Source organism: Furipterus horrens, unplaced genomic scaffold (assembly GCF_987537825.1).
Source record: "Furipterus horrens unplaced genomic scaffold, mFurHor1.1.pri manual_scaffold_5, whole genome shotgun sequence".
NCBI classification, from domain to species: Eukaryota; Metazoa; Chordata; class Mammalia; order Chiroptera; family Furipteridae; genus Furipterus; species Furipterus horrens.
Window position 1 is genome coordinate 113509423 of NW_028327175.1, and position 288358 is coordinate 113797780.

General features: G+C 39.4%; 1 protein-coding gene and 1 pseudogene across 1 annotated transcript; both read left to right on the forward strand.

Moving 5' to 3' along the window:
• Positions 1-243668: 243668 nt before the first annotated feature.
• LOC150009306 (calponin-2-like) lies at positions 243669-245459 on the forward strand (annotated as a pseudogene).
• Positions 244237-244756, forward strand: LOC150009307 (histone H3.3A-like). Its single transcript, XM_090279158.1, has one exon. It carries the CDS (start codon positions 244323-244325, stop codon positions 244731-244733), a length of 411 nt encoding a protein of 136 aa, XP_090135284.1. The 5' UTR covers positions 244237-244322; the 3' UTR covers positions 244734-244756.
• Positions 245460-288358: the final 42899 nt, after the last annotated feature.

The window sequence follows — 288358 nt, forward strand, 5'->3', positions numbered from 1 at the left end:
GTTCATTAGATTCCTCTTATAGGCAAGATCATATGGTATTTGTCTTACACCAACCAATTCAAAAGAACTTATGCACACCTATGTTCATAGAAGCACTATTTACAATAGCCAAGTACTGGAAACAGCTTAAGTGTCCATCAGTAAATGAATGGATCAAAAAACTGTGGTACATTCACACAATGGAATACTATGCAGCAGAAAGAAAGAAGGAACTCCTACCTTTTGTGATAGCATAAATGGAACTGGAGAATATTATGCTAAGAACTATGATCTTTTGCCTTTCCTTTCCTGCCCTAAAGCTTGACCAGAAGAAGTGGCCAAAGGCATACAAAGCCTCCCTCTCCATTCCAAGACAAAAGGAAGTGGGATGAAAACATACTTCCCCTTCTCCTCTTCAGGCCCAGAACTGCAAGCCTGACTAGTAAGAGAAGAAACCTTCAATGAATTATGCTGCTTCCAAAAAGAAAACAAGTTAACTTCCAATTCAGACCACACTAACAACCAAAAGTAACCAGAAGGTTGAAAAATCTGTTTAAGATGTCATTAAAGGATGGGAGAGAGGGGATATGCAATCCAGCACAGTTCGGGGCAGTGAGTTGAGAAAAAGAAAACCATTGCATTTTTATATGCCACTGAGCTGAAACAATTCAATAAACTGGTGACAGTGTTCAATAAAAATGGTGGGAGAGAGAGAAAGATCTCAATAATCCATGCAATTTAGATTCCCAAGTGTTAATACAACTGGATCCTTTGTAGAACTTTAAATATGAACTTCCATACTTGCTGTGGAGTCTGGGTAGTCATTTAGTGATAATTAATCTACAGTTATTACTTTGATACACGTATATCTCACTTCATGTGATTGCCATGCTGCAAGTGAAAATGGTAGACTCGATGTTATGTTCAAGAGAGTGTTTGTAATGCAGGGGTAGAAGGTACCATCCTTTGAATATGCTTTGGTTTAGAAAATAGTTCACCATGTGGTTACCCCTCTTTAGTGGTATGTTTTTGAAAATGCCAAGTTATATAGATTGGTTGTCAGGTGGAATCATACCTTCAGCACATTCTTGGGTCTATAAAAAAGAGACGGGCTAGGTATTTGGAGTGGTTTGCAGCAAATTTTTACCCACTAATCAGGTATTGATAAAAATGTGTTTCTTAAAAATACATGGCTAGGTGAAGTAATTGTTCTTAATGTGGAGAAAAAGAAAGCCAATTAATAACATTCAAGCTTTGATAATTTTCACATGTTAACTCAACATTTGTTGAGCTACTTGCTATACTAGCATATTTCTTCCAGGTGACATGTGGCAATCTCTGGAGACATTTGTAGTTGACCCAACCTGGGTTTGTGAGGGGTGTTCCTGTCATCTAGTGTTTTGAGAGCATGGATGTTGCTTCAATATACAGGAAAGCTCACCTGGACAAAGAATTTTCTATTCTGTGCTTGAGAAACTCTCCCTCTAATATGCTTAGCCAAAGCAATGCCAAGATGAATAAGCCCCTGCCCTCAAAAGGCTCACAACCAAGATGCAATTTTGCAATCACATTTATCCTTGTTAAACTGACATAGAATTGTAATGGCTATTTCTACAGTTCCAAATATAGGATGTGTGAAGGACATCTCCCTTTCCCAGCTGTTCACCATGTTCTCCTGTTGCCTTTGGAGATGATACTGTAGGAAACATGCAAATAAAGAGGGAAGACAAGGTCATTTTTTATTGGTTCTGCAATGACTGTGCATTGATGGTGGTTTTATCCAAACATTTATAATGTGTTGGAGACTGTTCAAACAGTTAGGCAGCTGGTCAATTTTCTAATGAGTGAAGCATCATGAGTTTGGAAAGTGGAAGTCTAGTTGTCTCTGACAGGTGAAGGGCATGCAGCACACATCTCAGGTGTTTCCATGGGATTAATTACCAAATGTTGAATGTAAAGGGCAATTGGGGGGTTAGGGTAAAGGTGATTAAGAGATAGGGAAAGAAGGGGAGAGACACTGCAATGAGAATCAGGGTCTAGGTAAAAAAGGGGGAAGAAGAGATTCCAGTTGGGTGAATCAAGAAAGGTTTTCTAAAGATGACAGGACTCTGGCAATCTTTGAGGTTGCAAAGGATTTAAGGTCAAGTGAAAGAGCATTCAAGGAAAAGAAATTTATGTGAACCAAAGAACAGGGTAAGTCACACATGACAGGTGAAAAGGAAATACAGCTTAGCTATAGATTGAGAAAGGGGGTAACCACAGGAGATGAAGTCGGATACAGCATGATCTTGGATGACAGGTGTGGACACTCGTCTGTATCGTGGATGTCTGCATAGGATGCATGACTATGAATGTACTGTATACATGTCTTTCTAAGGAAGCAGCTGTGAGCAGCAGCCATCACCTCTCCCAAAAGCTTCCCTTGGTGAGAGAAAACCCCATGCTCTGGGTCAGTGACTCAAGACTCAGGCATTACAGAAGAATCCTCATGTTCTCCAGTTCCCCTAAACAGGATGCTTTCAACATGATCAAGATGAGCAAGACCAACTCTCAAGATATAAGATTTCCACATTGTTTCAAGTGCCTATCATTATAGTTTAGAGAGTCCTAAACAACAAGATAAATAGGTGTATTTTAAGTAGCTCTAACAAGGCAGAGAACAGGAAGAAATGTGACAATCCATAAATCACAGAAGTTACAGATTACTATTTAAGCATGTATTTCAAATGCTGGCGATATTAAAGATAACCAAAAATACACTAAGTAAGCATGCATTATCACCTGGTGGGAAAAAATGAAAGGGAATACATATATATCTTCGTATATACCTACACTAGCTCTGGAAGGTACAGATGAAATTGATCGAGACTAGTTGCTGCCAAGGGTGAGAATGAGAGGCCAGAGATCATGGGTGAAAAGTCTTATTTCTCTCTACATACCATTTATAATTTTTGAATTTTAAAAATATTTTAACATGTTCAATAGTAAATACATTAATTTAAAAAGAAACATCATCAATACAAAAAGACATAAAAAAATCAGCCGAACTCCTTTGGGAGTTAGTGCAAAATAATGTTTAAAAGCACATAGTTGGCCACCAGGGGCAGATCCAGGAATTGCAGATCATTCTAAGAAGCACCAACAAACAATAGGAGTCACAAAAATGGGGAGACAGAGAAACAACCCCCCATCGAAAGGAAAGGTAGAGTCCCCAGAAAGAGTGCTAAATGAAATAGAGGGGAGCAAACTATCAGATATGGAATTGAAAGCATGGATTATGGAGAAGCTCAATGAGCTCATCGGAAACTACAAAGAACTCCAGAAAAACTACAGTGAACTCCAGAAGAACCATAGGGAACTTACTGAGAATTATACCAACATCAAAAAGGACATGGAAGCTATCAATAAGAGCCAGGAGGAAATGAAGAATACGATCTCTGAATTGAAGAACACAGTAGAAGGAATTAAAAACAGGCTAGAGGAAGCAGAAGATCGGATCAGCGAGCTGGAGGACAATGTAGACAAAAACTCACAGACAGTGCAATGTAACGAAAAAAGACTGAACAAGACTGAAGAGGCTCTAAGACAGCTGCAGGACAACATGAAACGTAATAATATCCGTATCATAGGAATTCCAGAAGGAGAAGAAGAAGAGCAAGAAATAGAAAACCTCTTTGAAAAACTAATGACAGAAAACTTCCCTAACATGAAGAGAGAAAGAATCATGCAAGTCCAGGAAGCACAGAGGGTCCCAATGAAGATGAACCCCAACAGGCCCACTTCAAGACACATCATAATTAAAATGCCAACATTCAAAGATAAAGAGAGAATCCTAAAAGCAGCAAGAGAGAAACAACTAATAACATACAAGGGAGCTCCAATAAGGCTATCATCAGATTTCTCAGCAGAAACACTACAAGCCAGAAGGGAATGGCAAAATATATTCCAAGTAATGAAAAACAAAGGCCTACAACAAAGAATACTCTACCCAGCAAGGCTCTCATTCAAAATGGAAGGTGAAATAAGGAGTTTCCAAAACAAAAGAAGGCTAAAAGAATACATCTCCACCAAACCAGCATTGCAAGAGTTGCTAAAGGGTCTGCTTTAAGAAGATGAAGAAACAGAGAGAGACAGAGAGGAACACGAGTACAAAGGGGGAAAATGACAATGAATAAGTACTGAAAGAAAGAAGGAACTTCTACGATTTGCAACAACATGATTGGAACTAGAGAGAATTATGCTTAGCGAAATAAGCCAGGCAACAAAAGAAAATTACCTTATGCTATCACCTGTTATAGGAAACTAATGAACAACACAAACAAATGAGCAAAATTGAACCAGAGGTATGTAAACAAGGAATAAACTAACAGTAACAAAGGGGAAGATGAGAGGGAGAGAACTGGTAAGAAGGGGAAGGGTCTAGTCAAAGAACATGTATAAATGACCCATGGACATGGACAACTGGGTGGAGCCTGAATGTGGCAGAAGGGGGGCAGGGTGCAGGGAAGCAAGAGGGGGAAAAAAGTGAGACAACTTTAATGGAAAAACAAACAAACAGAAAAATTTTTAGTGGGGGGAAAAATAAAAATATAAAGAATAGAAATGCAAGTTCAGTGAATATTAGAAGGACAAGGATTTTCCTTCACACTGTATATATTTTCTCCCTATCTGATCCCTCCAGAATTTGGCATTCTAAAGAAGTAAGTAATGACCTAAGTTTCTTTGCATAAAACTAATAAGACCAGTTGTTAATAGAGGTTTTTTTTTTTTTTTTTTTAACTAAGACTTTGAATGGAATGTCATGCCTAAAGGAGACATGCTTGGGCTTTGGTTGTTACCAAAAAGCCCTGAGCAACTGGGACTGACTTTCAAAGGTAATAAAAGTCCACGAGATAAAAGGCCTGGTACCTTGGATGGATGAGCGGTCCATAGCAATCTTTCCAGGGAAGGAATGAAGGTTGTTTTCCTGAAAGATGGCTAGAAGGGACCTTAAGGCACAATGGAAAACCAGGAGGACCTGGAAAAGACAGGTGTTTACAGGCAAGGCTGAATACCAGGTATGTGGCTCAGCTTTTGTGCCCTGAAGGGCAGACTGAAGGTCACCCTAAATGTTCCTTGCGTAAGTTCCAGCAAAGCAGAACTAAAGATCATAAGTGATCATTTGCTGCTCTTGTTGTGTTTATGCAAATGAACAGGATAAATTAAAAATGAACTTAATACAGTCACTTTAATGACAAGGAGGGTAATCTTAAGGAGAAAAAGCACGATTCAAGGAAGATCACAATGCCCAGTGGTAGACTATAAAGTAGTGCAGCTAACCGTCTTTAAAGTTTCTTTTCATTTAAAATTTGTTTTCATTTGAAAGTTAAACTATGACTGTGGCATTATCAAAGATGTTTAATTTACAGGCAAGAAGAATGTCAAATGCCTTGCAACTGGATGTCTTTCCGATAAGATAGTCCTACAGATTTAGAGACTTGTATGTGGGTTATGTTACATAAATTAACATGTGTTTTCTGTTTTCAAAGGGCATAAGCCTATGATCTCATTACCTGAGTGATTGTCTGTACATATAGGCCTCACTTAATCCTGTCTGCATTGCTGCCTCCTGAGACTCAATGGTTTGGCTGAACTAAGTGGCTGGGTTGGTGAAGAATGGGGTGGTCTGTGGGCTTCACTTTAAAACTGGTTTCTCTTTTCTATCCTAATGGCTTGGACACAAAGAGCCCAGAGGCCTGAGAGGGGGGAAACCTAAAATATTTCCCTCAGTTCAAACTAAGTATAATGGGCAAAAGGGTTTTGGACAGGTGAGATGTACCTGGCATACCTTCCTCCAAAGAAGCCCTTCTTTTCCCTAATGTGGGACATTGAAAAATTAATACCTGTCTTTTGTCATCTAGTGGTTACGGATTGAATGATGTCCTTTAACCCTGTTGCCCCCAGAATACAACAAGGATGCCAGCCTGTTAAAGCAAGCATGCCATTGTCCAGAGACAGCCAACCAACCTGGAGTCTGCATGATCCTTCCCCATGTGGGAAGGCCACCCTCCCCTCCACACCCCCACTCTTATTTGGGATTTCTTGACCCAAGGGTAGGTAGGACGACGACCATGTTCAGCTTGAAGCAGCTAGAGGAGTTCGAGACCTTTGTCCATTGTCCTTTATAAGATTGTAAAGGGTCTTAAGTCTGAGAGGGAGGGATTGTTATTTTTTATTGTTAAAATATTTAACTAATTAATTAATTATTAAAAAAAAGAAGAATATATGAAAGGGTGAGGCAGGAGAGCTTGTATGTACGACCCATGGGCATGGACTTGGGGAGGGGGTTGTTGGGGAAGGGGGGTGCTGGGTGGAGGGGAGCAAAAGGGAAAAAATTGGAACTATTGTAACAATATAATCAATAAAATATACTTAAAAATTAATTAATTTTTTTTAAAAAGCACATAGTTAAGTTGGTTTTCCAGTTTTCCAGTTTTGAACAGGCATGTGACCTTGGGCAATTAATTAAATCTCTTGGAGATTATGTATTCTATGAGGACGACAGTCATACCTGCCCCAAAGAGTATTAGATTTAAGCACTGAATGAGATACTATGTATAAAGCATCTAGTCCACACCTAAAACTAGTATTACTGCAGCCCAGACAACCGCGTTCTAAAACAAGGTAATGTGACTGGTACATCTACTGGTAGAATTTCTTGGCTGGTGATTTAAATCAGATCAATTTCAACACAGCCTTTCACATTAGCAAGTGAACTTGGTATTAATCCCCATCCTGTGCAGCAGAAGAGAAATGGTCCCACATGTGCCATTCATAATGGAACCACAGGAAACCCAATACAAATTATTCAGTGCTGGCAGAAACATTGCAGAGAAGGGGCCCTTCTTTTATAAAAAGCATGGGAATTAATCCATTGATCACTGTGAAATTAGATTCTGCATTTAAATTTCCTGCTAGAAGCTTCATTTCTGTGAGGAGTCTTCTAAGCAATCCTTGGTAGGAACTGAGTTGCTATGATAAAAAGGGTATGTCCAAAGAAAGCTTAGATCTACGCTGTCATGCAAAAGTTTCACGTAATTTTCACCTAAGAAAATGTCAAGAGTTAAACAAAGAGAGAAAAGGAAGAGCTTTGAGTAGTCTGATATAAAGAACAGGTGTATTAAGATGAGGTGGATATTTACTGACCCTCATTTCAAGCAAATGAGGCATTGTGTGCCTCAATTTACCTGTTTACTCTTACTCCATTGCACTCCCAAGGGATGCACATTGATTACTGGAGTGATGAAAATGACAATTGTTTAATTCCACATTTTCCAACCTCACACCCAGAGGTCTTGAAGTCATATTTACCTGATTTTCAGGTTTTGCATGAAACCATTACTAATTTCAAAAATTCTTTCTTTCCTTCTTTTCTTCTCTCTGTCTGCCTTTCCCTCCCTTTCTCCATCCCTCTCTCCTTCCTTCCTTCCTTCCTTCCTTCCTTCCTTCCTTCCTTCCTTCCTTCCTTCCTTCCTTCTTTCCTCCCTTCCTTCCTTCCTTTCTATCAGATATTTACTAAGTGCTGGCCTTTAACAGACACTCCTCTATATGGTGGGGAGAGAGAGATAAGTGAGACAGAGATGAGTAAGGACAATCACGTCATGGTGTTTACATTCTAGTTGGTGGAAATAGGTGGTGAGTAATTAAACAAGTGAATAAGATTATCTTAAACAGCAGTAGATACTAATGAAAGAAATTGACTCCTACGGAGGAGCTCCCTCAGTTAGAATGGACGAGGAGGGCCGCTTTACACCTGGATAAGAAGGACCCAGCGCTTTAAACAACCAGGAGTTCAATGCCCCAGACAAAGTTGGGACAAAAGCAAAGACCCTGAGTTCAGAATGGATTCAAATGTGTTCAAGGAAGAGAAGGAAGATAGTGTGGCTAGACATGGTGTAGAACATGAGAAGCAGGAAGGGGCTAGATCCTACAGAGCCTGCAGTTCAAGGCAGGGGTTTGTATTATATTCTATAGGCAGAAAGAAGGCATAAAATGTGCTCATATGATATCCTTTTTCAAAATATCTCTTCTATGGTTAACCTTTTCTTAGGTACTTTAGAGGCAGGCTAGCTATTTCACATTAGTTACATTTTAACCTGGTTATTAATATTAATTCACTTAATCCCAGTTTGAGTTAGAGTTCCTGAATAGGTAATATTTAATATTATAAGCAACCCCTACCACTTTCTATCAGCAAAATTAATAGAAACAGCTTCATCCACAATCACTCTCCTTATGCAAAGCCAAGGCATATTTTGTAGTTTTTTAACTGTCTTATTTTATTGACTGAAGTTGATATTCTCATAAACAACCTTTTAAAACAATCCTCCAAATACGATGGAATTATGCATCTCCCAGTGAATGGCCAGCTTGTGTTGAAAGTAATCCAAGATGGGAAGGTGAAAAACTGTCAATATTTTAACAAATGTCATCTCAGGAATTATGGCATTCCCTCCCATCACTTCTGGATTAATAACATTTTGCTTTATGATCTCTTCATGGGGGCAGGGCAGAGGTTCATCTGCTTGAGAGACACATAAAACCCTCATCCTCATTTTCCAGGCATACATGCTATAGGTCCCCAGAGCTCCATTAAAATGGCTGCATAATCTTTGGAAATTGATTCAAAGAAAACAGATGCCAGTTTTTCTAAATGCAAGGACACTTTTACTCTGCCGAATGTCCTTACACCTTCACTAGGAAATAAATATTTGGCTATGTATAAGCTAGTTGCTAACCTTGATGAGATTGTGAGAGTTAAACTTTTAATTCCTGGGCTTGGGTGTTGAGAGCCCATTAATTCCCCTTTCAGTAGCTCAAATTCAAGACCCAAACACAGAATGAAAGTGGGCTAGCAATGAAAATTTCATTTCCTAGTTCCAACTCTAAGCCCTTTATTTTCAGACTACATCAGGATTCCTCACTATTTATATAGTTTTAGGGATCATAACTTATTAGGAGATAAAGATGATTGATTTTTAAGATAGCATATTTGAAGTCAAGTCTTAGAAATCAGGGGAGGGGGGCAGTGCAGGGAGCCAAACATGGCTATAATCTGCCAGAAAGTTCCTAGGTTAGACCACAAGTACCGCTTTGAAACACAACAGGGCCTTAACATGCATGATTGCTCATGTTTTAGATAAAGAAGAGAAGAAAGAAGGGAAGAAAGGAAAGGAGGAAGGAAAGAGGAAGAAAGGAAGGCAGGGAAGGAGGAGGGGAAGAAGAAAAGAAGAAAACAAGGAAAAGTTTAATAAAAATTAAATGAGCAAAGGAAAAAGCAGTTAATAACAGAATGTCTGAAAGTGCTGTCTTTGGCTTTAGAAATTAACATATCTATTCTTTAAAAATGTGCCTTTTCCTCAACCTAGGAGTGACACCAAGACATCCTTTAAGTTTCCCAGTCACCATTTCTACTTGCTATAATTTAACCAGTACTCCATTGTTAGATATTATTTTCTATCCCCATTTATTCACTACTATAGAAAAACACCATATTCAACATCTGACAGACTTACGTTTCCCACCTACCTGATTGTTGCCATAAATCTGTATTCTAGATGTGGAATCACTAGATTAAAGGATTTAAACCTTGTAAAAAGATTTTGATACAAACTGAAAAATTGTATTTCTGAAAATGTATAACAACTTACACCTCTTCTCTAGTGATTTTGGGATTACTTTTTTCTTACAATTTTACCAACACTATGTATCCAGTAATTTTTTTTTGTTTGTTTCCCCTGCTCCCTGAGCAATATGTGCCTACTTTCTGTTAGTAACAGCACCCCAGCCTCCTTTTGGGGAATTCCCTCCAACACCCTGAACTCAGTTTGGTGGGACTGTTAATCAGATGCCTTGGTTTTCTCAAATCAAGGGGCAGGCACTCGACCCAAACTAGCCACAAAGACTGAAAATTGATGGAGTTCACACTTCCCTCTGAAGGCATCAGGATAGACTCAGGAGGACCCCTCCCTCTGAGACCCCTGGATTTGCCCTGGCTTCTGCCCTTTCTAACCTGGTCATGGCTCTTCTCTTTAGTCTGCCAGGGTCCAAACATCTTTTTCACCTAAGTTACCCAGAGACAGGTTTTCTTGCCTGTAATCAAATAGTCCTACTGACCTGCAGTTAAGTCAAGTAATTCTTTTAGAACTTTTACCAAGTGTACCTAGACTATGTGGCAAATGAAATCCTGGTAGAATGAAACAGATAGTTTTTATTATTATTTTTTACGGGTTTTTTTTTTCTTTTATTTTTTGGTTTTTCAATTACAGTTGTCCCATTTTTCCCCCTTTGCTCCCCCCACCCAGCCCATCCCTTCTCCCACGATCATATCTTGATAGCCTACAAAGTATTTTTTTTTCTTTTTTTTGGAGCAGCTAGTTATGACTTCTTTATTTATAGGTTCCCTCTACAAAGTATTTCTTAACACAGCCTCATTCCAGACCTCAGAGGACAAATATGAGTTCCTCAGAAGGATTTAGCAGTTAAAAATAAGAACAAACAAACAAAAAAAAAAACACAAAACAAACAACAACAAAACACATTATCTAATTCTGCAGTTTTTATAATCTACAATACAGTATTAAAACCCTTGGATGACCATCACTTATATGTACGAACCGTGGGCATGGACTTGAGGGGGGGATTGCTGGGGGAGGGGGATGCTGGGTGGAGGGGAGGAAAGGGGAAAAATTGGAACTATTGTAACAATATAATCAATAAAATATACTTTAAAAAATCTTTATGCATCATCAGTTTAAAGAGCATGCTCTACCACAACTTGAGAAGCTTTTAATTTAGAAAAGTTGTTTACAGTCTCCGTGTTGCAATGCACAGCCATAAAGTACCCCACAAATGAAGTCAACCACTGAACATGGCTGGTCTTTGGTCACAGAAACCTTAGTAATGAACAGCAGAAACACCCAAATCGGTTCTCAATATTTAATTTTGTTCCTCTCACACCAAAGAAGCAAGACTAGTAGCTCACTATCATTCCTACTAATCCAAGGCAGATCCTCAATCCTTGCATCAGGGGGGGTGAAAGAAGAGGTTCAAATCCACAGCTCGAGCACAAATTAGTTGCCTGAATTTGGGCAAATCTTTTAATCCTTCTACACTTCAGACTTTTCAAAATGCTAATAACAAATCCTTGTAGAGATTCAATGAGAAATGTATACTGAGTTGCTAATACAGATTCATGCACAAAATGAGTGATGGGTAATTGGTAGCTTTTGCAGAATTGCCATAAGAAAGGAATATTTTGGGGATTTTAAAGAGGGAATTGAATGGAAGGCTGGGATACATGCAGCCCATTTAAAAGAGTTTCCTCTCAAACAAAGTTGGTTATAACTATAATGACAACATGATGTAATAACACCACCAGTCTAATCTCATTTTACCCTTTCCAGTTCACAAAGAGCCCCCACATATACTGCCTTTTGATCTTCATTCAACCCAGTATGCTAGGCAGAGCAGGCATTATCAATCCCTTTCTAGAAATAAATAACCAGATGCCTTCTTCCCTTCTTGACTACAGCAATGTTTGGCTGGTTTGGCAAATCAAGTTTTCCACTCTACTCCTGCATATGATATGCAGCATCTTGCACTGAGAAGGGGAAAAGTATTTAGAATAAAGCATTTATCTTCTCCCAGTTCTTGGGAACATGTGGGATAAAAAGTTTTCCTTTCATTTTCTGGCCCCTCTGGGTAGTAAAGGTTGAACTCTAGCTTCTTCTATTTCAGGGGAAAATGGGGTACTCCTACTACTTCTGCCAACTGTATAAATATAAATTAAACACATGCACATACACAAATATACACATACATACAGGCTATATAGTCTCTAATGAGCAGGGGCTCTGGGAAACCCCTGAAGTAAGACTAGGGCAATGTCAAGAAGATCAAGAGTTGGAGGTGATGAGGCCTGGCCAGTGTTGTCCAGTGGTTGGAGTGTTGTCCCAAAAACTGAGAGTCCACTGGTACGATTCTCATTCAGGGCACATACCTAGGTTGCAGATTTGGTCCCCGGTCAGGGAGCATACTTGGGGCAACTGACCAATGTTTCCCTCTCATGTTGATGTTTCTCTTTCTCTCTCTCTCTAAAAATCAATAAGCATGTCCTCAGGTGAGAATTAAAAAATTTTTTTTAAGAATTGGAGGCAATGAAAGTGGGTTGAATTCCAACTCCCTGATGAATGGCCCAGAACGTTTTAATGTTTTTGAGAAGATAGAATATGATTTTGAGTTTGGACCAGGTCTATGCCACCCTGGGACAACTGCATAAAATCACTGAGCCTCTGTGTCCCCAACTATAAAATGAAACCATTAATTAAATAATAGAATAACCTCCCGGTCCATGACAAGTTCTCTTTTTTCCCCGAGTAACTCCCATATTAACACCCTCTGTAAGTCTTGAGATTGAAATGGATTTGTCAGCTTTCCCTTTCCCCAGATGTATTATCCTACAGTGGTTTCTTTTTGTCCTCCATAAGTCAGATGAAGACCTCTCATAACTACCATTTTCTTTTTATACTGTGCATGCATTTGAACCAGACGATTCTCACTTTAATCAAGACACTTATCAAGTACCAACCATATGGCAGGCTATCAATCTCATTCATTCAGATATCCTAACAGATAAATCCATATTTTTATCCATTGCAGGAACAGCAACATTCGGGGGTGGGGAATGAGGGATAAATAGCAACTATAAGAAAATCTACAATTTGAACTGGTTCGACATACACAAACATGAACTTACCAGTAGGTCCCATTTCTCCTAAATGCAAAATGCTCATCATCACCGTTATCATTACTGTCATGGTCAATATGAGGACCCAAGACCCTACAGGAAATGTATTTCTCATATGAGAAATTCACAGTCATGTTATTTTAAGAATTGGAAAATAAAGCAGGAACTAATGAAGAAAAGCTAAAATTCCGCTACTTGAAGAAAATCCTGGGCATAAGGGGGTGTGGGAGAAGATGGGGAGGATAATTTTAAAATTGAGTCCATTATATGGGCAAGGGCAGGCTTTATAATCAAGAATGGGGAAGAAGAAAGTGCAGTAACAGAGCCCTATCCGGGAAATCTTAAGGGTCACAGGTGTTAAACACCCAGGCAAAGCAATCTCTGAAATACAAGGCATATCTAAATTCTCCTTGAATATAAACCTTCAAATCCCCTCCCATTTCAGCAGTGGAGGTGGAATAGTAAACATTGCCCAAATGAAGGCACTCAGGAGATGGGAGATACTGGTATCAGACATGAGAACTCACCACATCTCCGTCCAGCTGGAAAGGAGAAAAGGAAGCTTTAAGGAGTAATTAACTGTCATGCATAAGATTAATTGACGACCCACCAGTTTTGCCCTAAACACAGATGTATTGGGAGCAGGACACAACCTTGAATACTAAAGGTGAAGGGAGAACAGTTATTTCTGGATCAGAGCAAACTGAATATGCAGAATTGTGGGTGATGTCAAAACGCATGCAATGGAGCTGGTGAAAACCATACATCATCACTCCCTTCCATAAAGTGGCTTGTCAGAAACCAACCAAGAACTTAAATTAGGATCCTGTTTTTGCTGAGAAGATTCTTTGTAACAAATGCCCCCCACAAGGTGTCAGTCAACCAGCTACACAGGTTGAGACAGACTCCTGCTATGTTGCCATTTCTCTATTTGGATAAAGAGGCTAGCAGGGAAATTTATAAAGCTCATATCTGTAATAGTAGCAGATTATGCTTGCAGATTCAGAGCAAGCCTGGTACTTTACCTCTGACTCGAGAGTATGTTTTGTGGGTGAAAGAGACTAGTTTACCCTAGATCTCAGTGTGCAGACATTAGGGCTCTTTCCCAAAATAACATCCCATCATCATCCATTGTTTGCCTGTCCTCCATGGCTGGGTGATTCTCTGCTTCTGTAGAGTTCTCTACTAGGTACCAAAAGAACTATTGGTTCATATATGCATTTTTTTAATCAAAGTTTTCTAAGTTCAGGGGATAAGAGTAAAAAATAAGACTGTTTATCTTACTTCCAAATGATTGGTGGTGAATTATCAAAATCCTTACAATACAACTTCTGGCCAAGATGGAGGCCTAGACAGACATGCTGTGTCTCCCTCCACAACTAAGGAGGAACACAATTACCTCAAAACTAGAGGCAACCAGAAGTTCCAGAAAATCTAGCTGCATGGAAGTCCAACAAAGATATAAAGAAATACTAATCCAGACAGGCAAGGGGGGTGGAGCGGGGGCAAAGAGGATGTGGTGTGGTGGCAACAGCAGTGGCAGCAGTGGCAGGCCGGTGGAAAGCACAGTCACACATTTTAAAAAGTTGATAGGAGCACCTGGTGAGCACTCACAGCCCCAGACCAGGCTGCACAGCTCATGGTCCCAGCACCAGGGAAAATAAGAGCCTCATTGCTTCTGACTGTGCAAATCACTGGGGGTTGGGACAGAGGAAGAATCTTCTAGTTTCTCAGAAAGGTCCACTTGTTTGAAGGGCCGCCACAGTCCTAGAATGTCCGCAGACCTACCCACTCTGGGAATGATGGCCAGGGCAACAGCTAGAGAGGCACCAGTCCCCTATGGAGGTGAGAGAGGTGCCTGGAAAAGGTGTAAGTGCTGAGTGAGTGGCATTTTTCCCTCTTAGACCCCTCCCCCACACACAGCGCCACAACATGGTGAAACAGGTAGACATGTACTGACAAATACCTAAGGCTCCGCCCCTTACAACATAACAGGAGCGACAGCTTACCTAAGACACAGAGGCAAACAAACACGGGAGCCTGTCAAGATTAGAAGACTGAGAAGTATGGCCCAAAAGGGGGAATGGATCAAGGTTCCAATGGGAGAACTAAGTGACGAGGAGATAGCCAACCTAACAGTTGAGGAGATAGACAGCCTAACAGATGCAGAATTCAAAACACTGGTGATAAAGATGCTCACAGGCTTGACAGATATGCTTGAGTATGGTAAACACATAAGGGAAGGAGTGAAGGCTATGCTAAGTGAAACGAAGAAAAATCAACACAAAACCAATGGTGAAGGAAATAAAAACAGGGTTCAAATCAATGATTTGGAACATAAAAAAAAAAGTCAACCAGTGCAGAGTAGGAAATAAAAATTGATAAAAAGAAGGAGAGGCTCAGGAACCTCTGCAACAACTTTAAACGTGCCAACATCTGAATCATGAGGGTGCCAGAAGGAGAAGAGGAAGAGCAAGAAATTGAAAGCTTATGTAAAAAAAATAATGAAGGAAAAGTTTTGAAATTTGGCAAAGAAAATAGACAAACAAGTCCAGGAAGCACATAGAGTTTCAAACAAGCTAGACCCAAAGTGGACCACACCAAGACACATCATCATTAAAATGTCAAAGGTGAAAGATAAAGAGGAATCTAAAAAGCAGCAAGAGAAAAGCAGAGAGTTACTTACAAAAGGGTGCCTATAAGACTATCAGCTGATTTCTCAAAAGAAACTTTGCAGGCAAGAGGGAACTGACAAGAAGTATTCAATGTGATGAAAAGCAGGGACCTACAACCAAGACTACTCTATCCAGAAAAGCTATCATTTGGAATGGAAGGGCAGATCAAGTGCTTCCCAGACAAGGTAAAGCTAAAAGAGTTCATTATCACCAAGCCATTATTATATGAAATGTTTAAGAGATTTATTTAAGAAAAAGAAAATCAAAACTGTGAACACTAAAATAACAACAAACTCACAACTATCAACAACTAAATTTAAAAAATAGAAACAAAATCCAACTAAGCAAACCAGAATAGGAACAGAGTCATAGGTATGGGGATCGCTTGGAGGGTTATCAGCTGGGAAGGGGGAGGGGAGAAATGGGGAAATGGTGCAGGGATTAAGAAGCATAATTGGTTGGTACAAAATAGACAGGGGGAAGTTAAGAATAATATAGGAAAGGGTGAAGCTAAGGAACTTATATGCATGACCCATGGACATGAACTAAGGGGGGTGGGATAGCTGGAGGGAAGGGGGGTGCTGGGCAGAGGGGAGCAAAGGGAAAAAAACTGGGACTACTGTAACAATGTAATCAATAAAATATACTTTAAAAAATATCCTTACAATAAACAACTTGTCTTCCAGTGTCCTTTTCAGTAAAAAGAAAAATAAAGTGTCCTTTTCAATTTCATGGAACTGTTGTATTTTATTTATGAACTAGTCCCTGCAAAGTGTTAGGGTTATAAAGATGAATAAGACTCATACTTGAGGAGCTCTTACTCTAAAACTATAGACACGTCCAAACATATGTATTAAAATATACATATAAAAATAATCACGAGATCAACAAAACAATAGGTTTCATTTTTTTAAGCACTGTTAATTGTTTTAGATTCACCATTATTATCCTCACAACTATATAAGTTAGGACTGAAGCTTATATCTGTTTTATAGATGAAGAAACAGAGGCTTAGACAGGTTATTGTAGTTGTCTAAAGTCACACGTTTAGTACCAGAAAAAGCTGAAATTTGAACCAGGACATTTAAATTCAGGACTCAGAAATTTCTGTAGAAGCATTTCTATAGAGGTATGAAAAAAATACTGATTATCTGGGAGAATCCAGGAACACTTTACAAGGCTGACATTTGAGCTAGGCATTAAACAACAGAACAGAATTTGCCCAGGTAAAGATTAGGATGGGTGGGACCTTCAGAAGGGTGGAGTCAAGATGAAGAAAACAGTAGATGCAAGTATGTTTAAGAATAACAGTAATTCATTCCATGCAACAACAGGTTGCGGGTTCAATGCCTGGTCATGGCACATATCTAGGTTGCAGGTTCAAATCCCAGTCAGGATGTATAAAAGAGGCAGCCCATATATGTTTCTCTGTCTCACACTGATGTTTCTCACTCTCTCTTCCTCTCTGTCTCTAAAATGAATAAAAGCATATTCAGGTGAAGATTAAAAAAGCAGTTTGGTGTAGTGGAGGCATGAAGAAAAGTGAAGGAAAAACAGGGAAGGGTATTCAGAAATGGAATTAGGGAAGGAAAGTAGATTAAAGAAATAATTTGGTCTCACTCTGTAGGCATAGAGGATAATGAGCAGATTATGATCAGTAAAAATGCTCTGTTGGAAGAAAATTGTCTTCTCTAAGCAGAGGTCTAGAAATGGCTGGTCTCAAGGGGTGACTTAGAAACATGTAGACGGCCATTTGGGTGTGAGTGGAAGGAGGCCAACAACCTTAATTGTCTAAGTTTTAGACTAAGGAAAGAAAACCCAGGACCAAAAAGGGAGGACACTATATCTCAGCCTCGTGTGTTTGATTTTGATGCTGTACTCATCTGGGAGCTTCTGAAGGTGGTTTGAGAAGAGGGACATCAGCACTGTGCCCAAGGAAGATAGCCTGGCAGCTGAGAGCACACAGATTGGTCAGGAGAGAGAATCAAGAAAAGTAAGCCCTCTATGCCTCTGCATCCTCATCTATGAAGTGAGGCTAATCATATGATTGACCTTTTACAGCCCCTAGTGAGGAGGACAGAAGAAAAAGAAAGCAACGTTTTGGCAATGGTGCTAGTTGCATAGCAAATCATTAATATGTGCTCATTTCTTCATTCCTTCTCTCCTTCCTCCCACCCTCTTTCCCTCTCTCCTTCCTTCCTTTCTTTCTTCAGAAATCATCGATGCCTGTGCCAAACTTATTCTCCTGGCATCACTATCACTAATTCTTTGTTTTTGTTTTCCTTCACTTACTTCTCCTCTTGCTCCTCCTCCTCTTGTTCATTATTATAATTACAATAATAGTTATTATTGTTGATGCTGTTGAGAGTTACAGGACTATACAGAAGAAGAGAGACTTGAGCAACACTTGAAAGAGGGACTGTCTGTGGTGTCAGATGATACAGACTAGACACTGACAAACAAAAGGGCGGTGAGGCACAGTGAAGGGGAGGCTGAGGGCACACCTCTGCACGTGTGTCTACACTTCCTGCTGCTAAAGCACATTTGTAAACATCCCTGGGAGAGAAAATAAAAGACTATGAACTAGAAGCATTCTTCTAAATTAAAATTATTTAGTTGAGCTAAATATGATCTCAGTAGGGAACTGAACATGCTGCTTGAAAAAGTGTGGGAGGAATAAAAACCAGTAGAGGCAAGGTGACTGATTGTCCTTCCAGCCTCTGAAAGACCGGGAAGCTACAAAATTTCCAAACTAAACTCTGCGAGCCTCAGCAGGCCGGTTTAGATGAAGATGATAAGGACAGTAGAAAGAGTGCCAGTGTACATGTCATGAATGGCATCTTAAACACGGTTTTAGGCGAACAACATCCTCATCGCAATTCTCCATGAGGATTACTCATCATGGACTCAATTTGACAATAATTATTCTCAGCAATGCCATTTGGTAGTTTCCCTGGGCTTCTTGCCTCTGCAGGCATGAAAACTAATTCTGATTCCAAGGGTGCATGTTTTAAAATTCCCCCACGTCAGGTCAGCACCTAAGAAGAGAGCAGGAAAATTCCCCGGTCTTCATTTGACATATGACCCTGTGTCTACCAAGGGGGACTTATTTCGTCCATACAAGAGACACTCTGAAAAGTGCAGGGCAACTTGATGAAAGTTGCATGTGCCCAGCAAAAGTGGAGTCAGGTATACTGTATACTGGTTCATGCATCTCTCCTTCTTGTGAACCCCTCTGTGGCCTGGCACCAACATCTCCAAATATCACACTCTTCTCTCCTTCCTTCATATTTCTCTTCATCAGTCTTCCAGGGACCTTTCCATCAATCCATTGTTACAGCAGCAGGAGTGCCAGAACTTCTCCACTCTCTGCTCTTGAATGGAAAAGCCATTCTGATACTCTTCCTCCATGATCTCAGCTGCCTTGAACCTAAACAGTGTTTTCAAAAATTTATCCCTCAGTCTTCATTATTTTGCAGCTAGTTACAGCACTTGATGTTATAGTGGAAGAGCAAAGAAGCACACTCCAGGGTTCAGATCATTCCTGGACTTTTATGCCTGAAATTGTTACTAGTCAGTCACCAGTGAGCATTAAAGAGAACATGTCTTAATTTTTGTTTCTTTCTTTTTTAATTTCTTTTCACACACAAAGCTTTTCAAGGGTGCTGTGCTACTTAATAAATGACAAAAACCTTCAGCAGCCCTGCCAGGTACTGGCAAAGAATTGTTTTTCTGTTTTTAGTAGGCTGGGACAATGAAGCAGAGGTTTCTCTGTGCCCAGATTTGGAGTTTCACCAACCTTTCAACTTTATTGCCCAACAGAGTATCCAACTGTGTTTGTGAGAGGGATTGAGACCATTAAAATTCATTTGGTACTGAGTCTCCAGAGGAATACACAAGCTTTGATCTGACTGACTTCTCCCTCACATGAAATCCAAAAGACTTTTATTTCTTAGGGAGTCAGTGAACAAGTGAATGATAATAGTGTGTTGTCATTTGTGCATGTTGTTCCTCCCCTGTTCCCTTCTGAGACCAAAGACAGGATTCTCAGTGAGGAGCTTAAGCAGGTCAGGGACTCTGCATGTTGTCAAGAACAAGAGCAGACCTACATGAGGATACTAGGAATTGGCTTCTATGGCATCACATGTGACCTCCCACGAACAAAAGCAGTTCACATCTCAAAAACACTTTACCTTGAGGCTACTGAAAAGTCAGCTTTCAGAAATGCTTGCAGAAAACATAAATGGTTCTGTTATGGTTGTTCAATGCCAGCCACATGAGACAGAGGGGCCAATAAAAATAAATCTTTACAATGAGAAAGAGAAAATACATGTATTTCCACTTTTCTTTTCTAATTTTTTTAAAGATTTTATTTATTTATTTTTAGACAGAGGGGAAGGGAGGGAGAAAGAGAGAGAGAGAAAGATCAACCAGTTACCTCTTGCACACACCCTGACCAGAACAAAACCCGCAATCCAGGCATGTGTGCTGACCAGGAATCTAACCAGTGACTTTCGCTTTGCAGGATGACACCTAGCCCACTGAGCCACATCAGTCAAGGTTCTTTTCTTTCTCTATTGACTCTTGCCAAAGAGCTCAGGAAATTGGAAGGTAAAGTCAGAAGCTTTCAATCACTTGGGACATCCACAGGAAACCTACACCCATGCAGCTGCCTCAAGCATAGCAACAGGCATATCCTGAATCACTTGTGGCCAATCATGTGAGGCTGGCCATCTTCACATCTGCCTTTGAGTAAGCATCCCATCATTCATGATGAGTCTCCCTCATTTTTAGAGCTATAGTTTATTTTATATTTCCTCAAATCTGCCTTCTCTAAATTTTAAAGAAAATGTATTTTTAATTAATTAATTGATTGATTGATTTTTTAATCTTCATCCAAGGATGATGCACTCATTGATTTTAGAGAGAGAAAGAGAAAGGAGAAATAGCAAGAGAGAGACAGACACAGAGATACCGAGACACAGAGATACAGAGAGAGAAAGAGAAGGAGGAACATCTATGTGAGAGAAAAACATCGATAAGCTGCCTCCCATATATACCCCAACTGGGGATCAAACCCAAAACCTAGGCACATGCCCTGACTGGAAATCAAACCTACAACCTTTTAGTGTATGGGACAATGCTCCAACCAACTAAGCCACTTGGCAAGGACTGGCTTCTCCCAAATTTTAAATCTATTGGCCATCCCTGAAGAAAGCCTTTCCCAGACCATGTAATTTTATTGAAAGGTCCTCTCTGTATAAAGTTTTGGAAAACTTAAAAATGAACACAATGTCTGTCACTTATTTGAAACAAAATTAGTTCTTTCTCAAGGTCAGTGGTAGTATACAATCTCATCCAAGGAAATGGTGTCATTTTGAAGTGACCTTGAGTATATTCTTAAAATAAAATCTTGTAAAATAGAAACTCTGTAGCCATTTAATAATGAGAAACCAGGTCAGAGATCTGAGGAATATAAAATTAATAATGTTAATAACAACAATAAGCATCTTTCTTATTATTATTCATTATTATTATAAATGATAAGTATCTTCTTTAAATTAATTGACTACCTAAACTGTGACAAAGAATTCATTCTATGAATCCAGGGGAAGAGTGTTGAGATATAAATGGACTGCAACTGCAAAGGGTTTATAAGGACGTTGGCATGCTTCAGGATAAATAAAACAGAGAGAATGGCTTGAGCAGAGTGAAGAGGAAACAAACTGCCAGGAATATGAGGACTTGGAGGAAAGGCAGTGACCAGATGTCATGGGACCTGATGGGCTGCAGTCATTTTTTTCCCTAAGCATAATGGAGTACCATTGGAGAATTTTAAGTAGAGAATTAACTAAATTGACTTATAGTTTTTAATGAAGACTTTTAATATTGTGGTAAAAAACATAAAATATGCCATCTTAATCAGTTCTGAGTGTGCAGTTCAGTACTGTTATTTACATTGTTGTAAAAGAGATCTTCAGAATTGTTTCATTTTGGAAAAGTAACACTACCTGTCTATTAAATGAAAATTTCCCTTTCTCTCTCCTCCCAGCCTCTGGTAACCACCATTTTATTTTCTTTGTATGAATATGACGATTCCTAATTAGTCATATAAGTAGATTCATACAGTATTTGTCTTTTCCTGACTGGCATAGTTCAGTTAACATAATGTCCTCAAGGTTCATCTATGCTCTAGCACAGCAATTTTCGACTGGTGTGCTACAAGAGGCACATTGGTGTGCCGCAAGAATTTTTAAAATACCTGACTATTGAGCAGACGGAGGGCAAAGAGGTCTGGAGATGTTTACAGAGAGTTTGGGGAGGTGGCTTTGAGGAGAGAACTACCAGAGCAGCAGACCTGGTCCCAGTGCTGACTCATTCCCCATACTGCAGGCAGACAGCTCCCCTCCAAGTGGTGTCAGCCTGAGGGGAAGCCATAGCTCCACCTACAGGAATTAATCTGCCCCACCCTCGGTGCTTAAGCCTGATGGCTGATCACATTGAATAGATTAAGAACTAAAGGAGACAGACAAAGGCAATAGATCTCTGGTAGTCTCCAACTGGCTGCCTAGGCCCAGACAGGGACACAGTCTGATGCCACCTGGTGCAGATCCAGGAAGTGCAGATCAATCTAAGAAGCAGACACAAACAAGAAGAGTCACAAAAATGGGAAGACAGAGAAATAGCCACCCATCAAAAGGAAAGGAGGAATTCCTAGAAAGAGTGCTAAATGAAATAGAGGCAAACTATCAAAATATGGGTTATAGAAAAGCTCAGTGAGCTCAGCAAGCTCAAAGGAAACTACCAAGAACTCCAGGGAAACTACAAGGAACTTACTGAGAATTATACTAGCATTAAAAAGGACATAGAAAAGTGGCTCAGTGGATTGAGCATTGGCCTGTGAACCAAGAGTCACTGGTTTGACTCACAGTCAGGACACATGACTAGGTTTCATGTCAGGTCCTCAGTTGGGGGTGCATGAGAGGCAACCACACAGTGATGTTTCTCTCCCTATCTTTCTCCTTTCCCCTCTATCTAAAAATAAATAAATAAAAACAACAACAACAACAACAAAAAAGGACATAGAAGCTATCAGTAAGAGCCATGAGGAAATGAAGAATACAATTTCTGAATTGAATAATATAGTACAAGGAATCAAAAGCAGGGAAGAGGAAGCAGAAGGTCGGATCACTGAGCTGGAGGACAACGTGGAAAAAAATTCACAGACAAGGTAACAAAATGAAAAAAGACAGAAAAAAAAGGAGGAGGTTTTAAGAGAGCTGAAGGACAACGTGAAACATAATAATATCCATATCATAGGAATACCAGAAGGAGAAGATGAGTAAGGAATAGAAAACCCATTTGAAAAAGCAATGACAAAAAACTTCCCTAACTTGATGAGAGAAAAAGTCACACACACAAGTCCAGGAAGCACACAGGATCCCAATGAGATGAACCCAAACAGGTACACGCCAAGACACATCATAATTAAAATGGCAAAACTCAAGGACAAAGAGAGAATCCTAAATGCAGCAAGAGAGAAACAGCTAATAGCATACAAGGGAGATCATAAGTATATCAGCTGACTTCTCAATAAAACACTGCAAGCCAGAATGCATTGGCAAGAAATATTCCAAGCAATGAAAAACAAAGGCTTACAACCAAGATTACTCTCTCATTTAAAATGGAAGGTGAAATAAGGAGTTTCCCAGACAAAATAAGGCAAAAAGAATACATCCCCACCAAACCAGCATTGCAAGAGATGTTACAGGGTCTGCTTTAAGAAGGTAATGAAACAGAGAGAGACAAAGACGAACACAGGTACAAAGGGGGAAAATGACAATGAATAAGTACATATCAATAATAACCTTAAATGTAAATTGATTAAGTGGACCAATGAAAAGGCATAAGGTAGCTGAATGGATTAGAAAGCATGATCCACATACATGTTGCCAAAAGAGACCTGCTTCAGAACAAAAGATATGCACAGACTGAAAGTGAAGGGCTGAAAAAAAAATATTTCAAGAAAATGGACATTAAAAAAAAGCTGGGGTAGCAATACCTATATCAGAAAAAAATAGATTTCAGAGCAAAAGCCATAAAAAGAGACAAAGAAGGACATTTCACAAATTTAAGGGAACAAACCATCAAGAAGATATAACCCTTGTAACCATATATGCACCCAACATAGGCACACCCAAATATATAAGGAAAATCTTGAAGGATTTCAAGAAGGATATTGACAGCAGCACACTCATGTAGGGAATCTTAAAACCCCATTGTCAACAATGAGCATATCTTTTAAGCAAAGAAACACCAAGGATATTGAGGCATTGAACAACACTCTAGGTCAAATGGACCTAATTGATATATATATAGAGAGAACTTTTCACCCAAAATAAGCAAAATATACATTCTTTTCAAGTGTACATGGAATATTTTCAAAGATAGACCACATGGTAGGACACAAAACAAGCCTCAACAAATTCAAGAAAATTGAAATTATATCAAGCATCTTCTCAGATCACAATGGCTTGAAATTGGAAATCAACGTCAAGAAAAAAACTCAAAAACATTCAAACACATGAAGAATGAATAATATGCTATGAAATAATAAATGGGTTAACAATGACATAAAGGAAAAAATCAAAAAGTTTCTGAAAACAAATGATAATTAACACAAAACAGCCCAAAACCTATGGGACACAGCAAAAGCAGTCCTGAGAGGGAAGTTCATAGCAATACAGGCCTAACTAAAAAGGATAGAAGAATCTCAAATAAAAAATCTAACCCTACAGCTACAATAACTAAAGGAACAACAACAAACAAAGCCCAGAGTGAGTAGAAGAAAGGAAATCATCAAGATCAAAGCAGAATTAAATGACATAGAGACTAAACAATTCAAAAGATGAACAAAAGTAGGATCTGGTTCTCTGAAAAGATAAACAAAATTGGCAACAGAATAGAGAACCCAGAAATAAACCCAGGACTATATGGTCAACTAATATTTGACAAAGAGGGAAGGAACATAAAATGGAGTGAAAGAGCCTCTTCAACAAATGGTGTTGGGAGAACTGGACAGGGACATGCAAAAAAATGAAACAAGACCACCAACTTACACCACACACCAAAATAAACTCAAGATGGATCAAAGACTTAAATGTTATCGATGACACTGTAAAAGTCCTAGAGGAAAACATAGGCAGGAAAATTTCAGATATCCCAGGTAGCAATATTTTCACCAATATATCTCCTAAGGCAAGGGAAATAAAGGAAAGAATAAACCAATGGGACTACATCAAACAAAAGAGTTTCTGCTCAGCAAAAGAAAACATCAGCAAGATGAAAAGGGAACAAAACATATGGGAAAACATATTTGCCAATGATACCTCAGAGAACCGATTGATCTCCAAAATATATAAAGAATTTATATGACTCAACACCAAGAAGACAGACAACTCAACCAAAAAATGAGCAAAAATCCTGAACAAACACTTCTCCAAAGAGGAGATAGAGGGGGCCCATAGGCATATGAAATAATGCTCAATATCACTAGCCATCAGAGAGATGCAAATAAAAACCACAATGAGATACCACCTCACACCTGTCAGAATGGCCATCATCAACGAATCAACAAGCAACAAGTGCTGGTGAGGATGTGGAGAAAAGTGAACCCTAGTGCACTGTTGGTGGGAATGCAGACTGGTGCAGCCCCTATGGAAAACAGAACAGAATTTACTCAAAAAACTTAAAATGGAACTGTCTTTTGATCCAGCAATTCCATTGCCAGGATTATATCTGGAGAATCCTGAAACACCAATTCAAAAGAACCTATGTTCATAGCAATATTATTTACAATAGTCAAGTGCTGGAAACAGCCTAAGTGTCCATCAGCAGATGAGTGGGTCAAAAAACTGTAGTACATTTACACAATAGAACACTATGCAGCAGAAAGAAAGAAGGAACTCCTACCATTTGTGACAACATGGATGGAACTACAGAGAATTATGCTTAAGGAAAATAAGCCAGACAACAAAAAACAAATACCATATGATATCACCTAATACAGGAAACTAATGAACAACACAAACAAATGAGAAAATTGAACCAGAGGCATGTAAACAAGGAACAGACTAACAGTGACCAGGGGGGAGAGGGGAGGGAGAGAAAGGGGGTAAGAAAGGGAGAGGTCTAGTCAAGGAACTAGTATAAATGACCCATGGACATGGACAATGGGGTGCGGATTGACTGTGGGAGAAGGGGTGGGAAGTGTGGGTGGAAGCAATGGGGGAAAAAGTGGGACAACTATAATAAATAAACAAACAGACAATAAAAACAATTTTTAAAATGCACTAAAAAAAAAACTGACTATTTAGTCAGGGGCACTGACCTCTTTTCCCTTAAACAGTCAAATTTAAAAAATGACAACAGCCAACACTACAATAGCTGTCCAGTGTGAATGAATCAGAATTATATCTATTTCATGTCAGATCAACAAAATATATATCTTTTTGGTGTGCCGCAGAATTTTAGTAGTTTATGTGTGTGTCATGAGATGAAAAAGGTTGAAAATTGCTGGTCTAGCATGTAAAGGGATTTCCTTCTTTTTAAAGGCAGAATAATATTCCACTGTATGTATATGCCTCATTTTGTTAATCCATCTGTTCAATCAACGGTGGGCACTTGAGTTGCATCCACCTCTTGGCTATTGTGAATAGTGCTGCTATGAAACATGGGTGTGTAATGGATTTATATTCAATATTTTATTTAATTTTTTCTATTATGTGGATAAGGGATTGGAGAGGGGAAAACTCAGGTCCTGGGGAGTCAAGAAAGGAAGCTGTTGCTATAGTACAGGTGGGCAATAGTGGTGGCTTGTACTAAGGTGCAGCAGTGGAAACACTGAGAAGTAGGAAGACAAGAGGATTTACCTCAGAGGCAGGGTCCAAGTGACATGGTGATTACTGAATGGGGTGAATGAAAAAAGAGAAGAATGAAAGTATAAGATCTATGAAACAATAAGCTCAGTGTCTGGCATATAGTAATCCTTTGATATAGATTAGCTGTTCTTATTATTATTACCCTAATCCTAATTGCCATTTATTATTCTTTAGACTGGCACATGCAATGTAAGAGGCAAGGCTAGACTATTATAGCCCATAGGTGTCACAAGGTTATAGACCATTTCCACTTGGCCTTACCTATCTTTGTTAACAAAGCTGAAATCTTGGTCCATATCCATTCTGGTACAGCCTTCAAGTTTCCTGTACCTTCAATGTCTTTCCTGCAACTATTTATACCTGAATACCTGACTTTTCCTTCCAACCCCCCCCTCCTTCTCTGCCTGCTGCTTTCATAGTGCTTCCTCCCTTTCATTCTCTGCCTTCTCTACATGGCTTGCACTTATTTATATCTTCTACTTCAAAGAACGTGTATTTGCTTCCCTCATTCTGTTGTCTGGAAGTACCAAAACCAGTGCCATCACTCTCCCATGTCATCCTTGAGTTAACTCTTCATCATCCATTCCAATGTCAGCTCAGTTATCCATTTCCAGTAGAACACATCTTGACCTATTCAAGTTTTTAATTGAATTTATTGAGGTTACATTGGTTAATAAAATTATATACAGATGGCCAATAGACATATAAAAAGATGCTCACCTACTAATCAGCAGAGAAATGCAAACTAAAACCACAATGTGATATCACCTCACATGTGTCAGAATGGCAAGGATGTGGAAAAAAGGGGCCCCTCATTCACTGTTTGTGGGAATGCAGATTGGTGCAGCCACTGTGGAAAGCAGTACAGAGTTATCTCAAAAAATTAAAACTGGAACTTCCTTATGACCTAATGATTCCACTTCTGGGAATATATTTACAGAAACCTGAAAGACTAATTTGAAAGAATATATGCACCCCTACGTTCATTGCAGCATTATTTACAATTGCTAAGATTTGTACACAGCCCAAGTGCCCATTGGTAGATGAGCAGATAAATGCTATATGGCACATTTACACAATGGAATACTAGTCAGCCACAAAAAAAAAAGGAAGTCTTACCCTTTGTGACAGCATGGATGAACCTGAAGAGTATTATGCTAAGTGAAGTAAGCCAATCAAACCTGTTCAATTTTAAGTGGGGTTCCTTTATGACCTGCTTTCCTAGGGCCATGTACCTTTTCTTTAGGACACTTATATAATTATAGGTGATTTTTTATGATTATTTGATTTCCCCCTGAACTAACTTTCTCTGTTAACCCCACTCAACTGCATGTTTCTAGGTAACAAGTTCTCTGTCAGTTTTTGCCCATCATTTAACACCAGCACCAACACAGTGCCCAACACCTATAAGGACCTTGACATATTTGAAATAAATGAGTGAGTTTCCAGAACTATCATCACCGTGAAATGCTCCTGTAATTCTCTTGTGTTTGTGATTTTTCCCTTCACTAAAGTATTGTGGATTTTTTAGTCTGTACCACAGAGTCTGCACTTTTCCATTGAGTGTTTCATGAAGGCCTATTCCTTCTATTGATTTAAATGGGTAGAATTCTTGAGGATTGAACCAACGCCATATTTATTTTGCATCATTTCTCTTCCTCTTGCTCTTCTTTCCAGACATATGTCAACACCTCACAATTTCTGCCTTGCTGTGCTGGGCACTGAGCAGGTGCAGAGTAAGCACATATCTAGAAACTACACTAGGAGATATCGAATCCACTTTCCCATCCTAATTTTACCTGGGGTTATAAAAATTCACATTCTGCTGTATGTAACAGGGTATTTTGTTTCCAAGTGTTTTCCTGTTTGTCAAGTACAAGAGTCTTCAAAAAGCCATCTTTTACTAATAATTAATTTGTGTATTTTTAGATTATTTTATTAAATAGAGCTCAGTTGAGTTATGAATTTCAGAATGAGAACACGTGTCTACAAGCTTTACATTTCTGTTACTTTACTGACTATGACATAGTGAAAGTGACAACTATAGAAAAGTAATTGACAAACAACAGCTTAAAGCAGCAATTTTCAACCAGTGTGCTGTAAGAATTCTTAGAACATGCAAAACCTGACCTCTTTTCCCTTAGATTGTGAAATTTTAAAAAAAATGACAACAGCCAACACAATAGCCATCTGGTGTGAATGAATCAAAATTATACCTATCTTTTTGTCAGGTTTGCAAAATATATATTTATCTTTGGTGTGTCACAGAATGCAAAAGGTTGAAAATTGCTGGCTTAAAGAAATACTTCATGGACTTCTGGCCAAGATGGAGGCCTAGACAGACAAGCTGGGTCTCCCTCCACAACTAAGAAGAAATACAACTACCTCAAAATTAGAGACAACAAGAAGATCCAGAAAATTGATATGCATGGAAGTCCAACAAACAAAAATATAAAGAAGAAATACTCATCCAGACAGGTAGGCGAGGTGGAGCCAGGGTGGAGAGAACACAGTGTGGTGGTGGCAGCAGCAGCGGCAGTGGTGGCAGCGGGGGCAGCAGCAGGCCAGCAGAAAGCACAGTCACATATTTTAAAAGTGAGGAGGGACACCTGTGGAGCATTCCTACCTCCTGACAAGACCATGCAGCCTCATTGATTCTGACTGCAAACCAGTGGGGGTTGGCGTGGAGGAAGAAACTGCTGATATCTCAGCAAAGTCCACTTCTTTAAAAGACCCCCACAGTCCTAGAACATCTGAAAACCCACCCACTCTGGGAACTATGGCTAGGGCAACAGCTAGAGAGGCACCAGTCCCATATGAAAGTGGGAGAAGTGCCTGGAAAGGGGCAAGTGCTGAACAAGCAGCATTGTTCTCTCTCTGACCCCTCCCCCACATAGAGCACCACAGCATGGAGAAATAGGTTTTCCTATACTGATGAATACCTAAGGGTCTGCCCCTTACAATGTGACAGGAGTGACAGCTTTACCTAAACACAGAGGCAAACAAACACAGGAGCCTGTCAAGATTAGGAGACTGAGAAGTATGGCCCAAAAGGGGGAATGGATCAAGGTTCCAGTGGAAGAACTAAGCAACAAGGAGATAGCCAACCTAAAAGATGAGTAGATAACCAACCTAACAGATGCAGAATTCAAAACACTGGTAATAAAGACGCTCACAGGTTTGACAGATATGCTTGAGTACGGCAAACACACAAGGAAAGAAATGAAGGCTGTCCTAAGTGAAACAAAGAAAAATCCACACAAAACCAATGATGAAGGGAAGGAAACCGGGGTTCAAATCAATGATTTGGAACATAAGGAATAAAAAAACAGTCAACCAGTACAGAATGAGGAAAGAAGAAATGAAAATAAAAATGAGTAGAGGCTTAAGAACCACTGGGACAGCTTTAAACATGCCAACATTCAAATCATAGGGGTGCCAGAAGGAGAAGAGGAAAAGCAAGAAATTGAAAGCTTATGTGAAAAAATAATGAAGAAAAGCTTCCCTAATTTGGTGAAGAAAATAGACATACAAGTCCAGGAAGCACAGAAAATCCCAAACAAGCTAGACCCAAAGAGGACCACACCAAGACACATCATCATTAAAATGCCAAAGGTTAAAGATGAAGAGAGAATCTTAAAAGCAGCAAGAGAAAAGCAGAGAGTTACTTACAAAGGGGTGCCTATAAGACTATCAGCTGATTTCTCAAAAGAAACTTTGCAGGCAAGAGGGAACTGACAAGAAGTATTCAATGTAATGAAAAGCAAGGACCTACAGCCAAGACTACTCTATCCAGAAAAGCTATCATTTGGAACGGAAGGGAAGATAAGGTGCTTCCCAGACAAGGTAAAGCTAAAAGAGTTCATTATCACCAAGCCATTATTGTATGAAATGTTAAAGAGATTTATTTAAGAAAAAGATCAAAACTATGAACACTAAAATGACAACAAACTCACAACTATCAACAACTGAATCTAAAAAATAGAAACAAAATCCAACTAAGCAAACCAGAATAGAAACAGAATCATAGGTATAGGAATCATTTGGAGGGTTATCAGCTGGGTGGGGGAAAGGAAGAAATGGGGAAATGGTGCAGGGACTAAGAAGCATAATTGATTGCTACAAAATAAACAGGGGAAAGTTAAGAATAATATAGGAAAGAGTGAAGCCAAAAAACTTATATGCACAACCCATGGACATGAACTAACGGGGGGTGGTATTGCTGGAGGAAAGGGGCTACTGGGCAGAGGAGAGCAAAGAGGAAAAAATTGGGACTACTGCACCAACATAATCAATAAAATATACTTTAAAAAATACTTCATTTCCATCCATTGAGCAAGAAACCCCACAAGTGGAGCAGAATCCCCACAACTGAAGGGAAAAACAATTTGAGTTGTCTTTGTTATTAAATAGAAGTGTCAACTGGACACACTTCTGCTTTTGTAGAATAATATTTCCAAGTATAAAATCAAGTGCATGTATTAGAGCTTTCAGAAAAGCAATATGGCAGTGGGGATATTTATCCGTGTGAGCTCTCATGGTTATCCATCTATCTGCCAATCTGAGGTGTCAAATAAAACTCAGAGTATTTGAAAAGTAGATAGGCACATCTCAGGCTTAGTTCTATCTGCCTGTTATTTTGTGCCTTCTGCACTTCTCATTGAATACCATTTAATTTCTCATTCACTTAGAGGTTACCATGCAGAATTGCTCACTTTGTCACTACTCCCATTATCTGTGCATCCATAAGCCAAATGGAAGCATAAGCTTATGGCAGTAGAGTCAGAGAAGTAATGTATTTATTTCCCAAATGATCTCTGAAAAAAACTAGCTGATGTTTAAGGACAAGGATATGTGAAGCTAAAACTGGATGCATCAGCATCTTTGATTCAAAGCAAACAGGTTCCCAACAGGAGGGCTGTGAGCCTGCTCAAAAGCAGATATACTTGTCAGAACACTGGTTTTGGCTCCATCATACAGGTGTGCAGAACTCCCTGGAGATCTGTGGGCCTGTATCTTAGAGATGCTTTATGTCACAAGAGGCATATGACTACCTTTCCTATGGGCTGACATTCCACTGAAGGAAGAAAAGATATATTAGCATCATTGCTTAAACTTTGAAAGATAAAAAGAATGTTAGGTATAAGCAAATAAAAGGCTACTCTTATGAAATAAGAGATGACGTTCTTGGGCTCTGCTGTTGAGGGTAATTTGAGGTGAAAAATCTAACTTAAGGAAAGTCCTTCTCACAGTTTATCATTCCATTCAACACACAGTTTGCCTCAAAGAGGGCTGGGTGAGTTGCAGATAATGGCCACAAATTTATCCCATCCTTGTTTGTATATACCTTTTCAAGGTGAGTTTGCTGTTTCTTTCATTACTATTTATCACTCTACCCCTGACCCTGAGATTAAGTGTGTAACTTGCTGTGGCCAACTAGATATTAGCAAATACAATACAAGCAGAAATTGAAAAGTGCTTGTGAGTTAGGGCTTACCTTCTCACTGCATTTGAAACTCTGAGACTCATGCTTGCCTGCTGACTAAGTCTGAGCTTGCTTGCTGAGAAGGCCACACAGAGGAAAATTAAAGCACCATTAAAAATCACCAGCAATATGAGTAAAGACATTCTAGACAATACAACCCCAGTGGCATGAGTAAGCCCAGGTGAGCCTACTTCATGCTACCGTCACAGAAAAATATGAGCTAATAAATTATTTTGTTTTAAGCAATAAAATGTTGGAATTGTTTGTTACATAGCATTAGCTAACTGTTACAAGAGTATAAGTGTTATAACCGTCTGGGATGATGCAGTCTCTTTCATAAAATTTAGTCTAGAAAAATAGAAAAAAAGGTGAAGAAAGACAATTCATAAATAACTACAGAGATTTGTGGACTGTGTTTAGTATTCATTTTTAATAACTATTTTATTAGAAAAGTAATGCATTCACATGGCAAATAAAAAGTCAATGAGTGCAAAATGGCATACCAAGAATTGTTAATCTCCTCCTTCCCTGAAGTCTCAGCTACCCTCTCATGAACAATCACTATATAATCCTTTTCATGTCTACCTTTCCACAATATATCCAGGCATCCATGTATACATGTCTTTGTATACAAATATGATTATACTGCATATACTGCTCTGTACCTTTCTATTTTCCCACTTTTCTACATCTAAGTTTACATTAACATCTAAGTTGAGTCAATATTTACCATCTTTTCATCATATCGCATTAACACCTACCTCATCCTTTAAGTGGCTGCTTAATGTTTCTGTGTACAAGTTGTGACATGGAATTATTACAAAACAGACATAACTCCAGATAGTACTTGGATTCAATCTAGAACCAGCAATAACTGAATAAAATATCAAAAATGAAAAGTCCCTGGTCCATGCCAGAAAACAGGTTGATACAAGTGATCCATCAGGAGCACCTGTCACCCTAGAGGAGGCGAGTTCTATGTGGGGGTTAGGCAATAATGGCAAAAAATTAAAAGAGGTGAGTTAGTTAAAAATAGAAATGGCTACATATACAGGCTTGCCAGCACAATTTATCCACCATTAATGCACCATCTCTCTCCCCTTCTCACCCTCTCTCATAAGTTAATATTAAGCATCACCTATTGTTAAGCTAATCCTATATGCTAAGTTCTTATATGCACAGTCTCATGCAGTCCTTAGGGTAGTCTTCTAAGATGGGTTATATTACTATCCCATTTTACAGATGAAAAACTTGATACTTACTGAATTTAAATAACTTGCTTAGGGTCTTTAGTGGAGGAGCCGAGAACTGAGCTTCTAATTCTATTTCTCACTGCTTCAGGAGCCACTTCATAGGCTTTTCCTAGACCTTCACAGGACTGAGCTTCTTAGCCTTGAAGGCATGGCAGGTGGGACAGCACTTTTGATGTCAAGTTTCTCTGGGACCACAACTGATATGTGTCTTTATAGACAGATCGGCACAGCTTCCCAAAGGCTAGAAATATCTAATGGAACCACATGCTCTTTCTGTATCCTACCACTGCCTCAGGCCAATGCCTCCAGGGCAATTGAGGTAATTTTTAAGGGCTCCAATTAGATAATAATCTTTTAAAGAAGGAATAGCCCAGGGTATTTTGTTTTGTTCTCTTTGTTGTGTGTTTGTTTGTTTGCTTCTGGCCTGAGAAAGAGAGCTGGAGATACTTAGAGTTCTTAAAGGGACCACATATGAAAATACATCCACTCACCCTGGACTCCAGTAGAGGGATGGCAGAGTGGAATAGAGATGCTTAAGGAGAGTTTCTGGTGGTGACTTTGAGGAGAGAACTGAGGAAGCAGCCAACCAGGTCCTAGTGCTGACTCATTCCCCATACTGAAAGCAGACCACTCCCTTCCAGGTGACCTCAGCCTGAAGGGAAGCAATAGCTCTGCCCACAGGAATTAATTTGCCCCACCCCTGGCGCTTAAGCCTGATGGTTTATCACAGATTGAATAGACTAACAACTGAAGAAGACAAAGACAGTGGATCTCTGGTAGTCTAGAACAGGCTGCCTAGGCCCAACTTGGGACATGATCAGACATCACCAAGAGCAGATCCAGAAAGTAAAGAAAGTACACATCTACAACAGTATACAAGATGTGGTGGTAGGAGTTACTCTCAGTCAGCTAGCTGGAGGGAAGAACCCACAAAAGAGCAACACAACAACAACCAAAACCCAAGTAAAACCAGACAGTGAAAATAAATGGCATAAAGGGCATCCAAACAGTATCAGATCGGGAGATCAAGGAGACTGCAACACTGAATTCCACAGGTCTCTTACCACAGAAGATGACAGTACAAAGACAGGGAGTCAAAGCAGATCAACCTAAGAAGCAAAAAAAACAAGAATAGTCGCAAAAAAACCAAGAATAGTCACAAAAATGGAGAGACAAAGAAACAACCCCCTGCATCTAAAGGAAAGGAGAAATCCCCAGAAAGAGCACTAAATGAAATAGAGGGAAGCAAATTATCAGACAGGAAATTCAAAATAATGATTATATGCAAGGTCAATGAGTTCAGCAAGCTCAACTAAAATCACAAAGAACTCCAGGGAAACAATAAGGAATTTACTGAGAACTACACCAACATTAAAAAGGACATAGAAACTATCAACAAGATCCAGGAGAAAATGAAGTACACAATTTCTGATTGAAGAACACAGTAGAAGGAATAAAAAACAGGCTAGATGAAGCACAGGATTGAATCAGTGAGCTGAAGAACACATGGGGAAAAGAATTCCCAGACAGTGCAACAAAATGAAAAGAGACTGAAAAAGAATAAATAGGTTCTAAGAGAGCTGTAGGAAAACCTGAAACACAATATTCATATTACAGGAATACCAGATGGAGGAGCAGGGGAGCAAGAAATAGAAAACCTGTTTGAAAAAGTAATGACAGAAAAGTTTCCTAACTTGATGAGAGAAAAAGTCACACAAGTCCAGGAAGCACAGAGGGTCCCAATGAACATGAACCCAAATAGGCCCACTTCAAGACACATTATAATTAAAATGGCAACATTCAAAGACAAAGAGAGAATCCTAAAAGCATCAAGAGAGAAACAGCTGATAACATACAAGGGAGCTCCAATAAGGATATCAGCTGATTTCTCAACAAAAACACTACAAACCAAAATGGAATGGCAAAAAATATTCCAAGCAATGAAAAACAGGCCTACAACCAAGACTACTTTACCCAGCAAGGTTCTCATTCAAAATGGAAGGTAAAATAAGGAGTTTCCCAGACAAATGAAGGCTAAATTATACATCTCCACCAAATTAGCATTGCAAGAGATGCTACAGGGTTTGCTTTAAGAATATAAAGAAACAGAGAGAGACAGAGAGGAACATAGGTACAAAGGGGAAAAAATAACAATGAATAAGTACCTATCAATAATAACCTTAAATATAAATGGATTAAATACTCCAATCAAAAGACATAGGGTGGCTGAATGGATTAGAAAAATAACCCACATATATGCTTTCTAAAAGAGATCCACCTCACAACAAAAAATCTACACAGACTGAAAGTGAAAGGATAGAAAAAAAATATTTCAAGAAAATAAATGTGAAAAATAAGCTGGGGTAGCAATACCTGTATCAGACAAAAATATTTCACAACAAAGGCCATAAAAAGAGACGTAGAAGGACATTTCATAATACTTAAAAGAACAATTCATCAAGAATATATAACCCTTATAAACATATATGCACCCAACATAGGAGCACCCAAATATATAAGGAAAATCTTGGAGGACTTCAAAAAGGATACCGACAGCAACACGCTAGAGCAGGGGACTTTAACACCCCATTGTCAACAATGGACAGATCTTCCAAGCAAAGAAACACCAAGGATATTGTGGCACTGAACAACACTCTAGATCAAATAGATTTAATTGATATATACAGAATCTTTCACCCCAATAAAGCAGAACATACATTCTTTCCAAATGCACATAGAACATTTTCAAAGATAGGTCACATGATAGGACACAAAACAAGCCTCAATAAATTCAAGAAAATTGAAATTATATCAAGCATCTTCTCAGATCACAACGGCTTGAAACTAGAAACCAACCACAAGGAAAAAACTTAAAATCATTCAAATTCATGGAGACTGAATAACATGCTATAAAATAATGAGTGGGTTTACAATGACATCAAGGAAGAAACCAAGAAGTTTCTGGAAATAAATGAATTAAATATAAAACAGCCCAAAACCTATGGAACACAGCAAAGGCAGTCCTGAGAGGGAAGTTCATAGCAATACAGGCCTACCTAAAAAGGACAGAAGACTCTCAAATAAACAACCTAACCCTACATCTGCAAAAACTAAAGGAACAACAACAAGCAAAGCCCAGAGCCAGTACAAGGAAGGAAGTTATCAAGATCAGAGCAGAACTGAATGACATAAAGACTAAAAGAACAATTCAAAGAATCAATAAAACCAGGAGCTGGTACTTTGAAAAGATAAACAAAATCAACAAGCCTTTAATTAGACTCATCAAGAAAAAAGAGAAAGGATCCAAATAAATAAAATCAGAAACAAGAGAAGAAGTCACAACTGATACCACAAAAATACAAAAGATTATAAGAAATTAATATGAACAACTACATGACAAGAAATTTAACAACTTGGGTGAAATGCATAAATTTCTGGAAACATATTATCTTCCAAAACTGAATCAAGGAGAAACAGGAAGCCTGAATAAACTGATAACAACTAATGAAATTGAAGCAGTAATCAAAAAACTCCCAGCACACAAAAACTTCAGGCCGGATGGCTTCTCAGGTAAATTTTACCAAACATTTAGGGAAGAATTTTCTCTTATCCTTTTCAAACTATTCAAAAAAATCGAAGAAGAGGGAAGACTCCCAAACTCTTCCTATGAAGCCAGTGTTATCCTAATTCCAAAACCAGGTAAAGACACAACAAAGAAAGAAAACTACAGGCCAATGAAAATACATGCTAAAATCCTCAACAAAAGCAAACTGGATCCAACAATGCATTAAAAAGACCAAACACCATAATCAAGTGAAATTCATCCCAGAGATGCAAGGATGGTATAATATTCGCAAATCAATAAACGTAATACACCACATAAACAAAATGAGAGACAAAAATCACATGATCATATCAAATGATGCTGAAAAAGCATTTGGTAAAGTACAGCACCTATTTCTGATAAAAACTCAGTAAACTGGGAATAGAGGAAGCATACCTCAACATAATAAAGGCCATATACAAGACATCTGCTGCCAACATCATACTCAATGGGCAAAAACTGAAAGCTTTCCCCCTAAGATCAGGAACATGACAAGGATGTCCAGTCTCTCCACTTCTATTCAACATAGTTTTAGAAGTTCTAACCACAGCGATCAGATAAGCAAAAGAAATCAAAGGCACCAAATTTGAAAAGAGGAAGTAAAACTGTCATTATTTGCAGATGGAATGATAGTATACATAGAAAACCCTATAGACTCCACCAAAAAACTACTGACCCTATAAGTGAATTTGGCCAAATAACAGGATACAAAGTTAATATTCAGAAATCAAAAGCATTTCTGTACATCAACAATGAAATATCAGAGGTAGAAACTAGAAAAAAATCCCATTTACTACTGCAACAAGAAAAATAAAATACATAGGAATAAACTTAACCAAGGAGGTAAAAAACCTTTCCTCGGAAGACTACAGAACACTGAAGAAAGAAATTAAGAAAGATACATATAAGTGGAAGCATATACCATGTTCATGGATGGGAAGAATCAATATCATCAAATGCTTATACTACCCAGAGCAATATAGAGATTCAATGCAATCCCTATTAAAATATCAATGACATATTTTACAGACCTAGAACAAATACTTCAAAAACTTATATGGAACCAAAAACAACCCTGAATAGCATCAGCAATCTTGAGAAAGAAGAATACAGTAGGAGGAATCAAAATACCTGACATCAAACTATATTACAAGGCCACCATAATCAAAATAGTCTGGTATAAGAATAGACATATGGATCAAAGGACAAAATAGAAAGCCCAGAAATAAATTTAGGTTTCTTTGGTCAATTAATACTTGACAAAAGGGAAAGGAGCATAAAACAGAGTGAAAATAGACTCTTCAACAAATGGTGTTAAAAGAATTGGACAGAAACATGAAAAAAAAAAAAAAGAAAGAAACTAGAACACCAACTTACACCATACACCACTGTAAACTCAAGATGGATAAAAGGCTTAAATGTAAGCCATGACACCATGAAAGTCACATACGAAAATATGGGCAGTAAAATCTCAGATACCCCATGCAGCAAATTTTTCTTAGATTTATATCCTAGGGCAAAGGAAATAAAGGAAAGAATAAACCAATGTAATTACATCAAACTAAAAAGTTTCTGCTCAGTAAAAGAAAACATTAACAAAATGAAAAGGGAACCATATGTGAAAATGCATTTACCAATTATACCTTGGATAAGGGTTTCATCTCCAAAGTATATAAAGAACTTATATGACTCAACACCAAGAAGACCGACAACCCAATTAAAAAATGGGCAAAGGACCTGAACAGATACTTCTCTAAAGGGGACATACAGAGGACCCATAGGCATAAGAAAGAATGTTCAACATCATTAGCCATCAGAGAGATGCAAATTAAAACCACAATGAGATACCACTTCACACCAGTCAGAATGGCCATCATTAACAAATCAACAAACAACAAGTGCTGATGAGAATGTGGAGAAAAGGAAACCCTAGTGCACTGTTGGTGGGAATGCAGGCCGGTGCAGCCACTATGGAAAACAGTATGGAATTACCTCAAAAAACTAAAAATGGAACTGCCTTTTGATTCAGCAGTTCCATTGCTGGGATTATACCAAAAGAATCCTGAAACACCAATTCAGAAGAACCCGTGCACCCCCATGTTCATAGTGGCATTGTTTACAATAACCAAACACTGGAAACAGCCTAAGGACCCATCAGTGGATGAGTGGATCAAATAAGTGTGGTATGCCATTTATACAATGGCATAACATGAATCAGAAAGAAAGAAAGAACATCCACCATTTGCAACAACATGGATGGAACTAGAGAGAATTATGCTTAGTGAAATAAGCCAGGCAATGAAAGAAAAATATTTTATTACAGGAGACTAATGAACAACATGAACAAATGAGCAAAATTGAACCACGGGTATGTAAACAAGGAGTAGACTAACAGTGACAAGGGGGGAGTGGGGAGAGAGAGAAGGGGGTAAGAAGGGAAAGGGTCTAGTCAAAGAACATATATAAATGACCCATGGACATGGACAGCTGGGTGGGGACTGGCTGTGGGAGAAGGGGTTGGCAGGGTGCGGGGAAGCAATAGGGAAAAAAGTGGGACAACTGTAATAGAAAAACAAACAAACAAAAATTTTTAATGAGGGGAAAAAAAGAAAATATAAAGAATGGAAATGCAATTTTAGTGAATATTAGAAGGACAAAGATTTTCCTTCACACTGTATATTTTTCTGCCTACCTGATCCCTCCAGAATTTGGCATTCTGGAGAAGTAAGCAATGACATAAGGTCCTTTGCATAAAATTAATAAGACCAGTTGTTAATAAAGGTTTTGTTGACCAAAACTTTGACTGGAATGTCATGACTAAAGGAGACATGCTTGGGCTCTGATTGTTACCAAAAAGCCCTGAGGAACTAGGATTGACTTTCAAAGGTAATAAAAGCCCACGAGAAAAAAGGTCTGGTACCTTGGTTGGTTGTGCGGTCCATGGCAATCTCCCCAGGGAAGGAACAAAGGTTGCTTTCCTGAAAGATGGCTAGAAGGGACCTTAAGGCACAATGGAAAGCCTGGAAGGACTTGGAGAAGACAGGTGTTTATAGGCAAGGCTGAATGGCAGGTATGTGGCTCAGCTCCTGTGCCCTGAAGGGCAGACTAAAGGTCATTCTAAATGTTCCTTGTGTAAGTTCCAGCAAAGCAGACTTAAATATCATAAATGATCATTTGCTGCTCTTGTTGTGTTTATGCAAACAAACAGGATAAATTTAAAATGGACTTAACGCAGTCCCTTTAATGGCAAGGAGGGTAATCTTAAGGAGAAAAATCGTGATGCAAGAAAAATCACAATGCTCGGTGGTAGACTATAAAGTAGTGCAGCTGTCTTTAAAGTTTTTTTCACTTATAGTTTGTTTTCATTTGAAAGTTAAACTAGGTCTGTGACATCATCAAAGATGCTTAATTTACAGCAAGAAGAATGTCAAATGCCTTGCAACTGGATGTCTTTCCAATAAGACAGTCTTACAGATTTAGAGACTGGTTTGTGGGTTATGTTGCATAAATTAACATGTTTTCTGTTTTCAAAGGGCATAAGCCTATGATCTCATTACCTGAGTGATTGTCTGTATGTATAGTCCTCACTTAATCCTGTCTGCATTGCTACCTCTGAGACTCAAGAGTTTGGCTGAACTAAGTGGCTAGGTTGCTGAAGAACGGGTGGTCTGTGGGCTTCACTTTAAACCTGGTTTCCCTTTTCTATTCTAAAGGCTTGGACAGAAAGGGCCCAGAGGTCTGAGAGAGGGAAAACCTGGAATGTTCCCCTCAACCCACACTAAGTATAGTGGGCAAAATGGTTTTGGACAAGTGTGACGTGCTTTGCACACCTTCCTTCAAAGAAGCCCCTTTTTCCCTAATGTGGGACAGTGAAAAATTAATACCTGTCTTTTGTCATCTAGTGGTTATGGATTGAGTGATGCCTTTTAACCCTGTTGCCAAATCTGTTGCCCCCAGAATACAACAGGGATGCCAACCTGTTAAAGCAAGCACGCCGGTGTCTCGGCACAGCCAACTGACCTGGAGTCTGCAAGACCCTTCCCCATGTGGGAAGGCCACCCTCCCCTCCACACCTCCACTCTTTTAGGGATTTCTGGACCCAAGGGTAGGTAGGACGATGACCATGCCCAGCTTGAAGCAGCTAGAGGAGCACGAGACCTGCGACCATTGTCCTTTATAAGATTTTAAAGCGTCTTAAGTCTGAGAGGGGGAAATTATTATAAAAAATTAATTAATTAATTAATAAAAAAGAAAAGGAAGAAGGAAGGAACTCCTACCTTTTGTGACAACATGGATAGAACTGGAGTGTTATGCTTAGTGAAATAATCCAGGTGGTAAAAGAAAAATACCATATGATCTCAACTAATACAGGAACCTAATTAACAAAACAAACAAATGAGCAAAATAGAACTGGAGATATGGAAACGAGGAAAATACTGACAGTGACCAGAGGGGTGGGGTAGAGGGAGAGAAGGGGATAGAGAGAGAAAAGGAAGTGTCTAGTTAAGGAACATGTATAAATGACCCATGGCGTGGACAACAGGGTGAAGATTGACTGTGAGAGAGGGGGGGGTGGGGAAGGCAGGGGAGAGTAATAGGGGGGAGGATGGGACTACTGTAATAGAACATCAATTAAAAAATGAAAAAATAAAATAAAAGCAAAACAAAAAGTAAAATAAATTTTAAAAATGACTGAGCAAGTAGGACAATGAATCTGCATCAAATTTTGCGTTAAGCTTGAGCATTCCTCCACAGAAACTGTTCGGGTGATTCAGAAGGCTGCAGCTATGGGCAATAGGTGATTGGCAGCTTCTCACAACAATGTGCCTGCTCATGCATCATGTCCTGTGCATAGCTTTTTGGTGAAACATCAAATCATCCAAGTGTCTCAGCCCTCCTATAGCCAATATATGGTGCCCAGCAATTTCTGACTTTTCCCAAAGCTAAAATAATCTTTGAAAGGGAAAAGATAAAAGAAAAAAGAAGAAGAATGAGGAGGAGGAGGAATAGCCCAACCCATTTTCAGAAAACTAGAAAGCCGGAGTTTCATCCCTGTGAATCCCCAAAGAATCCCTCAAAGTTAAGGACCCACCTCCTCTCATAAGACTTATATTCTATATTCTATAATTATATTCTATAATTCTTATGAGAGCAAGAATCTTGTCTATCTTGTTCACTACTGTCTCTTTACACCTACCAGGATCCCTGTTAAGTATTTAATGAATCAATGAATGAGTGAATCCAGAACAGAAGGCAGGTCCTTATAGGTCGGTGAAAATCAAGCATTCCTAGTGTCAATCAAGAGCCTCAAGGAAGAACCACTCATTTTTTAAAAACTTAAAAAATTATGAAAAAGAAATACTTGGCTCCTAATGTAGTACTCAATAAATGCCTGTGAAAGAGCAGGGACTTTGACAAGTGGGGAATCTTGTCTATAAGAACTTTTAACTGGCAAGATGCAGAAAGACATCACAATGGGCTGTAAACTCTGTCAAGTTGGAAGCCCCAGAATCAGACTAAACACCAGAGAATAAGACCAAAGGCCATAGTTAGGATGTACCACACTGGAGCAGCTCTGACAGGAAGAGGCTGTACCAGGAAGAGTAGGAAGAAAATACAGGGATGTGGTTCGAACAGCTCCATGAACTCAAACTGGACAATGTATAGGAGGCCTCTGGGTAAATAAAATAATTTCCTAAGGGCTGAAATAAAGGAGCATGATTTTAACAGAAAAAGTTGGCTTTATAACGTTGAAGGGGAGGAAAATAGTATCATCTTCACTATGGCGGAGGTGCCTCGCACACCCTAGGCTCGGCTGAAAGTTGCTCTGTCCAGCAGAGGCTTTGTGACCACGGCAGAACAAACTTTTACCCAGGACATTTCATTATGTCTGGGGGAAGGAAGGGGACTGCTCTCTCTAGTGGAGACCAGCAATTAGACCTTCTTCCTTCATGCCTTTTATTGAGGAGGATACACACGAGAAATACAAGATCTAGATTCATGAATCATCAATAGTTTGGAGGTGTTAGGGTTACAGCTAACAATAACAGATTACATGTATGAGTACAGGGGGCACAGTGACCAGTCTGTGTCAGGGTCTATCAAACATATTGATGCCACACTGGCATTAGGTGCAAGGTTTCATACATTCCTATCTAGAGACTGTTTATGTTATACTACAGATAAAGAAAGCAGAGCAAGTTCTAAAGCATAAAAGCATAATAAGCATTTTTCAAATCTGACTCCCATGGAAACCCTCTGAGTGGTTTTCAGTTCTATTTCACACACAGCCTTATGTTGAGACTTAAAGACAAGCACAACTGGAATGCCGGTAGCAGTCGTGGTCAAGCCAGGGCTACAATTCCCTAAACCATGAGGAGCGGTTCCCTACATTCACATGTTGTCAAGATGTTATCAAGTGTTGATATCAGTCTTGAAATCTTCCATGACCCTTATGTTCTTATGTTCAGTGCCTCTTCTCCATGCTCTTCAGTCTCTGCACTTACAGCCACTGCACTGGTACTGCCTCTCACCTGGGCTCTTTTCCACAGTTAGAATCCTTGAGGGAAAAAAAATCTATGAAACACACATGGTAGGTAATGAATTATATTTCTGATGAGGCTGACCTGTGCAGATATTCTCACCCATTACTAACTATTGGTTATTAGATATACAATTTGGACTTGCTATTGGTGAGTTGATAATAGCACATTAACATTCATTGAAGAACCTTTCATGAAAGGGCCTCTGAGTGTGTGTGAAGGTGTGCCTGTGCGTAGCAGCGTAGAATGTGTGCACACTTATCAATGGCATGCAGAAAGTAGATGGTTATCTTCTTTCCGGAAGTTTCATTAAGTTCCTAGGTATTTTGCCAATTAGGAAAAGGATGGAAGACCCTGTCTTTACAGTCTCAGAATGATAATTAGGTATTTAAGAAGAGCTGGCATGACCCAACGGGTTCTAGAAAATGTGCCAGAACTTTCAAGAAAGGCCCTCTAACCTTGTTTAAACCAATGGGAATTATGTCATCCATCAACATTTCACAAAATAAAGAATGAAATTTTGTGCTAATTTGGCAGTGGGGTTTTCTATAATAGATAGCCTAAGAAATGCTAAGACCCCTCCAAGTGGCAGCAGATGAACATCAGAAAAATCCCTTCTCACAACAGAGCTTGTGCACTGTACTCACCCTTACTGCATCGTTTTACCTGCCTCCTTTGTAATCTAAGCAGGTGACAACTTCATTCAGTTGTTAGCAACAAGAGAAGGGATCGATTCCTTATGAATGCCCTAATGACTGCAGACTGGGACACAAACCATAAATGGAGACTTTCTGATTCCAAGTGAAATTATAGTTTGCCCTGTAAGATTGCACAATAAATCAGGGGAAAAACCAGCCAACATAGGACTCTGGGGTCACTGAAGTGATGTTGACACATTACAATAATGAGAACTTGAAATACCTCATGCCCTATTGATTTTTAAGCTGAATCATTCCCGCTGCAGAAGATTACAAGACTCTGTCTTGGAATCATGGTTCACATGGGAGATGCTGATGAAAAATGCACCCAATCCAATCAAAATGAAAAGCTTTACTTGTACTTATTACAAATCTAATATCATTGTCCCTAGACTGTGTGATAGGGACTTAACCTACAATGGAGGGGGAAAACCACGTTTTTTTTCTTTGAATTAAAATTGTTCATACCTTTCCTAATACATAGTTTTTTGCCTTGCCTATACAATGAAAAGTACCCCCCCCCAAAAAAAAACATAAACATGATGACTTGATTAGCACAAAAAAGGGCAATTTCCGTATGCTTTTCTAATTGCAGGATAGCTTTACAGTTCCCTGTATTACCATATGATCTTGAAGAATGGAAAAATCATGTGCTAACAACCAACTTATTTCCTCATCAATAGGAAAAGATGCATTCCACCAGCACCCTGCATCTATAGCAAACAAAGAATGCCTTGCTGATCTTCCATTTTTTCCTGAAAAGTGTTCCATAGAGCTGAATAAACACAGTTGTGGAAGGCCAACTGGTGACATAAGTTAATTAATAACCTGTCACACAATCAGAGAATGGTAATAATTTATTTTCATTGTTGCATGAACTATAAGTTGCTTTTTGCCAACTGGATGTGCTGGGGGAAAAGATGCTAGAACATCGCTGTTGCAGTATGCCCTAAAAGGGCTGTGTCAATATTTATTTGGGAGGTCAGATATAAGCTGTGCCACTGCTTTTACTATGCTTGTTGTCCTGGACATAATTCAGAAAGTAATCACCCACATCCCTTGGCTTTAGGAGAGAGGGAACTAGTAGAATGGAAAAACGCCATCTTTCCTCAGTAGGACTCTGAAAATGTTACCTAATTATTATAAATGTAATTATTACTTAGGTTTACCAGGGTTTAATACATAATAAATATTCTGGCATAATACATTATGAGTATACATTCTTTGAAAATATTTATTGAAGTCCTAATATGAGCCAGGCATTGTGTTAGGAATTAATTACACATTGTTCACCTGTCCTCTGACTTTGTGAAGTTTATAACCTATCATTACAATCTAATTGTTGAGATGAACACCTGCAGGCAAAACCTATGCATATAAAATGACCTGATTATAGAAAAAATCCTCACATCTGTCTGAGGAGCTTGAATGAAATAAATGGTATTTAGAAGCTAACTGGTCTTTCTTTTCTCTCATATATATCCTGATTGTTTTCCCTTTACTAATGGGATCTGTTGATGTCTTGCTCTTCCTGGAAATATATATATGTCTGCCTAAAAAATCTCCCTAAATTCTTCTATTTTATTGTTATCAACCTCAGAGTAGCTAACAGGAAATTGTCATCTTTTAATGTGGCTACTGTTGAGACCTAGGTTCTTCCATATGACATTAATCCATTTTAAAAGTAAAATTGAAAGCAAGTAATTGATTTAAGGCATGTTATCACACTTGTTGATAGAAAACAGATTAGGAATTGGTATAAAGGAGGGCTCTGGCAGTCGCCCCACATGAGCTCATTCAGTTAGTGCACTCCAGAGTACTGCTCTTCTGTCTTCACACCAACTTCTTTTGGCAAGTCTCCATCTGGGGTTTGAGAAATCTCTCACAACTTCATTTACAGAGCTAAAAATGCCACAAAGAGCTGAAGAGCTTTTGATGGTACTTTGTAGGGACTCCAAGTTCCATGCCACATTCCGACAGTCTGCCCAGTGTTGACCCACCTGCCCCAGCTAATGTTACCATGAGAAGACCAGGTCTGGAAGGCATTGAACAAGCTTCTCTTTTTCTAGCATCAATTATAAAACATAGTTTTCAATCATGCTGTTTATGAAATTAGTCTGCCTGTGCTCAGATCCAGGGTCCACTAGGTATGAGCTATATGACCTTGAGAAAACTGCAGCCTACAATTGCTCCTTCATCTGTAAAATGAAGACAAGGAGCACCCCTGCCACATAAGATGCCTGGGAGAATTAAATAAGCCAATGTCAGTGTTCCCTCACACTGTTTGTCACATACTCTACTCAGTACATTTTAGCTGTGATGCTCTCCCAAAGAGCACCAGAGCATTAGCTTAGAGGCACTTGCTGTGATTTTCTGAGCTCAGTTCAGCAAGGGGCAACGTGGTGTAGTGACACTTTTAGAAAACAGTGCCTCAGCTGATATATTCAAGTAGGCTGCAGAATTGACTGCCATCTGATTGTTTCTGTGTTTGTAAGACTACAGCCTGGCTATGAAAAGGGAGGCACTAAAAAGCAACTCTAGCTGTTAAGAAACACAATCTAGCTCTTTCAGCAACATGCATGCCTAGCACACATCAGGCTTCCAATTCACTTCTTCCAATGAGGCGAAAGTCACACAAAGCAAGTGTAGATCAACCACTGAAATAAAGTTCCAATAGTTAGACAATGCCACTATTTTCTTTCAACAAGGTCTCTGCCACCACTTACATCAACAATCTGGTCTAAATTTACAAGACATAAATAAAAAAGAGCACATGTAATTTATAAATGCCAATTTAGAAATACCAATGCTGGGGGCCATGCTTTCTAAATTCCCCTGGTCATTTTCTATAAGAGTAGCACATATCTTTCTTGTTAACATTTCATGGAATCTTTCTATAAACATATGCTTGTTCTTGCCATCAACATTTTGTCCTGTCACTGCAACAGATGGCTTTACACTGAAGCATATGAAAATATTAAATACTTTGTAAGATTGTGGAAATATGAAATGTCTTTGGAGGAATGAATCGCTCCATGAGTAATGTAAAGCATCCATGCGAGATTCTGTTAGAAACAGGTACCTTTAAATTGCTTTGTTGAGTAGACATGGCCACCATCAATTTCACATCTTCACGGAAGGGAGACAAATGATGAGGAGCTCAGCTTGCCACAAGACAGATTTGGGCCACGCCGCAAGGCAGAACAGACTGCTACTGAGAGCTGTGAAATATTGCAGTATGTAACCAAGAAAGGGTTGTGAAATCTACTTCTTGGAGATCTAAAAGCCAAAAGAAGCCTCCATCTGTCTGAGATGGTCAAATAAAGTAAGCTTAAAGACAGAGCAATGAGTTGAAGGACAATGAAGGCAGCTAGCTAATTGCTCTATATATCCAATTCCATTTATTATTACTTTTCAGAGACAGATGGATTGCCATCTCAGCCAACCCGGAAGGTATGACCAACAGATCAGTGTGAATGGGGCTCAGATCACTGAATAGTAGTTAAAATGGGGGGTTCTCAAGCCAGACTGTGTAACTGCCACTGATTGTATCATTTGGCCAAGTTCCTTACACATTTTTTTTTTGCTTGATTCTTCATCTCTAAGTAAGGATGATAGTAGTATGTACATTGTAAGGCAGTTGGGAGGACAAATGAGTTAGCAAACACAACAGGCTTGGAATACAGCCTGGCATATGCTGGATGCTACATAAATACTGGCTAGTCTCTATATTTAGTACTATGTTTATGTAGAAATAAACATTAAAATGTGGGTAAGATTTTCTATTTTTCCTTTTATTGGGTTGTGTCTTACCAGAATTGACTTCCAATGGGCACTGCATATTAATATTTCACATAATGTGCATTAGTCAAAAGTCGCCAAAGCCCACTCCTGGGCATTTATCCCAGAAAAGGAAAATGCCTGCTCACACAAAAACCTTTACACAAATGTTCATAGCAGCTTTGTTTGTGATAGCCAAAAACAGCCCAGATGTCCTTCAACAGGTGAATGGTTAAACAAATTGTGGTACATACCACATTATCATGAAGTATTACAGTGTTAAAAAATGGGGAAAAATGGTCCTGGCTGGTGTGGCTAAGTTGGTTGGAGTGTTGTCCCGTAAACCAAGAGGTTGAGGGTTCGATTCCCGGTTAGAGCACATGAGGGAGGTAACCGATCAATGTTTCTTTTTCACATTGATGTTTCTCTCTCACATCGATGTCTCTCTCTTTCTCTCCCCCTGACCCCTTTCTCTCTTTCTAAAAGCAATGAAAAAAATGTCCTCAGGTGAGGATTTTATCTTGTTTTTATTCTTGTTTATTCTATTACAGTTGTCCCAATTTTCCACCGCTGTCCTCCTCTGTCCAGTGCATTCCTCATTCCCACAGCCCATCCCCACACCATTGTCCATGCCCATGGGTCATTCATACATGTTCTTTGACTAATCCCTTCCAGTTCTTTCCACTATTCCCCCCGCCCCCTTCCCTCTGGCAGCTGTTACTCCGTTCCTTTTTGGGTGAGGATTTTTTTTTTTAAAAGGGAAGTTACTGATATATGTAATAACTCCAGGTAAATATAATAAGCCAATTACAAAAAATTTAAATACTGCATTATTCCATTTATACAACATTTTGAAACAAGAGAATTTTATAAATGAAAGATTAATGATTGACAGAGTTTAGTGTTGGGGTGGGTGGTGGTGAGTGGAGGGATCCTTGTGATGAAAGTGTTCAGTATCTTATCTGTTGTGGTAAGTTCATGAACCTACATGTGTAATAAAGTTGACTAGGACTAAATGCACACATACAAATGAGTGCTAGTCAATCTGGGGAAATCTAAATAAGATTAGTGGGTTGTAGCAATGTTAATATCCTGGATGTGATGTAATGATGTAGTTTTGTAAAATATTACTACTGGGGAAAATTGAGTAAAGTATACAGGGGTCTCTCACTATTTAATAAGTACAAACATTACTTTTTCTATGTAATGAGGCCTAAGTTACACTGATTAGTTCCAGGTTCCGTATGTTTGGTTGCTATGTTTCAAGGAACTGAAATCTGTGGAGCGCAGTGTACAGGTTTCTGAAGCAATCTGAACAGCACCAGCCTCTCTCTGAAGTGTTTTATTATTCTGAGCCGGACACACTGAATCTCCCAAGGTATGAAGTTCAGTTCGAGATAAAAATATTTTATCAGCTCTTACAGCAAATTGAAAGGCTATATAAAGGGTTTTGTTATTGCAGTGTTTTCATAAATATATAGTAAACATTCTTCACAGTGGGAAATGCAGCCCAAAATACAATTTTCCTACATAGCCATTCATGTGGCTTGCACAGGAAGATGAAATGACCCAGAGATGAATAAAAAAAAAATAATAGTATACAACTTTTAGCAGCCCGCAGTCCCTGACAGACACGCACAGCTGGGAGGATAAGGATCATGATTTGTGGTGCCTCCGATGAATGACAAGTGTCTGCAGCATCCAGGGAGTTTCGGTTTCCTCTGTGGCCAAACCATTACAGTTAACACTTGGCTTCATCATTTTCAGAAATTGCCAACAGCCAGCCATGCCATTTCAGAGCTCAAACCAACCCCTAAATCTTAGCACATAATTTCAAATCAAACAACTTCTAGAATTCTTTTTCTTTTTTACCTCCTTTAAGTCGCTCTTAAGCACATTTTCAAAGCAATTTGGGTTGCCTGTATCTAACACATAAGATCTATGTTGATAACTAAGCTGATTTATATCAGCTTGGGGTGATGGGCTGATCACAGGTTGTAGGAAAAATTAAAGCTCTTTTTTTTTAACAAAATATTTTTATTACCTAAGTAGAGTATGTGTATTGAAAATAAAAAGGTTTAGAGGTATAATCTTTTTTTAACAGCTTCAGTGAGGAATAATTGATATACAACATGACTGTACATGTTTAATGAGTACAGTTTGATGAGTTTGGACATCTGCATCCACCCATGATACCATCACCGCAATCAAGGTAATAAACACATCCATCACCTCCAAAAGTTTTCATGTCCCTTGTGTGTATGTGTGTGTGTGTGTGTTAAGAAGACTTAAATGTTAGACCTACCCTCTTAACAAGTTTTATGTGCACAAGATTGCACTGTTAACTATAGGGACTATGTCGTACAGCAGACGACTAAAATACATTCATCTTGCATAATCTTAAAAGAAAAACTTCCATCTGCCCCTGCTTCCTTCCCAGTCACACTTCACAGTAACCACAAAGGCAGCTCTCCCTTTGTTGTCTTTTGCAACTTCATCATGTATATAAAATGTTTGCATTGGTATGTTTGTTTTCCAATGAAGCTTTCTGAAAGGCTTTCTGAAATTTGGACTCTATTACTTACAATACCTCAGGCATCGTCTCAGTAGACGCAGACCCGCCTTGTTCCTTGAATGCTTCTTGGCTTCCAGTCCCCTACTGTTAAGCATTTGGTTTGGTCTACTTTTTCCTCCCACTGTGCTGCAGTCAATTTGTATCTGTGCAATCTTGAGCAGTTACATAAATCCTAGCAGTGCAAAGAATATACATTTTTTCAAAATTAAAATTGACAAACTGTCTTCCACAATAGAATGTACCATTCCACACTTTCTCCAACAGTGTACAAAATGCCTATTTCATCAAACATATTGTTATCCAATGTGATATATGAAACATTTATACATACAGACAAATGTTCACATATATACAAATATATACATACACATGTATACACATATATGTAAATATAAACATATTTTAATATACTTGCTGGTATTTAAATTTTTTTTCTGAAAACTATATATGTGATTTCTTCTGTATCATTCATTAGTCAATCTCTCTATCTATCCGTCCACCCATTCATTTATCCATCCATATATTCTGCCAAGATTATAAGAAAGTTAGTGCTAATAAGAACACAGGGACTTCCTAGGACTAAACAAAAGCATTTTTCACCAGTGTTAGAACAATGATTCTTACGACTTTGAGTCAAAAAGAGGGGGAAATAAAGTCATAAAGTTTCAAATTTGAGTACCAATGCTTCTACTCACTAGTTGTTAGTAACCCTAGAAAAATCACCTCGAGTCTCAGTCTCCACCTCCTACTCTGAAAAATGGGCATAATAGGAACAATAGAAACATCCACATCATAGGGCTTCTGGGAATATTCAATTTAATCATTTGTATCCAGATAGTGGCACATTGCAAACACTCAATAGTATCGGTAGTAATGGTAATAAAGTATGATCCTATATGTTGAGCAATTAGCTAGTGCATTACAACAAAACCTGGATTCTTTTTCTATCGGCTGCAGAGGTTGAAGCCTAAACCACTTATGACATTGATGTAACCTCCACATTTTAGCTCCCTTGGCACATTTTATAATAAGGACTCAGCAGAAGTCCATTTTCCCCTTGTAGGATGCACTCTTTTTGATGGCACACAAAGTTTATCACTGGTTATCTTTATTTTAAAAAGCAGATTCACATTAATTGTGAAAATATGTCAGAAACCAATTCCACTGAATATGGAATTTAAGTGGCTATTTTAAATCCAATTTCTTATTCTCTTTTCTCCTTTTAGCCAATTAAGCAAGATACATGTATTTTAGCACTATAGACTAATAGGCAACACTTACAAAACTTATCAGATAGTCTTAGCTACGTGAGTTCATTCCCATTTATTCACCATTGGACAACAAATTCTGGTTTAATTTTAAACCATTTCCTGAACAAACACTTAGATGGAATAGGTATTCCACAAAAGCGAATTTGATGATCAGTATTAAGAAGAGAAATTTGACAATAATGGATCCAACATCAGTCTTTTCACAGTTCTGAAATGGGATTCACTCCTTGCTTTCTTTGTGTAAATGTGAGTTCACTGGGCCTGAAATATACAGAAAGAGCTGTAATGATTTCCACTTCCAACTCAGTTCCTGGACTGTTCTGGGGTTGGGGGAGGGAGGATCAAGAGGCCCTTTTCATGCCTTTAGCATTGCTGGGTGGCCAGACTAAAGCTGTTCAATAGGCATGACACTTCCCCTCTCATGTGAAATCCATCTGTGTCTTGCCAGTCCATTCTGTGGTTCTGAATCCTCAAGTTTTTTTGGGGGGGTGGGGTGGGGGGGGGCAATGTACAGGGAGCTATGTACCAATGTATAAGTAATGAACACCTGAATCAGAAGGCTGAAGAGGCAGTTGGGATGGAACTGACATCTGTCCCATTGGTACTTTCCACTGCCGCAACCTCCTCTTCCTCCAATATTGTTCATTCAAGGTACATGATGTTTCCTTTTAAAGTATAAACCCAACCTTAATAAGAAAATTTTAATATAAATTTCTCCATCCATTTAACTCAACTGAAATTTATTGAGGTACTCCACTTCCATCTTGTTTATTTCTTGAACAATCATATATACATCTTTAATGGCAGACTTGCAAGCTCTTTTCTTCTAATGCAGAATAAAGTGTCAAACTGGCACTTCTATTAAAAATTCACACAAGTTGTTTTTCTCTTCATAGGTTTTACTACATGCTGGAAACCCAACACAGGATAAGCCACATATGGTCATTCTCATGGTCTAAATAAGGGAAGCAGAGAAGGAAAACTCTGACTCCAAAAAACCTCTGCTGCCTTGCGGCATACCTCTTCAGGGGAAAGGCTAAGGGAGTAAACCCCAACAGAAAATCCGGAGCCAGAGTCCCTAAGGCGGTTTGACGTTGTAGTCAACACCGGCAACTCCTGCGGCGCACCTGAAGCCAAGCTGTATTGACTCCGTCTTTCCCTTGGACCCTTCAGCTGCGAAGAGAGGGGGGGTCTGCTGCATGGGCAACAGCAGACCCTCCATATCACCCTGCCCAGGCTCTGTAGCTTCAGCTTCACTGGAGAGGACACTCCAGCGTCATCGCAAGATGTCGATCCAACACGGGAGGAGAGAGATACCGTGTCACTCCCGAGTCGGACTGCACAGCCATTCTCGGCGGTGCAGATAGACTCTTAAGAAGCTACACCATCGTCTCTCGAGATGGACGGCTGCCGACGAAATAAGGGAAGATGAGTAGATTGGCTTTAGCAAGATCAACTAGGCCATCAGTATGCCCACATCTACCATATCCTTCTTGGTATGAACCACACTGGACTTCCTAGAAAATTCTAAGTGCCAAAAAAGCCAAAGAGTTGAGTTTCTCGATGACCCCTTAGGAGATCCAACTGAATAATTTCTCTCTAGTTTTCCAATACTACAAGTAAGTAGGGAATAAAACATAACTCATTCATCTTGTAATTATGCCCTTCTGAATACTATTGTTTTCCTTTGGTGGTTTTTGTTGTTGGAATTGATCATGTAAAGAGAATTCACAAGTCCTTCTGACCCTGGTTCTGTGCACATTTAAAAGTAGTTAAATAGTGAAAAATAAGGCAGTGGGCATTAACATTCACTGGTTCGAAAATGGTTAAGGTGGTGTTCTTGATCAACCATCCCAAAATGAAACTAAAAATGTCTTTTGCTTCAAAACTCAAGTGAGGAAATTGCATAAAGTTATACTTCTGTGCATTTAGAAACTCAAATTATTAAGAAGCATGGCAAATTCATTAGTAGCACAGATCATGGAGTTTAAATTCCAGCTCTGCCACTTAGAAGCTGTGTGACCTTAGGCAAATAATTCTACTTTTCTGGGCCAGGTTTTCTCCTCTCTAAAAAGTGAATAATAACAATATCAACCCCACATCTGCTTTAAGGATGCAATGAATTAATATTTTAAAACATTTACAACAACATGAAACATTATTTAAGTGTTTATTAAGTAAATAAGCAAATAAACCTGTTTGCCAAACCTTTAAAGATAAGGAGAAAAGAATGTGTTTGAATACTGAGGAGGAAGAAGAAAGGTTATTAGAATGACAGTCCCATGACTCATTTAGTGATTTTTTCATTCCTCTTTTATTGACATCAGTACCATAGAAAGAAATTTTGTTTTCCAGAACTCATCAGAGGTAACACTGAGTAAATCAAAGAAAAATAGGCACTTAAATGACAAGGATCAATGTCATATTTATAAGGAAAGATGCCAAAATAGGCAGCTGTACAACTTTAAAGGCAAATTGTAAGAAAAAATGGACTTTCTTATTTTGCATCATGATCCTATTCACAGTATCCATGTGGAAATTTTAAATATTAATAACTGAAATTCACATACCTTATTCACTGTTTTGAAAAATCAGATCATATATATATTTTTTAGTCATAGAACCACTGATATCACATAGGGAAGAATTTCTCTACCTCAGCACTACTAACATGATGGGCTGGGTAATTCTTTGTTGTTTGGGGGTAGAAGGCTGTCTGCGGGTAGAAGGCTGTCTGTGCATCCCAGTATATTTAGCAGTATTGTGGTCTCCACCCAAGAGATGCGAGTAACACACCTTGCCCAAATGTGACAACCAAAAATGTCTCCAAAGTGTAGCCAAATCTTGTCCCTGGAGAAGAAAGAAGTGATAAGATTGCTCCTGGTTGAGAACCACTGGCTTAGGGCATGTGTTGAACTCCAATTTTGTATATCTTTCTAAATTCAGATGAGTACATTTCAGTCATATCTTGGTTTACCGAAGTCAGAAAAATTTGGAGTCTTAATTGTGTATTCTAATTATAAAATTCCCTGAAGATTGCTTCCCTGTCTCTAAATTATGCATAGCAATACCTATCTTGCAGAGTCATAGTAAGGACCAGAGAAAATACGGTGAAGGTCCCAGTCCAGTGCCCAAGACACAGAGGCAGCAAGTGCCCAGGCAGCACATAAAAATTTCTATTTCTGTTGAGGTGTGATCACAACAAAACTTTCATCCTCCTCATCATTATAATAAACATGGAAAACCTCTATTTATACATGCAAATAACTATAACAGCTACAACTGGTACTGTCATCTAGTTAGCAAACAAAAGCAACTGATTTCCTCATGAGTACAGATTTCAATTAAACAACAAAGAAATATACAACAGTCGTGTGGCAAATGCAGATGCAGAATTATGGAGAGAAAAGGAAATTTCGGCAGTAGCCTTCCTAATATATGTTCCTTAAGGGATCCTTTTTCCCAAGCAAACATCAGGCAAACAGGCTACCTTGACTCACATGGTTGTGGCTGTTTTTCTGCATTGGATTGAAAGTGTTCAGGAGACAGTACTGAGGAACAGACTTACTGATGATCTATGTCTGTGTGTGCACACTCTTTGTGTGATCAAGGTCCATCAAACCTGTCTAGAAAATTTAACCAACTAAACAACAATTGCAGGGACTTCAATGCAGCTTCTCAGGACTACTAATTACTCTGTAAGTAAAAGGGCCCAGTTTAAAGAGCAATGACCTTTGGTTAATTAGATAAACAGAAATCCAGAATTCCAGACTCCATGTCTATGAACATAAAGAAAAAGTAACAAATATGCCCATCATTGTGTGAGAAAAAAAAAAATATTATGCCATCCTGGGGATGTGGATGCACTGTTTCTGCTACAATTACAATTATATCATTGGCCCTGTGAACAATTATTCACCACGAATTAACATGAGGAAACTAACAACTGCTCTTCTTGCTCTTCTTTTAAATGCCACTGAAATAATTTCATGAGAACTTTCAAATACAAAATTGTGTTAAGAACATCCAATTGATCCTATTTACCTTCCCTACATCAAAGTCTTCAGACTTCATAAGCAACTGTGAAATGGGGGCCTTCCGATACCCTATAGGTTATGCACACACTTAACCAGAAAGAACACTTTGAAATTTTGTGGAGCAGGAAAAATTGGAAGTGTATTAATGTAGGCAGTGAAATTGGGCTTTTTGTCATTTTTAATTGCTTGAATTCATAACCTAGTTTTGCTGAATCAAAAACGAGTCACTATAGCTGACATAAGCTATTTCAGATTTTTGGGCACAACACCCACCCCCACCCACACACAACTTTTCATATACATTTTATATCTATCAACAACAACAACAAAAAACTTCTCAAAACTGTTTGAGACATTCTTGTTATAAATAATTAATTATAAAGTTTTCCAAGTCAAGTAGTGTGAGCTAAAAGCTGACTTCTAAAGATGTATTTATTTATTTATTTTAGTACCATGCAAACAGGGGGTTGGGGGAGGGCAGCATAAATACCTAATCGCCAGGACTGCTATTTTGTTACATATAATTTAATTCAAATAAAAAATGCATAATTAAAAAATTCTTCATGCCCTCATTTGCTCCTGTTTACTATTGCTCATAATACATGCAAACACAGCACTCCACATGAAAATGAAGGAAAAGAAACAGAAGGACAAAGATGTGCACCCAGGAATATGTACAAAGATCTCATGTATCACCACATCCTGAAGTTTCTAGATGTACATCAAAATAAAGTCTAAAGTGCAAAGAACATTAAGTGTCTATGCTTTTTCTCCCTGTTTACTTTTATGTTTGTTAGAAAATTAACATAAGATGGGGATTAAAATCTCATCAGCAGAGTTTTGTTTTAATGCCTTAGAATTACTTTCAAAGAACTTACTCCAACCCCCTCTGTGACACCTTTGAGACTAATAAACATAAAATTTAAAAACAGTTAAAAATTGTTAAAAATTAAACATAAAAATTTATTTAATAATAATAAAGTTGTATTATTATTTCATAAGTGTTCTTCTTTTGGACCACTTCTCAGGTTCTGCAACATTGCTCAAAACTTAATATAAAAATTACAAATTTAGACAGCAGACAGGATAAAAATTCTATTTTGCTGGACATTGTAATAGTTATTTAGCTCAAGATTGACCCATCCAACCAGGCTCTCTGTAATCAAACAGAAAACGGTAAAGAATATGTTTTCTGATTCTCATAAAATAGTCTCAAAATAGGAACATATTCTCAAAATATCACAACTATCATTTAGAGAAAGGCAATTGTTGCTGAAAGCCCTTTATCTGAAATCTACTTCAACTTTTGTGTCATACCCATGGGGAGAGAAAAAAATGAAAAAAAAAAAGAAAAGGATAAACTCTTTTTATGATACTTAAATAAACTGGCCCATAAGTCAAGGTAGATGCTTACACCTACCAAGTTCAAGTAAATACATATTAGAATAAATTCAGAATATGAGAGTGATGAAGGTAACAGAGAAAATAAAAGTTTGAGGCACAAGGTTATGGAAGGCAAAGGTAAAAATATGCTTAGCCCAATGAAGTTATAATAGGCCAAGTGCACTGTTGTAAAAACCAATCACTTGATGGTAACAGAGGAAAGATTCAGCTGTTTCCCTGTAGTAAATGCATTCTTCAAGAGTCTATTTGCTTGGTTACAATGAAATGAAAAGTTTAAATATTCACTTTTAAAAACAAGATTAGTGTACAGTGGATTGCCTGATATTAATGAACTCTGGTACATGAATAGAGAATATCAAAAAGGAAAAAGAAAATCACGTTCCAGTTACCAGGCTGCAAAACATTTGTTAAAATAAAAATATGGTAGAAGATGTCGGAAAAGCTTTCTGTTCCAGGTACAAGATTGAAGACAGAAGGAAGGAAATATAGGTGGATGACAGAGAAAAAGGGTGGGAGAGAAGGAAAGAAGGGAGGGGGGGAGAAAAGAGAGAAGGAAAGGGGAAACGAGGGAGAAGAGAAAAGGGGGACTAGAGGAAACCTTCCCCCACAGGTAATACTTCTTCCACTCTTCAGAGAAGCAATTTTCTCTTCATAATCTGTGAGCATTCTAATACAGAGGAATCGCCGGCATGTGTGGGGAGTGTGAGTGGGCAGATAAGAGTTGAAAAATCCTGCTTCTTATATGAAAATCATGAATGCTGCCCGCCTTTCCTAAAAACGCCAGCGGTAAGCAGCTGTCACTGATTGAGTTTAGTTTACTTACTTGAAGAACAACCCTCTTCAAAGTTAATCACAACAAACCATAAAGGTAAGTTACTTCATTTCATAAACACGTTTATACTCCTGCCCTTTAGATTTCCCAAGATGCTTATTGATCTTAAACCAAACAATTTACTACCCAGCTACCCAGATAAAGAGGATTACACAATCGTTTTGACTGCCTCCATTATAAACAGCATTCATTTCTATGGGACCAAAATTAAACCATATAAACAATGAGTAAATTATGAGCTATCAAAAGATATGCAGAAAGTGACTCGTTAAGCACGTAAGTTAATGAATATTTTATGAAGATGATTTTGCCAACAAAACTTTTGGATTCAGAATTCCCCTTGAGCCCCTAATAAGTGTGTGTGGGGATGGGCACAGCTCTTTTGTCAGCAGAACTAAGTAAACCCACAAATCTCACTGTAATCTGAAAATAATGGCTAGAAAGATAGCCTGAGACTGAGTCTTCAGGCGATTCTTCTAGGCTGATAAATGTCGATTTCAACACTTTGCATATTTTTAAAATGCTTGCTAGTTAATTCCATCACTTTGGAAGGCAAAGCACATCCCCCCCCCCCATTTGATCTCTCAAAAGGGGCAAGTGTCGTTTCATTTAATAAAATGGCCAAGAACACATTTCTCAAGTCAAAGCATCTTCAATATTATTCATTTCAGGTCTCTTCCCTGGGAACCAGGAAAAGCAGAGGGGAGAGAGTACACCAGCGCAATTAGCACGGGAGACATGTTTACACAAACATGCAGTGCATATTCACACACGCACACGCATGGCCCATCGGAACGGGAGCCTGCCAACTTTCCAAATGCATGGCCCATCTGGCCAGTGGTTTAATCAGCCTCTCATTTAAAGAACCGCGCAGCTTTGCAAAGCCCTTGCTAGCCTACTGGGACTGTCACGTCTTTTCTTATAAACGCTTATTCATCTCTGGAAATAAAGTTAAACGGAGTCAATGAGCATGGGCAATGAAGTTCCCCATGAACTTCTAGCCGGTAAAGAAAACCGGTTCATCCCCGGCTCCCCAATTACTCCAAATGCCCCTCCCCAAGCGCTCAGAGTCCCTGGGTGCGCCCTGGCGAGCCCTGCGCCCAGCCTGCACGGTCCCCGAGGTGGTTCTACGTACCGTGGCTCCTTCACGCGCTGTGGACGCAGCCACAGCCTTCCATCGCGGCTTCGCTGTTCCCGGATTCCATCCGCCGCTAGGTCCCTATTCTAATCAGCAGCCGCCACCCTCTCTGCGAGCACGTTGGACAGCGGCTGGCGGCGGCTCCTCTGCCACAGGCAGCCAAAAATGTCAATTTGCACACTCCTCCCCTCTGTCGCCCGCCCCCGTCCCCATCCCTTTTCCACCCACTCCCGTGAGTCAGTGGGCTTCAGGAAGCCTCTACAGAAGCTGCCTGCTCTTCATCTCTCCCTCTCCGGAGCTCTCTGTCTCTCCTTCCCTGACAGCGTTTAGAGCCTTCTCTCGCCTTACCTGAAGGGCATCTCCCACGACTGCAATTAGCTGCCAAGATTTCATTGTCGGCTGCAAAGTGCCTCCTGTTTCCTCCCCGGGAGAACACGGGAGAAGTCCGAGGCAACAGCGCACGGCCCCCACGTGCTAGCAATGTAAATGACTCCAGTCCTCAGCTGAGCGCGCTGTGCTGCGCTTGCCCTCGCTGCCTGGCAGCCTGACGCTGTCGCCAGCAGGTGCAAAACGTGCGGGGAAAGAGAGAGAGCGAGCAGCCCAAGCAAGGAGGCAATCAACCAGGAGACGCACACAAAGGGAGGCCACCGAGGTGCCAGGAACGCGGCAGCGCCTCAGCCCAGCTTCCCAAGCCTCTTCAGCCTCCGCGCCAAAAAACGCTCGCCAATAGGACGCCCAATGTTTTTGCAAAGTCTTGGAACCCTGGGGAAGGCAGTGGATGCCCAGGCTGCGTGGGTCCAACCTCCAGGCTTCTCCAAGCGCCTGCAAAGCCCGGAGGTGGAGCTGGCAGCTCGCTTTCTTCTCTGTCTCTCTCTGTCTCTCTGTCTCTGTCTCTCTGTCTCTCTGTCTCTGTCTCTCTGTCTCTGTCTCTGTCTCTGTCTCTGTCTCTGTCTCTCTCTCTCTCTCTCTCTCTCTCTCTCTCTCTCTCTCTCTCTCTCTCTCTCTCTCCTGCACGTTCCCTTCCCTTGTTCTTTCAAGCATTAAATATGTACCACATGACAGAACAGGGCACCTTGCAGGGTCCTCTGAGCCCACACTTGACAACCAATTTTAACTCATGATCAGAGAAGTGTCTAAAGGCAGGATATAAGCACTTCCAATTACTTACACTACCCCTGCATTATTCAAAATGTCCATGGGACAGTATTTACGAATCCCAGTATGCTACTACTTCACATATAAATACCAGTAAAGGATGGAAATTCCATTGCACCCTTCCCCCAATGCTGCTGACACAATTTCCTCTGAGAAATGGTTGCTCTTTTTCTAGTTAAGTGTTGTGATGTCAAATTGTCTTAGACATGATGTGCTAAATGAGAATGGTGGAAAGTTTGAGCCTGCTTTTTAGGGAGGAAAATATCTACCATGTCCTGTTGAACTTTAGCAATTACCTTTGGAAATGTGTTTACCTTGAAGAATGATGACATCAAAGTAAATTTCCCATTTATTTTTTTTAAGTGGGAATTAGTAGTACAAGGTCCTAGCCTAGCTATTCTCGGTCTAAGTGCTGCTTCGTTAAAGAATAAGTAATTGATTGGCTGGGAAAAGAAATCTTTTGGATGTAGAAAAATTAGTTTTTCTTTTTCGTTAACAGTCAGAACTAAAAACTATATCCACATTGATGGCCTCGCTTCTTTAAACACTTATCACTTGAATAGGAAGGATCTCAACGTGGAAGAATATTTCATATGTGGGCAGATAAACTATATTTGATTAACAGTGAAATATTCATGGGCTTCTGTGTCATTTCTCAGATACTTTATTTTAGTTAAAGGCCTTGTATACAACTGATTAGAATTTTATATATCAGGAAGCAAATTTTAAAATGCTAATAAATCTTTTAGATATTTATTTTCACATTTATTACAGCCTCACTTCTGAAAAAACTTAGTTTTTTTTTAACATGCCAAGTCCTTACAAAACTATAATATATCTCTGTCACACCAATAACAAAATGAGAAGAGTTTTGTTTTTCCATTCTATGCATTAAGGGTGTTTTTAATATTGTGTTAATATAATATTTCAGTTACTCCTTGTGGGGTTAAGAGAAGTTTATGTGTGCTTTTTTCCACCTGCCTTTCTTGGGGGCAGTGGCATATGAAGGATGTTAAGGTAACAGTTCGTGGAACTTCCTTTCACAATGATGATGCAGTATGTTCCCTGATCATTTTCACAGTTAAGTTCTACCACACACACACAGCCTCTAGTCAGGGTTTTCAATGGTATCATGTAAAATGGCAGGTTTCTAGACTTTTTCATAACCAGACAGGTTCCCAGACTTTTTGCTCAACCAGAACCCTATGTAATTATAGGGAAACATAAATATAAAGTATTATTTTGCTTTATATTCCAACATAAACTGACATTCTCAGTGGAATAAGTTCATTAAAAAATCAGTACACAAAAGCAAGGTTATTCTAAGTTACGAATGGTGCGGGTGGTGGGTGGAGAGATAGCAAACCCTAATTACAACCCCATTTGTCCTCCTGTTCCCTGGCACATATGGCCATTTAATCACAGAGTGTGACAACCTTGGCAGATGTTGCCAAACCTAGTTATTGATATAAATTGCTATTCTCATGTGTAAGTGCCCCAGCAAAGAGTTAAAACAATGTCTGTACTCACCCAAAGGGAAATAAAGGTCCACACTAGCATATGTGGCAACAAGGCAAGATGATACAAGCTAAGGCTGTTTCCTTGTTCTCACTCTGTGAGGAAGAGAGCAATGGATGAAACCCCCCAAATCAAGACTCAAGAGAGTCTCCCAGTGGGAATGAAAGTGGTATTGTTACTCTGAAAACCGATTTATTGAAATATATAAAAATAGAAAATGTGCCCACCCTATAACCAAGCAATTTTAATGTTCACCTAACAAATATATGCACAAGCTATGTTTAGGGATATAACAACACCACTGCTTTTATTTATTTATTTTTAATGATTTTATTTATTTATTCTTAGAGAGAGGGGAAGGGAAGGAGAAAGAGAGGGAGAGAAACATGTGTGAAAGAAACATTGATCTGTTGTCTCTTACACATCTTTGACTGAGGACTTTGCCCACAACCCAGGCATATGTCCTGACCAGGAATTGAACCTATGACCTTCTAGTTCACAGGCCAGAGCTCAATCCACTAAGCCACACCAGCCAGGGCTCTTTTTTTTTCACCACTACTTTTAATAGGAAAAAACCAACAAACTAAATACCCATTAGCATAAAAATATGATATACCTTTGTGGAATACTATATAGCAGTGAAAATATTGATTAAAGCAACATGTGTATAATCTATAAACATAGATGTATATAGAGAAAAATATCTATACAGACTACAGAGTATAACTATATTTTTTTCAGTAAAAATTTTGCTGAGTAAAAATGTAAGTTTTAAATGAGTACACTATGATAGCATTTACAAAAGAAAGTGCACAAATAAAATGACATGATAGATTTCCTGTAGATAGATACATATTTGTGGGTGCATAGAAAATGATCCAGAATGGAGGCTGGCCAAATTCGGCTGCTGCCTGTTTTGTACAACCCACTAGTTGAAATGCCTTTTATATTTTAAGTGATTAACAAATATAAAAAGAAGGGGAATATTTTATGATATATTAAAAGTGTAGAAAACTCAAATTTCACTGTTCATGAATGCAGTTTTATTGGAATATAATGATGTCCCATTTGCTTACACAGTGTCTGTAACTGCTTTTGCTCAATTGCAGAATTGAGTAGTGAATATAGAGACCAAATGTCCCACAAAGCCCAAAATATTCATTACCTAGCCCTTAACAGAAAAAGTCCCTCAATCTCTGGTCTAGAAGAATGGGCCCCAAATTCATAAGTGCTCTCTCTAGGGGAGTGGGGAGGAGACTGGGGCTGATGGTGGAGAGTGAGAGAACTCTAGCTCCCCTTTTAAAATAATTTTTATATTGATTTTATATGTTTATAAAACTTAATGTGAGTGTTTTATATACATAAAACCTTTAAATAAGCGCTGGCTGGTGTGGCTCAGTGGATTGAGCACCAGCCTGTGAACCAAAGGGTTGCTGGTTCGATTCCAAGTCAGGGCACATGCTTGGGTTGCAGGCCAGGTTCCCATTTGGGGGCGCATGACAGGCAACCACACATTGATGTTTTTCTCTCTCTCTCCCTCCTTTCCCCTCTCTTAAAATAAATAAATAAATATTTTTTAAAACCTTTTAAATATATGAGATCTAAACATTGTTAATATAACAAGAACTGTTTGCATGACATTGTTGTAAAATGGCAGCCGAGGAGAGTGGACTGGAATGCACATGCGTGAATAATGATGACGTCACTGTACTAGTCAGTGGGGGTGGTAGATGCCATTGAGTGAGCATGTGTACTGTGTGCCCTCACATTCAAGATGACTGAGTAGAGCAACAAATCTGCAACAAATTTTGTATTATGCTTGAACTTTCCCTCATGAAAACCATTCAGATGATTCAGGAGGCCGCAGCTATGGGCAACTGGTGATCGGCAGCTTCATCACACATGTGCCCACTCATGCATCCCCACTTATGCAGAGTGTTTTGGCAAAACATAAAATCACCCAGGTGAATCAGCCCCCCCCCCCCCTACAGCCTGGATTTGTTGCCCTGTGACTTCTGGCTTTTCCCAAAACTAAAACCACTTTTGAAAGGGTAGAGATTACAGACCATTGATGAGATTCAGGAAAATACCATAGGGAAGCTGATGGTGATTGGGAGAGCTGTGTGAGGTTCCAAGGTGCCTACTTGGAAGGGGACTAAGGCATCATTATCCTGTGGACAGTGTTTCTTGTATTTTGTATCTTCTGCAACAAATGTCTCTACTTTTTCTATTACATGGAAGGATACTTTCTGGACAGACCTCATATAACATATGTTCACTTATACAAATGAACATATACATATAACATAAAATAAAGTTTGTGTATATAAAACATTAAATTGTATATATACATAATATATTTATACATACATACAAGTACCTTACACACATGTGGGCTGTTTTGACCATAAAGAGAATGTGTATACCATTTTTAAATGTGTGTGGGTGTATGTAGATACACATACCTGGAAAAAATAATTCAAGATAGGCAGTTCTCAGTGGTAGGAATATGGGTGCTTATTTTTTCTTCTTTGTTATTTCAAGCATTTGTCAATTTTCCAAACTGATGTAAATATAGGGAAATGGTGGACACCCCTGACCATGGGAGTGGTGACAACTACCATGGTGCCGATAGCATTTTTCTCACCAGGAACTGCCTTTTCTTTCAAATCCCGAACGATAGGACTTTCAAAAAAAAATCAAGGTTTGGCTTACACTCACATAACATTTCTGGAAAACTCCAGTATCTAATTGCTTCTTCTAAGGAAAAAAAAATTGCTAAGCCTCAGTGCACTAAAGATTTTTATAAAAATCAATCTTATCCTTGAAGTAAAATGTGACATAGATTATCCTTTCTGCTAGAAGTTATGGTAATGACCTACTGAGATATGCCGCACAATACAGTAATATTGCTTCTTTACCAGTTTGAAAATATTTTCTCATAGAAAAGCACAAAGTACGTTCTATCTGAAAAAATAAAATAAAATTACATAGCAACCACACCGACGCATTGTAGGATTAGAACAGTGGGACCTAATGATTTTCTTTGTCCTGACATCTAATAATCCAGTTGCATCAGAAAAGGTGAGCTTAATGAAGCATATTGAGATGGGAGTGCATACGATTTATGGTGGACTTATTGTGCTTATATTCCGAAATGGATCCCATTAGCTCAACATTGGTTGCTAGCAAATGACCACATTTCCTAATAGACAAATGCATGAATTACCTGGGCATATTTTAGAAGTGTGCTTTACAAAATGGTTCGCCTTACAACTTTAAAGTAGAGCCAGGTGAAAAACATTCTTTAACAAGGTTTAGCAGACTTTTTTTGAGCAAGATACAGAAGTATTGCAGTTGAACACATCCATCCCACCTCTTCATAATTTAGCATGTACACATAATCTTTTCCTGGAGATGGCATGTATCAAGCATAGCACTGAGAGGAATGTTTTTCTTTTAAATTAAATAGCATTTCAACAAACAAGTACTGTTTTTCTGTTGTGCTTTTCTTTGTTAAATAACATTGAAATGAAACATCCTTGCCCATAATATCTTGAGCTTGTCTCTATTTCTTATTTCAAGGTAAATATCTGAAAGTGAAACAGGTAAGTCAAAACGTGGGCACCATTTTTAGGACTTTAGAGAAAAGGAACCAGAGTACTGGAATATTATACAACCATTCCCAGTAATGGTATAAAAGAGAACAATTTGGGCCGAACTAGTTGCTCTTTTAATAACCATCTCCCTGGCTCTGGTTCCTCACCCACCCACCTGCCCCAATTGGGCCACCACCCAATTGCAGGCTAAATTAGCATAAAAGAGCTCAGACTTAGAAAACAAAGGTGGTAATGGGGAGCAATTTAAATCTAAGCTTATTTAACCTAAGTGGCTAGTGGCTGTCCATTTTGTCTTAATTGCCTTTTAAACTAAAATCAATGTTAAATTACCGAACAACAGCTTCTGCACAACTGCAAACTGAAAATTCTTTAAGTGCCTCCTCAAAAGCCTTTGGCTCTTATTTGACTGATTGACAGGAAACAAGTCTCTTTCTTCTTCACCGTGCTCCAGCTTTAGGTTATAGAATAGGATTCAAGGGTGGACACTCCTGAAAACAGCCATTATGTCAGCTCCTTGACAGGTAGTGTTCAAAATGAGCCCTGGCTGCTGTGGCTCAGTGGATTGAGCGTCGGCCTGCGAGCCAAGTGTCGCTGGTTTGATTCCCAGTCAGGGCACATTACTCGGTTGCACGTCAGGTCCCCAACTTGGGGCGCAAGTGAGAGGCAACCACACAGTGAAAAAAAAAAAAAAAAAGACAAAATGAAATCTCCATAATGGAAATTGGATAATAGTCTCCCTCCCTCCCTCCCTCTCTTCCTCCCTCCCTTTCTTCCTTCCTTCCTTCCTTCCTTCCTTCCTTCCTTCCTTCCTTCCTCCCTCCCTCCCTTCCTTCCTTCCTTCCTTTCTTTCCTCCCTTCCTTCCTTTCCTCCCTTTCTTCCTTCCCTCCCATCAACAATGAGAGTCTGATTATACAAATGGAAAACAACCAGACCATATAGAAAAATAAAACTGTGGCCCATGATCCCTAGCAACCAGTCCAGAAAATCAGCATGCTATCCACAAATCAGACTTTTAAGAAGTCAGACCACTTCTGACTTCTATCTCTAGCAATCAATTCAGGAAGCCAAACAGAAACCTGTGTAATATTTGGCTCAATAATAGCCACGACCTGATTAGTAATGGACAGCTTTGCTAATTTTTGTCCCCATTTCCACCTTGGAACCAACAGGAGAAGGCTAAATGTGCCATAAAACCAGTCACAGAAAAGGTCCTGCTTCCATTTAGTCCACCCACAGCTTCCCCAGGCCCAAAGTCTCCAACCGGGGCATCCCCGAGGCCTTCCCTTTTTTCTCCTATAAGCTTTTCACTCTTCTGCACAACTTTGAGCCTCTGCCCAAACACAGGTGATGGTTGTTGATGCCCAAGCTATAGCAAGCTCTCAGTAAAGTCTTGGCTTGTTCTCATTTAGCTTGTCTTTGTTTATTTCAACAATGGTTGTTTTCAATACTGTATTAGGTAAACAAGATAGACAAATTCTTAGCCCTCATGGAGCTTATGTTCTAGTGGGGAAGGCCGACAATAACAAGATGACAGATTTTAGTATCTGCTACATAGGAAACAAACTTTGCCATGAGATGGGAGAATGAGGACAGGTGCTATAAATAAGAATCTTGGGTTGTTAGGATTTATTATAAAATAGTTCAGCTTCCTGTCTTTGTTTCATTCAAATACTATTGAGCACATGCCATCTGGTTCGCACTGTGGAGCTACAAAAATAAGGCAGATGTACTATGCCAGCAAAGAGTCTCGGAGGGTGATACATGTTCACTAATAACCAGAGCACAGCAGACAAAGAGGTAGGGCCAGAAATGAGATCCAGGTTGAGAGCTGTGAGAATTAAGGAACAGGAGGGGAATTTTACTTCCAGATATTACAAGCTGCCCTTGGATCCTAGTGCAGAAGTTTGGGTGGATAGTGGTGGGTCAGGACAATGCTACTCCAAAATACAGCACGTTGGCATATTGGATACGTTAAGCTGAAGGATTTGAGAAACGGCAGGTGAAAGAGAGCTCTTTCACTTCCCGTCCTCCCTAAAACAGGTCATAAGCACTCATGTGAGAGGTGCTCTCTGTATAGGAAAGGAGCATCCTTTCTTCTGGAGATGGAGGGATGCGAAGAGGAATCCAAACATGCAGTCCCGTAAGTTGTCTCTGGTTCACTACCCTTAGATCATAGCTCTTTGTTCTATTATGTTTTTCCAGACTTTCCACTTTTAATCCAATCCAGTATAAAATGCTCCAGCTTAACTGCTTCTCTGGGTCTTCCTTTCCTCATAAAGGCTCCTGTGTTACAACATCTTACATTAAATGTGTGTGTTCTTCTCTTGTTAATCTGCCTTTTGTCAGTACAATTTCCGGAGAACCCTAGATAAGTGGAGGACAGGATGTTTCCTCCCCTACAATGGGGAGAGATACGTACCATAAATTATCACTGCTATTTCTGTATTTTACACCAAGCATGGACATTGTAAAGATGGAAGAGGTTTACTTGGCAATATCTCTAAATGATCATTCTATCTTCATGAGAATAACCCTGCCTTTTGAATTGCCTAAAAAGGAAATTGTATAAACAGTTTAGAGAACAAAAAAGTCATAAAAGACATGACTGATCACTCTTTTCCCCAAATCTCCTTGCCCTGCTGGTGTTAGTTGTCTGTCACCCCATAGGAGTGACACAACATGATTCCTCATTCCAATTATTTGATTTAGTCTGGGCCTATGAGAGAATGTTAGTAGAAATCTCACACACTTGAAGGTGTCCTTTTCTTGAGAGTTTAGGAGATGGAAAAGCTGCTGATGCTATAAGTATATGTCAGCCAACATCTCTCCATGGTTACCATAGATATACCCCTACTTCTTAGAGAAACTGCTCCTCTCACAGTCCCATACCAACCAATCACCTGTCCAAGGACCAGGGTTGGACACATACCCCTGCCTGATCAAATTGCAGTCTTTCCTAGAGAGACTTTTGAAAAGAAATGGAGAGGTGAGCTTCAACAGCTGGACTTGTTAGATTGGGTAGATTTAATGGTAGTCGGATGAATAGTCAAGAGACACAGTTCATAAAGAAGTAAAGGAGAAAGAGGTAACATCTAGAAAAAACTGGGAAGGGGAGAGAGGCAGATAAGTAGAAACAAGAGTCTGTTTGGCCCCAGAGAGAGACAGAGATGAGGGTAGTTATTGTCCTGGCCAGTGAAAGCTTTCTTCCTTAGTTCTATATTCTTACTCTCCCTCTATATGCTTCCTATAAAAGCCTACTTCCCATGAACTTCCAACCACACTTTTCATCTTTGTTAGAATCTCAAGCAAAATATCCCAATGCTGTGATGAATAAACCACTTCCCCCTGTCTTGTGCTCTTTCATGAAGCATAGCTAGTGAGCCAGCCTGTCAGAAATGCAAATTAAATACTGAGTATTAAAATAAATACAAATTCTCTGATTCTAGAGGTTTTGTTAGGTTTTCTCTCTCTTTTTTTTTAATTGTAAGCATAAAGATGTCTTTCTGTCTAAGAATGTCACCAAAAGTATAAATGATTGATCCATTCTTTTAACATTAGATATATGAATGCCCACTACATTCTATATGTGAATTCCAGAACCTTTGTCAAGCCTGGAGATACAAAGTTGATAAGTCTGTTGACAAAGGCAAATACAAACAAAATTACAATATAAAATGGTATTATAATTACTGAAATAAGTGACATGAAGTGTGAAATGCATCTGCTTAGTAGAGGAGGCTTCTTGCTCTGCCTAAAAGCAGAAGGCAGATCTCAGAGAATTCACAGATGTGATGCTTGAGTTAGGTTGTAAAGGATGTACAGGAGTTTGTTCAACAATCAGGAGAAAAGGGCATTCTAACAAAAGGAAACAGCTTATACTAAGCAACAGAGGTGTGACTGTGTGAACTAATGGGCAGGGTAGATGTATGAAGACCAGGCCAAGCAGGGCTAGTGGGCACAGGTCCGATGATAAAGGGCTCTGTAAATCATGCTAAGGAGTTTAGACTCCATTGTACTACAAGGAAAGTGGAAGTCAGTGGTAAGAAAGCAACTCCATTTGAAATGTGGACATGAACTACTAAAAGCAGGGAGATCCATTAGAAGAGTCTTACTATGTTTCAGGCCAGAAGATTATGAGGGTTTGCATAAACAAAGACATGCAGTAAGGATATAATGTAAATATTTTATAAATAGAATTGACAGGACTCATTGAGTGACTAGAAGATATGTACGTGTGGGGATTTTTTTTTAATCAAAAAGTCTAAAAATCAAGGTCAATTACTAAATCTATGCTACAAATTATTGATTGAATAGTGACACCATGACCAAATTTAGGAACATCAGATAAAGATTCGAGAAAGATAAGAGGTTCATTTTGTCTACAACGAGTTAGTATACCTGTGGCATTTCTAGATGAACCTATCCAAGGGTCCAGCGGGTTGATAGGTCTGGGACTCTAGGGTGAGGATAAAATCATTTGGAATTCATGAGTATAGAGTGATGAAGCTGTGGACATAGACTAGTTGGTCTTGGAAGTATAGACAGACACTGATATTTGACATTGTTAATATCCAAGGAAGTACAGTAGGATACATTTGCTCATCAAGTTATAAAATATATTCAAATAAATGCACAGGGAATGGTATTGTGCCATATCTATGCTTTCATATCACAAGATAGTCACACACTTAATATCCATGACTAGTTTATGAGTGAGGTGTATTGAGGTGGTTAAATCCATGCACTGTTACTGTAACCACCTGGATCAAATGTTACCTTATCAACACATGCATCCTTCACCTATCCAGAAAGCACATGGTAGGATATGTTCTCTAAAGACCTACCTAATGCAGGAATTTTAGCTTTAAACAACATTTAATTGGGTTTCTGTATATGGATATTTAAAATGAATGGTAAGAGTATAAAAAAGTATTTACTAAACAAAAGTTTGTTTGCCAGGCACAAAGTAGATGCTTAATGAATGTTTACTAATTAAAAGGCTTACAGTGTCCCAAGTCTAGGAAGTACAGCTTTCTTTGGGTCACTTTTCTGTCTATAATTTCAGCTCAGTCATTATCACGGACCCTTTATAACTACTAAGATGGAAGTTATTCATCTGCCAACAGCTTAGTGCATGTGAGATACAATAGGATTGTGAGGTTCCCACCTGCTATTCTAGAGATCTTGATCTATATTGGGGGATCCCTAACTCTCACTTAGTGAGTCTATGGAATAAGAGGGCATTTCAGGTGCTGGATGATTACTTCTGCAGGAAGCTCAAAGTTCCAATTCTAAGTAGTCACATTGTACTCTTATTCATTTATACACACTTAATTGAAACACGGGAAGGTAAGGAAACAAAAGAGAGAACCCAGCATGAACACTGCATTCCAGGCAGTGGACATATGCTGATAAGTGAGTCCAAAATAGATGTGAACTTGCTTTTTCCTCGTGGGTTCTCAACTCACAGATACCCCTCAGAGCAGGTGCAGCTCATCTCACCCAGTGTGAGTTTTTAAAGCTATATCTTTTCCACATGCCGTGGCCCCTAAAGCAAACCAATGCCTCACCTGGTGCTTAATTAAAGAAGGAAATCCTTTGCAGAGCTGGAGAAGCACATGGCTGGCTGTGTTGCATTCTTAAGGAGGTACCAACCTGAGACCTTGTAAAAGGATTGTCATTAGGTACATTTGATGCTATGCCTTGGTTGTATCTTTAGAACTGCACTGGCTCAGGAGAGACAACAATGTGATTAGTTATTAGGATTTGCTTTTTTGTTGAAAACTTTCAGGTATTACTTTATCTTCCTTTCTAGTTTTCTGTATTTTACCCCAGCACTTTATTCCCCTCTTTTCTTTCCCCTCCACTTTTTTTTTAAATCAGAATCTCCAACTCCCTCTTAATGAAACTCTGCCACTCACGTTGGCACAGCTGTTGGCCACATTCAGGTTCTAACACGCACACTGCACTGCACTCTCTTTCTATAATATCTGTAGCTTTTGCTGTCCATGCAGTGGGAGAGAACCTTCTCAGGGGTCAGAAAAATGACCTAGGACCCTTTCAAGTCCTGGGAATTTTTGTTCATGAGAAAAGATCAAGGGATGATAAGGAAGCAACTGAGCAAGGAAGAAAAATTAGGATGCATTTTAAAAGTCTGCTGAATGTTTTAATGTTTTAATGCATGTGCATAAATAAAACTATTTACTTTATTTTATTGTTGTACAATGACAGTTGTCCCAATTTCCCCCACCCCTTGCTCTCCCCTGCCCTGCCCATGCCCATCTCCCACAGTCAGTCCCCACCTTGTTGTCCATGTCCATGGGTCTTTTATACTTCAAATAATCATTCAAGGTCTACTTAGTAGATGAGAATTTTTATGGCAAAATAATGTCCCATTAATATTGTTACTAAAACAGAAAGTACTGTACCAATCACAGTTTGAGTGACAACAACGTGTCATTCATGATTTCTGGACCTAATTCTGTTTTAAATGTCCCACTACAGATGGCAATACCCTAAACTATAATTGTGCTCTTTAAAAAGTTATTTCAGGAGTTATGAAAAATATTAATTTGTTCCCAACAGTCTGGTCCAGCAATGGAACACAAGTTTAAATTTGTACAGTAAATTATAATTCTGAATCTTGAAATTTCAGCAGTGTATCCAGGTGACTTACTAGAAATCCATATTTATAGAAAAAGTATAAAATGTAAACTGTTTTTTCCCAGGGTCTAGTTTGTTTGGGACTCTCTGTGCTTCCTGGACCTGTATGTCCATTTCCTTTCCCAAATTACAGAAGTTTTCCTTCATTTATTGTTTCACAAAATTTTTCAATTTCTTGCTCTTCCTCTTCTCCTTCTGGCACCCTTATGATTTGGATGTTGGCATTTTTAAAGCTATCCCAGAGGTTTCTAAGCCTCTCCTCATTTTTTAAAATTCTTGTTTCCTCCTTCTGTACCGGTTGACTGTTTATTTCTTCCTTATGTTCCAATTTGTTGATTTGAACCCTGGTTTCCTTTCCTTCACCATGGGTTTCATATGGATTTTCCTTCATTCCACTTAGTATCGCCTTTACTTCTTCACTGTCATGCTTAATCTTTTCTGTCAAATCTGTGAGTATCTTTAATCACCAGTGCTTTAAACTGTGCATCTGTTAAGTTAGCTATCTTTAGACACCAAGACACATAATAATTAAAATGCTAAAGGTCAAGGATAAAGAGAGAATCTTAAAAGCAGCAAGAGAAAAGCAGAGAGTTACCTACAAAGGGGTGCCTAAAGACTATCAGCTGATTTCTCAAAAGAAACTTTGCAGGCAAGAAAGGACTGGCAGGAAATATTCAAAGTGATGAGAGGCAAGGACCTACACCCAAGATTACTCTCTCCAGCAAAGATATCATTTAGAATGGAAGGGCAGATGAAGTGCTTCCCAGATAACATAAAGCCAGAGGAGTTCATCATCACCAAGACATTATTATACAAAATGTTAAAGAGACTTATTTAAGAAAAAGAAGATCAACACTATGAACATTAAAATGACAACAAAATCACAACTATCAACCACAGAATCTAAAAAATAAAAACAAAAACAAACTAAGCAGACAACCAGAGTGGGAACAGAATCATAAGTATGGGGCCCATGTTGCGGGGTGTCAGCTGGGAGGGAGAAGAGGGCAGAAGGGGCGAAAATGGTGCAGGAGTTAAGAAGCAAAGTAGGAGGGTACAGAATAGACAGGGGGATACTGTGAATAGTACATAGAGGAAAGGGTAAAAAAAAGAATTTATATGCACAACTCATAGACATGAACTAAGGGGGTGGGACTGCTGGAGAGAGGGGGTACTGTGTGGAGGGGAACAAAGGGAAAAGAAATTGGAACAACTGTAACAGCATAATCAACAAAACATTTAAAAAATCTAAACTGTTTACCCTCATAACCAAGAGGCATAAGTCCAAGAGCCTTCCTAACCATCCCTACCATCACCACAGGGTGGGGACACTGTGCACGAGCCTGTAAAGTGAGAGCTGACCTCACAGCACCTGTTTGCAGAGACAAGCATCACTTCCACACCACACATCCCTCTACCCCACCCCCCTCCCTCAGGCCTGGATAAATTCTATTTTTTAGGGTTTTTTTTTGTTTTGTTTTGTTTTGTTTTTTGTCTTTTTGTACATAAGGTAAAGGACATTCTGGCTTTAAGCTATTAGAGACATTCATTAAAAAAATAAAAAGCTTATTCTAGAATTTTTCTGTTAATCCTTTCTTAGCCATGTTACTACCTTGGTGAAGACAGACAGGTGCATTATCAAAGTTAGATGTGGAGAGCATTTGCTAAGTGAAATAAAACAGTCAGAAAAAGACAAATACCATATGATTTCACTCATAGTAGCATCTAATTAACAAACTGAACTAACAAGCAAAACAGAGTCAGACTCACAGAGAGAGAGAGAACAGGATGGTAGCTGTGGGGAGTAGGTTGGGGGTGGAGGGCTTGAGCAAAAAGGAAAAAGGACCCATGGACGTGGACAACAGTCTGATGATTGCAGGGGTCGGGGGAGAAGATATAAGGGGATTAAATGGTAATGGAAAAAATACAATAAAAAAAAAGAACTTTACAGAAAAATAGTAATCACCTTTAAATGGAATAATAATTCAGTAATAATTTATTGCTCTGAAAAATGGCCCCATACATACCACTAACTAATGGCAGAGGGGACCTAAGTCTTATCCCATAGCTGGAAAAACCAATGGCCCATAAGTGGTGTTTAATAATGGGACATTATTTTGCCATAAAAATTCTCATCTGCTAAGCAGCCCTTAAATGACTATTTTTAAGTATAAAAGACCCATGGCCATGGAAAACAGAATGGGGATTGACTGCAGGAGAGGGGGGTGGGTGGGGCAGGGGAGAGCAATGGGGGTGAAGGGATTGGGACAACTGTCATTGTACAACAATAAAATAAAATAGTTTTATTTATGCACATGCATTAAAACATTCAGCAGAGATACTTAAAATATGTCCTAATTTTTCTTCCTTGCTTTCTTATTTCATGCTTTCTCTTCAAAATTCATCTGCTTTCTCTTACCTGTGTATTTGTTTTTTATGTAAAACAGAACACCTTGCCTCCAAAAGCTCTGAGCAAAACAGATGCTCCCGGAAACAAGCTCTGTGACGCTGCAACTGAGGATCCCTTTCTCACCAAACTGTATTTCTAGGGGGTATAAATACTGTAGTTCAGGAAACCCAGCAAGTATAAAGTCACCCTGCCTGGGCATTTATGTATGTCATTGTGTTTAATAGTAATAAAAATTGTTATTATAATAACAATACTATTAAAAATAAGCTTTATATTAATGTTATCTCAGTTCCTGATGTTGCTGCAATACCTTACATATAATAATCCATTTAATCCATGTTAATTGAAAAAGTGCTCAACATCACTAATTACCAGAGAAATTAAAACCACAATGAGATATCACATCACACTTATTAGAATGGCTATTATTTTTAAAAAGGTTAAGTGTCGGTGAGGATGCAGAGAAACGAGAACCCTTGTACAGACAGTGAGAACATAAACTGGTGGAGTCACTATAGTAAACAGTTTGGAACTGCCTCAGAAAACTAAAAATAAAACTATAATTTGATCCAGCAATGTCACTTTTGAGTATATGTTCAAAGGAATGGAAATCAGGATCTCAAAAAGATATCTGTATCCCCCTGTTCACTGCAGCATTATTCACAATAGCCAAGACACAAGAAAAACCCACACTGTCTATCAATGGATGAATGTATAAAGAGCATGTGGTGTACATATATAAGGGAATATTATTCAGGCTCAAAAACACAAAAGAAAATCCTGCCATTTGTAACAACATGAATGGACCTATGCTAAGTGAAGTAAGCTGGATGCAGAAAAACAAATACTGCATGATCCCGCTTTTATTAGGAGTCTAAAATTGTCAGTGTCTAGAACCAGAGAGTAGAGCAGTGGTTCCCAGCAGCTGGGGAAAGAAGAGATGCTGGTCAAAGGAAACATGCAAGATGAAAACATTCTGGAGATCCACTATACAACATATGGCCTATAGTTAACAATACTGTACTGCATACTTAAAATTTTGCTAAGAAGTTAAGTTGTATGTTCAGTGTTCTTACCATAAAAGAAAAAAATATATTTAAAACTCAAAAACAACCAGGGAAAAGGAAATTTTTGGAGGTGATGAATAAGTTTATGGCCTTGATTATGGGGATGATTTTACAGGTGTGTACTTATCTCCAAATGCATTAGATTGCATACATTAAATGTCACAGTTTTTTGAAAGTCAATCATACTTAATAGCATGGCTTAAAAATAAATATATAGATTAATTAAACCTCATTATATTGTTAAATGTAATTTATACAAGTCATTAAACAATGTAAATGATTAAAGCAACTGCATTTAATTATAGTAAAACCAACAAAAAATGGGAACATTGGTTCCTAAATAAGGACTGTTCAAGTTTCTGTACCTCTCTGTCTAAAAACCAATATGAGTAGATTACATTTTTCCTTCACTTTTTCCATAATTTCATTGCTAGATTCTAAGTATTAATGTCCACATTGAACAACATGCTGTTATTCAAAGTAAGAGAGCCTAGCATAGTTCAAAATACCTTACAGAGATAACAAAAAGAACAAAACCAGGTCTTGAGCCTCTTTGGTTGTGTGTGTGAGGCACCTTTATCCCTTGATTTCCCATCCAACTCTCATGGAATTGGCAATAGGACAGAGAGATGATGGGTCTAGTCATCTTACACCCAGCAGCCATCAACTTGAATTTAGACATGTCGAAGTTTAAATTCTGGCTCAGGGAAGTTCCAAGAAATTTGGCAAGTTACTTAAATCCTCCTCAACACCTGTTTTCTCTCCTCTAAAATGGGTTTAACACCAACCCATTCAGATGGTTGCTGAGGATTATAAAGTTAAATAGCACATGTTAAAGCACCTAGCACTGTAAGTGAGATATAAGTAGGCATTTTAAAATGTTCAAAAAATAAACCAATGATGTAAAAATGCACTCAAAGATTATAACCACTGATGGCTTAAAAAAAAGTTCATCCACTTTTTTGTTATTTTTTGGTTAAGGTAAGGGTGATCTGGAAAGGTTAAAGGACACACACACACTCATTTAATCAAAAATATATATAAATTTCAAGTCTTTTATTAGTATAACAATGACTCAATTCAAACTTCAGTCTCAATCAGAAATCAAAATTTTCCTATAAAGGGCTAGTAAACATTTTCTTTTTTGTGGGACATATGGTCTCTGTTGCAACTATTCACCTCTGCCCTTTAAGCACAAAAACAACCACAGACAATATAAAAACAAATGAGCGAGATCACGCTCCAGTATAAGTCATTTGAAGATATACATACTAGTTTCCATAAGTGAGAAGGCTCTGGCCTAGAAGTACATTAATGACTAGGGCACTGCTATTTTACTTTCTGTGTAGATTTTAGTGTTAAGCCCCTGGAACCTAAGGGCTGAGTTCGACTACCGAACTCTTTCAAGACAAAAATAAAAATAAAAACTATCCATTAAGGAATGAAAATAAATCCACTATGTTATCTTGACTCTTCTAAGCTCATGTGCAGTGTCAAAATAAAGAATAGTGACTTTATGTGCAGAAGGTGGAGGGAGAGTGTCCTTCATCTTACTATTAAATAAAAATAAACAAATAAACAACAACAACAAGACTCATTCCACCACTATTTATTTTTCTGAATAACCTACTTTACCTCATTCTGCAAACATAACGAAGTGTTAGACAACCACTATGCCTGGGTAAACACCTACTTACATAGCACCGAGAGGACAGAGACTGAAAGTTATGAAAGGTAATTTAGTGTGAGCAACACTTGTGTGTGTCCAGGGCTTTAGGGTATGTAGAATGTTTTAAACACACTCTTTATTATTTACTGTTCATGATAATTAAACTAGATATGAGAGATTATGATTAGTATGCCCATTTTACAAAGATATGGCCTTTCCGGAGCTGGTAAACACCTTGCCTGGGGGCAAACAGAGCTAATAACCAAAGGCTTAAGAACTGACACCAGGAGGCTAAGTCAGAAAACCCAATGCAGTTCTGCGGCTTGTTGGAACACCTGCTTGGCACTCTGAGCCACCCTGTGAGAGGTCCAACTTCCCTGGAGCCCCTATGCTGTAAGGAAGTTGCCCATGGAGAGAGGCCTCCTGTAAGCACTACAGGTGTCGATCCTAGAGTTGGCTCCTCCAGCCCAGACGTCAGAGCCATGAGTGAATGGGCCATCACACCATTCCAGCTCCCTGGCATTTGCTCTCCACCAGCCTTTTTATCTCCCCATTGAGGCCTCAAACATGATATATTAGAGATAAGCCTTCCCTGCCATGCGCTTTCCAAAGTCTTGGCCCACAGAATCTGTGAGTATAATAAAATATTTCCTATCTTAAAAACAAAAAAGAAAGAAAAAGAACTGACCCCAGAATCGTTTTCTTGGAGGCCCAGTCCTCCTTCTGTCGTATGCTGCCACCGCTTTAATACACAGCTAGCTCTTCAGTCAACATGGCTTAGACAAACTTTGCAGGAAGGAGAAAAGGTGAAATATTTCAGCGAAGTGATTAATGCTGTTGCTGAGTAATTAATGTCTTGAATATGATCTGTAATCCATATGGAAGGTGTAATCAAAGCACGAGAGAGGTGATCTGCCCACTCTAGAGTAAACCTTTCCAAAATACTAATTCAGGTACTGATTTTAGGGCCAAATTTTCACTCAGGGGCTGTTTCCTTATGTTAAAAGATTTTCTTTTCCAGTATTAAAATGTATAATTGCCCTCCCTTCAAATATCAAGCAAATGCATGGCTAGACAGCAATTTTTGTGATCAGCTCAAAATTGATATACATTAAACTGGATATGACTTTGATATTATAAATAATGCTACATTGAACTCCTTCACATATATTTTTTTCTGCATTCGTGTGGCTATTTTCAAAACTGAAAATAGTTCTGCTATGGGGTTAATTAATAAAAGAGACATTGTTGAATAAAACTGTATCTTTATATACATATATACATATACATATATATACATCTTCAAAATTTATACCAATTTATATTATCATTATCAGTATATAGAGTTTTTGTTACCTCATAGTCTTGCCAAAATTGGCTACCAGCAATTTTGTTAATCTTTGACAATTTGAGATGTAAAAATGGTATGCCGTTGTTATTTAAATGTTTTTCTCTGGACACCAACATTTAAGTGCAGTCATTAAATCTGGCCTCCCTGGAATGAAACAAACAGCTGAAATTTGATCAGAGGCTGGTGACAATCACAGGAGAGCATACACCAATGACTCCCTTTAAAAGGTTCAATGATTTTTCAGAAATAATATGGAAATTTGAGTCACATTGAATCAGGTGTAGTGAACACTAGTTCTGGATGATCAAGGGGCCACCCCTCTCAGAATATATATATATATATATATTTTAGTGTTCCTCTCTCTCTCAGAAAGGATGAGCCATCAGTCTTAATGGTTCCTATAGAGCTGATTCTACTGCTAGTTCAAGATGCACATGAGAGCTGGCCTAGCTGCTGAGGAACTCACATCTCTGACAACTGAGATGGTTGTAATGATGGGCATGTGACCCTGTGTTTTCCACTGAGAATATTCAGAGATCAGGATAAAACCTGGGCCAGTGAATAATCATTGTACCACTTTATAACGGCCAAAACAACCTAAACATGGCAGCAATAGAGCCCAGTGAGAGAGAGAGCCCCAGTCTTATTGCGACATCATTTGAGCTTCTGGATTCAGTAAATTTGGAGCAATTCCCAGAGTTTTCAGTTCTGAACGTTAATATCATTCCTTTTTGTTTTGACTAACTTTGGTGAGGTTTCTACACCTTATACCCATAGGAAACATAACTAATAGATCTGTTCAAAAAAGCTTCTGACCCCAATTTTTACCTGCCCAACACTTTAAAAGTAGGGAATTCTTACCTTTCCTAAGTCATTCCATAGCATTATGCCAAAGTTAAAGGACATTACTGAGCAAAATACTAATAAATAACAGTAGATCAATAGCGGAATGAATAAATAATGTAGAAATGCTTATGTGCATGTTTGTGTGTATATATATACAAGGTCTGTCCCCAAAAAGTCCAGCCATTGTTAATATAATGAGAACAGTTTGCATGACATCGATATGTAACCTGGTGGAAAAGGAGAGTGAACTGGAATGCATATGTGTAAACAATAATGACTTCACTGTACTAGTCAGTGGGCACAGTGGAAGCCATTAAGTGAGCATGTGTACTGTGTGGCCATCACATTCAAAATGACTGAGCAAGTAGAGCAATGAATCTGCATCAAACTTTGCGTTAAGTTTGAACATTCCTTCACGGAAGCTATTCATATGATTTAGAAGGCTGCAGCTATGGGCAACTGGTGATTAGCAGTTTCATCATGACAACATGCCTACTTATATATCATGTACTGTGCTGAGTTTTTTGGCAAAACATCAAATCACCCAGATGAACCAGCCCCCCTACAGCCCATATTTGGCATCCTGTGACTTCTGGCTTTTTCAAAATTAAAGTCACCTTTAAAAACGAAGAGCTTTCAGACCATCGATGAGATTCAGGAAAATATGACAGGGCAGCTGATGGTGATTGGGAGAACTGTGTGAGGTCCCAAGGTGCCTATTTTGAAGGGGACTGAGGCATCATTGTCCTATGTACATGTCTTATATTTTATTTCTTCTTCAATAAATGTCTCTATTTTTCTTTGTGTTTATTTTTTACTGTATTTTTTCCATTACCATTTAGTCCCCTTATATCCTCCTCCCCCCAGCAATCACCACACTGTTGTCCATGTCAATGAGTACATTTTCTTTTTTGCTCAATCCCTCCACCCCTAAACTCCCCTCCCACCCAGCTGTCATCCTGCTCTCCATCTATGAGTCCGTCCCCATTTTCCTTGTTAGTTCAGTTTGTTTGTTAGATTCCACATATGAGTGAAATCATGGTATTTGCCCTTCTCTGACTCACTTATTTCACTTAGCGTAATGTTCCCAGGTCCATCCAAACTGTCACGAAGGGCAAAAGTTTTGTCTTTTTTACACCCAAATAGTATTCCATTGTGTAAATGTCCCATAGTTGTTTTAGCTACTGGTGGACACTAGTGCTGCTTCCATATATTGGCGATTGTTAATAACACTGCAGTGAACAAAGGGGTGGTTATGTTCTTTTGAATTAGTATTTTGGGTTCCTTCAGATATATTCCCAGAAGTGAGATAGTGCTTCTGTCAATAGGCAGATCCATTTTTAATTTTTTGAGGTATTTCCATACTGCTTTCCACAGTGGCTGCAGCAATCTGCATTCTTATCTGGCTGGATACCTTCTGGACAGAACTTGTACATATATATATATATATGTCCTGGCTGGTTTGGCTCAGTGGATTGAGCGTCGGCCTGCGAGCTAAGTGTCGTTGGTTCGATCTTCCAGCCAGGGCACATCAGAGAAGGAAAACTCTGACTCCAAAAAACCTCCGCTGCCTTGCGGCATACCTCTTCAGGGGAAAGGCTAAGGGAGTAAACCCCGACAGAAAATCCGGAGCCGGAGTCCCTAAGGCGGTTTGACGTTGTAGTCAACACTGGCAACTCCTGCGGCGCACCTAAAGCCAAGCTGTATTGACTCCGTCTTTCCCTTGGACCCTTCAGCTGTGAAGAGAGGGGGGGTCTGCTGCATGGGCAACAGCAGACCCTCCATATCACCCTGCCCAGGCTCTGTAGCTTCAGCTTCACTGGAGAGGACACTCCAGCGTCATCGCAAGATGTCGATCCAACACGGGAGGAGACAGATACCGTGTCACTCCCGAGTCGGACTGCACAGCCATTCTCGGCGGTGCAGATAGACTCTTAAGAAGCTACACCATCGTCTCTCGAGACGGACGGCTGCCGATATATATATATATATATATATATATATATATATATATATATATATACACACATACATACACACACACACACACACACATACATACATATACACATACATATATATACAACTTATGTATTCACACATTAGTGTAAGTGGCGAAATACTGAATAAATGATGTTTAGTGAGCTAAATAAACCTTCTCAAGAAGTATAATACGGTTAGATTTGGTACTTAATTTTCAAGAAGTAAATTTGAGGTAAATTTAAGATATCTAAAGATAAAGCATAAGACCATAAATTATTATAAGAAAGCATAAGAGTCTATTTTTATAAAATTTAGATGGGGAAGGATAGTTTTTGAGTCAGTAGTTAAAGTGATTGCACAAAAATTTAACTTTCATAATGACAAAAGATAAACAAAGTCAAAAGGTAAATGATAGCATGTATTTTTAACAACTATAACTGACCAAGGTGAATAGCTATAGCATACCAAGAATTCCTACAAGAAAAAGATAAACCAATTGAAAATCGACAGAGATTGTACATAAATGATTTATACTGGAGGAAAGATGTTGTATATCCCAAGTAGTCAAGAAAATGGAAATTAAAGCAAACATATACCATGTTCCATACTTATACTCAATCATTTAAACTTACTGGTAATACCCAGTGTTGGGGAGATTACAAATTATTCTAATATTTTTGGTTAAATTTGGCAATATACGTTGAAATTAAAAATTTGAAAAATATTCATTAATTATTTCATTTTTGGGAATCTCTTCAAAAGAAGGAAAAAGTAGTGGAGCCAAAAATATATATATAAAATGTTTACTGCAGTAGTGCTTATTTTTATCTGAAGACAAAACAAACAAATCTAAAGTAAAAGTAATCTAAAGGCTATTAGTGGGAAGATAGCAGAATAAATTATAATGCATCCATATTATAGAATACTATGCAGCTATTACAATGGTCCCAGTAGAAATTTAATATTGACATGTAGAGATAATAACCATGCTATGTGAAAAAGGCAAGTTTCTCAATAAAATATAGACCATGAGCACATCTCTAAAAGACATATGGGTTAAAATATGTATTTATATTAGCAAAAGAGAGAATATAAAAAAGCATAAATCAACATATGAAGGGAATTCCATTTCCCCAGGGAGATGATGAAGGACTGAAGGGGTAGATGGAGAGGGGCCAACTATTAATTTTTTTTTTAGATAGTTCAGTGTTACTTTAATGGTCCAAATGCTATGTATTACTTTTTAAAAATCAAATGACTAACATAAAGATTTAAAAGGCATAAAATCATCTCTGCAACTTTTAACTTAAAATATTTTTTAAAGGAAACAGGAGGAAAGTTAGTAGGTCTTATAACATTTCTGCCCAATCTTCATTTGTTCTCTGCCTCTAGGAAAATGCATCGTGTGAAACATTAAATGTACACGCCTCTTGGCATTAATCCAGTCACAGCTTGCCCCACTGAAATTTAATGCAGGCTGTTTAACAAAGCATAATTAAAGGCACCAAACAACTAAAATATCCATATAATTACCCCAAAGCTGATATAATTGCATACATCCTTTATTGGATGATACTACTGTCCCTACACAAGCCCTAAGATAGCTTAAACAGGACAGTCCTCCCAGCTCTTTGATTCACCTAAAATTATTCAATTAATCTGCAGATTGCCAGTGAAAAAAATAATATTTTATTAATTATTTTTGTCAAAAGAGAATCAAGTTATTAAATTCCTATATGGAGATAGTCATTCCTTACTTTCAAGAAAAAGAAAAAAAATTGAAATTCCAAATTACGATAAAAGCATTTCTGTGCCATCTATCTAGGTAAATATTATGGGTGAATTATTTGTTGAAGTGTTTTTATTTTAATATTAGAGCAGTTTTAGCTTCACAGAAAAATTGAGAGTAAGGTACAGAGATTTCCCATTACCCCCTGCCCCCACAAATGCATAGCTTTCCCCATTATCAACATTTCCACTAGAGTGGCACATTTGTAATCATTGATGAACCTACACAGACGAATTATTATCACCCAAAGTTCCTAATTTACACTAGGGTTAACTGTTGGGGTGGTACATTCTATGGGTCTGGACAAATATATAATTACTTATGTCCATTATGATAGTATTGGGTTGGCCAAAAAGTCCATTTACTTTCTTTTCTTTCTCCATAAAATAAAAGACACATTTTTTATTTTCACCAATAACTTTATTGATTTGGATATTTTGAGTATGTTGCCTATCTCCTGCATGGTATAACATTGATTGTTCTCAGTTAATTTCTCAATTTGATCACTATCAACTTCAACTGGTCTACCCTACTGTGGAGCATCATCCAGTGAGAAATCTCCAGCAGGGAATTTTGCAAACCACTTTTGACATGTTCAATCAGTCAGAGCACTGTGTCCATACACTGCCCAAATCTTTGTGTGTGTGTGTGTGTGTGTGTGTATGTGGTTGTGTGTGTTTCACTTACATTCTTATCTTTCTTGAAATAATAAAGCATAATGTACCAAAAATGTTGCATATTTCCTTCCATCTTCAGTATTAAAATGGCTAGACAAAAACTCACCAATTTTGATAAGACTGTTTTTAAATTACGTTGATACAGCAACTGTCACAATACAATCTAACAAAATTGTTTCAAATGAAGTTAAAAACAACTCAACACTATGGAAAAAAACAAACGAACTTTTTGGCCAACCCAATATCATATACAATAGTTTCACTGCCCTAAAAATCTTCTGTATTCTGCCTAGTCATGCCTCTCTTCCCCTCTAATCCCTAGAAACTACTGAGATTTTTACTATCTCATGGTTTCACCTTTTCCAGAATGCCGGAATTATTGGAATCATACCATGTGTAGCCTTTTCAGATTGGCTTCCTTCACTTAATAATTCTGCATTTAAGTTTCTTGTACATCTTTTCATGACTTGTAGCTCATTTCAATTCAAGCTAAATAATATTCAATTGGATATACCAGAGTTTATTGATCCATTCACCTCTTCGTTACTTTCAAGTTTTGGAAATTAAGAACAAAGCTGTTTTAAACATCTATGTTCAGGTTTCTGCATGGATGCTAGTTTTCAGCTCCTTTCAGTAAACACCAAAGGGCAAAACTGCTGAATTGTATGGTAAAAGAATATTTAGTTTTGGAAGAAACCACCAAACTATCTTTCAAAATGGCTGTACCATTTTGCATTCCCACCAGCAACATATGAGTGTTCCTGTTGCTCCACATCCTCACCAGCTTTTGGTGTTATCAGTGTTCTAGATTTTATCATGTAGTGGTATCTTGTGCTTGTTTTAATTGCATTTCCAAATGTTTTTTTTTTTTTTTATTTTGCCAAAAATAATAATATGAACACAATTCAACAAATTGTGGTAACCTATGTTATGGGCTAAATTGTGCCTGCCATCCCACTCCCCAAATTCATGTTGAAGTTCCAACATTTAGGCTCAGAATGTGACTGTATTCTGAGATAAGGCCTTTAATTCAGTTCAAATGAGGTCATATGGATGGCCCCTGATCTAACATGACTGGTTTCCTTGTAAGAAGAGATTAGGACACAGACACACACAGAAGGACGACCATGGGAAGACACAGGGAGGAGATGGCCATCAGCAAGCCAAAAAAAGAAGCCTCAGAGGAAACCAACCCAGCCGACACCTTGATCTCAGATTTGTAGCCTCCAGGAATGTGAGAAAACATATTTCTGTTGTTTACACTGTCCAATTTGTGGCACTTGGATATGGAAGCCCCAGCAAATGCACACAATCTAAATTATAGTTTATTATGCAGTTGCTGGCAAGAAAGATCAAGATTTTAAAGTAGTGATCTTAAGGGAACTCAGAACATATTATTTGGATATAAGGATGTATTGTCAATCTTCAAAGAGATATGAAGCATTAAATAAAGGGGAAGTCTTGTAAAGAAAAATCTTTTGGGCAAGACTTGTAGGTCAGTTGTGTGTCAGTTACACCATTATTTTCATTCTTAAGCATCTGCCACTTCAAATAGTTTATGCAATTTTGAACTTGCTATAATGCTTGATGTACCTAAATGCATACTTAAGAGATGGAGAGAGGAGATATGAAATTAAAACTCTTTTGAAAGAATGACATTGTAAGCTGGGTGAGTATCCTGAATAAAGAAAAAGCGTCAATTTCTAAACTCCAGTTTCAAAAACACTGAGATCCTAGTGGAACTTTAGAAAAGCATGGAAGAAGCACTGATCATTTCTAGTGTAGGAGGAACTGGGAACGCTGTCACAGTCCTCTGATAAACCAATTCTTGGGGAGAGAAACAGTAATCCACAGAGGACAGTAAGTTCAATCCTCCGGGAACCTGGGGAAACATCTAGAAGCAGATTTTGCAAAGGCAAAATGTATTTGACATTATGTGTTTGTCCTACAAATCCATATCCATTTTGTATTCAACTCCATGGTGGTATTTATGTAAAGTAGTATTTACAATTATTTTATTCTTCACTTCCAGGTAAATGAGTGCTCTAAGAGATGTGCTTGGTTTTCTCTGTGGTTTGTGGAGCCTCAGAGCATGTTGCCACATGGTAAGGGACAGTTGTGCAAGCTCAGGAGATGACACTGAGCATCAGTTATTTTCTTACTCTGAAATGCCAGTGGTCCATACCAAATTTTCCTGACCGATGATGTATACAACGATGAAGCTGTGAGAGTGATAATTAACATATTTAGCACTTAGTACATGCCTCATGTCATGCCAGGTGTTTTTCATGTATTTTCTCCCTTAATCTTTCTAATAATTCAGAGAGTCTGGTACTATGACCATCTATTTATATTAAGGATGGAGAAAATGAGGCTCAGAGGCATTAAGCTCAAACGAATAACAAATAGGAGAGCCAGTCTGCGAACACAGAAAGTTTTTCAGATCTCAAATCCCTAACCTCCATGTATGCTCCCACTATATTATTGAGTGATGTCAACCAGGTTAAAACTCTATGTTCCAAATACACGTCCACAGCTTAGAATAATACGTAGTTCTTCTGTACAAGGAGGGGCTCAAAAACAATAATCAGTACAAATCAAGTTGCACAAAACTTTTAGTTCGCTTGCTCAAATTTCCTAGCACTGAATGTCAATAGTTTATATGCACTCATTTACCAAGGGATTATTATTGTTTTGAATTTCAAAGACACAAACCTGTGTGCATGTGTGCCTAGGTATATGGCCATGCACTTCATTCCTGAGAGGACATCCAGGACCTCATCTCACTTTGCACCAGAGTCATTGTAAACTGCATTGCAGGAGAGACTCTTAAACCCACTATTTTTTAAGATGCTGAATTTACAACTCCATTTGTAACACCTATCTGCACACAACAAGTGGCTAATTACACTCTGGTCATTAAAGCAGATCAAACGATGAAGGACAGCAAATCACTGGGGTCCACATTATCATTCATCCTAGCACATAGCAGCACCTACTTCTGTGCCTCAAATGAGACAATAATTTCCAGAATTTTGACTATGCACATAAAATGGGTCCTTAATTGGGAGGCCTTTGAATATCCCCCCAGCAATTTAATGAGTCCTGGGGCACTGCAGGAACTGTGATAGGAACCAGAGCTCAGGTTATTAACATTAGAGTGAGATGTCTGGAAAAGCAGGCACTAATTCACAGTATATCACTGAAGGCACATTTCTCTCCATGGCAAACCAAAGCTATGGTAGGGGGACTTTCAGAATTTCAAGGTCACCTGAAAATAACTCAAAACCCCAGAGGGACTCCTGGAATCTCATCTTTTTTTTTTTCACTATGAGTTCTCCTTGAGTTTATCAAGGAGACTTTATTGTCAAGGGACCCTAAGTCACCACGACACAGGCTGCATCACATTCTCCTTGAGGCACAGGCTCCTTTTTGTTTCTGTGGATCCTGAATTTCCTGCTGTTATAATGGTGCTTAGACTTCTTTATGGATTCTTACCTCACCCCAAACTCTACCAAGATGAGCCCAGCAATTCCCATGGCTTAAAAACCATGTATACGCCAAGGCTTCCAAATATGGCACTTACCCCACTTCACTTCTGAGTGTCAGATTCACACACTCAACTGCCTACTAAACGTCTCTTTTCATCTAAGTGTCTTCTAAACATCCCAAACACCATGGCTATGACTTAGTCATCTTCTCCCTTAGACCCAGTATCTGTTCCTCTTCCTATTTCTTCCACCTCATTAAATGTTACCTGCACCCACCTAGAATATTCCAGAATGAAACTTGAGAGTCCAAGTTGCTCCTTCTCATGCCTTTACCCATTATTTACAATTAACCACCAAGGTAAATTGATTTTCCCACCTCATATCTCATAGATTCGTTTGGTTTTCTTCACTCCCATAGCCATTATCCTTACCCAAAGCCTCCATATTTTTCCCCTGCAGCATTCCCTTAACTAATGCTCCTCTCCTCTTTCCTTACACCTCAATCCATTCTCCACACTGCAGGGAGAGTTACCTTTCTAAATGGAAAATTTGATTCACTTCAGTGGTTCCCAATTGTCCTTAAAGTAAAAGCTAAAAATCCTTAACTTGCCTTAACAGATCCCTAAGTTATCTGTTCCTTACTTATCTCTAGGTTTATTGACTGTGGTCTTTCGCCATCATCATCGATAAACTCAAATAGTTACACACACACACACACACACACACACACACACATGCACACACATAGATATACACACGAACTGATCTACTTTCTCTTCTACGAATATACAATTCCCTTTACTTTCAGGCCTTTGAACATGCCACTTTTCTACCTGTAAAAAGCCTGTTCCTAATCATATGTATACCTTCCTCCCACTCCTCAGCATCTACCAAAATATCAGCAACAGAGTGGCTGCTAAATAAATTATATCAAAGAAATATAACAAGATAGCAGGATATATAGCTTCCTTCCTACCCTCCTTCCTGCCTTTTTATTTTACCAATATTCTTATATATAAAGATATAAGCTTTGTGCTTAATTCCAGGGGCTGGCTTTAATTTAAGATTGTTAATATATGTGAATAAATGAAATGTTACAACTTTTTGTATAATTTTTTACCCTCCATCCTCTTCTTTCTTACCATTATTCTCCTCTCATCCTTTCATTATTTGTTCTAATCATATCTTATGGTTTACTGAATCTGTGCCCTCATTGTAAGCTATCTCAAAACATTTTTGGAATTAGAGGTGGAAGAAAGGCAGCCATAAAATTAAAACAGATATGGCCATTACTAGCTGCAGGTCCCCCTGCATTCATGCTGTCTGAAATGCTGAAGACCATTAACACTTGATTAAAATGTCATCATATATTTATGGCAATATGAGTTACCTGTGTATACGATAAGCCTGGGACAGGAAAGCCTTTCAGTAATATTGATCCAGGAGAATAAAAGCAGCAGCATGTCATTGTTTTATGGTAATAGTTCACAACAGCTCCATGATGATTAATAATTGCATTCATGGAACTCCTGCCCTCTAAGAGATAGGTCCTGTTTGCATTCTGCCTGTCACTCACTGGGAGGCTAAGGGACTTGCTGAAGGTCAAGGATGAGCATAAACCTTCTCTGTACAGCTTTCTCTATCACTGCTGAGTAGAAATGACACTTCTCTCCTATGGGTGGTGCCTGTTTCATCTTTTCCCTGTTCCTGTCACAGCTTTCCAGGCATTACACTGTAGCTAGGTTTTTTAGGTCCTTGAGGTTCCAGTAAACTTTGGAACCTAAGGATAAGGAGTATTGCCCTTCAAAAAAACACTAGAGGGGTTTGTGGTATATAAGGAGGGAGAGAGTGTAAGAGACGGGAGAGACAAAGGGGAAGTTGAGGATAACAAAGGGGAAAGGGAGAGAAGGGAGAGGGGAAATCTATGCCTCCCTTTACTCAAGTTCAATCCATTTCTGAACCACACATAAGAGACTTTCCCAGGTTTACAATATTAATGTTTCCAAGGAAGAATAATGAAATATTTAGAAAACAAGTATGATTTTAAGAAGTACATTATCAATCTTCTTAAACAATACTGATCATAATTTAAGTTTTTATTGTCTCTCTTTCCTACTAGACCAGCATTGTCAAAAAGAATTTTCTGTAATGATGGGAATGTTCTATACATCTGTGCTATCTAATGTAGTAGCCTCCAGCTACATGCGACTAGTAAGCACTTGAAATGTGACTTGTCTGGCTGAGGCACTATAATTTTAACTTTAATTCATTTATGTGTAAATTTCAATAGCCATGTGGGTTTTGTGGAGGCCATATTTGTCAGCACAGGTGGAGATCATTAGCTTTCAAAAAATAGGTTCTTGGTTACTTTCTGTCCAGTTAGAGTTGGTATGCTATAAATGCACGCCTATGGAATGAGAGGAGCAAATAAGAATTAAAGGAATGATGAGTTAATTGACTGGGATGTTTCCCCATAAAGCAATATTGAACATTACTAAATATTATAATAATCATGGAGATGATGAGTACCACAAATTTAATGAGCATCTTCTTTGTGTGAAACCCTATCCTAAGAGCTTTACAATCATCATCTTGTGTTCATTCAGTAACCCTGTGGGGTGGACATAATTATTTTTTTCATTTCATAGATGTGGAAATTGAGGTACAGAGAGGTTGAGGGACCAAGACCACACAGCTAGTAAGATAAGACAGCAGAATCTACATTCAAGCAATCTACCCGCAGAGGCTAACCTGCAGAGGGTTGTCTTTGGCATCATTTAATAATCTCTAGGTCGCTGATGGAGGCTTCCCAGAGGGTCTTCTATGTCCTCCAATGGCCTCCACCTACAAACTGTGGCACTGGAGGCATGGAGGATGGCAGAAGGAGCACTACAGGCCAACACTGCATCATCACGTGCATGTGTTCTGTCTGTGGTGCTGTGGGGTGAGAAACACAGGAGGGAGTGCCTAACCTAATTGGAGTGAGCAAAGGAGGTTCCCAAGGAAGGTGATACTAGAGACTGAATCTTTAAAAAATGATCAGTAAGTATCTAGTTTAGAGAGACAAGGAATCTTTCCATGTGAAGGTGGTCACATCGGCAAAAAGGAACAGCAGCTTTATAGGGGTCACACCATGTCCAGATGCTGAAAGGTGAAAATATTAACTAAATGGTCCTTGCCCTGGGAGAGTTATTCTCCATAATCCCATTGATAATAGTATCTAACTATGAAAAATTCATGCAAATACCACAACAGAACATAACCAGTGCTCCATCCATGTGAGCTATGTTTACCCTTAGTGTTGATAATCACCATAATCATTAATTATTTGATCATTTCGCATCTACAGAAGGCTTTGTGTGACATATATATTTTAGGCCACTTCACAGATACTCTTTTGCTTCTAATAAAATAACAATAGGTAGAGTTTATGTAAAACTGGCAAGTGTGCACTTTACTTGATAGAGCACTGTGTTGAATTTGAAGAGATGAACTTGAGAAATGAAGGGTGGGTTTTGGGGTCATTGGGCCACTCAATGGTGAGAAAATATGGCAAGGGGAGTATCATAGGAGAATGGGAAATATCCAATCTGTTTACAACAGTTCCCACAATCTCTGTTGTCTTAAACTGGGCCCATTTTTCTCATTGACACTGTCTGCTTAGATATTTGAGTTTGTGGCTCCTGTCGCTTAGGGAATATAAAGAATAAGGCCAGATCAATATTTTGGGGGTTACATTTATTTCTAGATCTATTTATTACTCATTCCCCTGTTTTCCTTGGGTCCAAAAAGGATTAAGTTGACTTACATTGACAAACACAATACAGCAAGACAAAATAGATTTATTTATCTAGTTAATAGATGATAAAAGGAAAGAAATTAAAATGGGAGTAGGAGACATACTGACACAAGGAATTGAAGTTAATACAACAAAGACATAAAGCACAAAGCCCTCTTGGTTTGCTGTGAGTGCCAAAAAGTTTGCCTGGGTTTTCCTACCAGTCAACATGGAGGGGAATCTTATAATAAGATACATAATGTCAGGTGCCTATGTTATAAAAAATAAACTAATGATTCGATATTATTATAATTGTTCCCCAAGGTGGAAGCAACAGAAACTTCTGCCTTGTAACAAGCATGGCATTCGCTGCCGCATCTCACCTGGTGGCATGGCTGTGTGTAATGGAAGCCTCACAACTCCATGATGCAGGGGCTCACTGTTCTGTTCCTCATACCGTAGGTGAGAAAACTGATGCTCACAGTAGTAAAGAGAAATGCTTTCTTTAATTGAGAAGTAGAGCTGGGATTTGGATCCGGCCAGTCTGCTCTCATAGCGCCCTGAAATCTAATACCCAGGACACATCTTCACAGAGGCTCAGAGGACGTTTCTGTTTCTTGCCATATCCTTGGATATGGGCTCCTAGTATCACCCCAAAATGCAAGCTAATAAAAGCAATTCTAGGAAGAAATTAATGCAATCCAATCCACAAACATACCTCTCTGCTGACCTAGTATCCCAAGCATTTACTTTTACAGTAGTTGGAGGAATGGACGGAAAACACACCCTTCTCAAAGTCCTTTCTAAATTCTGCTTTTTATACTCACGTCCTTACTGATTCGGGGGCCAGTGAGGCCAAGCCACCTTCATTAGCAAGAACATGTTCGGATACTATGTTGTGTGGCTTGTTAAGTATGGACCACCATGTACCCTCTCTTTAATGTATGCTTGAACTTAAAGAACACAAAATCAGTCTTAAAGAACACTAGGACTCTACATTAGAAATTTAACCAAGTGCTCATGCTAAACACTAGGAGACAGAATGACTTTTTCTCTTGAGCCTACTGTTTCCACATACCAGGGCACATCATATGGTTCTGTGAGCAGTGAGAGAGGGGTAAGTCCTCTAATTCAGCTAACTGAAAGAAAGCAGTAGTTTGTAGGAAAATCAAACCCCCTGCTCTTAGTCACCACCCACAGAAAACAAACATTTACACAGAGCTTTGGCAACACCTAATCAGATGCTTGCTTTCCAAGAAAATTCACAACCTAGAATGTTCTAACCAAAACAAGATCACCGCAATTTCTGCAAAATAATTGTTACATCAGATCTTTGAAGCATCCAGATGCTCCTCAGAAGACAAATAACAGAAGATGTGAGAAAGGAACATGGTTTCTTTATGAATGAGTTAATTACAAGAACAATTTAATTTTGAGGCTTTACTGTAGAACCATCTATTGAAGATATTGTATTATATATGCCTCACTTGACCTCTTCCAAAATCCTTTGTGTTCTGCTACAACATTAGTGATGAGTTGTAAGAAAGCTTTACAATTCTGAGTCCAGGCCTGCACCATATATGGCATACTTGCAGTGACAATAATATAGGACTTCACATCTTTCTGTCCCAGCGATGCTGTTACCTTCTCTTTCAATGCAGTTTTATATAAAACCATCCACACATTGGGGAAATTTGTTTGTAAAAATGCATGTCTTTATTTCTATTCTCATTAAATCATCAACTTCAGAGCATAAAATAAAATACGTTACATAGAACCAACACAAAAATAGAGGCTACAAATATACTTTGCATTTTGTGAACATTTAATAGGATGAGAAGACTGAAGGCACAAGATAATACTGCAGAATTAATCCAAGATAAACACACATTGAAAAAGTTTTTCAGCCCGTAACCTAAATGACGGCTCTATGAGTATACATCAGAGGCTCTCAAGCAAGGTGATATTTTGTCCTCCAGGTGATTGATATTCGGTTGTCATAACTAGAGGAAGGAATGCTGGTCAAGTCCAGGAGAGCTGGAAAACACTTTATGATGCACAGAAATGCCCCACCCTAGTACAACCTCACTGGGGGCTAAGATGTCAAAATAGCTAAGGCTGAGAAACTCTGATTAGACAAGACCTTATTTTTTTTAAAGATCATGAATTTTATTCAAATGAAAATGTATTGAATTAAGGGAAATAGCTTTGCAACCAGAGCACAGCACTCCTCCAATGACTCTGCCTTAAGTTTGCCATTAAAAGAGAGAGAAGGTAAAAGAGGGAAATGGAGGGAGAGGGAAAGGAAGAGAGAGAAAGAGAGAGACCCATTCTTACCAGGAATATCTTGTTGTGACACAGGTAACTGATTAACTGATGGGAGAGTGACAGAAGTGCCTAAGCCACTGTCTTGGACAAGTCTTAACACTTGGGTTCGCTCTGTGATTGGATGGCTGTCTTTTCCCTTCTTGAAATTAAAAAGAATACATGTTCTCTTTTTTACCATCGTCTTTCAGAATGATGAATAAAAGGTTTAATTTATTGACTGCTAAAAATAAAAGCCCTGCCATAACTCTTAAGAGTCTTTGGTGTAGCACAAAAGCTGATTTAGAAATCTGGATTCTGCATTCTAATTTTGTTAACACATGGTATTAGCCAACTTTAGGTGTGAATAAATATGTGATATGTCCATGCATATATAGATATACAATACACATGCATATTCATATAGCTACATGAAAAATTAGCACATGGTCTCAAAATGGGCACTTTTACACTGATAGACAGCCTCAGCCAAGGATTCTGGCAACTGCACATTAAAATGATTGAAAGTCAATACTAGGTTTCAGAATGTGCTGTCAGTCCATTCAACGCCTACCAAATTTTTATAACATATAATTCATATAACTCCCATTTCTACATAGTCCAATTAACTGCAAACAGGTATATAATTGTTGGTCTTGAGGGATCTGTTAGGCCATTATTACTAAATTATCCACTAGATAGCAAGATGGCATTTTCAAATCTATTTTACTTATGGCCACAGGTTCCAAACTAGGCCTTTCTGGCAAACATTCTTCTCCACTGTACAAGAAATCTGTTAGACAATCTGTCACATAAACATACATAGGAAATGTACATAATGCAATGCTTGAAGGAAAAGAAGTCCAATAGACCATGAACTTTTAATGAATGAATTTTAAGTTTGCAATCTGGTGTGCAGGTTTCAAAGTTTTTCTGTTGAAAGGGAATGTGTCTCATGTTTTATGTTTTCCTAGACTTGATTTAATTCCAACACCGAAGAGTGAAAATACATTTTTCACTCCTGAAAAAACAATAAAAAAAAAAACCTTGCTCATTAGTATTCTAGACAGAGGCTGTTTGCCTCCCAGTTTGGCATTGGTTTGGGAAATCAGGACACCTTTAGCTCTATTCAATTCCTTTCTAGCCTGTGCCATGTCCCTTAGCAGCACAGGTGATGTCATCATAATTCCATCATGATAGCTGTCTCTGTGGTTCTCTTTCAGCTCTAACTATATTTCGAACTTTAAATCAACATAAGTATTTTGAATATTACGTTTAGGAAATATGACTGTGTATGCTAAGCATAATTAATGAGAATGCTAACGCTAAAATAGTAATGCTAAAAAGAAGTAGACATTCTTACTCTCATTTTACAAATAAGAAGACTAAAGCTCAGTCAGTCTCACTCCCTTAAGAAATTAGCCATCGTTCCCTCCCGGCCCTGTCCCCTAAGTGTGCCTCCTCACTACTGAAACGGAGAAGGCATTAGTATGTATTTGTAGAATAAAGGAAGTGTCCTAAAACACTTGTCCCTTCTATGTGACTCAGGTGCCTTTTGCATAAAAAAGTTTTTGAAAGTTTAAAATATGTTATTTTATGAAAACAAGACTTAAATCAAATCCCCTACCATTTTAAAGTGATATAATTAAGACTTTTTAAAAATTTGACAAATAGTCCAGAAATTACAAGTATATTGTTTTTGGTGTTTTTCTGTTGTTTTATTTTTTTAATTGTCAAATTTTCTGGATATACTGTTATTTTACAGCACAGAGGATAGCCATTCATATAGGTTACAGAGTGTTCCCTCCATTAATGCAAGTGCCCACCTAGCATCATAGATAGTTATTATAATATTGTTAACTATATCACAGGGGAACAATTTTTAACATAATTCCTGTTGAGTTTTATTTTTCAGCTGTTTTAGACTTAAATAAGCTTGCTGATTTCAATACTGCAATTAGTTTTCTTTTATCACATTAAGTTTTTTTCTGTACAACTAATCTTAATGTGACTGCTCTAGGCTGGATCAAGCCTAGATCGAGGGAAACACAGGTGCTATCCTATTGGCTGAGAGCAAACCTCCCGTGAATGGGGAGGGGTGGGGGATGACCTTGGAGACCAGCGACAGGTTCATACTTGTCTAGGCTATTCAGTTACACATGAGACAGTGTTGTGAGAGGTTGTGTGCTGCTCTATATAGTGAATTATATCCCAAAGTGTAGTCCAAGTTCCTGTCTGTATACAAGGAGTTAGCAGAATTTTTTTTATTTACATACATACGTATTTCCTTTCCTTCAGATCGTGTCTCCCTCTGCTATTTCTCATCATAAATGCCTAAACAACCCTGATTCATTTTGTTATATCTGTGGCAGTTTCACCATTCCCAATCAAAGGACAGACATCAGCGCATTTGTCAGGCAAACCTAGTTTGCATATTTTAAAGTAAAACTTGGTAATCAAGGTAAGTCTTGGGCTCCTCACAAGGTGTGACAGCAGTGTGTCCAGAGTTTACAAATGTGGATGAAGGGAACATGTGATAAATTGCCATTTGGTATACCTATGATTTGGTGAGAGCCCAGAGATCATTCAGGTGACTGTTACTTTTGTATAGTGAAAACGTCAGAATATAACAAGAAAAATATATGTAAGATAGAGTACCCTAGTCTACCATCAGCTATACACCCAGTGTCTCGTTGAATTACCCTCTTTCAAAAAACAGGAGTATGGTGAAGAACTAAGCGAAGATTTTTAAATTGAAGATGACTCAGTTCATAAGGGATTTGATCAGCATGAGTTGAATGATTTGGCACAAGACTTGGGACTATCCAAAAAGGCTTCAGAACTCTTAGCATCAAGACTGCATGAGAAAAACTTGCTTGAAAAAGGAGCAAAGCCATGCTACTTTTGATCAAGAGAAAGTGCATTTCTGCAGTAGTTTTGAAGTGACGGTGGCTTTATGCATTGCCATAACACACATGGTTTAATGGAGGAACTGGGAATTCCAATCTATAATGCAACTGAATGGTGACTGTGCACTGATACCTCAAATCGGAGCGTGAAGTGTGTCCTCCCCCACAATGGCAATTTATTTGGTGCAGTCCCAATTGGCCATTCAGTTTGTTTTTGTGAGGAATATGAAGACATAAAGAGAGTCATTGATCTGTTGCAATATCACAAGCAGAATTGGATCATCTGTATTGACCTTAAAATGGTCTTCTTCCTTCTTGGTCAGTAACATGGATACAGCAAGTATCCCTGTTTTCTGTGTATGTGGGACAGCAGAGCTTGTGAGAAGCATTGGGTGGAGTCAAACTGGCCTCCAAGATCTGACCTCAAACCTAGTGATCCAAACATTCTACATGAGCCACTTGTTGACAGAAAGAACATTTTATTCACACCTCCAGACATAAAACTGTGTCTCATGAAGCAATCTGTTAAAGCTTTGCCAAATGAAGGAGGCTGTTTCAAGTATCTCATTTTGCAATTTCCTAGCCTATCATTTTGAAAAGATAAAATACCTTAATATGTATGTTTGGTAGCAGAACTTTACTACTTGTACACAATTTGACTTACAGTAACAATATATAGCCTTTATATGAATAAAATGACTTTAAATAAACAGTATATTCAGATAATTTTTTCTTATTTTCCTTTGTATGTATATTTTGTATGATTTTTGGGACAAAGGGAGGGTATCCTGTACCTTAAAAAGTTGACGTGATATAGAAAAACTGTCATCATTTTTTGATTCAGATGCCAAAAGTTAGTTAAAAACAAGTGTCAGATCTAATTCAACAAAAATTGTGTTCCTCAGTGTATTTTCTATGTTATATCTTACATCCCCATGCCTGTTTTGTAACTACTAATTAGTAATTCTTAATCTCATCACCTTATTTCACCCTGTCCAACTCCTCCCCTCTGGCCTCCTTCAATCTGTTCTCTATATCTGTATAAGTCTGTTTCAATTTTGTTTGTTCATTTATTTTGTTCTTTATATTCCCCAGATAAGTGAAATGATATGGTATTTGTCTTTCTCTGTCTGGCTTATCTCACTTACATAATAATCTCCAGGTTTATTCATGCTGTCTGAAATTGTAAGATTTCATCCTTTTCATGGTCAAGTAATATTCCATTGTATATATGTACCACTGCTCTTTAATCCACTTGTCTACTGGTGGCCACTATATTGGCTATTATAAATAATGCTGCAATAAACATAGGGGGGCATATATTCTTTTGAATTAGTGTTTTGGATTTCTTTAGATATATACCCAGAAGTAGAATCACTGGGTCATAAGGAAGTTCCATTTTTAATTTTATGAGGCACAGAAAATTGGTGGTTGCACCAATCTGCAGTCTCACCAACAGTGCAGTAGGGTTTCCTTTTCTCCATATCCTTGCCAAAACTTGGCATTTCTTGAATTATTAATTATACCCATAATTAGGCTATAAGGTGTGAGATGATATCTCACTGTGGTTTTAATTTGCATTTCTCTGATGATTAGTGATGCTGAGCATCTTTTCTTATGTCTATTGGCCTCTTGGAGAAGTGTTTATTCAGGTCCTCTGCCCACTTTTTACTTGGGTTGTTTGTTTGTTGTTTTGTTTTGTTTTGTTTTTGGTGTTGAGTTGTCTGAGTTCTTTATAAATTTTGGGTATTAACCTCTTGTAAATTTATCATTGGCAAGTATCTTGTTCCATTTAGTAGGTTGTTTTTTAGTTTTGTTGATGCTTTCCCTTATTGTGAAAAACCTTTTTCATTTGATGTAGTCTCATTTGTTTATCTTTTCTTTTGTTTGCCTGCCCTAGGAGGTATGTCAGAGAATTTACTGCTAAGAGAAATAGCTAATATTTGACTGCCTATGCTTTCTTTTAGGACTTTTATGGTTTCAGGTCTTACTTTTAGGTCTTTAATCCATTCTGAGTTTATTCTTGTATTGGGTCAGCCAAAAAGTCCATTTTGTTTTTTCCGTAAAATAAAAGACATTTTTCATTTTCACTAATAACTATTGATTTGGATATTTTTCCATATGTTGGCTATCTCCTGTGTGGTATAACACTGATTGTTCTCAGTTGTCTCGATCTGACTGCTATCAACTTCAACTGGTCTACCCATCTGTGGAGCATCGTTCAGCAAGAAATCTCCAGCACAAAACTTCACAGATTATTTCTGACACATTTTTTTCAGTCATGGCATCTTCTCTATACACTGCACAATTCATTTTTTGCTTTTCAGTTTCATTTTTACTTTTCTTGAAATAATAAAGCTGAAAATATTGAGTGTTATCTTCCATCTTCAATATTAAAATGGCTATACAAAAACTCACCAATTTTGATTTTTTTTTAAATGCATACTGGTATGACAGCTGTGACAATACAATCTAACAAAATTGTTTCTAATGAAGTTAAGACAACTAAGCACTACTAGAGCCATTTTTGGGAAAAAAACAAACCTTTTGGCCAACCCAGTATATATGCTACAAACATTTTTAAAGCACCTACTACACATAAGATGCTGTATTAGGTTCTGGGGAAGACTAATCAAATTAGCCTTACCTTCCAAGAGCTCAGAGATAGAAGGTAAAATAAACAACTGATATAATAGGCTGGTGGATCTCTCATATGTGATGGGCTTCCCTGGTTCCTACCAGAGTTCCTTGTTCATCTCATTCTATATACCCTCTCTGAGTGGTAATGCTATGATCATGGATTAAATCACACCCATACTTTTGATCTCCATGCTATTGCTTCAGCCCAGAGAGACCTTACCCCTCAGCTTCAGATGTATAAAGATAATGATCGACCAGATATCTTCATGTGATATTCCACAAGACCCTGAAAAATAATCCATAAAATCCTATACCAAAGTCATCATTTCTGTTAACTCATTTTCTTTTTTTCCCTCCTGCTTTTTCTGCTGTTGTACCCCATCTACCTTGTCACCTCAATCTGGAAGTTATCCTGAATCACTTCCCTGCCTCCTCATAGTCTCAAATTGAGTCAGTAAGCCTTGGCCATGAGTGTCTCCACATATTCCTGCTTCATTTCCACCACATCAGTATCTCATCATCTTTTGCATGGAATATATATAACAGCATCCTCACTTCTCCCCTGGCTTTGATCTCCCTCAAATCCACTCTCTATTCAGCCTCTAGAGGAATATGTGGAAAATGAATGTCTAGCCATTCACTCCCCTACTTGAAGCCTTCCTGTGACCTCCCTACTTTCACAGTGCAAAGCCCCAGCTCATCAGCTCATGCGGGCAGCACCATTTTCAGTCATCGGCTGGCCCTATTTTTGTATTTTACGCCCCCAGCAAGGAGCACTACGTTATACATTACCTGTTTATATATGTGACTCCACCACTATGCTAGAACCTTCATGAGTCTCAACACTCTTCAAATAAACACTTTCATTTTATCAGGAACATGCATAGCCATTTAGTAAATGTTAACTGAATTAATGGATGGGTGAATAAGTGGATGGGCAGGTGTGTGGTTGGGTGGATAGATGAATGAATGAATGTGTGGATAGGTAGACAAATTAAAGAATGAATTACTGAATAAAAATATTTTCCTTATACTTTCAGTGTTATGACTCATTGATTAAAATTGTGTCCTTGGTAGCAAGTGGATCTTAGAGGCTCTTGTCTATAAGCCCGTGAGGACATGCTCTACCTGTGAGAGATATGCTGCAGAGCACACTTGGCATTTTCAAGCATTGTTAAGGCTCCTGCTCACATCCTTGAGAGATTTCCGGAAAAGTCCTTGTGCACTAGAGAGTTGCCAGGGGAAAAGCTACACAATGCAAAACCTCCTAAACAGAACATGCTTGGCCAGGATGGAGGAAATGGGAAGCTCGTCAGCAAAGGGAACCTTTCTCTAAATGAAGGAACATTTAAGTTTACTCTGTTTTTGCTCTAATTGTGGTAGTAGGGAGAAGATGAAAAAGATGAGAGAAAATATAGGGAGGCTGTAGGAGGAAAAGAAGGAAAATGGGGATAGGGGAGGGGGGACCTTCACACTTTCTAGTTGAACATGAATGAATATCTCTTCCCTTGATGTGGATAGAAGAGCTATGCAATGGCTTACCTGGGTCTATGTGAAGACCAGGTGGCAACATTTGGGGGAAATCCAGGGACTAGGAACTGGTAGCCAAGTTCCATTCTAATGAAATGTTAGAACAATATTTTCCAAAGTATGTCCTGCAGAGTTGCCAGGGTCTTGCTCCAAATACTGATTTCTGGCACTCGCTTCAGAAATCAGAATCTCTGAGGGTGAAAGTCAGAAATGTATTATTTTCATCAGATTCCAAACTCTGATAAGCCCTCTGTAAAAGATGTTAAAAGATCTCCTCCCAACCATGTCTACCTAATGAAGTGAGGGGGGACCAATGAAAGGGAAGCAGTTTTGAAGGTACATTATGAACACAAAGCCTATGTTGTTGGGAACTTCAAAGAGCAAAGGTAGAGAAGTTGATGTCACAAAAGACTCATTGCAGTGACTGTTGCACACCTGAGGGGAGGATATGCTAAGGGAGTTCCCAGAGGAAAGATGGAAGGCTATTTATTCTACCCAGCAATACATACATTCAAGCACACTCACTTTGAATGCTTCTTCCTTTAAGCACCGAAGTACCACACAGGAAATCTTCAGAGAGGTTACTGCTAAGTCAAGCCCTGTCCCCCTGATCTTCCAACTAGATGGCTCAGAAATGACAGGCATTAATCCTTTCCATCACCTGGCAGCTTGTTAGGGCAGCTCCGAGGGTAATTCTTCTTAAGGGACAAAGAACTTGAAAACAAATCCTGTGCATTCCTTAGCCAATTTTTGAAAAGTTATTCTGGCAGACTTGTAAAATTTTCAGTCCACAGCATCTTTCTAAGAACTGATATTATCCACAGAGAGTCACCCTTTTGGTAATATATGATCCACCCATGTCCACTGTTGATTGAGTCAGGGATATGCACCTGATTCAGGATAGCAATGATGCCCTTCCCTGGATTAGGGTGAGAGAGAGCTTTTAGTTCATCCTACTCCAGGTCTAAAGCCATGACATGTAGAACTTGTGCTACATTCCTGTTATGTGAAGACAGTCATTTAGAAATAAGAGAAAATGAAAATGACAAGCAGAGAATTGGAGAGAGAGAGGGGCCAGCATCGGACTGCAGGGAAGCAATGTACTCAGGGGACAGCTGTTTCCCTCACGACTTTCAGTCCCATTTATTCCCCAATGCCACTCGCACCCCTTCCACTTCTTTCAAAATCCTAGCTCACTTGGATTGGTGGCATCAAGCTTTACTGACCCTGCCCCATCTTATGGCTGCCATGCACTCAACCCCGATCGCTCTCATTCTTTGATAAAATCAGCAGCTAGATCACTGCCCTCTACTCTACCATTACTCTGGCCATCACCCAGCATCCTGGCCTCCCATATACTTCTGATCATTAATTTGGATAACACCTTCTACTCCACCTCAGTTATATACTCCATGGACCCACCCTTGACTTTCTCACCTGCTCTGACATCTTAAACATCTCATTATCTGAGTAACACCCTCTATTCTTCCAGCTCATTCATTCTGCTCTTTAACACACATGTCCAGTCTCATTGATGTCTCCAATCTCTTGATCCCACCACTCTTTAATTCCTCCTGCATATCTTCTCTTTCTTAATTTCTCAGCCTAAATGCCATAAGCCTAGACACTCCTAGGCACATGCCCTCCACTCTCTTACCCCTCATAAGTTCACTGGACAAATCCCAAATGTGGGTAAGCCCAACTATCTTTTAGACATGAGATGACTACCACTCTCCCCATCTCCCCTACTCCCTAGGCCTCTTATCTCTTATCTCACTTCTCTCCTCTCTAGTCGATGTCATGCTGCTGACTAACTTTCTCTGTCTATTCACTAACATGACTGTATCTGAAATGGCCACCTCAGTCCTAAGTCTACACAGTTTGGGTTCAAGACCTGAGTACTGCTCTTATCTTTTCATTGGTATTTTTGAGAAGGAATCTGATTGGTCCAGTGGTCCAGACAACATGGGAGCTGCCCTTGGATCAGATACTCACCTTGGTCCATGTTTTCAAATTGAAAGGTAAAAGCTTGGAAAGGTCCCAGAGAATGACCAGGCTGAGGATGCACCCCAAATAACATGCTTACATGCCCATAAAATATCACAGGCCAGAGCTGCTTGTGGGTTGCTTAGCAACTAGAGGTAGTTCTGAGCCACACACAAGAGAATAGTGGTTTGGGGAAACAGTTTGTCAAGGATCAGGGAGAGTGTATTGCACTGAGCTCCAGTCAACACCTTCCCACTCCCAAACTGCAGGCTGGATGACCCGGCCAGCCAAAGAGGCAAGTGTTGTGGGGGGAGAGAAGAGGTGGATGGCTCTCATTTCTCCACAATCCCCTCACTTGCCCAGGCATTTCTTCAGGGCCTGAGCAGAGTCACAGCCTGAGGTAAGAGCCACAGTGATTTCTGCAGAGCTCACAGCATGTTAATCACGCCTAGCAGGCTCCTGGGGAAGGAGAGATTGGCTGTCCTGACAATCTACATTAACATGGGTGGGTGGTGTTTGGTTATACCTTCACGAAAGCAGTTTTCATTTGCATCTTTCATCGAGGCTGAAGGATGTGCAATCCGGCCCTACTGTCCTGCAGTCTCATTCCCCTGACAGGAGGCAGCAGACCTGTGAGAACACAGCCTTCACACTGTGGGGGCATCGCTGGGCTCGGTAGGACCCAGCTGCCCTTGAGTACATGGGTTTTTACAACTAAGTCACTCTGTAAAAATGGCCTGGATTAATTTTCATGTGGGGTCAGTTTCCAGGACAGCACTCAATACCAGAGAATCTTAAACTATTCTAAGAGTACAGAACTTGAAGCCACAGGCAGTGAAAATGTAAAAGGAAGATGTCCTTCATGATAGCCATTCACTGCCCACATTATCAGTTGCAAAATTTATCAGATATTTAGACATAACTGGCCAAGTGCCATGCACTATGCTTAGAACTGTAGATGCAGTGCTAAGCATGTAATAAATACATACGATGCTTGATGGTACCCATTCATGTCTCAGTCACCACTGCATTGTTTATACCAAAGGTAGCTTAAATGGTGTTTGATATATCTTTACTGAATGCCTGAGCATCTGCCTCTTGATTATGACCTCCTCATATGGGACTAAACAACACCAGCCTCACTTCACGTGTTCAAAGAAGTTGTAGAAAGAAAGAGGACTTTAAGTAATTTGATATATTTGATGAGTCCTGAGGTTACTTAAACCAGTGAAAGTCATTAACTCCTGAGGATCCCAGTCTACTGTCAAGCCTGGGCAGTCCAAAGTCTTTACCTGAATTGGCTTAAAAAATGGCACATAACACTCTGGCCATAATCCTGGAAGCTGCAAGGCAACAGCCTGTAGGAAAGAAAAGCACGGAAGTCTGATTGCATATTTGTGAATGCCAACTCCACAACTTATCGGCTGAGAGACGTGACTGAATTACTTCCCCTCCATGAGCCTCACTCTCCTCATCTTTAAAATGGCAACAGTACATCTCACACAGGGTTGTCTCAGGATCAAACTAAGGTAATAAAGCTTGTGAAGCCCTTTAGCATAGTGTCTGGCATTTATGAAATGCTAGCTAGTTAGGTGATTTTTGAGATTGTGGGGTCTTTTTTGATTTCTTCAACTTGAGTTTACCAAGAACATGAAGGTGAAATTCACAAATGGCATGGCCTTTGATGAGTCACCAGTATGAATGTAAGCTGTCTTAGCACAGGTATTCCCTGAGGTGAACAGCAGAGGAATCAGACACAGCCACTGTTTCCTGATGCAAGACTCCCTGTGGCCCCATTGACATGCCAGCTACAGAGATGGCTGGAATGTGGCTGCAGGGGAATGGAGACTTCTGAAACCTAATAAATGGAGGAAGCAGCATAAGTGCATTTTCAAATATTTTTTTCTGATCAAATTAGGTGCTGAGGACACTGACCAAGCAAAACTTACAACGAAGCAAAAACAAAAACAGTAAAACAACCTGGACTTTGAAACTGCAAACAAAATGACTTACACAGAAATAGGCTCTCTGTGCTTAGTTCTGCACAGACATGCTTAAAAAGTAAAATTCATTTAACTTAAATTAATAAAACTAAATAAAGTCAATGCGGGTCAGTAGGGAATTACTGGAGTGTGTGAACGTAGATGCCCTGGGTGATTCTTCCTGTTATAATAGTGAAAACAGCCTCTCCATTCACTGACGCAGCATGGGTGATGTATCTGCTCCCAAAATAGTGTCTGTGTAAAAGATGAGACGAAACGATCGCCTATTAATTTGGTTTTTAAGTCCAGATGAAGAACCTTGAAAATAGCCAAAGAGCCAAAAATACTAAGTAACTCCACATTCCGAAGGACTGTTTCTTCTCTCTTTATATAGCAACTCAAAAATAGAAATCTTTGACTCTGGGCTTGCAGGACTGAAGTATGATTATGCCCAGGAAATGGAGAGGAAATTTATAACACATCCACCCCATGTTGTCAGTTTGCCTAAATACAACCATCTCTGAAAACTTTCTAAACAAACATGACATTTCTCATGCACTTGCAATTTTGTGTCGATTTTGATTAATCCAACAAATATTCACTGAGTTACTACTATATCTCAGATGCTGTGTTTAGTTTGGGTGATATGAGTTATCAAGTCTTTCCTCATGCAGCAGTCCAATAGAAATAATGATAGAAAAAAAATATTAATTGATTGCAAGTATGGTAGACTCTGAGATGAAACTGGATGTGAGGATAGGAATAGTTCTCCCAGAGGAAATATTATTCAAATTTGAACCAATTTGTTAAATAAAACTTAGCCAGGCTGAGGGGAGGGGGTGGGGAGAGAAGTACAGGAAAATATGCAGAATGCTGGCAAAATTATTTACAATGTGTTTTAAAATAACTACAATTCTACATCATAGGTGAGGGAATTAAATATCTGTTTTCTTGAGCAAAATGCCTGTGAACAAGAATAGATTGCATCTTTTAGGTATTTAGGCATTTACAGCTAGTGGTGGTATAAAATATTCTAGCAGAGACAAGGCTTAAAAACTAAAAACTAATTTCACTAGCAATTCAAGATAATACATTACCATTCCAACAACCACTTTAATTAGGGTAGCCCTTGCATTCCCATGGTCAATACCACTCTCAATACAGGCATAACATTTACTTAACTTTATTGACCAGCATTTATCTTTTTAACTAGAAGATATTTTAAAGGTTTTGCCATACTTTCATGTTCTCTTCATGTTTGCAAGAGTCAAAAGGAGTATCTCCAATGCTTTTAAAACTGTTTACAGAGGATGAAAGAAGGCAGAATTTAGTCACTTCTAATTTGTTTTTGACTTTTTCTCCAAGAGAATGACCTCAAAACAACAAAGAGAAAAATGGAAATCATTATACAGGAAGTGAAGTTCATGGTGGGATGATGGTGGCAAGAGAAGTAATGATCTTTCGTACATAAATCATAAAGTTATGTAAGTTTGGAATTAGGTGAATGGTGCATTTGAGATAAGCCCATCTACTACTTGACCACCATCAGTCACAATAGGTGCCAACTCCTACTTTGATCAAAAGAGTTGTCTAGACCTAGACTGATCATTTTCTAGGTACCACAACATCCTGCAAATATTATGATTGTAGAAATAGATATAGTGATGTACAAGCCATCACAGGTAACAGAAGTGAGCGTGAAACACTTAGAAATGAGTAAATGCCCCAATATCTATAAAAGGGGTGGGATAGATATTACCCACAACAAAATCATAAACATGAGGCCAAATGCCATCAATTTACCCAGAGTGCTAATCAATGGAACAGCCGTGTCTGTTATATGTTCATGTCTTCCAACAGGATTCACAAGCTGCTTGGAAGTAGCTCTTGATGTTTATACTTTGTCATTTAAACTTCTGGGTTGCCTTGCATGTTGTAGAACTTAGTAAATGGCAAACAAAGGATCATCAGCCACAATTTTTCGGAAGAGAAGAATTAATTGTAATAATATGTGCAGACATTCTCTAAAAAGTATAAAACATTCATACACAGCCAATGGGATTTAAGAAAGCCAACTCAGAGTCTCTGTCTGGTTAGACAATTTTATCAACAATGGAAAGGATGACCTGAGATACGTGTTTATCAAATTTACAGATGGCACAGATCTGAAGGTATCATGCAAGCAGAGTGGCAGAATTATGATTCAAGATTATATTTATAGACTGCAAGAATAGACTGCATTCTATTTTAGTAATTGCTTGCAATGTGCCAGGCACCAAGCTATGTGCTTTACCTTATGTCAGCTAATTAAGTAAAATGAGTCAATGTACAGTTCATATATCAACATTTTCAGCTTAAGGATAAGGGCCGATGAGACAAAATTATGGGATAGGCCTATTTGGAGGAAGGCTAGGGAGCCTTGATGGTCATACAAAAGAGGGAAGTAGGTAAGGAACCCAAGCCAATAAGGAGGCGAGGTAAGAAAAATCATGGTCCCCTCACCACCACCACCACCAAAGATATCCACATCCTAATCCCCAGAACCAATGAATATGTTACCTTGTATGGCAAAAGGAGCTTTGCAGATATGATTAAGTCAAGGACTTTGAGATGGAAAGATTCCACTGGATTATCCAGGTGACTGCAGTGTTATTACAGGTGTCCTCAGAAGCTTCAGAGTCAGAGACAAAGGAGCTGTGATGATGAAATAGAGGTTGGAGTGATGTGCTTTGAAGATGGAAGAAGAGGCCATGAGCCAAGGGAAGTGACAGAATCTAGAACCTGCAAAAGGCAAGAAAATGTCTTTTCCTCTTGAGCCTCCAGAAGAAATGCAGCTCTACTAACACCTTGATTTTAGCTCCAGAAGATTCATTTTTGGGCTATTGATCTCCAGAGACATAAAATAATAAATTCAGATTGTTTTAAGCCACTGAGGCTGTGGTTATTTGTTACAGCAGCCACAGGAAGCTAGTACAGGAGAGATAGGAAGCTCCTTCTCCTCACAGACTGGGCTCCTGGCCCCTTGGCCTGGCACTCACCTCTGAGCCCTATGAGGAAGGGGATGGGGAGATGGGGAGACAGAAGGCATTTTACAATATCTGCTGGAAGTACAATAATAACTGAGATAGTGGCTTCAAAAACACCCATCAGTTGTCCTTCTAACGCTAATGGCAAAAAACAAAAGGCCTCCCAACTTCTTATTCCTGACTTCCACCTTTCTCTCCAAGCCCTCATCTATTCTGCTGATAGAAGGTGGGGTAGAGATCAAATTCCTGCGAAGGCTGGCTTCTCAGACCATGTCTTTGCAATGCCTGCCAAGGCCTCCTACTGTCTCGTGGCTCCCGTTTGCCCTCTGACCTTACCTTCCTACTCACCTCCCTTCGAACCCACCTCGAAACACCTTCATCCCCCCTGACACCTGTTGGCACACTTCTGTGATCTCTACTCACATGACACTTAGTGAGATACCCAGTCTGCTTGCTGAAAAGCACCTCTTGGTGTTTCCTGGACTTAAATACTGAAGGCCACCGAGGTACTCTTTCTTCCTCCCCCTTCCATGGCTTTGCACAAGCCTTGGGAGGGTGACCTTTCTGTATTTCCTCTGGCAGGTGGCTTAGCATTCACCTGGCCCACGATGCTAGAATCAGGTATCATTCTTGATTCTCTGCACAACATTCTAGCCACAGAACCCTCCATTCTGCTTCTCGACTTTGTACAAAAACATTTCTCCACAAGCCCCACAACCCTTAACTTAGTTCAAACACATATCTTTCTCCACCTGGGGCACTGCAGCAGCTTCCTAACGGGCCTCCCTGTGTCTACTCTCACACCTTTATAATACATCATCCAGAGTGGAGCCACAGTGACCCTTCCAGAATGCAAACTGAACTTTGTGTGCACTCTCTCATTGATTCCCTCTCACTCACCAAGTTAAGTCCAAACTTCCCAGTGACCTTCCTTCCACCTGTGGTTTCCCCTTACATATAGTCTCACTCTCCACGAGTCAGCTCCCAGGCAAACCCACTGTCTCCTGCCTCAGTTTCCCTTGCATGTGCTGCTCCTTCTGCCTGTCATGTTCCCTCCTTCCCTCGTCCCCGTGCTCCTCCAATTGGGTTTACCTGGAGAAACTCCTTCCCCTTCTTCAAAGCTCTTCTCAGGCACCTCAAAAGATCTCTGGCTCTGACAGCACTCATCCCACCTTCCCTCGCAGATTCTGATTTGTGGCACTCGTCCATCACAGCATGTTGTAATTGCTTGTTCACACCTCACTCCCCTGACAGGTTCTGAGCTTCTAAAGAGTGGAGACTGAGTCTCTCTCTTGTCTGCATTCCCCGATACCCAGCACGGTACTGAGAAATCTAACCAGCACATTGGATATCAAAATAATCCTTATGGAATGATGAACAAACATATGAATACATACATACAAATTAATGGAAGAATCGCCTGCATTGCTATGAGAAAATGCAAGAACCTACAGGTGGAAGATATAGAGAAACAGATACTGAGTAAATATGAGTCGTGACTTCTCAACAATTCAGTTACTCAGGAATGGAAGGGGCTGGCCCCTAGGGTCCACCACAGAGCCAGGCCAGGATCCCAGTGCTGTCTGGGAGGATGATCCCGGAGTTTGGCACCTTCACCTTGACTTTCTCTGCCACCATCCACCCAAGCTCTCCCCACAGACACATCTCAAACACTTGGAACTTGCTTGATGATATTTAAACTCCAGTACCAATCACAGTTGGCTATCCACAAGCTACTACGACATTTCATAACTAATAATGGAATAAGCTCCTTAATCCCCCCAACATGAGCATGCCTGCCAAACAATGGAAGGAACACACAGTTCAGTCTTCCAGGTGAACTGCACAGAGCAGTTGCGCCTCCCTGAATGTGTACATGCAGACAAGGCTGTGCATGTGCTGTCCATAAATCCAATCACATTTCAGATGCTCTGTGACCTACAAATAGTCTTTACTTCTTCCTGCCTGATTTGTTTGATAAAGCTAATAAAGCTCTGGTTCAGATAAACCATTGCAGCTTAATTTGTGTGTTGAATTAATTCAGACTTCAGATTGTCAAACTGACTTAAAATAGAACAGTCTGTATTATATAGAATAAAATGATTATATCACGCAAATATATATATATATGTGTGTGTGTGTGTGTATATATATATATATATATATTTTTTTTTTTTATTCACATCACTCAATGAGTATTCTTCTCCTTATAGACTTCAACACCTGAGCAGCTTCTAGGTAATAGTAACTGTAATAATGATAATTATAAAAATAATAGCCAATTTATGGTTAAGTGTGGGATAAGCACTTGACATATGCTAACTCTAACATCATCATAACAACCAAATAAAGTGCCAGAATTGCTCCTATTTTACAGATGAGATAATTGAGGCACAGAGAGCATAAGTAACTTACAATACTTAATCATAGATTTTGCCTATATTACACAGAATAATGGATTATTATATCAAGAAACTATATATACACACATATATTTATGTATGCAGCTCACTTAAATATTGCTCTCATTGAAGATTTTAGGACATAAGCTTCCAGGAAATGATAATAATAATAGCAAATGTATTGAATACTAACTATGCATCAAGCACATTCCTGTGCAGTTTCATACATTATCTCCTGAAATCCTTATGACAAGCCTAGAAATGATCAGTATTACCCCCACATTATAGATGAGAATTGAGGCTCAGAGTGATTTACTCCGAGTCATATAGCTGATAAAGGGTGAACCAGGGACATGCACTCAGGTCTGTGTCTTAAATTATTACATCATACTGGTAAGAAAATTGTTTGCAAAAAATACTTCACTGGAAGCTCCACACCCTCCTGAACATTTCTCATTATCTGCACAAAGGTGGTAAGAGAATTTGAGACCATTCAATGCAAGTTAATGAACTCTATGTCCATACGCCTCTTTATTTTGCCCCTTGCTTCTCCACACCAGTAGGCGGTGAGTCTGCCTGTCTCAGTTCTCACCACAACTTTAATCACTTAAAATATCCCACGTGAGCCTGTGCTCAGTGTTCAGAGCAATTTCCAGTGCCACTGAATATATTTCAACTATGTGTGAAATGTCTCCTACAGCCTAGAGACTGGAGTTCTCTGTGGCATGAAGAATAAGGTATATTAAGATGACGATAATAATGAAGAAATGCTCTGGCCTGCTTTTATCACCTGGGGTCCTCAGGAAGCCTGCCAGGAAGGCTGAGGCATATTCCATCAGTGAGGACACACTCATTAATGCCACCAGACATTCACATTATAAGATTTAATGTGGAAATACTGTACTTAAAAAGATTTATATGAAAGTCTCTTTCCTCATTGTTACCAGGTTTCCACATCATCCTATAGGAGGATATCAGTTCTTCCTGAGCTTGCAATAACTATGCTCTCTGGAGTTCACCTCCAACATCTGCACCAGAATTATGGAGTCATAGAAAAAAAACGGAAAAGTCAAAGCAATGGCAGAGAGTTGATGTTGAGATGTCAGTGGAACAATTGTGGAGAGCACAGTGGTACCCCAAATGCTCAGGAAGTGTAAGCCCTGAGAGACAGAGCCAGTTATTGGAGGACTGCCTGCCTGCATCTGAGCAGGCATCTTCCCTGTGGTCGAGACAGGGCTAACCTCTTTTCCTTTGTTAACCCTCTTGGAGGTGATCAGGCACATTTAGAATTTCAGAACAGCTCTTTCAAATTGATTCTTGGTCTCAATGTGTGCATATGAGTCTCTCTTTCCGGGGTGCATGCATGTGCATCTATATGTGTGGCAGGTGGGGTTGGGGAGGGCCTTCTTTCTTTCAAAACCCAGCTTGGCTTCCTCTCCTCCTTCTCCTCTCATCCTTCTCTCTTCTTCCAGGTCCCAGATCTATCTCTTTCCCTCTCCCTCTCTATCTCTCCCTCTCTTCCCTCTTACCTATGAAGCACGCTTCATGGTTGCCAGGGGCTGGGTGATTGGGGAGTGACTGTGCAGTGGATACTGAGTGAATGTAGTAAATGCCACTGAATCATATAATTTAAAATGGTTAGTTTCATGTTATGCAAATGTTATTAATAAAAATGGTCAAAATGTGTGTGTGTGTGTGTGTGTGTTTGTGCACTTGGGGGAGGTGTAGGTGTATGTATCTGTAGTGCCAGAGAGAGCAAACAAGACAAAACAAGTTCACCCAACAGAAATGGCTACAGAATGCATCAAACCTGTTTTAAAACAAACAGGATTCTTGTTTGCTTAGTTTGTTTTTGTTCTTTAGATTCAGAGGTTGATAGTTGTGAGTTGGTTGTCATTTTAATATTAATGGTTTTACTCTTCTTTTTCTTAAATAAGTTCCTTTAACATTTCATGTAATAAGGGCTTGGTGATGATGAACTCCTTTAGCTTTACCTCATCTGGGAAGCACTTGATCTGCCCTTCCATTCTAAATGATGGCTTTGCTAGACCAGAAGCAGATCATTGATATGGAGATCATTTGGAGAGTTATCAGATGGGAGGAGGAAGGGGAAGAAATGGGGAAATGGTGCAAGGATTAAGAAGCATAGCTGTAGGTTACAAAATAGACAAGGAGATGTTAAGAATAGCATAGGAAATGAAGAAGCCAAAGAACTTACATGCACGACCCATGGACATGAACTAAGAAGGGGATTGCTGAAGGGAGGGGGGCAAAGCAGTAAAAATTGGGACAACTGTAAGAGCATTATCAATACAATCTACTTTAAAAAAACATGGTTTTCTCAACAACAAAATATAAAAACCCAGGCAATAGATAAAAACCTATCTCCTCCTCAGGGGCATTCAGCTGTGTGCGCCACCTTTTCTCTAATAGCTCCAGGCACCTGTCCTACGAGACTACAACACACGTGGAATAAACCCAAGCCAACCAGAGCTGCTGGAGGAGCGACTGGGAAATTGGGGGGTGGGAGAGACTAGAAAACAAATTTAAAACTACACCTGATTCTCAATGTAATTGCAACATTCAGGAGAGGGCATTAATTTGATCAAGAGTATTTAAATGAGAAAATGATGATTTTAGAGTATTCCTCTTTCAACTCAGCCAGTGATGATTTTCAAAGGGAGCCACATGCTGCTGCCCCCAAACACTGTGCTCCTTGGCCCTCCCTGCCTCTTTGCAGTTGAAGATACATTCTTATCCGACTTGCCAACCTAAAAGAGATGCTGGACAGAAAGCCCTGGCTCAGCTGTCTACTCAAATTTCAGCTTCATGTTGTAAAACATAGTATTTTTTCAGATAATCACATCACCTCACTCTCACAATAAAAGTTATATCTGTTCATTGTGGAGGACTGAGAAGATATTTAATAACACAAAGGAAAAATATTAGACTCATTTATAGTTTTAATACCTAAGGAACAATACTTCATATTGTAGAGTGGTTTATTTTGTATTCTATTTTGAATCTTGACTTAGATGCAGATAAACATGCCTATAAACAGTCTTTTAAAATAAAAATTGCATCATACTGAAAATAGTGTTCCGTTATTTGTTTATTTGTTTCCATTTAATAGTATCCCAGGAGCATTTTTCCACCTCATTAAACATTGTCTGAAGGAGTCATCTATAATAGCTGCAAGGTCATTTCATCATATAAGAAAAAAAAAACTACAAATTGTTTTTCCAAATCCCTATGGTTGAGCATTTAGGTTGTTTAATTTTTAGTACTATAAACAATGTTGTAATGAACATCTCTGTACCCTGTAATTAAACCCTTGTATTGTACAAAGTTAAGCCATCCTCCTCCCATTCATCTCTCTCTCTTTCTCTTTCTCTCTCTCTCCCTCTCTCTAATACACACACACACCACACACACCACACACACACACACACACACACACACCACACACACACACACACACACACACACACACACACACACACACCACATCTTAAGATATACCAGGGTTTCTCAACCTGGACACTGTTGACATTTGGAGCAGGAAATACTCTGATGAGAGGCCATCCTGTGCATTGTGGGACGTTTAGCAGCATCCCTGGCCTCCAACCACTAGATGCCAAGAATATCTTCCCCAGTTCAGATAACTAGAAATGTCTCCATTCATTGCTCAATGTATGATCTCCCCCTGTTGAGAACCACAGAAATATAATAATGAAAGTAGAATTTGGGTGGAACGAGATACATTTCAATACCTTTTGATATCTGACCTCCAAAACACACTACTCCGCCGTTTGTGGCTGAGCCTGAGTCATCTCACAGAAGGTGGCGCACCTCGTACACAGCTCCGTTCCCCAGCATCACACCTGTTTCCCCATCCTGCAGACCCGTGTTTCAGACTCTGTGTTACTAAGGCTAAATGTAGACCCCTTATGGCGGCTCATTATTTGGGCTCATTTTGGGTTTCCCTCCAGACCACCGGCTTTTCCTACAGCCAAGGTGCTGTGTCTCAGCTGACTGATCTATGACCCCTGGACAGACGAGCCTCCTCCAACCTACCTCCCCACAGCAGCGCCGAGACTTTCACTGAGTGTCCTTCCTGGCTTTTATCCCGCCTCACTCCCCCGCCTCCATGGCAAGAAGGCTTACCTCTTACAGGGATAATGGCAAGAGTTATTATTCTTTTGAAAAGCTCCTCTGCAGCTTCAGAGGTTGAATGTTGGTCAGATACATATGGCAAATATTTGTGTTATTGTCAGAGAAAAACAGGTATTGGGAGGAAAGACAGAAGGGAAGTAAATGGCAATGACCTGGGAGAGACAAAGTGAGATGAAAGGAGAGGTCTAGGTCCCCAAAACCAGGAGCATGGGAAGGGGCAGCAGGCTACGGGAGGGGTTTGAGATGGGGGCAGGTCGGTTCACCTGTGCAGAGTCTGACTTGGTGTGCAGTGCAAAACTCTAGCACAGAGATAAGCCAGAGCCAAGATAATCCTATGTATTAAAAAGACATATGGAGAAGTCTCTTTGTGATAATTAGCATGTTGATAAGTTTACCACAATCAGTTTTTTGTTATCTAAAGCACCATGGGGATGTTGGGCAGCAGGAGCCCACAGAAGGCAATAATTTTTCTGCATTATGCAAAATATATTTGAGCCACCTCCATGCCCATAATCATAGTGAATGTGTCAAAGCTGCCAAAAATCTTGTTTAAAAGTACATTTCTTGCCTTCTAAGAAGCATTCCCCTGACAACAAAACTCTGATTCAAAATTCATAGCCCACTTAAAAGCAGAATTTTCTAGAATAAAGTCATGTCGCCCTCAGATGTGCAAACATTTTTGTATTCACGTAACACAGTTTTCTCATCCACCGCAATTTGTCAGCTTTTCATGTTTTCACATCAACAGTCCACGGAGGACTCCAAGCTCATTCACCCATCAAGAGTAGCTGGAGATGGAACAGCACAGAGGTGAGCTGTCCCAGCCCTTCCCAAAGGAGAGGGCAGAATCTGAACCGATGCTATGGAGTGACCAGGGATTCCTAAAACTGCATCAGAAAACTTCTGGGTTTCTCTTGTTTATGCCAATGTTCATTTATCCCCAAGTGTGCTGACACTCAGCCTTCCTTTGATTGACTTACACATTGGAGTATAAATTACGTTTTCTGTTGCCTAGCAATTAGCCAATAAAGAACAGTACAATCAAAATAAAAAGACAGACAAGATACATACTGCAACAAGGGGCCATTGGAAGAAAAAGTCCTTCAATCCTTTAGCCTTCGGGCTTAAAGTAAGTGTCCTTGAATGCGGATCTAGCCTTTAAATGACAACACTATTTACTCCTTGCACTATCTCTGCTTCATCCCACGCATAAAGCACTCAGAGAGTGCCAAATACATCTTCTTCATTCCCCCCAATCTTCTCCTCTTCAATCGTCTCTCTCTGAGAATCATTTCTCTGGTTTCTGCAGTAATATTGGTTCAAAGGCTGTCAACTGTGCAAGTGAATGGCAATGAAATAATTGGTTGCACAAGGTGGGAACTTTCCTATATGCAAACTCCAATACACTAAAAATGAGAAATGTGATGAGTCTAGGCTGCCGGTAACATTATATATAATAAGGACCATACTTCAAGTTGCAAGCTAATTTTTCAACTTCACTCCTTTATTTTGATGGAGTATTTTTCCTCCTCTTTAATGTTGAAAATTTTCCAGCTTAACATCTCATCAAAAGACTGAATTTCCTTTGTTCACCTTTGATTAAAAAAAAAAAAAACAAACGAATTCTTTAATTTACTTATTCTTATTGTGAAAATAATACATGGCTTATCACAGAAAATGTTGAAAGCATAAAAATGTATCAAGAGGTAGGGTAAAATCCCCCTCACAACCAAAACACCCAGAGGCAATCACTATTAGAAACTTTGCTCTATTTTCCATCTTTGCTACTATGCATTTTTAACATAGATAAGAAATTGCTGTGTATGTGATTTTGCTGAAGATACATTTTTGTTAAACTGCTGAAGAGAAAGGGAACGAGCTTCACTGTTCATCGATTGCACATGGTAGGAGCAGGGAGAAAAGGACAGGGAGGCTTTATGTGATTAATCTGAAATGAAGATTAAAATCACTGCGAGCTGGAAAACAAGGAAATTAAGTGATTGTCACAAACCACCTGAAACAGCTCACTGGGGTCCATTAAGATTTTTAACAGCTCAGTGAAATCTAACATCTACCTGACAGCCCCAAAAGGGAGGGGTTGGGGAAACCTGCATTCTCTCTGTCTCTGCATTAAAACAAGCAAACTTTACTGATTGATGGTCCAAGGAATATGAACTGATCTCCACCTTCAATTAACTCAGTTTGAGAAGATGCCTCTACCCTGCACAGCTTGTCTTCATAATCTGGGATAATAAGAGTTTTAAAGGCTAAACAAGGCAAAAATTGGTGTGTGTGTGCTGTGTGCAAAATATAGTGCATGGCTGGGAAGGACCATGTCATCTATGAGAAATGAGAACGATGCAATACCTGTAGCTATCCCAGATGTACAGGTGCACTCTCTGCTACCAAGGCCTGCAGGCGAGCATCAATCTGAATGTTTGCTGAAATGACATTGGCATGGGGCCCACATTTGCTTCATATCCTCCAGTGGCTCCCTTGCTCGGCGATTTGATTCCAGGATCTTGGTAGAAAAAAACCCGAATTCATGTTTGTTTCTTTCCCTCTTCATTTCTTCCCTATCCCTTTCCTTGTCCCTCTATCCACTCAGTGTTTACAGGGGCACAGGTAGGTGAAAGAGAAGTAAAGATGAACATAAAAGTGTTTCAATCAGAGGGAACTAAAATGTTAATAGGGGATTTTTACACAGAGAGGCAAAGAGTAGTGTTAGTTCACTTACTCTACCAAAGCATACACCTAGGAAGTGTAAGGGAATCGTGAACTGCTTCAAGTAGGAGGCAGCCTTTGAGGGGAATCTTGCAAAAGAAGTCAAAGTGTGTGGTAGAGTTTATAAAATTGAAAGGTTTGGAGAAAACTTTAGAAAATGCAAGAAAAATCACCTTAGGCTGAAGGAAAATGGCTGAGTCATTGCAAAGAAACCTCTTGGGGTGGGTGGAACCTTCCCGGATTTCAGGAAAATGGCCACAGTGAAAAGTTTGCAAACAGTCTTTGGTTCTAGAGAGAGAGGGTCTAGGCTCATCCTCTTCCTCCAAAATTACTTCTCGTCTGGTCCCCAAAATTGCAATGCAGTGGTTTTTCCACAAAGACATCCTTCCTTATTTTTAGGTAATATTCAAAGATAAAACCTCAAGTTTTCAGAAAGATGACTGTCCAAAACTGGAGGTGATGTGAATTCCACTTCCCATTCAGGTGACATCGTAACGAACTCCCATTTCTCACCCTGCTTTATTGCCCCGGGGTCTGTACATACCTCCTCCAAAATAGCAGCTCCTAATGTGATTCCTTAGTCCTAAAAGTCTTCTTGAGACTATTCTTTCTCTGTTACATTAGAACAGTTTATAACAAAGTAGCTAAAAGACAGACCTCCTACATTTATATCCAGACTCAGCCACTCACTAGCTAAACTCAGTCATATTGTATAGTTTTTCTGGGTTTCCATGGCCCATCTGTAACGTGGAGAAAGTAAAAGAGCTTCCCTCATGAGATTAAATGGCATGGTGCATAAAAATGCCCAGTAAGTCCTCAGCAAATGTTAGTTATCATTTTTACCCAGTAATGGGAGTAATAAACTGAAGGGAGCCCTTTTGCTCCAGTTTAATTTGTTTTAGGCCTTGGTCCTTGTCCTTATTTAACCTTGATCATTCATTCATTCACTCATTTCTGAGTACCACCTAAGGATTAGGTATTCAGTAATACCTAAAACTTTCTAAAGGGGAAAACACACCTCTTGTCTTACAAGAGGTTTTATTTTATATGTGTGCATCATCAAACTAAAGAAAATAGCAAGGAACGAGGCTAAAATTCCCCTCACTTTATTAAACAGTCAAATAAACAAATTTATGTTTGGCTAGCAGACACTCTTATTTGATCAAGTATAAAAGTAAATTACTAGAGAGTCCAGGTGAAAAGGGAAAAAGGAGAAAACCACACAACTTTGGAGTCAGAAGGACAATGACTTTCAGAAACTTAAGGTGAGGGCCAATCATGTAAGTGATAAGCACACAATATGCACACAACCACATATTGCATTGCTGGTAATGATACCCCAAGACAAATGGCAAACACACTTATTGGGAATCCCTCATTACTTCCTCAGTCATGGCAACACTTAGAAGATTGGGTGGAAAAGATGGGGAATATGAATTTGGTCCCTAAATCAGTTATTACCAGCACCACTACCTGTTTCTTTCACAAGTGTGTTTTGTAAGTAATTTCATAATGATGACATCATTGGACATTAATGTGCTACATCAGGAACAGGTCACCAGGAGTGCTGAGGGTTTCCAATGCAGCATGCTCCTCCGTTTTTCCTTTAAAAGCACACAGTATTCACTTCAGGATTCTTACCTAGTACATCACCTGTGCAATCACTGTTTCACAAGAAGTCTTTGCACATGTCTTATCTATTCCTGGATTTTCTCCTCTTTTTCTCATTTGCAATACAATTTCTTTCAGGAAAAAAAGAAGAGGAGAAGGAAAGAAGAAACAAGGTAAGTAATGAGGGAGAGAAGGAAGGAAGGCATTAAATCAAGAGTATGAGAAAGGTTTGCCTCTTCATCATCCTGAGCACTTCCCCACTGAGATTGACTGGTTTCAAGAACAATTTAGGAATTGATATCTTGATAATCAAAGACTTGAGCTCTACAAATTGTTGGGTGATCTTACCAGATTGGTAAAACCAAACACTTGTCAGGACTGTATTGGGATGTGGAGAAGGCTGAGGAAAAAAAAATCACCTAATGGAAAATTACAGAGGAGCTGCTCCTCCTTTGCATAAAAGAGAAACTCAAACAATTTGGTTTGAGGACTTTGCTGCGCATTGTTCTAAAAAGTAGACACAGCTTTTGTTGTCTCATTACAAGATGATAAATATTCATGCCTGTGAATTACTGCTTGCTAATGGCCCAATATTTGGCACACCTGTTGTGGCCCATCTCTAAAATAGCAGTGCAGTCTAGGATGACAACACTGGCAGGTGTTAACAATGGGATATTGTGACAAGCAAAAGGAAACAACAAATTTCAAGTTCCTGATTAAACAAGGTCCCCCAAGTGAGCCCATCTTACTCGGCACTCATCTTCAAAAACATTTCTCATTTTTCAAATCAATAAAGACTTTGAAGCCCCTACATTAGCTGTCAGAACAGCTATTCACACTTCTTCATTCATGAATCTCCCAAATACTCTGTGATGATAGGGGTTATAAACCTGAGCTCTGGAGCCAGGCGTTCTGCTTTCAAAGCCTTGCTGTTCCACATTTAGCTCTTTGGGTTTGGCCATGTCTCTTAAGCCACCTGGGACTTCTTTTCTGCTTTTATGAATGGGGCAACAATAGCATCATCCTTCACAGTAGAGACTTGTAACTTTGACATTACTGACATTTGGGGTCGGATCATTCTTTATGGTGGGGGTTGTCCTGTGCATTCTGGAATGTTTGGCCACATCCCTGACCTCTACCCACTAGATATCAGGAGCACTTACTCACCTTTTACCATTTCGTGACAACCAAAAATATCTCCAGCCAGACATTGCCCAGTATCCCCGAAGAGCAAAGTTGACCCTGATTGACAACCCCTGCCTTACATAATAGTTCTGAAGAGAGAATGTATTACATTTATAGTGCCCAGAACAGTGTTGGGCACACATCATCCCTCATTGTGGGTAGTTATTACTATTTGCAAAACACTGTGCTAAACATTTGGGCCAGATATAAGTTGGAATCAAATGAGATTCCTTTCCTTATGCAACTTACATAGTACTTAATTTTATCTTATTTGCACTTTTCACTCCTAGATATTATCTTCTTCATATAGGTGTTTACTTGTTAATATCTGTCTCCCTCCTATGAGCACGTAAGACAAATTTGGATAGGAACATTATTTTCCATGTTCATTGCCATAATCCCTACAACTAGTGCACAGTCTAGAACATAGCAGATGCTCAGGAGCAATTGGTGGAAATTATGCTATCTAGTCCACACCCATAATATCAGAAGAAGGGCCTAGGAAAATACAAATATATATATATATATATATATAGATGTGTATGTGTGTATACACACATGTATATATGTATGAGTCATGCATATATGTATGTGTTGTGTACATATACAAAACATATGCTACATATACAAATGTCTTAGGTGATTCACAAATTCAGGCAAATAATAGAAATACTATCTTAATTCATCTCTCTATGGTTTATTTTATTAGTAGAAGTTTCAACAAATGGAAATGAGATTATGTTTTCCCACTTAAAAAACCTTGAAATGGGGGAGTGAAAACCTTCATCTTTGATATTTGGAAATGGTCCTTGGCAAAGACAACTAACTGAGAATTTTACTCTCCCAAAACTCTTTATTAAAGATAAAATTCATTGATTTTTAATAGGGCAACTTTTGCATGCAAATTGTCATTTCAAAACTAATAACAGCTTGACCAAGAATGTCCCGTGTTCTTTTTACCTACAGCTAATGTGCTTAACAAATTATGCTCTACAGAGAACTCAAAAGTCAATTTCTGCGCAACAACAAATTCTGAATTATGTGATTTGTTGTAATTTTTCCCATAATTTTTGTAATAATTTTAATTTCTCAATAATTTTGAAGTACTTCATTTGATGATTTTTCTTCCAAAATATTTCTTTCAAAGACTCCACATGTGACAGCACCATGCAAACAACCAACCGTAAGAGAGACAAAACAGACTTCCAGCCAAAATGGAGGCATAGGTAGACACATTGCATCTCCCCCCACAATTAAGAAGGAATACAACTACCTCAGAACTGGGGACAACCATAAGTTCCAGAAAATCAAGCTGCATGGAAGTCCAACAAACAAAGATATAAAGAAGAAATACTCATCAAGACAAGTAGGAGGGGTGGAGCTGGGGTGGAGAGGACACAGTGTGGAGGTGGACGTGGCAGCTGTGGCCAGCCAACAGAAAGCACAGTCACACATTAAGAAAAGTAGGAAGGGACACCTGGGTAGTGCTCCAGCCTCAGACCAGACTGCACAGCTCACAGTTCCAGCATTGGGGAAAGTCAAGCCTCATTGCTTCTGACTGAGAAAACCAGTGGGGTTAGGGTGGCAGAAGAAGCTGCCAGTTTCTCAGCAGAGTCCATTTGTTTAGAGAGCCCCCACCATCCTAGAATATCCGCAGACCCACCCACTCTGGGAACCACAGTCAGGGCAACAGCTAGAGAGGCACTCATCTCATACGGGAAGCAGGAGAAGTGCCTGGAAAAGGGGCAAGTGCTGAGAAAATGGCATTGTTCCCTCTCAGACCCCTTCCCCACATACAGCACCACAACATGGTGAAAAGAGTCACCCTGCACTAACAAACACCTAAGGCTCCTCCCCTTACAATATAACAGGAGCAACAGCTCTACCTAAGACACAGAGGCAAACACAGGAGGCAGTCAAGTTGAGGAGACAGAGAAGTATGGCCCAAAAGAGGGAATGGATCAAGGTTCCAGTGGGAGAACTAAACAAGGAGTTAGCCAACCTAACAGATGCAGAGTTCAAAACACTGGTAATAAAGATGCTCACAGACTTGACAGATATGCTTGAGTATGGCAAACACAGAAGGGAAGACGTTAAGGCTGTGCTAAGTGAAACAAAGGAAAATCCACGTGAAACCAATGGTAAAGGGAAAGAAACCAGGGTTCAAATCAACGATTTGGACCATAAGGAAGAAATAAACAGTCAACCAGTACAGAATGAGGAAACAAGAATTGAAAAAAATGAGGAGAGGCTTAGGAACCTCTGAGACAATTTATAATGTGCCAACATCTGAATCATAGAGGTGCCAGAAGGAAAAGAGGAAGTGCAAGAAATTGAAAGCTTATGTGAAAAAATAATGAAGGAAAGCTTCCCTAATTTGGTGAAGGAAATAGACATACAAATCCAGGAAGCACAGAGAGCCCCAAACAAGCTAGACCCAAAAAGGACCACACCAAAAAACATCATAATTAAAATGCCAAAGATTCAAGATAAAGAGAGAATCTTAAAAGCAGCAAGAGAAGAGCAGATAGTTACCTACAAAGAAGTTCTGGTAAGACTATCAGCTGATTTCACAAAAGAAACTTTGTAAGCAAGAAGGGACTAGCAAGAAGTATTCAAAATGATGAAAAGCAAGGACCTACAACATAGATTACTCTATTCAGCAAAGCTATCATTTAGAATGGAGGGGCAGATAAAGTGCTTCCCAGACAAGGTGAAGCTAAAGGAGCTCATCATCACCAAGCCCTTATGATATGAAATGTTAAAGAGACTTATTTAAGAAAAAGAAGATCAAAACTATGAACATTAAAGTGACAACAAACTTACAACTATCAACAATTGAGTCTAAAAAATAAAAACAAAACTCAACTAAGCAACCAGAATAGAAACAGAATCACAGGTGTGGGGATCATTTGGAGGGCTATCAGGTAGGAGGAGGAAGAAGGAGAAATGGGGAAATGGTGCAGGGATTAAGAAGCATAATCAATAGGTACAAAATAGATAGGGGGAAGGTAATAATAATATAGGAAAAAGTACCCAATAAAGGGTGCCCTATATTATTCTAGGAAAGAACTTATATGTACAATCCATGGACATGAACTAAGAGGGTTGAGATTCCTGGAGGGAATGGGCTACTGGGCAGAGGGGAGCAAAAGGAAAAGAAATTGGGACAACTGTAACGGCATAACCAATAAAATATTCTTTAAAAAAGAGAGAGAAACTAAATAATGTCAGCCCCACTCCCCATTAACTCAGGAAGTGTGGGAAGACAGAAGTGTACAGACATTGGTCTCACATTTCTGGGTCCCTGCTCAATGACTCAGATCACTAGGCATCTAAATCTGTGACCTGCTTGCCCACTAGCAGTAATGAAGTTGGTAGGATTGTTTGTTTCCAGCATTCTCTTCTAAAAAGAAACAAATTACAACATAGAGAAGTGCTTGTGAAACCTGTTCCTATATTGTAGGTAAGTGCTGGGTAGCAATGTAAAATGCATTTCTTATTATTGGTCACAGTAAAAACAAAAATGTTTCAAAGACATTGGTGAAAGTTTCCATTTGAAACTCAAATCTAATACAAAGTAGAAAGATGATTTGTATAGGGTGGTGATTTAAAGGCCCGTGGGAGTTCATGAATATTGTGAACTGAACAAATGGGCATCCCCCATAAAACAGAAATAAACATAGCATCTTTTTAAAGGCAGGCCTAGAAGAATGAGGTCCAGGAAAGTTGACCTGAGGATATCTATGAGTGCATTATTTCACCATGAAGATTTTATAAAAGCTTCCCATGATAGTTCCCAATAAACATGTTTTTTTTTTCTTTTCTTGAGAATTTATCCTCTCTCCATTAAAATTCAAGTTTTTAACTGGTAGAATATAGAAATTGCCTAGTATTTGACCATGTGACAGGACCACATTTTGATTACTTCATTAAGAAAATATTAAAATATTTTAATCGCCCCCTCTAAAAATTGATCACTGTTAAAGACTTATCTCTCACAACCAACAGTTTATTTTATGTAAAATAATATAAAAACTTTTTATAATAGTTGAGAGAATATAGTAGGCTATGCCCATCAGAGGTGGCAGAATGGTGGACAATTTTTTATTTCTCATTCTTAACTCATAAGTAGAATCTACATCAATTATTTGTTTTCAAATTTAATTAATTGTCCTGATAATAATTTCATAATTTCTATGGCCATAGAAAAAACAGTCTGCATGTAGATAATAGAGTATTTTAATATTTATGAAGTTCAAAGTTTTCTATAAACAGAGAAATTCAGAAACTGGCATCACATATAGGAAAATAGATGGATAATTGATAACAAAGGGATGTGTTCATTTGGGGGAAAGCACAAAACAGAAGTGTAAACATGCCCATTGCCAGTTTGACCAAGCTACTCATGCAAGGTGGCTCCTTTCTCAGGTCACCTCAGGCCATGTGGCTATATTAAAGGAAGAACTACTTTGCTTGGACCTCAGAACTGCTATCATTGTTGGTAATAATTTTTAAGCGTAACAGAGCAGAATTTGCACACTTGGGTGCTATCATCACCTATTGTCTCCTTTCCTCCTGGCAGCATTACTGATTGGCTGTTGGAGTGCAGTGGGTATTATTAACCAAGGAGCCAGTATAGCAGGTTGGGTAAAGCACAGTGGATTATGACTCTCTGGGCTCATATCCTGACTCCTCTATTTATCTAATGTGTGAAATAGGTGCAAATGACTTGCCTCTCTGTTACTATGGGTGTTTCCAAGAGGTGTGAATCTCCTGCTACTTCCCCTCCTGCTGCCTGGGGAACAAAGCAAGAGAAAGCCATTGGGCACAGAAATGGAGGTTCCCTGTTGGAAGTCAGGGAGGAGCACACTGAAGTGGGCAAGTGAGGAGATATGGGCAGGAAATGTGGATCATGGTGGGCCCCTAGATAGCTTGTGGTTAATGGATTGGCACTTTTCTCAGCCCAACCTCTAGGGAGAGGAGGAGGGTTGAAGATAAAGTTCAGTTACATAGCCAATCCTGCTTACATAATGAAACCCCAATAAAAACTTTAGACACCATGGCTCAGTGGGGCTTCCTAACATTTTTAGAATAAGGGGGTGACACACCCAGAGTCCATGACACAGGAGCTCCTGTGCTTAGGACCCTCCCAATCTTTGCCTGGTGGACCCTTCAATGGGCTATTTATATCAACTATAATAAAACTTATATCATAAAAGTACAGCACTTCCCTGAATTCTATGAGCTGTTTTCAGCAAGTATTAAAGTGGGAGGGGTGGTGGGAGGTCCTGAATTTTTAGTAAGCCTGATAGAAAAGTGTGTGTATGTGTGGGGGAGGGTGTGGTGGTGCTTGGACAAATCCCAAACATGTGGCTGGTATGTGGAGTGGGTCAGTCTTGTGAAGGACTTTGGCCTGACCTGTGCTGACTCCAGATAGTCGCTATCAGAATTGAGTTGAATTTCAGGACCCGCAGTTTCTATCAGAGACTTGGTCTCAGAGCAGGAGAACACTGGTAGCAATTTCTATCACCCTGTGGGCCATGGTTTTCTTGTCTGTCAAAATGGGAGGAATAATAATATCAATAACTATATTCTGGGTTTACCAAGCAGGAGATTTTTAGGTAATATATGTTAAAGCCTTAGCGGTCCCAAAATAGTAATTTACCCCTTTTATCCCAAATACACAATGAGAAAACTGATGCTCAGAGAAGCAATGTAACTTTTGTGGATGTGACAGAATGTGGCAGAACACGTGGCTGGGTCCCCGACTGGTCAGTTTCTACTCCCACTGTCTGTGTTACCCACACAGCTTATTCCACTGGCTCCCCCCAGCACTTTCTAACAAAAGGCACTAGAAGTTAATATGATGCCATTTGAATAGACATATCATCCACATGCCTCTCCCAGAGGCAGCAGCATCCTTGTGCTTCCACCAGCTTTGGTTTTAACCACCATTCTTGCACAAAGGCCTCAAAGTGATACAACCTTGGGTCAAAGTTTCATCAGCACACCCTAATGGGAAGGCTGGATCTGCATAATTTATTTTCTGATACCTGTTAAAGTACATCTATATGCACACACACGGCACACCATGTACACACTCACAGTCATGTGATACTTAAAACTCTAAGCTGCACTGAAGAAATCAGCAAGTTGCCAATTTCATTAGCAACCCCTAGGAATGAGGGGTGGTTCTGTAACAAAGGTACGTTCCCACAGGCAGGGTTTGCATTCATATCCTCACCTTGCAGAGGACATATCTGAATGGAAAGGAAGGTATAGCAGCCAGCCTGTGGCAGTGGCTGATTTTAGATGCTTCGCAGGTGCTCACATCTTGTTTTTCTGAACAGGATCAAATCCTAAGATTTTAAACCCAAACTCTCCAAGAGCACAGCCACAAGACTCTCAAGGACAAAATGATTATCTCAGATCTCCAGAAACTGAGCGATGTATGAAACAGCTTCGGGAAGGGAAGGGTCGCTTGCAGAATTTAATTTTCCTTCAGCTTCTAAAGAATATAAATTTCTTGCAGGCTTAAGACAGTGGTTTGTAGCTAGATAAATTCTATCTGAAATCTTTGCCTTCTCTAAAATAATTGTTTGGGGAACAAGGTATTTTGTTCATCCTTTCCTTTTCTTTTAATGTTTCAGGGGGTGTTCTAAGCAGCGTGTCTTAGCTTTCAAAGGAACAACTCCATATGGAGGGAAAGCGTATACACTGAGAAGTGCACAACTGAGCAGACTCACTTAATAAGCACTCATATGCATCTTCTCTTTCAAACAGAAAATCAATCTAAAGGTTTTCAGTTTCAAAGTGTTCGCTAAGGTTTATTGGCTACAAAATATTCATATTTGGAAAAGTGCATGGGGAGATACTTGAGAATTCATTTATTTAGTCAAAGCATAAATTTTGATGGAGTGCCCAGATGTGCCAGGCTGTGAGTGCGCACCATGAACAGAACAGAAGACGCCCCTGCCTTCAGTGTGCTTATAGATAGTGGGTGAGAAGAGAAACCAAAAGGAAAAAATAATACAGAAATTCATGTAATAATTAATTCTGACAAGAGTTACAACGAAAACAGATAGGGTATGATAGCAGAGAAAGACAGCAGAATGGGTCATGCTTAGGGTGAATTAAATTAAAATGCAACCATAAACAACTGTCATTTTTCCTAAATTCACCTGTCTCTTTACTTAACTGTGACTTCAGTCTCCCCAGCAACATGTCCTTTGGCAAAGGAACTTGCTGAAGCCACAGCAAAGGGTGTGCTTATAAATGTCTGAGGAGAAAGAGACAGAAACTGATTTAGAGACCCAAGCATGGCGCACAATTCACAGAGACCTTCACGAATGGACTCAAACTACATTCCTTCCATTTGAAATGCTCTGAAAGGTGCAAGTGTCTGCCTGCCACATGGGATGGGAGAGACAAGGGACGGGTTAAGTGAAAGGGGATCAAGGAGCTCCTGCTGAACAAAGAGCTGGAGCTTATCTTGATGGGAATATCAGTGCATTTGAAAGTACTAATCATTATGTCCAGGCTATTAAACAAATACTAAATTAGATACAGTCAACTATGTAATTAAAGGTGCCCCCTTTATGCTTTAAAAAACATTTGTGAAGGGCCCCACTTTCTGTGAAGCTCAAATGATGGCACTTTCTAGAATGATGTGCTTTTCTTTTAGGAATCTATTCCCAAAAGCCAAATGTATGGGCCACATGCACTGTGCAGGGATCAGTGACTTCATGTTTTATCTCCTGGGTGTTCCCCAAAGCCCCCCGCTAGGATGAAATGTTATTTTGATCTGGTTCTTTTCCTCATAGCACTTACCATAGTTGTACTTCATTCAGGATATGTTTGCTTAATACAAGTCTCTCCTGGGAGCTATAAGTCAAGACTGTGATGGCTTATTTATAGCTGTATCTCCATTTTTTAGGGTAGAATGTAGTACTCTCTCTCTCTCCCTTTGTCCTTTCTCTGTTTGTCTCTTTCTCTGCCTCTATCTCTGTCTGTATGTCTAGGTATAAGCATAGATATACATAAAGATAAATATATAGGGGAGGGAGAGAAGGGATAAATAGGGGAAGGGTTTAGTAAAGGAACATGTATAAATAACCCATGGGCATGGACAACGTGGTGGGGATTGACTGTAGGAGAAGGGGTGGGTTGGGTGGGGGATAGCAATGAGGGAAAAAGTGGGACAATTGTAATAAACAATATAAATAAATAAATAAATATAAAATTAAAAAAGATAAATCTATAGGTATAAGTATGTGTATAGATATAAGCATAAACATAGTCAGAGATATAGCTCAAGATATATATGGAGACATAGATTAGATATAAACATATAGATAAAGTCCTGGCTATAAAGTAGATAGAGATAAAAACAGACAAAAGTATAGGCACAGAAATAAAAACAGAAGTACAGATAGGGGCATGGACATAGGCATATAGAAATATAGACAAATAGATATAGATATGGAAAATATAGATACTTACTAAGCAAAAGGATATCTCCTGACCACTATGCTCACATATTGATATCGATTAACCCCTATCACTAATATCCAATCATAACACCATGTATATGTGCAACATACATCATTTCCAAACCTTTCTCAAAATAGTTTACCTTCTTTAGACTTTAGCAGCCCTGTAGAGTTAGTAAGCTAGGTAAGCATTATAATCTCCATGTCAAAGATGAGAAGGAGAACTTCTGTTTTGCCCATAGTCACATGACCAGTAGGTGGGTCAGACATCATATAAACACACAATTGTTAATTTCAACTCAAAATTCCATTCTCTTTTTCTCACATTTTAAACATAAGTTTTTAAACATAAAATCTTGACATAAATTTTCTAACATCCAAGTTCTAGTTCTGAAAATTTCCTGACATCACAGAGACTCCACACGGCCTTTCAAACACCCTTTACAACAATGCACGCTCAGAGTTACATGTGTCGTAAAATTTTCAATCCACAGCATCATTTTCAGACCCATTCACAACCCAGCTTAGGATAGGAACAGGATGAGCTCTTCAAAATTCTATTACTGCAAAGGTGCCAAGTATCAATAACGTGCTTTAAAAGGAAAAAAACCTCAATTTCCAAAAGTAGTTCAGCAAATGGAGAAAAGAGATGGAATTGACCTCCAAATGTCCAAATAGCCCTAAAGGTATTATGTATTCCTCTCCTGTAGGAAAGAATTAATATTTCCCCATTTTTAATAGCAAATAACTCCACAGCATTAATGACTTCCATATTTGTCTCAATTTTATATCCTTTTGGCAGAGTGTGACAGTGCATACACATCTTCTGAACACAGCAAAAGCCTTCTCAGGAGGCAGAAGCTACCACAGTTTGATTATATGAGGGAGGAACTGCAGTGAAAGGCCACAGATCCCAGGAGAACGGAGGCTGCAGAGAATTAATGGCCGTTACCTTGGTAAAGAGAATCTTAGGTCCTCAGAGAAATTCTCCAAGGACCAAGCATCCTATTGCACTAAAATATATAATATTGTGTGATGCCATCTTGCAAAATACATGATATTTAGCACTGCCACATTTGGAGAAGTTGCGAGATCCATGCATTGGTGAGCCCGGCAGGCTCCACCACGACATGTGAGTGACATTAGTTGTAACTGAGGCAACCATGTTTCTCCAGACATGTGCTGATGCCCCTGTTCCTCTGGGTTTTCACTTTTATTCACATAGAATATGGGCATCCAAGGTCCGAATGGCCCTGGGTATTGTTGACACATTGTCCTAGTGCACTTTCAATTTTGATCTGTGGAAAGGACATCAAGCCATTACATTTTGTACTAAAAGTAGCTGGCCTCCCAATATTTTATATGAGTGTTATTAGTCCATTATTAAAGAAATAAATTTCTGTAACCCTTCCTGGGAGCAACTATAACAGTACCCACGTGTAAAGTAGCCAGGTCCCAAATCAATGACTTGCTTTCTAGGCACAGCACTCTGATTTTTAAAGGTGTCCACACCTAGGATCTTAGTATAAGGTATTATTACTACTCACTGCCATTTCTCATTTTCCTTCCCTATCTGGCCACAGGAGACTTGAGTCTCAGACCCCCTGTGCTAGGTGAGGCCATGTGACTAGTTCTGACCAATGAGCTTCACTTATAGGCCAAAGCACTGAGAAGCTGCTGCTTGGTTCTCCAGGTTTTCCTCCCCAGCCCCCATGACAAAGAAAGTGGTATGTTCCGGATGATGACAGTAGAGTCTCCACAGCCTGAGTTCCTGAGTCACTAGTTGGAAGAGAGCCCTTGACAATTCACCCAGACATAAAAACTTTGTCACATGAAGCTACTGAGATTTGGGAGTCAATCTGTTTCTGCAGTGTAGCCTAACTTATCATGACTGCCTGACTTTCCAAACGAAATTCTCCAGAGGATTCGTGACCCGTCCTCAGAATACAGTGAAAACCCAGATATCTGTTACTGGGTGATCAGGTAGCAGACATATCAGAGAAGTGTTAATAGCATTTATAGAAATGATAAACATTTATGTGTTATAGAGTAGACTGCAAAATGTACATTGTTTTATAGTAAAGCATGAGGAGTATCAGACTCACAGAATCATTCTGTTTGGCAAGCATACATATTTAGCAGTTAAGTCATGCCTGACCTTAGAACTCCTGTAGAATTATCTTGGGGTTATCAAATGAGATTTGGGATGGAGAAGAAAGCCCCTTTGGGAGGTGGCTGATTCTGAGTTCCCTGCAGTGTCGAATGGCTAGGCTTCTCCCTCCCACGGCAGGAATAATCTAAGATCTAGGTGTTCCTGGAACTCTTAATCTGATATTTACTGTTTAAATCGCTGTCAGCTTCTACTGAAATTTGTTCTTCTGTGTGGCCATGTGAAATTCTCAGAGGGCAGCTAAGAACTTAATCTAGCTCAGGGAAAAACTTGAGAAAAGGATAAGGTGACCGACGATTTCATTTTGTCTGATCCTGTCCTCAGTTTTCTCACTGAAAGCTCCACATCACTAAAAACCCCTCCATTCCAAGCAAACTGGGACCTTTGGTGGCCATAAAAAGGGGCAGTTCAAGGATCAGTGACTGTCACCCACTCTGGCACGAAGTGGTGCAAAGTGAGAAATGCACACACAGAACCCTCTTTTGGAGTCAAGCTGCTTTAGGAGAAAACGAAGTCTTTGTAACTGGACTGTCTTAGTCAGCCTAGGTTGCCATAACAAAACCCCATAGGCCAGTGGCTTCAGCAACAGAAATCTTATTTTCTCACACTTCTGAAGGCTGGAAGTCTGAGATGAAGGTGCCAGCATGGGCATATTCTGGTGATATCTCTTTTCCTGGCTTGCAGACGGCCGCCTTCTAGCTGTGTCCTCACATGGTAGAAAGATTTCTCTCTCTTTCTCTTCTTATAAGGTTATCAATCCTCTTGGCTTAGGACCCACCCTTATGAATTCATTTAACCTTCATTACCTACTAAAAGCCCTATCTCCAAATCCTGTCACATTTGGGTGTTAGGGCTTCAACAAATGAATTGGGGAGGGGGGTTACCCTATTCAGTTTATAGCATGAATACAGAGCCTTATGACTCCCCAACATTTCAGAATCCTCTCCAGTATATTTACAGATGGAATAATTAGGAATCCATTCAGTTTATCAGATAAGATTGGAGTTAGATTAGCAAAAGCAAGGCACAATTTATTGCTGTGTTCATAAGACCTGAGTGAGAGGTTTGGTTTTTAATAACAAGAATAAACTTATGAAGTGCTTCTGAGAATTAACTGTGATTACGAATTAACTGGGTATCTTGTTAAAATGCAGATACTGATTCCATGTATCTGTACTGATGTGACGATTTAGAATTTCTAACAGTCTCCCAGGTGCTGCTGATGCTTCTAGTTCAGCAACTGCAGTAAGAGATCTCATGTCCTCAGTCCTTTTGCTGACCCCAGCACAAAGGCTTCTTAACACTACGGCCTCTCTCAACACCTGAGCCTCTAAGCCATAAATTAAATAAATAAATCAGCAAACAAGCAAATAAACAGATGAACTTGAGAAGGCAAGGGTTGGCCATTTTGAAATTCCATGTATTAATCCACACGAACCATATCTACTGAAGCTTTCATTAGCCTTCTTTGTGTTTCAGCTCATGGCTTCAGTCACAATTATATCTGGTTACCCTGACATTCTTCCCACATGTACACACTTCAAGGAGAACTGGTTGCAATCTGAGTGTAAAGCAGAAACCCAGAAAAGAAGCAACAATACTCAGTATTAAAAGTGTGTATATTATACCGGCAAATTATTTTCATATAACATATTATTCAAACCATGCTTTTCAACTGCATAGAATCTACCCATAATTAAAATGTTTGTGTGTGCAAGTGTGTGTGTGTGTGTGTAAGTCAGTACTGTTTAGATGATGGGAAGAGAGGGCAGAGGGGGCAGCAACCAAGGACAAACTGAAAGCTACTAAGCAGTGAGCAGGACTTAGCTTTCATTTGTGTACCGCTGAAGAAAAAGACTATATTTACCATTTCAACCATTCTTCAGTAGGTAGGGGCTGAATTCCAGTGAAAGTACATTTTAAAAAAGAAAGAAAACAGAACAATTCTTTTTTTTTCTTTTTTAATAAAAAATTTTCATATTGTTATTCCACTACAGTTGTCCCAATTTTTCCCCCATTGCTCTTCACTGCACCCTCTCCCTCTCACAGTCAATCCCCACCTGTTGTCCATGTCCATGGGTCACCTATACACGTTCCTTGACTAGACCCTCTCCATTCTTTCCTCCCTTATCCCCCTCCCCTCTTCCCTCTGGTCACTGTCAGTCAGTTCCTTATTTCCATGCCTCTGGTTCTATTTTGTTCACTCATTTGTTTTGTTCATTAGGTTCCTGATTTTTCTTTTTCTTCCTGGCTTATTTCACTTAGCATAATATTCTCCAGTTGCATCCATGCTGTCTCAAAAGGTAGAAGTTCCTTCTTTCTTTCTTCTGCATAGTATTCCATTGTGTAAATGTACGACAATTTTGATCCAGTCATCTACAGATGGGCACTTAGGCTGTCTGCAGTGTTTGGCTATTGTAAATAACATTGCCATGAACACAGGGGTGCATAGGTTCTTTTGAATTGGTGTTTCAGGATTTTGGGGGTATAATCCCAGCAGTGAGATTGCTGGATCAAAAGGCAGTTCCATCTTCGAATTTTTTTAGTGTTTAACACAGTGGCTGCACCAGTCTGCATTCCCACCAACACTGCACTAGGGTTCCCTTTTCTCCACATCCTCACCAGTACTTGTTTGTTGATTTGTTAACGATAGCCATTCTTACCAGTGTGAAGTGCTATCTCATTGTGGTTTTAATTTGCATCTCTCTGATGGCTAGTGATGTTGAACATCCTTTCACATGTCTATACATCCTTTGTTTTCTATGTCCTTCTTGGAGAAGTGTCTATTCACGTCCTTTGCTCATTTTTTAATAGGATTGGTTTTTTTCTTTTTTTTAGTGTTGAGTCATATAAGTTCTTTATATATTTTAGAGATCAAAAACCCTTGTCTGAGGTATCATTGGAAGACATGTTTTCCAAACAGTTGGTTCCTTTTTCATTTTACTGCTGTTTTCTTAACCTGTAAAAAATATTTTTATTTTGATATAGTCCCATTTGTTTATTCTTTCCCTTATTTCTCTTGCCCTGAGAGATATATTGGTGAAAATATTATTGTGTGGGATATCTGATTGTTCTTGTTTCATTTTGGAAAGAGCTAACTAAATATTCATATTCATTTCATTTTCTTCCACTGTATGATACTAAAGAATGAATTTTTTCAGGAGAGGACTCAGAAGCCAATACTTTATTTTTTGTTGTCTTCTTCTATGCTATCTTGCCTTCCCACCTTTCTCTCTTGCCCCAGAATTAGACAAGGTCATGGTGGATAGGGCCAGCAGCACATTTCAGAATTAGCTAATCTGGCTAAGCCATGACTAGCTATGGGATCTGAACTTCTCTAAATATGTTTGTTAAATGTAGGTTTATAACTTGCTTCCTTATTTTCTGTTTGTCCTTCATTTTTGGTGTTGTTCTTCTAATTCTTCCTTTTTATTTTTATTTCTTGGTTAACCGACATTTGTCTTATTCTATTTTAGTTCCTCTACTTTCTTTTAAACTATACATCTTTGTATTTTTAGTAGTTGCTCCGGGGATTAAATATGTATCCTTAACACAGCATGGTCTACTTAGAATTAAAACTGTAGTACTTCTTGTCAAGTGTAAAAGTTTCAACAAAATAATGTTAATATTCTCATCTTTATGTCTACATGTTATAAGCCCCCAAAACATTGTCATTCTTCCTTTAAATACTTATATGTATTTTCCAAAATAACAGAGGAAATAATATATCCTTTTAATATTTATTGACCATGTCCACATCGCTTTATTTCTTTTTTTATTTTTTTTAATTTTATTTTTTGGTTTTTCAATTACAGTTGTCCCATTTTCCCCCCATTGCTCCCCACCACCCAGCCCACCCCTTCTTCTGGAATCATATCCCTCCCTGTTGTCCATGTCCATGAGTCATTTATACACGTTCCTTGACTAAACCCTTTCCTTACTTATCCCCCTTCTCTCCTTCCCCCCTCCCCCCTATTGACTGCTATTCTGCTCCTCGTCCTATTTAGTTCGTTTGTTTATGTTGTTCTTTAGTTTCCTGTATTAGGTGATATCATATGGTATTTTTCTTTCTTTGCCTGGCTTATTTCACTAAGCACAATTCTCTCTAGTTCCATTCATGTTGTCACAAATGGTAGGAGTTCTTTCTTTCTTTCTACTGCATAGTATTCCATTGTGTAGATGTACTACAGTTTTTTGATCCACTCATCCACTGATGGGCACTTAGGCTGTTTCCAGCACCTAGCTATTATAAACAGTGCTGCTATGAACATAGGGGTGCATAAGTTCTTTTGAATTAGTGTTTTAGGATTTTTCGGGTATAGTCTTAGCAGTGGAATCACTGGTTCAAAAGGCAGTTCCATTTTTAATCTTTTGAGGTAATTCCATACTGTTCTCCATAGTGGCTGCACCAGTCTGCATTCCCACCAACAGTGCAGTAGGGTTCCTGTTTCTCCACATCCTCGCCAGCATTTGTTGTTTGTTGATTTGTTGATGATGGCCATTCTGACAGCTGTAGTGTTATCTCATTGTGGTTTTTATTTGCATCTCTCTGATGGCTAGTGATGTTGAGCATTTTTTCATGTGTCTATGGACCTTCTGTATGTCCTCTTCAGAGAACTGTTTGTTCAGTTCTTTTGCCCATTTTTTAATTGGGCTGTCTGTTTTCTTGATGTTGAGTCATATAAGCTCTTTATATATTTTGGAGATCAGTCCCCTGTCTGAGATATCATTGGCAAATATGTTCTCCCATATGGTTGGTTACCTTTTCATCTTGCTGATGTTTTCTTTTGCTGAGCAGAAACTCTTTTGTTTGATGTAGTCCCATTTGTTTATTTTTTCCTTTATTTCTCTTGCCTTAGGAGATGTATCCATGAAAATATTGTTACATGGGATATCTGAAATTTTCCTGCCAATGTTTTCCTCTATGACTTTTATGGTGTCACGGCTTACATTTAAGTCTTTGATCTATCTTGAGTTTATTTTCGTGTGTGGTGTAAGTTGGTGGTCTAGTTTCATTTTTGTTGCATGCCCCTGTCAAGTTCTCCCAGCACCATTTGTTGCAGAGGCTCTTCTCACTCCATTTTATGTTCCTTTATTCCTTTTTTTAAATACAAGTTTCACCTAGGGTCATTTCCTTTCAGTCTGAAGATCTTCCTTACATATTTCTTGTAGTGAAGGTCTAATGAAGATGAAATCTCTGTTTTAATCTGAAAATTTCTTTATATTGCCTTCTACTGTGAAGGATGTTTTTAATGGATATAATTTAAAATATTTATTTAAAGACTCATTCCATTGTTCTCTTGCCTCAATTTTTTCTGATGAGAAATTGACCATCTTAAGTATTGTTATGTTCCCTTTAGGTAATGTGTCTCTTGTTTTCCCTGATTGGTTTCAAGATTTTTTATTTATCTTTTGCTTTTATCACTGTGACTATGATATGGAAGTTAAAAACCACACTGTGTGATTTTCTTTGTATTTTGTTTGAGGTTTCCTGAGCTCATTGAATTCGTTAAATTTCAACTACTTCAAAAAATTTGGGGAAATTTCAACTATTATTCACACATCATCTTTTTCCTCGTTTTGAGACTCCAATTACCTGTAGGCTCTCTACCTCTCGATACTGTCCCAAGGTCACTGGTCTTATGTAAGTAATTCAATCATTTATCTCTTCTTCAGTTTGAACAATTTATGTTAATCAGTATTAAATTTACTGATTTGTTACTATCTGCATTCTGCTATTAAACCCACCCAGTGAAAGTTTCATTTCAAAGATTTTATTTTTAACTCTAACTTATTTATTTTTGTATGACTATGCATTCCTTTAAATTCCTATTCAGATTTATAGTAATTATTTTAAAATCTTTTTCTATTAAGTCCAACATGTTGGTCATAACAGCAGTAACTATTTTCTCATTATTATGGATCATATTTTTTTATTTCTTTTCACAGCTGATGATTCGTATTTATTTGTTTATTTTACTGATACAGAACACTAAATTTCTAAAAATAAAATTTAAAAAGACCCAAATAACCATGCCATAGCCACAAGATATGAAGTTATGGAACCATTAAAATTATACCCAAAAGAATTTAAAATAACATGACCACAGTTATAAAATACATGGATAAGAGACAAAAAAGAAATAGAACATAAATTAGATAGAGCTTCCATTTGATATGAAGGACTTCGACTGAATTTTTAAATTTCTCTTGGTTGATATTTCCCACATTTCTATGATAAACTTGAATTAGTTTAATAGTCAGAATATTTGAATTTTTTTGGACAAAAATATGTCTTGTCTTCATTGCAATTCTTTGATCCTCTCTGGATATCACCACATCATTAGTAGACTTTTCTAATATAGTGGGTGATCAAAAATCTCTTTAGTCAGAATCCATCAGTCAGAATATTGCCTGTCCCACTTAACTAACCAGATGACTATTGACTGGTCATCTAATTTCCCTGATCCTCATTTTTGTATGTGTATATTAGGAGCAATAATATTTATTTGAGAAAAGACCAATGTAACAAGAGTGAATCTGGTTTTAAGTAATATTACACTCATAACTGTTAGTGTTCCTGCTATGATAAATAGGTGGGGAGTTTTTAAATGAATAGTTTCTTATTGCTATCCTGATCTTTCCACTAAGGACATATGGGCCATTAGGCCTCTTTGGGGGATCTTGGCTGAGCCATTTTTGTTTACAAGCATTTGGATAACGACCTAATCACAGAGGATTGGCAGAGTGTTTTTTTGTTTGTTTTTTTCTATTGGTATCTAGTTGTTTATCCAAGAAAGTTACTTTAAAATGTGTTTTAACTGCACATATTCTCCTGTTATTCTCACTCTTTTCCATTGCATAATTTCTCATCATTTCAGAATTACCAAAATGCAATTTCCCACTGCTATTTTTGGGGTACATTTAGGGTTCTTTTTGAGAAGCAATATTCTCTTTCCCTACTCCTACCAGTGGGCAACTGCTTATAATTCAGTTCAGTAAGTTCACTTTTATTCACCAACATGGGTTATTTCTTTAAAAACAAAATAATTTCTGCCCATAGCCTTTCATCTGTTGATCTCAGCATTTCAGAAACTAATTAATTTCCACAATATGCTTGGATCAGCATTATCACTTTTGTTTTCAGTTGAGCAAACAAACACTGTGAAATTAAGCAGATTGCCCAAGGTCAAACAAGGAGTCAGCATCTGAGCCCAATTTGAACTCAGAATCCCATATTTTCTAGGTTGGCATTGGAAACACGGACTCTGAACACAAGTGCACTGTTGAGAGCATTTGACATGCATAGTCACAGAGCTCTTCATCTCATGATGCTGTATATGTTGGTAATGGGCAGTGACATTTTAATATAATCTTGTAAACAGTCTCCAAAATGAAGTACTTCCCCAAGATTCTTGTTGGAACCATAGTAGGCTACCTCTTCTACTTTTTTCTTCCTTCCTTACCTAAGGTGATCATAATTCCAAGCTTGCCTAGGACAGTTCCAATGAATCCAGTTTCTTGGCATACCTATTAAAATGAACACTTTTGACTCTGAATGATGTTCCGGTTAAAATCAAGTTAACTTGTCACCTTATCTATATAGCATATAGCTATATAGCATCTGACCCAAAGCATTACATGACCAGTTAGGTAAAATACAGCCATTTCCTTTTCCAAATCCAGAAAACAGGATAGTATCGATAGTATTGTGTGTCCAAAGAAACTGTGAGCAGAGATTAAGTGAGATGGTAAGAAAGTAGGAGATGAACAAAAACAAATGAAGGGAAGTTGGCACAGGCAATGAGTTCTGAGAAAGCAGAGATGCCCCAAGATTGAACCGGAACTGAAAGTGTGTGGGGCTTTTGGTGGCCATCAAGGGTTTGGATAAGAGGAGGGAAGTGCCGAGCATTAACAAAGATCTCCTTTTCCAGGTATGGCACAGAATTAGCAGAGCTGTCTCCTTTCAAATGGACTGGGAAGACTCCTTGCAATGCCCATAATGTCCCGTAGACTAACAGTCCTTCCCTATGTTCCAAGCATTCCTCAGCCCTGTAGATGAATGTCTATAGTATATGGAGGATGGCAGTTTCCATCTTCAACCCCTATAATCAGCTGTGATTGAATTTCTCAAAACTCTGGTGACTGGATACTTGAAACCATTTAATTTGATCTTTTGCATTTCCATAGGTAGTGTAAAATTCATACCAACTCCACTAGTCAAAAAACAAACAGGATTCACTTGCGAACTATCACCATCCATTGTTGAAATCTCCCAAACATAAATTTTGAAGAAAGTATAGGGGAGTCTGAGGGCTCAATTTTCTCTAGTGTCCCCATGGGGTTCTGTCCCAGTCTACTGTCCAACATCCTTTAAAGACAAAAGATAGGAGTTGGTGACTGATTTAGTGAGCACCTTGAAAAAAGCAATTATGAAAGACTTCAGCCTATTGTCCTTCTAAGAAAGAGAGGGAGGGTCAAAGGGTTATCCTCCAGCTGGTGTTTCATCTGATAAAAGTATGCATTATGTTTACTAAACTTCAAATGATTAATTCATTATCCAATTTCCTTGTCAATTTGAGAGATGTTTTAATCCCTTCAAAGGAAGGAGGGAATTTAACATATCATCTATTTTTCAAGGTTACAATCTTGGGTGCCCCCAAATACTTATGCAACATGGAATGCCATCTTCTCTGAGGCACTGTCTGCATCCCATTAAGGGATCTATGAGTCCCCATGGGAAAGTTTCACAGTGCTGGGCTTGGAGTAAGGGGGATATTTCTATATTCTATCAGGACCATATATATTTGCCTTTTCAGACAGCATAGAATATAATGAGATTTGGCTTTAACTTGAAATCTTTGTATTTACACAAATAGGAACAGCAGTTGTTGCTCCTGAGGTTCAAATGAACAATCTAAATTTACCTCACTTCTGAGTAAAACCATATTACTATTATTAAACTATAAGATTTCATGTACTTAAGGCACTCTATGATTCCAAAAACAATTATCTAGAAATACTGTGTAATTATTTTTACAACAGAAGCTTCTTTTGAAAGCTAATAAAAACAAAGTAAGACTCAGTGCCTTCTTTTAAATTAAAACACTTGCAGAACATTTTAAACACAGCTTACCAGGAAATATCTGCTTTTGCCCAAAAATTAAGAAAATGGTATTTTCAAAGACAACAAATTGGAGAACGCTTACCCTAGAGTCCCACTGAAGACATTGGACAGAGTCACTCTGAGCATCAGTTTCCTTGATGAAATATTGAAGAATTACCTCCTATTCTTTTTATAGATCAGGAAAGTGAGCTCTTTCTCCACTTAGAAAAATCATACTTAGCCCTGGCTGGTGTGGCTCAGTGGACTGAGTGCCAGCTCTGAACCGAAAGGTTGACAGTTCAATTCCCACTGAGGGCACGTGCCTGGGTTGTGGGTCAGGTCCCTGGTTGGGGGTGTGCAAGAGGCAACTGATTGTTGTTTCTCTCCCTCTCCTTCTCCCTCCTGTCCCCTCTTTCTGAAAATATAAATAAAATCTAAAAAAGAAAGAAAGATTCTACTTAGTCTTCAAAAAAGTTTTACAGGCTCTGAGCAAGCTCCCATGACTTGCATTTAAAGAATTACATACTTCCTTTAGTGCTACCACATCCTGAGTGCACATTTACTAGAGCACATTGTAATAAGTACAATATATATGTTTGTTTTCCCTGACTTTGGTGGGAGCAGTTTGAGGATGGGAAAGGTATACTATTTGTTGTTCAAAAAATCTAGAGCTTCTCTTCCATCTTCTCCTTCCCTCCCTGCTTATTCAGTCCATAAATAAGTTTCACAAACATTAACCAAAACATACCTGTCCACAGGACTCTGTTTTCATGGTTATCTCTTTCCATTACAGAATTATAACCTCTACCTGGGGTGATGATTTTTTTCCTTACATTTTTAATTTTTGCCCTCCTACAATCCACTGGTTCATAATAGGCAAAGTGATCTTTTAAAAAATGTAAATCAAATCATGATACTTCCCTGTTTAAAGGCTCAGTACCTTTCCAGGGAACCCAGAATAAAACACATATTTCTTGCAGGTTGCAAACCAAACTTTGGTGGTTTTCAGCTCAAGGAGATCTTGTTGAGCCTTGAGGCAATATTGGGGAACAGTTTTGGTTGTCACAACTGGAGGGGTTCAGTGTATACGAGTGTCTAGTGGATAGAAGACAGGGATGCTGCTAAACATGGACAGCGCATAAGACAGCCCCCCACCACAAAGAATGATCCAGCCTCAATGCCAAGGGTGCCAAGGCTGAAAAACTCTGCCCACTCACCTTTCCAACTTTATCCATGCTGCTGTATCCCTGTCACCCACTAACCACCACCCATATTGGTTCATCCCTGGTTCCTGTACCATTTCAACCTTGTTCCCACCCCAGGGTCTCTGTGTTAATTCTTCCCTGCGTTTGAAATGCTTACCTCTTAAATTTATATGCACTTCCCTTTTATTGTGTATATTTCAGCTTAAAGGTCATGTCTTTGTAAAAGCCATCTTGCACCACACAAGCTTAAGGACTCCTTATTGTCACATCAACTAATTTTACTTCATAGTTTATTTTATTTTATTTTTTGCATTATTTATTTTTTTATTATTTTTTTTATTTTTTATTTTTAGTTTTTCAATTACAGTTGTCCCATTTTTCCCCCATTTCTCTCCCCCACCCAGCCCACCCCTTCTCCAGTAATCATATCCCTCCCCGTTTATTTTAATTTCATATAAATCACAACCACCTGTTTTTAAACATGGTTATTGGTTTATTTCAGTCATCCAGTAAATTATAAGTTCCATGAGAGCAGAGATTTCCTTTGTTTAATTATCTATTTTATTCCCAGACACTAACACAGTGCCTGGCATATTTGAGTCATTCAATACATTTTTAAAGACTTAATAAATGTATTAATAAATAATTTGCTCAAAGTAGAATACTAGGTCCCTATACTGTTTCTCAGGTCAATATTATTACCACAACTTCACTCAAGTTCAGAATTGGGGATAGGCTGATTTTGACTCTCCTCCTCTGAGTCAGAAAATAATTAGAATGGCATCTCCAAGAACTACATGGAAAGACTTGGTTTTAGGAATATGTATCTATAACTGATGCATGTGTAGAAATAGAAACACTGATGTAACACATGCATGAAGTGCTAATGATTACTACAAACCTTCTCATTATAGTCGTGCAGCACAGAACTATGTTTCAGTCAACAACAGACCACATGTACAATGGTGGTCCCGTAAGGTTATAATGGAGTTAAAATTTCTTATTGCCTAATGACATTGTAGACATCCTAATGTAGTGTAATGCACCACTCATGTGTTTGTGGTGATGCTGATGTAAACAAACCTACTGCACTGCCAGGCGTATAAAAGAATTGCACATACAATTACAGCAGTAGGCTATACCATCTAGGTGTGTGTAAGAGCACTTTGTGTTGTTCCCACAATGAAAAAATCACCTAATGACACATTTCTCAGGATGTATTCCTGTCATGAACCAGCACATGACAGTAATGAATGTGTGTCCGTGTAGAGAACAACAGAATAGACAATGCTCTCAGCCAGGGCTTTCCCACAACCATGAGAACAGGCAGCTCCTAACGCAAAGCAATTTAGTCCAAACACATTTTTACTGGGCCTCCCAAATTGTTACAAGTCATCCACTGGCAAAGTTTCACCAGTGTTTCAAGCAGAAAGTTGAGATGGTGACTCAGATGGCTGTACATCTAAGTCATCTGAAGAGCTACAATCCCGGGATCCCAAAGCTTGAGAAGGCAGCATCCATCTTTGTTATAAGCCTTACAGGTCCACAGCCTGGTTCCTTCTAGGTGCAGCCTCGTTCCGCAGAGCCCCTGCGCCTCCCGGCCCTTGTTCATTTGTTTGACAGCCGTCATCTGGCAGCTATATTTTTTAGCAGGATGGACGTCACTGATTAGCACAGAGAAAAACCTAGCTCACGTTTACTTTTGTCATTCAATTTTAGATGCTTATTAATACACTACCCTCACACCATAGCCTGGAGAGACGAACCCAAGATCAAAACATCACAGGTTCTTAGAAGAGTAATTGAACTAAGTGGGCCTTCATTTTAAAGTTAAGGGAATTGAGATTCAGAGGGGATAGCAGTGAAGAAATCTAATATTTCAAAAGCCAGGTGTTGGCTTTCATGATGAGGTACTTAATAACCTTATTTTCTTGAGCACTAACAAGGAAAAAAAACGATATCGTTTAATGATTAAAAAGTCTTTTAAACAACAAGCAAAAGGTGAGCGGCGACAACCCAGTGGGGCACTATCTGTGTGACAACATGCGCACCAACTCAGCGAGCCATGTGTCCACCCGCCTGTGGTCTTTTTTCACTCTCCTCTCTCCCCACCAGTGTGCACAGGAGCAGTGAAGGGTGAAGACAGCAGTCGTCCACCTACATCACTTAAGGCTGCACTTCCTGAGCGTTCCCCTCATAATCGAAAGCACTAATGAGTACCCACAAAAGTGAAAACTCTTCCAGTTGCCACTGGCAAACAATGCGAAGCCCAGCTGTCTGAAGAGAAAAAAGGAGGGGGATCAATTTACTAGTTTGGGTACCTGAACAGCTCAAGACATGAAGGAGTTCAGGCTTGGCTGGATTCGGAGCTGTTTTAGTGATGTGACTGGGTGCTGATTTTTCTCTGTCTGATGGTTCTGTTCTCCCCCATGCTCCTTATGAATGTGGGTTTTATTCTTGGGTTCCATATGGTGCCAAGATGGCTGCAAGCAGCATCCAGGTAAATTTTGTAAAATTCCACAGATTTCATGTCACTGGTTCTGATGGGCACACATGCTCAGCTTTGAACATATATGATGACTTTTGATTGGCCAGGTGCAAGTCACAGACTTCCTCCTCAGAGACTAAGGTAAAGGGGGCTCTTCTTGCAAGTCACAGACTGAGGGTGGTGGAGGATATCCTGGAGGAAAGCCGGGCACTCTTATGGAAGCAGCGGAGTGAATTCTGGGCTGCAGCACTGACAGAGGCCCACTGCATATTCCAGACAAAACCCTACCTTACTTTGAGGGAAAACAGAATCCCAAGTGCAGTGAGGCTAATAATATAATAATCAGGCAGCCTGAAACAGCTGAGTAATGATGGTATTTTCTTTCTTTCACATAACCTTGAGCTGGTGTCTGTTTGATGTGCCATCCCAAACATTTTGAGCTTAAGTTGATGTTAACAGATTTATGGTTTAGACCTCTTTCTTTAAAGCTTTTTTTCCTAATTGGGTGCTCTTAGAACTAGAATGGGTCTTATACAAGCTAGACTTGCATCTCCCAATCCAAGAAGTATAAATAGAAGTGAGGCTGCATGATGGCAGCAATGTGGCCATGAGAACAACAGCAGGTACATGGCACAAGGAAGCTGTGCCTCTCAAGTTCTCTTACCCCATTGAAAACTAGGTTATGGATCTTTACAGGAGGTGAGTGATGTGATTAAGGTTGTACTAAAAGCCAATGGTTGAACTTACAAGAACCCCTAATTCTCAGGACCAAGTGGTTATTCTTCAAGGTCACTAAACCTAAAAGGCTCAGATTTTGGGTGGTCTTGAACAACTTTACCAAGCCTTCAATCACTTTTCTTTGCAGTTCAAATAAAGGCTGAGTTCCTCTCGAAAATCTAAGCAAGTGCCCTGTTATCTATTTCCTGTGTACTTCCTGAGACTCATGGTTGGGCTGTCTTCCACCACCCTGACCCCTCTCAGATTCAACCACACAGATTCTTTACTCTATATTTCCTCAAACACTTCAACATCTTCCCAGCTCTCTGCCTTTTTCACCAGCAACACTACCTTCCCCCACACCGTCAGTCTGGCCCCCCATCCTCTCAAGAATGGATCTTTAGTTTTCTGTTCAAATATCTACTCCTCAGAGAACATAAAATACTCCAACTCCAGCAGACATTCATTCAACAAACCACTGCTGAGTATCTAGCATGTATCAGACACTATTTTAGGAACTGGAGGCACTGAAAGAACTTGTGTCTCTCTTTGTGATCCCTTAGTTTCTTTCACATGCATGTCTCATCTTGTGATTACTGTATTTATTTATTTTTAATTAGTTTACTTATTTTTAGAGAGAGGGAAAGGGAGAGAGGGAGAGAAACCTCAATGTGTGGTTGCCTCTCACATGCCCCCAACTGGGGACCTGGCCTGCAAACCAGGCATGTGCCCTGACTGGGAATCAAACTGGTGAACCTTTGGTTCACAGGCAGGCACTCAATCACTGAGCCACACCAGCCAGGGCTCTGCTTACTGTATTTACTTGTCCATGTATTTATTGGTGTCTTTCTATTCTTCCCACTAGAATAAAAGTTCTACAACTGCAGGAACTGTATTTGGAACATCCCCACCTTTGGGACTGAGTAGATGCTAAGTAGTTTTTAGTCAAATAAATGGAGAGAGACTTGGACTTGCTCATGTCAATATGTAAGAAGTGGATAAGAACTGACAGTAGGAAATAATCTCAGTGGTTAAGGAAAGGCCCACATGATATTGTAGGAATTATACCTATGGGTATTAGTTTTCTCAGTCAAAATACCCTTCCCAAATCAAGCTGCAGTATATCTGACCTATGATCATCTGATCACAAGAGCATGGCATGAGATGAAGTTTGTGTTCCTAAATGGAATTCCATGGGTAGTTGTGGGAAGATATGCCACATAAAGATATCATGGGAATAGTCTTCCCAAAACTAGCTTTTTATCTTCCTGGTACTAGAATTTGATATTTTATAGCAAGGGGGTCATTTGTTTGGCTTGTTGCTAACAACTGAGCGCTAGTGATGCTCTGGTCAGTGTGCAAAACTCTTCATGTCATTTAACATGCTGAGTTCTCACAACAGTGTTGTAAGGTAGGTTTATTATCATCCCCATTTTAAAGTTGGTGAAACTGAGGCAAAAAGAGGTTAAGTAACAAAAGAGCTCAGCTGCTAAGTGGCAGAGTCAGGATTTGAAACAAGACGCATGCCCTTAACCACAGTACAATATTGTCTATTCTTATCTCCATTACCTAAATGTAGAAAACTAGGGCTCAGCAAGCTTTACTGGTGTGATCTTGTCCACACCATTAGCATCTTACCTTAAGAATATTCATAATGAGGTTGAGAGCATGAGCAAGCCATGAACACTTTAGAGTAAATGTGAGTTTGAGAACCTCTGGAAGAGCAAGCTTTTATAAAGAGATAACACACAAGAAAAAAGGTAGGAAAGACAAACTCAAATATGGCTGTAATTTATACAACAATGTTGTCTGCATAAATTTTTAAGAGGATACCCACAGGCCAGTTCTAAGGGAAGGGTACTACTCTTCTGTTAGAAAGCAAAAATCTAGGGCATGGCTGAACGAGATCTACGAGGTGTAGGTGGGAACTGTACTCAGTATAAGATCATAAATAAACAGCAAACTTGCTGCCTTGGTCTTTAATTAAAATGCTACATCCAAACACAATGAGAGGGAGGCACTTAGAAAGTTGTTCACACATTTACAGAAAGGCATGGAAGATTAAATTCTTCATTTGTTCCTTCAAAGAAAGAATTACATGATTGCATAACTAGATGAAGTAGATGACCTCTAAAGTCCTTCTTACCTTGAGATTGTACAAGAAAGCAATGGAGTAATTGTGTGAGCTCTATTTCTTCTTCAACCTACACTCTGTACAATTCATGTAAGGTATTAAGGAACACATGTGCAGACCTTCTGGAAAAGAAGTATATATAGGATAAAAATGGAAGATGGAGATAAAAGGAGAAATGACACTGCTCAGTGCCCCCTGGCCAAGCCCAGCTGAATTGAAATTTATACAGGGGCCAGGACGATGCAATTCTACTGCAGTATTTGTATATTATTTTTATCTTCCTCCACAAATAGATCGTGATTGAATTCAAATCACATTTCAAAAAGGATTCATTGCTGAAATGTCAAAAATTAGGTAGCACTCAACTCTTGCAAAACCTTGAAATCTGTTCCATAAAAGGCATAAAGCATGGTTAACCTTGAATTGTTAGATTAATGATTCTGCACCTTTCAACTGAGTGCCGATGAATAAACAAAACTTTACAAACAAATTTAGCAATATCTTAGAAGAAGGAGAGCAAAACCAATCAAGAGAGATGAATGGCAATGAAACAAATATTGGGGGACAGAAAGAGGGTGATAGCAGCAGTAAGTGCACTGCAGAGAAGGAAAACTTTTTTCCCCCTTAAAATCCTCATTTCATAGATGTCCCATTCTGTTTAAAAACAAAACAACAACAACAACAAAAATAATCCACCCCACCCACATGGTAATGTCTTATACTTTGACAATTGGCTTAAATCTTTGGTTGTGACCACTTTTCTTGCCTCTTGCGCTGTGTTTCTAGAAGGGGTGCAGTGCACTGATTGGGTTGATCTCATCCCTGCCAAATAAAAAATGCAACATAGGAAAGAAACCTCTGTACAGATGGCCTGAGGACAGAAAGAAAAGACACATGTTATGCTTCCTTGTCTCCCAGGCCACATGGCATCCTGCACAAGTCTCTAACATGGAGAAAGAGAGGCAAATAACACCACATTTGAGAGATTTAGCTTCAGTTTAACGATGGTCTTCGCATCACTCAGATCTGAGAGCTACTTCATCCAGGCTGCATTCAAATCCTCACTTTAACAATAATAAAGCCAGATCTTCTTAGAATATTAGCCAGCACCGTGGGGAGTGAAGTGCATGCAGTACACTTCTCTTGCAGAAAGCACAGGAATCAGCCAGCACGTGTCTGCAAGGCACTGAGCAGCCTCCATGCACTGCTCAGCACCAGATGTCCAAGGCTCCTGCTCACTCTGGGGAATTTGGTGCCTCTGCAGCTGAGTGTGAGCTGGCTGCTGCTCAGACACTGGTTTGCCGGGGCCTGACTTTCCCAGGTCTATGGCGCCTTCTTCTGCTTCAGGTAATCAGTGACACTTACCAAGGGGCTTGAGAGTGTGAGGCCCCCTTAATGAAGCCAGTTTTCTTCCCATTACCCAGATAATAAGATAGCTGAGGCCCAAAGAGCTGGAGCAATTGGCTGAAGGTCACATCATTCCTTTGGAGAAGGATCAAGGCCTACTGACACAAACTCTACTGTTCATTCTCCTATTCCATAATCTAGCTCCTTTCCACTCTCAAGGAAGAAGGTACGAAGACAAGCTACCCATATTCTGCACTTTCTTCTCCACATTAAATGGGTTTACAATGTTACGTGCTATGCTTTAGGACAGAAGAGGGCAAACTACAGCTCAGGCCAGCAGCATGTGCCTGTTTTTGTACAGCCCACAGGCTAAAAATGGTTTTCGCCATTTTAAATAGTTGGCGAAAAAAATTGAAAGAAGAATAACATCTTATGACACAGAAGACTTATGTGAAGTTCAAACTTCAGTGGTCACCAATAAAGTTTTATTGGAAGACAGTCATGCCCATCCATTAGCATGTCTTCTGTGGCTGTTTTCAGGCTCCTCACGTAGAGTTGAGAAGCCCGAGAAACCCTGGAACTCACAAGCCTAAAATGCTTACTATCTGGTCCCTTACAGAAAACATTTACAGAGCCCTGCCCTAGGAGAGAGCAATAGGCAGGCAGTTGTGGTCTGCCCTCATGGACTTTGCAGGACAGCAGGAGAGACAGCTATTGAACCACCAGATCAGGAAGTGACCAGGTGAATGCTTGGCTTGGTGATGGAGTCCACATGCTAGAATCCATAGAAACATAATACAGGCCTAATTCCAGCTGTGGCAGATAAGGGCATGAGGGCCTAAAGACTTGCCTAGTTGATGGGACCGCACAACCCTCAAGACAGGATGGAAGCAAACTGATCTGTTTCACAGGTGAGCAGGAACAGACTCAGATTGGATGTCTCAAGCAAGTGTTAGACACCCAGTAGGTGGAGTCCAGAGGCGGGGATGGAGCACATTGTTACAGCCCCCCAAGCTAGCACCTCCTTCTGCATCATCCCTCCTGGCTAAAAAGGTGAGTACAACCACTCAAAACAACCAAGTTACAAACTTGTCAGCTCTGACCTCTTCTTCTTGCTTCCCAAAAGGTCACCATGCCCATTACACCTCACTCTTGAAATGTCCCTAGAATCTACCCCCTGTATCAACCTTAGATTCAGTCCTGCTTTCCTCCAAAAACTTCCCACATGCCCCCTGCCCCAACCTTGCAGGTATCACCCCCAAGCTATCCTCTAAAGCATTTTTGCCATCATCACTGTCTACGATAAGCCTCCCAGCAAGCTTACAGAAGGAGGCTCGCCATGACACGCTATTGCTGAAATGCACATAAAAACACACGACCCTTTTGTTTGCTTATCAAACTGGCAAAAGTTAAAAGATCGATAAGTTCAGTGTTGGCAAGGGTGTGTGGAAAGAGGCTCTTTAGAATGCTGCTGGTGGGAGTGAAGGCAAACCGATGAAATGTTTGTAACAGGCAATTTGGCAATATTTACTGAAATGCATTATATATTTTCCTTTGGACCCAGCATTCCCTTTTTTAGTATCAATTTGAGGGAAATACTTGTGTAAGCCCCCAAAGAGATTGGTTCAAGGACACTCACTACAGTAATGTTTGTCAGAGAGAAACAAGAAAAAAGAAACAAACAGTTTAAGTGTACACTTTCTTCCACACCCAGATTTGATTGAATGGCTGACAACTTTAATCACTATTGGTTTTCTCTCTAGAATTTCAGCTCATATGCCCTCTGTGCTTCCACCTTTGGACCATCCATATTCTCTGGGTCTAGACTGTAGCTACTAAGTTTTTGGTTTTTGGTTTTTGGTTTTTCTAATTAAAATAAAGAAATCATACACCATTCAGATCCACGTCATTCAAGGTGTGGGGTCAACAGCCTCCCCTATGGCCAGTGCTGCCCGCACAGCAGCTACCGTCCGCTTCCCAAGGAGAAGGGAAATCCAGCTCAACTGTTTTACTCAGCCCCCAATTCCCAGAAGACATCCAGTAAGTCTTCAGAAAGAGCGCATTCCTCTCCCATTTTTGACATGGCTATTTAAAGCACTGTCTACTTTTCTCACATCTTCAATCTCCCCCACCTCTCAGCTGCCTCCTACTTCAGAAGAGAAAATAATTGCCAACAGAGAGACACTTTCTCCAATCCCTGCTATGAAGACTGTGGACTCCCCCATACTCACACTGTCTTCTTTCTTCTCCTGTTACAGCGAGGAAGGTGTCCCTTCTCACCTCTTCTCTCCCTCCCTCAGGAAACCTTGCTTTCTGAGATAGACACTCTCTTTTCTGACATTCTCACCATCAGACCACTACTGGCTTTCTTCCAGTATTGAGACATGCTCAGGTATCTCCACCTCAGTCAGCACCTTCTCTCTTGATCCCAATAACGGTGCTGAGTAAGGTTGGAATTGCATTCGTCACTTTGGTCTTGATGTCCCAACTTGTCATGGTGAGGATATCAGATCATAAGCAGCCATCTGATGGTGTGGGAGTGTGTACACACTAGCTTATTTCTAACCAAGCTATTCATCACCTCAGGGCCTTTGCAGTGGCTGTGTTCACCTACGCTTCTAAAATCTCTCCTTTCTTCCATAACAAAGCCTAGTGAGACTGCCTCCACTTTCTCACCTTCCATTTGCTCCTCAGTCCCACCACCATCTCTCACCTGCCTGTCCTTATCATAACAAAACCCATGACTTTCTTGTACCAAAATTCAATGGTTATGCCCAAATCTTTATATGGGCTTATTCTGTGAAATTATTTGGCACAAATGATTATTCTGTTAACTTTTCTCCTGCTGGCATTCATTAGAGAACACTCTCCTCCCCTTGTTCTCTCAGGTTTTCAGTAAGTTCTTCCTATGCCCTCCTAGAACACCTGAATTCCCCCAGCCTCCTGTTATGGGTAGGGTGATCACATAACTTGCTTTCTGAACTTGGACCCACTAAAACTGAAAGGGGCGAAATTAGAAATTATGCTGATGCAACAGAAGTAAGGCAGGACCATCCTGTTTCACTGGGATGTGTGGCCACCCTGGTCCTTGGACCTTACCTTCTCATCCTGCCTCCCTCTCAGGGAAGTGCCTTCCATTTCCATGGCTTCAAGTGCCATCATCCCTCTGATGACTTCTCCAAATCACAGCTACATCTCCTACAGGAGCTGGCAACTCAACATTTCCATAATGAGTTCAGCAACTATCCCCTCTTGATTTTCAGCTAAAGTGACCCTCTCCCATCCACTCAAACACCCAAGTGAGAAACCTAAGCATGCTCTTCCTTCTTCCTCATTCCTCAGACTTAATCACCAGTTCTTCTCATCTACCTCATCTACCATGTTAAAAGCTTTCACATGGCCCTGGCCAATGTGGCTCAACTGGTTGGAGAGTTATACCTTAAACTAAAAGATTGCTGATTCCATCCCTGATCAATCAATTGATGTTTCTCTCTCACATCAATGTTTATCTCTCTCTCTCTTTGTCCCTTCCTCTCTCTCTCTCTCTCTCTCTCTCTCTCTCTCTCTCTCTCTCTCTCTCTCTCTCTCTCTCTCTCTCTCTCAAACCAATGGAAAAAAACATCATCAGGTGAGGGATTTTTTAAAAAAGCTCTCACGTATACCTAATTATTTCCTTCTCTGTTGCTACTTCCCCTTTCCAGAGCCGATCTCCTCTCAATAGGATTAATGCTACGATTCCAACCTTGTCCCTTTGCCTCCATTTCTGCACATCCCACCCCATCCCTGATGTTTTACACACTCTAGGAAGAATGATCTTCCTAAAGAACCATTTAAGGGGTTTTATAAATATGATGATTACAGACTGGGATAATGACAAGGATGTTTAGATCACATATGATGCAGGGGCCATACATGATAATCAGGCAGAGCTAGGGTGGCCTCTCAGAGAGGATGACATTTGTGCCAACCCATGAAGGGTGAGGAGTCAGCTGCCCAATGGGGACGTGAATTCCAGGACCAGGGAGCAGCCACTGCAAAGGCCCTGAGGTAGTGAATAGCTTAGTTAGAAATAAGCTAGTGTGTACACATTCCCACACCATCAGATGGCTGCTTGTGATCTGATATCCTCACCATGACAAGTTGGGACACCAAGACCAAAGTGATGAATGCAATTTCAACCTTACTCAGCACCTTTATTGGGACCACTTGAAATATACCAACAGGCATACACAGAAAGATGCGCAGGGAGTTGTCAGCAGGACTGTGGAACCAAGGGGTCTGAGTCTGGGTAGTCCTCTCCCAACAGGCCCAGATGCATGGAACTCCAGGCTCCCTTCGAGGTGAATGGGCGAGGGCAGAGGGGAAGTGCTGGCAGCTGTGCCTGAGCTGGGGGCAGATGGAGCTCAAAGACTGCAGGGAGTTGCGGTGATGATGAACATCTGTTCACAGCAGCCACTGTCCCAAACAATAGAGGCTCTGGTGGCAGAGTCCCCAGCCTGATCTTGATAAATGAGCCAACATCTTAGACTGGAACAGGGTAAAGACACTCTCTCAACACCCACAGTCTCATGGGAATGAGAGGAGATCAGAGAACACAGGAAAAGAGTACCTGATTGCTCTCTTCAGTTTTAAAGGACAATTAAGCACTGGGACTAGTAGCAATACACAGGGCACACCTGGAAGCATGAAAAGTCTTTAAAAAGTACCCCTCTTAGTTAGACAGGGGTTTTCCAACTCCACTGGAGCAGGATGTCAGAGCTCCCTGCATCAGGAACACATACCCAGGGTGCTTCACTCCATTCCATGTGGCCAACCACTCCATTACCTCCTCTATATAAAGTTACATTCCTGATTAAAATTTTAGTGCCAAACATTTTATATGATTACAGACAGAAAGTCAAAATTTGCATTTAAATAGACATATTAAAAACACTCTGTGGAGGAGAGAAGGGCAGCAAAGCAATCTTGGGCAGTCTTTGAAGAGAGGGCGAGGCCTTCTGGTGAGGACTATTCATTTCCGTCAACACAGACCCTGACCCTTCCAAACTCCACTGAGTGTACATTGTGCTAGCTTCTACTCAGCTGTGGCTACTCAGCTCTCCTGGGCTCAGGCTTGCCAGAGCTCACAGCACTATCACTGATCCACTTATGCATTCATTCAACAAATCTGTATTGCCTACTATACTGGGATGAGTAGTACCCCACCCCCAAATGATATCGCCCCAGAACCTCAGAATGTGACCTGATTTTGGGAACAGGGTCTTTACAGATATAATCAAGTTAAGTTGAGGTCATCCTGGATTAAGGTGAGCCCCAATCCAATGACTGACATCCTTATAAGATTCCAGAGGACACACAGAGAAGGCCACGTGAAGATGTAGGCAGAGATTTGAGCGATGCATTTACAAGTCAAGGAAGGCCAAAGATCCCTATCAACCATGAAATCTAGACGAGGCAAGGAAAGATACCCCTTCTCCCACCCCAAACCACTGGAGGGACCATGGCCCTGCCAACGCTTTGAATTCAGACCTAGAGCCTTCAAAACTGTGAGGAAATAAAGTTCTCTTTTTTTACGCCACCATATTTGTAATAATTCTTGTTGCAGTCTAAGGAAATGAACGCAGTGGTTGTGAAACCATCAGGTCAAGGCCTATCCAAGGACTGGTGTCCTTATAAGAAGAAGGAAATTTGGACACAGAGGGAGGCCATGTGACAACTGAGACAGATGGGAGTGATGCAGCTACAAGCCAAGGAATGTCAGAGGTTGCTGGCAGCTCCCAGAAGCTGGAGGAGGCAGGGGAGGATCCTCCCCTAGAGCCCCCAGAGGGAGCACAGCCCTGCCAACACTTTATTTCAGACTTCTGACCACCAGAACGGTGAGAGAATGTTCCTTTTTTAATCTGCTCAGTCTGTAGTAGTTTCTTAGCACAGCCCCAGGAAACTAATACAGCTGCCTGCTAAGTGCCGGACTAGGTACTGTGGACACAGTGGTGAATATAAATGACCAAGCCACCTGGAACTTGGAGTCCAGTGGGAAAAAGAAACCACTCAAAGAGTCATAGAAATTGATGCACAATGGCAACTGGGATAACTGCTATAAGAGAGGTCATCAGGGAAGGAGGAGGCTTGCTTTGCTCTGAGAAGTCATGGCATGGATCCCTGTAGAAATGGGATCAATGAGCTCAAACAGCATCATAGAGTCACACCAAATACAGAGGAGGTAGGCTCCAGGGGAGGAAGGGCAAAGGGAGGGTCATTCTCAGCACAGGTCCACCTGCTGGTCCCAAAAACCACACAGAAGCATCTTCATGGTCACTTCCCCTTGGACTTTGACCAGTAAGGGGCTGTGTTCCTATTGTTTGGGAAACAGGAGGAAACAGGGGTAGGGAAGATTTTGTTCATAATAAATGCCCTTAGTGTTGAGATTCTGAAAATCTCTGGGTCCTTGTCCTGGCTCTGTCACTAACCAAAGCTGAGTGACCTTGGGTTAATCAATGGTCCTGTGAATTGAGCCTGGGGTTTTCCACCTGAATGGGGAGGAGGCTGGCTGGCTGACTTCCAAGGGGCTGTCCAGCGATGGTGTTGTTTTGCGCAACACAGGAGAATGAGCAGAGGCTATTATCTTTCCTAGAGCATTTTCAAATGAGCCAAAATTGCAGTTTGGCATCTTCTACCTGTCCAAAAATATGGGAGAAATAGCACATCTTCTCTTATGGCTTTACCTTAGCAGAAAAGAAGTACTCTATAGCTGTACCCAAAGCTGAAAAAGTTTGTTCATTTCATTCATGGAACTGTCTAATTTGGCTTTATTTGTTAAAGGAGAAATTACCCTGGGGGAAAAGTGTGTTTTCTATGTAGCAAAACAATGGTCAATAAATGCCTTTGGAGATTGACTTGGAGAATATTGCTATGAAGGCCACCTGTGAAGTTCATAGAACATATGCTATTCCCATTGAGGTTTTAGCAATGGAAACTCAACATATTTCACCACAAAACATCTCCCCCTCAATAAGAATAATTCTGATAGTTCCTGTGTCCACTCTCATTGGCCTGAAAATGTTTTAAAGTTGAATCTGGCAAAGTCTCAAGCTGGAAATGTAAGAAAAGGACAAATAGGGACAGCAATAGCTCTGTCTGTTCTGTAGGCTCTTTTCACACTTCCTCACAAAATGAATTTTTAAACCTGCCAGTTGCTAACAGGAATCCCACCTCTTAAGACTGATAAGATACATCTCGACCACCTAAGAAATCTTTATTTCACTCAGAAGTTACTTGTTTCCATCTCATGCTCACAGATTAAAAATAAAAACTGATTTGTCTTCAAAGGAAGGCATTTTATAATTCAGACTTCCTCACCCCACCCCACCTATGTACAATTACTCAGTACCAGCCAGGGGCAATAACAATCATTTCTACCTTGGATCTGGATGAGAAAATGTTACTTCTGCACAAGAACACTTAGTCAGGATGTAAACTGCCTGGGAAAAATAATTCTGCTGCAACAAGGTCTCTACATGTTCTTATCCACATTACATAGCATCTTGTCCAAGCTTCAATCATGAAAATTTTCTCTAAAAAACACTGGGATCCCACAAAGGAAAAAGAAAACACCTCAAAAGTTGGTATTCCCTTCTTTTCATAGTATTAGCATGAGAAGAATTTGCAACTCAATTCGTTAATGTGAGAAAATAAAAGAGCTGGTTAAAGCAGGCATTTCAGAGCATGAACCATTTAAAATGAATGCCTTTTAGCAACTCCTAAACAAATTTCTTCCATCTAGTTCATTTGCCTGATCATGACATGACCCCAAATTGTGTACTGTTAGACATTGGCTCCAGAGTAGAAGTTTGTTTCCTTATAATATGATCCAGTGAATAACTACAAGACTATACAGTGCCCATCCATACTTAAAATTCTGCTGATTCAAGTAGATTACTGATTAAATGATCTCAGTGCAAATGTCTTTCTAGAGAAAATATCAAACCTATATTTACAAACTGATAAAGCAGTTTCAGTTTTCTCGAAAAGTTAGAGACAATATTTTTTTGTTGTTACCACTGACTAACTGACTTACTGACAAGTTGAATATTAAGTACTTTCTGTGTGGTGAGCACTGTGGTGGCTACAAATTCCAATGTGAACTCAAGAGTTTTCCTACCAGCTCTTAAGGGAATGAGAGGATCTATTTTTCCCTAACAACTTTAGGTCTAAAGAGAGCATCTCCTGTGAACTAGAACTTGCACCAGAGTTAACCATTCTTCACCAAATACTAGGGCTAATTGATTAGAGATGTGCCTTAGGCAACAGTTCTCAAAACAACTCTCTCTTTGCTTTTCTTTCAAATCCTTTTTCCATTATTTTAATCAATCCATTCAACCTTTCCACTACCTCGCCTACCAGGTTCAGTAGAGATCAGCTGAAAAATAAGTCATGAATTCTTTAAAATTGGGTGAATTTGGAGTATATCAATTTTTATTTGTAAAAATTAATCTGAAATATTTAAGATGCATAGGCAACATAATATGTGAGACAACAAATACCTGATTCCTATATCCTGTTTAGTAACATATTACCAATAGGCTAGAAACCCCCTTGATGACTCTCCTGATACTGCTATATATGTATATGCTGGGGATATATCCCATTTATATACATATATATCCTATATCCCCTAGGCAACATATTAATTTGTTTCACAGTGTTTTTCTTGTTTTAAAACTTCACATAAATGATAATATACCCCTTTGCTACCTGTGGTTTTTTTTCAAAATTAAAATGTGATATTTACCTACTAGTTCATTTTTCACTGCTCTGTAGTATTCCATTGTGTTACTCACTCCCAATTACCTTTAATTTTCATTTTGATGACAGCTTGCATTGTTTCTATCTTAAAACAAAACTTTACAAGCCATGCTACTACACACTAAAAAAGAAGGCAAGAGTTCTTTCTCTCCTATTCACTGATGTCCATTTTATGCATAATCTTGGTTTAGCACATATGTCTCATTAATAAATATTTGTTAAATAAGTAGTGAATTAACCCATTGCAAACAACAACCTGCAAAATGGTAAAGTAGAAGAACATAAACCTTTTCAGAAACTGAAGGTCTAAAGAATAAGGACATGAGTGGAAGCTTCAGTCTTAGAGCAGAGAGACAATTATCATGGAAGAACTAAAGAAGGTGCGATGAACCAAAAACAGAGGTGGACACAGACATGCACAGAACAGCCAGAGGACTGAGAAGGTGCAAATCAGGAACCAGCTCCATAAAAGTAGCTGGAGGAAAGAAGTCTGAAATCTGGCCTGCAGCACCTTGGTCTGTGTGACAGTGATTGGATCAGAGAACTACTATTTGCCAACATGCCACCCCTGCTCCCTGGTAGACTGAAGAGTCATGACTTTGAGCAGCTTGGGCTTTCAGGGGTGGCCTCAGTGCCATTGTTCATGCTTGGACTGAGATGCTTCCAGCCAGTGTGTGATCTTTCCAACATTGATCATCCAGGGTACATAACACAAGCTTCATCCATGTAATTACTTAAAGGTCAGTCCCTGGGGAGAACTAGTCAGTGAATATGAATGTAAAGTTTACAAAGAGAAGAAGAGCAAGGGAGCAAAATATCTGGATACTACCGCAAAGGTTGTGTGGCGTGGAAAGGACCACTCCATTTGTTTTTTATGTTTCAAAAAGAATATACAAATAAGTCTTACTTTGTGCTATTTCTATGTGCCATAGTGATGCTCTCCTAAGCTACTCTGCAGATGAAATATTAAATTGGAATAACAAGAGTTTGTGTTTCAAAGAAGTTGAAGACTTAGGCAACCCTGGTAGCTAGAGGGAGATCAGCATGATTTCGGGTTTTGAAATAGTCTTTCTGATTCTTTTAAAATTCCTTTGCTTTCTGCTGCTGGCACCATATCCTCCTTTTCATTATTGTAATTGTCCTACCTGTCCAAAAGGTACAACAGAGAGCATGTAGGCATTGGTTTCCATCATGTGAAAGCAAAACACCACAGTTTCCTCTCCCTGCCCTTGTTACTACCTAATTTCAAATACATAAGAGAATCCAAAAAAAAAGCTGAACCTACAGTGATACAAGGACCTGCCAACATCAGGGCTCCTGCTTTATTTATTCCGCTCTGGTTTTATAAACTGGGTTGAGATGGAACTTCAGCTTTCACTTCCAAACCTCGGCCGGGAGCCACAAGCTGCCAATGTGAAATGAGGAAGAAAACAGTGGGACACACCAATAAACAGAATGGAAAAGCCAAGAGATGCCTCACGAAGGAGTCCATCCTGTTGTCCTGTGCACACCTATGGAAGATGTGTTAGGTTGCTTTCCTGAAATATGGCTAGAAGGGACCTTAAGGCACAATTGAAAACCTGAAGGACTTGGAAAAAACAGGTGTTTACAGGCAAGGCTGAATGGCAGGTATGTGGCTCAGCTCCTGTGCCCTGAAGGGCAGACTGAAGGTCACCCTAAATGTTCCTTGCGTAAGTTCCAGCAAAGCAGACATAAAAGTCATATGTGATCATTTGCTGATCTTGTTGTGTTTATGCAAATGAACAGGATAAATTAAAAATGGGCTTAATGCAGTCCCTTTAATGACAAGGAGGGTAATCATAAGGAGAAAAATTGTGATTCAAGGAAAACCACAATGCTCAGTGGTAGACTATAAAGTAGTGCAGCCAAGTGTCTTTAAAGTTCATCTTTATTTAAAGTTTGTTTTCATTTGAAAGTTAAACTAGGTCTATGACATCATCAAAGATGCTTAATTTACAGGCAAGAAGAATGTCAAATGCCTTGCAACTGCATGTCTTTCCAATAAGAGAGTCTTGCAGATATAGAGACTTGTTTGTGGGTTATGTTACATAAATTAACATGTGTTTTCTGTTTTCAAATGGCATAAACCTATGAGCTCATTGCCTGAGTGATTGTCCGTATGTATAGTCCTCACTTAATCCTGTCTGCAGTGCTGTCTCCTGAGACTCAACAGTTTGGCTGAACTAAGTGGCTGGGTTGGTGAAGCGTGGGGTGGTCTGTGGGCTTCACTTTGTGGCTGGTTTCTCTTCTCTATCCTATAGGCTTGGACAGAAAGGGCCCAGAGGTCTGAGAGGGGGGAAACCTGAAATATTCCCCTCAACCCAAACTAAGTATAATGGGCAAAAGGGTTTTGAACAGTTGTGACATGCCTTGCACACCTTCCTCCAAAGAGCCTTTTTTCCCCCCCTAATGTGGGACATTGAAAAATCAATCCCTGCCTTTTGTCATCTAGTGGTTATGGATTGAATGTCTTTTAATCCTGTTGCCAAATCTGTTGTCCCCAGAATACAACAAGGATGCCAGCCTGTTAAACCAAGCATTCCATGGTCCGGGGACAGTCAACTGACCTGGAGTCTGCAAGATCCTTCCCCATGTGGGAAGGCCACCCTCCCCTCCACACCCCCACTCTTATTAGGGATTTCTGGACCTAAGGGTAGGTAGGATGATGACCATGTCCAGCTTGAAGCAGCTAGAGGAGCACGAGACCTTCACCCATTGTCCTGTATAAGATTATATAGGGTCTTAAGTCTGAGAGGAGGGAATTGTTACTTTTTCTTGTTATAAAAAATTAATTAATTAATTAATTTTTAAAAAAGAAGAATATGGGAAAAGATGAATCCGGAGGGCTTGTATGCACGGCCCATGGGTGTAGACTGGGGGTGGGGGTTTCTGGGGGGGATGCTGGATGGAGAGGAGCAAAGGGGGAAAAAATTGGAACTACTGTAACAACATAATCAATAAAATATACAAGAAAGAAAAGAAAAGAAAAGCCGAGAGATGCCTCATGAAGGAGTCCATCCTCTTGTCCTGTGCACACTTATGGAAGATGTGTAAGAAGTGCTCACTGCTGATGGTGCACACACAGTGAGGACCCAAAATGGCACGCACAGATGGTACACAGCACAGAAAACCACTCTACGTTTGAGACAGACAAATGCAAGAGCACGGACTCCTGGGGTCACAAGAAACCGGGGCCCATTACGGACTGGGTACACTTCAGGCTAGCTCTGCAACCTTGCACATGTCATTTCAGTTGCTTGTGGCTTAGTTGCCTCGTCTGTAGAATATAAAGATAATAGTAGCTCCTATTCCCTAAGATTGCTGTGAGGATCAAATAATCTGTGTAAAGTGCTTATAGCATAATCTGGCGCAAGATAAGTTATTGTTATTTATTAATGCTCCAAAATAAGCATCGATGCTCTTTGCCATGTCCATCTGAAACAGGGTACAGATATTCTCCACAGCCCATGGCTTGGGGGATAGGGAAAGGAGATAATACAACTTTTAAAATACTTTGCATATTTATGGCAAGATGGTAGCTAGATAATAGCTGTGTTATGGCTCCAGGGGAAAAAAGGTGTACCTGACTTTTAGGATTTAAAAGAATGGCAGGCACCCTTGAGTGAAGTGAGTGCCCTGAGGTAGGAGGATGTAGCAGCCATGTGGGAAGCAGCAAGCAGCTATGCAGTTTGTAGTCAGGATACGGCCATGCAGCCTGGGCTAGTGGGAAAGCAGGCACGCTGCTGCTGTGATCGTGCCCGCTCCAGCTGACTGCAAAGCCTTTCAGACCCGGACTCTGTCTTGACTCTTGGAACTTGAGACATATGCAGAGGACACTGTCTTAGGACTTGTGCCTTTCCTGGACTTCGCCATGATCCAATGTAACATGGCACATGCTTCTCTGGAATATTATATGGAGGCTGAGGACAACCTACCCCAGATTCTGAAGGAGAGAGCTAGCAGATAAGGGGCAGGGAACTTTTGGGTATGATTTTGGCTTCTGGTCTTTTGGGGAGCAAGGGAAGTGCTGGGTCCCATTGGATAACAGGGTTCCGAGCAGGAGTGCTCCCAGCCCTCCCCTGCCAAGGCTGGAATATTATAAATAAAGACCTGTTTTTCTCAACACTAATCGCTGGGTCATACACCAAGGTGCCCCATGAACAGGCCCCAGTTTGCTCGGCAATACATCCTCTTGAAACATGATGTATAGAAGTTAAAGATGACTTAGGTTTGTTCCTCAGACAGCAAATCTATCTTAGATCCTTAAATTCTAACTTAAGTTGGGGTTGTTCATCATGGTCTTCTATATCTCCACGGAGTAAGGGATGGGAGGCATAGTGTTTGTAGTATTTGAGAAACATGACAAGGGAATTTTGATTTAAATGGTTGAATTATAACTCTGCAACTTAGACTTGTAGAACAGTCTTTATAGTTCAGTATCCAAAAGTAAGAAGAATTCTGGAAGGTAAGTACCTATGTACATGTAGAATGGCCACTTCCGGCAGCCAGAGACCAGGAAAAAGTTGGACAAGCAGCCAATGGAGTTAGGATATGGCTTCCATTTCTAAAAAGTAGTGTGTTAAAAAATATATCAAGAGGAGGACGAGAAAGTGAGAACAAGAGAGACAATTAGTAGCAGTGGAGGCAACAGCTGCAGTGCCTATTTACCAATGCGCCTTCCACATTCTAGACACTGAGTTAGGCACTTGCTGTAGGTATAGATAGATAGCCATTAACTCTCTCAACTATCCAGCAAGTTAGAAATTATTCTTCCATTTTATAGACATGGAAACTGAGGTTAACTCTCTTGACCAAGTTTCCTCAAACTGACATGTGGTGGGTTCAGGATCTAAATCTAGCTTTTGGTGACTCAATTCTGTGTTCTTTGTGCTGCACAACTTGCCTCCAAACATACATACAAGAATTGGTAGTAAGGTGGTCTCATTCAATGGGTCTTATTACAAGAGAATATTGCATATGCCTCCCACCCCGTGCCCATCTCTCCCCAGAGACAGGGAGGCTTGAAGAGCAAAGGTGAACCTAACTTGAAGAATATATATATTCACATGTATACTTAAATCTCTCCATTCATCCACCCCTCCGTCTATCTTCTATCTATTTTAAGAACAGAGGACTCTACCAGACAGATTTATAGCTACTATTCTGATAGCACAGCCAGATTGTTAAGAGGAAAGCTAATTTTTCCAAAACCTCTTTTTTTTTTTTTTTTAAGGTGAATCCCATTTTAGGCTCATCAATTTTGATAACTGTGCCTTTGCCAACACCGTTCCCTGTGAGACGTTACAATCTAGGGAGGTAACCCTCCCTACTCACACCATCATACACCCACACTGAAATTTCTTCTCATGGCTTTGGACAGAAGTGGGGCACTCTGAACCGGGAGAAAATTATGAAAGAACTACACCCCACCCTGCACCAGTTACTATGGGAATTTTCTACACCAGCCATTCTCTGCCTTCTGCCTCTCTTTTCCCAGTTGACAAACAAGGCAGAGAAAAACAAAGGGTCTACCTTTTTTAACCCCCAGGAGTTTCATAGATGTGCTTTGGTAACTGTGAGGTGGAATGTGCAGGTCAGGGTAAGGAATTACACATGAGGAGGTTTCCCTCTCAGTGATTAGAATAAACATATCACATTCAAAACTAAAGAACAAGAAGACACAGACCCCCCCATATGACCACAGGAGTACATGAAAAAGTGTGAATGCACACACATCCACACACACATGCCCATGCATACATGCACACACATTCACATGAACACATGAAAAAAGAAAGACCAGCCAAAGTTCCCATTCAGGGCCCAACAGAAAATAGATGAGGTCTGCTTAAAAGAGAAGCTTCCTTGGAGTTATATCCCACTTGGCAAGGCGAGTGTTAAAAAACATAATGCTGAGGTTGCACTGTCTTAATGTTGGGGGAAGGGAGAGAGGAGAGGAGACAAGCAGAGAGGAAATTAGGGAGGAAGGGAGGGAAAAGGTTAGAAATATAAGAAAAGTTTTCACCTTGGCAAACCAAATACCTGGCTTGAAACAGGGAGAGGGTTTTATACTCTTTGGGGAAAGCACTTTTGAATTCTGCCAGCATCTTAGCACCACGCAGTTTGAAAAAGGTCCTATTTTTCTTGGCTTGCAAAGGAGACTTGGACTTCTCACTATAGTGGGGAACAGACGCTGTGGCATAAGGATCCTAGAGGGGATAAGCAAAACCTTTCATTTCTTCCCAATGGCTTTCTGCCATAGCTCAAGTGCAAAATTTGGGCCACTATTCCACTGACAACACAGATAAGGTTTCTTGGGGGCATTAGTCTACTGGAACTACATTTTTGTTTCTCTATTGTTTTTTTAAATATTTGCTTCTTATTGTATGCTATAAGATGACACACATACTCAGATATTTTACCTATGGAGACCTAGTTTCATTTAATAAAACATATCTTTCATTTCCTAGGCCAAAAATATCACAGAATCAGACAGACTTCATTAAAAAGTAACAAGGGGGTCTGATTTTACATGGACACAATTATTATTTCTGTCACTGGGTGTCAGTGAAGAGAGCGATTGATTTTTATGTGAAATTCATTTCTCCCTTTAGCTTCTTAGCTAGGCCCAAAAATGTTTTTCTGTTTAATCTTCAGAAACTTAAAAAAAAATGTATTTAGCCCCTAAATTCTTTTACTGTTCCCTTAAAAAATGTAATGTTTATTCTTGCCAGAAATAACTTCAGCTCTACTTAAAATGGCAGTAGTGTAAAACTTAGACAATTTCCAAAGAAACAATTATTTTAACAAATAAATAAACCCATCAATTCCATCCCAGAAATCCTCTAGATCACCTTCTATTCCCTTTAACAGTTATTTCTGTTTCGTTCTATGTATCATCAGTCACCTTCCAATGAAAGATTTAGAATTTTCTATATAATAAGCTTAAATTTCTGAATTTATTTTCCCTCAACCCTTTGTTTATGCCACTAAATCATAGCCTAGGAAAAGATGTCTTTAGGTCATATTACAAGTGCTTTATTAAAGTTTATTACACAACTGAATACCACATTTAAAAAAATAATATTAAAAAGTCATATGAAGTTGAGAATTTAAGCATTTTCTACAGGAGTAAAAAAATGCTTTTGAAGCCAAATGAGCTACCTAATGAGGCAGAGGCAAAGTTAGGTTCCTTTGACTTAAAAAAAGAAATGATTCTTCTGGTAGATTTTCAAATCTGTATTAGATCATTTCATATTGAGAGAATACCTGTGCCAACATGTCTTGAGAAACCCAAACAGTCATGTCAGCTTTTGTCCAAGAAATACTGTTCCTGATGGCAGCTGTACAACTTTGTCACCTTAGTCACATGAGACATTCAGAGTAAGGACTAGGCAACATTCAGGAGACAACCAGCTTATTTATCTCCATCATCTATTCATGCCTTGACCTTCCTTTTCCTTCATCACATTCCAGAGGAAAGGTCAATAAAGTTCCACCACCAATGTGATGCTTGACTGTATGGTAAAATCCAATAAAAAATAAACCATGCATTTCCCCACAGGTCACTGCACAGGCATCAATAACAGGAACCTGTGATCACCAGTGACCCAAGCTAGACTATAACCAGTCACCTTCTGGTTAAAGCCATCACTATTCTAGCATCAATCTGTGAAGCCATCCATTTGCTCTGCCCTATACCTTCACCTAATCTAATTTGCACGTTGTAACAGAGAGCTGCTGTCAGAGAGCATCAGGTAAACTTCATTTCATGTGGTCCAGCACACGAAAGTGCGGGCTGGTGCCAGCGGCTGACACGTGAGCAGGTGGCCTCAAATCAGACAAATTTAGCGCCCTTCCTGGGTGTGGGAACTCATGACCATGTATTCTTTATGTATATTTAATTTTATGGAAATTCCCAAAGTATTTGGAAAGTAGAGCTAAGCATCATGGCATTTGTCAGAGTTTTGCCTTTTGTTACAAGTTTTATCCTGACAAATTAGGCAAAAGAAGGCAGGGACTACTTGGGGGAAAGGGGCGTTCGAAACAAGAGAATTTCACGCATAGAAGTGGTATGAATCCATCACATTAAGATTTTGTAATTTAACTTTTGGATTTGGGGGGGGAGGGCGGGTAGTGCAAGACTTTCTTTTTGTGGTCCAAAATACTACTAACAGAAGTGCTTCTTCCTGTGCTTTGGGTGAAATGTTGTGTGATATAATTACCACTTAGGCTTGATTTCTAGTGAATCCAGAGAGTTTGATGCAGTACACTAAAATGTCAGCTCCTTAAAGAGGGCCTTTGTTCTGTTCTCAGCTGAATGGATTCGGAGAACAGTGGGTAGCACACAGGAAGTTCCTAATGTAAGTGTTTGTTAAATGAATGGATGGACAAATGAAAGGACAGATTAATGAATGAGTGAGTGAATGAAAGGGTCCCTGGTATTCATTTCCTTTCTTGGTGTTTCTCTTGTCCAGTGGTCCTCAATTCTGACTGTGCACAAGAATCACATGGAGAAATCTGAAAAATATAGGGGTGGGCAAAAGTAGGTTTCCAGATGTGAGTACATGAAACAGTTTCTTCTTGTGTTATTATTTATTAATTATTGTATTTTTTTTCATACAACCAACTGGAAACCTACTTTTTCCCACCTCTGTTTACTGATGCCTGTCTTCCCACTCCAGACATTATTCAGTTGGTCCGGGAAAATTGGGGTGGTTCTACTAGCTGGTGGTTGTAAACATCTCCAGGTGATTCTGATTCACCAGCTTTCAGAACCATCAACCGACATCTTTTCTCAGCACCCTTCCATTCTTCCCTCTGTTTGAGCTTCTGACTCTATACCCTTCCCTCTAGTTCATCCCCTTGAACAGTGCTTCAAAGGTCAAAATATTTGCTCTCTGTTTTTCTTCTCACTACTGGGTCTCATCTCTTCTGAGCTTATTTCAGTGATTGAAATTAACCTGATAACATGACATGATTATCAGTTAATTTGCCAATACTACAAATTTGTAATATATCAGCAGGTGAAAATGCTATGCTGAATGGAATGCCTAAAGGTTAAAATTTTAGACATGGGTCTCAGCATGGTCTTTTCAGAAATGCAAAGTATATCTGCCTAAAGGAATGAAAGACAATAGGGTGTGACAGGACCTCATTAAAGCAAAGATGCTGGTCTTAAGCTTAAATAACTTAAGAAAAATTAGATTCTAAGACCCCAGATCACATACTGCTCACCTCTAGGGGGCGCTGATCACATGGCTATCTTTGTAAAGGCATCCTAGTAGCTGTGCAGCAGAGTGGCTCTTTTCCATTCATCTTAGGTACACAAAGGAAGTAGCTTCTTAACACCAGAGCAAAGTTTTATTAAAACCTATAATGGGCAAATGCACCTCCAGGAAGATTATTTCAAATTCTCCTGAAATTGCATAACCTACTTCCCAAAGGCTTTGTCAAGTAATAGATGGTCCATCCTTCCCAGAATATTGCCACTGCATTATAATACTGGATGGAACTGAGTGGCATTGCCATGTCTATGAAACAATAGAGAATTTCAAAATGTTCAATGTCAACTACAATAAAAAACATGAGACATAAGCTACAAGTTCATCTATCTTTCACTTGGATTTATTCTTCCAAATATACTGTGGACAATCCGTTTTACAAAGTCAAAATAATCTGAATAAATTTCACATGGACTTTTGGTTCCAGCAGTACAAGTCTAATAAATAGCATTAACTCCAAGATCAATAAAAATCCAAATTGTCTTTGCCAAAATTTTGACACATCATGACCTCTTTAGGCAAGTTTTTGAGGCAGCAGATATGCAGTAAAAGAAATTCTATAAGGAAATATTACAATTATTTTAAAGCAAAAAGACTTCTATTTTTTCATTGCAAGGTACAGGCTGAAATGTATGCAATTATTTTTAAATTATAAACAAGAACAGATGAAGACTGAAAATAGTTCATAAAGCCACAGAAATGAACTAAACTAAATGCTACTCAGAGTTAATAATTCACATAATCACACACACCACGTTGAAAATATTTAAAATTGTTCCTCATGATCCATAATCACTACTTTCTCTAATTAACAATTAAAAGAATGGTGTGCTTGAAATCTTGGAGGACATAGATCACATCCCATTAATTTAATGATCTAATATCCCAATGTTAACTTTAAGTACTGGGTGAAGATTTATAACTTATATAGATACCATCAGTGGCTTCAGGTGCACTTTTAGTACATGCCCAAAGCTTTTGTTGACCTACATGATGCCATCAGGCATGCACAGTAGGTTTTCAAATCCTGGCTGGATTTAACACCAGATCCATTTGGGCTGGAGGGGATTAGTAGACTGAAGTTCTATAAAACTGCTTAATCACAAAAGCAGCCAGCGATGAAAACAAAAGAAAACAGGATGTGAGAGAATGATACTTTGTGGTAAAAGTGATTTTCTTTCTTTTTTAAATTTTTGTAATATCATTTTTAAAATATTATTCTATTACAGTTGTCCCAGTTTTTCCCCCTTTGCCCTCCTCTGCCCATCCCCCACCTCCCACTCCCACAGTTAATTCCCACACTGCTATCCATGTCTGTGGGTCATTCATACATGTTCTTTGTCTAGTTTCTTCCCCTTCTTTCCACCATTATCCCCCTTCCCCCCTCCCCTGTGGTAACTGTCAGTCTGTTTCATGCTTCCATGCCTGTGGTTCTATTTTGTACATTAGTTTATTTTGTTCATTAGATTCCTCTTAGGTGAGATTATACGGTATTTTTCTTTCACTAACTGGCTTACTTCACTTAGCGTAATATTCTCCAGTTCCATCCAAGCTGTCACATAAGGTAGGAGTTCCTTCTTTCTGCTGCATAGTATTCCATTGTGTAAATGTACCACAGTTTTTTGATCCACAGGAAATCTTTCTCTCACTGATTAATGAAGACCAGAAGTGGTCAATAGACTTTTCTCAACAATAAGCTGAACATTTACTATTAGAGACTAATCCTTAGACCCAGGAAACTGATAAGAGATTAGGGATAAAGAGGAAGAAAACAGACTCCAGGGTCTCAGACTTGCTACCCTAACTGATGCAAACTCTATATGCCCCTCTGGTGTTAAATCGTCATCATACATGGGCAAAGAGCACTTTCTCTCCTTCTCGCCTTTACCACTCCTTACTAGGTTATTGAACAAACAGGGACAATAAAGCATACAAAACGAGAGAATATTTTTGGAATCTGTTAGTCCTGTTCTGAATCCTAGTTTCACCTCTTATCAGCCTTGCACACTTGGAATGTCACTTAAGCTTTCTGATGTTAGGTTAAATAAAATGAATAACAGTATCTATTTCCTACTGTTAAGAGGATTAGACATAATCACAGAAATCACTTAACACAGTCCAACACATAATAATTGCTCACTAAATGGAATATTCAAATTATTAATAATGGAAAAAGATGAGACTTCTCAGCCCAATCTTTACCTATGAAATTGATTAGTGAATTATTAATCTGAACAAAACTTAAGTCCCCTCAATTACAAATATTACATCTATGCTGGTAATTTCTAATCCTTTCCTAAAATAAGATGAGGCCTGACAATACTCTCTACCTTCTACATGAAGAGGAAGTGAAATATGAAATATGATTGCTTCACAATTTACACAATTGATTTTGGGAGGTTAACATTTACTAAGAACTTAGGAGATGCCAGGCACTGTTCAAAGTCCCTACATGTGTTGAGGCTTTTAATCTTTGCACAGTCTTATGAAGCAGATGCCAGCATTTCCCCATTCTGTCCATCAGATCTGTCCAATTTCAATGGCTTCTTCACAGTCGCACAGTTGCATGGAGAATCTAGGCAGCCCCAGAGCCCGTTCTTCCCCTTTATACGCTTGATTGGGTTCTGAGAATTTGTGGGAGATGAAACCTCAGATTGCAATCAAACCTCCACGGAGTTCCCCACAGGTCTTTGTACAACATCTGTTTCAGTCCACATGTGTTTCCAGGGCCCTGTACAGAACCCAGAAAGCAGGATGCAACAGAGAGCTCATGCAGAGCACCTAAAACCAGCATGAAAGAAAGCTAGCTACTCGAAACAGCTCTTTCCATTCCAGGGAAATGGCCAGGGTCAGCAGTCTTTCCTTACCCTCACTGATAAACTGCAGGAGCTGTTCCTTGGAGTCTGGAAAATAGTGTAAATTGGGAGGAGAGAAGGGTAGGTTTATCCCCAAACTCTGAGGACAGACTTCTCAATCATCATTCCCTCCCCTTCTTTTTCTCAACCTCATCACTCCCACATGCACCATTTTTCTTTTTGGTTTATTTGTACAGGGACCCAGATGCCAACAAGAAGGCTCATTCTTCCCCTGTGTGCTGAACAACAGCGTGCAACACAGGCAGATATTTGCCTGTGGCAGCAGTGGAGCACAGTTTGAAGAAAAGGAAAACAAATTCCATGAGCAGGGCACAAGTGGAGGAACAGAGAGAAGCAGCACTGCTGCCATTGGCTGAATTCTGCTCCAAGTAGAGGTCCCCAGGTGCAGGAGAGCAGAATCACAGTTTAGCCTTGGCCCATGGCACCAGGAGGGGAAATCCATCACTGGCTGCTGGAGGAGTGATGGCCCATGGCTTTCTGCTTCCTTTCACGGTTTATTTTTTAGAACAGTTATAAATTTACAGAAAAATTGCAAGGAGAGTTCCCACATAGCCTGCACCTATAATAATTTTCTTTAATATTAACATCTTATATTGGTAGAACACATTTGTCAGATTAATGAACCACTATTGATACATTATCATTACCTAAGGTCTGCACTCGAAATGATTCCCTTGGTTATTACCTAATGCCCTTTTCCTGTTCTAGGATCCCACCTAAGATATCAGAGTGATGGTATCTTTAGTCATCATGTCTCCTTAGGCTCTCTTGGCTGTGACTGTTTTTCAGTTTTTTCTTATTTTTGAAAACCTTGACAGTTATCAGAAGTACTGCTCAGGTAATTCAAAGAATGTCCCTCAACTGGGATTTGTCTGATGTTTTCCTCATTAGATTGGGGTTATGGATTTTGGGAGGAAGACCACAGAAGTCCATTTTCATCACATTGTATCAAGAGTGCATACTAGCAACATGAGCTATCACTGCTGATAGGAGTCTGATCTCTTGTCTGAGGAAGTGTTTGTTAGGTTTCTTTACTATAAAATTGCTCTATTCTCTTCCCTTTTCTGTATTTTACTCTTTGGTTAAAAAAGATCACTATGTGCATCTAATGCTTACAAGTGGAGAGTCACGCTTTACCTTTCTGAGGATGAAATATCTACATAAATTATTTGGGATTATTCTGTACAGAAGATGTGTTTCTTCTCCACCATTTATTAGTTTATCCAAGCATTTATTTATATCAGTATTAATTCATGGATATTTATTTTATGCTTTCAGTCATAAGGCAAAACTACTTTACTGAAATTGTTCCAACTTTGGTCATTGGAGCTTTTTCAGGTTAACTCAACTATTTCCTTGACACGGCCCCACCATTTTGTTTTCTGAGTGTTTTCTTAATTTCTGGCAGGATAAGACCCTTCTGGCTCATCTTGTATATTTCCTGTCCTAGTCCTAGAATCAGCTATTTCTTCAAGGAGTTATTAGAAAATAGTATTAGAAACTATGACATAGATGCTAGGTGTACTCATTGCTACTGGGATGTATGTCATTGCTGCTAGGTTCCCTCATCTATCAGAGGAAGAAAATACATGTATGTATACTAATCTGTGATTATCCCATAGCTTTTGGGGGTATGACTCTGTAGAGCACTTGAATCTCATCAATAGCCAATGCTATCTCAAAATGACCACAACCTTAGGACTTCCACTTCATTCTATTCATCAATCACTCATTTATTGATTCATTCAGCAGTTAATGGGTGCCTTCTAGGTGCCAGGCATTATATTAACCACTGAAGATGCACAACCAGATTACAGAGACAAACAGATTCAGAGATTAGCGAGGCTGAGGGAGGGGAAATATTCCAGACATAGGAACAGCCTGTGTTAAAACTCTGTGATGGAAGAAGGTAAAGTACTTTCAAAAGAATGAAAGAAAATTATTGCAGCTGGAATACATAGAAGAGGACAAAAGAGAGGTGGACAGGGACCTAGAGGTCATTTGAAGGAGCATGTCTTGAGAGGTCATTTGGAGGAGTATGTCCTAATCCTCTGAAGAAAGTTCAATCTTGACTGTCTGAAGACTCATTCATCAGGGACATCAACCTGATAGGATGTGCACATTGAGGATCAGTTTCACTGCTGTGTGGGGAAGAGCCTGCAGCAGACTCAGAGTGGAGGTGGAAGATGGTGAGTGTTTACAAAAGAAATGCAGGGGAGAAAAGATACAGACAGGGAGTAGGATGATCTTACTGGAGATGGGTGACGGATCAAGTAAGGAAGATGGCAGAAAGGCAAAACCTCTCTGAAACTTGTTCCAAAGGATGTTTTTATGTTTGTGTATTTTAGAAAAGGAGATGAAAGGTGAGAAAAGCCAAGCTGCACACTGAAGGTAGGAAAAGCTGGGAGGACTTTGAATAATAGCAATGTGTCATGTGGACTGTGCCTTATAAGACAAAATCTGTATTAATATATGCTAAACTCAGCATCAACTTGTTTACATTTTATAGAAACCAGTGTAGCAAATAGTTTGTAAGTCAGTGTTCAAATACCTATGAGACACTACAGAGAAGAGCGAGCCAAGAACATAGGGGACCATAAGATGTAAGTACCTTTGAAACATGAAGAAGTCTTTCAATTCCCTACAAGCAATGGGTTTGGAGTTAGTGACCCATCTTCCTGAGGCCATCTCTGTGCTCAATCTTCTTGATAGCTCTAAATCCTAGTTCAGTACCTGACACTTAAAAGGGATCTTTAGCAATATGCAGCTTATTACAAAAATCAAGAAAATGCCTAGTTATACCTGTCAGTGAAACACACAGAAAGCTGAAAAAAATAAAGAATTAATAGCTTTCTTAGAACTAAGAAGGAGTTTATTTAAAGATTGGGTTCTCACACATGGCTAAAATCTAAATGTATTTCAAATGCAGGAAGTATGATAAAAATAGCAATATTTCCCACTGTAGTTCAATATTAGACCAGATGATCTTTGGGAAAGGGGCGAGTATATTGGGGAGAAGTGAAAATACTGCTTCCAGGTTTATATAATGCAAATCTAACCTTCATCATGTTAAAAGCATTTATGGTTCAATAAGAAATCCTTTAAAAAGAAAAAGTTACTTAGGCAAAGCAGTCCCAGAGAAGGCAGTCGGCCAGCTCAAGCATTCTTATTCAACTGACTTCTTGCAGAAACCCTGGCCTATTGAAATAATTGTTTCTCATACCCTAAAGCAAATGAACCACTCTCCAGCTTTAAATCATCCCTTTTCCTCTTTAGCTCATGATTGACTCTCCCTGTGATGCATGTAGTGTTTGCAAGCATGAAGGAAATTATATAAAAACAAATTGCTTTGTACTGTACCGTGATTGTCTGGAAATACTAAATAGATGGGAAAGGCAGCATTGTACCAACTTGCAGCTTTCTGAATTAATGGATGAGATTGAAAAGCTTTAGTTATTTCAATATGATGAATGCCCCTAATTTTCAAACACACAGGATATCCTTTTTTGGCATTGTATAAATTATTTATAAAAGTAAGTTACCAATAACTTCATGGGGTAACCCAAAACAAGGACAGGATAAATAGATTATTATTTTTGTTTTGTTTTGTTTTTTTTTACTCCCTCTACTCACAGCTTACAGCTCTCTCCTCCATTCTTGGGCTAGGGAAAATAAAAAGGCTTTAGGAAATTCCTCAAACTGAAGTTCTACTTGAATCATCATTCATGGCCAATCATGGAGAGTCATAATCATTAAACATAAACATTAAATTTTAGTATTTGTCATAAGTGTCATAAATCACTGATATGATCATTACTTCAACATAGAGGCATTAAACATTGTATGCAATGCCTTTTACCATTTTAGGCACACAAGGGATCTGTCAATGAAGGAAGCAAGGCCCTTGCCTAAATAGCACTGGTAGACAGTGGGAGGGGAAAGTTAATATAATATTCTAGATGGTGGTAGGAGCTGAGGAAAAAGATAAAGCAGAGGATATGGATCAGGGAGTGCTGGGCCTTGAGATAGCTAGTTACATTTTATTGTGTAGAGTGATTGGAGAAAAACTCTATAAACTATCAATTGCACCTTATCTATCTATAGCACTTCTAGATCATTCTAATGACTCTTTGACTCTCCTTGCCTGGCAGACAGAGAAGTACAGTAGAAAAGAGGGTGGGTGTGGGTAAATACAGCCATTAATTCAAATGCTGACTCTGCTTTATATTAAGTCTTTGAACTTGGACAAGTGATACAATCTCTCCTGTATTCTCCAATTGCATAATGGCAAAAATAACACATATCTTGCAGGTATGTTGTGAAATAAGTGAAGTCTTGTGCTCAAAATACCCAGTATTTTATAAGTTTCAATCAATACTAATGTCCTCATCTTTCCTTGCATTTCTGAATAAAATAACACTTATTTAATATATTACATTATAATTCAAACATATTTGTGTGCATATATATTAATATATGGCTGTATATTTTTACATGTACACATAAAAATATTCTCTTTTAGCATTACATATAATTTCCATGTAAGCTAACTCTGTATCCCCAAATAGAAAATGGGAACTCTATTACATCCTTCTTTCATATCATAAAGCTCCTGTTCACAAATTCTTGCCAAATACTGTGATGGAAAGGCAACAGGAAGAGTTGTAGGGATAAGATAATGTATCACGACTTGGCTTTGGTCCCTACATGTCAAGTGCCCACTGTGAATGGTGTTCCTTTCATGCTTTTCATTGTGAGGACCAGGTGCTGTGCAAGCAACTGTGAAAAGAGGCAGAATAGTAAGTACGTTGATTAAAAATACGAGCTCCTAAGTTCTCTAGGTCTTGTTCAAATTCATTTTTAAAACTCATTTGAATTCATTTATAAAATAAAATTAATGCCACCTAACTCTTAGGGTTGTTAATGAGGATTAAATACGAGAATACATGAAAAATGCTTTGGTGCCCAGTAAGTACTCAAGAAATCATGGTGATTAACAACAAGAAGGAATTCTAAAAGTCATCACTAAAAGGTTGTTCATAGCTAGATGGGTATAAATATAGGTATATAATGTCATTTTTGGCATACAAGTGTCAGCTTAGATATAAAACATTACATGCAAATAAGGGAGTCAAAGCAAGTATTTAACAGAGGAATTATTCTAGATTATACTGTTGTTGTTTTTAATTAATTCCACATTTGAGTTTGCCGCAAATAAATTTAATTCAATATCAATTGTGTAACTCTTCGTGAACCTAGGACTTCTTGAAATTTTAAAACTTTGAAAAAGATACTTGGATTCCAATATGGCTACAGAGTAGGCAGAAACTACATTCACCTAACCTGGTGTCAAACCGGATTTACAGCTAAATTATAGAGCAATCAACCTGAATAGCAAACTGAAGGAAAGCTGAACAGGAATATTATATCCAAGGACTTACAGAAGAAGACACATATATAATGATAATAAGGGCAGAGATGTGGAGAGGGATTGTCCCCACACCCATATGAGGTAGCTGAGAGGTCAGAGGGATATCTTGGCTGAAACAGACCACTCTGAGGAGTATGGAGTCACAACCCCACACTGGGATCCCCAGCCCAGAGCACAAGGGCTGGGAGGAGGAGCCCACATAGCACTGGCAGTGAAAAGCAGTGGAGACTTTGTCTACCTAGAAGAAGAGAGAGTATGACAGAAACTCAGGTGCTCTCTTAAAGGGCCAATGCAATAGATCTTGCTCTTAGACTCTCACCCATGGCTGTGGTAGAGGGAAGGTGACTCAGAGCATATAGGAGTCATCAAGTGATCTGGATGGCATGGCCCCACGGAGAAACCTGGAAAGTCAGCCACTGAGGGTCCATGTCCTGAATCCCTATCTCACACTACCTTCAGGAGCCTTCTTCCCAGGGTTGAGCACTGCTATTCTTTTAGCAACAGCCTGAGGAGTGCACTAACCCAGACCCAGCTACTGGTAACACTAGCCTGCCAAACTCAAGTCCTACAGAAAGGTCTCTTGGCCGCACTCAGTGGGGACTTTCGGCACACTCTTTTTCTGAAGAAGTTCTAGGCACACACTCTGACAGCCACTGAGCTGTGTGGTTTTGGAATGAGGGGACAGTCTTGTTGCGCTCCTCTTGGCTCAGCCAGCACCATTCTCAAAGGCCAGCACCATCCCCAATGAGAGACTCTTGATTTCTTCCAAGCCCCAGTGGCTCTGCCCCACTGAGCTCAGTTCTGCAGGGAAGGAAGGGACTGCTGCTCAGAGCTAGGATCTTCAGAGTGAGTCTCCCTTGAAGGTTCTTGTCTGGGACTCAGAAGGACACTGGTTTGTGCAGCTGTGGAGCTCGGGTAAGCAAAGTGCAAGCACCCAACATAGGAGCACCTAAGTATATAAAGAAAATCTTAAAATTTTGACTGACATAAAGGGAAAGATTGACAGTAATATAATCATAGTAGGAAAATATAACACCCCATTGACATCAATGGATAAATCTTCCGGACTGCCCCCCCCAAAAAATCAACATGGCAACAGTGACCTTAAATGACACACCATACCAAGTATATTTAATTTATATTTACAGAAAATTTTATCCTAAAGGAGTAGAATATACATTTTTGCAAGTGCCCATGAAATATTCTTTAGAATAGACAACATGTTAGGACACAAAACAAGTCTTAATAAATTCTAGATGATTGAAGTTATATCAAACATCTTCTCTGACCACAATGGTATGAAACTAGAAATTAATTACAAGAAAAATACTGATAAACATCCAACCACATAGAGGCTAAATAACATGTTACTAAGCAATCAATGGGTTAATAATGAAATCAAGGAAAAAATGAGAAATTACCTTGAGACTAGTAAAAAAGCAACACAGAAGAAAACAAAATCTACAGGAAACAGCAAAAGCAGTCCTAAGAGAGAAATTCATAACATTATAGGCTTACCTTAAGAAACAAGAAAAATCTCAAATAAACAATCTAACCCTACACCTAAAATAACTAGAAAAAGAAAAATAAACAAAGACCAGAGAAGTAGAAGAAAGGAAATAATAAAGACTAGAGCTGGAATGAATGGCATAGACTAAAAAAGAAAAAGACAAGAGATCAATGAAGCCAAGAGCTGATTTTCTAAAAAGATAAACAAGATCGACAAACCTTAAACCAGACTCATAAAGAAGAAAAGAGAGGACCCAAATAAATAAAACTAGAAATGAAAGAGAAGTAAAAGATTGGCACTGCAAAAATACAAAGGATCGTAAGAAAATATTATGAACAACTATATGCCAACAAATTAGACACCCTGGGTGAAGTGGATAAATTCCTAGAAACACACAATCTCCCAAAACAGAACCAGGAAGAATCAGAAAAGCTGAATAGACCAATTACAACTAATAAAATGAAAGCAGTAATCAAAATACTCCCAGCAAACAGAAGTCCTGGATCAGATGACTTCACAGGTAAATTTTACCACACATTCAAAGAAGAACTAATACTTCTCCTTATCAAACTATTCCAAAAAATTCAAGAGGAAGAAAAACTCCCAAGCTCATTTCACAAGGCCAGCATTATTCTAATTCCAAAACCAGATAAAGATATTACAAAGAAAGAAAATTATAGGCTGGTATCCTTAATAAACATTGATATTAAAATCCTCAACAAAATATTAGCAAACTGGATAAAGCAATACATTAAAAAGATTATACACCATGGTAAAGTGGGATTTATTCCTGGGATGCAAGGTTGGGACAATACCTGCAAATCAATAAATGTGAAACATCACATAAACCACATGATTATATCAAAAGATACAGAAAACAGCATCTGCTAAAATCCAGCACCCATTTATGATTTTAAAAAACACTCAGCAAACTGGGAATAGAGGGAACAGACCCCAAAATAATAAAGGCCATATATGACAAAGCCACAGCCAACATCAGACTCAATAAGCAAAAACAAGAAGTGTTTCCCTTAAGATCATGAACAAGACAGGAATGTCTGCTGTCACCACTCTTATTAAACATAGTACTGGAAATTCTAGCCACAGCAATCAGACAAGAGAAAGAAATAAAAGGCATCCAAGCTGGAAAGGAAGAAGTAAAATTGTCATTATTAGCAAATGACATTATATAGAAAACCCTAAAGACTCTATCAAAAAACTGTAAGAAATAATAAATGAATTCAACAAAGTAGCAGGATACAAAATTAATATTCAGAAATCAGCTGCACTTTTATACTCCAATAATGAACAATCAGAAAGAGAAACTAAGAAAACAATCCCATTTACAATGTTAACAACAACAAAAATAAGGTACCTAGGAATAACTTTAACCAAGGAGGAAAAAGACTCGTATTCATAAAAATTATAAGATACTGAAGAAAGAAATTGAGGAAAATACAAATAAGTGGAAGCATATACCATGTTCATGGATAGAAAGAATTAACATCCTTAAAATGTTTATACTATGCAAAGCAATCTATAGATTCAATGCAATTCCTATTAAAATACCAATGGCATGTCTCACAGAATCACAAAAGACCCTAAATAGCCTTAGCAGTCTTGAAAAAGAAGCCCAACATTGGCATTATCACACTACTTGATATCAAAATATACTACAAAACCATAGTAATCAAAGCAGCATGGTGCTGGCATAAAAACAGGCACATGGGTCAATGGAACAGAATAGAAAGCCCATAAATAAACCCACACCTTTATGATCAGTTAATATTTCACAAAGAGGCAAGAACATGAAATGGGGTCTTCGCCATACACAAGAATAAACTCAAAATGGATTAAAGACTTATGTAAGTCATGAAATCAGAAAAATCCTAGAAGAAAACATAGGCAGTAAAATATCAGACACTTCTCATAGCAATATTCTTTCTGATATATCTCCTTAGGCAAGGGAAATAAAATGAAAAATAAACAAATGGAACTAAATTCAACTAAAAAGCTTTTACACAGCAAAGGAAATCATCAACAAAATAAAAAGACAAATGCATGAGAGAAAATATTCATCAATGATACATCTAATAAAGGGTTAATTTCCACAATTTTTAAAGAACTTATACAACTCAACACCAAGGAAACAAAAACAATCCAATTAAAAAGTGGGCAAAAGACCTGAATAGATACTTCTCCAAAGAGGACATACAGATGACCAATATACCTATGAAAAGATGCTCAACATCACTAATCATCAGAAAAATGCAAATAAAAACCACACTGAGATATTGCTTCATGCCTGTCAGAATGGCTATCATCAGCAAGTCAACAAACAACAAGTGCTGCTGAGGATGTGGAGAAAAGAGAACCCTATTGAACTGTTGGTGGGAATGCAGGCAGACTGGTGCAGCCACTGTGGAAAACAGTGTGGAGTTTTCCCAAAAAATTAAAAATGGAAGTGACTTATGACCCAGTAATTTCACTTCTGGAGATATATATACACAAACAAACAAAACAAAACACTAATTTGAAAGCATATATATACCCTTATGTTCACTGTAGCATTATTTACAATAGCCAAGATTTTGAACCAGCCCAAGTACATCAGTGAATGAGTAGCTATAAAGGCTGTAGTACACAATGGAATACTACTTGGCTGTAAAAAAAAAAAAAGAAGAAGAAGAAGAAGAAGGCAATCTTACCATTTGTGACAACATGGATGGACCTGGACAGTATTATGCTCAGTGAAATAAGTCAATCAGAGAAAGATAAGTACCACGTGATCATGATTCCACTTCTTTGTGGAATCTAATGAACAAAATAAACAAACAAAATGGAAACAAACTCAAGTACACAGAACAGACTGACAGCTGCTATGAGAGGAGGTTTGAAGGGCTGGGTGAAAAAGTGAAAGGATTAAGCAAAAACAACAGCAACAGCAGCAACAACAACAAAAACAGACAGATAACAGTATGGTAATTGCCAGAGAGAAAAGGGGTCAGGGAGGTGAAAGACAGCAAAGAGGGGATTAAATGTTGACAGAGAGTGTCTGGACTTTGGGTGGTGAGCTCACAATTCAGTATGCAAACGATGTGTTATAGGGTTTTACACTTGAAACCTGCATGGTCTTATTAACCAATGTCACCCCGATATATTCAATAAAAAAGAACAAAGAAAAAGGTTCTCACATATACCAATGTAGTTAAGAGTAAAGTCAATCCTCTTGCTTTTGTGTTGTTAGTTAGGGACACTCATAAATTCATCATGGATCTCAAGCAGTGTAGCTCATCACTGCCCCCAATGCCTTCCCCAATGGATGACAAGAACTTGAGGTAACAAAATTAAATTTCCTCCTTTTCTTTTTTATCTCCATGAACCTCTAAATTCTTTGGGTTGAAAATCTCATTAGTCATCTTATTCTATGACGTAGTGGAAAACCATGGGCAGAAGTTTTGGAGGTATCTGAGGCTACCATGACAATTGGCCCACAACTCACATTACTCTTCTCACGGGAATGTTGTGATTTTTTGCTTAGCTCTCGTTGTTAATGCCAGGTTTGCCCTCCAGAGACAAAGGTGTGTACTCAATCAGACTGCACCTGTACCCTGTGCAATCAGGAACTGGAATTTTAGGAATATCAGTATTATCCAGGTAAACTATTCAAAATAATGTACCATTCATTAAGTGACATATACCAAGCACTGAGCTTTTCTAAGGGTTTCTTTTGAAAAAATTTTGAACAGTGTGTGTGAGCTTCGAATTCATCCTTATTATTTTAATGATGTGGGGTCACTTTCCCAATATCATGGTTTACAATTATTTCAAGTTTCCAATGTACATTATTTCACCACAATTTTCACATCTTCCAGATTTTCTTTCTATCCAATATCCAAAATTTGAAACACAGAACAGATAGCAAATATGGCTGTGCCTGACTTTTATCTGATAAAACTTCAGAGAGAAATATGTCCCTGTCCTTATCAGCCAAGTGAATCCCACACTCAACTCATTGGCAAGGTAGGAAATGACAAAAGTTTTATCTGCTTTAAGTCCTGAAGGGCACTCTTCTGCTTTATTCTGGGTGCTCTAAGTCTGTCTAAAATTCAGCTCCACATAAGGATGCATTTGGCTCAGCCTCAGAGAGATACATGTTACTTCAGATATGAATTTGAAAGAGACACCATCAATCCATGACATAGCACCAGTTATCTATGCCAACTGTTATTCTTTCCATGAAGAAACTTGCTGTGAGACCCTGATAAAATCAGAGGCCAAATATCAAGATAAGAATCCTTTTTCAAGTGCTTGATTAACAAATACAAGCAAATCTGCCTCTGCCCATCTCTATTTCCTCAATAAACCATACAATTGAAATCAGTTCTTCCTTATCCTCCTGCTCACAGGATGTGTGTAGAGCCACAGCAGGGGGGGGAGTTCCACCTTAACACAAGGGTAGCACCTGCTACATACACCATGTTGACTATATTCTAGGCTCTGTATAAGTGCTTTTCATGGAAATATCTCATTTAGTCCTTCAAAAACCACATAGTATTGTTGATATTACCTCTCTTTTACAGATGGGGCAACTGAGCAAGAAGGAGTTAGTTAACTAATATGGCCAAATTTGCACAGCTTCTGAACATTGGACTTACAATTTGAATCTAGATAGTCTGATCCCATTCATGCTCTATATTTCATCACAAACAATCTCATCTCCAGTGGTACTCAAACCAAAGAGCAAAGACCTCAAATCACATGGAGCAATTCGTTAAGCTATAACCTCACTCAGAGAGTTTTCGGGTCCTCCCTGGTCCCTAGACCCCATACTTAAGATAGTTAAAAATCTGTCAGCTGGTATGAGTGAGCTGGGTTTCATCCATTCTGCTCTGTAGTTATGACCCTGTGAGACACTTTCCCCTACCTTCTTGCATTCAGGAGTGCGGGTTAGGTTGGGATGCAAACTGTCTTCCATCAAACTTCTGTATGCTTTGCATAAGCAAATGAGCTGTTGGAGGTCACTGAGGAAATAAACACTGCTGATTAATTCAACATTCACTCATTTTTTCAACAAACAACTGCTGTTTAGTTAGAGGAATGGGCCAAGCAATTGCTGATGGAGTGTGTCAATTTGGATGACTCCAAACACTGTCACTATGTACTATGAATATATCTCAGGATATTATTTGTGCCAACTTCTGTGAGAAAATTGGGATGTAATATTTATTGATATACAGGGACATTTAGTTTCTCCTAGCTCTCAAGATAAAGTTTAGTCTCCGTCACCCAACCATCCCCGTGTTCCTCTATCCAGCTAACATCTATGCATATGCAAGAAGCTTCTTACCAGGCATCCCAAACCACCCTAAAATCCTCTGATTTACACTACGCTGTCACAGTAAGTAATGTTTAGTATTTATTTCCATGGGTTGACTATAAACTACATGAGAAAGAAGAAACAAACCTATGTGTTCACAGCTGTATCTTTAGTACCAAGAATATAATTCACCATATATTTCATATTTTATACTTCATTTGAGTATCTCATTTAATCCTTCAGCAAATATATTTCAATATATCTTTCATCTATCCTTCAATAAATAATAAAATAAATTGAAGCCTTCAATCATGTTAGCAGATAATAATGATGATAATGGTTGAGAACTAATACTATCTATGCTCATTGTGACTTTACTATTTTACTGTCTTTGTTGCATAACTAACTATTCCAAGAAACTTTTGCCCAGGAAGTTAAAACTTCAAACAACTTTATTGCTCATTTCAAAGACCCATCAATTTTTCAGCAGAAAACATCAACTGCTTCTACCCCAAGACTCTTTGAACTCCTCATGCCCTTATTCTTGCTTTGTTCTTTCAACCTTATCAAATCCTAAAGCAGTCCCTTTATGGGAAGACCTACTTTAAACACACTTCTAAATCTCAGTATATATTCTGACTTTACCCACCCCCAAGATGCTACTAAGCTACTAAGACTCTGTTGAGGTAGTTTACAGTCTCCATTAACTCAGTAAGCAGTAAACTCGGCTTCATCATACCAAGAGGTTGTTTTGGTGATAGGCAGGAGAAGGCATCATTCAACATGATTAATATAAACCATCTCAAGAGAAGCCTCAGTGATGAAGTTATTTCAGCTCTCTGCTAAAACACCATATCCTCAGAGGCCTTCCTTGACACTGTCTAAAATAATACATTCTGGCCACTTCTATCCTCTCACTCTGATTTCTTGTTCTTCAGAGCCCATCTCACTATTTGGCATTATAATAAATATCCATTTGCTTATTTGTTAGTCTGATTCCTCTTCTAGAGTGTGAGCTGTATGAAGGTAGGGACACAGTGTTGTTCTCCAGTATCCTCACTCCTAGGATTATGTCTGCCACATTGTTGGGACTCATTGTGTAAAGAGGATGACAGAATCGGTTTGCCTAATCTATTTAATGTGGGGGTGGGAGCCACGTTTATAGTGTCTTCATTTTTCATATATCTCATCTCATTTTATCATCATGATGTTCTAAATATTGGTATATATTGCTCCTATTTCACAGATGAAAACTGGAGGCTCAGAAAGACTACTTAAGACAGGCAGTTCCTGCCTGAGGAATAGATCCTCCAGTGACGGTTTGCATATCTATGTCACCACTCCCTGGCACTGGGAATTGGAACTGAACATCAAGAAGACTGTCAACTGATTTCTCAAAAGAAACTTTGCAGGCTAGAAGGAACTGGTAAGAAGTATTCAAAGCAATGAAAAGCAAGGACCTACAATCTAGATTACCCTATCCAGTAAAGCTATCATTTAGAATGGAAGGGCAGATAAAGTGCTTCCCAGACAAGGTAAAGCTTAAGGAGTTTATCATCACCAAGCCCTTACTATATGAAATGTTAAAGGGGCTTATTAAAGAAAAAGAAGATCAGAAATATGAACATTAAGATGGCAACAAAGTCACAACTATCAACAACTGAATGTAAAAAACAAACGAAGCAAACAAGCAGAACAGGAACAGAATCATAGACATGAAGATCATTTGGAGGGTTATCAGCTGGGAGGGAGAAGGGGGAGAATAGGGGAAAAGGTACAGGGGTTAAGAAGTACAAATTGGGAGGTATAAAATAGACAGGGGGATATTAAGTACAATATAGGAAATGGAGTAGCCAAAGAACTTATATGCATGACCCATGTCTGAGGTAGAAGCCTGCCATTTAGAAGCCTGCCAAGAGGCAGCTCACCTTCCCCCACCCCTAGCTGCCCTAAACACAGGCAACTATCAGGAGATAGCAACTGGGCCAATCACCAACCTGCTGGCCATATAAAGAGGCAATTTAGCCTATCCTGTGTTGTTTCCACATTCTAAGCTTCAGAACTCCTTTAAAACTCACCCCACCCTGACCCTAGCTGCTGACATCTGACTCCAAGACCCCAGCCCACTATGTCTCATACTCAATAACCATCTTCTTCAGCATTTGGCTGCAGACCTTCTCTACCTCTGCTGACCCCCCGAAACCTAACACCATGGACATGAAATAAGGGAAAAGATTTCTGGAGGGAATGAGGGCACTGGGCAGAAGGAGACAAAGGGAGAAATTGGGACAACTATAATAGCAAAGTCAATAAAATATATTTTTAAAAAATGACTCTCACCACTTTCACATTACTGTAGTCATGACTGCTAAAATTAGAGTTAGAGTCTGCTCAGTGGATATTTGTAACAGCCAAAGAGGCACTGAAAATCCCCAGTAATTTACATCAGAAGAAGCATATTTAATTCTCAGGGGATTGTGAGTCTTAAGAATGAAGACAAAGTCCAGGCTCAGAGTACTCCTCAAGCCAAAGGGAATTTTAGGTATGGAAACAGAGACTTCATCCCCTGCAATGATCGAGAAAGATGGCCAGTTAAAATCACAAGATGAGTCCTGCTTTAAAACGTAGCATTAGAATTTTGACATGCCTTTAAAAAAAAATAGCTGGCACTTCAAAAAACATTTTTTAAAAACTTGCTATATTTTGTAGACAGCAGGAAAACATTAGAGCCTTTCTTTGGCAAAAATAACCCATAAAAGATAAAAGAGGAAGGAAAAAGAGAGGTTGAGAAATATGTCCCATTTCAGGTGAGATAACAGGAGGCTGAATTATCTAGATAATTATATCAATCCCCACTTCACTTTTTCAAATGTGGGTAGAACTTCACTGGAGACCATCTTGCTTTAAAAACCCTGAGCATAATTTAGGGGGGGAAATCTACTAATGACCTTCCATTAAAAAGGTTTTAGAAGGAGCAGTGGGTGGCATATTTAAATGATAATGAAATACCACCAGGCTAGAGGAAGACACAGATTACCAAAAAGGCAGTTTTCTCCATTAATAATGACTTTTAGAGTGAGAATGTCAGAAAACGGGAATAAGAATGAAAAGCCACTTTTCCCTGAATTTCTGATGAGATGATCTTTTATGAAAAGAACAGAGTGAAAGAGGGGTTTAAGACCTCAAACCAGACCAAGACTCATTGTCCCCTCTTCCCACTGGAAAATACCACTTCTCCCCTTTGACTGATTTTAAAGTAAAATCCTTATTGGATAGAAATCACTATCAGATGTAGTTTTGCATGAAAACCAACCAGGGTCTTCTGCTAAAGAGACAAACTTTGGAAGAATTATAAAGCCACAAAAGTTGGCACATGTTCTGTATTCAAAGCACCTGATTTCATCAGATTTCTCATTAGAAACAAGTGTCCCCATCAATGCAGAATAAAGCATTCCTCTCACACCGAATGAATACAAAATGTCAAGGTGATTAGCATAGACTCTTCTATGAGTAGCACATAACAGAAACAGCTCTGATAAGGTTCCTACCTCCACATTTGAAGATATGCACAGGACAGATTTAGCATATACCGAACACTAAAGCGTTTGGAGGAATAAATGTTCTATTTGGAGGAAATAAATGGGAATGTGCACTCTGAAGCTCAGGGGTGTCTACCTCAGCCTGTGCAGGGTACCTATTGGGTGTCACTTAGCAAAGACAACCTAAATTCATTACCTCCTCCACAATGAGATTTCAAACCTGCCCCTCAAGCAGTGTGTTCTTTCTCTTTTTCTTCTTCCAAAAAGGGTAAAGGAATTAAATAGCACAAATTTGCATCACAAGGATGTAAAGTATAGCATGGGGAAGGAATATAGTCAATATTATTGTAATAACTATCTATAGTGCCAGATGGTTACTAGACTGGTGGTAGGCAGTTAGACAGATCTGAGCAGAGCAAAGACAATGGGCCAGGTATAGAAGGTCACCAGGGTGGAAAGCCCCAGGTACTGGACAAAACTGGGAAAACAATGACCTTACCCCCAGGGTAACCTTTCCTCCCCTAGTATGTCGCTGGCCATACGGATTATATCCCCTGACCTTTCGTGTCACTGGTCATGTAGTTCGGCCCCTCCCTTGACCTTTCCTCCTCTGGCATGCTGTTGGTCATGAGGGTTAAACCTCTGTAGAGGGGGTGTATGGACAAGGGGAATGGAGAATAGCCCTTAAGCATTAAGCCTCCAGGACAATGAGGTCCTGACCCGAATCAAATACAGCTAGCCCTCAGTTGTGTTTCAGCTACAGACCTAGAAAAGCAGCAAAACCAGACAAGCAATGTCATGGCTGACATCAGGATCAGCTGCATTGATGAATGAACCCCTGCCCTGGTACCAACCAATTGGTAGAGAGAGACCACAGCCCTGAAAGGACACTTCTGGAAAGCTGATGAATATTCTACTGAGATCCTCCCCTGGGAGATCCCATAAAACCTCCATCCTTAAAAGCCCTTAGGACAGAGGACTTGGTGGGTTCTCCCTCTTGGGAGCATGCCCAGCCTCTTTTCCCCTCCCTCTATTCTTCCCCCAGGTGAGTTAGCTTTACTTCTCTCTCTTTCTCCTAAGCTCCAAAGACCCTCCCTTTACCTCTATAACTTGTTTCCTGAGCCCATTTCTTCTACACTTTACTTTTTCTACCTCTGTGACTATCTAAATAAACCTTCTCTTATAGTTTGAGTCTTAGCTCTGAATTCTTTCTTGGCCAGATCTGAAGTTGCTGAATCAAGGTCCTGTCTGACTCCAATCACTAGTAACATTCTGCTGCTGTTTTCGCCACTGCCAATAGACTCACGGGAGCTATCGCTTTGTAAGTTATATAATTGTCTAACCACTATGGTGTGCACCTAAAACTAATATAAAATAATACTGAATACCTACTGTAATTTTAAAACTTTTTAATAAAATAGAAAAAATATTTAAAACATTGGATTCATCATTTTCCCTTGTTCTTAATCTAATCTAGCTCTAATTTATGTCCATTGTCCCTGTGGAATACAGTTAGAATTCATTTACATTTGTCCATCTTCATTTTACCAGTCCTACAGACCATCACCATTTCTCACCAGCAGCCCTGCAATACCTTCCCAACAAATCTCCCCACATATAGGCTTCCTCCTCATCTGTACATTGCAGCAGACTAGTCCTTTAAAATGCAAATAGACCACCATCACTGCGCTGCGAAAAACAAAAAACGTTTTTCAAATCCTCTTTAAATCTAGTACAAAATACTTAACATGTTCTATGGTGGGCAGAATAATGCCTCTCCTACCCCCAAGTTGTCCATATCCAAATTTCTGGAACCTGTGTATATTTTGTTTCATGGCAAATGTGATTAAGTTTACAGATGGAATTCAGGCTGCAGATGGAATTAAGATTGCTAATCAGTTGACTTTAAGATGAAGAGATTATTCTGAATTATCTAGGTGGGTTCAAGTTCAGTGTAATCACAAGAATCCTTAAAAATGGAAGAGAGTCAGTGTGAGAGTGATGTGATGTTAAAAATACTTAGCCTACCATTACTGGCTTTGAATATGGAAGAGGATCAGAAGCCAAGACAACCTCTAACAGCCAAGAAGGGTAAAGAAATAAAAGTTCCCCTAGCACCTCCAGAAAGAATGCAACCCTACTGACACCCTGATTTTAGCCCAATGATACCCATTTTTGAATTTTGATCTCTAGAAATGTAAGGGAATAAATTTATGTTTTTTTAATCATATGTTGCATCAGCCATCAGAAGCTAGTACATGTCCTAGAAGGCCCTACAGAGGACAGGCATTGATTGCCCAGGTCTGCAGCTTCATTCTGTACCACTTTCTCTTCACCAATTGCCTTTCTATTCTTCTGGATTTCCTCATGCTTATGCTGATATGGGCTTCCCAAAGAGGCTGTGCCCTCTCCCTTGAACACCTCTCTTTCTTGGGTTGGTCTTGATCATAATTTAGGTCATGGGTTAATGATGTATGACTTTTCTATGACCACTATGGAGATAAAGTATGTGCTGAAAAGGTTGTAACCAATAAGGGCTGCAGGAACTAGCAGAGTTAGTAAGACCAATCCCCAACAGATTTATGGCTTAGAACCAGCAGAAGACCAGCTCAATCCAACATGGCAACTAATCTCACCTTGCGGTAACCCCTACCCTCATTATATGCTCATTGTAACACCTTAGCATACTAAATGACACACTCTGAGCCACCATGATCAGAAACAAAAAGCCCATAGAAGGACAGAAAATGGCCAATAGGGCTCTTTTGAAAAGTCTCTGCCTTCTTCCTGGAGAAGTCCTAAATATTCCTCCCCCCTTATTAAATGCCCCACATTTTGATTAAGTAAGCCTCAATAAAAGAAGTAAATGCCACTATGGAGGGCTGCTCTATCTGTGAATTAGCTATTCTCTGTCTCACTGCTTCACCAATACTCTCTTTCAGTTTAAACTATATGCTGGCACATGATTAAATATGTTCCTGCATGATACTAAGAACCTACAGTGGGCTACTCACCTTTGGGTCCCCAGGCCCCCAGAGGACCTGCATCACTATCCTTCCTGACTCCTCATTGGGAAGATGCCTCTATTTCATGATTGCTTAGCACTCATAACATTCATTACACTCGTTAGCACTTCAAGTCCAGAGTGATGAGCTCATCCTGGTTCACATGTCACTTCCCTGGCGTCATAGTTTTAATATGAAAGTTCCACTTCTCAGGAAAATCTTCACTCTGGGAAACCTGAGACATCTGGTCATCCTATCAAGTATTCCTTTTTAAGCAGCACAGGGTCTGGCATACGGTAGGTATTCAATAAAATATTAATAAATAAGTGAATTCAAATTTTTATTGTCTGTTACTTCATGCACATACATTTCTAGTCATATTCGCTTCCACTCTTGACCCTTCTATCTAATCATCTAAGCTTTCCCCAGGCTACTGCTTCCTGGGCATTACTCAATTCTAGGATTATGCAAGTCTCTTAGAGCTACATCCCTGCACTTCACCGTTCCCAGTTATCTTCCTTCATTCCCCTGAGTTATGAGAATAAGCTTTTGACTCAATCATTCAATGAAAAAAAAATATTTATTGTGTACCTACCTCAAAAGCAAATAATACATCCTTTTTGATAAATTTATATAGGATTTGAAATGTTCTATGCTCTCAAAAATGAACATAAATGATAATGACGGTCATCATCTTTGAAAAGTTAGTTCTTCAAAGCAGAATTAACTTTTTCAGGTCTCTTAGGTACTATTTTGTGTCTTAAAAGAGGAATGAATTCAGAATTACATAGCCAGGTATTCTCTTTTGGGGATAGATAACCTTTGAAGTAGTCTTTAAAGGAAAGCGAGAACTTAAATTTCATCCAGTAACCAAGTTTTGCGAATTTTTTATCTTAATGTTCAATTGTATGAGAATTAGTCTTTGTATAAGTCTCTGGTTTTCAAACTTTAATTTTAATAAAAGTAAAGTTATGTGCATGCTAAAAATTCAGATTTCTGCCCAGGCACACCCTGTAGTTCTTGTTTTAAATATATGAACTGGTTTTCTAGTAAGTCTATTCAGGAATCACTACGGACGGCACCTTAATAGACTTTAAAGCATGGCAAGTTGTCAAAGTAATCACATGGCACAAGAGATAGGTAATCTTGATATAATCCACTAAAAAGCTTACAATCATGGAACAAAGAGGACTCTCTATGTGTGTGTGGGAGTGGGAAGGTACTTTAGTGAGGGGGTGAGATAAAATATTTATAAAATATTATGTTTAATGAAAAATGAAGTATCCTTGTTATTGTCACTGATAGATAATATTACCCAAATGTATCTGATATGTGGAGTACAGACTCCCTGGTTAAAAACATCTGGTGTTGCCTACACCTCACATAGCATAAAAAACAAAGTTTGAAAATAAAAAATCTTGCTTTTCTGACTGTTCATGAAAATACTATCCACCTAGTGAATCTGCATAAATCACTTCAAAATATTTTTTCACAGAGATGGTCTTGGTTATTTAGTCCTAAGACATTTATTAATTAGAGAGAAAATTGAAACAATAAATAGTAAAGGCTGCTTTACATGTGTCCTTTTAGCCTACATACTTGCCTCTGCTGGGCTGCAAGTATATAATAGACCCTGTTTATAAAAATTACTTCTGAATCACTCATGTTTACCAATTCATACACTTCAACTCCTTTATGATCTTAACTCGCAGCCCACAACATATATTCATATCCTCATGCTACCATCTGTTCACATTTTAGGTTTGTTTCAATTTGGGTCACCCTGGTACAACCTTGGTTTTTCACAAAAATGGCAGCGATTCATATCCCTCACCCCAGGGTCACATCTCAGAAACCATTCATGTTAGGAGAGCAGGATATAGACAAGACTTGGCATTACCTTCTTGACTCTAAAGGCAGCGCTGAAGGAGAACATTAGACATCACAGGGTCTTCCTTCTTTGGTAGTTCAGGGAGTGAGAGAAAAAGAGATCAGTGTGCCAGAAGGTGCATTTCTTGAGAAACGAGCAAGTTCATAATACTATAAAGCATTTCTAAAATATCTCCACGGAAAGAAATTGTTGAGTAATAAGAAATGTCGTAAGCTTTTGGGTTTTTAAAAAAATAGGTCACATTGAAAAATGCTCCACTCAATACAATTTTAAGTTCCTTTCAGATAGGGATTGTGTTATAAGCTGCCCTTAATCACAAAAGAAAACTGAAATAACAACTTTCACATAGTAGACTTTCAATAAATAATATTTATTGAATATGATATTATCAAATATGATAAAAAAAACTCCAGGTTCTAAGCAGCTTTGAAATCATTTGTGACAGATCATTTTCACTCATGGGCTAAAAGATTTCTCATGTCCTCTTTGACCTTCTTCTGCAGTTGCACAACTGGTCTTGCTTATGTTGAGGCAGGATAGTAAAAAGCTAGGAAAATTCCTTGGCAAATGGAATGGGAAACTGATACAAATAGCTAATTCAAACTGGCCTCATCAAGCACCCTGACTCACTTGCCTCCTTCTCCTTTGCACGACCACTCCCTTAAGCATTAAGCCCTCAGGACAGTGAGGTTCTGATCAGCATCAAGTAATATTAGGAGCAAGGCCTTGGGTTTGTTGACCACAGAGACAGAGTTTCCAGTTAAACTAGAGATAACATCTAGGCTTCCGATGTGTTTCAGCTCCCACTGCAGAAAAGCAACAAAACCAGATGAAGTGATACAATGGTTGGAATCAGGACCAGATGCAATGACCCATGACCCCTTATCCTAGCACTGACCCATCAGTGGAGACCTCAACCCTGACCTTGATACAGAAGGACCTGATCAGATCACTGGGAAGGATTAGGGAGAGTCCATAGGAGGATATTGCCTGAGGCAATGGTAAACAGTCCAGGATAGGATTGGCTGAGAAGGTTAATGCTTCCAGAGCACATGGAATCCTGGGCCAGATTTAAAATAAGACAACAGAGACTGGCTCTTGGGCTCTTCTTCCTCAAAAATGCCTGTATGATTGTGCTGCAGCTACCTGTGTTTCCCAAAGGATGGGAAGGAACTCCAGACACAGCCTAAAATTGGGCTGACCTATCAGAGGTGGCAGGGTTATTTTTCTTTGGGTGTTCTAGAGAGGACGAGCTCTGGGGCCGAAGCCTGCCATTCTTCCCAAACTGTCTAGCTTCTGTATCTTATGTTATTTTAGTTTGGAAACTAACCCTATAGAGATATGATAATTAAAAACTAACAGGGGGAATGATAGGAGAACTCAGGTGTTAAAGAGTTTAACCTTAATTGAAAGGCTTATGTGATTAAAGCTATAACTACAGAATTAAAGATTTTCACCTTAATTGATAGGCTTAAGTGACTAATGCATGTGGTAAGTTGTTGTTTCAAAATTGCAAAATTGTGTAGCTTTTGAATAAAGACTCCTTTCCTTGATCAGCAAACCTTTGCCTCCAGAATTTTGCCTGCAGGCAGCAGGACCCCACTTGCTGTTTGGTAACAACCCTGTATGCTCATTTTGATGAATCAGCATATTAAAAAAGACACCTGGAAAGCTGATGAATATTCTATTGAGATCCTCCCCAAGACCTCCCCTAAAATTTCTGCCTTTAGAAAACAGATAAAAACCCTTAAGACAAAGGACCCAGTGTGTATTCTCTCTAGACCATGCCTGGGCTGTTCTTATTCAGTTGTGTATCTTCGCTTTCTTTCTCCTTGGCTCTAAGAGTCCTCATGAGACTTACAACCAGGGGAGCAGCAGGCAGCAGCAGCTCATCACAGTCTAATCCCCTGAAACCTGTCTTCAAGGACCCTTCTTTAACCTTTTTCCTGAGTCCACACACCCCAGCTGGCTCACTCCTGCTTCTATGATTTTCTAAAACACTAAGGCAGCTCTCTGAGCAGACAGCTTGATTCTTCTCTTTGAGTGTACTTTCACTTTGCTTGCTAAATAAACTTTCTCTTGTGCTCGAATTCTTGGCTCTGAGTTTTTCCTCTGTTCAACTCAAGAACTGAGGTCCCATGTCACCAAATAGCAACGTTGCTGCCTTATTTGTGCATGATATGTCCTGCTGTGAAAACTGTTGTCATATTTATCCTGTCACTCAATTTTCATACCAGCCCTTTAAGAAATCGTGTGGCTTTCATAGATGAGGAGACTGAAGCCGAGGAATGTTTGGAATTGGAAAAGGTCTTGCAGATAGTGTGTGAATAGGCTGAAACTAGAGCACTTTTAGACTCAAAATCCAGCTTTTTGTAGGTTATAAATCCAGTCCTCTGTACAGCACATCATGATGTATTAGCTCTTTAGGAGAAGCTCTGAAGGTTAAATCCCTCTCTAACAATTATCCGTGGATTTTAACTTCTCTGAGTCACAGTGTCCTCATCTTCAAGTGGGACTCGGGATAGATCACAGTTATTGAGCCTCCTGATGTATTGATCCATTTTCCTGAGAAGTCAAGAAGCTACCAACTGTCAGAGTTTGGCTTTAAAGATGGCAGCTTCATTCTACTGTCCATCAGCTGCTTTCCCCTAACTCTCTGCTTCTCTTACCCACTTACTCTATGCTTGGAACACCAGGCAATGCAAATAATGACAGATACATGAAATATCAGAATGTAGGTTACAGATTTTATACACAGTTTCCATTTTTATTTATTTTTAAAATGTTTACATTTACTACATTTTTATTATGATTAATAGGGTTGATTAAGTAAATGCCACTCTCTCTAGTTGAATTTACCAAGAGCACACCTCTACAACTTCCCTCCTCTGCTATCTGTCTTCTAAGACAATGTATCTGCTTAGAGAGATGCATGAAAGATATACAAGCACATAGTCCTAAGACCTCCCACCTGAGGCCCATACAAATTCAAAAATGGGAACACCAATTTTAAAACCATCATATTCCATTTTGAGTCGCTGTCCATTGAATTAATTGAATCAAGTCTCCCAGTCTGCTCTGCATGTTTAGCAGTGTAACCTGCAGCAAAATTCAATAGCATAAATTGATTGAACCCCATCAAATAGTATTCCTCAAACAACTTTTCCTACAATTAAACCATTGTGTTGAAAAGGAATTTGGTTAGAAATAATAATAGGTATCCCAACTGAACTGTAACACTACTCCTGAGACTCTAGGATGACATTACTCCCCCTGCTTGACAGTAATATGAAACAAAATCATTTCAATATTTTTTTCACCGAGTCAAGTAGATACAGCCTCCAGAAGCAAACAGCTTCCCTCTCTGACCACAAGGAAAAATGTTCTCTTGTCTAAAGCAGAAAGGTAAGACTTGGCACATATGCTATCATTGCCTCTTCCTGTACCCTTGGAAGACATTATTAATCAATCACAGCACTCTCCTGCTGAGCTCAGGTACATTCTTCTCAACAAAACCATGGGGAGCCTTTACTAATCAGACTTGGCAAGTAAGAAATCTATTTGCCTACCCTCTTCTAGACTCTCACTTCACTAAGCATAGACACAAAACTCCCTATGATCCAATCCAGATACCCAGACTTGAGAGATACCCACATCCCAGAGATAGTTGAATCTTATTTCTCATTATATAATGACCATTCTGGCACATTCAGTTGACGTTTAATAAAACTACTTCCCTTGAGTGGCCAAGAAGTTGTCTTTATCATCTTCAGCACCACTAGCCAGGATATTTCCCAATAACCTTAAAGTAATACTTGCATTTCCTCTATAAGTTCTTATGTTCTTCTTTAATCAAGGCAAATCTATTCAACTGTTAAAACATATCTCTAGAAAAATTCTTTGAACCTTACTATTCTGCTCCCCCACTTTAAAAATAATTTTAATTCACCATTATTGTCCTTTAGCCCTTCAGATATTCAGTAATTATGTCCTCCTAAGGGTTAGCATAGGTAGTTTTTCTTTCTTTCTCCAGCAAGTGAAGAAGTAGAAAATCATTTAGTTACATGGAAAAATCACTTTTCTATAAATTGACAAATAATAAAATGAACAGGTAATATGCAGTATTTTTAAAGAAAAACTGTACAAGTTTCTAATCACTCACTTATAGAATATATCCTAAAAGCCAAATTATAATGTTTGTGAGATATACATTTAAACATGTGTCGCCAATTTTAAACTTAATACAACACACAAAAAAGTCTGTATCCATTTCTGATTTTTTAACTTAAAATTTTAAGTTTTCAGATGTGAATAAATGACTAGATCATTCCATAAACAAAACTCTGAAAAATAAAGACTCAAAATCTAATGAAATATTAGACAAATGATGTAAAGCAATGTAATACAAAAGGGAACTTATGATAAAGATTTTAAAAAGACATTGATTAAAAAATCTGACTAGAAATACAGAAAACTTAAAACTAAAAAACATAAATAGCAGATGCAAAACAAACAAACAAAAACAGCTTTAAACAACATGCGAGAACCTGCCATAAGAAAGAGGTGTCAGAACACTGAGACCATCGGTGCGTGACAATGGAGTCAGTAATGAAATACAATGAATACTTTCAGTATGATTTTGAGTAACTGCTAAGATCTACCAGAAATGGCCCGTGCTTTGTAAGATGTAGCAATATATTGACTTGTATGTGCTTTGTAACTTTTATAGAACGAGGTGGGTATATTCAGAAACATACTTATCTTCATATGTTTTTCAATACCTGTCTACTCTTCTAGTCCATGCCATGGTTTATGCTAACTTACTCTCCCCTGAACATCTAGAAGGTTTTAGATAATTCACTGAAATAATAGAATTCTAAAGTCCAAAGGGCATTTTCTCCACCCACTTTCCTGACAAACCAATGCAACCCTGAAGAGCCCTGACCAGCATGTGTGTACCTGTATGTGTTTCTGTATGAAGATGTAATCTCACTCTGCATTCTGATATGAATATTTTATAGAGGAGAGGACCAACAGAGAAGATAACTAAATTAACCATAGTCACAGAGTCATTTGTGTCTCTTATATTCAATGGTATTCCTGCTATTCTAACAGTTTTGCCTATTAATGTAGTATACAATTGCTTCCCAGACTTTCAAATATATGCTTAAAGCATTCAGATGTTCCCAAATCTTGACTCCCTATGTAGTTTAAAGTCTCATTTATGTTTTTCAATTATTTTCCCTTATGTTTGGATAAAATGACTCACACAGTGACAGGTACATAATAAGTACTCAGTAAATACAGATTGATTGCATTTAGTTCTTCCTGCCTATAGATTGCCATAAAAGTCTCTTAATATTCCTTTCATTTTCATAGCTATTGATTCAATTATTCTTTTTCAAATCTTAAGTAAAGCAGGCCACCCCTCCTTCCAGGCATGTACATATTAGTGGTGTCTTCATTTTTCTTCCATTTACATCTAACTAAACTAATTATTTTCCTGCTATCTCACACTCCATTAGTGTTGCACAAACTGCTGAGATGGCCCTATCTCCTGCAGGCATCACTTGTATCTTTTCAGCAGCCTGTTGTAACACAGGTGACAGAACTATTAAGGATGTCAGCCTTCAATACATGAGGAACTTATATAAAGCAAACGATGTCATCTGAGGTAAAGCCGGTGACAACAATAAAGGGAAATGCAGAAACCAAGAGGACTGCATCCAAGCAAACTTTAATAGGGGAAGAAGAAATGATTTACCTATCTCTGGAGCTAAATAAATAAATAAATAAATAAATTCAAAAGCCAAACCAAACAATACAAAAACAGCTTTGTGATTTCTTTAAGACTTGGTATACACAGCTGGTGGTGACTGATACACTAAAGTATTGAGCAAATGGTTGAGTTTTAAGCAACATTGAATAGATTGATAATGATGATGATGTATAAAGGGATAGATAGATAGATAGATAGATAGCAGACAGACAGGATCCTTGAAGTTTTTCTATACCCGCAGCTACAACTCCACTCCAAGCCAATGTTATTCCTCCCTCCCAGACTATTTTAACTCACCTCTTATTGTTCTCCTTGCTTTCACTTTGCATCTGTTCAATCCTTCTTCAATATAGTAGCCAGAGTAATGTTTTTGAAAACAGAAATATAGGCCATAGCAGGGAAGCTTAGTTGGTTGGAATGTGGTCCTGATGCACCAAAGTTGTGGGTTTGATTCCCAGTGAGGGCACATACAAAAATCAACCAATGAATGTGTAAATAAGTGGAACACGAACTGATGTCTCTCTCTTCCTTTCTTTCTAAAAAATAATAAAAACTATAAAAACACAAATATAACCATGGCCCTTACTTTTTTAGATCCTTTAAAGGCTGCCCATGGGACTTGGGATAAAATCTAAAATCTTCACTTTGATGGTTATACTTCCCTGTCCACTCTTTCAACACAGTCATGTGCATCTGTTCCAGCACTCTGCTCCAGCTACACCATCTTTTAAGTTTTCGAAAGCCCCAAGTGTTTTTCCTACCCTCAAAGACTTTTCCCTAGAATGTCTCGCAGCACTTACTACAATTTGTAGTTATACATTTATTTGTGTGACTGTCTAATACCTGTTTCCTCTGGAGACTATAAGCTTCAAATGTCTAAGGAACTTGCTTGTCTTATTTATCGCTGTGTCCCCAGAGGTTAGAATCATAACTGGTGTAGAAGAGCATTTGATGTATATTTGTAGAGTAAATTAAAGAATGGCTACAGTCACCGGCTTGATAAAGTGAGAGAGCAATTCCTGCAGGGAAGAGATGAGGAAGAGAATCACAGGAATGGTGGGGTGCCAGTTCTGATTCCTCGCCTTTGACCACATCCCTGATCAAAGCTCTCAGAGGGGGGATAGGGGCTTGCTAAGTACTGTCAGTAACTTTGAGCTCAGCACCATCAGGGTTGCTGAGGAGGATGTAAGGATGCACAAGGCTTCTTAGGAGCTCCGGGCAAGTGTGGCCCCTCCAGACTTTTCAAAACGTGTTTACAAAGTCAGCCTTAAGAAAGAAACTGGCAAACTGTGGACCACCCACCATGTGGTATAGGACTGTTGGCTCTGAATAACAAGGTCTTTTTTAGTTTAGACTGAAACAGTTGTACTCTTTCTTTTATTTTCCCATCCCCATAACTCTTTATTAAAATATTTGAATATTCACAGTATTAAAACATATATACTTGTATACATAAACATGTACATATGCACATAGATTATATTTATATAATCTCAAAGACACAGTTCAGTTCCTTGCTTGTTATTCCTTCACTTTTTTTCCCTCAGAATGCAACTTCATTTGCAATACAGATAAAACCTTGACGGGGAATCAAACCATTGTGAAGCTACAGGCATGTTGGACACCAGAAGGACTTAGAGCTGTGGCTCCAGCTGGCTCTCTACTTTGCTTTCTAATGCAGAATCCTTGGTTACTACAGAGAACGTTTCAATTGGCAGTTTCATAGGTTTGTGTATATACCATGTTCCTCATTCTTTCCTTGCATGAAGAAAAAGAGAAAGAGGAAAGAAAGATGTTTTTTAAAAATCATACCAGTCATCAACTTCATCTGCTCTTTGGAGAAGCAGAATTAAAAACACTCGTATAGCCTAGACGTGAGCTGAGCCTTCAAGCACCACAATCCTCAAATCCCTGTTGAAGCCAAAAGTCCCCACCACTATTTCCTTGATGTATTGGGCAGTCCCACTGGCACTTTTGAATCAGGATTCTGCATTTAGAAAGAATTTAGTGTAGTGATCAAGATTGCTGGTGATAAGGAAGGGAAGGGTATAGTCAAGGAACGTGTATAAATGACTCATGGACATGGACAATGGGGAGGGATATGATTGTGGGAGAAGGGGTGGGCTGGGTGGGGACAGCAATGGGAGAAAAATGGGACAACTGTCATTGAAAAACCAAAAAATAAAAGAGAAAAAAAAAAAAACCCAGCTCCGCCTCTTGTATGCCCTATGACTTTGAGCAATCCAAGTGACATCTGTCAGTTGCTCATCTATAAAATAACAGTAAGTAGCAGAACCTATCTCACTAGGTCATGAGGAGGATGAAATGATGTGATGCTTATAAAATGCTTGGCCCAAGACCTGGCCCATAAGCACGTCTCCAACACATTAGCTTTTGTCTTCAGAATTGCTAAGGACAACACCTTGTTCTCCACTGCATGAACCCAGGCAGGAACTCAGCACTTCACGTAACTTTCATTGAAAATTTACTCTCAAAACATTTTAAGTAAAAGCATTTTGAAGGAAGAAGTTAATGTTATTATCAAATGGAGACGAGAATGGGTCAGATAGAGTGGACAATTGGATTATGACAAGGCAAATGACTTCACATTGAATGTCTATAGTAACACTGATTCCCTCACAACTACTCACTTGTTGGTGGGATCCTAGTGCCTCGTTTCTTCTCTCCATATTTCCTCATCAGAACCACAACAGCAAGTTCTTTTTAACTAAAACTGTGCACTGTTTTTGTTACTATCTTTTGCTGAATTGATGAGCATCAAAACTATACTCTTGGGATCCCAACTCTCCATTCCAAAGAGCTTTCCAGAAACAGACACCCTCTCCCCCCCAAAAAGTTTTTATTTAATTGCCACAAGAAAACTATAGTTTATTATTGTCATTCTCATTACAGGAAAGGAAACTGGGGCTGAGGAAATTTAAATAACTTTACCAAGTTTGCATAAGAGGTCAATAGAGAGCCAAGTTTGGAATCCCCATTTGTCTTAAAGTCTGTGCTTTTCCTACTAGGCCAGCTGCTTCCTATATTTGAATTTCAATGAATGACTAGACGGGAGCCATTGTGTCTATTGAGCACACAAAATCAAAAGACTCACAGCTTACTGGCTTAGTCATGCACATTTATGAACGTCTACAAACAGAATTTTCAGAGTGTGTTGAAATGTATGGCCCACAAAACTAGATTGAGAACAGTGCATTTAACAAAGTTCTTATACATGAAAATGTGTGTGTGTGTGTGTGTGTGTGTGTGTGTGTGTATCCATGATATATGGTACATGGGACTAGAGAGCTATTACACCCCTAATTTCCAGAATTTCTAAACCCTTGTCAAGAAATAGCATGACATTCACCTGATATAAGTCAAAGGTTAAGGCTCTTGAATTATACTAGTCTCAGAAATAATGTCTGTGACAGAGTCTCTGGATTCTGAAGCTCCTTTTTCCTTAGGACATCATCATGTCAAAGAGCATGGGTTATCTTCTCATGTATCTTCTTCCTCTATTCTGTGAGTTCCTTGAAGGTGAAGATCCAGTCGGACTCATATTTCCCACCACATTGCCTAGCTCCTCTTAATATAATCTGAATTATCATTAGGGGCACAAAAACAAAAACAAAAACAGAACAAAACAAAAAACATAGGCAGCCAAGAGCAGAATGCCCACAGGAAAATGAGATGGCTGCAAATTAACACCGTCCATTTTAAAAAAATGATTTAGCGAAGTGCATCCAAAATCATAAAGATGCTTATATCCCTTGACTGAATAATTGCTCTCATGGCTATTTAGCCTCAAGAAGTTATCCCAAGGAAGAAAACTCTGTATATTTTGAGTTAACTCTGACAATCATGGTGTTAGTGAAGAAGCAGGAGCCTCCCAGGTATCCCTGATGATATTTTGAGTAACATTCATATTATGATTGTACAGAGTGATATAGCAACAATAAATGCTGGAGCTAAAACTTAGGGAAAGAAATCTTAATGTCCAATCACAAGTCCTGATGACCACATCTTTGGACCATATATCTGGACAGGGATTATACAGAAAAGTGGGAAATGAGTTAAACTGGCTTCAGGCAGTGGTGCATATTAGAATGATTCAGATGCAGGTAAACCTCATCTTCTCAATGTCTTTAGAGAATTATTTGTGTGATGTTTTAAATGGGCACAAAGAAGGTCAGTGAGAGCTTGGATTCTGTTCCAAAATGAAAGGTGGGTACTTGGAGCACAGCCCCTAGGTGAGAGAGATCAGTTTTGCATGCAAGACATGGAGATTCCCATCCTGGAGCCAGACCTGCACCGTCTGTAGTATGTGATTATGCTCTCGGGCCATCTGCTCAGGGGCTGTGAAGGCAGCCGTGTGTCCTCCTGCCTGGACGCTGGGGAGGACACTGATCACTAGTCAATCTGCTCAAAATTGCCTCTGATGATTAGTGTGTAATGACTCAGGTAGGTCATGGCCAGGGACGTTTCTGTTATTAACGCATTAGCAGATATAAATGGGCATTGATTCTTCACAGATACAAGGTTTATGGACTTGGTAGAGGCAGGCTAGCCCTGTGGAGTGTAAATGGTCACTGGGAGGGGAGGAAGCACCTTGTAAGAGCAAGGCCATTTGGGGAAGGGTAAAGAAGGTTCAGGAGGAAGCCCAGCCAATTCAAAAAGGACAAAACCTGGCCCAGGAAGATGAAAGAGAAAAATCAACCTGTAAGAGGGATAAATTTTGGCCCTCTTCCACATCAGAGATGAATATAATCATATCTTTGCATATGTTCTTCTCTCTATGATTGGATAGCCCGTGATAATGAATACAACTTGGATTTTTTTAATTTATTTTAAATTTTATCTTACAATTTTATCATGAATTCAGGGTCCTGGGTCTGTTAACTGTACCATAGGTATTTATGAATGAAGACATGAAAAATGATGACATCACCAAGGTAAGAATATTGACTTATAGGTCAGTGTCATAGTACCCTGAGTTGGAATGTATCACAATAGTTTTTCAAAATGATTTATCCTTCTCAAGTACAGGGAATAAGATTTAATGATTTAACCACTTGCCAAATCATGCACACCCACAAGTCACTCAGTAGGAGAGGAATTACATAATTATTCTGAATAATAGTAGTCATTATTACCATTTATTCAGCACTGACTGTATGCCAGGCACAGATTTGGGGGTGACATATTCTGATGCAAGAATCCTCATTTGTCAAAATAATTATCTGAATTCAAAAGAAATTAGGCACATGTTTTTAAAACACTATTCTGGCTGTCAGGGCTCTTTTTTTTTTTTTTTTTTTTTTTGCTTTGGAACTTCTCAAAAGTTGAAGAAAACTGTAGCCTCCTCCATTAGGAAAAACCAAATTCCTTGTTTCCATAACTTATTAATCAGCTGTTTTACCAAAGTTTGTGTTTGTCTTTTGCAATTTCCAGCCATTGTACGGGTTCACCAATGTCTTCAATAAACCTCACATTACAATGTTGAATGGAAACAGCTAGTAGAATTAATCTTTGGTTAAGTGAAGAGATTTAGCAGAAACCCCATGTTATCAATTTCTTTAAGTCACTCAATTGGAAACTCATAAGTAATTAGGATGAAGAGAAAGATTACACATTTTTGGTGCTCAAGCAAATATAAGAGATTGCAGGCAAACCCTGTCTTCATTTCTTCCAGTTCTCTAATGCAACCAAGAGGGTGGATGAAATTATATAAATATCAGTTTATTAATACACTAAATAGAAAGCAGAATATCTGTACTGTATTATTCCTGAACCTATGATGAGTTTTCTTGTCCAGGAGACAATGGGCTCATTTCTGCCCGCAGGTGGGATGGGGAGAGGCCACTGCTTGTCATAGCTCATCAATCTCTGCCTCACTGGGATAATGATACTTTCCTTCAACCTTCTCTTCTGTGGCCTAGTTTCTGTCTTTCTTGTTTATTCACTAAATTTCATGTTGGAAAGGGCCTTACTTACAGACAATTCTAGTTCAATTATTTAGTAGTAGTAGTAGTAGTAGAAATATTTAAATGAGGAAATTGAGATCAGATTGGTCAAATCTGTTGTGAAGATCATGTGGTCAATTCATACAGCCAGAGCAGAAGCCTGGCTCTCTTGATTTTTAAAAGGCTGATCTAGATTGGGAGGTGGGGTGGGGAAATCTGGATGAGAGAGGAACAGTTTCAACACACAAGGAGTGCAACCACCTTTCACAGCCCTAATCCAGGTATCTGAACTAGTCATCCATGATATAAATGTGCTGTCACTTTTAGGGATATTAGGGCTAGAACAGTAACTGAGACAGCCATGCATCCTGCCTCCAGAGACCCTCCAGTCCATGGAGGAGAAGCACAGCACACAAGTGACAAGCAGGGTGATTAGCGTGCATGATGAGTGCATGGCCCACTTACACTGAGTGAAGTGGTAGAGAACACCAGGCAGGCAGTGGGCTGCCACTGCAGGCCTCACCTTTTGTATTTATTAATCTTTATTGTATTTTATTCCATTACCTTTTAGTTCCCATATACCCCCTTCCCCCCAGCAATCACCACAGTTGTCCATGAGTCTTTTTGCCTTTTTCCTCACTCCCTCCACCCCTAACCTCCCCTTCCCGATGCAAGCTGTCATCCTGCTCTCCATCTATGAGTCTGTCCCCATTTTCCTTGTTAGTGAGGTTTGTTAATTAGATTCCACATATGAGTGAAATCATATGGTATGGTGCTTGAATCCTACTACCAAACAAACCTTCCTTATAACTTCCACTTTTTCTGATTGTTCTCTTTTCTAACGACAAAGCAGAAGGAAATGCTTTTGTTCTTCCTTTTCTCTGCCTACACTCTCTTGCCTCCCATTTTCATATACTCATGATATCAAAAAGGGCCCCTGCACTCCTGATCTAGCAGAGGGGGGTAGGCAAAGAAAGAAAGATTTAACAGACCTATGCTATGCAACAGCTCAAGAGACAAGAGATACATGTATGAAACATGTGGACAAGAATGTATGATGGTGATTGGTCAAGTATCAGAGCAAATGGGAAGGTCAGTGCAAATTACCAAATGAGCATTATTTTGTGTGCCCACCAGGCCATGGGACTCTAAATGGAACTGGCATGAAACGCACCCTGTGCTTGGTAATCGATTAAATTAACACTCTTGTATTCCAACTGATGCCTGACTTCTCCCATTTCCAGGCAATCTTCTGACAGTTTTCACTTGAGAGAATTCTACCTCCCTGGATGAAAATTATTGATCTTTCTCTTTCCATTCACCCTTACACTGTTCTTGCTGGCTCCACTGAGCTTCAGATTCTTTTTTTTTAAAATCATCATGGGATCAAACATCTATATCAAAAACAGACTTAGTATCTTCTTTATCCTACAAGGGGAAATCAAGAAACTGAATAAATAGAAAAAAGTTTATTCATCAGGAGCGTCTTAACAGAGATCCATACACAAGTGTAGACTAAGAGACTGAGAAAGGATTTCCCTGCTGGTGAGACCAAGGGTAGCAAATGCTTGGAGTTGGGAAAAATACCTTTAGCAGTCGAGAGCACAATGTGCTTAGTTGGAGTAGAAGGCATTTAGGAATTCTCAAAGAGAACGCAAAGTGTTAGATAGTGACTAGATTATTGAACAAGCAACTAGATGACATTCATGTTACAGGAATGTTAGTCCTTCCATATGTAGGATGGAATCAGGGGAAGGTGGCTTTAGGCATGACAACTACTTAAGATTTCACAGCCACGTGTGGAAGCAGTACCAGGAAGGATATGCCAACAGAGGGAACAGAAAGAAGGCTTTTTTAAAGACCCAGATCAAAGATTTACTCTTCCCTTGGTGGCGAATAAAAAGCAAGAATAAGTGAGTGCTGACAGAAGCTGGGACTGGGGCACCTGGGGAGAGAATGGTGGGTGTTCATAGGTTAATGAGTGGGATTTGGTTTGATTTTAGGCATTTTGAGACAAAAATGACATCCAGTAGGAGGTGTAGCAATCTGCGCTGCATCTGGCACTGGAATCCAGTGACTGATTTGGAGCCTATTGCTCTAGGCCCAACAGCTGACAAAGCAGAAGTAAAAGTTTAAAAGAACATTAATTGGTAGCCAGGGGACAAAAAGTAGTCACCAGGGAGACCCAGACTGGTCTCAATTCTGTTTGGTTTTGTTTGTCCCCATTATGTAATACTCCCTCAGGAGATGAGATACACCCATCATCTATTCATTCCCTGCCCCTCCATGTGTTTGCCCATTACTATACCCCCAAATTACTGATTGTCTGCTATGGGTCAGCACTATAGTAGATGCCGTGGATATAATCAGAGGTTATATACTATTTAACTACCAGCATAGGACAAGTGCCCATCAGTGAGAGTGGATACATGCTATGGCATTGGAGGGCCATTAACCATTTAGTTCTGGATCATGGGTCCATGTAAAGGGAGTCAAAATATGGAATCGCTGGACTTATAAGACACTTAGGTGATTGTGACAGCAGCAGTATACCAACCAATGTCTACCTTGATGGATACTGGCTGAATATCAACCTAGATGCAAAGACGGACAATTAACACCTGGCCCCTGTATTTATTGGGCTTTTAGTCTAGAGCTGTCCTGTCCAGTATGGTAGGTCATTACTAGCCACATAATATTGCTTAAACTTAAATTAATTTAAAATAAATAAAAAATTTAAACTTAGTTCCTCAGATGCAGTAGCCACATTTCAAGTGCTCAATGGCCATATGTAGCTAATGGTTACCATACTGGACAGCCCAGATAAAGAGCATCCTTGTCATCATAGAAAGTTCTATTGGACAATGTTAGACTAAAGAAAAAGACAAACATTAAATTATATTTTCTTCAATTAATTAATCAATACTAATTTCTATGTAACATTTTGTGAAAGTGTAACCACTGGAAGTTAAATTTAAAAGTTGAAGAATATAATTCTGAGGCCAGAGTCCAACAAATGACTCTGCTACCACCAGCTTCCTGGAGCTTTCCTTTCTGTAAACAGGTCATAAGAAGATGTGGAGAGCTAGAATCCAACATAGGTGTTGGTTCAGGTGGCCAAACTCTCTGTCTCATGTATACCAGCCAATCTATGCCCAAAGGGCCCCAATGCAAATAGAACACTCTGCAAAAATATTAAACTATGAGAGATAACCAGACTTTGGAAGTAGTAACCAAACATTAATTTTCTAAAGCCAAAGGAGACATCAAAACCTTGGCTCAGACCAAGGAATGATATTAGCCACAGCATTAGTCCAGGTACAATGTCAGATATGAGCAAATCCTGGGCCTAGGTAAATACAGTCCTTGAATCATCCTACAACAATATCAGAATTACAACTAAATTACAAAACAATCATCATTCAGAACAACCTGAAATCTACCTGAACAGAAGTCCTATAACTAAGGATGTAAAGAAGAAGCCACATCAAGGCTGGTGGGAGGAATAGAGATTCAGAATGAGCTGGTCCCCCACCCACATGTGGCAGATAAAAATCATGAGGGCTATCTCAGCTGTAAATGACCTCCTGAGGAGTGAGAGCTTCCAGCCCCACTCCACATCCCACAGCCCAAGGTTCCAGTGCCAGAAAGAGAAGTCCCCATGACTGTGGGCTGTAAAAATCCATGGGGATCGTGGGTGGATGAAATCAACTGCTCTAGAGTTCCGGGCACTCCTCTTAAAGGGTCTGCACACAGACTTACTCTGACTCACTTATTCTAAGCTTTGCAGCTGGGAAAGCAGCTCAAAAGGCACCAGGGATATTTGGGAGGAACATAATTGTCTGGCATCAGGGTGAAGGCTGGAGGGGACAGCTTTCTCCCAGACAGAAGTACTGGCAGAGAGCACTGTTCCTTTTCTGAGGTCTCCCCCACAGAACAGGCAGGCAGGTGTCATATCTGAGTCTCCATCAATCTGGCTAACATATTCTCCCTACCTTGGTGATCCCCTAAGACCCCATGGCACCGTACTTGCAAGTGCACCCAAGCCATTTCCAGTGGCTTTTACATACAAACTTCTCATCTTGACTCATGTTTCAGACCTCCCTAAAATCTCTCAGACAAGCAGCATTTGGCCTTGGTATGCCCTCTACTTCTTTTAAGTGGCCCCAGGCTCAGCACTAGTGGCAGCTGGCCTTGGTTTGCAGGTTGGCTGCTCCTGGGCAGCTCAAGCCCAGCACAAGTAGCAGCCACCTGTAGATTGGTTTGTAGCACATGCTGGATGGCCTTAGGCAGGGTACAGGTAGCAGTTGACCTTGGGCTGCACCTTCAAAGTGGCTCCAGAACCAGAGCACCTGTTGGACAGATTCAGATCATGTCAAAGCACCACCAAACCACCTCAACAAGTGACACACTCAAGAAGTAGCTTCAGTGGGCACCATAGCCCTGCTGAATTAAGTCCTGCTCCATGAGGTTGCCCCCTGAACAGCTGACCCTCTATGGTAGTCACAGCTAGTACTTTCAGCCAATCAGCCTGGGGATAAATCCCTCCCATTGAGGTGCCAACAGCAAACAAGACTCAATTACAATAGGAAAGTGCACACAGACCACATGGGTAGCACACCTGGAGTGCCCAGCTTGGGTAACTGGGGAGGCTGAGCCACTGGGCCCTACAGGACACCTACTACATAAAGCCACTCTACCAAGCCTTGGATACATAACAACTCTACCTAATACATAGAAACAAATACAGGGAGTTAGCCAAAAGAGGAGACAAAGAAACATGCACCACCCTCAAGAACAAACCTCCAGAAAAAGAACTAAACAAAATGGAGACAAGAAATCTACCAGATGCAGAGTTCAAAATACGCATTATAAGGATGTTCAAATAACTTAGGAGAAGAGTAGATGAACTCAGTGAGAACTTCAGCAAAGAGAAAACATAAAAACAAAGATAGAAAACATTAAAAAAAGAAAAAGAACAAGTCAGAAAAGAAGAATACAAGGAATCAACAGGGGAGTAGATGAAGAAGAGAGTCAAATCAGAGTTTTGGTTTATAAGAAAACAGAAACCAACCAGTCAGAACAGCAAAAATAGAAAAGAACCCCCCCCCCCCACCACCACCACCACCAATGAAGATAGTATAAGGGGCCTCTGGGACAAATTCAAGCGGACCAACATTCTCATTGTGAGGTTGCCAGAAGGAGAAAAAAGAAAGCAAGAAATTGAAAACCTATGTGAAAAGAAAAATGATAAAAAACTTTCCTAACAGGGTAAAGGAAATAGACATATAAATCCAGGGAGCACAGAAAGTCTCAAACAAGATGACCTCAAAAAGGCCCACAACAAGATTCATCCTAATTAAAATGCCAAAGTTTAAAGACAAAGAGAGAATCTTAAAAGCCTCAAGAGAAAAGCAGTTAGTTATCTACAGGGGAACTCCCAGAAGACACTTAACTGATTTCTCAATGTAAACATTTCAAGCCAGAAATGATTAGCAAGAAATATTCAAAGTCATGAAAAGCAAGGACCCACAAACCAAGATTACTCTACCAGCAAAGCTATCACTTAGAATCAAAAGACAGATAAAGAGCTTCCCAGACAAAAAAGAGCTAAAGGAGATCATCGCTACTGAACTAGTATTAAGAAAAATGTTAGCTCTGGCTGGTGTGGCTCAGTGGATTGAGTGCCAGCCTGTGAGATAAAAGGCCACTGGTTCAGTACCCAGTCAGGGCACATGCCTAGGTTGTGAGCCAGGTCCCCAGTTGGGGGCATGTGAAAGGCAATTGATTGATGTATCTCTCACACATTGATGTTTCTCTCCCTTTCTTTCTCCCTCCTTTCCCCTCTCTCTAGAAATAAACGACTAAAATCTTTAAAAAAAAAGGTTAAAGTGTCCTCTGTAAGGAAAAGAAGAAAAAAGATAAAAATATCAATAATAAAATGGCAATGAATACTTACCTACAATTAGTTGCAAATGGATTAAATGCTCCAATCAAAAGACATATGGAGGCTGAATGGATAACAAAACATGACCCTTATATATGTTGTCTGTAAGAGAGTCACTTCAGTTTGAAAGATACACACAGGCTTAAAGTACAGGGATGCAAAAATATATTTCATGAAAATGCAAACAAACAAAATTTGGGGTGGTAATACTTACACCAGACAAAATAGACTATAAAACAAAGGCTACATAATGAGAGACAATGGACCCAGCAATTCCACTTCTAGGTTTTTACCCAAAGAAACCCAAAACACTAAGTTGAAAAGACAAATACTTCCATATGTTCATTAATTATATATGTTCATTAATGACAATTAATTATAATAGCTAAGATATAGAACCAATCTAAATGATAATTAATAAGTGTATGGATGAAGAAGTTTATGTATATATATATATATAGAGAGAGAGAGAGAGAGAGAGAGAGAGAGTGCGCGTGTGTGTATGGTGGAATATGACTCAGTCATTAAAAAAGAATAAATTGTGTTGAGTGAAATAAGTCAGAGAGAGGAAGGCAAATACCAAATGGCTTCACCTATATGTGGAACTTAAAAAACAAAAACGAAAAAATAAACAAGCAGAACAAAAATCAACTTATAGAAACAGAGAACATTTTGAAGTTCCCCAATGGGAGGTGTTTGGGGGGATGGGTAAAAAAGGTAAAAGGATTAAGAAATACAAATTGGTAGTTACAGAATAGTCAGCCAGATATAAAATACAGTGTAGGGCATATAGTCAATAATATTGTGGTAACTATGTATGGTGTCAGATGGCTACTAGACTTCCTGGGGAGATCACTTAGTAGGTTATATAAATACCTAATCACTGTGTTGTACTATAATATTAGTATATTATACTGCATGTAAACTGTAATTGAAAAATTAAAAAACTAAAGTTGGAAAAAGTTAAAAAATTGGTAGTTATAAAATCATCATGGGAAATTAAAGTATAGCATAGGGAATATGAGGGGGAACCCCAAAAGTGAAATTTATTTATAAAAAGTATGTATTTATTCTTATATTTTAAAACTTCAGTCACCTCCATTTGATACAATACACCTATTGAGACATTTTTTCCCCTGCTCAAAGCAGTTTTTGAACTTGTTGATTTTGATGCCTTTTAATGCTTCTGTTTTTCGTTTCACCTCTTCCACACCAGCAGAATGTTTTCCTTTGAGGACTTTTTACATCCAGGTAAACAAACAAACAAAGTCATTCAGGGTGACATCCAATGAATAGGGAGGGTAGGCCATGGGGGTCTCACAATTTTATGTCAAATAAGTCTGAACACTCAGCATGGCGTATGTTGGTGTGCTCATAAATCACCCATCATGAAATGGGAAAACACGTTGAAATAGTCTTCAAATTAAAATTCACTGAAGCCAAATGTAGCCTCTCACAACAATGCCAGCTGGTACACTGATACAGATGGGTCCCTAGAACACTCACTTAGAGGAGGAACCCTGTAATCTCCAGAAGATAATTCCAGCTTTGGTCAGGGGGCTCCCCCTTCATATAGCCAATAATATTGTAATAACTATGTAATAGGTAATAGGTTTATCCACTGATCACTTCATAAGTTGCATAAATGTATAATCACTATGTTGTGCAACTGAAACTAATGTAACATTATATGGCAACTGTAACTGCAAATTTAAAAATTGTTTAAAAATAAATAAAACAGGGTATTTAGGTGGCCAAACTGAGAACTATAACTCTAGACCTAATCTCAAATTATCTGTTTATGCTTATTAGAGAAGGTTGGTGGTCAAGTATATTCTTCATTGATGTTATTCTATATCAGTCTCCTTGAAAGTCCTGAACTTCAATCCTCATGCAGAACTTGGATGGGTGAAAATGGAGAAGGGGAATATTGTCAATAATATTGTGATAAGTTTCCACAGTGACAGATGATTACTAGAATTAGTGGAGTGATCACACTGTAAGGTATAAAAATGTCAAATCACTATATTGTACCTAAAACTAATATAGCCAATATAGTATTGTATATCAACTATACCTAAATGAAAAAAAAAAAGTAAATAAAGATCCCAGTTAGGGGGGTGGGGGGGAAGAGCTAATTTCAACTGCAAATTCATTGATCTCAGTAAGGTGCCCTGAGAGACTGGAGCAGTTTCCCGACCTGCAATGTACAACACCACACATTATCGGTGAATAGGGCACAAGACCCAAGCATATGGCCCACACAGATACCAGATCATCTGTTTTCCTGGTAACCAAGCAACCTTCCAGAACCCCATCTTTGTTCTGGGCAAAGTGACCTCTTGGAGCCAGCCTGGAAGTTTATTGAAGTTCACAGTGCCAGAGAAGCTTGGGTCACAAGGAAAGCACCAAAATCTATTAGCCATACAGAAATTAAGCAGCTGCTCTAAATATTCCCAATAGGAGTTTTTCTATTTCTTCCTTTTTTATTTTTTTCAAGTCATGGGATATCTGCACACTGGTTTGGAGCAGCAAATTAATTTTTTTTCTCTTTGTAGACTGCAACTGTAGATACAGAAATATCATACTGAAAGACAAATTAACACGAGTTCCTTACAACATTGTACTAATTATCTTAGAGACCAGAGCTTCCCCTAGGTTAGAAACTTCAGCCCTGATTCAGGGTAGAAACATGAATTTCTTTCTGAGAAGCAGTCATTTGCACCATGTTGAGAAGGTAGAGACAAGGGTGGGAGGGTCATGGATAATCTCAAAACCCATCCTTGAAACCTTCCTTCCTACATCCCTCCCCTGCCCCAGCACCACAAAGGTGGCTAAAACAGAAAAAGATAAAGCAGCATGCGTATTTAATGTTACACCCAATAGATGTGCACAGAATGCATGCCAAACAGCCCCCTCCTTTTCACTTACAAGATCTCGCAATTTTCAGGAAATGCTGTAGCCTGAACTTCAAAGGCATTATGAGAGAGATGTAGCGTGTAGGGAATTAGACATAAAATTTCCTTTATTGTTGGGAACAAAAGCTGAGGGTCTAATCTCCTGTGTGATACGAGCTTTAGCTGATCAGGGTTACACTAAGTCATTCTGATGTAGTGAACACCATCTTTTTATTTCTTTCTATCCTCTCCTCCTCCTTCTCTCTGTTCACATATGCAAATTCTGTAGCAATGAGGGGAGTCATGCAGTACCAATGAGGGCCAAAGAATTTCCTTTGATCAGCCTCTATTTCTACCTGTCCCTTTATGGTGTTTGATATATCAAATTATACTCCGCCATTCTCAGAAGTCAAATATATTATGAAATCCTGGAACCTATGAGGAAGCTACAACTTTAAAAAATAAATATTTTATTTCCTTTAGTTAGCCTTTTAAATTTTGATATTTGTTGTTACATTATTATAAATTTATTCATAAAAACAAATTGTTTGCCAACAGAACTATTGTCGAGGAGAGCTTATGTCAGAGATTATGTGAAGGTGCTGTGTACCACCATCACTAATGCTAACATACGATGAAAAAATAACAAGAGTTGGGAAAATTGGACAAAATACTGCTGGCTTCACCAAAAATAAAGTCCTTATGTGCAACGAGAAAGGCAGATGGCTGAAAGTGCTTACTTGCTAAAAACAAGTGAAATTTCTAAAATGCACCCTAGCCTTTTAAAGTAAAGAATTTTTCTTTTGCGGTAATTTTTATATAGCAGTAACATATTATGGCTCTAAAAGAGCAAAGTGAATCGTTCATAAATACCTCAAGAAATATGTGGTCTCACTAAGTGGTCTGGGTCTCCTTGCATTTCCGCCTACTGTGCAGGGTCCCGTGACTGGGAGAGGAGGATAAAACGTGTCCTAATGACGGAAATGTAGGGGACTAAGGGAAAACAAACAGTTAACTTAATCCCAGCCAGTAACGAGAGGGTGAACCCATCCACACTCTCACACATTTCCTATGTTCGTTTTGGAGGCTCTGCTAGCAAACCTTCCTCTCATCTTGGAATCCAAAGCAGTCCTGCAGAAAAGAAAGACCCAGGCAGGCAGCAAAATGTTTGTGGGAACCTCAGGCTGTCTGAAGACAGCTTTTCATAGAGAAGACGATCAAAGAAATGGATGCATTTATGTAATGAGTGTTCAAAAGTGGTTGCACTTACTGAATGCTGAGCCAGATCAAGGAAGCTGTAAGTTCCACTTGCATGAGTTCTTTGAGCAGTTTCCTAGGGAAGAAGAGAAGGAAGGCTTTAGTATTGAAAAATATATTCTTGAATTGTGTCTGCATTTTTTTTGTCATAGTAATCTCTGGCTAACCTCTTAAAAGAGATTGTTGACCATACAGAGAATTTAACAATGAGTGATGATGATGATGAAAAGATTAAGATCAAGTCTGTAAACAGATTTTCATGGAATCCTTTTAAACTTCACTTAGAGGTGTGCCTATTTTCTCTACTGCAGAACAGGAAACTGAGGCTCAGATAACTCAAGTAAATTGCCCAAAGTATGCATGTAGGTAGTGGAGCCTGGATTTGAACTTGGGCAATTGGACACCAAGTTTAGAGCCATTCTGCTATAATCTTGTCTTATACGGTGAGCTCTTTTCATAGGATGTGTTCCAGGAAAAGCTGGAGGTCAATCTTTCAGAAATATTATTGGTGATTTTCCTGTACAGATTTAGGTGGGAGGAAATCAATGCTAAATTTCATTTTAACTCTGAAAGTCCAAGATTTTGTTATGTTTAATCCCATGATAGTTAAAGTTTAAAGTGATATTTATTTATACCGAATAAAATTGTAATATAAGGTGCTCCATCAATAATAAATTTCATAAACATGGCTATCATCACCCAATCAGAAGGAGTGAGATTCATTTTCTTTAATATTTAAATTAATCAAATGTCACTCAAATTGCAAATGGCCACTACAATCTCATATAACTCAGTGAGAGGTCATTTCTAACCAGAAAAATCAAGATTTCCTAATAGATCTGAAAGACATACATGGCACTCTGTACCCAACAGAGTTGACCCTGACCTACTTCCTCCCTGGTTGACAGCATTCTGGGATCTTAGTCAAGCACCCTCTCAGTTACTCTTACAAAGTAGTGATACAACTTATACCACAACTCAATTCAATGCAGAAGTTTCAGAGCTTAATTATTAACATTATTTGCAGATATCTGTTTAGAAAATATGCCCCCCTTTCTTCAACTGATGGACCTTTTCTTTTTTTATACTTCACATTTGGTGAGCTCACTGGTTGATAAAATAGAACACCTGAGAACATCAAGCAGTTCTAAAATATTAGAAAGAGAAACCTGGGTCTGGAGAAGCCACTATGAAGTGGTGAGGATGGTAAACAGCCTTTCCTTCTTTCCTTCCTTCCTTCCTTCCTTCCTTCCTTCCTTCCTTCCATTCATCCATTCATCTCACTCATTCATGGCTCCACTACCTACTAGCTTTGTGACTATGGACAACATAATACCTACCTCAATGAATTGAGGTGAATATTAAGAGTTAACATATATGAAGTACTTAGCATTGTGCCTGTCGCAAAGTCAATGCTGCTTAAAAGTTTAGTATTTCTTAAGCCTTTTTTTTTAATGCAAGGCACTGTTCTCTTGGTGCCTATAGTCCAATGGGGAAGGCATAGCTTGGTCAGGGATGTTAGTAAAGACTTCGCCAAGGAAGTAGCAATAAAGCTGAGATCATAATAATGAGAAGAATGCAACCAGATAAAGTGGAAAAACATGATTTGGAAGAAGAGTTAGGACAGTTAGGAAGTGAAGGGTTAAACTATATGTTTATGTTCTATAAATTCAAAGTATACCTCAGCTGGAGAATTAACTTTGCCATCATTATCATCATCATCATCATCATCATCATCATCATCATCAAAATATAGTAGCAATAAATAGTAGTTCTATTGAACCCAAAGTATATCCCAGATTTGTATTAAAATATATATGCATCCTCTTATTTATTAATAATAATGATAGATCCTAGGGTCAAGTTCAACCCTCTTAACCCCTGCCCCTACTCCTCCCCAGTCACTTTCTCTACCCACTAGCTCGTGTACTCTAAGATCTACCTAAACTGAACTACTTAAAAGACACAGGCACCGTTATACCTTTAGCCCTTTGGTCATATCTTTCTTCCTGAACTGCCCTTTATTTGGGCCAATCAGAAATCATTCTTTGAGGTTCACCCAACTGTGGACTTATCTCTACAGCTTTCATTGATCTTTTTATTTCTGCTGTTCTGAATTTTGTTCAGAGGCCTTGTGGCCTTTCATATATCCTAACAAGAATCATATGCTATCTTGTCCTGACTGGTGTGGCTCAGCAGGTTGGGCATTATCTCACAAACCGAAAGGTTGCTGGTTCAATTCCCAGTCATGGCACACGCCTGGGTTTCAGGCCAGGCCCCTGGTTTGGGGCGTACAAGAGGCAAGTGATCGATGTTTCTGTCACACACATTGATGTTTCTCTCCCTCTCTTTCTTCCTCTCTTTCCCTTTCTCTAAAAATAAATAAACAAAATCTTAAAAAAGAAGAGAAAAGAATCATATCCTCTCTCCAACCCATTGTAGCCTTGCCTGCCCAGACTGTGAACCCCTAGAGGGCAAGGACACTGTTTTATTCAACTCAGTAACCTCATTCTCTGGCACAGTGCCCAGACACTTAGCAGCTGCTCACTACACTGGATGGCATAAGAAGCATTCCTCATTGACCCACAGTGTTACAGCACCAAGGAAGGGCACAGAACCTTATTCTAGAAAGAGGTTTCCTCTGACACCATGGCTTTCTCTGGCACTCTCATACTTGGTATCCAGAATAACATTAATTTCATGTCCATGTCAGCTTTATGCCCACACTTTTATATCTATTTTTAATCCAACCTGCAGTTGCAATGAATTTTATAACCCCCTCTTTACATTAATAAGAATCTGTCAAATCCTCCAGGTGGATTGTTTTATAAAAACAAAGACTGAGAACTATTGTTACAAGGTGAGAATAAGAATGGTCATTAGCAATGGCACCAGACAGCAAGAAAAAAATCAAAAATGCTCTCCAGAGTTCCAGAGGAGTGATATAGTTTCAACAAAAATACTAGAATTGTCCTGAGTCTGCAATTACTCTTGCAAACTACTCAAAAAGCAATTGGCAACCAGGAAGAATCTTGGGCCCTGGTGGAGCTGGATGGAATTTTCACCTGAGACTCTGCTGGAGCTAAAGAGCTGCAAGTGAAGGAAACACAGCAGGGCCTGGGAACAAAGGCCGGCAGAGTGGTGGGGAAGCCTCCGCCCTACATTGGGTGCAGTCCCCTCTGCACTCCATCGAATGAATGCACAAAATAGCCAATCAATTACATCCAAAACACTGAAGTCGATGACCCTGGGCAGGCACTGTGTTGTTTAAGTTGGTAACTTAGACTGCAAACAGGGCTGGCTACTTCCATGGACTCTGACATCCATGGCCTTACCATGCAGATGTCCCTCAAATTGGCTGCTAATGTCTCTTCCTTTCTCTAGACTGCACCTCTCATCCCTCCATGGAGTGGGCAGAACAGTCTTCAAAGAATGTGAATGCACCCATATGACTTGTTATTTAACCCCTACATTGGTGGCTTCCCATTCTGTGCAGGACAGAGCCCTTGCCCTGTGACAGGCTGACACTCCATCTGCTGTGCTCCTGGTCACAGCTCCAGCCTTGTTTATTTTTTAGTGAGCAGGCACCTGCCTTCCTCAAGCCCCAAGGACCTTCTATTTATGGATCACCCGATATTGCCCACCAGCCACAGGGAAGCTGTATAGGCTGTAACTCTGACCCGTGATGGTCTTAAAACCCAAGGAACTCACTTTCATCCTTACTTCCTGATGAAAACCCCCACTTCCAGTTTCAAGAGGCCATTACCTTTCCCTCAGAGCACACATCACAGCTATCACTTAGTAGTCAGTTACAAATGATTTGACTAAAGTCTGCCCATTTCACCAGTATGTTAGCTCTGTGGGGGAGGGGTTGCATCTGCCTGCTCCCCATTTTAACTGAAGCTCTGACCACATCGCTGTGGACATGGGAGGCATTTGATAAATATTTGCCCAAGGAAGGAAAGATGAAAGAGAGGGAGGAAGAAAGGAAGGAAGGGAGAGAGGAAAGGTAGGCTTGCTCGCCTTGTTGCTAACTTCAGACACACTTGGGTGACTCTGCAGCTTCTCTAAGAGGCACCCCTCCCCAGCCGCCTCTGCCAGTCATCCCAGAGATCATGTCCACAGTACATATCCTGGCTCCATTAGGGCTGTGTTGAACAAGGAGGAAACCCTATCAGACATGAGTTTAATTTCTCCTAGGAATTTGAAAGTCACTGTTAAGTTCCTAGAACTGAGGATTTCGTACTGTAATTGTGAGGTCACTGTTCTGTGTCACATGCTCAGAGAGAGAAACAGAAGCCAGGCTTTGGAGCAAGAAGAATGTCAGAGAGAATAGGCAGAGTGGAGGGGCCGTGGGGAAGGGAGGTTTCCCAGGGGGTGGGGGACCACACTGCTGATGGATCACAAAGCAGCTCAAGATGCCAGTCCCTCATAGGACTGACTTCACCCCCTGACTCCCACTCTCAGTGCTGAGACCCACTCCTCTGCTACAGAATATGCCCATTTGGGGGCTACTTTGAATGGGCTTCTGTTCCTTGCTAAAAATAAAAGCAGCAAGTAAGACACTGGGGATCTCAAAGTTGGCATCTTACCCATTTGGGGTGGGGTGGGGAGGTTTCTTTACCAGCCCTGCATTCAGAAAAGCCAGCTGTATCTTGATCACACCAATGAGTGTGATTGGATACACTTTTCAAGATTCTCAGCAGCCCCTGACCTTATCTGGAGGTCTGAAGTTTAACAGTCCTTGAAAGGGGTCTAAAGACACATCAGCAGAGTAATGCAGCCAGTAACACATAGGCTTATTACCTGTTCTTTGGCAGTGGCGGGGGCATGGAAAACTAGCACCAATCACACCTAGGGTAGGAAGAGAGTGAGCCACGGTGGAAAGTGCATGCAGTTTGAAGACAGAGACCCTCCCCAAGGAAATCCAGTGGCTCTCAGCACATAAGCTGAGGTACTGACCAGTGGCCATGACTGCAGTTAGATGATCAGATCATCAGCACTTGGCCATGCACATGACTCAGTGTGTCCCTGGAGTCCCTGCAGGATCTAAGCACCTGCGCTCCAGACTCAGAGCCAGTAGGTCACTTCACCGCATGTATGGTTTGTTGTCTAAGGACAGCTGTGGGCGACAGCACCATCCCCTACTGTGACTATGCAAAGGCATTGCATGCAGCAAGGGAAGCGCAGGAGACTCATCTCCCACATCATCTCTTTTTGTGTCCTACGCATTCCCACATCAGATGTCTGGTCTCATGCCTAAGTATTCCTAAAATATTCTCTTTCTCCTTCTTGTAGTGGCTGAATGTAAGTGACTGAGCTGAACAAGAACAAAATTCAAGAGCCAATAGTTCTAAACTCAAACTGAATGCCCTGTGCTCTCCAATATCAGCACAGGCGTACCTCAGCTGGTACCCGTGTCTGGGACTCCATTTCTCCTTTATCTGCCTGGTAAGTATGTACCTATTTTCCATTTCCTTGGGAAGCCCTCACTGATCCCTTGCTGAGCCTCCCAAATACCATGAAGAGCCCCCGCTGCCCCAAGCTCAGAATTCCATTAGTGTCTCTGAACACTCATCACTGGTAGACATCTGCCTCAATGTCTCTCCTCGCCATTGGACTGTCAGCACCCTAGAGCCTCAGACTGGGCTTCAGCTTATTCATGAGTGACATTTTGAATACCAGCTTGGGTTCAAACCCAGTCCTCCCATTCATTGAGCTGTGCAACTTTGGGCAAGCTGCTCGACCTCTGTTTCCTTAACTATCGAGTGGAAATCATAATGACCTTCTCAAAGGGGTGGTGTGAAGATCGCACAACGTAGTTACCTGGCATTGCTACTCAATAAGTGTTTATCAGGCCAGATGCCTACAATGTCTATCAGGTCAACAACAGTCCTTTTAATAAACAAAGTTTGAGTGTCCTTTGCAAAATTTTGCCAAATAGGTAAAATTAGCCAGATAACTGTGATAGCAAAGCCCAAGCATACCAGTGGCCAACACAACCCCTGGCACACAGTAGGTTGAAGATTTATCAGAAATTTCAGGTCTCTGAAAGTAAAGACCTAATGAGGCTCTTTCCTTACTGATGAACTCAGCTGTAGCTGCTACTCCAAGGCTTGTATTTGACAGGTCATAGCGTTTAAATGCAGTAAGCACTCATTAGTCTGCATGCTGCATTTCATTTGGCTGCACTCAGCCATCCAGCAATCGCTCAGGTACAGTATCTGTGATTGCTCCATGGAAAGAGTCTTTCCAGTCTCCCTCCCTAGGGAAACAAACCTCTACTCAAAGCTCCAGGGACCTTGGAGAGACTAACGATAATACAGCCCACACATCACCCCCCTCTGAGGTTTATTGTTGGTGTGTTTAATTTCCTGTCTTGGCCTTACAGGAGATTTCTAATGTTTGGGCTGTAGGGTATGTTCTGATTAAAAATAATCCTCCCAATTACGGGTTGGCATGAGCCTCCTGTCACATGCACTCTGCCACAAGCCTCTGCTTCACTGTCAGCAATCATTGTGTCTGCCGTGCCTAACTGTAAATGAAAACCCAAGGGCCAAGTTTGGGTCCCTGGTTCCTGGGCCATACCAGATCTTTTAATTTGCACTGTCTGTCAAAAAGATGTGGCTGTGTGTACTCCAAAGAAATCCTGAGACTCTCAGATTCAAGGCTAGAGAGAGCAAAGGCACCACAGCCTTCTCGGAGAAATTGTATTTGAACCCGCTAGCGATAACAGGGTATGTGGAAGGCAACGAGGCTCTTTTTATTCTGCTCCAAACTTTAGCTAGACCTGATATGAAAAGAGAAGCTGAACTCTAGGGAAATTTCAAGGTGTATTTATATTATTTTTTTCCAGCAAGTACATAAGACAGGACATGGAATTCAGAACATGTGATAGTAACTCCGTGAAAGGAAATATACACATGAGACCTGATTATTTCAATCTTTATAAATGTAAAACTTTCTGGGTATAGAGTGCGGGGAAAGAGGTGTGTGCTTTCAGCTGGGAAATACCATTAAGTTCCCCTTGTGTAACCAGAGAGATGTCCCTATGACTGGGTCCAATCTAGGAACTTGGGATATGGTGTAGAGTCAAATAATAATAATAATAAATAAATAGTGTCCCTTGGAAACCCACACAGAGTGAAAGGGAGAGAGCACGCCCAACTTGACCCCTGGTTTCAGACAGCATTTCTGTTACACATCACTCCCAATGCCCTGCTGAACCTCCTACACTGAGGATGAGCACGAGATACTGGTATCTTCCCCAGAAAGTACCCTATTGGGTTTGCCCTGGCTGGTTTAGCTCAGTGGATTGAGCGTCAGCCTGCGAGCTAAGTGTCGCTGGTTCGATCTTCCAGTCAGGGCACATCAGAGAAGGAAAACTCTGACTCCAAAAAACCTCCGCTGCCTTGCGGCATACCTCTTCAGGGGAAAGGCTAAGGGAGTAAACCCCGACAGAAAATCCGGAGCCGGAGTCCCTAAGGCGGTTTGACGTTGTAGTCAACACCGGCAACTCCTGCGGCGCACCTGAAGCCAAGCTGTATCGATTCCGTCTTTCCCTTGGACCCTTCAGCTGCAAAGAGGGGGGGGGGTCTGCTGCATGGGCAACAGCAGACCCTCCATATCACCCTGCCCAGGCTCTGTAGCTTCAGCGTCATCGCAAGATGTCGATTCAACACGGGAGGAGACAGATACCATGTCACTCCCGAGTCGGACTGCACAGCCATTCTTGGCGGTGCAGATAGACTCTGAAGAAGCTACACCATCGTCTCTCGAGACGGACGGCTGCCGACGACGACCCTATTGGGTGAGCTTAGCTTTAGTGGGTTTTGTTAATTACAGCGTATGTTTTGCCGACTTATTCACAACCACGCTGGCAGGTTGCTCAAGCCCAGCCAGCTATGCCAATGAAAACAGCCATGTAGATCAAGGGCAAACTATGGGCCATGGACTAAATCCAACACATGGTCTCGTTTTGCCAATAAAGTTTTATTGGGATACAGCTATGCTCATTCACCTGTGTATTATCTATAGCTGTGTTCATGCCACAATACAGTTGAGTAGTTGTGACAGATTCTATGGCTCACAAACCCAAAAATATTTACTAGTTGGTCCTTTATAGAAAAGATTGCTGTCCCCTGATACAATGGCTGACATACAAGTTCACAAAGATCTAAATAAATAAATAATGACTATTGTGATCACTTTTCAATACTAAGCATTTGCCATGTACCAGGCATTTTATTTACAAAATCCCCTCCAGGCACAACATCCATTTTTTTTCCTTTTTGATGAGATGAACTAGGCATTTAAGAACCTGAAAGAACTTGCTCCAGGTCTTAGCACTAGTAATCAGCCAATCCAGGATCCAAATCCAGTTCTGTTTGGCTCTAGAGTTCATGCTTTTAAACAATATTTGGTGTTCCTATCTTAAAAAGAGATGTTCTTCAATTTGGCCTCTTCAGTGAGGCCTTGAGGCTCATTTCTATCAGGAGGAGAAAGTGTGAGTACCAACTTCACATAGCAGCTCCCCTAAAATTATAGGTCCCACCATGAACCTATGGAAGTCCACATTTCCACTGTTTAAAGAGGGGTATTTCTTGTAGCCTGTGATGTTTCTTTAGAGGTACCACAGGGAAGGGCAGAGAAAATCAGAGAAAGAGAAGATTTTTAATTCCTGCAGGCAGATTCTTAGGCTGAACAATAAAAGACTGGCAGAAATGAATAGGAACTCCTGGCTTATTATTGGCATTGCACAAAATCACCTGAAAGATGAAAATGCTTCTTCTTGTCATAGAAATGGGAAATAAGTTCTTTCCATCAAGAAGAATGAGGCTTCTAAGCAAATGTTCCTGAGTTCACATGAACTAAATTTACGCACATTCATCAGTGTCTGGAGCAGGCCTGGCACAAATTTGGTATTAAGGAGACCAAAGGATCTCATCCATGTAGAAACCACCCAACTTCTCACATAGAAAACTCAGAATAGAAAGAGAGTCAATCTCTGCAGAAATTTGACACAGGAAGCTCTGCTACTTCAAATGCATGAACTGTGATAATGGATAGGGCTCAGTGTCACCTGCAACTAGCCAGGCTTCAGGAGCAGAACTTGAAGAGAAAGTAGAGCCCCCATGGCTTCTACCCAGTGTGGTTTCAACTCTCAGCTCAAATACCGCTTAGCAAAGCCTCCCAGATTCCTCTCTGCAGCACACAGGACAAAATCCTTTCTCATTGCCTTTATCTCAGTTGAAACTACACAGCAGAATATAACCATTTGATTAGTATCTGCTTCTCCTGCTAGACAGAACACTCCATGAGGACTCAACATTGAGGGTCTAATTCCACACTGAGCGCTTTGCACCTAACATGGTATCTGGCATGAAAACAGTGCTTATTAAATATTTGCTGAATGACTAAATGAAAAAGTGAATACTTCTAGAATGAAACCATGTTTTCCTCTAGCATCCCAAGGGTCTTAATCTGTGATCCAGGTATTCATCACTAACCACTCTGCTCTGAATAGTCTTTATTTAATCCCAACTTCCCTATCTACCCATATCCAGTTCTTATGGGTCAATAGAAGACAGGTCACAATATTTGAAGAGATGAGTTTATGCATAAAGGAAGAGCTTTGACCTTGAGAGGTTGTACCCATCTAGGTACAAATTATTGCTCCAGTACTTCCTGGCTGTGTGACCCTGAGGAAATTATTTTATATCTCTGGACCTCAATTATCGCATGTATAAACTGGAAATAAAAATTACTCTTAGCAGATTCTTACAATGACTAAATGAGATAACATAGGAAACAGGCTTAGAGTATGTCTAAAGTGGGTGTTCAAAGAATTGTACCTACTTTAATCATATTTAAGTCTTCCTAAATTGAAGATGATCTTAAAAACAAAACAAAGTGATGCAAGATATTGTGATTTAAAGAAACTCAGTAAGTACATATTTGGGACAGATAGGAATGTATGCATGTGATTGTCTATAAGATAGTAACAATAACAGAAGCATAATAATAAAAAAATAATAAGCATCCAATTCTTCCTCTGTCATGCATTGTCATAAACAATTTTCATGCAGAATTCCACTAAATTCTCATTTAATCCCTATGCTGTGGGTACCATTATCTAACTTTTACATGAAGCATGATACTCAGAGTGGTTAAGTGTTTGTACAAGTTGCCACAAGGAAACTGGAACTTAAATTCTGATCTGACTGGTGATTAGATTATACTATATTAGCTCTCAAAGAGAATGTTCCCATTCCAGTTAGATATCACTTGCTTGTGACTGCCCAGAGGAGAATGTGGTGGCCTGAGAGGCAACAACATGCTTTTACAAGAGAGAGTTTAGATGTGCCATGATGCCAGGACCTGTTCTCATGCACAGAGGAGGTTTCTACTTAATGAATCATCCCTTCCCAAGCAATTCACTTTGGCTATTATCCATAATCTCACTAGGTCTGTTGATCTTTGTTATTGGAGAGAGAAATTGTACAGGTATGAGCAGCAGGCTTGCAAAGGAAGATCTCTTAGACACAGTGATTCTAAGTAACAGTCTCTTCTCCTGAACAGCAAGCATTGCTCTGAGCTCTTAGACGCTCCTTGTCTGGCACATGGCACCATGGATAAGACCCTCCCTGCTATTCTAACTGCCCTCCTTCCATGACACACGGTCAGTTGGGGCCTAAACCAACCGGTTTCATTGACGTGAAATGGAGAAAGGATACAGCAATCCAAAAGCTGGCAAGAGGTTAAGATACAGACAGATTTATAGAGCTGGGATACAAAGCACATCATTGGGAATGCATGGTGCTTTTGTTCATTAATCATCTTTTACTTTGAAGCTATTTCTCAATAAAAAGTAGTTTTCCATTTCTATTACCAAGATAAATGTATCAATAATACACAGGAGCATAAACCTGGTTATAGTGGAGAAGGGGAAAAAAAAGAGACAAAACAAAACACCCAAAAACAAAGAGGAAAGAGAAAAAATAAAAAAACCCTCTGCCATAGTGTGATGTGTTTGCTCAGATTACTGCTTTATTTACACCACTGAGAACACTTTATTTTTGAGCTCCATAACTCATTGCTCTATAAAGCAAAGGAAACTAGCTAGCAGTGCCTACTTCAACATGGTGAACAAAAATGGACCATAAAGAAAACCCATCCTTTTCCCTGTAGGTCTCAATTCTTTTAAAAAATTTTATTTAATATGTGTTGGATTCTAGGGCTCCTTATTACCTTATTTAATTCAGACCAGGGAAGAGGTCTCAGCATAAAAATTGCACCAAAATGATAGGAACTAAGCTATGAAATGTGGACATCATATTTTCTTCAGAGAGATCACCAGCTTATCAAAATTCATTTCAACCTAAGAAAGATCTCATGACTACACTGAAAATTCAAGTTGGCCTCATCATCTCAAGAATGTTAGTCTCAAGGAAATGGTAAAACTATCAAGGCAAGCTTGGTATAGTTAGCTTTATGTATAAAAACCATAAGCATCAGATTCCAACAGAATCACTGTGGCTGAGCCCACTCCCAGGGGTGGGAGAGACCTCTATATAAAATACATGAAGTGTTTTTGCTGGGAATACCGTTATTTTTTTCTTAGTCACCAAGGGTACTTTTCAAAGATGCATTGCTACATTCTTTTTTCTTCCTTTTTTTAATGTGTTTTATTGATTACAGTGTTACATTTGTTCCAATTTCCCTTCCCTCTGCTCCCCTCCACCCTGTGACCCCTTACCCTCCCCTTGTCCCCCCCTTTTAGTCCATGTCCATTGGTTGTGCATATAGTTCTTCTCAACCTCTCTCTGTCTATTCCATTCCCTCCTACGATGTTTCTTAATTCCTCTACAATCTCCCTCCCTCTCCCCCTTCCCCCTCCCTGCTGACCTCTCCCCAATATGCTCCCCATACCTATAGTTCTTTTTCCACTCTCATTGCCTACTTAGTTTGCCTTGGTTTCAATTCCCTAGCTTCTGTTGTTTGTTGTTGTGATGCAGTTTTCATTTTAGTGTTCATAGTTTTGATCCTCCTTTTTCTAAACCAGTCCCTTTAACATCTCATATAACAGTGGTTTGGATCTAACGAACTCTTTCAGTTTTATTTTGTCCTGGAAACACTTTCTCTGCCCTTCTATTCTGAATGACAGCTTTGCTGGATAAAGTATTCGTGGTTGTAGGTTTTGGATTTTCATTACTTTGAATATTTCTTGCCAGTCCCTTCTTGCCTGCAGGGTCTCCCTTGAGAAGTCAGCTGATAGTCTAATTGGGACCCCTTTGTACATGATTCTTTTCTTCTCTCTTGCTGCTTTTAAGATTCTCTCTTTATCTTTAACTTTTGACATTTTGATTATAAGTGTCTTGGAGTGGTTCTCCCTGGGTCCAGTTTTTCTGGAACTCTGTGTGCTTCCTGGACCTGTAAGTCTATTTCCTTCCCCGAGTTAGGGAAGTTCTGCTTCATTATTTTTTCACATAATTTTTCAACTTCTAGTTCTTCTTCTTCGCTCTCTGGCAATCCAATAATCCGTATGTTCGATCTCTTATAGCTGTCCCAGAGGTTTCTGATCCTCTCATCATTTTCCTTGCTTCCTGTGTTTTCTCTCTGCACTGGTTGACTGTTTATTCCTTCTCTGTGTTCTGGTTTGTTGATTTGAACTCTGGATTTTATTTCCTCACCATCTGTCTCATATGTGGTTTTGTTCCTTTCAGTATGAGTGTTTTTCAATTCTTTCTCATCTTTTTCCAGATCTTTTGTTAATTCTGTAAGCCACCTGATAACAATGGCCCTGAACTGAGCCTCTGACAGGTTTCTTATTTGTTCATCTGTCAGGTTCTTCATCTGTTGCCTGGTGAGCTGCGCCACCGGGATTTCTATAGTTGTCTGCCTCATTTAGACAGATGCATTTTGTTTTCTTGGGCCAGCTATAGGGGGCTGTGCCTGTGTACTTGTCACAACCCAGCGACCAGCGGCGATTCGCAACCTATTTCGCGGCGCTGTGGCACTTTGTCGTCACTACCCAGCAACCGGCGGTGATCCAGCAACCTTTCTCGCCATGCTGTGGCACTTTGTGTGGGGGCGGGGGTCCAAGATGGATTCACACAGTTATTCCGCTAGGAGACTGGGATCCGTCCTCCCGCCCTCTGGGCCTCACTGTTCGGGGCGATGTGGTGGCTGCTTTTCCCAGCGTTTGGGTCGCGAGCTGCCAGGGTTTGACTGCAGCTGAGATTGCTCTCCCTGCCGCTGTCCCTGGTGCTACCACAAACAGCACCGCCCCCTTTTACTCTTCTTACCTGCCCAAAGAGCGCCGCTGGTTTATAACTTTGTACGTTGGGCTTCTGTGTAGTTTTATTTTCTGGAATTTCTAGTTATCTTTTGTTTTGAAGTAATTGTATTCCTCTCTAGTTTTAGGGGGAGACCGAGCGTGTCCGTCTAAGCCTCCATCTTGGCCGGAAGTCCGCATTGCTACATTCTTTACATCTAAAAATTCACTATTGTGAAAAATATAAGTCTTAAAAATCGCTTTCTAAATAGTCACTAACAGGGGCAAAAATTTCTAATCCCATTCTTGCTATTAACTAGCTTTTTGGCCTTGATGAGGTTACTCAACTCTCACTGAGCCTCGGCTTCCTTGTTAGCACAAGGAAGTGACTGTACCTTCTTGTTTTAAACTGCTCTTTAATTTTTTCCAGATGATCTGAGTTATGTGCATTCTCATAAGAAGGAAAATCAATAACAGCAATAGTCAAAGACACCCCAAAAGTGCGTGTACAAGTCTCAACAGGAGTCATGGCCAAGATAAAATATATTGTGCCTCTTGGTATAAAACTCCTCAAACAATCCATCCCCAAAAAGAAAAAAAATTAGCAAAAATAGATAAAAACCCATTTAGTCAGAAGGGAATATCTAATTTTAAAGAAATTCAATAGATTTCAGGAGATAAAAGAAAATTCACAATAGTCAATCATTCATGTTCAGAAAATAAAACATCAGGACATTTGGTACAATTTTCCAGAGAAACAAAGACAATAAAATGAAGGCAAGATAGCTTGGCAGAAAGGTGGATCAATACAGCACTCAACATCTTTGAGTGGGAGAAAATCATAAAACTAAACCGAAGTTATGAAAAGTCTGGTAAATGTTCCAAGGGTCACATCAGGTAATCATCAAAAATTGCATCTTTATATAGCTTGAGACTTCCGGCCAAGATGGAGGCATAAGTACACGTGCTGTGTCTCCTCACAACTAAGAAGAAATTTGCAACCACTTCAAAACTAAAAAAAACTCAGAAAATCAAAAAAATCGAAACTATAGGGAAGTTCAGCAAAGAAATAAAGTTCAGCCAGAAAGGAGCAGGGGTGGAGCCCAGACAGGGAGAAAGAGGAGCGGAGCAGCGGCTGGGGGTGGCGGTGCTTGGTGGCAGCATGCTAGAGGCAGCCCGGCTTGCAGGAGTGCAGCGGGCAGGCACAGCTAGCAGTAGCCATGGCGAAAAACAGTCATACCATTTAAACCTGAGAAGCAATACCAGCCCCAAACCAGACCACGTAGCTTGCAGTTCCAGTGCCAAGGAAAATAGAGCCATATTGCTTCTGACTGTGAAAGCAAATGGGAGCTGGGACAGAGGAAGAAGCTACCAGTCTCAAAAAGGAGGCAGCCTGCTTAGTACAGGAAGGGGGAGAAGTGCCTGGAAAAGCAGCAGCAACCAGCACTATTCCCTCTCAGACCCCTCCCCCACACATAGGGCAAAAACGCGGTGAAACGGGCGCCAGCACTAACAAATACCTAAGGCTCCGCCCCCTATAACATAAGAGGTGCGACTGCCCAAACCCAAATCACAGAGGCAAACAGTGAAAGATGAGGAGACAGAGAAGTATGACCCAGAAGGGGGCGCAGATCAAGGTCCCAGTGACATAACTAAGCAACAGCATGTAGCACAACTAACAGATGAGGAGAGAGCTTAACAGATGCACAGTTTAAGGCGTTGGTGATAAAGATGCTCACAGATTTGACAGCAAAGATTTAACAGGATGGGGAAAGAATGAAGGCTGTCCTGTCTGAAATGAAGAAAAATCCATATGAAACAAGTGGTGAAGGAAAGGAAACCAGGGTTCAAATCAACAAATTTGAACATAAAAAAGAAATAAACAGTCAACCAGTATAGAAGGAGGAAATGACAATTTTAAAAAATGAGGAGAGGCTTAGGAACCTCTGGCACAGCTATAAACGTGCCAACATCCAAATCATAGGGTTGCTAGAAGGTGAAGAGGGAGAGCAAAAAAATGAAAAATTATATGAAAAAGTAATAAAAGAAAACTTCCTTAATTTGGGGAAGGAAATGGACATATGGGTCCAGGAAGCACAAAGAGTCCCAAATAAACTGTACCCAGGGAGGACCACACCAAGACACATCATAATCAAAATGCCAAAAGTTAAGGATAAAGAGAGAATCTTAAAAGCAGCAAGAGAGAAGAGGAGAATTACCTACAAAGGGGTCCCTATAAGACTGTCAGCTGATTTCGCAAAAGAAACTTTGCAGGCAAGAAGGGACTGGCAGGAAATATTCAAAGTGATGAAAAGCAAGGACCTACAACCAAAACTACTCTATCCAGCAAAGCTATCATTCAGAATGGAAGGGCAGAGAAAGTGCTTCCCAGACAAAGTAAAGCTGAAGAAGTTCATCATCACCAGGCCATTATTATATAAAATGCTAAAGGAACTTATTTAAGAAAAAGAAGATCAAAATTATGAACATTAAAATGAAAACAGTATCCCAACAACCAACAACAGAAGCTAGGGAAATGGAACAAAGGCAAACTAAGTAGGCAATGAGAGTGGGAACAGAATCATAGGTATGGGGAGCATGTGGGGGGAGGACACCTGGGAGGGGGAAGAGGGAGAGAGAGGGAAATGATGCAGGAATTAAGAAGCATAGTAGGAGGGTGGGGAATGGACAGGGGGGTGTTAAGAAGAGCTTTATGCATGATCCATGGACATGGACTAAGGTGGGGGGTTGTTGCTGGAGGGAGGGGGGTTGCTGGGTGGAGGGGAGCAAAGGGAAAAGAAATTGGGACAACTGTAACAGCATAATCTATAAAACATCCAAAAAGATTGCATGTTTAAAGTGGAACCTCATCCAAACCTGTTTTTGTCGATATTTTCTTTACAAATGATTTCAAGTAAGTAATAAGTATTATAGACAGTCACAATACAGAAAGTTTTGAGACAAAAATCGTTGTTTCTCTGGTGCTGTCATGAGAGACAATAACATATAATGGTAAGAACTCAAGGTCTACAGTAAGAAAAACTTGGGTTCAGGTTTTCTCTGTGTTTGAAATTGGGACATGTGTGGACCTCTCTGAACCTCAGCATCTTCTTCTAGCAAGTGGCCACCAGTACCTACACCACAGTATTGCTCTGAGGATTAAATAAAATAATGCATGTAAAATGCTTAACATTTATATGCAAGAATTATAACTCTTTGATAAATTTTAGCAACTTCTATTAGTCAAAGGCTTATGTTTTGGTCCCAGATGGAGTAGACACTGGCATTTACTGAGCATTTACTAAGTTTCGAGCACTCTTCTAAACTTTCTCTGTAATATTTTCTCGTTGAAAAATCTTCACGCCAAGATTATCAGTTACTTTTACTCACTTCTCAGGGAACTAGATCTCATAATGCTCCAACAAAAGTATCATGTTAATAAAGGTACTTACTTTAATAGGACCACATCACTTAAGAAAATTGTCCTTAATTCTAAAACAAACCCTTACCCAGACAATGAATAAAAAAAAAAATTCACCTAATTTCCACTCATGGTCTAGCTCCTTTGATACCATGTGACACCCATCAAAAATACGAAATTCATGTGTATGAAACTCTGAGTTCTTTGACATGGATTCAGAGTCTGGGTGTGCATAATTTCTTTCAAATTTAAAATATATAGGCATCTTTATAAGTCTATAACTTTGATTAAAGAAGCAAAAGAAAAGCATCCTACATTTCAAAGTCTCCAGGTTCTATTTCTAATCCTCAAGGATTTTTTTAGTAACTATTCAGAGGAAGTAAGTATTTTTACAAGAAACGTAATGTAAGTTACTTTTGTTCATTTTAATGTGTGCATCCCCTCATTAATCCATGGGATACTTTTTGAGCTTCCATCTTGTGAAAACCATCAAAGCATGGTGCCAGGTACTGTTCAAGGTTCAGAGATGAATGCAGCACTCCAATTTCTAAATGAGCTCATTTTAATAAGAGTGGATATAAAGCAACCATAACACCAGGTTCCACGCAGAGAAACTGAGAGGGGCACATTCTGACTTGGGGGAAGGGTGGTGGTGGAGGAAACATATATGGCAAAGTGACAACTGAGATGATTCGTGGAGTACAATTAGGTTTTGTCTGTTCAGTAGTCAGAGAAAGGGGGTGTGAAGAACTGCACAAATTGCTGCCTGAAGAAAACACATGGCTAAGCCAGAGGAAGCATGAAACTCCATGGCACATCAGGGAACCCTGAGCAGTCTTCGGGAGCCAGGATGGAGGAAGGTTATTGAGGCAGACAATCCTGGATAGATGAGAGCAGGCAGAGGAGCTTCACGGGCCATTCCTCATAACAACACCAATATCAGGAACACTTACATTGTGCTTAATGCTTTACATAGACTAACTAAGAGCTGAGTGTCCCTAATAATTCTGTGAGGTAGGTATCATTGATGCCGGCTTTATAGCTGAGGAAACCAAGCTCAGAGAAACTGGTGGCTGAAAGACACCTGAATGACATGAAAAAGAGCCATGCCCTTGACACAGACCCATCAGACTTCAGAGGCCATGTTCTGAGTTACTGTAAATGACTGAGTTCAAACTCTGGCCAATAGTAATTAAGGATCCATCAAGGATGTCCAAGAAAAGAAATGACATGTTCTGACCTGTACGTTAAGAGAATTGGCTACAGGATAGGAACTGGACGAAAGTGAGAGAGACGGACATAGAGGCTCAGGAAACTATTGTAAAATGCAGTCTCTTAAGCAACGTTGTCTGGTTACTTATTTGCTCTTTACCATTTGCTGGGTTTGTGACTCTGAGCCTCAATTTCTACATCTGTTATGTGGGGGTCATAGTAATACCACTCATCTCAAGAGGGTTGTTTTGAGGAATAAATGTATTTAGAGTCTCCAGATCTGCCTGGGTTATTGTAGCCATTTACAATAATGTCAGTTAATTATTTCCAAAGGAAGATACTCTGAAAAGAAAAAACAGTAAATGGGTCAGCCTATTCAGATCCACCCCTGGGGACGTCAAATGCATCAGGCACTTGTACATCTTCTTCCTGTTGTTACTGCTCAGCCTGACCCTCCCATTTGACGCTACTACCACCTACACCATTAGCCAGGCTGCTTCTGTTCCAAATCAAACAGTGAGTTGCAATAGCAGATGCTCCTTACCTGGGCTCAAAGACAGGTGTGCCAGAGATGAGGGCCAATAAAACACAGTGGAATAGGTCAAGATCCCCAAATTCTCCTCCAGCCACTACTGGCAATGCTACATTGTACCCTCCATGTACACCACTTTGGGCTCTGAAGCTCCCATTCACTGTGTGGGGAATGCCAGGTCATCCATAAACCCAAACAGATTGTAACTCCAAATTTTCCATTAACACCCAAAGGGCAAGGTGATCTATTTAAATATTGGACTGCATTTGCACCCAACAGATATGTGACTGCTCCATGATTTGTTTCATTTCAGTGGCTCAGCTTTGCAAAACTCTCTAGAGATGGCTCATCATTTTTGAACCCTGTTTGGTCTATGAACACTAAGGGTATTTTACTTTTTAATAAGCACTGTTGCCAGCCCAGAAGGAAGGTCTTGGTGAACCACATGTGTGTACAAAGTTATTTGAACCCATTAGGATCTGCTTAGCAAGAGGCCAAGTTCAGACACTTTGCAGCTGCATTCAGCGTGATTTGAAAAGAAATCATCAAGCCTCACCAGCTGTTACACTCTGATTATTCTGAAAATCTGAAGATAAAACAAAAATTTGTCAAATAAATTAACAATTGTTTTCTACATTTTAGGGATGCACTGTTTACCTGGGGTACAGAATAATGGGAGGCACTTGAGGAGCAATGAGTGATTCTGGGGGGCATGTATAGTAGCATCAGTTCCATCAGTGTGATGGAAAAGAACAGGCAACAGCATATACTGAGCACACTGAGCAGTAGAACTGGGCTAACAAATATCTCATTTTACAGATGAGGAAATTAAGGTTCAGAAAAGTTTTATAATATGCCCACGGTTACTTACTATAATGGCAAGGTCACCAGTAAGCTGTGATGAGGAAGAAAAGTTATAATAGGAAACAGAGGCCTCAAACTCTACCCCTCCTCTTTTCCATCCTGGCTGGAACATTACAGACATAATTTTTACTGACCACCTGTCCACCCCCTGCTTCTCCCTTCCCGATTTCCTGTAGTTGAGGCAAAAACTGGTCCCAACCAGACTCAGCAGCCATATTGACATAAAAATGACCAACATGGCCATTATAATACCTTTATAATATATTTGCAGGGCTCAGGACCACTCTGCCCATGAGTCTCCATGACAGCTCCCAGTTCCAAGGTGCAAAAAAAAAAAAATCATTATCTGGAGAGGAGGGTCAAGGACATGTCATGTCGGCTGTCACCCCACCAGCATCAGAAGCTGAGGACCACCCTATCCCCACCTCCTTGCCTACATTTAGTAAAAACCTTTCTCTCAGACTCCATCAGGTCATCTCATTCTCCGAGGTTGCCCACTTTCACTTCTGGAGCACGTACTACCACTTTAATCAACATACCATGCTTTGCTAAATCTATCCCATTCTGGAATCCTTTCTTGTGCTGTGACTAGAACCTGGACCGACATATGGAGTGAGGCCCTCCTTGGCCTCCCTGGATGCCACCCAGCATCAGTGAGGGTGGAACTGAAGCTAGCATCTGATGTCAGATCCATGGGTGTTCCCTCTCTTCTTTCTTAGTGGCCCCCAATTATGGCCTCCTTCTGGACAGTAAGCTTATGGCACTCTAATCATCAACATTTAGAGCTGTGCAATGTGTTAAGTGCTCCTAAAATATCATCCCACCCCCCTAATGTAATCACCACAGTGATCTAGAAGGCAGGAACTGCTTTAATACCCATTTTCCGGATAAGTAAAGTGAGCCTCTGAAGAAAAGTTAACCCAGGTTTTTGTGGTAAAGCTAGGGATTCTGTTTCCAGAGCCGAACTTTTACCCTCTTTCTTGAATACTTACAACTGAACCTGGCAGCAAAGTAACAACCAGTGTTTATTGAATGAATGAGTACATGGATGACTAGACCCAGGGATGGATGGAATCTCTGTGGAGCCAGGTACCTTCATAACTGTGCCCCTGGCATCTTGAAAGGTGCCCAGCACACATTAGGTGCTCAACAAACATTCGTGTAAAGAATGGCTGCTGCTATGGCTAAGTGCGTGCAGAGCCAGGGCCCTGATTGCTTCGTGAAAGGGGCAAGATGTTGCCTGATGATTATCACCTAAGCCTTTTCGTTCCATTCTTGCCCTCCATGATAACCATACAGAAATGTGCGAATAAAATGGCTGTGTTACATCTGGTGTCCTGCTGGATTAGCTTGTGGTACAGGGGACATTATCACTGCCAAGAATCATAATCCTTCACTCCCCATCTCATTGCAAACAAAACTGACAAAACACTCCCAGGGCTCTCTAATGTAACCTTCACATTGGTGAACAGCCAGCTCTATATGTCTTCCTCCTGACTGTGTGTCCCTGTCCCCTCCTCTTTGCAGGAAAGAGGCCAGCTACAGGTAATGGCACCTTCAGCACCATGCGCTGTATCAGCAGCTTCATCCCAGTAATCTGACATGTGTGAAATGAGACCGCTTATCAATAAAGGAGAGAGCCCAGCAGCTTTCAGGGATTGGAAGGGACCTGCTGGTCACAGCAAATCTCTTACCAGTGCATTGGAGTTTGACACTTAATATTCAAACCCAACTACAGGCTATGTACTCAGAGGATAAAACTCAGTAATAATACACGGATCCACAGGCTGATGGGCTGAGCATACAAACCTCCAGTGTAAAGACTCACTTAGGAGCTTTCTGCCACAAATGCAGCTGGAGGTGGGGCGGGAAAGAGAACGAGAAAGAGAAAGAGAAAGAAAAAGAGATGCATGGTCATGGTAAAAACAGGTAAAGCCATAATCAGCATGAAAATCCACAGGTATAACCTAGTAGCTGGATAGTGGGGTGGTGGTAGCAGGGATTAAGGAGGAAATTCTCTCTTTAAATGACAGGGAATAACTTAAAACTATAGCACAACAGTTCATCCTTTTATTTAAATCCATTGTGTTGATGCTACTTATTTTCCCCATCAGGGACTCAAAACAAGAGAAACATTTCTAGAAGCATACATTATAATAGACATCCAAAAGTACAATCTAGTATTTATGTGCCAATTGCCAAAACACCATTTTCTAACCATGTGTTAACCTGAGAATTCTTCATCTTGTCTAGCTATTTTACAGCCTCTACATAATATTATACAGGGCTTAGCATAAAGTATGCATTAAATAATTGCAGGTAGGTTAGTCTACAAGAAAACACATTCATATTTAGTTTTGCATGTTTTACAGTTCTAAACTAAGCCTGCTTGGTCTAAATCATATATCATAGCTGGAAGTCAGGGGGTCTAACTGGCTCACATGTTTGAACCACTCACCATTTAAAACAATTTATAAAAAATTGCAAAAACTTAAAAATCAACATTAATTATCTATAATTCTGACTCTTAATAAACCAAAGCACCCAACCATACTGAGATCATATTTCTCCCTAGCAAAAATCCAATGAGCTAAGTAGCTGATGCTTCCATTAGGGAGCCTGTGTGCTCTCCTGCTCCACACATCTCTATTACGTCTAGCCACTTCACGCAAATATGTTACCTATTTGGCCCCCCTGCAGGCATTTGAGTTTTTGATGTCTGGTTTAATTAACTACAGTGAAAATAAAATATTGTATCTTCTTTTTATTCACTTAAATAATTTTCCTTTACCCCTGGGGCAAAATCCACACAATTTTTCCCCAGGAATTCGGAAATGGTACAAACCTATGCAGACATATTGGTCAGAAGAAGAGAATGAAAGGCTGATTTTTGATGAAATTCTAAGCTAGTAAAGTGATTAACTCCTTTAGCTTTTTCACTATAGTTGCAGAAATATTCGAAAGGGGAAGAGATCTCACCTAACACACTGAACTTTATAAACCATAGCTGTGATGGTCCTGTCACTCATGTGAATGTACAACTTTCAGTGACTCCCCACTGCCTGCAGGATGGAAAATGCCTTAGCATTGCATCTGTAGAACAAGCTCACCTCAACCAACCACTCTGGACTTCTTGTTCCTTGACCATCTCATGCTGTCCTCTACAACAGGGGTCCACAACCCCCAGACCCCACAGCAAGAGGTTGTGGGAGGCAAGCTAGCAAAGCTTCGCATTACCGCGTGAGCTCTGTCTCCTGCCTCCTCCCCCCACTGCACCACCTGCCTATCTCCATTCATAGAAAAATTGTCTTCCATAAAACGTGTCCCACGTGCCAAAAAGGTTAGGGACCGCTCCTCTACAATCTAGCCACCACATCTCCTAGGTAGTCCCCTGGTATGTCTCACATTCCCTGGTATCTGAGGTTTTACTCACCCTATTTCCTTTGCCTGGAATCCCCTTCCTTGATTCTCTGTATGGGAAAAACACACTCATGCTTCAAGGTCCAGGTCAAGTATCATTTTCCAAGCAGAGTTGAGTCCTCCCTGGCCCATGTAGGCTGAACTGGCCTCTGTGCTCTTGGGTTTCTATGATCCTATATCTTAGTGATGCCTCTACTAAGATAAACTAAGATTCACTGTATCTAAGTTATCTCAAAGTTATCTACCTCATAGTTATTATCTCATATATATTTATTGCTTGCTTTTCTCCAAACTTAGAACTGTGAGTTTCTTGAAGGGAGGAAATTACCCAACTTTGGGTTTTATCAAAGAACTTGGCTGACAGGACATAAATGTTTAATGACTGAATTTCCAACAAATATTCAAAGGAGGCAATGATGTGTACAGATAGAGTGATTAGAATGTTTAAAGAGGGAAAACATAAATCTTCCTGGGAGAATCAATAATAGTTTAGTTTGATGGGAGATGATTTGGGTTGGCCAAAAAGTTAGTTTGATTGTAAAGTAAAAATAAAAGACGTTTTTCCTTTTCACCAATAACTTTATTGAATGGCATATTGACTGTTTTGTTCCACTACCTTCTGCCATCCTTCAGGCAACTTCATAATTCCATCTTTCCAAAACATTTTAACTTTTTGAACAAAGAATTGCTCCAGGTGTCTTTTGCAGTCCTTTAGGGATTGAAATTTTTTCCATTAAAGGTTTTGTAGAAACCAAAATTAATTTAAATCTGAAGCTGTAATGTCTGGTGGGTATGGTAGATGAATCAGAACTTCCCAGCCAAGCTGTAACAGTTTTTGCCTGGTCATCAAAGAAATATGTGGTTTTGTGTTATCCTGATGGAAGAATATGCATTTTTTGTTGACTAATTCCCAATGCTTTTCATCTAGTGCTGCTTTCAGTTGGTCTCCCTGGGATGAGTACTCATTAGAATTGTTTGGTTTTCCAGAAGGAGCTCATAACAGAGGACTCCATAACAATCTCACCATAAATATACAACATCATCTTATATGGATGAAGACGTGCTTTTGGTGTGTTGGTGGTAGTTCATTTTGCTTACCCCATGATCTCTCCCATTCCACATTACTGCATAGCATCCACTTTCCATTCCCTGTCACAATTTGTTTTTAAAATGGAATGTTTTTGCTGTGTTTAAGTAGAGAATCTTATGCAGAAATATGGTCAAGAAATTTTCTTTGCTCAACTTATGTGGACTCCCAACATCAAAGCAATTAATATAACCAAGCTGGTGCAAATAATTTTCAATGCTGGGTTTAGATATTTTGAATATGTTGGCCATGTCCCATGTGGTATAACATTGATGGTTCTCGACTAATGTCTCAATTTGATCACTATCAATTTCAACTGATCTACTTGACCAGTGAGAAATCTTCAGCACAAAACTTTGCAAACCACTTTTGACACATTCCATCAGTCACAGCACCTCCTCCATACACTGCACAAATCTTTCTCTCTTTTTTTTTTTTGCCTTTCAGTTACATTTTTACCTTTCTTGAAATAATAAAGATAATATGGTAAAAATGTTGCATATTTTATTCCATCTTCAATATTAAAATGGCTATAAAATTCACCAATTTTGATTATTTTTTAAATTTATTTTTACTGTTTATTTAGAGTTATTTTATTCATATAAAGGCTATATATTGTTACTGTAAGTCAAATTGTGTATGAGTAGTTAAGTTCTGCTACCAAACATACATATTAAGGTATTTTATCTTTTCAAAATGATAGGCTAGGAAATTGCAAAATGAGATCCTTGAAATAGTCTCCTTCAGTTGGCAAAGCTTGAACAAATGGCTTTATGAGACCCAGTTTTATGTGAAGAGGTGGGAAGATAATGTTCTTTCTGTCAACAAGTGGCTCATGTAGAATGTTTGGATTACCAGGTTTGAGGTCAGATCTGGGAGGCCAATTTGACTCTACCCAATGCTTCTCATGAGCTCTGCTGTCCCACATACACAGAAAACAGGGATACTTGGTATATCCACATTGCTGACCAAGAAGGAAGCAGACCATTTTAAGATCAACATAGATGATCCAACTGTGCTTGTGATATTGCAACAGATCAGTGACTCTCTTTATGTCTTCATATTCCTCACAAAAACAAACTGAATGGCCAATTGGGACTGCACCAAATAAATTGCCATTGTGGGGGAGGACACACTTCAAGCTCCACTTTGAGCTGTTAATGAACAGTCACCATTCAGTTGCATCATAGATTGAAACTCCCAATTCCTCCATTAAACCATGTATGTTATGGCAATGCATAAAGCCACCGTCATTTCAAATGTACTGCAGAAATGCACTTTCTCTTGATCGAAAGTAGAATGCCTTCGCTCCTTTTTCAAACGAGTTTTTCTCATGCAGTCTTTTTTTTAAGTATATTTTATTCATTATGTTGTTACAGTAGTTCCAATTTTTTCCCCTTTTCTCCTCTATGCCCAGTAACCCCCTTCCCTCCAGCAGTCCCACCCCCCTTATTTCATGTCTATGGGTCATGCATGTAAGTTCTTTGGCTTGATCCTTTCCTATATTATTCTTAACATTCCCCTCTCTATTTTTGTACCAACTGATTATGCTTCTTAATCCCTGCACCGTTTCCCCATTTCTCCCCTACCCCCTCAGCTGATAACCCATCTGAATGATCCCCATACCTATGATTCTGTTCCTGTTCTGGTTTGCTTAGTTGGATTTTGTTTTTATTTTTTAGATTCAGTTGTTGATACTTGTGAGTTTGTTATCATTTTAGTGTTCATAGTTTTGATCTTCTTTTTCTTAAGTAAGTCCCTTTGACATTTCATATAATAATGGCTTGATGATGATGAACTCCTTCAGCTTCACCTTGTCTTGGAAGTACTTCATCTACTCTTCCATTCCAAATGATAGCTTTGTTGGATAGAGTAATCCTGGTTGCAGGTTGCCTTTCATCACATTGAATACTGCTTGCCAGTCCCTTCTTGCCTACAAAGTATCTTTTGAAAAATCAGCTGGTAGTCCTATAGGCACCCCCCTGTAGGCAACTTTCCACCTCTCTCTTGCTGCCCCCAGGACTCTCTTTTTATCTTTCACCTTTGGCATCTCAATCATGATGCGTCCTGGGTCCAGCTCGCCTGGGACCCTCCGTGCTTCCTGGACTTGTATGTCCATCTCCTTGGCAAAATTTGGGAAGTTTTCCTCATTTTTTTCAGTTCTTGCTTCCTCATTCTACGCTGGTTGACTGTTTTTTTCTTCCTTATGTTCCAAATAATTGATTTGAACCCTGGTTTTCTTCCCTTCACCATTGGTTTTGTGTGGATTTTCCTTCCTTTCACTTAGCATAGCCTCTCTTATGCGTTCGCTGTATTCAAGCCTATCTGTCAAACCTGTGAGCATCTTTATCACCACTGTTTGGAATTCTGTGTCTATTAGGTTGGCTATCTCTTCATCTCTTAGTTCTCCTACTGGAACCTTGATACGTTCCCTCTTTTGGGCTATACTTTTCTGCCCCTCATCTTGACTGGCTCCTGTGTTTGTTTGCCTCTGTGTCTTAGGTAGAGCTGTCACTCCTGTTATGTTGTAAGGGGTGGAGCCTTAGGAATTTGTCAGTATGGGGCGACCTGTTTCACCACATTGTGGCACTGTATGTGGGGGATGTGTCTGAGAGGGAACCATGCCACTTGCCCAGCACTCGCCCCTTTTCCAGGCACTTCTCCCACTTCAATATGGGACTGGTGCCTCTTAAACTGTTTCCCTGGCTGTCGTTCCCAGAGTGGGTGGGTCTGTGGATATTCTAGGACCATGGGGGCTCTTTAAACAAGCGGAGTCTGCTGAGATACTGGCAGTTTCTGCCTCCGCTCCAACCCTCACTCCTTTGCACAGTCAGAAGCAATGAGGCTTGATTTTTCCTGGTGCTGAGATAATGAGCTGCGTGGTCTGGTGATGAGCTGGGAATTCTCCCCAGGTTTCCATCCTGACATTTTAAAATGTGTAACTGTGCTTTCCGCTGGCCTGCCACTGCTGTCACTGCTGCCACTGCTGCCACCACCACACCGCGTCCTCTCCATCCCGGCTCTGCCCCTCCTACCTGTCTGGATTAGTATTTCTTCTTTATATCTTTGTTTGTTGGACTTCCATGCAGCTTGACTTTCTGGAACTTCTGGTTGTTTCTAGTTTTGAGGTAGTTGTATTCCTTCTTAGTTGTGGAGGGAGACCCAGCGTGTCTATCTAGGCCTCCATCTTGGCCAGAAGTCTAACACTTTCAATATTAACTGAGCACCTAAAAGGTACTAAACCCTTTTTTTTCCCCATATGTGTTAAATTCACTTTAGCCACAATAAGAAAACTGTTCTATGGTTCCTTTCCTTTTTTTCCCCTCATATTACTCATATTTAAATAACTGCTATTTTTCATTACAATCCATGATAGTCCTCATTACACACGTGACTAATTATTACTTTCAATTAAGGTGGCAGGATTTGTGAAAAGGTAAGTTTCTAAATGCAAGGTTCTTAGCTACATTTCCCTCCTTGCCTAAAAATGCAGTGGCCACAGGTTTTCACATTTCTAAATGTCTTCCCCTCATTTTGCTTAAAAGCATTGGTTATCTCTTATGATGCTGTTTCCTCTTCTGTTCATTCCCCCTGTTAAATTGTTAAATTTCCAATTTGCACTCAACTATCAAAGGTATTTAGATCTCCCTGTTCTCTCATCTCTTTCTACACTGCTTCATAAAATCGTTATTCTCTTATTGTGGACTGATTCTTCACATTACTCGTTCAATTTGCTCTCTTTTCCGATGACCTCAAATCCTTACTACATTCAGAAGACATTTGCATTATTTTGTTTCTTTAAATTGCCTAGGAAGGTATTTTTCCTCAGGATGAATCTATCCCTACCTTTCCATTTTATAATTCTTATTCATTGTATGTTCTTGTACTATATATAGCTAGCTATGTTTTGACTCAAAATTAACACTGCTTGTGGATGAAACAGATGCTGGACATGCTAGAAGATGGAAAGATGTTCAATTAAAATGGCATAAGAGAGCAGCATTTTAACAATTTTCAATGAACTGCTATAGTACTGTAACATACGTATTAGTAGGCTCAGGAATGTCTTTCTTCCTCCCACTGCTGTGATTAAAATGGGAGCTGATTAGGATCGCACCAGCTAGCATCCAAGATAAAATGAGTGACTTCCTCACTTCCTATTGATTATGCAAAAGTTACACTGGTGGGATTTTATTCTTCGCAGCACCAATCAGTTAGAAGACCAACTTACTCCATCAATCTATATCTATCCTTTCCAACAAATCAATGAAATGATATCTCTGTGACATCTGCAAAGAAAAATTCTATTGTTCATAAATTGCTCAATGGTGTAATCTGAAGGAAAGATCACTCTCATTAATAAACAGATCAGTGCATTTCTTTATTATTCTAAAAATAAGTTGTGCACAAATAAAGGGCATACTTGGTAACAATGATAAAAGCTCATTCTGTTCAAAGTCTGGACCTATAAATAATGACTACTTACCTTTCTCATGCTACTGGGAGCTAAAGAGATTGCTTCTGTACCCTCCTGGGGATGACAGTATTAATGAGAAGCAACAACTTGAAAAAAAATGTTCAAGAATTACTGATGGTTCCAAAAGACCTTAAAGCTCCAGAATTCCAACCCAGTCGTTCGAAGAGACTACAAAAAGCATATTCTAAAGTTTACCTTAGCACAGAGGCATACAGAGATATTCTTCCAGTATATAATTACAGACCTAAGACTTTGCTTCAGTTATTGAAGTGGTGGACAGAGTGCTTAGCAGCATAAGCTTGAAGTCAGAGTTCCTCGGTTCAAATCCCAGCACTGCTTTTTACTAGAAGTGCAACTTCAAATCAGTTATCTTACTGTGCTAGGTTTTATTTTTTTCAACCTATAAAATAGAAATGATTAAAAAAAAACTATAACAATACCTACTAAAGGGTTTTCATGTGAATGGGAATGAAATAATACATGGGTAGTAGTAAGTATGTTACATGCTCAAAGTCCTTGCTACTCAGATTGTGTGGTCCATGGGTTAACAACATCCTATCACTGGGAGTTCAGTAGGAATTCAGAATCTCAGGACCTAATCCATATTTGCTGAACTAGAATCTGCATTTTAACATGATCTCCTAGCATAATCCAACTTGAGAAACACTGCTAGAAATACATTTTTTTATATCATTCTAAAAAGCATTGTTGACCACAGACATTTTTTTCCATAAATTTTAACAACTTAGAGATAACATTTTGAGGGAAATAATTTTCCCACTTGTACCCTAAATCAGTGCATTCACATCTCACCTGGGTTCCACACACAGTTAAGAGTTACATCAAGTCACAAAGTGGAATATGAGCCACTTTAGTATTGTCTCAAATGCCTTAGACATGTTTGTTTACAAAATGTAAGAGTGTGCAAAATGCACCAATACTTAGTATGCCCTAGTTTTTTAGCAAGCAATTGGAGTTTAATTTTTTATAAGAAAGGAAAACATATGTAACCTAAATTAGAAAGCTCATATGAAGATAATAAGTTCTACCAATGTTTCCTAAAGATGTTTGTAGCCAAAAACAATAACTTAATAATGTTAGAGTTTCTTTAGATTTAAATAAATATTTTTAAGTTAGACATTTAGATGTGAAAAAAATTAATATGCCATTTTATAAGACACATATGTGCATGGGAACATATGTGTATGTACATACAAACTTTGAACTAATAATCAGCAAACTTTTAATTTCCTTCTTTCTATTAAACATTTAGTCATCAAGCAAATGTTTATTAAAGGCCATTATGTGCCAGGTGTTGCACTGTGTTAGCAATGGTGAGAATGATGCTGTATGAGACCCACTGTGAATGCTGTAGTATCTGGTATTGTAGCCATACACCTAGCTCCATGTGTGACACACAGCAGGCACTCAAAACACATCCATTGGCTAACTTAATAAATACCATATCAGCATATACCAATTACAATATATGACTGTTAACATGTTCGTTTTCTACTGAAAATGCAACCATCATAATTTCAAGACTGAACATAAGGACAAGAGAAAAGGAGCAACACCATGACTATTTTCATGGTACTCACTGGCCATTTTAAATACAGAGTAGTCACTTTGTTCCCTAAACCCTCCATTGCAAATTTAGAATGGTAAATTTACTAAGTTCACTGTTGGAGGCTAAATCTGTTCCCTTGTCATTTTATACCCAGCCCAACCAAAACTTGGAGATTTCTGTTGGCACCTGAATTTGAGATAATCTGACTTCATCATCATCATCGGCAGCCGTCCGTCTCGAGAGACGATGGCGTAGCTTCTTGAGAGTCTATCTGCACCGCCGAGAATGGCTGTGCAGTCCGACTAGGGAGTGACAATCCCTGCCGCACTTGTTACAGGTGAAGGCAGATGGCTGTTGTTGCTGACTTAACTTCTCAATATTTCATTCTTGATTCATTCATTCAAATATATCTTGCCAGCCAGGTCTGTGTCAGGCACCATCCTAGGTGCAGAAGAAATATTGCCACGAGTGGAAAAGATACAATCCCTGCTCTCACGGGCTTTGAATACTAGTGCAGGGAGACAGAGAAGAAACTAGGAAATAAACAATATCCTTTAGAGTGATCAAGTCCTTCCAAGCCTAGTCTTCCTTTACCAAAGTATACTGGATGTGATGCATTGGGGGTTATCTGCCACCAAGTCTTATGTCCCCAGATGAAGACTCTGCTATTCAGATGAGCCTATGCAGTATCTGAGAAGTTGCCTTTCTTCCTTAGGAGTAGCCTCAGATGATTTCAGACCATTCTCCAGTCCAGTGGTCAAATGAGAGAAACTCTAATATAAATTACATAACACCAAAGAGAGCTTTTCAGAGTTCATAAAGGGCTTCCTCAGGATACAATTGCTACCTCCCAGAACTCAAAAACATGCGTTTACATTACTTATAGTTATAATGTCAACTCTGAGAGTACCATATTCTAAATGTAGTCAATAGATTATGTCAAATCCCTACTACAACCATGAAAGACAGATGGTGTCATCTTCCATTTATTTAAGAGAAATGGAGGCAACCAGGAGTCATACCAAGGTTAGTCCTTTCAAAAGTTCTCATGCATCTAAGTCAAGGCTTCTGAACTTTCCTAAATTATTGACACAGGGGATGTGTCTTTAATGATGCATTGTAAGACACTAGGAGACTTGGCACTCAGAGTCTGTCAGAGAGGAAAGAAAAACAGTGGTGGAATTTAAACATGGGCACCATAACTTTGACATCAGTCAAACCCATCTTCTGAGACTCGGGATCTCTTGAATTTTTCTGAATGCTGCTTTGTAACATATTTCAGCACTTCCCCTGGAGAGAAGGCCATATGTGAACATTTATTATCAGTTCCAAGACAGTGTATAATTAATATTTTTATGCACTACATCCACCTGCCTTAATGTTTACTCTCACAATATTAGTTTGGTTTGAAATAAATAATGCTTCGCTAACTGTATGTTATCCCACTTTAAGACAAGAAGCCCCAATTTATTTATGTGACTGGTGATTTATCATTACATTCCTACTTCAGTTACATGTTTTGTTAATGGGCCATCAAATAAGGTGGTATTTGGTAAAACCTAATGCTCCAATGCAACTAGAGCTTTCAGAAAGAAGAGAGTGAAGGAGTGGAAACTGCCTAGAATCCAAGTCTCCTCTGATGTTGCTGACAGACTCTATTCTCCTTTCTTGAGCATGGAGACTGCAGAAATACAAAGATTGATGGGCTAGTACTGGAAACAGGACAAGCAGGGAGAAGATACCCGCCAAGGTGATGGTCATTTACATCCCTAAACACAAACCTCTCACCAGAAAGAAAAGTAGAAGCTATTATGCATTTCAGAATGTGTGAGAAAAAGAACAAAGACACATCTCTCATTGTGCATACCGTCAGCACTTGGCAATGCCCAAGAGGCGTTTTGGGGATGAAAACCTTTATTCATATATTGCAATGTGGGATTTCAGGGCTCTTGGATCCTGCAGGTTGGGAAATATACTGTCAGTCTAAAGGCTGTACTTATCTCTACCAAAACGAGTGGTCTCTATCCCCTTTACTCAACTCACATGCCCCTCAAATTCATACTCTCTGAAATAGCCTTAAACTTTCCATTCCATGATTCTTTCCATATTTCTAATATAATGCTTTTGTTATGGTGGCTTATGCAGAATTTAATTCCTACTTAATACATTTAGTATCTGGAATTCCAAGTTTGAAAATTAACAGTAACTCTCCTCACTCCAGTATCACTGCAACAGACCCTTCAATATTTTTAGCCATTATTTCTAGTTTCCTCTCCCTTGATTCCCTGTGGTAAGCACTGCAGTGAAACTACAGTGTTAAAATCAAAATTTCTGAGGTTTCCTTGCTTTTCTCAATGTGAGCCTACACAATTCTGAAACGTTCTTTTACACCCTTGCTTCTGTAAATTTCTCCCATGCCTAAGGGTTTTATGTGTCAAACAAGGGAATAACATAGATGCTAGCCATTTGGAAGTGTATTTGTTTTTTCCTCGTTTCACAAACTGCAGTTAGTAAGCCTTTAATAAGAAGAACAATGTGTTCACTGTGTACGCATACATAATGTGAAAGGGGTCTGGTGCTTCTAAAACAGCTCAGCATGAATACCACTTAACTGAATACCAGTGACTGATCAGGGAAAGTAATTTCCATTCCCACCAGAGCCTCCAAGGTCATGGGAATTCTTCTCCATGACTGAACAGTTGTTGAGTTTACAAGATGACCTCCCCACTTTTTGGAATCATGCTGGACTTGTCCTGGCTCAGGGAAAACATGAACAGCATACTAAAAGCTATAAAACACTGTTGTTGTGGTTTCTTCCTCAGGCATACATGGGGGAAATGGCATTAAATAGATGGAAGCATTTTCTCTATCTCTGTAGCACACCTGCTTGTAGTTCCTCAAGTCAGCATCTTCAATGTCCTGTTTCATCTAGGCAGGATAGTACATGAGAGGGCCGTCTTAGCCCAGTGACTTCCAAATACTGGCCGCTTGCCAGCAAGTATCATCGGTGCTTACGTTAGGTACAGGTGTGAAATCATTGAAACTTGATTTCTGAACTACCCTCAGAGCTGTCCTGATGGCAAAGGCCAAGAAATTGGGCAGGTCTGCCCCACCATTGCACCTGCTGGCATGAGCTCCTTTCAGTTCTAAAAGGGGCCCTCGTATGGGCTTCAGGCCAAGGTCAAAAACAGGCTTTTGTCCAAATATGACCTCAGAAGGAGGAGAAACTCTACAGCTGGGTTGAGAGACTCACAGACCTGTTTATTGGTCCAGGCCTCCAGAAAAGTCTGAGGAATTGAGCTATCCTGTGCACACTCATGAATAAGTTGCAGCCAGACTCAGTCCCCAAGATCTTTCCAACTTCATCAAGAACATCGTCAGCTACAACAGGAACTCTGTGACCAATGTGAAGCCAGTAAGCTGTTTGAGAATGGAAACATGGTGTAGGAGCAGGTGTCTTTTCTGGCTCTGGCAGGGAGGGCCAAGACAAAGGGGCTGCAGAGGCACGTGGACATGGGCATCAAGTACTCGGAGAAGCAAGAGTGTAATATTGATGACACCACAATGAAGGCAGGCCAGTGCATCTTTGGGGTCCATATGGGCACCAGTAAGTGTTCCAGCAAGGCAGGTATGATGGCATATGACACAAGAAGGCATATGTATGACCTCAAGAACGATCTCTTGGTGTTCACAGCCGCCGTCGCTCTCTAACGCCAGCGCCTCCTTCAGCTCACAGAGCTCCAGCCGAAGGAAAAGGGGGATAACTAAAGAGATCTCTCTACCATGGCTCGTAGAAAGCAGACTGCCCGCAAATCCACCGGTGGTAAAGCACCGAGGAAGCAACTGGCTACCAAAGCCGCTCGCAAGAGTGCGCCCTCTACTGGAGGGGTGAAGAAACCTCATCGTTACAGGCCTGGTACTGTGGCACTCCGTGAAATTAGACGTTATCAGAAGTCCACTGAACTTCTGATTCGCAAACTTCCCTTCCAGCGTCTGGTGCGAGAAATTGCTCAGGACTTCAAAACAGATCTGCACTTCCAGAGTGCAGCTATTGGTGCTTTGCAGGAGGCAAGTGAAGCCTATCTGGTTGGCCTTTTTGAAGACACCAACCTGTGTGCTATCCATGCCAAATGTGTAACAATTATGCCAAAAGACATCCAGCTAGCACGCCGCATACGTGGAGAACGTGCTTAAGAGTCCACTATGATGGGAAACATTTCATTCTTTAAAAAAAAAATTCTCTTCTTCCTGTTATTGGTAGTTCTGAACGTTAGATATTTTTTTTCCATGGGGTCAAAAGGTACCTAAGTATATGATTGCAAGTGGAAAATAGGGGACAGAAATCAGGTATTGGCAGTTTTTCCATTTTCATTTGTGTGTGAATTTTTTTAATATAAATGCAGGGACATAAAGCATTAATGCAAGTAAAGATGTTTCAGTGAACAAGTTTCAGCAGTTCAACTTTATAACAATATAAATAAACCTGTTAAATTTTCCTGGACAATGCCAGCATTTGGATTTTTTTAAAACAAGTAAATTTCTTATTGATGGCAAAAAAAAAAAAACAAAAAGAACGATCTCCTGTCACTCATGGACCACTCAACCACCAGCCTTCAAAGGAGAACCAACAAGTGTGCCAGCTAGGTGGGCATGATAGCTCCCAGGATCCAACAGCACATCTATGATGCCACGCTGGGGGATGACAAGTGTGACAACTTCTCCATGTTTCTATAGATGAGCTACACACAGGACACCAACCAGAGCGGCCAGGTCTTTGGCCTGAAGTGGCAGATATATGACCCTAAGTATTTCCCACAAGGCCCAGTGGCCAACAGGGCTCCAGGGTCTGCCAGTGACTGCCCATGCCCAGGGAAGGCCCTGAAGTACTCCCCATACTACCAAGAGGAGGCAGGCTACTGAGGCTCCCTTAGTGGGCTGTCTGCCCACATTATCACCCCATCTGGGATTTTGTTTGTGTGTGTGTGTGTTTTCATCTTGTTTTTCTGTGTGTTCATGTGCTTTCAAGTGAGGGTCTGTGAAAGCCAGATCCAGATGTGTATGGCGTGGGGGTCCCTTCCAGCGCACAACGGGGTAGCAAATTTCCCAACAGGCTTTGGGCCAAGCTGTAGGGGGAAGAAGAGATCTTTGCAGGGAGGAAAACTGACCCAGATGGCTTCCAGTTGCTTCTACCCCTCTTCCTTTTTCTCTGCTAAGTTTGTGGTTTTGTACCACAAATGTTTCATGCAGTTTAAAAAAAACAAAAGTAATTTTGGGGGGTGGGGGTCATAGAGGGGGATTCTGAGAAAGAAGCCCCCAGGGAGAGAACCAGGCCACAGCCCCCAGATATTTTAGACATTGCGAGGGGATGAATTTCTCCAGGACCTTCCCAGGAGCCCAGTGAGAAAACTGAGGCTCAGACAGGACAATGGAGTTCTGAGTGGTTGAGGAAAAGCCAAGCCTCCTTCCATTCTTGCCCCCTCTCCCTCAACAACTACTGCACAGAATCCCTGACCAGGAAGCTGTCCCTGGGACCAGCCCTACCCAGGAGCCTTGGGACCAAGAGATAATGTTAAATACCAACTGTGGAGCAAAGGCAATAAAAACTTCTTTTTAGGAAAGTAAGAGAGAGAGAGATATTGGGTGAATTAGTCATGTTCAGTGCCATTAGCAAAGTCAAAGAATGAAAAGAAATAAAATTTCAAGAGGAATTAGATTTTCTAGCTACAAAGTTGATAATATGAATAACGGGGTAAAATGATTACCACCCATCATTTGAGCACCCATGGCCTACATGTTATGTGAGTCTAATTAATAGCTCATGCTCTTCAGAGAATAACATTTAAAATAAGCACACATAAAGCTCTTTCCCTCCACCAATTCCAGTACCATTCATACCTCACATGGTCCAACACATAGAATTGCCTTTCTGCATTGTAGTCTTGTTCTTGGAAAACCTTCACTTTCTCTATCCCTCCAAACAAGAACAGCTTTGGGAACAAAGTTGGTTTAGCATTAGACAAACGAGGAGTAGACAATAAATTTAAAATGCCATTGTAGGAAATGTGGACATAACTCTGCCACTCACTGTCAAACCACAGTGCACTTACCAGAGATATGCAATTTCTAATTAAAGGATTTTTTAGTGAAGAAAGAAAAAGTGTGTGTATGTGTGTGCACACATGTGTGTGCATGTGTGTTCATTGTAGATCCTTCTGCAGTGTGTCACTGTGAATCTCTGTTATTCCTAGACTAATGACATGTAGAGACACTTGGGTCAACTGGTACAATACTTATGCAGTTAGTCATCCTTCCTGGTATTAAAATGTAGGTTCATTTTCTTCTTGCTCTTGATGCGGGGTGATACCTATGCATACCATCTGAAGTTCAGACAGTGCAACCAACCCCCCCAAATGAACCTCTGATTGTTAATGTTTTCACTCTAATTGTAGAGTCTGTTTGAGAAGAATGGGATAAACCAGAATCAACAGAAAACTTAATGTATTCTCTTCAGTATAAAATAGTTGTTAGGAGTAAGGATTTTAGTGTCAGCTAGATGTTGGATCAAATCCTGGCTTAGTCACTGCAACAGCGTGACAATGTACACAAACTTCTCAAACTCTTGGAGTGTGGATTCTCTAAACCGTGAATGGAGGGTACTTGTACCTACCTAACAAGTAAGTTGTAATGATGGACTAAATTAGACAATGCATGCAAAATGCTACTGAATTATTTGGCACATAGAACATGCTCAATAAATGAGTAGGTCTTGTTATTATGCAAAGTTCGCTCTCCATGGTTCTGAAGACTTTCAGGTTGGTAAGAGTCTGAAAGAATGCTTAACTATCCCTTAAGAGAAGGAACAGAGTGAAAGGAATGGACAAGGCCCCGAAGTCACACCAGATGCAAATTCACTGTTCAGAAAAAGAGACAGAAATTACCTTGTTAAAATTTCCCCTAAGTTTTTCACTTTTAGATTACATTACATCCATCTGTCTCTGGGATGAGGCATGCCGCTCTATGCACAATCTGGGACTTTTCCCAAGAATTAGTCAATAGTTGTGAATTTAGATGAAGATAGCTTCTCCTAAAATTAAAACTTAGAGGTGATACCTTTAACTCGGAACTTTTGCTTCTCAGCATATGTAGATAATATTCTTTCTCTACTCAGAAGCAGGTTTGCTTTGCCTGATGATAAATGCTTACTCATTTCTGTCCCTGTATGCCCAGGATGACCTAATTTTCTTCCACCATCTCTCCATTCAAGACAGGCAGGAGGCAGGATAGCTTGGTCAAACTGCCTGGGTTCAAACCCAGATCAATTCATAGAACAGCAATGAGATCTTGGGCAAGTTATTTAATCACTCTCATTTTCATGTTCCACAGATGCTTTCTATAATGACTCAGTGAGAAATATATATAAAGTATTGACACTATTATTGGTAGTCAGTGAACACTCAAGGGATTCAACTGCTACTATTTTGAATACTGTTATCACTATTAACACCACAGCTGCTATTCCTTACTCAATGCTGCCATATTTAATGGTGCAATGGCCCCACTTCATGTCTGTTTCTTTTACTGTGAATACTACCCTCTCTTCTCTGCTATAAGTTCTAAAACAAAACCCTTCAAGGCTCACACTCTTGGTGAAGCTCTTTCACCTCAACACATTCACGGTGGTTCTCTCAATCACCTGTTTACTAACATGACATATTATTTATTAACTTTATATTAACTGATTTTTTTTTTAGAGAAAGAAAGTGAAGAGAGAGAGAGAGAGAGACATTGATTTGTTGTTCCACTTATTGATGTATTCATTGGTTGATTCTTGTATGTGCCCTGACCAGAGATCAAATCTGCAATCTTGCTGTATCAGGATGATGCTCTAACCAACTGAGCTACCTGACCAGGGCTCATGACATATTATTTAAAAGCATGGGCTCTGGAGTCATTTTGCAATCTTCTAGCTCTACCACTCCCATGCTGAATGACATTGGCCATTGTAATAACCTCTCTGAGATTTACTTTCCTTATCTGTAGAATGGGATCATAATAGTGCCCATTTCATGAAGTTATGGTGATAATTCAGTTGGAAAATACATATAATATGCCTGCCCCAGCATCTGGCAGAGTTATCATCTCTGAAGGTTAGCTGCTCAATATGAATGTAATTTATATCTCATTACATTTCCCACCATATGCTCAATAGATGTTAGCCCACTGCCCTCTTGTCTTGTTGTATATCAATGAGTTATCAACATGCAGATCTGCTTAGAAATGTTAGACTGAGCACCCTCCTCGACGGCCATATTTGTCAAAAAAATTAAGGAAGAAAAATAGCCACTTACTTTACATATAAAGGTTTAGGCATGTGGGCTTGTTCCTGGGATTCATAAGCCACTACACCTTTAATGTAGTCAAAGCCCTTCAATGTGCCTGGGTTAGCTTTTTACAGAGATGGACACACAGACCACTGTTTCCAACCCTAATTTTCTCCTGCCATGAATTTTAATTATATAATTACCCTAACTTAATTACTTCTGCCGATACCCCTGCTCATGGGGCCAAATAATGTCACAACCACCTTCTTGTTTACACCACCTAAGGGCCTGTGCATTTGTGTCCTCCTTTAGATGCTGTAGGGATGAGCTATGCAAATTCAATGCCTTTAATCTCTCCTCATAAATCAAACCGTCCCTTCCCTTAATCTGTTTCCCTCTCTATCACCAATCTTTCTCCAATCTGTCTCCATCTTTCTCCTACTGAAAGTACTAGAAAGAAAGAAATGCTCCAGGCTAGGGGTGGGTGAGCTGATGGATACAAAAGAACAATAAAAGGAGAGGAAAGTGAAGAGAGAGAGCTGAGGGGCAGCCCTAGAAGATGTGAGAAAGGAGGCTGGAGAGAAGCTGCTGTCTCTACAGCCAGGAAACTTGCTGGTCTGTCAGGCCAGGGAACAGGGAGGCCGTCTGCAGCATCACCATCACCACACTGAAACCTTACCTCTCTGGTCATATTTTTATTCTGAGTTTTCCCAACAGCTCTATTTAAGGATTCATTTTAGTCTCCTCTACCACTCCCCAAAAAGAAATTAGCCTGTCTTTTACAAGTTTAATCTCATTTTCATCTCTTTTGTCCTTCATATTTCTAGCCTGTTTAGGGTAGGTTTGTATAATGTTCTCAGTCCACACTCCTGTTTGCAACACCTTCCAATTTAAAACTGTCTGCAAATTTCATTAGCATGCAATTTACTTTCTCTTCCAGATTATTAAAAAAAAAAATAGCCTCACCTAGACCAAGCTATTATGAATCTTGCTTCCATTCTCCTCAGATCCCAGCCAAGTGGGAACACTACCATTTATCATTATCTTTTGTTTATAATCTTTCAGCCAGGTTTCATCTGAGCCAGTTAGAACTAATCTTAATGGCAGAAGAAAATTCAGATAAATAAAACTGAACCCTGACATCCGAAGCCTCACTCAAGATCAGAAATACAGCCTGGTTCATGGTCAGTATTTTGTTTACGTACTACTTCTCCTACTACACAATAATCTCCCATACAGCCACTCTCAGAGTTCTTTCCTTAAGGCCAATATGGAGTCAGATTGATAATGAGAATTTCACAAGTACATCAAAGAAATTGAATCTATCAGTCCTAGTTGTTTAAAGCTTCCATGGAATCTTCATTCCCTACAGTATTTTCAGACTCCAACAGGACAGGGTCACTTTTCTGTGGAGAAAGCTCTCTTCAAAATGTTAAAGACTTATTTATTTGACTTCTGATGCTCAGAAACCCATGGTCTTCACAAAGTGGAATTGGTTTTTCCCACCAGCCTCGGCACTTGACATGTGTTAGTTAATGAAGTTCTCTTTAGGGCTTTAATGAGGATAAAACAGCTACGTCTTAGCTAGTTGCCAGATACGGAGATTGATAACAAGACTAATCCTAATATAATTCCTTTAATAAAGGCTAAAATCCACTCAAGTACCTCAATACATCAAGATGTAAATGCTTTATAATATCCATAAACATTCTCAGAACCTAATAGAGTTAATTCCACTAAGATTGAAACAAGTGAGAGGTGGTGCAAAAATCAATTTGGCTTCACCTCCAATGATTTATCATCACTAGTCAAGGATCAATTAATTTTTCACCAACAAAATGTCTAATGAAATTTTAGACCAAAGAAATGCCAAATAAAACACCAATTTTGATTCAGACTCACAAAATGGGTTAGACATATTTTAACCTTCACAATGATGAAGCAAATCTAAATGAATATTACCAATAATTTAAAATTTAATATCAAGAATAGTTTGTTGAACTTTGAATACAAACCAAAATAAGTCTACCTGCTCTCTTCTAAGCTATTTGTAAGTTTCTCCTAATTCTCTATATTTTAGATTAAAGATAAAGGATTATGAGGAGAAAAAAGGACACGGTGTGACTTTTTACATTCTAAAAATAAAAGAAAATCTTTGTAAAGACTCAAGACAGCAAGAAAAAGCACAAAAGAGAATTCATGGATAACGACGAAATGTCATCCTTTCACTTTTGGGCCCCATTTAGATTCACCAACCCTGAAACTAAAATGCAATTTATTAAGATATGAAGTGATGCATAGATTTATGCTTTATACAGTCAAGTTAAACTGCTTGGGCTGTGCCTCCATTTTTTGCTGAGACTCACAATTTCCCTTGTTTGCGGGGGGGAGAGCACAGAGAAACCTTGCAGTGCAAGGAAAGGATTTTAAGGTGAACAATTACTTCCTGGCACTGGGGCAGGAAATTGTCTACAGCGACTCATCCCTGCAAAGGGGTGATATGGTCACAAAATATATGCCAACAAATTTACTCTTCCTCTTTATGGCTTTCCATAAAGTCCCTTCATGCACAATGGCAAAAACGACATCCCATTTATACAGCATAAAAATTAAGTGACTAATGGGCTATGTCCAATGAACTCCTGCCCACTTACAAAGTAAGAGAACTTCAAATTTTAATTCGTTCAGCTCAAGGAGGCAATGGAACATTGTCACCTACCCAATGATTACTTGAAATTAAATTTCTGGCCAAGTAAAAGTGACCGTGAAAGACAGTGTCATGAGGGTAACTGTATTTCTTTGAGGGCTTTACAACACCATGACTCAATCCGTGCAAATCAGAAGTTTCTAACATAACTTTGATCAGGGTCTTTTACATCTCTATCACATGTCTGGAATCACCACCCCTCTTTCCTACACACCACAATAAAGGATATGAGATACAAGAAGTCATACTCAGCATTCAGAGTCCAAAGAGTCAGCATGTCTTTCCAGAACTACATAATAATTGATGCTTTGATTATATAATGTATGGGTCATTGCAAAATATGAATTATTTTCTCAATCACTGACAGTTGAGCTACATGTAGCAAAGTTCTATTGAGATCAGATTATTTTGGTTTTAAAAAGTGACAACCCTATGCCCTGGCTGTGTGGCCCCGTTGTGGGAGCATCATCCCATACACCAAAAGGTTATGGGTTCAATTCCTGGTCAGGGGTCATACCTAGGTAACAGGTTTGATCACCAGTCAGGGAGCATACCGGAGGCAACCAATCAATATTTCTCTCTCACATTGATGTTTCTCTCACACTCTCTCTCCCTAAGAATCAATAAGCATATCCTTGAGTGAGAATTGAAAAAAAAATTACAACTCTTGCCCTGGTCTGTTTCCCAATCCTTCTAGAAAAAATAAAGTTCATTAAAAAAAAAATTGAACAAATGGTTATTGAACACTTGTTACATGTCAAGTGCTGTTCTAAGAACTAAAGATAAAGCATAAAATAAGATGAGAATGGCCCTTATCTTCATGGAGTCTCCATTCCAATAAGGAACAGGGATAATAAGTAAATAAAGGAAATAATTACAGATTGTATTAAGTGTTAGAAAAAAAGATGGCAAGAATGCTCTGATGAGCAATAACAGACAGAATGGTACTACTTGGAAACAATGTGACATATCTAAATAACCAATTAATGCATGGAATAAGTTTAAATCCAGCCTTAAAAAAGGATACTCAGTCATCTGACACATTTTGCATGATTAGCACATTCCCAAAACTGAGAGGATATAGGAGAGCCTATTGTGAGATATTTCACACATTTCACATGTTTATCTAATGAGATTCCCACCATGGTCCTAAAAACTATAATATAATCACTCTTTTCTTTCTAATTCATCTCCACTTATCTTTTTCTTCAGTGCACATGAAAAGGTATTCATTTAATGAGAGGTAAAGTTTTATATGCTCCACCAGTGAGAAATACTATATGCAAAATTAAAATAAACTACAGAATTATAATAATCCAAAGTGTGTGGCACCAGCATTAATACATAAGTAGAATAGAATACATTGAAACTCATCCTAATATATTTGATAATTTAGGATATAATAAAGTTACCAACACAAACACCTTGGGTAAAGAAGAAAAAAAAAGATATCCTTTAGAGCAACAGTGGAAAAATTGGGACAACTGTAATTGAACAACAATTTTTTTTAAGATTTTTTTTTTTAGTAAATGGTGCTGAAATGATTGTTAAAATATTTGTTGAATATTATTAATTTGCTCCTTCTATATTTCAGTGTCAATTACCCTTACTGTACTAATTTTCACAAAAGTGTTTGTATTTCTTGCTCGTATTTTCTATGCCAGTTATGTCCCCTTAATTATTGTACATGACTCAAAGGCAGGTTTTTATTTGTATTATAAGAACAGTAATACTGTACTATAATATAGTAAATAATATAGTACCATCATGAGTGTACAATGGAAAAAAAAAAAACGAACTTTAGAATCATTGTACCAGATCTGAGTCTCAAGTCTGTCATGTAGAGCATGTTTGAACATATCACTTAATCTTTTTTCCATTTCAATGTCCTCATATGCAAAAGGAAATTAAAGGTGTTAATAATTCCTATACCCTCAGGTAGTTTTGAGATTCAAATAAGATAAAATGCATGACAAAATTGGAATAGAAATAAGGCCCTGTATAAGTATCAGCAATCATTATTCCTGTAAGTGTTCAATAAACGTTTTTTGGCTGAACAGTGTTAATTTGCAACCCTGAAGTTTGACTGAAGTGATCCTATGGATGTCAGTATGTGGACACAGTGGGTTGTGTTCCAATGAAATAAGTGCTCAGGTAGTATCACTGTCACTGCAGTGGCCTGAGCAGGGCACTCTGGGGTGGTAAGTCTGGTTAGTTCCATCCCCCCCACCCCCTAAACAAGAGGGATATAACTAACACCTCTAGTCTAAGAGCTTTTACAATACAGGGTCTCAAAACATTTTAATCTATCTCTCTGCTATGCTGTCCTGACTCTATGGATTGTTCTTTCTCATTACTCATGGATTAATGTAAATGTCACCTCTTCCAAAAGGCTTTCTCTGAATATCCTTTCTAGTTAATTCGAGTTGTCCTCCATCTGCTCATTCCTTTCACAATGCTCATCCTTTTTTATTAACTTGATAAATGTTCATTTTTAGTTAAGCATTTTATTTTGAGGTAATTGTAGATTCACATGCAGTTGTAAAAAGTAATACAGAGAGATCCTGTGTGCCCTTTACCTGCTTTCCTCCCAAGGAGGTGAGTTACAAAACAATAGCACAATGTCAGGATTTTGTAGTATAGTAATATTAGCACCATCAGGACAAAGAGTATTTCCAGTGATACAAGGATTCCTCATGCCACCCTTTCTTTTTCCCCCTTTTATTGAATTTATTAGGGGGACACTGGTCAACAAAATTATACAGGTTTCAGGTGCTCAACTTGACAATATTTCTTCTGTATTGTGTGTGCACCACCCCAAGTCAAGTCTCCTCTTATCACCATTTATGCTCCCTATACCCTCCTCCACACCCCTGCACTCCTTCCTCCCCCCAGCAATCATCACACATGTCTATGAATTTTTTCTCTTTTTTTCCTTTGTGTTCAATCCCTCCACACCCCACAACAGCTGTCAGCCTGTTCTCTATATCTATGTCTGTCTCTATTTTGCTTGTTAGTTCATTTTGTTCATTAGATTCCACATATGAAGGAAATATGTGGTATTTGTTCTTCTCTGACTGGCTTATTTCACTTAGCTTAATGTTCTCCAGGTCTATCCATATTTATCATTACAACTGCTTCCCTCCCTCTTCCATTTAATCCTTGGTAATGAATAATCTGTTCTCCATTTCTATAATTCTTAAATTTCAAAATTTTAATATAAATTGCATCACACATTATGTATCTTTTGGGATTGGATTTTTTTTTTATTCAGCTTAATTTTCTGGAGATGTATCCAGGTTGTTGCATGTATAAATAGTTCATTAGTTTTTATTGCTGAGTAGTATTTTATGGTATGGATATATGGCTTGTGTAAATATTCAGTCATTGAAACATATCTGGTTTCAAGTTTCTGGCTATTTTGAAAACAGCTGCTATAAACATTCATGTACAGGCTTTTGGTGGACATGAATTTTAATTTCTCTGGGAAACATGCCTAGAAGGATAATCACTAGGTTATATGACAGTGGCATGTTTAGTCTTTAAAGAAACTAAAATGATTTCCCAAAGTGTATACCATTTTGCAATGTGTGAGTAATTCAATTTCTCCACATTCTTGACAGTTTTAGTGTTCACTATTTTTTATTTCATCTATTCTGATAGGACCATGCTGATATCATATTATAGTTTTAATCTGTATTTCCTTAATGGTAAATGATGTTGAAAATCTTTTAATGTGCTTACTTAACATCTACATCTTCTCTTCAGTAAAATGTCTCTTCATGTCTTGGTTCACTTTCTGATTGGATTACTTGACATTTTCTTGAGTTTTGTGAGTTCATTATACATTCTAGAACTGGTCCTTAGCAGAAGTTTTCTCCAAGTGTATAGTTTGTCTTCTCCTCATCTTAAAAGGGTGTTTTGCCAAGGAAAAAAGAAGAATATTTTAATATTGAAGTAGTTTATTTTCTTTCTTTGATGGATTGTCTTTTGGTATCAATTCTAAGAACTCTTTGACTAGCTTAAAATCGCAAATATTTTCTCCTATTTTTTCTAAAAGTTGTATAGTTATATGTTTTTCATTCAAGTTCAGAATCCATTTTGAATAAATTTCTGTATGAGATGTGAAATTTGGGTTAAGTTGTCCAATTGCAGTCTGAATTGTTCTAAGAATATCATTATGCTGGAAGACTATCATTCCTCAATTGAATTTTTTTGCCTTTGTCAAAAATCAGTTGGGTATATTTATGAAGAACTATTTCTGAGTCCTATATTTTGTTTTATTGACCTGTGAGTCTAAACTTTCACCAATAGCACATTGTTGATTGCTGTAGCTAAATAAATAAGTCTTGAAACCAGATAGACTCATTCTCCCACTTTATACTTATTCAGCTCCTTCAATTTCATTGCCTTTCCATATACATTTGAGAATAATCTTACCTATCTCTACAAAAATTCTTACTGGGATTTGATAAGAATAACATTAAACCTGTTTGTCAACTTGGAAAAAAAAATGTCATCTTTACTCTGTTGAGTCTTCCAATACATGAACATAAAAAGTTCCTCTTTGACTTTTTAAAAAGATTTAATTTATTTTTTAGAGAGAGGGGAAGGGAAGGAGAAAGAGGCAGAGAAAAACATCAATGTATGGTTGCCTCTTGTGCACCTCCAAATGGGGAGCTTGCCTGCAACCCAGGCATGTGCCCTGACTGGAAATCAAACAAGCTACCCTTTGGCTTGTAGGCAAGTGCTCAATCCACTGAGTGACATCAGCCAGGGCTCCTCTTTGATTTAAAAATACATATATATTGTCAGCATTTTGTAACTCTCACCATAAAAGTTGTACACATTTTGTAAATTTTTAGTTAAGTACTTCTTGAGACTTTTTTAAAGTATATTTTATTGATTATGCTGTTACAGTTGCCCTTATTTCTTTTCCCTTTGCTCCCTTATGCCCAGTACCTCCATACCATCCAGCAATCCCACCCCCCTTAGTTCATGTTCAATGGTCATGCATGCCAAGTTCTTTGGCTTCACCCTTTCCTATATTATTCTTAACTTCCCCCTGTCTATTTTGTACCTGCCAATTATGCTTCTTAATCCCTGCACCATTTCCCCATTTCTCCCCTTCTCCCTCCCAGCTGATAACCAACCAAATAATCCCCATACCTATAATTCTATTCCTATCTAGTTGCTTGCTTAGTTTGTTTTTATTTTTATTTTTTTAGATTCTGTTGTTGATAGCTGTGAGATTGTTTTCATTTCAACGCTCATAGTTTTGGTCTTCTTCTTTTCCTTAAATAATTCTCTTTAACATTGCTTATAATAATGACTTAGTGATGATGAACTCCTTTAGCTTCACCTTGTCTGGGAAGCACTTTATCTTCCCTTCCATTTTAAATGATAGCTTTGCTGGATAGAGTAATCTTGGTTCTAGGTCCTTGCTTTTCATCACTTTGAATACTTCTTGCCAGTTCCTTCTTGTCTGCAAAGTTTCTTTTGAAAAATCAGCTGATAGTCTTACAGGAACCCCTTTGTAGGTTCCTATAAGACTTGCTGCTTTTAAGATTCTCTCTTTATCCTGAACCTTTGGCATTTTAATGATGATGTGTCTTGGTGTTGTCCTCTTTGGGTCTAGCTTGTTTGGGATTCTCTGTGCTTCCTGGACTTGTATGTCTATTTCCTTCATCAAATTTGGGAAGTTTTCCTTCATTATTTTTTCATATAAGTTTTCAATTTCTTGCCCTTCCCCTTCTCCTTCTGGCACCCCTATGATTTGGATGTTGGTACGTTTCAAGTTGTCCCAGAGGTTCCTAAGCCTCTTCTTATTTTTTTTCAATTCTTGTTTCATATTCTATACTGGTTGACTGTTTATTTCTTCCTTATGTTCCATATCATTGTTTTGAACCCCATTTTCCTTCCCTTCACCACTGGTTTCATGTGGATTTTCCTTTGTTTCATTTAGCCTAGGCTTCACTTCTTCCCTTCTGTGTTTGCCATACTCAAGCATATCTGTCAAGTCTGTGAGCATCTTTATCACCAGTGTTTTGAACTCTGTGTCTGTTCAGTTTGCTATCTCCTTGTCACTTAGTTCTCCCACTGGAACCTTGATCTGTTTCCTCTTTTAGGCCATATTTCTCTGTCTCCTCAACTTGACAGGCTCCTGTGTTTTCCACTGTATCTTAGGTAGAGTTGTTGCACCTGTTATACTATAAGGGGCGGAGCCTTAGGTATTTGTCAGTATGGGGCAACCCGTTACACTATGTTGTGGCACTGTATGTGTGGTAGCAAACTGAGAGGGAACAATGGCACTTTCTCAACACTTGCCCCTTTTCTAGGCACTTCTCTCACTAACCATATGGGACTGGCACCTCTCTAGCTGTTACCCTGGTTGTGGTTCTCAGAGTGAGGGCGGGGGATTTCAGATGTTCTAGGACTGTAGGGGCCCTTTAAACAAACAGACTCTGCTGATTTTCACAGTCAGAAGCAATGAGGCTTTATTTTCCGCAGCGCTGGAGCCATGAGCCATGTGGCCTGGTGTGGTGCTGGGAGCGCTCCCCAGTTGTCCCTCCCTACTTTTTTAAAGGTGTGACTGAGGTTTTTGCTGGCCAGCCACAGCTGCTGCCACTGCTGCCACCACACTGTGTCCTCTCTGCCCCAGCTCCACCCCTCCTACCTGTCTGGATGAGTATTTCTTCTTCATATCTTTGTTGGACTTCTGTGCAGCTCAATTTTCTAGAACTTCTGGTTGTTTCCAGTTTTGAGGTAGTTGTATCCCTTCTTAGTTGTGGAGGGAGACACAGCATGTCTGTCTATGCCTCCATCTTGCCTGGAAGTCTTGAGTCATTTTTAATGGTATTGTATTTTTTATTTCCAAGTCCATAGGTTAACTAAATGATTTTTTTTGTAGATGTTCTTTATCAAATTGAGTAGGATCCCCTCTATGTCTTTTTTGAATAATTTATTTTTTGTCATGAATAGGCATTAAGTTTTATCAAACATATTTTTACATTCATTTATATGATCAAATAATTTCCTTCTTCAGCCTGTTAATAAGGTTGATTACATTGATTTAATTATGTATATTAAATCAGTCTTATATCCAGGAATAAATCCCACTTGGTAAAGGTGTATAATTCTTTTTATATATTACTAAATTCTACTTTCTAATATTTTGATATAGACAAAAAATACATTTTTATCTATAGTCATTAGCAATATCAATCTAGTTTTTGTGTGTGTGTGTGTTTGTGTGTGTGTGTGTGTGTGTGTGTGTGTGTGTGTGTGTGTGTTGGTTTTATATGGTTTTGGAAGCAGAGTACTAGCTTCCTAGCATCACTAGAAAGTGTTCCCTTCTGTTTTTTGGAAAAGATTACATATAATTACTGTTAATTCTTCTTCAAACATTTGGGAGAATTCTCTCATGAACACTTCTGGGCCTGGAGATTTCTTTGTGGGGGTCAAATGATAAATTTGATTTCCTTCATAGTCGCAAGGACATTCAAATGATCTATTTCATATTAAGAAATTATGGCAGTTTATGTTTTACAAGAAAGAGGTCATTAAGGCAAGTTGTCAAATGTATGTGTGGAGAGTTGTTATTACCCTTCTGACATTAGCAAGGTCTGTAGTAATGCTCTCTGTTCACTCTTAATATTGACGATTTTCTCCTCTCTTTTCTTTGTCAATTTTTCTAGAGCTTTGTTAATTTTATTGATCTTTTACAAAGAGTTGGCTCTTCCTTTCATTGATTTTTCTCTGTTATCTTACTGGTTTCAATTTAATTGATTTCTTCTATCTTTATTGCTTTCTTATTTGCTGTGGCTTGATTTTGCTATTCTTTTCCTAGATTTTTAAAACAGGAGCTTACACTGTTCATTTGAGGCTCAACTTCCTGTCTAATATATTCATTTATTCTGATAGAACTGTGCTGATATAATATTGCATTTATAGTTGTTATAAATTTCACTCTCAGCACTACTTTAGCTATGTCACACAAGTTTTCATGTTGTATTTTTTTTCCATGTTGTATTTTTTATTTTTATTTGGCTCAATGTAATTATTTGCCTCAAGATTTCTTATTAACCATGGAATTTTTAGAAGTGTGTTGTTTAATTTCCAAATGTTTGGAGATTTTCCCGTTATTTCTCTGTTATTGGTTTTTAGATTGACTCCACTGTGATCAAAGAACACATTCTATATGATTTTGATTATTTTTAATTTGTCGAGGTTTGTTTTATTTTATGATCTGCCTTGTTATATGTTGATGGACATTTCAACAGAGCACATAGTCTGCTGTTGGTGGGTGGAGTAGTCTACAATATTGAGTAGATACTGTTAATTGATTGTTGTTGAGTTCTTTTATATCCTTTATTTTTAGTATAGTTTTTCTATTAATTGCTAGAAGATTGGTGTCTACATCCTCAACTTTGTCAATTTTCCTTTCTTGCCTTGTAGTTCTATATATATATATTTGGCTTCACATATTTTGCAGCTTTGTTGTTTAATGCATGCACATTTAGGATTGCAATATTCCTTATTGGACTGATACCTTTTATATTTTATATTATATTGGTTATATTCATAATGTTCAGTTTCTCTTTCTCTCTGGTAATTTTCTTTGCTCTTAAGTCCACTTTATCTAATACTAATATAACTACTCCTATTTTCTTTTTATTTCCATTTGCATGAGATCTCTTTTCCATCCTCATATTTTTCTTTTATTCTTTTTTTTATCCTCACATGAGGACATGTTTATTAATTTTAGAGAGGGGAAGGGACAGAGAGAGAGAGAGGGAAAGCATCACCAATGTGAGAGAGAAACATCTATTGGCTGCCTTTCATATGCACCCTGACTAGGGACTGAACCTGCAGCCTAGGCATATGCCTTGAGTGAAATTTAACCCATTAGATTTCAGTTTATGGGACATTCCCACATCATCCAGGGCCATTCTTTTATTTTCAATCTACCACTATAGTTACACTTGACAGTTGTTTCTTATAGACAGCATAAAGTTGGGTCATAAAATAAACTTTTGAAAACAACTACAGAAGAAAGTTTTCTGGCATTTACCCTATTTTTGTATTCTTCCTTTTGGCATTCGGATTCCTTTTTGTTTAATTTCCTTTCTCTTTAGAAACTTCCTCTGACAATGTCTTTATTCTGTTTTCGTTCCTGAAGGATATTTGCATCAGAAATAGAATTTTGAGTTCACAAGTATTTTCTTTCCACACTTGAAAAGTGTCATGCCATTTTCTCTTTGCCTGCATGGCTCTGGATGAGGAATCTGCTGTCCTTCAAATTATTTTCCTCCCCTAGGTACAGTACCTTTTTTCTCTTTACTTTCAAGAATTTTCCTCTTCATTTTGATTTTCATAAGTTTGACTATGATGTGCCTCAGTGTACATTTCTTCGGATTTAGCTTGTTTGCAGTGCATCTACTTCATTTTCCCAGAAGTATAATTTCATTTATTAATATTTGTAGTTATTTAATCCCTCCTTTATTATGTGTTTATTTAATGAATAATAAGATCCATAGGACATGTATAAAGCTCTCCCATTTCCCACAGCATCCTCAAGGTCTAGGACATAGTAGTTGAGTAATGCATATCTTGAATGATTGAATTAACAAACTGAACTGTTGCAAGGTTCACTACAGTAAACTCCTCAAGAGTTTAGTTTATACAGCAAATGTAGGAAAGCCTCATCTCTGCCAATTCTTATTCAGGAGGTCCAGGATGAGTTACCTAAATCTACATTTTTAAGCACATTTCACAGGCAATATATAGGGTTTTTTGGACCACCTAAATGAATAATCTTCCCATGTAAAAGAAAGCTCACAAGTTGTATTCCTCACAAGAAGATTGGAGTCTGAGCACTCTCTGTTAGGTAACAATTAAAGTGATGGGAGCAGGGGTCATTATAGTTGCATGGTTCCATAACTGCTATCAGTTAAATGAATTCTCTCATAAATAGATATAAATCAAGGGACAGAGATTTAAAATGAAAACATTTTAACAAATATGAGAGGGAAATTGTCACAAAAGGCATAATGTTCTGTTAAAGAGTAGGTAGCTGGAAGTGCAGGCTCTGCCCTCAACTCATGCATTTTAAAACATTGTGCTGAGGGTTTGTGTTTACCCAGTGCAAGGCCGTTAATACATTCAGCCCAAGAGTGAAGCAATTTTAATATTAATAAGCTCTTTATGAGACTTTAATAACAAAGTCATAGCTTCCTTGTGTTTCAAGACACAGGGGTTAATTACTTCAAATGAGTTGGCAGGGAAAAGGTCAAATTTTAATGCTAACCTTAACAGTTTGGGATAAATATAAAAAAAGGTAATGGCCCATTTAAAGCTATCATGCCCAGTGTTATTTTCAGGCTGAGAAATGGTCATATGTCTGACCTGTTGCTTCTACCTATGAATGTTCAGACATGCCACACACCTGATTATCACACCTGGTAAGTCTAAGTCACCTGTAACTGAATTCAGTCTAATATTTTATGGGAAGAGAAACAAAGAGACTTTTAATTTGTTTTAAGTATGAATCTATTCTAGTATCTGTAGGAGTAAAGCATCATGAAGTCCAGGGACTGTAAGACTGAAAGTCTTCCACTAGTGGCTTCAGACAAATTTGAAGTGAAAAATGAAATTTGTCATTTGAGATCTGACTTTTCTGCTATATAAAGACCATGAAGAGTTTTAATGAATCCAAGTAGTCTGCTACTATTTCAATGATCTGATCCTCTCAGCCTATAGAGGAAAAGCTATGAGGTCCTAAAAACCATCAGGTCTCACATGTAGCAGCAGAGCGAGGACACATAGATGGATACTAGGGCTTGAGCATTATCAGAAGGAAGATATAAAACTGTGAATGATGCAAGAAATCACCAAAAATATCAGTTCAATTTGTTGGCCTGGGAAGCATGACACTACATTGTCAGAGTATGAACTGTGAACTTAAATAAATGTAGCTAATAGTTTTTGTTTAGTTTTTTTTTTCTGCCCATACACTTGAAAGATACTATTTCCTTTTATCATTACCCCAGATTTTCTCCCTTTGCTCTATTTTTCTGTCCAGGACCGAGATCAGGGTTTGCCTTCAGCAGTAAATATCAGGTATGTGTCCTCACTTTCCAAGGCAGTGTGGGACTCTTCTGACACCACCATATTTACATGGACATGGCAACCCTTTTTACTAAAATCCATTCTACCCAAAACATTCATGACAGTAGTGAAGAAGTTGATCTCTCTGAGTACCCATCAAAGAACAGACACTCTGCTGAAAGTTAGGGATTTAGAAGTGAATCAATCAAGTTCCCTGCCTGCACAAAATTCACAGTCTAATAGGCGTGGCAGATGAAAAACTAATTATAACATCATGTGATGATGACTATAAGGGAATGTCATGGGAACAGACCCAATTTTAAAAGTCTGAGGAAACTTCTGTAATGAAATGGCTCCTGAGATAAAACTTGGTATCAGTAAGGCTAGGCTAGGTATGCTGCTGTAACAAATGACCTCAAAATCTCAGTAGCTTCCAACAACAAAGACTTATTTCTTACTCAGGCTATAAGTTGTCTATGGTTTAATCTGTGGCACTTCTCATTATCATATCATAAGGCCTCAGGCTGGTAAAGGAATGACTCAGTGATCTCTCAGCAGATGAAGAAGAGAACAGGATGAATCAATCACATGCTGGCTGTTAAAGCTTCCGCCCAGTGACACATCTCACTTTGCCCACATTTCATTGGCTGAAGAAAGTTGCATGGCCATTCCTGATTTTTAAAAGAGCAGGATATAAAATTATCCTGCAGTGAGAGATCCACTAGGAGAGAACTCAGAATATTTTGTAAGGAATATTTAATCTACCATGGATCCACAGCATGAATTAGAGCTGGGTGTCTACAAAAAGAAAGTGCTATAAATGTTTAAGACAAAATATTCAAAACCACAACAAAAGAGAGGAGAAGAAGGGGCTAGAATGGGAGAGGGAGAAGGGATAGACAAAAGGATATTAAGAATTCCAAGTCATTGGTTAAATAAGTCTGAAGCAAGAGTGAAAGGAATGGAATGGAGAGTGCATGAGAAGAAAAGCTCCTCTGCCCACCCAACTGCACCAAAGCAAATGTGATGCTTGACATACATGTCCCAATCAAAAGGGCTTGGGAAGCACTGACTTAAAGGAGCCTCCAAGTATTTAAATGGATATTTAAAACTAAATCCCTCCTAGTTAAGTAATAAATGTTGTGAGCTCTTCAAAATGTGAAGATAAATGGAGACATAAGGAAATGCAATAGGGTAACCAGACAAACATAAATGTGCAAAAGATATAATGTTCACTTTAGAGTGCTTGGTGCCTAACACTTAGACTATAGCCCCAAGTATGGTTGCTGAATGACTCAGAAAAAAAACTTAATGAGGGCATCTTTGGACAATCAATCCACAATTCACTTGCATTATCTGAGATAGAATAATATAAAATGGTGGTAGAACAAGGTTGAATATTGTGTATTGTCATTTATGAATTCGTGTTGGGTCAGAGTAGGTCCCCCACACAAAACTCAGAATTCTTATATTCAATCATCCAACAAATTCTCATTGGACATTTACTACATGTTAGGGGGTCTGCTAAATTCTATTGATTCAGTGATAAACAAACAAACAAACAAATACAAGGCCCCTAGGGAGACAGAAATCAAATAAGTAAACAAACCAAATAACTAAAAGTACTGGTGCCATGATAAGAAGAAAAAAACAACACAGGTTCTGCTAAAGAAGAGCATCGCCTGGCACATAAAGTCAGGACGCCTTTCCTAGAGAGGTGTATCTACCTATTATCCAAATCACAGATAGGTGGGGACAGCATGCGCAAAGTACCTGAGGAAGAAAGAGCATGAATATCTGAGCTCAGAGAAGGCTGCTATGACTGAGGTGATGTGAGCAAGGAGGTGAGCACCGGACAAGGGGGTTGAACAAGTCTGGATTCCCTCACTCGGGGTCTTGCAGTCCATTGAGAAGGTTTAAATTTCATTTTAAGACTATTTGGTAGATTTTCAACAAGACAACAGTATAAGTCCCATGACCGTGTAAGAGAAACTACCACTCCAGTGACCTCAGAACTGATTGCCTACATAGTACCACTTCGCTGGGAGAAAGTCAAGCTAATTGTGTTCAGAGGATATAGTGCAGTAAAGAAGGAGTTGTCTACTCCCTTGGACCTCAGCTTTTCTCCGTTCATAATATGAAGCTTCAAAGTGGAGAGTCAAGGGGTGATCCACAAGGATTATCCAACAGAACATCAAAAAAAAAATTCCAATGTACAATAAGAGGACCAAAAAGCAATGTGTGTGCAGTTGCAGAAATATAGCTGTAAATTTCAAAACTAAATGAGATTACAATTACTGAGCTTCCAATGCAAGTTTACCGCCAGTCAAAATAAGGTCAAGAATAGTCTAGGACAATTGTCCTGATGTAAACCAATGTTTTCTTTCTTAGCCTCACTTGCTAGTAAAGCACTGACTCAATTCACAGTTCAAGCAGACTTAATTCCTATTAATCCTGCAATAGTGGGTGTTGCCGGCACAGTCACTGTTGCCAATCCTTTCAGTTCCAACTTTCTCCTCCAGAATGGCATTTTGGGAAGAAGGCATACAGTTCACAGATGGAGTGACAATTTCGATGTGAAGATATCACGATATTTACCAAACTATAGCAGAAAGCTTTGTGGGGGGTAATTGCAAATTTACAAATAAAAAGAAAATTCTCCAAATTACCAAAACAAATGGAGTGATGAACATGTCAACTAGACACCAAGCAGACACTAGCAGGAGCTTCAAGCTCCACTGAAGCAGAGAGAGCGAGAAAGAGAGAGAGAAACTAGTTCTTGTTGAATTAGGCACAAGATAAGCCACATTTATCAGAGTGAAAGACAGACTGGGAAAAAAAAAAAAAAACTTGAGGGAAATGATTTCATAACTGGATGCTGCACTGCTCAGTCCAAATCACACAACTTCGGAAATGTTATTTTCCCCCAAGCAACTAAATGTCTTCATCAAAGCCTCTCTCTTCATACCTTCACCTATAAACATCCTTCTTCCTGCCATTTTCACTGCATAGTAGTTTTAGTACAGATACTCTATGCTGGAATTATTCCAGGAAGGACTGGGCTACCAAGGACTTGTATATGCAAATGGATTTCAAACAAAATTCCTGAAGACATGGGAAATCTGTCTCCCCAATACTGAGCAGTGTCTAGGTCACCTTCTTTGTATGGGGCATTCCTCTTCTCCAACCCTTGTAGCACAGGTACACAGACCTCCCCTGTATTCTTGAATGCTGGACACACCCAACTTTTCCTCATTCCAGGCTCTGGCACATACAGTCCTCCTGACTGCAACCCTTTCCATGGCTCTTTGATTGGGTGACTTTATCTCATCCCCCAGGCCACAAGTCAGATGTTCTCTCCTCAAAGTTGTCTTCCTTGTCTACCTCCCATCCAAACAGGCTTGCTCCTGGACTAAATGCCTCTCTGCAACTTCATCCCATTTATTCCATTAATAGTGCTAATCTCAGTTTGTGATTCTCATGGGAACAAGGAGCTGGCCTACCTCATGTCCCACTGTAACCCTGGTGCTGAGGTCAATGAGGGATTTTTCAGATGAAAGATATTGAGGACAAAAGAACAAATGAAGTTTAGCAGGATATAGGGATACGATTCCTGTTTTCAAGGACATAAGCAGGTTTCCTATCCTCTCCACCTAAGACTGAAATTATAATACAGGAATCACAGTCCTCTGCCCTTTCTTGATTCTTCTCAGAACACAATATAATGCAGGCCTAATAAATAGGATAAAAATAAATATGAGTGCACGATCACAGGAAAAGACTTTGAAATCCAGTTCACAAAAAATATAGCCACAAACAAATATGTGTAACCAGTGCTCAGAAGATGTTGCTTTGACAGCTCTATCTACATAGACATGACAAAGAGTGCTTGTGCTTTCCCAAATTCCCCTTATTTTTTTAGGAAAAGACCCACTGCCTCAGCAGAGCATATGGCTACTCATGACAAATCTCACTTTTACCATCTTCCTTTGTGGATCAATGCAGCCGTGTGGCTAAGTTATGGCTAATTCAATGTAAGTGACATCAGTATGAGCGACTTCCAGAAAGTACCATTACAAAGAGGAAATGTGATCTGACTCCCCCAATTCTCTTTGGAATGAGGATATGATGGTGGAAGATCGAGCCACTGTATTACATCAGAAGATGGAGGCCAAGTGTTGAGGATGGTGGAGTATCTTGATACAGGAGTCCCCAGACCATCCCTGTCCTTCTTATCTCTGGATTTCACTTCATGCAAGAGAAAAACAAGCTGCTAACTTTTTTAAAACCACTGTTTTCCATCACTTGCGATCTAATCTAAGCCTAGCTGATTCAAGGGGCTAAGGAAAAAAATTAAATGTGGGCATTTATATAGATGAAATCAGTACAGTTTGGTGGAATTGCCAAGAATTGAGTCCCAGGATGAGGATGACCCAACAAAGAGCTCATCTGCCCATTTCTGTTTGTCTGCTCCATGGTCAGAATGACTCTCACACTGTACATATGAGCCACAGAAACAATCACACTCATCATCTGACATCTGGGGGAAGCGAGGACAGCCAATTGTTTGAAAGCAGCTTTTGCTTTGGACCTACTATTTTGGCAGTAGGTATTCAGAGAGAAAAAACAATTCTGTCGAAGATGAAAAAAAAAACAAACAAACTGAAAAATGGGAATAACACCAGGGCCCAGAGGCATCAATTTTGGTAAAACACAAGCTATAGGAATATGCCAGGACATTTCTGCCTTTTGGAAGGGAAGTGACAGCTGCCAGTTTTTCTCTCATCCCCTGGAAATGTTTTCTCTCCAGTTGTCTGTTCAAAAGCCTATGCAAAAACTGACACTAATTTGCGTGTTTAAAAAAAAAAAGTGCTCTGTTGCATCTTCCAGATAATTTCTACCTCTGGTGCAGGAGTTTGAGACATCACAACTTGATGATAGCATTGTAAAGAGAGGATATTTTTCATAATTCTAATATATACGCAGATATATATTTTGTCTTGGCCAAGGGGAGAATCAACATTGCCACTCTTGTAGCCAAAATCATCTTCATTTTCTCAAAGGATGCATGCTTGATTAAAATGAATATGTGACAGTTTCTCTCTCTATGGCTTTTAATTAAAACCTACAAACAGACTTCTCCCTGACATTCTGTTTCACTCCAGGTCATGACATTCCATCTTACTCCATCTGATGTAACTATTTTATTCCACTCTATCCCATTTCATTCCACTCACGTCCATTTGACTCCACTCCATTCCATTCCCTCCACCCCACCCAATTCCACTCCACTCCATTCACTCCACCCTACCCCACTGCACTCCATTCCACCCCACTCTACCACATTCCATTCTGCTGCATTCCACTCCACTTCACCCTGTTCCAATGCACTCCACCATATTCCACACCACTCCTTTTCAATCCACTCTACCCCATTTCAACCCACCCCATTTCTCTTCATCCCACTCCACTCCATGTTACTCCACTACACTACACTATACTCCACCCCATCCACTTCATTCCATTCCATTCCTATATACCCCATTCTACCCCCACTCCATTAGAATCCACCCTACATCATTTCACTCCACTCCATTCTCATTCACTTCACCCCATTCCATTCCACTACATTCTACCAGATTCCACACCACCCATGACATTCCACTGTACTTTGTTCCACTCCACTCCATTCCATTTCAGCCAATTCCACTATACTCAACCCCATTCCACTCCACTCCTCTCTACCCTATTCCACTCCACTCCATTCCATCCCACTCTACCCCATTCCATTCCACCCTATTCCACTCCACTCCCCTCCATCCATTCCACTCCATTCTACCTCTTTCCACTCCACTTCATTCCACTCCACTCTCCCACATTCCACTCCACTCTACCCCATTCCATTACACTCCACCATATTGTATTTCACTCCATTTCACTTCACTCCACCCCATTCCACTCCATTCCATTCCACTCTATTCCAAGCCATTCCATTCCATTCCACTCTATTTCCCTCCAACCTACCCCATATACCCCACTCTATTCCACTCCACTATACCCATTCCTCTACACCCCATTCCATTCCACTTCACCCTCTTCCACTCCACTCTATTTCACTCCATTCCACTCCATCCCAGTTCACTGCATTCTACTACATTCTATTCCACCCATTCCACTCCACTCCACCCCATTCCACTTCATTGCACTCCTTCCTACTCCTCCCACTTCACCCCATTCTACTCCATTTCATTCAACCCCACTCTTCCCCATTCCACTTATTCCTCTTTATTCTATTTCACTCATTTCATGACTTCTCAGTTTGGGTTGTAGCTCTGTGACTTGACAAGACTTGGACCTCTGAAAAGGTACATATTTACTAACCACTGACATGATAACTCTAATGCCATGAACCATTTATCTTGTGTCCAGTATCTTGATCAGCACTTGGTTTGTGTCATCCCTTTTAATCCACACAAGGGCCTATGATGTTTATCCTTTAGCATCTTCCTTATGCGGATGAGTATACAGGCATACACAGTTATTAGGCGATATGCACACAGTCACAAGAATAATAGGTTGCGGGTATGTGATTTTAACTCGGGAGTTGTGACTCCAGCATTTCCCCTGATATAAAAACAAAAAAGGGTCCTCATGCTGCCTACAAGACCTCCCAGGGGAACTGTTCCAGAAAAAGCCTATTATGTCAAGGCAGATATACAGTGAGGGAATAGAAGCCTGGGTCCCTATATGTCCCAGGTCTTCAAATATCTAAAAATTTAGTGGCAACAACTTTCAGTCAACCATGTGTCATTTAAAATCAGATGGAGGAACTTGGTCATGAAACTCCTCTGCTCAGATGAGACAGGTAGAAAGTTATCTGAGCATCCATAAACTAGTTGCCTCCGCCCAGCAATGACAAGAGAAGTCTGTAATCTTGTGGCAATCTATCAATTGTCATGGAGTACAGGCTGCATAGAAAGTGCAGCATTATTTTCAATGGTAGAACTTCATCTCAGCTCAACAGATTCTGTAGAGGCAATGGGCGTCTAGGGTAAAAAGCCTAGATTTATTGTGGTGGCTGTTGACCAGAACTGAAAATCTCAAATGCCATTTCTCACAAAGATAAAGGAGTTGTTTAAACAAGACCATGCAGAGATATTTGAAAGGGGAAAACAAACTTATTTTTATCAGATAATGTTTAGTCACTAATTCCTTTGTATTTTTGTCTTCTACTATGCAGGCCCCAAATTTTCTGAAAGGGAAAAGACAGAAGTGAACCAGAAAGGAAAAGGGATTTTTGCAGAAGAAAGAAGAAAGACATTTTGCCTCATTCTTGCACAAGTTTATTTAAGAGAAGAAAGTGGAAATGGACATATGGGTTATGTCTATATATGTTTATCAAGAAGGCAGCATATTTACTTGTTTGGGGGTGTGAGTTGTGTTAAACTTTTCACTAGATCAGTTATTGAACTCTGCATAAAGGATAGAGGAGTAAGAAAGATACTCAAGCAAATTATTTTGCAAATGGAATAAGCAAAAGCAAATGAATAGGATAGATTTAATTGGGTGGTAGGTGACCTGTATAACAAACTGAATACTTAAACAATGGGTGACCTTCTAAGCTAGGCTTGTATCCAGTTTTAGCCTGAATAATTAATGAAAAATTCATAAATGCACTCATTCAGAATATACTACTTTATATTTCCTGTCTGACGTGGTGAAATTAAGTACTGGATGTTCTGATGGAAGTAAATAACAATTTTGAATTGGAAGGTGAGTATAAGAAAAGTCTGTGTCTTTTTTAGTCCATATTGTTCATCTCATGCTGTAAATGGACTTGGAATCTCATTGATTCATTTCTTTCTTTCTTTTTTCAATAAACATTTAAAAAATTCACCTACCTTAGTTAAAAAGCAAAAGGCATGAAGTAGATTAGGAAAACAGAGGGCTTGGATCATGAAAGGCATTTAGTCCATACTAAGTGGCTTAGACTTAATCTGTTTAGCAATAGGGAGCCATTGAAAGTTTTTGAGCAGAGGAGTGACATGAGTAGAGGTGGGACTGTGGAAGATTTATTTAGAAAAAGGGTAAAAAATGAAACTGTGGACACTCACACACACAATCGAAAGCACACTCATATGGAAAACCATTGTGTTAGGCAGCTAATAAAATTTAAGTAAATGATAGAGTCCTAAAATGGGATCAAGGTGAATGACATCTTTGCTACCACTGTAACTTCAAGCATAATCACTTGTGGGATTGTTTTAGTCAATTACATAAAACAAACAAGAGCAGAGTCACTTCAGCAATTTCCTTTCTAAATTTTGTTAACGGTCAACTAACTGTGAAGGACTGAGTGAACCTAGACAAAAATATACAATTCTAAGGAGTTCCAAAAATAAATAATATATCAAAAAATATGCCAGGACAAGGGTAGTGTTACTCTTACTCAGAAACTCAACATCAAATATACCTAATGTTGTCTTTCAATTTGGATGGTAAAAAAAGGGACTTGACTAGCATCTCTGCTGTAAGTGAATTTACTGTTTCTTTGACTATGGGACCCATGCTCATAAAGTCAGAAAAATAAAATACATTGAAAAATGAAACATGTACTTTTAACTCCCCCAAACCCCATGGCACTTTCTCACAGCTCCTATAAGTATTACATGTACTCATGGCAATCTTTCTGGTAATGAAGGTGCTGGTTCCTGTTTGGGGGTGCTTATCACTTCTCTGTCTAACTTCTACTACAGCCTTCTAAGGAGTCTCCTTGCTCTGGTCTCATGCCTTCTATCCATCCCACACAGTGCTGTTAGCAATACCTTTCTAAACAAAAGTTTCTCAACCAAAGGTGATTTTTCTCCTCCAGGTAACACTGGGGACATAATAGAGAGAAAGTATGCTAGTGGCATCTAGTGAGCATAGACCAAGAAGGCTGCTAAGCATCCTGATATACACAGGACGGTGCCTCACAACCAAGAATTGTCTGACTGACAGATAAATAGTGCTGAGGCTGAGAAACCCTGCCCTAAACACATATTGATTATGATGGTTTATACCCTTCTCAAAATTCACAACAGCAACTGGTGGGAAGTTCAAAGCCTGAGACTGGCTTTCAATGTCCATATAATCTGGTTTTACCCACTTCCTTGACTCACTTATTTGTCCCACATGAACTCCCTGCCATCAAATGCCTAGTGATTTCAGCTTACGCTAAGCACACTTGCCTCCTCCTACATCAGTCCTTTTGCTCATCCTCTGCCCCTTATGGGACTATCCTTTCTACCTGACTTCCATATGTTATCCATCCTTCCAGAATGACTTTCCCTGTGTACCCAAAAGCCAACGTGGTTACTAACTTTATAGGACAGTTAGCAGCATGTTCTTCTCCCACATGTACCTATGTGTGCAATGAACAACCTCCTTAGTCTTTTAGTCAAAATCATAACCTGTTCACATGCCTAACACACCAGTCTCACCAGAGCAACAGCTTCACACTAATCTGTGTTTCTTCCATGATTCTTGTCATGCCATGTGTCTTTTCATCTCTTGGACTGTCAAATCTTGAGCCCTCCATCCACATCCAGTCTGTCTAATCAGGATCTTGAGGAAAGTGGCCCAAAATGACCTACATGTTGCTGCATCTCAAGTGCCAAACAGAGTTTTTGTGGCTGGAAATAAAGAATCAGAGTCTTGGTCTTCTCTTTGTGCCTTTGACAAGAAGCCACAGGACAAGAGGTAATTATACCTAAAAGCATTGATATGGAAATTTGTTCAGGCTCTGCCTATCTCCCTGACTAATAATCAGATTTGTCATTCAGCTTATCTCCCTCTCTAGCCTCTGACCTGTCACACAGGTGCCTGGACTTACCTGAAGCTGAACTTTGAGAATGACAGGAAGAGGAGGAATAGGAGGGCTTACTAAGACAGGGCAAACTATACATATAATAATAATCTGGGAAAGAAAGATGGAGTGCTGAATAGGCTAAGGGAGGAGAATGAAAGTAGGGTGGATATAGGCAATAAAAGGCTGTGACACAGGACAAATGAAAGAGGACAGGGCAGAAAGAGGGCATGCGAAGTGTTGCTGAAGATTATGAATTGAATTTCCTTTAATATATTTTTTTCTAGGAGTAATCAGCAAATTGATTTAAATCATTGTAATTTTTCAAATATTATTCTAATATTATATATGGCTCTATTCCATTGACTGGAGTTCAGAACAAGAGTGGGTTACATGGGTCAAAGGTTTATGAGGGGTACACAGATATTAAAGAACCCCCTTTCTATGGAAAAAGAAACTGAAGATAAGGGAGGTCACTCAATTTGCCCCAAATCATATGACTTTGGGATCAAGTTTTAAACTCAGCTAAGTTTATAACTAAGCCCATATTCAACCACTTCAGTATTCTGCCTCTCAAAATAAATGGTTTAATTTCATGTCAGTTTGTAATTATTCAAAAAGGTTTTACTTCCAACTGTATATTCCCTTTTAATGACTACCTCCATGATTTTTTTAATCCTCACCTGAGGACATGCTTATTGATTTTAGAGAGAGGGGAAGGGATGGAGACAGAAGGAGAGAAACATTAGTGTGAGAGAGAAACATTGATCGGTTGCCTCCCTTACATTCCCCAACTGGGGACTGAACCTGCAACCTAGGCATGTATTCTGACTGGGGATCAAACTCATGACATTTCAGTCAACGGGATGATGCTCCAACCAACTGTGCAATAACTGGCCAGGGTGACTACTGCCATGATTTTGAGAGAGAAAATAAAAATACTATGTGGTGGATACATAGATAACAGTTCTTGGTGAATACATTTGTTTAGTTCCTATATATCCACATTCTTTAAGCATAATCTTATATAGGGAGGCGACATACAATAGCTTTGTTTAGAGAGTCAATATTCAGTAAATGCCATTGATAATGATGCATAATTATAAATGCTCAGAACCATGTATCTCTATCAAGGAAGGTAACCTAGAATTCTCACTGGAATTCCTTTTATCCTGTTTCTCTTTCCATTATGTTGCGCAAGCTATACAAGAGAGAGCTAAAGTCCCCCGGTGTATGTTTGTCATGGAACCTTTGTTCTCTGGTTCTTTATGAGAGTTTTGTCCTACTCAGAGTTGAAGAGAAAAATAACCCATTTATATTCTCTGCACTACTCTTTGGGTTTTATTCCAATTGCTATTGTGACAGGGGCTGCTATGAAGAGGAATACCAATGTAAGCAAGTAAACTGGTCGGATGACTCAGAAGAATGAGAAAGGCATTGCAGTCTCAAAATCTAAATTTACATAGAGATATATGTATATACCTATGCGAATCTTTACATATCTATTTGTCTATCTACTCAAAAATCATTTACGTGACCTTGGTTCAGAAACAAACTAGCATATGGTTAAGAGTGCAAATTTAGAGCTCAGAGAGACAAATTACTGGTACAACTTCTGTGTATGTGATTTTAGAACATGAATCTCAGCTTTCCCATCTTAGTCATAGGTATCATAACAGCAGGGCCTATCTCACAGAGGTTTGCTGTGAGTTCCGATGAGGTAGTGCATGTAAGTTGTGCAGGTCACCTCACGTTCCAAATAGGTGGCAGGCAAACACAGATGTGATCACTTTGGGGAGTACTAAAATAATGGTGACTGTGAGGGATGGTGGAAAAGAAATTAGATTGCTTTTTAAAAGTAACCTTTTTACCAGAGGAGAAGGGGATAAAGAGGGAGGAAAGAAGGGAAGGATCTAATCAAGAAACAGGTATAAATGACCTATGGACATGAACAACCGGGTGGGGATTAACTCTGGGAGTTGGGGGTGGGCAGGGCAGAGGAGAGCAACAGGGGAAAATTGGGACAACTGTAATAGAACAACAATAAAAAAAATAACCTTTTTTGTTTAAACCCCTAATTTTGACCTCTAGAGAATATGATTTGGAGTCAGATGAGACTTTAATCAAATCTTAGCTTTGCCACTTACTGGAGGGGTATATGTGTAATGGAGAGGGAGGGAGGAAGGAAGGGAAGGAAGACAGAGTAGATAGAGGGCGGGAGGGAGAGAGGAAGGGAAGGGGGGAGAGAGAGAGTGTCAGATTTAATGCCCTTAAATGTAAAAGGGTATTAATAATAATACTTACCTCACAGGATTATTGTGAGAAATAAATTATATATATTTTTATAATATATATATTTTATATTTTATAATTTATATTATATATATATATAGTCTAGCATATTATTTGTCACATGGTAAACACCAAAAAATTGCTATTTTTGAACAATCCATTCTATTAATAACTGTCTGGATGGGCTGTGCCTACACTCCCCATTCACACCCATCTGAAAACAACATTTTGGAAAATTGTTATCAGAAACTATTTGCTAATTCCCTATGTAGAATTTAAATCTTGTAGACTATGTTATCTGCTGCTCCAATGCTAATTATGTACTTATCTTATTTGAATATCTGTTGCAAATTTACAAAGCCACTGTTGTCCTTCCAGCTCTTGGCTATATGCAGTGAGGGATGAAAGTTTGCAAACACAAAACCAACAAAAAAAGAACCCCATCTTGGCATGAAAGAGAAAACAAACCAAGAGCATCCTATAAAATCCTGTTCTTCTGACCAGCTAGGGTTTTTCAAATTTCTTCAGGTTGACTTCACCATGGGAATACAGGACTAAATAGACCCCCACACTTACCCTGCCATGATATTCATTGCAAAATTACACTTTAATAAAAATCTGGAAGATGATTTCTCTATCAGAGTGTCAAGTGCCCCAAACCCAATGATAATAAATGTCTGGCTTTTTCTTCTCAGTGGCTATAATTAAAAGAAAACAATGAAGGTAGAAATAAAAAATGGGTTCAATTCCTAACCCCTCCACATACTGGCTGTGCAACCTTGGGGAAATTAATCAACCTTTCTCAGCTCTCTGTAACAAGAGGATGATAACAGTAACTACATCATAGTCAGGGTTTCCACCTGATTCAATACCAAGTGTACCATTCAGATCTTAGTCCACAATGACTCTCAATCCCTGGTGTTGGAGTTACTGCTTCTTAGGTTTCGAAGATTAAATGAGTTAATACATGCCAGCACTTAGAACATCACTTGTCACAGAGTAAATGCCAAATAAGTGCTAATGGTTATTATTACTGTAGAGTCATGGTGGGACTGAGTATGATAATCCTGGTAAAGGTCTGCGCACAATGGCTAGAACATGGGAAGTTCTCATTAAGTAACAGCTAGAATCACTGTTGCTTATAAACTATACCGATTCTCTTGTGAAACACAGCAAGCAGGAAGAGACCATCTCACACTACCCACCCCACCCCAAATGCGATAAAGACATCAAATTGGGTGAGAAAACATGAAACCAGGTATAGTTCAATTATCTACACTAATGGAAGGGTTCAGAGGCAAGGACAATCAACCAGAGTGGATAATCCAAAAACCACTTTCACTTGGCCATAAAATATGCTGTCAGTTCACATTCAGATATACTATGTCTGCCATTCTGGGGCTTAATTTCCAACAAAATAATGAATCCACACAAGACAGGCCTGATTCAAGCTGGGAAGTGCCCTGGTTCTTTGGTCTGTTTCCTGCTCATCTCCTCTCAGCAACATACTCCATGCTGAGAACAGCCAGCAGGCTACCCCGACTGGTGCAGAGAACCAATCTAAACAGGGCTGACCCCTCTCAAATCTTCCCAGAGCATGAAAGAGGCCTGGATTTCAAAGGCTTCCTCTGCATGAAAATTAACTAGGGCTCCTGGTTGGTACGCCACAGAGAAGGAGCTAAGGAGACATCTTGCTGCAGAAAATACAGAGCTGAGCCATGTATTGCTTTTGCCCTATCCAAGATCCACAACACAGTGTTGCTCATTTTCTTTAACAAAGATCTCAAGGATCCTATCTCCCCATCTCAAACACTGCAAGTCCAAAAGGAACAACTTTCCTCTTCTTGAAGTAGATTAGTTGATGTTCTAATAATACAAGCTTATAAAATTAAGCAGTGCAATGAACACTATACTGCACAGATTCATCCATTAAACAAATATTGAGCACCTATTAAGAGTTTGGCGTTGGACAAGGAAGCGAGCAAATAAAGAAGTGGAACAAAGACACAGAGTCCTGGTCCTTATAGCCTAATGATACCAAATAATTAAATAAGCAATTGCAGATGAATACAATAGAGTTAGCATGGTGGTGAGAACACATAGCTAGAGCACCAGATCTGGCCCTGATGCTTCCTGGTAAGTCAATATCACCTCCTGCCCATTCAGCTGTAACAGTCTCCTTTTGGCCTTTCTGCCCCAGCCTACAAGCCTGTAGAGTATATTGTTTCATAGTCAGAGTGATCTTAAAATTTGAATCTGATCAAGCCACTCTTCAAACTTCCCAGTGGCTTCCCAGTGCCTCTAAGATGAAAGCCGTGTCCTCATTTTGACGTGGAAGTTTGCCTGACCTAGCCCTTTTCTACCTGCCTCTCCTCAACTCAGGCTACTTTCTGCCCTGCTCACTATGCTCCTAGCACACTGGTTCCTTTCAGCTCCTCTATAAAAGCAATTTCTTTTTTATTTCCTTCAGAACCTAGGCACCTTTTCTTTACTTCAATTGCAATACTTATCCCACAGCTGATTCTATCTCTTCCCAAACACCACCTCCTTATAAAGATCTTTCCTAACAACCTCAAGTAGGGGACACTGGTTGGGAGGGGAATGAATCTCAACTGAGTTTCCTTCACAGCACTCTCAAAATGTGGAATGACTCTCAAAAAATGTGGAACAATTTTTGTTCATTGCCTCATTTATGTCTATGAACCCGTAAAATATAAATAGTAAGAAAAAATATTGACTGAGCCTTCACTATGTGCCAGGCATTCTTCTAAGTTCTTTTCATGTGTCAACTCATTTCATCTTCACAGCTAATGTGTGTGGTTATTGTTATGCAGGCAGGCAGAGAGAGGTAAAGCCAAGTGCATACTAGTTGTGTGTCCAATATATGACAAAGGCTAAATTTGAACCTGGGAAGCCTGTTTGCAAAACCCACTTCCTTAACTTCCATACTAAGTCACTTCTCAATCACAAGCTTGATTTCTTTCAATTAAAATAAAATCACCTCCCCAAAAGTCATTAAAAAATTATAAAGACCATGGAGAAAGTTTGCTCAGTAGAACTCTATCCATTGCATTCCTTTGAGATTTTCCCCTTTTGCTCCTTCCCTGCTTCCCCGTGACAATGAACATCCTGCCCTATCCTTTCAGAATGCACTCTACCTATAGCCACTCTTAGCAGCTGCGACTATATAAAGCTTATTTATACCCATGTCCCATAACTAAAAGGGATCTTTAGGCAGTCCTCAACCCTATCCAAAGAGTATATATATCACCAGGAGACAGGCTGTGAAATAGACTGTGTTGATTTAACTAGAAATGCACATTATCCAAAAGCAAAGAAAACCCAAGACCACCTCTGCATCTACCTATCCTGTCTTCCATGCCCTCCTACCCCCAATTCCATTCTAATTCTATGCCTTCAATCTTAAACATATTAAAAATGTTATCTATTATATTTCTTTTTTTCTTTTTTTTAACTAAATAGGCTCAACTTAAGGTCAGTCTCTCCTGGTACACTGGCTCCTATTATGAAGAGAATAAAGGAGAGATAGCTTTTAAAAAGAGACAGGCTGCTTTTAATGACAGTTTCCAAACAGTGGCCTTTTGTACTTGAAGGGATTGATGATAAAGCTCACTGTCAACTGACAGTAACATCAATGTCAGAGCACAAAGGGACGGATGTCCCTCAATATGGGATCATCCTAGAGTCATTAACCAGTGCTGGTCCACTCTGCCATCTTTGGAGGATGGCTACTCCTCATGACAACCTGGCTGTTGCTTTCTCTGAGCAGTCAAGAGAAATAAGGAAATTGGAAAAGAAAATTCTCTTTCTCTCCCCCTCTCCCCACACCCCTAGACAATCACAATGTTAAATACTCCATCTTATTGTCAGAGTGGTCATATCATTTGTCATCTAAACCTAGATATTTGGGAGAGTGACAAATGCTATACTAACAGGATTCCAGGAAAAGAGACATAAACTGTGGTGCTACAGGATAAACTGGGAAAAATAACATCTACCTATTCCATTTAATTATGCTAGTACAAAAGTCAGCTTTTCCCTAAGTAATCAACTATGCCATCTAAGATTTTCCTTCCTGTCATATTTTCTCATTCCTTCTTTCTGATGGAATCACTCATCTTTATTTTGGCCAATTACTTCTTCAATCATGACTGCCAAATATAGTATCACTTTTCTTCCCAGGTTCAAAGATTAGGTAAAGGGTGAGCTCAGAGCCAAGTCATCTGAGGCTATTCCCAGGGATTTTTCTGGTAGAGCTGGCAAGAAAAATGGTTGTTGCTTTGGGGGAGGGAGAGATCATGATGTTCAAAAGACCATTGCTCCTTGGCTGCCTAGAGAAGCTTTGTCTTTATCAGGAGAAGGTTACAACCCAACAAAACGTGGAGACAATGATGATGAGAGGTGAATACAAAAAGAGAATGTTCTGGTAGTACCGAGGCATTGGTTCCAGTCACAAAACTTGAGGTTCAGTCTCTGACACCTCATTTCCGCAGTCATTTATTTGATTCCGTAGGCTAACACAAATGTCTCCCCTAAATTATTATCCAATATATTCTGTGGTCATTGTTTTTGGTTCATTTTGTTAAAACTAGTGTGAACTGGGTTAAGTTATTTGCAGTCAAAATAATTTTTATTATACAGGTACCAAAAAACATAGGTATGGATGAGGATCTCTAAAAAAACTAAAATATTTAAGTGAGAGAGGAACTAGAAAGGAGATAGGTCAAGGTAAGCAACATATTTTTATTGAAATAATTAGAGCGGGCATGAAAGAGCATAAAGGTATGAATAAGAAAAGAAGAGAAATATGTTCCATGTCTTAAGACATCTTATTGAAAGAAGGACATGGCCAAGGGAAAGCATTGTGGTGTAGTGGCTTTAGGATTAAATAAATCATGGTTAAAATGCCAGTTCCACTGCTGAGTCACTTCAGCTCTTTGAGTTTCTATTTCCTCTTCCATGAAAGAAGGATTCTAATATCTCTCAGTTATTAAGAGAATCAGCAAGAGTGCACACAAAGCACCCATTTCTTACCCTTGGCATACAGAAGGTTGCTAATAAACAGTGACTATTATTAATGTGGAAGTCAGTAAAGAGACATCCACTGTAGAAGCTGGTGGGTGCTGGGTTGCAGACCATGGTATCCTTAAAGAGAGAAAGTGTCCCTTAGTTGTCTTTGGTCTGTTGTGACCTGGCTCAGGGTCTGGACTCCATGAAGTGCTAAATAAAAGTTAATGAATAGATAAATGAAAAATGAAATCACTGATGCATATACATAGCATTAGAGGAATCCTAAATAACCACAAAAAGCCATTATCAATATCCTTAAGAAAAATGTCTCTGGCAAGGTATTTAATGACAGATCGCATTAAAGGAATCCTGATGGCTATTGTAAAAAATATATACATATAGTGAAAATCTGAAGATAGTACAAATAAATAAAAAGTAAAGCAATGATTTCTGCTTTTATTCATAAACCCATGTGACTTGCTTACAAAAAAATAGAGATAAACATGCATCATTCATTCAGTCATTCGTTTGTGAGTTTATTCACATGCATTAGCTCCTGCTATGATTCAACACTGCATTCTAGGGATCCAAAAATGGAGAAACAACTATTTCCAAGGAATCCTCAGTTAAGGGACATGAGGAAGACATACTAACAACTAACTCTGATCAAATGCAATAAAGATCATACTGTGACAGACACTAAGAGCTTCAGAACTCCTGAAGACTGAGCACTCAAGCTGAGAAGGTGTGCAAGGCTGACTGGAGAAGAACCACAATCCCTGAAGAAGGGAGCAGCACACCAAAGGAATACAATTATGAAGACATATGCCATCTTTGCAGAGGGGACAATGGATCCTCTGATCTCCCTGGAACAAAACCTGCATGAGGTGAGTAGGGGCCCTGACACTTCAAGGCTAGTTGACTAGATGCCCATAGTTCTTGAATCCCAAGCTAAAATACAGATTTAATTCTATAGATAATAATAGATCATAAAGATTTTTTGATGTAGGAAGGGATGGAATAAAATTTGGACATTTGTAAAGCAATATTAAAAGTAACAGGAGAGATGGTAGGATGACAGATTTTATTTATTTTCTTTTTTTTTTATTTTGGTTTTTCAATTACAGTTGTCCCCTTTTCCCCTAATTTCTCTCCCCCACCCAACCCACCCCCTCTCCCGCAATCATATCCCTCCCCGTTGTCCATGTCCATGAGTCTTTTATACAGGCTATTTAATTAAACCCTTCCCTTACTTATCCCCCTTCTCTCCCTCTCCCCTCCCCCCTATTGACTGCTATTCTGCTCTTTGTTCTATTTAGTTCCTTTGTTTGTGTTGTTCTTTAGTTTCCTGTATTAGGTGATATCATATGGCTTATTTCACTAAGCATAATTCTCTCTAGTTCCATCCATGTTGTTGCAAATGGCAGGAGTTCCTTCTTTCTTTCTGCTACGTAGTATTCCATTGTGTAAATGTACCACAGTTTTTTGATTCACTCATCTGCAGATGGGCACTTAGGTTGTTTCCAGCACTTAGCTATTGTAAACAGGTCTGCAATGAACATAGGAATGCAGAAGTTCTTTTGAATTGGTGTTTCAAGATTCTTCAGGTATAATCCTAGTAGTGGAGTCGCTGGTTCAAAAGGCAGTTCCATTTTTAATCTTTTGAGGTAATTCCATACTGTTCTCCATAGTGGCTGCACCAGTCTGCATTCCCACCAACAGTACAGTAGGGTTCCCGTTTCTCCACATCCTCGCCAGCACTTGTATTTATTTTCTATTAAATAGTCAAAAAAATTCCAAAATTTTAGTAACTGTAATAGAGAAGGCTATCTAAGTCAGGACTATAAGGACAAAATACAAGAAAGTCCAATTCAAACTTCATTAAGGAGTTGGGGAGGGAAGTTCACTGCCTTATGTAACTTAAACACCAGTGGTAGATACAGATCAAACACAGGTGTTTGTGCAATGTCACATGATTTGTTCACTCTCTATCTCTTGGATCTGCTTTCTTCTGCTTTGCCTTTCATCTTAATCAGGATCTCCCATCACAGAGGCCATAGCTACTCCAAGATCTCATTATCATAACTCCTAATCAGACCAATCAAAGTGCTTTTTCTCCCAGTGATCTCTGAATTGAGTTTCACTTAATTCTGAGTACCTGCCTGGACCAGGTACTCATCCTTAAGCCATTCACTGAGGTCAGGGTTTGGAATGCCATGACTGGTCAGGCCTGAATTATGGGCCACATTTGAATCTGGGGTGGGTCCACACATGAAACTGTATATGGGCTGCCATTAAAGGAAGGGATATGCTGCAACTTGCTGAAGGAGACACGATTCCTGGGCAGGCAAACACGACAGATCTCTGGGAACATGGGAAGGGGAAGGAAGATGGGGACTGAAAAGCATATTCAGTTGTAAATCTTAAGCTTAAATGGCAATGCCCTTACTGTAAATACACTTATAATCAATATTATCAGAAGAACCTTCAAATATGCCTGCAAACCTCCAAGACTACTTCAAATTTTATAAATCAAATGCTTTTATCTCTCCCAAATCAACTGAGGTTCCTTGAAAGTACAAAGAACAAAATCTCTTCAAAGATGTGAAGATGTACAGTGGAAATGAAAGGACAAACAGAACATTTCAAACTCACCTGATGTTTTCAAATGAAAAAGCTTCCTCCTAGAAATGTATATATAAAGTTCTCAAAGCACAGCTACTAATAAGAGTGTCATAAGGCCCTTACATGAGCAAGAATATTCACCTTTACTTTCTCTTAACACTGATAGTAACTCTCACAATTCAAACACCCCTTCAGATTGAAATAAAACTGAACTTGGCTTTTTCTTTGGGGAGAAAACAAAAAAAGACATTTTTTTCCCAATACTTCCAGGCAGATACACTCTTTGAAGTGTCTGCATTATATTATGACTCTGACAGTTCTAACATTGGTCAAAAAAAAAAAACAACTGCAGCCCAGTGATTAAAAGTGATTAAAGTCAAAATGAAAAGGAGATCTGGATATCCATAAAGGGTTGTTTATTATCTGTGTGGCTTCTAGTAAATTACTTAACCTCTCTGTTTCTCAGTTTCATAGCCCGTAAAATAGATGCAATACAAAAACTTAAATATATGTAAAATGGAAAACTATGAGTGTGTGTGATGTGTGTGTATGTGTGTGTGTGCATGCCTGGAAACTTAGGATATATACTTAGAATCTAAATATTTTGGCTTTTAAAATCTCAAATAATACCAACTTTATATTCAAATGTTTTATACGTATGTGTGTGTATGTGTGTGTGTGTGTATGTGTTCAAGAAAGTATAATTCCTCAGATTTGACATAATCTAAATACCTTACAAGGGAATTGTTACATAGATGATGATAGACTCATAAAATAAATATTATGTAAACCTTAAGCAGAATGCTGATATAGAAAGATCTTCATGATAGAGGATTAAATACCAAAAGCAAGATACAAAATAGCGGGTTGAGTATTGTCTCTATTTAAATAAACTACACACACACACACACACACACACACACACATATATATACACATGCATAAATAAATCACAGAAATATGTACTTACACATATTGTAGTACTGTACTGTATCAAGAAGGCAACAGGCCCAATCCCCTCCAAGATCGCCCCCCTTAAGTCCAAGACAGGTGAGGTCATCACTGACCAGGAACAGCAAATGCGGCGGTGGACCGAGCACTACCTCGAGCTGTACGCAACGAAGAACACCGTAACAGACACTGCTCTTAACGCCATCCCAGACCTACCAGTCATGGAGGAGCTAGACACCCCACCTACTGCGGCAGAGCTCGGCAAAGCCATCGACCGCCTTGCTTGCGGGAAAGCACCAGGAAGCGACGGAATCCCTCCAGAAATCCTAAAGAGCGGGAAACCAGTCCTGCTACAGCCGCTCCACCATCTACTCTGTCTCTGCTGGAAGGAGGGTTACATCCCCCAGGATATGAGAGACGCCAACATTATCACCATGTACAAGAACAAAGGAGACCGCAGTGACTGCAACAACTACCGGGGCATCTCTCTCCTCAGCGTCGTCGGCAAAGTATTCGCCCGGGTCGCCCTTGCCCGCCTGCAGACCCTTGCTTCCCGCGTCTACCCAGAGTCCCAGTGTGGCTTCAGAGCTGGCCGTTCAACAGTGGACATGATCTTCTCCCTACGCCAGCTGCAGGAGAAGTGTCACGAGCAGCATAAACCACTCTACCTCGCCTTTATCGACCTTACGAAGGCGTTTGATCTGGTCAGTCGAAGCGGTCTCTTCAGCTTGCTACGGAAGATTGGCTGTCCACCACATCTGCTTGCTGTGGTCATGTCCTTTCACGACAACATGCACAGCACGGTGTCCTACAACGGCGCAACCTCTGAGGCCTTCCCAGTCAGCAGCGGAGTAAAGCAGGGCTGCGTCCTCGCGCCTACGCTGTTCGGAATCTTCTTCTCCATGCTCCTCCAATACGCCTTTAAGGACTGCAGCGAGGGTGTCTTCATTCACACCAGATCCGATGGCAAGCTCTACAACCTGGCCCGTCTACGAGCCAAGAACAAAGTCAAAGAGGTGCTCATCCGTGAGATGCTCTTCGCCGACGACGCAGCTTTGACATCACACTCCGAAGAGGGACTCCAGCAGCTAGTCACTTGCCTTTCCCACGCATGCAAGGAGTTCGGACTAGCCATCAGCCTGACGAAGACGAATGTTATGGCTCAAGGCACGGGGACTCCCCCATGCATCACCATCGATGGGTACACCCTGGAGGTTGTCAACGACTTCACTTACCTCAGGCCCACCATCTCGAGCTCTCTGTCAGTCGACTTGGAGGTCAACCGGAGAATCGCCAGGGCAGCCACAGCTATGGCCAGACTGAACCGGCGAGCGTGGAACAATTCCAGCCTCACTGAGAAAACCAGACTGCGCATCTACCAAGCCTGCGTACTCAGCACTCTCCTCTATGGCAGCGAGACGTGGACCACCTACGCAAGGCACGAAAGGAAACTCAACAGCTTCCACATGAGGTGCCTGCGACGCGTCCTGCATGTCGCCTGGCAGGATAAGGTCCCCAACACCGAGGTGCTGAAGCGAGCCAATATGAGCAGTTTGCATGCAGTTCTTAGCGAGAGACGCCTCAGGTGGCTCGGCCATGTCAAAAGAATGGATGCAGGCCGTATCCCCAAAGACCTCCTCTACGGCAAGCTAGCAGAAGGCAAGAGGATGACAGGGCGTCCAAAACTGCGGTTCAAAGACATCTGCAAAAAGGACATGACACAATGCTCCATCAATCTCAACACATGGGAAGTTCAAGCAGACGACTGCCTAGCCTGGAGGCTCGCGGTCAGGCAAGGTACGTCACGTGCAGAGGCTGCGCGCAAAGAGGAGGCGGTCCAGAAAAGATCGAGGCGGAAGCAGCGTCAACAGCAGCAACAACGGCCATCTGCCTTCACCTGTAACAAGTGTGGCAGGGATTGTCACTCCCGAGTCGGACTGCACAGCCATTCTCGGCGGTGCAGATAGACTCTCAGGAAGCTACGCCATCGTCTCTCGAGACGGACGGCTGCCGACGACGACGACGATGACGACGAGTACTGTACTTTATGTACTTTTAAGTATTATAGTATTGATAATTATATATTTATATATTTACCTATAATAAATACACAAATAAAGGTGCACATAGAAGTTGTACATGACAGAAACTTTTGTAAAAGATACATAAGAAAACAAAAATGATTGCCTCTGGGAAGTGAACTGGTTACCTGAAATTAGACCTCAAGTTTTAGCCTATGTTTGGAATAATTTTAACAAGTGCAAAAGAGTATTAATACCTTTATTATAAAATTGACTTTCACTGCTGTTCCCCAACGCATATGCTATTGCTCCCACTATCTGTGAAAACCCTAAGAAGAATTTGCATTCCTAACAGTGTTTATGCGTGAATGGACTGTCTGGCTTTTTAGAGATCACCATATTTACATGCATGGGCCACATTGTTAAGAATGATGCTAGCTGATTAAGAGAGTTTGTGGAAAAGTACCCACTGTGATTGAAACACTCATTTAATACATTTTAAGTGCCTGAAATGCTCAGCTTCCTTGATTGGTGTTGATTGTTTGCATTTGATTTATTTCCTCAGTATCAGTGTTCATTAAATTACTTAATACAATGGACACCCTGTAGCTGCAACTCTATTTAACTCCTAGTCTTTGGGAGCATTCTGATTCACAGACTGTTCACCTCAGGAGCTAGGCATGGAGATTTTTACCATCTAAGAGCTGTGTATTGCTCATAGAATTACTTACAAGGAAAATTACATTACAGAAGAATCCACAGCAATCATGTCTGTTTTGGTTTTGGTTTTTTGGGTTTGTTTGTTTGGTTGGTTGGTATTTTGCGATTTATAGCTTCTATTTCTGGCAGCAATCATATTTTGACAATTATTAACTACCATGGATACACCTGTAAAGTGACAGTCAATGCTTGCAACAGTATGTTTAATCTTCAACATTTTACAGTTGACATTCAATATTTTCTTAGTTTCAAGTATACAACACAGTGATTACACATTCATATAACCCACAAAGTGATCCCCCTGATAAATCTAGTACCCATCTGACACCATGTACAGTTATTACATTATTACTGACTGTGTTCCCCATGCTCTACTTTACATCCCCATGACTTTTTAACTGCCAATTTGTACTTCTTAATCCCTTCGTCTTTTTCACCCATGGCCCCAAAACTCCTCCCATCTGGCAACTATCAGTCTGTTCTCTATATCTACGAGTTGGTTTCTGTTTTTTTGTGTGTTTATTTTGTTTTTTTACATTGCACATATAAATGAAGTTATATGATATTTATCTTTCTCTAACTTATTTCAGTTACAATAATACCCTCTAGGTCCACCCAGAAGAAGAGTAATTTATTCTTAACAGATGGACTCCATAAATCTTTGTCATGTGACAGTTACTTATTCATTATAAATCTTCCCCTTATGTTACAGATATTTACTAAGTGTGTACTCTCCCTAAGGCACCATGCAAGGTGCTGTGGGGTCCACAGAAAATAGCCTGACACAGCTTTAAGAAGGATCTTAAGTCTACTAGTAGAGACTGAACATCAACACAAAATGCAAGATGACCATTATACTTAGTAACCCAGGTGGAAGTTATTCAGTCATTCATCTTATCCATTCATTCATTCCAATCAACAAATAAGAAATATAGTGATTGAGAGCAGTTTATCTTCATATGGCTGAGTGTGGGTACAGGATGGAGTTTAGGATAAGCTTCATTTGTTCACATCAGAGGTTCTCACCTTTAAATGTATATTAGAATCTTCCACCTAGGGAACATTTAAAAATAAGGATGCCTGGGCATGAAACTCCTAGGACTAATTTAATTGGTGTAGAGTGGGGCCAAGTTTTGGTAGTTTTTAGAACTCTCCCTACTTGTTTCAAATCTGAAGTCAGGGATAAGAGCCTATAATATATTTGTATACTTAGTAACACTTGATCTGAGTCTTAAAAGCTACAGATAGTACTTGGAAATATGGGGAAAACAAAACAAAGCAGAGTAAAAAGTCTTCTTTTAACTTCTGTTGGTTTTCACTAAGCCAGGTGGCATCCTGCAAGGTGAGTCACTATTTTAGATTCTCCAGCATCAGGAAGGAAGGCAGTTCTTAGCTAATAAGATGTGCTGCTGAGTACCTGTAATACACAAAGAGTTCCTGGATTAAGGGTAAACTGGAAGAGGGAGTTTCCAGAAAAAGACAAAACCTTCATTATAAGACACCTTACCATACTAAAGTTTCATTTTTGGTACAGACCAAATGCCATCACCATAAAAGCAATATTCTAAGTTTAAGGCACTTTATAGAGATTTCTAACTCCCAACAACCCTGTAAGGCAAGTATTTATATTCTGGTTTCACAACTGATGAAAGTGGGACTCAGAGAAGTAAGTACTAACCTGCTCCAGATTACTTAGCTAGTAACCGGATGAATCAGACCTTAACTGGATGGGTCAGACGTGGCCAAGTAAAAATTTATCGTTGCCCATGCTCTTCCTCAAAAGTGTCTGCCATGGGGAGGAAGTAGGGTGTACTTCCACCTTCTAACACCATCATTTCATGAAAATCAGTTCTCAAAACAATGTCCTTCTGTTTTAGTTAGATAACACAGAGAGCATACTTAAGCAGATACATAGAAAGGTATGTTTACAATGAAAGCACCCTTGCCATTAAGATTTTAATGACTGCCAATTATTACGGTCCAAGCATAACAAGAGGAGATCCAAAGCACTGTGTAGACATTTCCTGTGTGTGAGGAATGATCTGGATAAGTCGTCCTTTTGCAGTTATAATGGTTGGATGCCCTGAGTTTGTTTAGAGATAAAATAGAATGTTTTAGATGTTACCTCTACTCAGTCACCCAGGTAAAACCCAGTTATTCTCGGTATCATTTAAGAAATCAAAATTACCATTCCC

Excerpts from the sequence above, each read along its gene's own strand:
- LOC150009307 (XM_090279158.1), top strand. The coding sequence starts at position 244,323 with ATGGCTCGTAGAAAGCAGACTGCCCGCAAATCCACCGGTGGTAAAGCA.